The following is a 281,372-nucleotide window of genomic DNA, read 5'->3' on the forward strand; positions in this document are numbered from 1 at the left end:
ATGAGTAAGCTGAGGCTCTGGGAAACGACTTTCCTCAGCTAATAAACCCAGTGTATGGCAGGATGGTGATGTTCTGCCCCTCCTGCTGCAGCTCACCTCCCAGGTGTGTTCCCGCTCACGCTCTGCATTGCCTCTCTGTATGGTGACCTCGAGACTCTTAGACCCTGCATGCTGTAGAGATAGCCCGTGCACTCCTTGAAGTATGGTCACGTTTCATTTATGCACATCACCCTGTCCCCAGTGGCTCTTGGGCAGGAGGAAATCTTCATTCCATTTGAGGCCCAGGAACAGGGTTGTGTGAGGGCTGCTCCCCATAATGTCACAGTGGGGGCTGCCAAAATGTCTTCACATACAGGATGAGCCACAGGAGCAGCCAATGGAACCCTGGTACCCTGCCTCCTACAGTCCGTGGGGAGGGGGACACTTTCTTAAATCCAATTTGTCTGAGGATCTCAGCCATCAGGGAGGAAAAAGCCACCCAGTTCTCAGTCCTTCCCTTCTAGGAATCAGGAATGGTGGAGAGAACTGGACACTGGACTCAAAGATGGGGAATCTGGACTTTCAGGAATGAGAAAGGCTGCATGTGGTCAGATTCCAGTTCTGCCATTTCTTAAGTGTGTGATCGTGGACAACTCACTTGATTCCTCTGAGCCTCAGTTATATCATCTGAAAAATGGGTGTTTGTTAATTAAAAACATTTCTAATGAGGGAGCAAGTGATGCTGTAGGTATGAAGGATACAAAGAGGCAGATGAGGTCTTGGGGGCTGAAAATAACTCAAGGAGCCAATCACTAGTGAAGGCAGTAGAGGAGCTAATAAATGCACAAGAAAAATTTACCTAGTGTGAGTACTATAAAAAAAAAAAAAAGCAGCATAAGGTGATGACTAAGGGGGCTCTTTTGGATTGAGGTGGGTTAGGGACGATGTTTCTGAAGAAGTGACATTTGAATGAGATAAGAGTGACAAGAATGAGCCAGCTATGCCAAGACCTGAGGTTGGACAGCGAGGAAGCAGAAAGAGGGTTTCAGGTAGACAGGGCAGCCTGGGCACAGGCCCCAAAGGAGGAGCAAGTGTGATGTGCTCAGAGTGCTGTACAGTTGAAAGGCAGTCAGTGTGGCCGCAGAGAAGCAAGAGATGGGGCGAGTGGTGGAGGAGGTCAGAAAATGAGGCAGGGCTGATCCTGCTGGTCCCAAGGCATGGTAAGAAATATGCAAGTCATTGCAGTGTGGTAGAAAGCCATTGGAGGGTTTTAAGCAGAAGAGCAACATGACCTGATTTGTATTTGTAAAATATCTTTCAGGCTGCTAGTAGGGAAAATAACTGGGGCGGAGGGTAAGAGTGAAGCAGGGAGATCATCTGTGGCATTGCAGTAGTCCAGACAATTAATGACAGTGGCTTAGACTATAGTGGAGTGAAAGAGGTCGGATATGGGATGTATTCTGTGGGAAAAGCTGGCAGAACATGATGGGGGATTAGATGAGGGGATGTGGGAGAGAATTCAAGATGGTACCTGGCTTTAGGAATGACTCAATAGTCATCTGGTAACAACTGACCTAGATAACGGGTGAGTAGTATGTAGCAGAGTGCCAGAAACTTAGTAAAGGATCAGGACATTTTTATCACATTCATTATTCCTATAGGTGGCTTCTGCAACTGACATTCAGTTGGACTTTCAGTGATTGCCTGTCTGATCCTCAGTTTCCTCATGTATACAATATGGCAGGCCATATATTTATACATTCATTTGACAAACATGTATTAGACATTTATCATACACCAGGCTCTATGCTGAGTACCAGAGATACGGGGTAAAGAAGACCAAATAATATCGGCACTTATGGGAGAGTGGAGAAGACACTATTGAACAGGAAGTTACTAGTCCTAGAGAGGGTCAGGAAGGAGCTGCTGGGAGAAAGACCTTGTTCAAGTGTGTGTCCTTGGGGAGGCTTCCTGCATGGAATGACATTTAAGTGGGGTCACAGGACAAGTAGGGGTTGCAAGGTGAGGGATGAGGATGGGTAGGCTGGGGTGAACAGGGAGAGGGTATCAGACAGAGGTAGTAGCATGAGTTAACTGCTGGAGGCATAAAAGAACATGGCCTTTCCAATGCCAAAATGTCCAAGTATTGAACTGCCCAAACACCCTATCTTCTGCTTGAGATACCATGGAAAGAAAGGGTGCCAAGACTCATCAAATGCGGGCAAGTGCATTTTTCAAATTATCTGGATAAGCCACAGATTTGTTCAAATTTTTTCAAAGGTTAGCAAACCACATTAAATGTTTGTGATCTTTTGGAAGGATCTGGTCTCTAGTTGTGTGTTACTTAACTCCTTTGCTGAGATAATTTATCAGCTGTTCTTAAATAAGGATGTGCATCAGCATCTCTAGGGGAAATAGAGAAAGTGGCCTCACTCCCAAAATTCTGATTCACAGGTCTCTCTACAGCTATTCCTGACATGCAGTCAGGATTAGACACTGCTTAATGATGGGAATACGCTTCACTGATTCTGCAACATGTTCTGGGTTCTGTCCTTGAGTGCAGCTGGATCACTAAAAAGCTACCGGACTTGATTATACCAGCTTCCTAATGGACGAAAGTCTTGGAATTATGCACAGATGTGGGAAAAAAAGTCATCTTAAACATTTCTGCATTCCGTATAGAACTATTTTTGAAGCTATTACAATGTTCATTATGATCAGTTTGCTTTAGAATTTATTTAAATTAAAGAATTGGCATGCTTTCCTTTTACAGATGGTGAGCATTAAATAATCCAATGTAATTACCTTTTTGCCTTGGCTGCTAGGAAGCTCAGAGCCAAATCTGAATCCCACCTATAGTAACTATTTTCAACTGCACAGACAGCATATTGGCATACCACTTTTCTCATGGTTTAAATTTCAAATTTTTAGTTTAATACTATGCCAAGCATATATGAAGAACTCACTGTTTCTACATCTGAATGAAGGTTCTTCACCAGCACCAACCTGCACTGTTGCTGGAGTCCATGGAAGAATGACAAAGACTATAGACATCACTGCTATGTGAGTGGCAGACACTGTGAAACCAAACCACTGGGCACTTGGAAATAGAAGCATTTGTTGAAATCACATGCAATTACATCAAAGACAAAAGTATTCTTTCTCACAATTCCATCCAGAAAGAATACTGAGGGCCAGGCCTGGTGGTTCACGCCTGTAATCCCAGCACTTTGGGAGGCCAAAGTAGGTGGATCACTTGAGGTCAGGAGTTTGAGACCAGGCTGGCCAACATGGTGAAACCCCGTCTCTACTAAAAATACAAAAATTAGCTGGGCATGGTGGCACACATCTGTAAGCCCAGCTACTTGGGAGACTGGGGTAAGAGAATCGCTTGAGCCTGGGCGGTGGAGGTTGCAATGAGCAGAGATCGCACCTCTGCACTCCAGCCTGGGCGACAGAGCAAGACTCCATCTCAAAAAAAATAAATAAATGAAGAAGACTAGGTATTCCTGATGTGAGTCAGAGTTTGTCTTATGAATATTTCCTCAAAAAAACAGTAAGAAGCAGGTTACACTATGTGCCTATGTGCAGTCAATTTTCCTCTCCTTTGATTATCACAGCAACCCCCAGAAGCAGCCCTTTCACAGAGGGGAAGCTGAGGCTTAAAGGGTGTCAATGGATGATCCAGTGCTGCAGACCCAGAAGGTAGCAGACCCAGGATGTCTGTCTTTTGTGACAAGTCCCACCTTCCTTCTGGATGTATCTTTCTATCCCCTGTAAATGAGCCCGACTGCAGGTACTAGCCTTACAAATGTGATTTTCTCCGTCTACTTGGGTATTCCACCAGGTCCCCCACTGTTGGCACTCTGCTTCTTCTCAGCCAACCGGACTTTTGATGATGTGCTGTGCTTCCCCATCTCTGATAACCCAATTTAGGTCTCGTTATTCCAATTTTGACCTTTATCTCCAACATTACAGAGGAATCTCCGTATTCTTCTCCGTGCCTTTCTCTCTCCTATCTCCCCACCTTCCCGTCGCACCTCAACCCCATTCTAAGCTTCACATCTAATATCTGTAGAGGTGCTCACCCCCAGAAACTGTGGGATCCATCCTTAGTGGGGGAAGCTGCATGAGCTGCTTTGCTGCTACTCTTGGTTGGATCCTGGGATGATTGTTGGAAGCCCTAATTCACCGGGCCCTCAACTTCTAGAAGGAATTTTCTTTTTCTTTCCTATTATTATTATTTTGTAGTCTTTCATGTTCCACAATAATTTAAGGGGATTCAAATGTAGAAACATTTCCTACTGAAGCTAAAGCTGATATTTTGCCCCAGGACAAAATATTTTTGCATTGATCCAGGGGGAACTGAGACCCAGTGCGATGGGAAAGACTCAGGCCGAGAGGGCCCCTTCTGCCAGTATGCACCATCCCCTCTGTTCCAATTATGATGTCAGCAAATGTATCCATTTCTGAAATTACACCACTATTATGGGTTATTTATATAGGGTAGACTGAAGTGTCCATAATGCTTATCCATAAGGTGAGCACTTACTTATTTCTGACTGCTCTCTACTCCACCTGTTTCCTGGATTTTAGCCAATTTGCCACCCATTTTTAATAGATGGTCCTACTTCTGTGCTTTTAGACTATTATCCACTTTCTTGAGTGCCACTGGTCTCTATTAGTTTACTGAGTTTAGAAGTGTCACAGTCTCTATCTACCAGGTTACCAAGACAGGAGAGTCTGTTCTGTTTTACACACACACACACACACACACACACACACACACACACACACACAGTTCTCCCAAAGCTTTGTAGTCCCTGATTTGGATGGATCCATTTGGATGGATTTGGGTGGGTTCCCATGAGCTCTTATTGCCTAAATGCATAAAGAAGTTGAAATGTTTTCCTTGCTCTGGAAACATTGGTATCTGTTTAAGTAGTTTGTGGTTTCCTCGGTCTAGTCTACCAGAACTTCTTCCTTGCATGAAAAAAAACTGAAATGGAACTTGAATGATCCTCCTCCCACTATTTAAGTACTGCTTTCTGAACCTTTCAGCTATATAGCAATTGCCTCCAAAGAATTCCTGTTATTTTCCTCTATTTTTTTCCTTTGTATTTAGATTTACCTCTTTAGAGCCATGCTTCATCCATCTTCTGTGCTGAGTACCTTATGACTCTGTTCATTAGAGAGTCTTTTTCAGAACATACCTCATAGTCCCTCAGGATTCTCTTTAACCATCCTCTTCTTTGGAAGCCTAAGTGCAAAGGAAAGTCATTGCGAAGATACAGTGACAGGCACTTGGTGCATTCAAGTCGTTTCATCCCAGCAATTAACTGACCAAGCCAAAGCACTAGAAAGAGTCGACCACTTCTGCATGATGTAATCCAGTATATAAACAGAACCAAAGACGAAAACCACATGACTATCTCAACAGATGCAGAAAATGTCTTTGACAAAATTCAACAGCCCTTCAAGCTAAAAACTCTCAATAAATTCGGTATTGATGGAACGTATCTCAAAATAATAAGAACTATTTATGACAAACCCACAGCCAATATCATACTGAATGGGCAAAAACTGGAAGCATTCCCTTTGAAAACTGGCACAGGACAGGGATGCACTCTCTCACCACTCCTATTCAACAGAGTATTGGAAGTTCTGGCTAGGGCAATCAGGCAAGAGAAAGAAATCAAGGGTATTCAGTTAGGAAAAGAAGAAGTCAAATTGTCCCTGTTTGCAGATGACATGATTGTGTATTTAGAAAACCCCATCGTCTCAGCCCAAAATCTCCTTAAGCTGATAAGCAACTTCGCAAAGTCTCAGGATACAAAATCAATGTGCAAAAGTCACTAGCATTCTTGTACACCAGTAACAGACAAACAGAGAGCCGAATCATGAATGAACTCCCATTCACAATAGTTTCAAAGAGAATAAAATACCTAGGAATCCAACTTACAAGGGATGTAAAGGACCTCTTCAAGAACTACAAGCCACTGCTCAGTGAAATGAAAGAGGACACAAACAAATGGAAGAATATACCATGCTCATGGATAGGAAGAATCAATATTGTGAAAATGGCCATACTGCCCAAGGTAATTTATAGATTCAATGCCATCCCCATTAAGCTACCAATGACTTTCTTCACAGAATTGGAAAAAACTGCTTTAAAGTTCATATGGAACCAAAAAAGACCCCGCATTGCCAAGACAATCCTAAGCCAAAAGAACCAAGCTGGAGGCATCATGCTACCTGACTTCAAACTATACTACAAGGCTACAGTAACCAAAACAGCATGGTACTGGTACCAAAACAGAGATATAGACCAATGGAACAGAACAGAGTCCTCAGAAATAATACCACACATCTACAGCCATCTGATCTTTGACAAACCTGACAAAAACAAGAAATGGGGAAAGGATTCCCTATTTAATAAATGGTGCTGGGAAAATTGGCTAGCCATAAGTAGAAAGCTGAAACTGGATCCTTTCCTTATTCCTTATATGAAAATTAATTCCAGATGGATTAGAGACTTAAATGTTAGACCTAAAACCATAAAAACCCCAGAAGAAAACCTAGGTAATACCATTCAGGACATAGGCATGGGCAAGGACTTCATGTCTAAAACACCAAAAGCAATGGCAACAAAAGCCAAAATTGACAAATGGGATCTAATTAAACTAAAGAGTTTCTGCACAGCAAAAGAAACTACCATCAGAGTGAACAGGCAACCTACAGAATGGGAGAAAATTTTTGCAATCTACTCATCTGACAAAGGGCTAATATCCAGAACCTATAAAGAACTCAATCAAATTTACAAGAAAAAAACAAACAACCCCATCAAAAAGTGAGCAAAGGATATGAACAGACACTTCTCAAAAGAAGACATTCATACAGCCAACAGACACATTAAAAAATGCTCATCATCACTCACCATTAGAGAAATGTAAATCAAAACTACAATGAGATACCATCTCACACCAGTTAATGGCAGTCATTAAAAAATCAGGAAACAACAGGTGCTGGAGAGGATGTGGAGAAATAGGAACACTTTTACACTGTTGGTGGGGCCATAAACTAGTTCAACCATTGTGGAAGACAGTGTGGCAATTCCTCAAGGATCTAGAACTAGAAATACCATTCGACCCAGCCATCCCATTACTGGGGATATACCCAAAGGATTATAAGTCATGCTGCTATAAAGACACATGCATAAGTATGTTTATTGAGACACTATTCACGATAGCAAAGACTTGGAACCAACCCAAATGTCCATCAGTGACAGACTAGATTAAGAAAATGTGGCAAATACACACCATGAATACTATGCAGCCATAAAAAAGGATGAGTTCCTGTCCTTTGTAGGGACATGGATGCAGCTAGAAACCATCATTCTCAGCAAACTATCTCAAGAACAGAAAACCAAATACCGCATGTTCTCACTCATAGGTGGGAACTGAACAATGAGATCACTTGGACACAGGAAGGGGAACATCACACACCGGGTCCTATTGTAGGGAGGGGGTAGGGGGGAGGGATAGCATTAGGAGATATACCTAATGTAAACGATGAGTTAATGGGTGCAGCACACCAACATGGCACATGTATACATATGTAACAAACCTGCATGTTGTTCACATGTACCCTAGAACTTAAAGTATAATAATAATAATAAAAAAAACAAAACAAAACTTGGTCAATGGGTGGTCAAAGAACTGATTTCAGTCCTGACCCCTTCAGAGCCTTGGTTTCTTCAACTGTGAAATTATTGGGTTGAGTTGGAGGAATTCTTCAGCTTCATTTCTAAAATTAAACTTCTGATTTTGATAAAATTGGGGCCATCTGCAATTGCAAGAAATAATGCAGAAAGATTTCATGTACCTTTTATTTCATTTCCTCCAATGGTAACTTCTTGCAAAACTCTAGTACAATATCACAACCAGGATATTGACATTGACACATTTAAGATATGGAACATTTCCACCACCACAAAGACCCCTCATATTGCCCCTTTGTAGACACACACACCTTCCTGCCTTGTCCCTGCCTCTTAGCAACCACTATTCTCCATTAGCAATCTATTCTCCATTTCTATAATTTTGTCATTTCAAGAATGTTCATACAACATGTAACTTTTCAAGTTGACTTTTTTCACTCAGTATAATTCTCTGGATATTCATCCAGGTTGTAACATGTATCAATAGTTCATTCCTTTAATTTCTGAGTAGTTTTCCATGATATGAATATACCACAGATTATTTAACCATTTACCCATTGAAGGACAGAATAGTTATTTCTAGTTTGGGGTTATTATGAATATAAAGCTGCTATAAACATTCATGGACAGATGTTTGTGTCAACATAAGTCTTCATTTCTCTGGGAGAAATGTCAAGGAGTACAATTGCTGAGTCATACGGTAGTTACAGGTTTCATTTTTAAAGAAACTGCCAACGTTGTCCAGAGAGGCTGTGTCATTTTACATTTCCATCAGAAACATGTATTTTTCTACATCCTTGCTACCATTTGGTGTTGACACCATTTTTTATTTCAGCCATTCCGTTAGGTGTATAGTGATATCTCACTGTGGTTTTAATTTGTATTTCCCTAATGACTAAAGATGTTGAGCACTTTTTCATGTGCTTATTTTCCATCTGTCCGTCTTCTTCAGTGAAATGTCTTTTCATCTAGCTTGCCAATTTTTTAATTAAATTTTTTTCTTTACTGTCAAGTTTTGAATATTCTAGATACTAGTCCTTTGTCAGATTTCACGCAAATATTTTCTCCCACTTCGTAGCTTGTCTGTTCATCATCTTAGGATCTTTCATAGAACAGAAGTTTTTAATTTTAATAAAGCTCAACTTATCAATTTCATCTTTTATGGATTATGCATTTGGTGTCATATTTAAATACTTTTTGCCTAGTCTTAGGCCCTGAAGATTCTCCTGTTTTTCCAAAAGTTTTGTAGTTTTATGCTTTACGTTTAAATCTGTGATTCATTCTTAATTGTATAATGTATGAGACTCAAGATTTATATTTTTTTGTATGTCTTTGTGTCCAATTGCTCCAGCACCATTTATTGAAAAGGACCTTTCCTCCATAGGTAGGCACACATCATTTTATTGTGCTTTGCAGATACTGAGTTTTTTTTTTTTTTTTTTTAAACAAGCTGAAGGTTTCTGGCAACTCTACATTGAGCAAGTGTTGGTACCATTTTCCCAAACACATGTGCTCACTTAGTGTTTCTGTGTCACATTTTGGTAATTCTTGCAATATTGGAAAGTTTCTCATTATTATATGTGGCATAGTGATCTGTGATTAGTGATCTTTCAGGTTACAACTGTAATTGTTTTGGGGCACCATAAACCACACCCATGTAAGACATTAAACTTAGTCGATAAATGTTGTGTGTATTCTCACTGCTCCACTGACTGGTCATTTCCCCATCTCTCTCCCTCTCCTTAGGCATCCCTATTCCTTTAGCGATAACAATATTGAAATTAGGCCAAAATTCAGTAGCCCCACAATGGCCTGTAAGTGTTCAAGGCAAAAGAAGAGTTGCACATCTCTTACTTTAAATCAAAAGCTACAAATGATTAAGCTCAGTCAAGTTGTAAATTCAAAGGAAAAGCCCTTTAAGGAAATTGAAGGAAATTGAAGTGCACGTGTGTGCATATGAATGATTAAAAAAGGGAAACAGGTTGGGTGAGGTGGCTTACACCTGTAATCCCAGCACATTCTGGAATTGATTCTTCTTTGTGTATTTTACATCCTGCGACTTTAACTCATTTGTTAGTTCTAGAAAGATTTTGAGGGGATAGATTCCTTGGAACCTCCTACACAATCATGTCATCTGAAAATATAAATGGTTTTATTTTTTCCTTTCACTCTATGTAACTTCTATTTCCTTTTCTTGCCATATTGTACTGGTTAGAACTTCTAGCACTATGTTGAGTAAGAGTGGTGAGACTGAATATCCCTGGCTTGTTCCTGAGTTTTGGAATAAAATGTCAGTCTTTTGACATTAAACAATGTTAATTTTAAGTTTTTGTAGATACTTTTTCAATTCAAGAATGTTCCCCTTTATTGCTAGTTTGCTGAAAGTTTTTTTTTTTTTAATCACGAATAAGTGTGGAATTTTGCCAAATTCTTGAAATTCTTATCTGATTTGATTGATGTGATCATGGTTTTTTGTTTGTTTGTTGTTGTTGGTTTTTTTTTTTTTAGCCTGTTAATACAGTGGATTACATTGACTAGTTTTTGAGTATTGAGACAGCCTTACATTCTCTGGAATAATCTCACCTGCTCATAGTGTAATTATAAATGTATGCTATATACATACACACACACATACATACACACACACATATATATTTGCATCTATACATATTAGGGATATTAGCCCTTTTCTTGGTACTTATGTTTGTCTGATTTTGGTATTGGGGCAATACTAGTTTTGTAAAATGAATGCAGATGTATTCCCTTTTCTATACTCTAAAAGAGATTGCATAAAATTAGTGTTAATACTTCTTTAAACATTTGTTAGAATTCTCCAGTGAAACCACCTGGGCTTGGGGATTTCTTTTTTGGTAGTTTTTTGTTGTTTTTTATTTTGAGATGCAGTCTTATTCTGTTTCCAGGCTGGAGTGCAGTGCTATCTTGGCTCACTGCAACCTCTGACTCCCTGGTTCAAGTGATTCTCTGGCCTCAGCCTCCCGAGCAGCTGACATTACAGGCACACGCCACCACACCCAACTAAGTTTTGTATTTTACTAGAGATGGGGTTTCATCATATTGGTTAGAAGGGTCTCAGTCTCCCGACTTCGTGATCCACCCTCCTCGGCCTCCCAAAGTACTAGGATTACAGGCTTGAGCCACCATGCCCGGTCAATTTTCCTTAATTACAAGATTATCTAAATTATTCAAGATTATCTAAATTCAATGTTCCTTAATTATAAGACTATCTAAATTATTTCATATTAGGTGAGTTATGATAGTTTGTGTTTTTCACAAAAGTAGATCCATTTATTTAAGTTGTCAAATTTATGTGTCTGCAGCTATTTCTAACATTCTCGTTATTACTTTGATGCCTTCGGGCCTGTAATGACTTCTGATATTGGTAATTTTTGTCTTTTTGTTTTCCACTGTTGATCTTGTGAAAGGTTTATTTTATTGCTCTTTTCAAAGAACCAACTCTTTGTTTCATTAATTGTCTCTGTTGTTTTTCTGTTTTGAATCATATAATTTCTGTTTGGACTTTTAAAATTTCCTTCTTTCTGCTTGCTTTGAGTTTATTTTGCTCTTTTTTCCACCTTATGTTCTTGAGATGGGAGCTTTCACCACTGATTTGAGTCTTCCTCTTTGCAAATGGAAGCATCTTCAGTGATAAAAATTTCATTTTCAGCACTGCTTTAGATGTGTCCCACAGATTTTGATATGCTGCATTCTCATTTTCGTTCAGCAAAATGTATTTTTAAATTTCTCTTGAGACTTCTTACTGGTCCATTTCTCATTTAGAATTATATTGTTTAGTTCCAAGTATTAATATTTAAAGATCATCTTATTATCTTTCTGTTATTAATTTCTACTTTGGTTCCATTATGGTCAGAGAACACAATCTGATTTCAATAATCTTAAATCTGTTGAGGTTTATTTTATGGCCCAGGATGTGGTCTGTTTTAGTATATGTGCCGCAGGCACTTGAGAATAGTGTATGTTTTCTAGTTTGAAGGTGACAGGTTCTACAAATGTCAATTAGATACTGTTGGTTGATGATGTTACTGAATTTTTTGTTAGCCTTGCTGATTTTCTGTCTAGTTGTTCTAACAATTGTTAAGAGAAAGCTTTTGAAAGTTTCAACTATAATTGCCCATGTACTTCTCTTTTTGTTTCTATCAGTGTTTGCTTCACATATTTTGAAGCTATCTTTTTCTGGTGTATTTAGTAGTGCTATGTCTTCTTGGTGGATTGACATTTTTATCATAAGTAATGTCCCTGTCTCATAATTTTCTTTGTTCTGAAGTTCAATTTATATAATATAGCAACTCTTGTTTTCTTTTTATTGATGTTTGAATCCTTTTACCTTCAACTTGCCTACATTATACTAGGTAAGTTTTTATAGGCAGCATATAATCGGGTCTTGCTGTTCAACCAAGTTGGCCAATCTCTGTCCTTTAATAGGTATATTTAGTCCATTTACATTCAATGTGATTATTGATATGTTTGGGATATGTATGCCATTTTTGGGGTTTTTTTTTTTCTCTTTTGTTTCCTTTTTCTTGCCTTTCAGTGGTTTCTTGAACATTAAAAAAAATTACTTTATTTATAATGCCTTTTTGGCTGTTATTATTTTTGACATATAATTATACGTCTTTATGGGGTATGGTGCGATATTTTGATACTTGTGTGCAATGTGTAATGATCAAATCAGGGTCATTAGCATACCCATCACCTCAAACACTTATTATTTCTTTGTGTTGGAAACATTCAAAAGTCTGCTCTTTCTGTAATGTTTTTGAGTATACCTCTTTATATAGCATTTTTTGTGGTTATTTAGGTATTATATTGTATATATACAACTTATCACAATCCACTGATGGTATCATTTTACCAGTTCAAGTGAAGTGCCAGAAACCTTACCTCCTTTTATATCCCATTATGCTTCTCTGTTTACAATATAATTGCCTTAAATATTTCCTCTCCATATGTTTGGAACCGCATCAGACAGTGTTACAATTTGTGTTTCAGCTGTCAAACATAATTTAGAAAATTCAAGTGCAAAAGGAAAGTCTATTATATACACACATACTTTTGTACCATGTATTTTATTCCTTCCCTAAATTCAGAAATACTTTTATTTAAGTTTCCTTTCTGTTTGGAAAACTTTTGTTCATCATTCTTTGAGGGTAAGTCTGCAGATGACAAGCTCTTTCAGTTTTTCTTAATCAGAGAATATCCTACTTTTCCTCAATTTTTGAAAGATAATTTGCTGGATGTAGGATTCTGGGTTGACAAAATTCTATATTTATTTTGTAGCACTGGAAAACGTTGTGCCACTGTCTTCCGACCTACACGGTTTCTGATGAGAAATCCACTGTAATTTGAATTGTTTTCCCCTGTAAGCAAGGAATTTTACTGTGGCTGCTTTCAAGAATTTTTTCCTTGTCTCTAGTTTTCAGAGATTTGACTCTGTCTTAGTGTTGATTACTTTGGATTTATCCTGTCTGAGGCTTGCTCAACATTTTGAATCTGTAGATTTTATGTCTTTTGCCAAATTTGGGAAGTTTTCAATTATTTTTCAGCCTCACCCTCTTTCTCTTCTTTCATGACCCTGATGACACTAATGTTAAATATTTTCTTATAGTCCTACAAGTGCGTGAATTTTTTAAAAAATATTTTTTCTCTGTTGTCTCTGTAATTTCTGCTATCCAATCTTTCAACTCACTGATTTTTTTCCCTCTATATTTTCTTCATTCTGCTGTTAAGCATATTCATTTTTTTAACATTTCAGTTCTATTTTTAGTTCCAAAATTTTCATTTCGCTTTTTGTATCTTCTGTTTTTTTGCTGAGACTTTCCCATTTTTGATTTATTTGTCTAAAGTATGCTTTAAAACCTTTGACAGATAATTCTAATATCTCTATCATCTTAGTGATGAAATCCATGATTTTTTCATTTGTTTTGAAATTTTATTCTGTTCTTCCTGATTCTTGACATGTTGAGTAATTCTCTATTGAAATCTGGGCATTTCTGCTACTGTGTTATGAGACTATGGGTCTCATTTAAGCTGTCCATTTTAGCTGGCTTCCTCTGACACTACTTCAACAAAGGAAGGAGAAGCTGTGCTGTTTTGTTACTGGCTAGTAGGGGTAGAACTCTTGTTTCCCCACTAAATCTCTGTTAACACATGAGACGGGGGCTCATCATTACTGCTTGGGGATGGTGGGAGTTGTGGTTCTGTCTAGGCCTCTACTAATAACTCCCTGACTAAAAGGGGTAGGAATACCTCTTTCTCGTTTCACATGTGGACTCTCTGACACCACAGAGGTGGAAGGGTGGCCTTATTATTGCTGGGCAGAGGTGAAAGTCCTGACTCTCCACTAGGCTCCACTGATGCTCAGTAGGGAGGGAAGGGGACACCTCTTTACTAACAGGTGGGAGGTGGAAACACAGGCTCACCAGCCTGACATTATGAGGAAGGATATGAGCTCATTACCACCCAGTGAGGATGGACATCCCAGCTACCTTCTTGGCCTTCCCGGATACCAACCCAGCAGGAGAGGAGCTATGGTAGGGCATTTCACTACAGGCTGGAGAGAGTGGAAGTCTGTTTCACATTCTATGCCTTTGTGTGTGTGGTGGGGTGGGTGAGGCTAACTTTTATCTGTGTTGTTTGGCTACAATACAGTGGTTATTGTCTAAGTTTCTATTTTGCTAGGCTGCCCCTTTCTTGGTCCTTTAGCAGGATAGAACCGGATCCTGTTGTTTGTGCTTATTGACATTTCTGGGTCGTCAGCTTCTTCAGTTCCAAGTCTAGGATACATGAGGTGAAATGAAAACCCAGGGAACTCACCACATCCAGAAGTTCCTAGCTGGTCTGTCTTCTTACCTTTATCTTTCACAATATTCTTGTGTTTGTTTTATGTATAATGTTCAGGGATTTTAGTGGTAGTTAAGAGATAAAATAGGGAATGACCCGTCTATCCCACCTTTCTGGAAGCAGAAAGGAGAAGTCCCCACTTCAGCATTTTTGTTTTGTTTTGTTTTTTGAACAGTGGAAATATTTGATGGATATTCTACATCAAAGTCCAGGACATAAAAGATGGATGCAGAGATTTCCTTCCAGTGGAATCTAGAAAAATTAACCTGGAGTCCCATTTTCTTGTATACTTCTTAATTACTGTGACCCCTAAAAGGCTTTCAAAGCACTGCCAGCCTCCTCAATGCAGTTTGCATTAGGACCTCTCTAAACACCTTCAGTGTGACAGAGGCAGGCAGGAGAGAAAGGCATTGTTATTGTTGTGGATTCCTCTCTCTCTATTAGATCATAAGTTTCTTAAGGACCAGGGTTTAATTGTATCTGAATCCACAGTACTCAATCCTATACCCAACATGGAAGGAATCATTATGTGTGTTGAGTGGATATACAAACTTGAAGGTGCTCCCAGGCTCTAAGCGTTCCCATCTATGTCTAAAATAAATTTATGTATGTCATCTTTACAAATGTTAATAAAATCTGTATAGTTGACCATTCTGCTTAATGGACAAATGTTTGAACTATTTCATCCAAAAGGGTTTGGTTTCTAGTTCTGGGTCTACCTAGGAAGTCTTCGAACAATTCTACAGGGTTTGGGTTTGAGATAGATCCTTTCCAACATTTTATCTGTGGCCTGGATGAAGATATAGAAAGCAATCTTTCTCATCTGCAAGGTTCTCAAATCTAGAAGTAAGTTTTCAACTATATACTAAGTAGTCCTGGACAATTAGCCACCCCTGCTGGAGACTCTGAGAGGATCATGTGAAGTAGCCAATGGTTTTGAAGCTGTTCTTAGAGTTCTGCGGTGACAAACTTTTGCTTTCCAGAGTTCTGTCATCCCTCATAAAGCTGGTTCACCTCTTGTTTCACATATTTCTGGCAGAGATGGTCAGGAATGGATGGGAGTGGAAAACCTTGCAGCAGTTATTTGCTAGCCTTTAATAAGAACAGGAGCACAACCAGGGAAATGAAACAATGTGCCATTGCAAAGGATGCCAACCCCCTGAGGACAACTGTGGCTGACAGAGGTTTATCCTTATTTTGAGATTGATATTTTACTAAAATGGCATTAGCTCTGCCTCTCTGTCATCCTGGGAAGTGCCAACAAGGGCCCCGGTGTTGAAATGCAAACTGTGGAAGAGGCTTTAGTACAGGAATTGTTAATAAGGAAGTTGTTGATATTGCAGCTGTGTTCTTCTAGCAAATCTGTTTTCTTCTTGGTAACTGCTCTATGGATGGGATGGAGTCTGAACTCTGTAGCCTGGTGGGTAAGGCTCCTGATGATCTTGTTGCAGAACTGCCAATGGCTCATAATAGAAGATCCATAGCTTACACACAGGCTTTTTAGGTCACCTGATGCCCTAGGGTTCTAGTATCACAACATTTAGCAGAAAAAAAATTCACATCTCCAGAAAGGCCAGTGTAAGGAACGGAACTGAAGATAACTGAAGACCCATTCCTTAGTCTTTCAGCCAGCCAGTCAACTAGTAGTTTTTGATGTCTTCTTTGTTACTTTGACTCCTGGGGTTGCCAAGTATTGCAATTCACTTACACTTCATCTAGAAATATAAGCTCAGTAAAAAGATACATAGGACAAGACTTGAAACGCATGGAAAACTGAGAACTATCTCCACTGTGAAAACTATCTGAAAGTTCATGGAGAATCCAGCTTGCAAGAACCATCGCAACAATTCTCTACCTGGCTCAGGTGCTCTTAGGGTGACTATTTCTACCTATCAATTTTGTCACATACCCCCTCCAATCTGCTCTGCATGTCTCCTTCCACCATACTTATTTGTTCTATTAGGTTGGTGCAAAAGTAATTGCACCATTACTTTTAATGAGAAAAACTGCAATAAAGTTTGCACCAAACTAATATCATACCTTTTTAATTCACTTATAGCACTTAGTACTTATCTTCTTTGGAACTTGTGAACTGTGGTTACTGTTGCCAATTTGGTGAATCTGTCTGCATTTTATGGTTTGAATTTTTGAGACCCTGATCAGCTAATTTTGTCCCTATTTTGGCAGTACTTTTGACAACTAGGTTAACTCATAAGTTGTTAGCATGCAGTGGCTGCTCTTAGATCAGGTGTTAAGAAAGAGGGCACCACGCCATAATTCATGATTGCCTAAGGCTGAGCCATCAGCAGGGGCTCAGGAATGGGCAGGCACCAGTGGAGGGGCTCAAGGATGCGACCTTTACCATTAATTTACTTCTCTGGTTTTCTTGCACCATGATAAACTCTGATAATTAAGAGAGCTCTTGATGGTGGGAGACACAGAGTCTAGTGAATATGGGACACTAGATCAGGATTAAGGTAAGACATCGTCTGTGTGACTAATGGAAATCAGCTGTTTTTAAACAAAGTATAACATAAAAGGGCTTAGCAAAGAGTTGTTAAAGGTAATTAGAAGTAAGCTATTTATGAGTGGGCACAGTGGCTCTCACCTATAATCCTAGCACTTTGTGAGGATGAGGTAGGTGGGTCACCTGAGGTCAGGAGTTGGAGACCTGCCTGACCAACATGGTGAAACCCCATCTCTACTAAAGATACAAAAATTAGTCAGGCATGGTGGCACACACTTGTAATGCCAGCTACCCAGGAGGCTGAGGCAGGGAATCGCTTGAACCCAAGAGGTGGAGTCTGCAGTGAGCCGAGATCTTGCCACTGCACTCCAGCCTGGATGACAGAGCGAGAATCCATCTCAAAAAAAAAAAAAAAAAAAGGAGACAATTTGAAGGAATTGGGAGAAGTATGCATTCCAATGAAAGAGGATAGTGAAAATGCACTGCAGTGTAGTGTAGTATTAAGAACAACGACTTTAGAGTCACAGATTTAGGTTCTAGTTCTGGTGTATCTCAAGCTAACTGAATGACTTTAAACAAGTTATGTAGGTTTCTGGAGTTTGGTTTCTTCATCTGAAAGTGAATTAATAATATTTACCTTGGAGTTTTTATAAAGATTAAATGCAATAATGCATATAACATAGAGACTAGAACATAGATGTTCAATAAATATTAGTTGTTACGTTGGTACAAAAGTAATTGCAATTTTTGCCATTAAAAGTGGCAAAATTACTTTTTGCCCATGCAGTAATTACTTTTAATGGCAAAAATTGCTATTACTTTTGCACCAACCTAATAATTAACAACGATAAAGATGTGTTCATGGTGTCAAAAAGATTCTTGGTTTACAATGCCTGGGAAGTCAACGAAAGATCAGCCTTGTAGCTAGGAGAGGAGGTCAACCTGAGCTGGGGTACACTGCGGGGGCCTGTTTGGGTCCAGGGAGCTGGACGATTAGCCAAAGAAGTTTCAGAAACTTTAGGCTTTGAAGTCCGTTAGAATTTTTCCCCAGACATAGGACACTCCAGGTCACAGATGTGCACATCACCAGGAGTTCAATTAATGATTATTAAATCAGAAAGTCAAAGAGATCTGCAACTTTCATGAGAAAGGGGAGTGCTAGAGTGCTATGGTTCCTTGTTGGACCTTGGTTACTCCAGCTGTCAAATGAGGTGATTCCTTTGAGTTATGACATCTTAGGATTGTGTTATTAAGTATTTTAAAATTGACAATAAAATGGCCTGTATTTATTATGTACACCATGATGTTTTGGAATATGTATACACTGTGGAACCACTAAATCAAGTGAATTAACATGTACATTACCCTCACATGCTTATTTTTTTGTGGAACACTTAAAATACACTTTCTTAGCAATTTTCAAGTATACAATATTATTAACGATAGTCACCATGATATACAATAGATCTCTTGAACTTATTCCCGCGTATAACTGAAATTTTGTATCCTTCAGCCATGATCTCCCCACCCACCCTCGTACCCCCAGCCACTGGTAACCACCATTCTGCTCTCTACTTCTATGAAGTCATCTTTTTTAGAGTCACGTATGAGTGAGGTCACGTGATATTTGTCTTTCTGTGCCTGGCTTATTTCACTTACATGATGTCTTCCAGGTTCATCCATGTTGTCACAAATAACAAGATTTCCTGCTTTTTAAAGGTTGAATAGTATCCCGTTATGTATATATACCACGTTTTTCAGGAAAGACTCTTCTAGTAGATCAGAGTGGGTGAAGAGTAAAGAAAGGAGACAGCATCAGCACATGACACAGCTTTTTCCTTTCAAGTCTCTTATAGAAAAAGTTACTGAATTTGGAATTTCCTAAGATTACTGTTGATTTAATTTTGGAGAAGTCATTGCATTTATTTCTGGGGACCGTTCTGTATTTTGTTGTTGTTGTTGTTGTTCGTCATTTTTCCATAGACTCTAACCTTCCCTTTTTTTTTTTTTTTTTTTTGAAGCAGAGTCTCACTCTGTCACCCAGGCTGGAGTGCAGTGGTGCAATCTCAGCTCACTGCAATCTCCGCCTTCCAGGTTCAAGTGATTCTCCCACCTCAACCTCCCAAGTAGATGGGATTACAGGTGCCCACCACCACACCTAGCTCATTTTTGTAGTTTTAGTAGAGACAGTGGTTTCACCGCATTGGCCAGGCTGGTCCCAAACTCCTGACCTCAGGTGATCCATCCGCCATGGCCTCTCAAAATGCTGGAATTACAGGTGTGAGCCACTGTGCCTGGCCACATTTCCTTTCCTGTCAGAAGTAATTTATGTTTCAGTGAAAACCACAGAACAACGTCGCATTTCACAGACATTATCAGTAAATTCCAGAGCTAGCATGGGGACTGGCAGGGAGTAGGCACTAAAAAAATGTTGGTCATATGGATAAATAAATGAAGTGTCTTAGAAACAGTGCAATCTGCCTATTTTACAGATTGGGAAACTGCGGCCTGAAGAGGAAAAATGAGTTACACAAAGTCATCAGTGACAGGGCAGGTACACAAACCCAAGATTCTTCCAAGCTTAAACATTATTATAAAGCTCCAGGTTTGTAATGACTGGGTAGATGTAATTGTGAACAAAAGAGATTCAGTTTTAACTAGAAAATCATCTCTGGCAGGCATTGGCAAAATTTTTATATAAAAAAACCAGAGTAAATATTTCCGGCACTACAGGCCACACAGTATTTGTCACATCTACTCAGCTCTATTATTGGAGCACCAAAATAGCCATAGATAATATGTAAATGAACACAATTGTGTTCCAATAAAACTTTATTATTCATGGACACTAAAATCTGAATTTTATACAATTTATGTGTCATAAAATATTATTATTCTATTTTTCAACCATTTAAACATGTAGAAAAACATTCTTAGCTCTCAGGTTGCACAAAACCAGATAGTGGGCTGGATTTGGCCACACTTTGGTCTGTGACATTAAAAAAGAGAAAAAGTCTAACCATCAAAATTAGCTTTTTTTCCAAATTTTTGGCAGCTTCAGAAATTCCCTTAGCCTTTCTCTCACTTACACTACAATTGGGAAGAGTGTCATAAGCTTAGAAGAATGGAATTCCAAAACTTATTTTAATTGTAATCTGTTTCTGTCCACATTTTTTCAAAGACTGTCTTTTCAGGATCAGACTATTTCCTTTCAGAATAGTTTTGTGGGTTTGTTCAGTATTGAAAAAATTAAAATGATCTATAATGAGGGTTGGTTAAATATTTGTACACCCACATGGCATAATAAGCAGTCAAAACATTTATGAGATCTATTGATATGGAAAAATTGCTCATAATGAAGTGTGGAAAGGCAAGTTATTAAACATTATGTCTATCCGTCTCATTGAAGTAAATTTAGTGCTATGTAAATCCACAGGAAAGTTATAAGTAAATATAACATATTAAACAAAGCTAACATGTTTTATTTGTATATTTTTCTATTTTTGTTTTTCTATAATTCATAATGAATTGTGTAATAATTTTAAAATTACATGCAACAGAACCTTTAAAAGGACAAAAGACTTTCGATTCTTTTTTTGAAATTAGGAATTTATTATTCCGTTTTAAGAGTTTCCGTCTTTATATAATCTGAATATAAGTCCTTTATGAAATATGTGATTTGCAAATATTTTCTCCTAGTCTATGGATTTTCTTTACATTCTTTTAAGTATGTCTTCAATAAAGCAAGCTTTTAATAATAACGTCTCTAACTGGTGATCTTGAAGCAAACTGTACCAAAGACCAGATTCTACCCAAATAATGGCATTGACTTAGATCCTGCTCTACATATTTTTGCACACATCAATCCTGTTCAAAGGGCACAGATGCAGCCATACATGACCATTCCTCCACTTGTTTCCTTTTTTTTTTTTTTTAAGCTACAAGTCTTCCCATTTTACAGATATGTGCCTCTTGGATGAAGGAAGCACTGATAAATTTGTTAATAGAGAAATCAATTTCAGCATCCAAGAAAAGAACATTGTCAGTAGAGCAAACTTCCAGCCTTATTTGTGGGAATTTCTGTAACGTTTTATCTCATGTAAATCTAATCCAAATGTTAGATATAATTAATGACTCAAAAATATTTCAAAGACATTATCTCTTTTGCTTATGTATAAATTATTAAATTAGATGTGGAGGAAAGAAGGAAAGCAGAAGTAAATATTTGTGGACTGACTACTGAGTGCTGGGCATTGCACCTGTCTTTCTTCATTTACTTCTCATACAACTGTGTAAAGAAGTTAATAGTCCCTCTTTATAAGTGAGGGCTGCAAAGCTCAGAGAGGTGAAGTAATTTGGTCAATGTTACACAGCTAGTATAGAGAGGAGCAGTATTAAGAGTACAACTCCATCTAGCTTCAAAGTCCATGTGCCTTTCATTACGTCAAGGTTATTAATTCAGTTTTACCCATGTAAATGGGGCTCACTCATTTTGCTTTTAGGAAAAATTTAAGAAACAAAAATTTAGTCAACGGCCTTAAGTCTCAAAATGAAACAATACTGACTAAATATTTAATAAGCATATCTATTACACAAGTTTACATAAAATTAGAGCACACATCTCAGGAACTGTAATGAAGCAATCTGAAAACTGTTCTAGAATCCAAGATTTTTAGAGACATGCGAGAAAGAGACCTTGGTGATTCTGTAGTCCAACCAGCTCATTTTACAGATGAGAAGACTGAGGGTCTAAGAAAGGAAATGGTTTGTTGGAATTCCTAGCAATCAGTGAGACAGCTGAGGCTAGACTCAAGTCTTTCATCTCCTCTTTCCTTCTGCTTAGTCAGAGGGTTTTATGATTTTCTGTTCAGCAAATTAGACTCTGAAATGTTTGAGAGGTTTTGAGAGCTCAAACTGAGGAAGGAAACAAAGATGAGTAAGAAAAATGCCCTGCCCTCAAAGAGCCCACAGTTTATTGCAGGAACATCCCTGGGAAATGAATTCAGCATGTTTAGTGTTAGAATAGAAGGAGACATACGTTGATGGTGCAAACAGCTGCAGGAGGTAAATTGATTTTAATTTTTCCTCTCTCTCTGTGTGTGTGTGTGTCTTTTCCATAGGTGACCTCTTAAATTCTCAATTAAATTCTGTTTTGAATCACAAGAAAACATATTTTAAGGGTGTCCCTAAATTTTGCTTCTTGAGATATGAGTTGGATTCCTAACTGGTCCATTGCTTAGCCTCTCAAGAAGTAAAATTTAGAGATACCCTTAAAACCTGGTTTTTGTAATTCAAAGCAGAATTTAATTGAGAATTTAAGGGGTCACCTATGGAAAAGCCACACGTCTTGAGATATAAAAGTTGGATTTATAACCGGTCAGTTCCTTAGCCTTTTGTTCAGGTCCATGTGGCTTGAAGAAACAACTCTAGTTCAGAGGGAAAAAATGCTGACAGTTCACAGCAGAGCATTGCCCAAGCAAAATAAAAGTATTGAAAATCTTTTCGGGTAGCCAAACTCTTGGCAAACAAGGAGTTTGTCAACCTGCTTGGGTCCTTGCCAGAAGGCTTTGTTGCACAGCCACACAGCTCCTAATAAATCCTTTTGAGGCACAAACTTGTTGTATGCCTCTTGGTGCTTCTCTTTTGACAGCATCTGAAGATCTTTATGAAGAAAAATAGCCTTTAACCAAGGAACTGGCCTGTGCTTCAGACTTGTTGTGTAATCTTGATCCAGTTTTTTTCTCTCTAGACTTCAGGTTCTCTCTCTGTAAAAGGAAAATGTAGGACTATCTCCGGGGCAGCAAATGCATGCCATTTATACCAGTGGTGTGCTAGAATTTCCTTGTACCAGTTCATGAGAACTAATTGTTAAATTTTTAGAAATTTTGTAAGCCAGTTCACAACTTAGTGCTTGCTTGAAATCAGCCATGTGAGAATGTTTACACCACATAAATTGATAAATGCTACAAATCAGGATGTCACCTCCCCACTGCCATCAACCCTGAGAACTAGTTACTAGTACTAGTTAAAACATTTGCCAGTATACTACCATCCTTATCCCACATCTGTGCTGTTCTACACTCATGGCAGATAATGCTAATCAGTCACAGAATTCTCACCTACTCCAACCTGCATATGACTTAGCAATCTTCCCTCTCTCCCTTCCTCTCTCACCTCTATTCCCTCTCTCCCTTGCCCTCCCTTCCCCTACCCTCCCTTTCCTTTCCTTTCCTTCCTTTTCCCTCCCCTCCCTCCCCTCCTGCCTCCCTTCCCCTCCCCTCCCTCCCCTCCATTCCCCTCCCCTTCCCATCCCCTTACCCCTCCCCTTCCTTCTCCCTTTCCTTTCCCCTCCCCTTCTGTCTCCCCTTTCCCATCCCCTTCCCCTCCCCTCTCTTTCCTTCCCTGCCTTCCTTCCTTTCCCTTTTCATTCTTTCAAGCAAAATAATCTTTAAGTGCCTTCATGTACCAGGCTGTGGGGATGGAGTAATAAACAAAATCTGTAAGATTCTTCTCATAAAATTTATTTTTTAGTGGCAAGGAACAGATATTAAACCAGTAAAAATGAAAAGAAAACATAACTTCATACAGTACAAGTGCTGTAAAGGAAACAGACTCAGGTGATATGACAGTGCCTACAGAGATACAGTCTTCAGGGAAGACGTCCCTGAGGAAGTGGCTTTAAGCTGAGACCTGGATAAGAAAATAATTGCCTTGCACACCGAAGGAAAGGGCATTCATGGGAGAGGGAACAGCAAGTGCTAAGGCCCTGGAGTGAGAACAAACTTGTGTTGAAGAAAGCAAAAGTTGCATGCCTAGCATGCAGAGTAATAAGAGAGGTGAGAGAAGTAGGCAGGTTCAGATTTGTCGAGTCTTATAATACATAGTAATGAATGTGGAATTAATTGCAAAAGAAATAAGAAGTTGATGGGGCAGTGGGAAGGGTTCAGCTACTATTCAGCTACTATAAACTGATGAGATTTCTAAAAATTAATGGAGGTGAAATTCATATAACATAAAATTAACCATCTGAAAGTGAGCAATTCGGTGGCATTTAGTATACCCACAATGTTGTGCAGCCAGCACCTCTATCTAGTTCCAAAGTATTTTTATCATTCCAAAAGAAAACTCCAGAGCCATTAAACTCAACTGACAAGATTTGAAGTGCCAGATTGAGCTTTCATGGTAGTGGATCATCCCTCACTTTTGCTCTACTTCCTATGAACCTATGATTCCATGAGCCTTAAATTACATACAGCAGAGCTTTTTGGCATACTGAGGCTTCAGCTTTTCAGGTGGAGAGGAAAACGTCTCAGATTAAGCCTAATGTCTTAGAACCTGGCCTGATTACCAGTGGGGTTATCTCTTCTATAATGTAAAACATTGTGCTAAAATTTTAAGAACTGAATTCTTAGAGCAACCTTATTTACTTTCACAGTTGTTGCAGGTAGTACTTCTTGTAGTAGGTAATTCTAGTTACTAAAATACTCAACATGGTTTTTCATTACATAGTACCAGTTTACTCTATTTGTGAACCAAAATCTCAATGCCTTTGGCAAGGACTCTAGAGGTCTTCATTTTCCTCTTTGATCAACTTCTTTAGCTCAGTGGGGCCCATCCTGCCTCTCTGCACTAGCGTCTTCGCCATCTGAGATAGTGCTCATGTGCCTAGCACTGTACAGTAGACTGATAACATGGGTGTGATTCCTGGACTTGTCCTAAACCATCAGAAATGGCTCCTTCATGACCAGGTTTTATCACACAACATCAAGGTCACAGGAATTGAAGATTATGCTGTTAATATATATATTTTTTCCTTTGGAGTCTCATTCTGCTGCCCAGGCTGGAGTGCAGTGGTGCCATCATGTCTCACTGCAGCCTCAAACCCCTGGGCTCAAGTGATCGTCCCACCTCAGCCTCCTGAGTAGCTGGGACTACAGGTGTGAGCCACTGTACCCAGTCTTATGCCATCAATTTTTAATGTGTTCTTATATATCCTAAAATTTCAGACAGTCCAATTCCAAAGGCATTATGAATCTCACAGCTTTATTAATGTTGCTCCGTCTGCTATGCCTCACTCATGGAGAGAGGAAAACATGGGTGGATGTTAGTGCAATTCATCTCTCTCTCTCTCTCACACACACACACACACACAGAGGGAGGGAGGGGGAGGGAGGGAGAGAGAGAGGAGAGAGAGGGAGGGAGAGAGAGAGGGAGAAGATAGGCAGGGAGAGGGGGGAAGTGGGAAGAGAGAGAGAACGAACAAACATGAGATAAGAGGATTTGGAAGTGGGATATAGGTAATTTTTGGACATGTTTGAGAAATATACCAGTACAACATCTAAGTGAAAATGTGACAATTGTGTATGTGATTCTAAGGCTGAGGAATGAAGTCTGTGTTGGGAGTTAAAAACTTTAGTCGTCAGATTGTATATGGCAGTTGAAGCCATGGGATTCCATGAGATGGTCCAGGGAAACAATATAAAGTGACCATAAAAGAAGACCTAGGGCAGAATACAGTACCAACGTTTAAAAATAGACAGAGAAAGAGAAGATTCAGGATGTCTAAGAGCTTTCCAGAAAAGGACGTACTACAGTCTTCTGGGCAATATACTTTCACGAAGGGGCACAATTACTTCTCTGGGCCAGGAAAAGCTTCGAGGTGGTACAAAATACCACATGTGATACTCTTGAGGAACAATATTTACCAGATGTCCTCTGGTCACTTCTACTTGCCAACACAGAACGCTCCTGAACTTTAGACCTATATTTTCTAGTGTTTCCTCAATGCCTACCAGCATCTCATCCTTCTTCACAAAGTCAATCCCCATTGAAAAGTGTTTAGAAGGTGGAATATCAGGGATCAGAGATTAACAGCAGGAGTGAAGACAAGGAAGGTGTTGACCAATCGAAGGCTGTACCATCCTTTTAAAAAGAAGACATGTAAGGAGAGAAAAACTGTATGTTTTTAAAGATGTACTTTCAGAAATACTTCCTTTATTAAATTTCTACATCTACTGTAGACTTGAGCTCTTGAGAGCTAATGCTGTATTATTTATTTCTGTGTCCGAGTACTTAAGGCAGTGTCTGGCACAGATAAGAGCTATGAACAAATGTTTATATCATTGATTTGAATGCACTTTCAAATGGGGCCGGCAACACCTTCCTATGAGAATTTATCACAAACATTCCCTAGTCACTTTTGCTTAGGCAATAATTTCATCAGTTAAATGAGGGAATTGGGTCACATTCTGGGACAAGCAGCATAAAACTTTTCTCAATTGCACCAGACTAGCTTATTACACCTATCTACAATGGATACGTTATCACTAATACCATTGTTTTCACTGCTAACACACACACACTCACACACACACACACACACACACACACACACACATATATATATCTGGAGTGAGAGAGCGAGAGAGAGTTCCGTTATTATATATATACACACACACACAACCATTATATATATAAAACCATTACAGATACATATATATGTATGTATACACATTATTGTGTATTATGTATACACATACATTACATATGTATGGACATAATATATATACACACATTACAAACATATGTATATTACATAGGTACATGTGTAAGTATATTATGTATATACATAAATATATAGTTTTATATATGCATATGTAACAGTTATAAATATTATGACTATATATTATATACAATGAAATTAAAACATTGGTTTAGAGCAACTGAATCATTAATTATCCACGATAAATTCTATATTTAGAAGAACCATCAAGGGAGTAAAGAATGGGTGTTATTGTTTATGGGGACAGTTTCAGTTTTACTGAATGGTGGTGGTTGCACAACAATGTGGATGTACTTAATGTCATTGAACTGTACCTCTAAAAATGGTTAAAGTGGGGTATTTTATGTTATATAAATATTGGCACCTGTATTAGGAACCACTATTAAAAAATAATAATTAAGCCAGGTACACTCACCTGTAATCCCAGCACTTTGGAAGGCTGAGGAGGGCGGATCACCTGAGGTCAAGAGTTTGCGGCCAGCCTGCCCAACATGGTGTAACACCATCTCTACTAAAAATACAAAACTTAGCTGGGTGTCTTGGGGGGTGCCTGTAATCCCAGCTACTCAGGAAGCTGAGGCAGGAGAATCACTTGAACCCAGGAGGTGGAGGTTGCAGTGAGTTGAGATTGCACCATTGCACTCCAGCCTGGGCGACAGAGTGAGACTTCGTCTCAAAAAGTAATAATAATAATAATAATAATAATAATAATAATAAGAATAAGTAGTAGTAGTAGTAGTAGTAGTAGTAGTAGTAGTAGTAGTTACAGCTCAATTTGAAAAAAGGAACTGTAATTTTTTTTTTTTTTTTTTTTGAGACAGAGTCTTGCTCTGTCACCCAGGCTGGAGTGCAGTAGCGCAATCTTGCCTAAGTGCAACCTCCAGCTTCCAGATTCAAGTGATTCTCATGCCTCAGCCTCCCAAGTAGCTGGGATTACAGGTACGTCCACCACGCCCAGTTAATTTTTGTATTTTTAGTAGAGACAGGGTTTTACCATGTTGGCCAGGCTGGTCTCAAACTCTTGACCTCAAGTGATCTGCCTGCCTTTGCCTCCCAAAGTGGTGAGATTACAGGCATGGGTCATCACCCCTGGCCATTATCATTTCTTTTGTAAGAGTTTTGGGGTTACTGTTGTCTCTGAGTGGGAAAGTGGAGAGGAGGTGGAAGCTGGGGTACTCATCTGCAGTGCATGAAGGATGACGTTATGTGACTCTCTGTGAGTAAGCTGTACCGGGAGGTTTGTGAGTTGAATTGTGTGCTACCGCAAAAGATGTTTAAGTCCCAAACCCCAGTACCTGTGTATCTGACCTTTTTTGGAATAGGGTCTTTGCAGATGTAATCCAGTTAAGATGAGGTCATACTGGGTTAGGGTGTATCTTAATCCAACATGCCTGGTGTCCTTATGGAAGAGAAGGGACATGGGGAAAGGAGACACTCAGGGAGCTCACCATGTGAAGAGGGAGGATTGGAGTGAGGCACCTACAGCCAGGGAACACTGCGGGTTGCCCACAGTAACCAGAAGCAAGGAAGAGGCAAAGAAGGGCTCTGCTGCAGCCTTCAGAGAGGGGGCATGCCAGCACTCTGATTTCACTCTTCCGGCCTCCTGAAATGTGAGAGAATAAATTTCTGCTGTTTTAAGTCACTCCATTTGTCGTAATTTGTTACAGCAGCCTCAAGAAACTAATACAGGTGCCAAGGAGAAAGGGATCCCCACTAACCTTTTCTGGGTTGCAAATACATTTGATTGGCTAAGAGAGATTGGCTGATATCCATCATCTTTACAGAGCTTTCTGACTGTACACCAACCTCATTAAGGGGTATGTGTGTGTGTGTGCGTGTGTGTGTGTGTGTGTGTGTGTGTGTAGGAGGGAGTCCTGCCATTACAGGCAAGGACTCATAAAAGAATGACTGACAGTCTTTCTCTGATGGGTGACAGGAGGCAGAATTTAAAGGCTACCTATGTGTTAAGAAGGTATGACAACACCAATCAAATGTTTCCATTTCAAGGAGACATTACCAATATAGTTAGTTTAACCACTTCTCTAAAGGAAAGATGCAGTTTGGAGTATTGGAAAGAATGTGAGTTTTAGCATGAGATGAATGAGAATGAGTTACATGCTTTAGGAAGCTTATAGTCTTGAAAGGGTAATAAGATGCAAATAATTAAATCTATTAAAAGGAAGAACGATTCAACTTCATCTATGAGACACAAAATGCTCCAAGAGTACATATGATTCTAACTCTCCAGAAAAACGTCCAGAAAAGCAGGGCACCCCAGTGGACTTCTGGGAACATGGGGGCACAGAGGGCTGGCCATCTAGTTAGGAGGAAGAGAGTGAATAAAATGCAGAGAAGGGGGCAATCAAGGCCTAGGGAAGTTTAATGAGAGCCTTCATTCCATAATGGCAGGTGGCATCAAAGGCCAGGCTAAAAATTACAGGTTTGCTTTTCCAAATGCTGAGGAGACTCTGAAGGTTTCTGAGCAGGAGAGTAATGTGATCAGAGCTGGGCTTTGAGTAGAGTAGTATGGTGGCTGGGTTTAATATGCATTAGAGGCACAAAAATACAGAAGCAAGGAGAACAATTGGAAACTTATTGTTAAACTAGTTGTATTTTCTTGGGTGGCAACTAGCTTCTTGATTTTCTATTCTGTAGAGATTTAATTACAAATGAGGCTTGGAATCCATAAGGAAAGTTCACAGAACAAGAGAGTCTTCAACAACAAAGTTAGAACATAGGAGCAAGTCAGCGGTCTCCATCTCCCCTCTTTCTGTCACCCTAAATAATAATAAATATCAGGGAAGCAACTCAGTCATTTGTTTCTATCATTTCTTTACAGTTAACAGAATGTAAAAAGAACAACTTTTCCAAGCAATTTAGTTGTGAGCGCCTGATTTCTAGTTATAATACAGAATTACTGTAAGTGCCTGATTTCTAGTTCTAATACAGAATTACTGTAGGCTAATTGAGATTTACTAGTCACCTACAAAGTCCACTTTGAGAAACCTTAGCCATTATTTCCAAAAGAGTTAGAAATATTCTACCCGGTGACAGCAAACTTTTTATTTTGCACTATCTTTCCCCTCAAAAAAGTATATATGATCCATTTTCTATCAGACAAAATGAAAAAAATAGCTTTATCGATTCCTGTGGAAAAATGTGTATTTTAATAATTTGATACCTGTTATATTTTAGTTTAGAAAACCATGTAGAAAAATGCCAGTTAAAGAATTTGGCACTGCCTTTTAGTCACTAAAATGTTAATTTCTGGGAATATAGTAGAAATTGCAATAAAGCAACTTTCTAATTTCTAACTTCATGCTTAAATTATATCAAAGATAATATTTGCTGTCGTAAATTCACAAATTAGATTCTATGTGTAACTAGGTGGGCCAGTGCATTCTTCAGGCCAAGAGTTTGCTTATTGCTGATTCAGGCAAAGCTTTTTATTGCACACCTGGGAAAATGAATTCCAAAGATGTGAAGTGATTTGCTTGTGGTCACATGTCTAGTAAATTATTTAATTCTAACATAGGTCATTCATTTGGGAGCCTGTATATTTAGTGTCTTATTTTCTTACTATTTACACTCTCAAGTAGATCCTTCTCTTAGGTTACAGAGAAAGTAATCTGGGTCAATACTCTGTCATTCACTTCTAAAAGCAAAACACCATTTGCAACTTTTCAACTCAGTTTCAGAACTGTAGATTTTTGGAGTTGTTACCACTACTTGTATTGGTTCTGTGAGATGTAACCAGGACATCAGTTCTTTCCTGTTCTCTTCTCTGAACTATCCTATAGAATTAAATTGTGCAACAGCATTTGTGAACAATGTGGATTTCACTGGAGACTGTATAAGGAACTCAGAGAAGGTTTGCACCATCCATTGAACAGCATTCAGCTTGGAATCCCAAGTTCAGACATCTCTCTTTATCTCAGTCCTTTTTCTGTTGCCCAACCACAAGGGGTCCTTCTTTTCTATCCTTTGCACCAGTGGCAAGGTGACCATTTTCCTTTCCCACAGGTCAGCTCCACCCCAGTTGCTACCTCGAAAATACCCCCAGGGTCTCAGTGAAAGAAAAGTTTGGCCAGTTCATAGACCCACCACTGTAGCAAGCAAGGGGAGTCCCCTTCTGGACTTGATCATGACTTTTGAACTCTTGCTCTTATATACATAGCTTTCGCAGCATTTTCCCACAAATTGTAGAAATGTTCTACGGAGGAGAAATTCTATTTTCTACTCATTATTGGGGTGATATATGAGCAAAGCAGGTGATGTCCCTCAGATGTTGTAGATGAAAACTTAATGCTAATTTGCCCAAGGAGGGAGAAGAATCTTTAAAGTCACTGATTGAGATTTTGTGTACTCTTCTGTGCTCAAAGTTGGTTGTTTAATTAATACCATCTGGCTCATTCACCACTAGCTAACACAAGGAAATACTTAGAGGACTAGCTTTCTGATATTAAATATTACTTTTGAAACCCAAATAGTTCTTCTTATTAAGCTGAGATCAAAGTTGAATTTAATTAGCTTTAAGAATAGAACTGTAAATAGAAAAGGCATTCATCGACAAGATTATTATCCTTCCTTGCAGATCAGCTTACACATCATGTATCTCTTCATGATGAAAATTAATATGTTTTGGGAAAAGTATTAGCATAACACTATCAAAGGACTTTGCCTGATATAAATGTAATATACATATATATATATTTATATAAAAAGGCTTCTTTTATCACAGTAGCATCATATTTCTCCATGGCTTCAATAATTTTTTCTAAGATTTTCCTCACCATCAGGCATTCAGAAACATTTCCTGAAGGATCCTTTAGTAAATTAATACTGCTATATTAAGATTCTTAAATCCTTTAATAATTCTTTGGATAATTCCTAAATTACTCTAAGAACTGTATCCTTGGAAATAAATCCTAAGAACAAAACGAACATGGTTTTGTTGGAAGGACCAGCTAGAGAAAATAGGCATCTTAAAATGCAGTCGAAAAGTGGCAAAAGCTTTTAGACAACCATTAGCTATCCTCATGGAGGAATAGATTAAAATGTCTAAAAGAAATAGAAATGTTAAATGTTCTAATTTTGCATCGAGTGTGTAATTTCTTTTTTTTGTTTTGTTTCATATCCAACCAGTTGGAACCTACAAAATAATACAGCACAGATTTCTTTTTGTTGGTCCTATAATACTTCCCCTGGAACAATTATGCATGTGATTCGGGGACTGTCACAGCCAAACTGATGTCCTCCTTTGGGACCATGAGGAACAATTGCCCTTCCCCATGGGGTGGCTCTAAAAGCTGAGTCTAAAAGCCGAGCCCGTTTGATGAATGGCAGCAGCCCTCTGGACTGTGCCACTCTTTGTGGATGGGACAGAGAGACTACACAATTGGGCCAAAATACTTTCTCCCAAATGGTCAACTGCAAATTGTGTGTGACTGCAGCAGAGCTCTGTAATAACCAAGGCAGAGAAACCGTGACAATTTTTAAAAGTACTGAAAAACATGTTTGTTTGTTTTTCTAAATCCCTAAGGGTCTTTTTGTTTATTTTTTTACTTGTCCCAGTTTGTTTCCATCCTTTTCTAGGCCTTCATGTCATTAAATGAACAAGGCATGGACATTTTATTTGCAAACCAAGTAACACGTCATATATTTCTGTGTTCCAAACCCCACATAATGTAACTTCAAATCCACAATGTGTGAAAAATACGTATTAATTTAATTACTCTCTAAATATCTTTTTTAAAATCCTCTCTGAATGGCTCTCCCACCTCATAGTGTTGTAAAACTTCCAGAAATGCAATGATGAGTTCTAATAGACCCTGTTTTTGCCTCTGAATAGTGGAACTCTAGCATTTATCTCAGCTAATTTGCTAAAGCTGGGCACACATTAATAAAATAGATTATTTTAGGGGAGATGAAGGTGTCGAATTATTGCTTATGTCATTTCTTAAGAAGTTGTGCTTTTAATGCTTAAAAGAAGGCTAGCATTGTTAGAACCAAAAGTTGGTGATTGCCTCCCCCAAATAGTAATGAAATTACTTCTGTTGAATAAACTTTTAAAGTCATTTGAAAAGATGACAAGTTAAAAACAAAATTCTGGAAAACAAACCTATGGCGTGTGTCATATGGGGTCAAAATGTGGGCCTTGGAGGCAGGGATTGAAATCCCGGCTTGGCTAACACTGCGATTTTTGGAAAAAAATTTTGGCCTCTCTGAAACTCAACTTCTCATCCATAAAATGGGCCAGTAAAGTTTTCAGCTTATGTGGAAGGATTAAATTATAGAATGTGAAATATAGTCCTCAGAGAAGAATAAAGGTTAGCCTGGGGTTCAGGAACCAGCAGCCTGGGTTTGATTCCCCATTCAGCCACTTACTATGTGCATCAAGCCCCTTCACTTCTCTGTGCTTCATTTTTCTTATACGTAGAATGAAAACAGACCCAGCATGGCAGTTCACGCCTGTAATCCCAGCATTTTGGGAGGCCAAGGCAAGTGGATCACTTGAGGTCAGGCGTTCAAGATCAGCCTGGCCAATATGGTGAAACTCACCTCTACTATTAATAAATATACAAGGATGGGCATGGTGGCTCATGCCTGTAATCCCAGCACTTTGAGAGGCTGAGGCGGGTGGATCATGAGGTCAGGAGATCGAGACCATCCTGTCCAATATGATGAAACCCTGTCTCTACTAAAAATACAAAAAGTAGCTGGGTGTGGTGGTGTGTGCCTATAATCCTAGCTACTCGGGAGGCTAAGGCAGAGAGAATCGCTTTAACCAGGGAGGTAGGGGTTGCAGTGGGCTGAGATCACGCCACTGCACTCCAGCCTGGAGAAAGAGGGAGACTCCCTCTCAAAATAAAATAAAATAAAATAAAATAAAATAAAATAAATATACAAAAATTATCTGGGTATGGTGGCACTGGCCTGTAGTCCCAGCTACCTGGGAGGCTGAGGCAGGAGAATCACTTGAACCTGGGAAACGAAGGTTGCAGTAAGCTGAGATCACACCACTGCAATCCAGCCTGGGTGACAGAGTGAGATTGCATCTCAAAAAAAAAAAGAAAGAAAGAAACAAAACCATATGTACCTTGGCTGATTATTGGAAAGCTTAAATGATTTCATATATGCAAAGCACTTAAACAATGCCTGCCCCATAGTCAATATGCAATGAATGCTTGCCACTATTGTTGAACAGCATAACTCCCCCTGCTCTCAATCTACCTTCTCATGTTAATGGGGTGTCAGAGGCATGTCTCCTCTCTCCACCCCAAGCTCAAGGATACTTGAGTGAGCCTGACCAGGTCCAAAGTTCAGCTTCTTTCCCATACAGGGAGATAACGCAGTGTCCCTTTATGAGTTTATGAGTGTGTGGTGGTTTCGCTGGGAGGTGCCCACAGGCAATGGCTAGATTTGTCTTGCAAGGTCCAGAAATGCAGGTAGGGTGTTGATGGCATTCATTCCAGTGAAGAAAAAGTTGCAAAGCTAAGTGATGACCCCACTCACCAAATGGTCCCATCTGCCCTGGCCAGTCTGTGGGGCTGGGGTTAGTGCCTTAGTCTAGCAAGGGCTCCTGGTTATGATCCTCATTCACGTTACACCTGAGACACCTGAAGAAGACTCAGTGCTTCTGCAGAGCTTTGGATTACACAGTAGGCGCCAAAGAGCTGACCCCCAAGAAGTACTCGCCTAGTCATGCCAGGCAGAGCTGGACCCTTGCTTGTATACAAGGTGCAGGGAATGATCGGCCCCAGGGAAGTCATAGTGATCCATTGAAATAATTGATTGTCAGAGATCTGGTCATGAGAACTGCCTCAGGAAAATAGACCAACAAAGTTGAGTCAGCCCAGCAGAAGCCCAGACCTACTCTGCAAGAGGAACTTCGGACATTTGATACTTGCCTCAGTCAGGGAAACCAGAGCATCCAGACACAAGCTTTGCAAGTGGAGTTTTATTAGACTTGCACACTTCCATTAGACTGGGGCCTTCTCACAGTAAATTACTATTAAATTAAGTTTGGCCTAAAGCTGCATCCATACATATTTTAATATTGGCTTACAGGTTTCTTCATATATATTAAACTGTAACCTGACTTGCTGTGTACACAGAGTGTAACGTACTCTCATAACAAGTAGCTGAGTCTCAGCCAGTCACTGCAGCCGAGTATCAGTCCATTACAGGCAGCCAAATGTTTAAACAGTGTTCAGGTAAGGCAAATGCCAACCTGCACCCAACCCTGCTATTTCTGTACCTTGCTTCCGTGTTCTGTATGTCACTTTCCTTTTTTGGTCTGTAAATGTTAGCCAACCAAGTTGCATCCCTGGAGTTGCTCTGAACCTATTCTGGTCCTTAAGACTGCCCAATTGGTGAGTTGATCTTCATTCAATTAAACTGTTACATCTGATTATTCTAAAGTTTTTCTTTTAATACTATTCTCAGAATTTTCACATCATCTGGGTGAATTCTACATACTAAAAACACCCTCACTCCTATAATCTGGGTGACTTTGGATAGTGGAATAAGCCTGCTATAGCGGGTGAAGCAATTAGTCCCCACCTGTGTATTTCCTGGGTGTGGGCTCCTTGCTCCTCCAGGCAATGGATGTGTAAGCAGGTGGTTGTCCCGCTTTGAGCCGGCACACGCAGTGATGCTCTACACGTATACCCCAAGCTTGCAAATGATTGCTTAAGGCCAGCGGTTCTGATTTGTGACTTGGGTGCCTGGTCTGTCATATACACAAGCCTTTGGTAGTGAGATTTGTAGGGTCCCTTTCCTCTTCATTTTTGCCCTAATATAATTTAATCCCAGGCCCTCAAAGCTGACTTTTTGCATAAGATAAGGACTTAATGGAATCTTGTGAAGGCAGAACTCTAGATACCTGATCAAAGCCTTCCTTTACCAATTCAGCAAAGGTGAAAGGCAGTGGTGGTGGGGATGTTGGGGTTATTATTACCCCTGGAGCTTCCTCTTCCTCTTAAATAGTACCCCAATCTTAACTGGATAACCTCAAAATAGGTCACTAAGTAGTTTAGCAATCCAGAAATAATCCTTCACAAATATCCTATAATACCCCTACCTGCCCCAAAGCCATCCTATTCTGAGAAGCACCAAATGAACCCTGTCAGCCAAGGTCTTCTTTTTAAAGACGGACAGACAGATTCTTGCTACAGCAGAAAATAAATGTGTCATCTGCAGGCCATCAAAATAGCCAGGTATTTGGTGGGATAATTTGCTATATTCACAGTTTTTTTAAAAAATAAACATGAGGTCTGGACTATAAGATCCTTAGGGACCCAGCAACTTGTTGGGATATTTTATCTGAAATATTTGGCCATCAGAATATTGGAAAGGTCATTCTGGGACAACTGTAGGCACTTCTCATGACTTTCCTAAGATAATTTAAAAACTTTGAAAGCCTGCCAATCTCAAGTTATCTGACCCATTTGAACCATGTTTCTAAAGCTCAATCCTAAATAGAACTCATGAAACCAAAAGCTTTGTCCCTCCTTGGTGACATTATCCCTAGAGGATTATTGTAGAATGCTGAGGATGTCACTTTACCTGAATAAAGGGTTGTGGCATGGGAGAGGTGGTGCTGATCCATTGAAGACTCAGAATTTGAATGACTAATTTGGCCTTCTTCTAGCCTGGAGCTAACAGAGTAGATCTCACACCAGCACTACAGCATGAAGGTAGACACAGCATGATAATGGCAAAGTAGAATTACCACGACCTCAGCAAGTCAGTACAGTCAGAATCAAGGTTGTTTGCTTGAAGGGAAGTGTATAGAGGAGAGTTAATACTGGCAGTAAAGTGGGTGTGGCCTCCCTAGAGGCCAGTATTAAGCTGACATTCTTAAGGTGGTCTCACTGGCATCCAAAGGCAGATACTCATTTAACTCATGTACACGTTTGTAATATCCAGCAATTGTCATCATCTGATTTAGCTACTAAGGCCTCCCCTGGAAAGACTGCTGAGTCCCTTGCCTGTTTTATGCACAGACATTTCCATCTTATTTTGGGACAATCCCTGAAGAAGATGACGACATCTTGCTTTGATTTTTTGCAGGTGATTTCTTCGAACTTTACCCTGTCTTTGTTTTGATGTCTATAGAGAGTGCTGGAACACTGGCCTGGCCATGGTTACTTCCTTTTTCAGCCTGGCTTGGCTTGGCTCCTGGGTGATTTAAGACCTGTTTTGGAACTAAGTGTGGGAGTTGGAATGATGTGGAAGAGAAAGTCAGATAAATAACCATTGTGATGAGGAGACCCAGGCAGAAATGGGTCTGCAGAGGCACAGAGAATGTTCTTCATGGGCCCTGTTCCATTGGTTACAAATGGCCCTTTTATTTTCCTTGGAAGGGATAAGGAAAGTTGTCTCCTAGGAATGTTCTCACAAATCCAAGACCCCTTGCTCTTGCAGAAAGATATAAGAGCTTATGGTCCTGAGGGTTACCTCTTTCCAGGAATTCCTCACTTGGAAAAAGAGATGGTGTTAGAATTCACCTGAGATGCTCACATGTTGGGGTCAGAAGATGGTGACGGGATGGATGTAGTTTTATTTTTCTAGTTCAGATGAATAAAGACTTCCTTTGCTACTGCACTAACTGAACCTTTATAAAACACAAATCAGATCATGTTCCTTCCCTGCTTAAAGCTCTTTGATAGTTCACCATTGATTGCACAGTCAAGTCCTAGATTTTCTGCCTGCCATTTTAGCCCTCCATGATCAGCCACTGCTTATCTCCCTGGCCTTTCCCCTCAGTGTGGACCCTCTCTACTCATCCATTATGGCAAGGGGTTAGCATACTGCAACTCATAGCCAAATTTGACTCTCAAGGACTAAACTACAAGCTAAGAATGGTTTTTATATCTTTCAACAGCTACACATTAAATGATTATGCAAGGGGTCTACAAGGCAAAAGGGATTCAGTTAAGGGTTTTCCAGGCAGATAAACAGCATGTGAAGCCATACAAGTGTCAAGACATCATAACAAGAGAAAGTTGCTGTGGGGTCATAGAAGGATTTTTAACAGAAAATGGCAAAGTCATATATGCCCTGTATGGTAGGAACAGAAAGGAGAGGGCAGGGCAAAACTGGGGGCAGGGAGATCTGACAGGAGGTGATTGTATTTGTCCAGTTAAGCAGTCATGATATATAAACTAAGGTAAATGTGAGGGTGAGGGGAAGAGGATGAGCACTCAGATCTGAGAATGCTTAATGAATTAGCTGTTAAAGATGGGCTGTCATTGGGGAGTGGGGGAAAGCTTTGCTCTGGTTCCCTCTTATAGGTGACTGGTTCTAGTTACTGCGGGGATGATGGAGAGACACCTGAGCTAGAGAATGCCTTAGAAGTCAAGGTGCTAGCATGCAGGGAGGATGAGGCACTGTTCAATGTGAATGAATCATCATTCAAATGTGAATGAATACTTTCAGGCATCACCTCTTCTAGGAAGCCTTCAGGCTGAGTTAGGGTCCTCCTTTGTTGGAGCATTTGTTAGTCATTCAGAACCTTTACCAAGTAGCTCTTAACTGGTTTATACTTTTATTTTTTACCTCACTTAGATGGGATGAACTCATTGAAAGTTGATGTAGTGATTAATCTTTATTTTGTCGGGGCCTACAGTGTTCAGTTGCTCAGTAAATGATCATTGAGCTTCACTGAATAGAGGTGAGGCCTCTTGGGGAAAGTCCCCCTGGGTGATGCGGTGGGCAGAGCAACAGCTTTGTCCTCTAACAGACCTGTAGAATCTTTCCACTTTCTACCTTTGTGAGTGTTGACGAAAAGAGTAAAACTCTATAAAATATTTGAAGAGATTTATTCTGAGCCAAATGTGAGTGACCATGGCCTGTGACCCAGCCCTCAAGAGATCCTAAGAACATGGGCCCGGCCAGGCGCGGTGGCTCAAGCCTGTATTCCCAGCACTTTGGGAGGCCGAGACGGGCGGATCACGAGGTCAGGAGATCGAGACTATCCTGGTTAACATGGTGAAACCCCGTCTCTACTAAAAAAATACAAAAAACTAGCCGGGTGAGGTGGCGGGCGCCTGTAGTCCCAGCTACTCGGGAGGCTGAGGCAGGAGAATGGCGTGAACCTGGGAGGCGGAGCTTGCAATGAGCTGAGATTCGGCCACTGCACTCCAGCCCGGGTGACAGAGCGAGACTCCGTCTCAAAAAAAAAAAAAAAAAAAAAAAAAAAAAAAAAAAAAAAAAAAAAAAAGAACATGGGCCCAAGATGGTCAGGGTGCATTGGTTTTATACATTTTGGGGATACATGAGACTTTAGTCAAATACATTTAAGAAATACATTGGTTCAGTCCAGAAAGGTGGGACAACTCACAGTGGGGTGGAGGGGTGGTGGGGGAGGGCTTCCAGGTTAGGTTATGGGTAGATTCAAAGTGTTTCTAACTGGTAATTAGTTGAAAGAGTTATCAATAGAAAGGTCTGGGTTGAGATAAGATGTTGTGGAGACCAAAGTTGTATCAAACAGGTAAAGCCTCCAGGTAGCAGGCTTCAGAGAGAATACATTTTAAATGGTTCTTATCAGACTTAAGGTCAGTGTTGACGTTAATACCGGGGAGGCATAATGGGGTATGTCCTACCCCCACTTCCCTTCATGGTCTGAACCAGTCTTTCAGGTTAAATTTTAAAGTATCCTGGCCTAGGAGGAGTCCATTCAGATGGTTGGGGGGGGTCTTAGAATTTCACTTTTGGTTTACATGAGCTTTACCAGATCACTTCATTTTAATATAAATACTGGCATATCTCATTTTACTGTGCTTTCAGATTTGGAGTTTTTGACAAGTTGAAGGTTTGTGACAACCTTGGATTGAGCAAGTCTATTGGTGCCTTTTTTCCTACAGCATGTGTTCACTTAGTGTCTCTGTGTCACATTTTAGTAATTCCTGCAGTATTTCAAACTTTTACATTACTATTACATTATTATGCTATTATTTTAAACTATTACATTATTATTATTGTATCTGTTATGGTGATCTGTGACCAGTGACCCTTGATGTTAGTATTGTAATTGGTTTGAGGCACCATAAGTTCTGCCCATGTAAGAGGGCAAACTTATTTTTTTCATTATACGTTAAGTTCTAAGGCACATGTGCACAATGTGCAGGTTTGTTACATATGTATACATGTGCCATGTTGGTGTGCTGCACCCATTAACTCGTCATTTACATTAAGTATATCTCCTAATGCTATCCCTCCCCACTCCTCTCACCCAACAACAGGCCCCAGTGTGTGATGATCCCCTTCCTGTGTCCAAGTGTTCTCATTGTTCAGTTCCCACCTATGAGTGAGAACATGTGGTGTTTGGTTTTCTGTTCTTGTGATAGTTTGCTGAGAATGATGGTTTCCAACTTCATCCATGTCCCTACAAAGGACATGAACTCATCCTTTTTTATGGCTGCATAGTATTCCATGGTGTATACTTGCCACATTTTCTTAATCCAGTCTGTCATTGATGGACATTTGGGTTGGTTCCAAGTCTTTGCTGTTGTGAATAGTGCCACAATAAACATACGTGTGCATGTGTCTTTATAGCAGCATGATTTATAATCCTTTGGGTATATACCAAGTAATGGGATGGCTGGGTCAAATGGTATTTCTAGTTCCAGATCCTTGAGGAATCACTACACTGTCTTCCACAATGGTTGAACTAGTTTACAGTCCCACCAACAGTATAAAACTGTTCCTATTTCTCCACATCCCCTCCAGCACCTGTTGTTTCCTGTCGCCCACATTTTGATGGGGTTGTTTTTTTCTTGTAAATTTGCTTGAGTTCTTTGTAGGTTCTGGATATTAGCCCTTTGTCAGATGAGTAGATTGCAAAAATTTTCTCCCATTCTGTAGGTTGCCTGTTCACTCTGACGGTAGTTTCTTTTGCTGTGCAGAAGCTCTTTAGTTTAATTAGATCCCATTTGTCAATTTTGGTTTTTGTTGCCGTTGCTTTTGGTGTTTTAGACATGAAGTCCTTTCCCATGCCTATGTCCTGAATGATATTGCCTAGGTTTTCTTCTAGGGTTTTTATGGTTTTAGGTCTAACGTTTAAGTCTCTAATCCATCTTGAATTAATTTGTGTATAAGGTGTAAGGAAGGGATCCAGTTTCAGCTTTCTACTTACGGCTAGCCAGTTTTCCCAGCACCATTTATTAATTAGGAAGTCCTTTCCCCATTTCTTGTTTTTGTCAGGTTTGTCAAAGATCAGATGGTTGTAGATGTGTGGTATTATTACTGAGGCCTCTGTTCTGTTTCATTGGTCTATATCTCCTGTTTTGGTACCAGTACCATGCTGTTTTGGTTACTGTAGCCTTGTAGTATAGTTTGAAGTCAGGTAGCATGATGCCTCCAGCTTGGTTCTTTTGGCTTAGGACTGTCTTGGCAATCCGGGCTCCTTTTTGGTTCCATATGAACTTTAAAGTAGTTTTTTCCAATTCTGTGAAGAAAGTCATTGGTAGCTTAATGGGGATGGCATTGAATCTGTAAATTACCGTGGGCAGTATGGCCATTTTCATGATATTGATTCTTCCCATCCGTGAGCATGGAATGTTCTTCCATTTGTTTGTGTCCTTTGTTATTTCATTGAGCAGTGATTTGTAGTTCTCCTTGAAGAGGTCCTTCACAACCCTTGTAAGTTGGATTCCTAGGCATTTTTTTCTCGTTGAAGCAATTGTGAATGGGAGTTCACTCATGATTTGACTCTGTTTGTCTGTTATTGGTTTATAAGAATACTAGTGACTTTTGCACATTGATTTTGTATCCTGAGACTTTGCTGAAGTTGCTTATCAGCTTAAGGAGATTTTGGGCTGAGATGATGGGGTTTTCTAAATGTACAATCATGTCATCTGCAAACAGGGACAATTTTACTTCCGTAAGAGGGCAAACTTAACCAATAAATGTTGTGTGTGTCTGAGTGTTCCACCACTGGCTATTTTTCTACCTCTCTCTCTCCCCCATCATGCCTCCCTATTCCCCTAGACACAATAATATTGAAATTAGGCCAATTAATACTTCTACAGTGGCATCTAAGTGTTCAAGTGAAAGGAAAATTTGTACATCTTTCACTTTAAATCAACAGCTAGGAATCAATTATGCTTAGTGAGGAAGGCACATTGAAAGCCAAGATAGATTGCAAACTTGGCCTTTTATAACAAAAAGTTAGCCAAGTTGTGAATGCCATGAAAAGGTTATTGAAGGAATTAAAAGTGCTACACTAGTTACCACACAAATAAGAAAGCAAAACAGCCTTATTGCTGATACTGAGAAAGCTTTAATGGTCGGGATATAAAATCAAACCAGCTACAACATTCTCTTGAGCCAAAGCCTAATTCAGAGCAAGGGCCAAACTCTCTTCAGTTCTATGAAAGCTAAGAAAGGTGAGGAGCTGCAGAAGAAAAGTATGAAACTAGCAGAGTTTGACTCAAGAGGTTTAAGAAATGAAACTGTACTATCACAAGAAGAGAAAACCAAACACCGCATGTTCTCACTCATAGGTGGGAACTGAACAATGAGCTCACTTGGACTCGGGAAGGGGAACATCACACAATGGGGCCTATCATGGGGAGGGGGGAGGGGGGAGGGATTGCATTGGGGAGTTATACCTGATATAAATGATGAATTGATGGGTGCTGACGAGTTGATGGGTGCAGCACACCAACATGGCACATGTATACATATGTAACAAACCTGCACGTTATGCACATGTACCCTAGAACTTAAAGTATAATAAAAAAAATAAAAGAAAAAAAAAAAAAAGAAAGAAACTGTCTTTGTAACATAAAAGATGAAGCAGCAAGTGCTGATGCAGAAGCTGAAGCAAGTTACCCAGAAGATCCAGCTAAGACAAATTGATAAAGGTGGCTCCATTAAACAACACATTTTCAATGTAGACAAAACAGCCTTCTATTGGAAGAAGGTGCCATCTAGAACTTTCCATACCTAGAAAGAAGTCAATGCCTGACTTCAAAACTTCAAAGGACAGGCTTACTCTCTTGTTAGGGACTAATGCAACTGGGAACTTTAAGTCAAAGCCGATTTTCATTTCCCATCCTGAAAAGCCAAGGCCCTTAACAATTATGCTAAATCTACTCTGCTTGTGCTGTATAAATGGAATGGCAAAGCCTGGATGATAGCATTCTATTTATAGCATGGTTTATTGAATATTTGAAGCCCACTGTTAAGACCTACTGCTCAGAAAAAGATTCCTTTCAAAATATTACAGCTCAGTAAGAAGGCACCTGGTCAACCAAGAGCTCTGATAGAGATGTAGAGGAGATCAACATTTGTTTTCCTGACTGTTACCACAATATCCATTCTTTAGCCCATGGATCAAGGAGGAATTTTGATTTTTAAGTCTTATTGTTTAATAAATATATCATAATGTTATAGTGTCATAGATGGTGATTTCTCTGATGGAAAAGTTAATCCCAGTCTTCATGAATCACTTTGAGGGGTTCAAGATTTTACTGGAGGAAGTAACTGCAGATGTGGTGAAAATAGCAAGAGAACTACAGTTAGAAGTGCAGCCTGAAGATGTGATTGAATCTTATGATAAAATTTCATTATAAAACTTGAACAGATGAAGAGTTGCTTTTTATGGAGGTGTGAAGGAAACAGTTTCTTGAGATGGAATCTACTCCTGGTGAAGGTGCTATGAATATTATTAAAATGACAACAAAATATTTAGAATATTAAATAAACTTAGTTGATAAAACAGTGGCAGGGGTTGAGAGAATTGACTCCAATTTTGAAGGAAGGTGTCAAGTTCTACTGTGGGTAAAACTCTATCAAACAGCATTGCATGCTACAGGGAAATCTTTCCTGAAAGGAAGAGTCAATTGATGCAACAAACTTCATTGTTGTCTTATTTTAATAAATTGCCATAGTCACCCCAATTTCCATCAACCAGCACACTAATCAGTCAGCAACCATCCATACTGAGGCAAGATACTCCACCAGCAAAATGATTATGACTCCCTGAAGGCTCAGATGATAATATCGTTGGCATTTTTTAAAATAAAGTATTTTTTAAATTAAGGCATGTACTTTTTTAAGACATAATGCTATTGCACATTTAAGAGATAAACAGTATAGTATAAACAAAACTTTTATATGCATTGGGAAACTAAAAAAATTATATAATTCATTTTAATGTGATCATTGCTTTATTTCAATGATCTGGAATCAAACCCACAGTATCTCCCAGGTATAAAGAAAATATACTTTTCCTTCATATTTTTCAGGGCCACCATAAGAATGAAATGGAGGCAGCATACATTGGTAATGGAAAGAGCATTGGCGTTTGGAAGTCAAAAGACTTGGATTCCAATTGTGAGTCTGACACCATAAGTAACTTATTCCTGCTCTCATAGCCTCAGTTTCTCCGTTTGTAGCATGAGGGTATTGGATTAGATCACGTTCCCTTCCCATCTATAATACTATTAGGATTTATGAAACTAGATGACAGATGTAGAATTGTCATGCAAGTGTAAATCCAGAAGCAAATTGCGATGGTTTGAATGTATCCTCCTAAAAGCATGTGTTGGGAACTTAATCCCCAATGAAACAGTGTTGAAGGGTGGAGCTTAATGGGAGGTGTTTAGGTCATGAGGGCTCCACCCTCATGAATAGATTAATGTCAATTATTAAAGGACTTTATGCTGGGAGTTCAATCTCTGGCTTTCCTGCCCTCTCTTCCACCTTCCACCATGGATGCTGTTAATAAGAAGGCCTGCACCAGATGCTGGCACCTTGATCTTGGACTTCTCAGCTTTCAGCACTGTGAGAATTTCTTTTCTTTATAAATTACCCAATCTGTGGTATTGTTACAGCAACGCAAAAGAGACTGAGACGTAAGTGACAGAGAAGAGTCATATTTTAGAGTCCAAAAAAGGCTTCAGCTGTAAATTGTATACATATATAAAGAGTGGCCCCATGATGAGTGTGACGTACCACTCACATTCCCCCCTTCAGAGCTGAGGCATTCACGCCCCAGCTGCTGCCAGTGTTGCCTGCTGACTATCTACAGAAATCGTTAGCTGAAGGGAGCTGCCTTTCCCAAGGTAGCCCCTCCATGGAGGATGGCCTCTATTCAACCACTAGTCATGGTGGGGGATACAAAGTCCCAGCCCTCTCATCTCAGTTTTGGAGATCTCTGAGAGTCATTTCAGCCTCAGAGCTCTCCTGGGATCTGTTGGAACTGCATCTCATCTCAACTTCCCCCTCAACTCCACCCAATTCTGCTTTCTTCACTTCCTCACAGGTATTCCTTAAGGCATTCCCAAGAAAACATCTGCACACAAATTCAGGCATTTCCCCTTAGACTTGATCTCTGACTTCTCCCCTGGCTTCTGGACCTCTATGCATGGACTTGGCTCAGGCTCCCCATCAATAAGCCAAGGTGGAAGGCCAGCAAAACCTGGGCTCCTTTATGCTTCTTACTCAAGAGTTACAGAAATGCAAGTTGGGACCTTTTACTCTAGATTTTCTGTGTATCCCACTGTACTTCAAAATAGCAAAGAAGATTTCTTCTCCCAGGAAAACTATTCTAATGTCTAAAGTCAGAGAAAGCAGTAAGTCAGAAGGATTGGTCAGTAAAGCCCCCTCCAACTGGTGGTATGGCAAAAATAAAAACAAAACACACTAGGAAAATATACTTAAAGAAGCTTAACTCTATAAATCAACACCCGGAAGGTGGGGGCATAAGTTTTCTTTTTCATGGGGCTTGCACCAATTGTCTAAGCCTCACAATTTGGTCAAATTTCAGCCACAAGTTTTCTTCTGATATCATAAGTCTTGGAATGAAGAAGCTAGAACTTCATTCTGTTCCCCCAAGTTCAGTGTACTACAAAGGGGGAAAGAAATACATGTAAGGAAAAGGAAAAAAGATCAATGATTGGTTGTAATTCTTTGAATAGCTAGATAAATATTGACTAAGAGGGCCTATGAAAAAGAAACATTCAGATCTGCCTGGAAAAATTAGCTTCCCTTCCTCCCTCCCTCCCTCCCCTACTGCTCAGCATCTTCGCTGCAAGAATCTGGCTCCGTTATTTCTCTCAGTGGGAGCTGCCATTTTAATGCCTCAGCACAGCACTTTTTCAGCAGGAGATCCTGCCTCAGGTGGCAGATCAGGCCTGGGAGAATTGAGGTCTCATTTAAACTAAGTCAGAAATTTCCCAACTTGTTTTAAAGTGAAATAGATTTGTAAAAATAACAATAATAATTATTTGACAGTGCTGTTATAGCTCCCAGATCAAAATTTAATCTTTAAAGTGGAATACATTCTTTTTCTTTCCCAAGGAAACTAACTTTCCACTTCTCTGTCAGGCATCACCAACCTGAGTTGAAACATTCAGCAGCTCAGAGAAACTTCATGTGCTTGAGGAAGACAGCAGCAGAATAATTCGTTTCTTTGAGGTCTTTCTTAAATATTCATTATTGTTCACATATTAGCCTTTATATTTAGATTTCTAAAAGTTATTTGGTCTTCTTCATACTTTAAACCTCTTAAAAATGTGTATAAAACCCAAACTTCTTCATTTGGGGGAAATGGTTGGTATATTTCTATGTAATTTACATCATTTTTAAAAAAGTTGCCCTCATGAGTTTTATTTCATTTTTTAAATTAGGTTATAATTTACATACCCCAATTAAAATGCACTAGTCATAAATGGGGCTTGTTGTCTTCCTTAGTCCGAGGTCCATCTGGTCAGCTCTTCCCTCCCATTTTCTCAAAGTCCCACCCAGGTCAGCCCTGTCCCATTCCCAAGCCATTCTCCTCTTGGGATCTCCTCTGCATTGGGCCTCTATAAGATCCCTGTCTATCCTCAAAGGCCTCCTGGTATGCTCTCTGCACCGCTTCACCTGGACTGAGACCTGGTTGCATCTGAGCTCACTGTATCTTTTATGGCTGCAGTGGACTGAATGTTTGTGTCCCTCACATTTATAAGTTAAAACCCTAAATTCCAATGTAATAGTATTTGCAGGTGGGTCCTTTGGGAAGTGATTAGGTCTGAGGGTGGCGCTCTCATGAATAGGATTAGTGTCCTCTTAAGAAGAGCCCCGAGAGTTAGTTAACTCTCTTTCCTCCATGTGAGGATACAACAGGAAGCTGACAGTCTGCAACCCAGAAGAGGGCTCTCAGAAGGAACCTGACCATATTGGCACCCTGATGGTATAACTTCCCAGAATCCAGAACTGTGGAGAAGTCAATTTCTGTTGTTTATAAACCAGTTTATGGTGCTGTGTCCTAGCAGCTGGAGCCAACTAAGCCCTCTCAAGCAAACGCTACTCCTGCTCTCATACGTTCCACCTCAAGACCACACCATGGACTAGGAATCCTCCTACCTTTCTGCTCACCTGTCCAGAATACTGTATGACTCTTTCCTTATGCATCTCCTTTAAGGCAATCCCACTGCTCTTTTCCTAACTGCAGTGATATTATTTATCAACCTCTGTGCCACTTTCAGTCATGAAGGATTTTTGTACCCTATTCACAGACTTCTCCCCCTCCCACATGCCTGTCATCTTTCCTAAAGACTTAAAATCTGCAAAGATGAGGTTTCCAACCAACCCCTTTATATATTCCTAAGCTTGTCCCACTGTCTGGTTTTCTTGATGGCCACCTCTACCCAGAACTGTGAACATGTAGTATCTCCCTATTGCCCTGGGCCTCTGAGGCCCCAGCCCTCTGTCCAACTCACCAGCTCATGAGGCTCCTGCAAACAGCATTTCTCAAACTGGAGCAAATATCTAATCTTCCCCACCACGTCTTCAATGGCTTTCCATTGATTTGACTGGGATCTGAAAGTGCTGCCATACTCTTTTCAACACCCCAATCTTATACCCTTAAAGCCAAATTCTCATGTATTATTTTATAATTTGGACCTTGCAGATCCATATTATGGTAAGCTGGCTAGCTGTTAATCAAACCCATTCACTCCTGCTCTGATCATGCAGTAAGACTACATTTCCTGCTTTCCTGGCTGATAGGTGGGGTCATATAATGGTAATCTAGCTGATGGAATATGAGTGGTGGTGAGGTGGGTCCCTCTGAGGCCCGGCCCACTAATATCTCCCATAGCTAATCCTTCATGCTCTTCTCCTTTTGCAAACTGGATGCTAACACCAGGGTGACCTTGACAGCCACTGGATGCAGACGGAAAACTCTGTCACCTTGAATCTCTAAATGGAACATAAGCCTGTCTCTTCCCTGGCCCTGTGGACTGGCTCCCCTAGACTGAAGAAAAACATACACATTGACCACAAATAAAAAACAAGCTTTTAACGGAGTTAAGCCACTGAAATTTTAGAATTTTTTACAGCAGTTACTTTCACCTAACAAACACAATGTGAAGGAGAAGGAATTCTAAAATGGATCATATTCAAATAGAGTCATCAGGGACCAAGACCTGGGCCACAGTGAAGGCAGCAAGATTTGGGAGAGGCAACAAAGAGATCTGAAGTTCTCTCTTCTTTATGGATCTTTAAAAAAATGTTTCATTCTTTCCAGAATGGTCCATTCATGGAACTGGGGCTATACCTGTCTCTGTGTGTAATACCAGGTAGGAATGAGGGAATGATCCAGAGAAAAGGAGGGACTCAGCAGGGTGAGAGGAGCTAATAATGAGCTCCCCTCCCACAATCTAGCCATCCCCCATCCTAGGGGCAGACAAAGTGTTTATGTTCTTTTTGTGGTATGCACCCATGAGGGACCTGCGACATCAGTAAGCAGCTAGTCAGGAATTTGGAATCCTGGATCCTAGCTGTCTTTTCTTCGGTCATAACTGACCACTGGAATTAGAATGGGAAGTGGAACACGAGATAGGTAAGACAGAAAGGTTCAGGACCAAGGCTATTGAGCAAGGCTCTGGAGCCCCTTGCAGTCTGTTTAATGTGTGAGTGGCGTGTGGCCCAGGGTAGAAACTAGTGGGTGTTTCTCCAGTGAAGGATGCCACATAGGCCTGAGCATCTGGACCCAAGCCCCTAACTGGCAAACTGGCATGTCTCTGTGCTTGCTGTAATGGATTGTTCTAACCGTGATGCTGATGAGAGAAATTACTTAAAGACAAAGTCTTCCCCCTCCACCCGCCTCTGTTCTGTCTAGCATTCCTGCAGTCTGGCATCTTCACTTAGAAACATTATCTCCCTAGATCTTGCAGATTCCCTAAGTGGTAGCTGTAGCATATCGCCTTGGGGAGTTCCAAGCACCTTATGAATATTATCTCATTAAATCCCCCAGCCTTTTCCCCAGGAGTAAAGCCACACCCCTCCCCCACCCCAATTCACAATCCCTGCTTCATTCAAACCAGACTCTGAATAATAAATATTGTGATTTATTGCAAGTCACTTAGAAGGAACTGTAAATGGACCCTCAACTTCTCCATCCATCTGAAAGGCACCATCTTAATGTGTGTATACAAGAAATAATGGCTGTTCTGACACCCACTTACCTGGAACACCAATGATTTGTGGTTCTTGGGAAGAGATTGCCAGGTGCCCTTTACTCCCACTGGACAAAGAAATCCCAGAATCCTTATTCTTTCCCTGAATACTGGCATTTCATGCCTTCCGCTTCCCTCACTATCCCAGTAATGCAGCAGGCATCTGGAAGTATTTGCTGCTCTATAAACGTACCAATTTTCTTCAGGCTTTCAAAGCTTTGAATAAACTGTTTCCTCTGTCAGAATGCTCCTCTCCACCCTAGTCATCCTCTACTTCGTGATCTCCTGTTCATCCTTAAGAACCAGCTCAAATCTCGTATCTTTCGCCAAATCTTCTTTGACTTCTACAGGATGAGTTAGTTGATCTTTCCTCTAATCTTCCACAGCTTCAAATAGAAGAGCTACCACTTCTACCAGGCTCTAGTTACATGCTGTACATATATATTATCATTTAATTCACATGATACCCTCTGAAGTTGGTGATACAATTATAACTAATTTTACTGATAAGAAAAAAAGAGGCTTGAAGAGGTTAATAATTCCCAATGTTCCATTGATAATTAGGAGGTAAAGCCAAATTTCAAACTAAGGTCAAACAGCAAAGCCCAAATCTTTTTTTTCTTTTTCTTTTTTTTTTTTTTTTGAGACACAGTCTTGCTCTGTCACTCAAGTTAGAGTGCAGTGGTGTCATCTTGGCTCACTGCAAATTTCACCTCCCAGGTTCAAGCAATTCCCCTGCCTCAGCCTCCCGAGAAGCTGGGATTACAGGCATGAGCCACCACATTTGACTAATTTTTGTATTTTTTGTAGAGACAGAGTTTCACCATATTGGCCAGGCTGGTCTTGAACTCCTGACCTTAGGTGATCCACCCGCCTGGGTCTCCCAAAGTGCTGGGATTACAGGCGTGAGCCCCCACACCTGGCCAGCAAAGCCCATAATCTTTTACTTCATGAGCTGCCTCCACTTTGTTTTTTTTGTGTGTGTGTGGTTTTATTATTATAATTACTATAATAATAATAATTATTATTATTATTATCACTTGTTGGCCTATTAGGCTTGAGCTTCTTAAGGTAAGGGATTATGACCTTCATGCTCATATCTTTGTACCTAGCACAATGCTTAGTATAAAATAAGTGCTCAGTAAATGTTGGTGGAATGAATGAATTAAAGAAAGAATGAATATATAATTTTGTCGTTTCAGATAAATTTGTTGTATTTTTAAATCTGGGGGAACATGTTAGTTGCCAGATTTCCCTTCTGATGAAGTGTTGGGAAGAGGGGTCCCTATGGAGAGAAGAGGATTATTTCACCAATGAGGCAAATCCAGGAGTCATTAAAATTGGGCTATACACTTGAACTCATGGAAGATCTTGAAGAGCTCAGCCTCCACTAGGCTTCACCATAGAGTAACTGGAATGCAAACATAATCTCTGAACTCATCCATTCAACAAATATTAATAGAGTTCAATGTGACAAGCATTGGGCTGGGCTTTGGGGAAACAAGAGTCAGCACAAATAGTCATGGTCCTTGAAGTGGACTCCTGTTGTTTGCCTGTCCAGCATCTCTTCTGCTAACAGAACCACTCTTTTCTCTTGGGAAAATATTCTTCCTATTTTCAGACTGTGTGTTTTAGGTTGGGCTAATTTCCAGTTCTTGGCTTTGAGTCTGGGCACTTGGCCAGGCATGACCAGTCACTGTGTTGTGTCCTCTCTATCCACAGTGATTAGTTTAGGAATGGTCATGTGGCTCCAGTTGGGCAAATGATCATCAGCAATGAGTTTCTGACTGGAACTATAGTCATGCATCACTTCTCAATGGGACTCATTGAGAATACATTCTGAGAAATGTGTCCTTAGGCGATTTCATCATTGTGTGAACGTCAGAGTGTACTCACAAAAACCTAGATGGGAGAGCCTACTACACACCTAGGCTGTATAGGCCTATTTATCCTAGGCTACAAGCATGTATAGCCTGCCACTGTACAAAATACTGTAGGCAATTGTAACACAATGGTAAGTATTTGTGTATCTAAACATAGAAAAAGTACAGTAAATATATATAAAATCTTATGGGACCACCATCATATATGTGGTCCATTGTTGTTTGCAATGTTGTTATATAATGCATAACTGTATTAAAAAAGTGATGCTTTGTTTCTTCTGGTTAAATATAAACCTGAAACTACTGACAGAGAATAAAATCAATACAAAGGAAATCAGAACTGAGATTTTGAGGGAGCAAGAGTAGACTGATGGCATAATTTCAGGCTTTAGAAATGGCCACATCTAAAGCCAGCAGAAGCCCTGGATTTCCCACTTACATGAGCCAATACATTCCCTTTTCTTCTTAAGCCATTTTAAGATGGATTTCTTTCACTTACAATGAAATGAGACCTAAATAACAATAACATTGGCTCTTGGAAGTGAGGTTTTGTAAGTGACATCCTCAAATGTAGAATTGGCTGAGTCACAGTAGGTTGCAGAGCACCAAGAATTTCTCTGTTCTTGGGGTGGGAAGTGAGCTGGATTGAACTGTTTCATGTAATATCTTAAGGCTCAAACCATGTTCTAGAGATAGAAAATATAATTATATTGTAGAGAATTGTTATTTCTTATGGCCTTCAGTAATGCCCTATAAGGAAGAAGGAAGCTTAATGGGAAGAAGAGAGAACTTCTCTCAGAGAAGCCCTGTATCAGTCAGTAGTCCAGAATGGCTGAGAGGAGCACTGTGAGTTGGAAAAGCTAAATTCTCTATCCCAGGATAAATTTAACATAAATGAAGTGAAGGGAGGCTAAATACAAAGAGAAGAGACTGGAACTTGGAGGTAGCATGATATCCAACCCCTCCGAACATCATCTTTCTTCCATAGCATAAAAAGCCATTCTCTGGGATGCAATGAGAAGCAAAATGAATTTCAGTCTTGCCTGCCTGCCTTAGTGCATCATTAGCCCGGTGGATACAACAGGAAGGCCTGCTGCCAAGGAACAGAAACTTCCAGATGGTGGTTGAGATTCAAGGACCCATCTTTCTGACTTTGGATTTGACTGAATGCAAATCGATCAAGTGTTTATTAAGATTTAAGAAAGTTGTAATGCCTGAAAAACACAAAACCTGACAAATGATAATCTGCAACAAAGTGGTCAACAACTGGGGCAGTCCTAGGCTCATGAACTCACTAAGAGAAAGCAAGTAGCCACAGGAAGGGAAACCTCTTGTTGTCCCACTTAGTTATGGCCACAGGATCAATAAACAAGGGATTTCCTGCCAGAGCAGAATGAGGGGAAGCCAGACGGGTTGACCAAGGAATACCTTTCATCACAGGGCAGAGATGTCCTGGTTATTCCTACCCACCATGCACTTATCCCCATGGTAGATGCTATACAGTTGATGATTACAATATGTTTTTTCTCCTCTCTTTATCCAAGAGAGAGCTTTTAACGGTAGTTATCTTTTTCTTTCTCATTGTGTGTCATATATTTTGGGGAGGAGTGAGTGAATTTGTCATTTACCATGAGTTTCTAGACACATGAAACTTCACCCACACCAGAATAGAATTTTCATTGCAGAAATCCTCTCCTTGAAGAGAGATGCAGTCAACTAGTTAAGATTGTGTAGAAATTATAAGCACTGGTTCTAGAATCAGATTGCTTGTGTTGGTATCCCAAATCCACTACTTACTTGCATAACTTTGGGCAACTAATAACACTCCATTGTGCCTCTGTTTCTTCATATGCAAACCTGGGCTAAAACAGTAATATCTTTTTCTTTTTTTTTCCCCCAGAAACGGAGTCTTGCTCTGTCATCCAGGCTGGATTGCATGGTGCAATCTCGGCTCACTGCAAGCTCTGCCTCCCGGGTTCACGCCATTCTCCTACCTCAGCCTCCTGAGTAGCTGGGACTACAGGTGCCTGTCACCACACCTGGCTAATTTTTTGTATTTTTAGTAGAGATGGGGTTTCACCATCTTAGCCAGGATGTTCTCTATCTCCTGACCTCGTCATCTGCCCGCCTTGGCCTCCCAAAGTGCTGGAATTACAGGCATGAGCCACTGTACCTGGCCAATATATTTTTTTTTATAATTTTGTGAGGCTTAAATAAGTCAATACATGTAAAGCAATCGTAGTGACTGGCATAAATTAAGAGCTTAATAAATGTTAGTTATTTTATTATTTATATGGACTTCTCTTTAGAATATGTATGAGTATGTTTTCAGTTTTAGATGGAATATTTATACCACGTTAGGTGGGGGCATTTTGGAAATTGTATGTACATATGTTGAGCAATGGAGTTGACTGAATGTGTATTGTATTTTTCTTCTGGTAACAGAATACTTCTTTTCCTTAGAGAATCATTTTTGTGATACATGTGGGTTGGATAAGCCTTATTACCTTGGCTCCTCTAATATGGGGTTAATAGTACATACCACACAGAGTTGGTAGTATTAAATTTAACAATCTAAAGCATTAGAACAATGCTGAACACATAATAATGAGTCCAAAGTCTCAGGACTCTTCATTGATGCTGCTTCTACTATTGGACCCTGGAACTCAACAATGGCAAAAGAAATAAAAGATTCAGGGACCCCTCTCCCCAACACACCTGCTGCTTGACCCCTGATCTTTTACTTCCTGAAACGGGCTGTTCTGATAAATGTCTATTAATTTGGTGCAGGAAAGGGGTAAGGGGAGAGTTAAGTGGGTCACTTTGAGACTAATACAGTCTAATTACACACGTTCTGGTCTTACCATTGTGGCTAGAAGGCTCTCAATCTCCCCTCTGTGCACCTGCCCACAATGTCCTCCCCTCCTTTCCTTCCTCTACTCAGAGCTTAAATCACGTTTTATCCCCAAACCCAACTCATTTCTTCCCTCCTCTCCAGCCACCTGCACCTCACTTTGTCTTGGCCAATACAATATGTTTTGCTCTTTCAAGTCTCTAGAAGAAGACTCAGCAAACTATGATCCATGAGAAAAATCCTGTCTTTCCCACCTGTTTTTGTAAATAAAGTTTTGAAATGCCCATTCACTTTTGTATTGTTTGTGATTGCTTTCAGGTTATAATGCAGAGTTGAGTAATTGCCACAGAGACTCTGTGGCCAATAAAGCCGACGATATTTAGTATCTTACCCTTTACAGAAAAAATTTGCCAGCTCCTGCTCTAGAATGTAGACATTACTTAGGAGCTTGTTACAAGTGCAGAATCTCAGGCCAACCTCAGACCTACTGAATTAGGTTCAGTAGTTTAACCGATTCCAGGTGATTTTTATACACATTGAAATTTGGGAAGCTGCTTTGAAGCCTTTTGAGGGCAAGCAGGGAACCCTGACTCAAATTCACAGCACTTAGCCCACTTCAGGAGATGCCCTAGGGTCTCAGCTGGTTCAAGCTGATTGAAATGGATAAGTAGGAAAGTACTGGGCCTAGATAGTGGTTCTCAAAGTGTGGTCTTCAGATCCACCCATCATCCACATCACCTCGGAACTTGTTAGAAATGCAAATTCTAGGGCCCACTTCAGACCAACTGAATTAGAAACTCTGGGGGTGGAGCTCAGCCATGTGTGTTTAATGAGCCCTCCAGGTGATTCAATTGCAGGTTACATAGCCCTCCAGAGATTCTGATTAATTTGGTTTAGGGTAGGAACCTGTTATGGAGATATATTCTATATAATCTCCCAGGTAAATCTAATTTTTAGCCAGGATTAAGGACCTCAGGTTTAGATCCTGTCATCCAAAAAGGATTTATTGTGCACATACGATGTGCCTGGCACTGAGCTAGGTCCAGTGTGGACATATATCTGTATCTATATTAATATCTACCTCTATCTCTATATGAATAAAGAACGTCCCTGCTCCCAAAACAATCATCACCTAATAGAGGCATCATGTAAATCAAATTTCATTCAGGGTAATGTTTGCTATTGCAGAAGTAGCCTGGCACCCAAAGGAGGGGGGTAATAAACTCACTTAAAAGGTCACATAGGCCTCCAGAAGGAGGAAATATTTGAGCTGTCTTAAAGAATGAACAGGACTTCCCAGGGGAATTTCAGACAAAGGGAACAGCATGTGCAAAGGGCACAGAAAAGGAATGCATGAAATTGTACAATCGGAAAATTGCAAGAAGCTTGATGTGGCAGTGCCAAATCTGAAACTGGAAAGGTGGCGGAAGAAGTTCCCAACCTATGGGGAAAAGTCTAATGAGGTGGACCTAAATAGTCTTTAGTCCACTGAGCGTTTGTGCCAAGGTTGGTTAGAATCTATCTGCATCTCGCTGGAAACCATCATTCTCAGCAAACTGTCGCAAGAACAGAAAACCAAACACCACATCTTCTCACTCATAGGTCAGAATTGAACAATGAGATCACTTGGACATAGGAAGGGGAACATCGCACACCGGGGCCTGTTGTGGGGTGAGGGGAGCAGGGAGGGATAGCATTAGGAGATATACCTAATGTAAATGACGAGTTAATGGGTGCAGCACACCAACATGGCACATGTATACATATGTAACAAACCTGCACGTCATGCACATGTACCCTAGAACATAAAGTATAATAAAAAAATAAATAAAATAAAAAAAATAATCTAGCTGCATCTCAATGCCCAGTGGAGAGCGGCCACATGTGGAGAAAATCAGGTGCAAACAGAGTGCTCCAGAGGAAGAACCACTACCAGTGGCTGAAGTTCCCAGGCATGCTACTTAAGCATTCAGGTCTTTGTCTTTGAAGGGAAAGCAGATTTCAATGAGTGGGAACTGCAGCAACTCTACATCCAGGTATACACACCCACAGGCACAGCTGGGCCGAGAGGAGCTGGCCCGACTTTCCCTAGGAATAAACACCAGTTATCTGCCCCTACCCAAGCTAAGAGGCGCCCTCCTCTGCTTGTGGGTCCAACAGACAGATGAGGCTGGCAGGGCCGCCCTAGTCGTGCAGCCGGGGAGCGGACGTGGCAATACACAGCTGCTGACTTTCTCCCCCTTCACGTTAAGCTGGAACATTTTGCACTTTTCTTCTTCAACTCTTTCAAAGCAAGTCATTTTCCTCCTCTGGAAGGACGCCCATTGTTCCTTTGACATTAAAGATAGGTCTTCACTGTTTTCTCTTAAGGCAGCAATTGGTGAAGTTAAGATGTATTATGGGGACTTGTCAGAAGGATACAACATTATACAAAGGAATGATGTGAAACAAAAATTGCTCTCTTCAACCTTCCCAACCTCTCCTGCATACAGATTTCAAGCCATTTTTCTGTCCTTGTGTGTTCCCGGCGCAGCTGGGAATTGGGGGTAATTGAAGAGATGGAGTTTGTGGTTCTCTGCAGATGGCCCCTCTGGCTGCTGGGAAAGCAAGGTGGAACTGCGAATTATTCAGTGGACAGTGCAGGAGCAGGGAGAGGGAGGCGTCAGGGAGAATGATGGTTTCCAGCAAGATGCAGATAGAAGGGAGACTCAGGAGGAAAACCTCACACATGTTTTTCTTAGGAATTTCTTAGGAATGCTTACTTCAGGTTCTCAGGGTTGCGGGATGGCTGGTTAGTTTTAAAAAAGCTAAAGGTCTTCTCTTTCCCACAGTGAATTCGGAGTTGATTTCCCAGTGCCTTTTACTCAGGATGACATGGTTAAATATTACTACTGAAATGTGGTCCTATCTCAATTTTGAGCAGAGGGTCGAGCCAGAGTCACCATTTCCTCCTTTGTTCGTTAATTTGACGGGGCTCTGGTCCCCAGTCTATCACTTACTAAATGTGTCACCTTGGGTCAATTAACTAACATCCCCCACCTCAGTTTCCTCATCTATAAAATGGGAATGAGAATTAGAGTTTCCTTATAGGGTTGTTGTATGGGTTAAGTGATACAATGCCCATAATTAATATGGTGCCTGGCAGTCTAAGTCCTCAATAAATGTTTGGCACGTTATTATTTTCATCATTATTAGGCCACAGACATGTATTAAGTGCCACTTGTACTGACCTGTGTTCCGGACAGATAGAGAGGAACAAAATGGGAAGTCGCTGGTGTTCCACTGGGAGAGGCAGTGATGGTTCACGGTTGGTGGTAAACTCTGGGAAAGAGGGGTCACAGGTTGCTGTGGGCAGGCAAGGGAGGGGTACCTGCCCAAACCCAGTGGTCAGGGAGGGCTTCTGGAGGTGGTGGCTCCTGAGGGAGACTTGAAGGATGAATAGTGGAAAAGGAGATAGTGTTAAGCGCAGAAGTCAGCGAAGTCTCTTCCTGCCAGAGAGAACAGCATGTGCAAATATATCAAAAGACCCTGAAGCTTTCCCAGAACTGTGTGCAGGTCTAAGTGCCTGGAGCACAGATAGAACTGTTTGATGGGGAGTTGCAGGGGATGTGGCTGGAAAGGAAAGTCTGGCCCCCTCAGGAAGTGCTTTGGGCAGGAGATAAAAGACTGGGATTTTACCCCGAAGCAATAGGGAAATACTTTATGGTTTTCAGTAGGCTTGTGGCCTGGCTGCTGGGAGGAGAGTGCGTTGGGTGGGTAAGAACCTGGTCAGAAAGACACTAAAGGGATTCATCAGGGCCCTGAAGAGAAAGAACTGGGACAGAGGCCATGTAGATGGGGACCCGTGGGTGCTTCTTGGGAAGTTAAGAGCTAGAATATCTGGCATTCGGTAATAACTTGATGCAGGAGGGGTTGGGGAAACAACCCCCAACATAAACCACCAGGTCTCTGCCTTCAGTGACCTATGAGTGATCCTTCACAGAGATGAGACAGCAGTAGTGGCCAGAGAAGACTCTGTGATCCGTTACAGACATGCTGCATTTGAGGTGCTTTGTGAGATAGCCAGGTGGACACTATCAAAAGGCTTGGGGATCTCAGGGAGCTCTGGGTAGGTGATATGCATTATCCACATAGAGGGAGCAATTGAAGCCATGGGGTGGATAAGGTTACCCAGGGCAAGGAAAATGCCAAAAGAATGTGGCTGAATGCAAAGTCCTGGGGAGAGACAGAATGAGGCCAGAAGTCAGTTAGGAGACTTAATTAAAAGAAGAGGCTAGAGTGGTATGGGAGGAAAACCAGGAGAAAAGGGATGTTATGGAGAATCATGAATGAGGAGTGGTCACAGGCGTTGGTGGCCACTGAGAAGCCAATTGAGGTAAGCATCTGAAAGCGGCCCCTGAACTTACAGTGAAGGCAGGTTGTCAGTGATGGAGGCAAGGACAGAGCCAGTTGTGGTGATGCTGTAAGTTGAGGATGGAAGATGGAAACCAATGAGGCAGGGTTTGCCATTAGAAACCTTGGCAGTTAGGGAAGCTGCAATAGAACCTTGTGCTTTTCAAGCACTGCAAGTACCTGTGGTGTGTGTTATAAACACAGCCACATAGGCCCTTACAGATCTGCTGAAACAGTCTTCAGAGGTGGAATCTGAGAACCTACCCTTGGAAAAGGCTGCCTTGGTGATTCTCTGGTGATTCTGCAGCGAGAATTCCAAATGCCCGGGTTTGGGGCATGAACACTGGGGTTAGCATCAGAAACACTGGGTCTAAATCCAGCACCAGCCCATGTGAGTTGGAAACCACATAAGTGGGGCATGGATTTGACTACAGATCAATGGTAATTTGCTATCTACGTGAGTGGGCAAGTCATTAGCTTCTTCTATACCCAGCCTTCTCATCTACAAGACAGGGAGTGTTCTAACACTCTCCAGGTTATTGCAGGGGCTGGTGAGAAAATCCACAATTGAAAGCACTCATTATTGCTTTATTAATGTTGTTAGCTGCATGACCTTGGGCAAATCTTACAACCTTTCTGGAATCTCATTTCCTTTGTGTAATAGGGGCAGTTGTTTCTTACTTAGGTATTAGAAGACCAAGTCAATAGCGCATGGGGAAGTCCCTAACATATAGCAGGCACTCAGTGGATACTAACATTGTGCATTAGTTAGTGCAGGAGGTTACACTCAGAGATGGTCACTAGTTAGGCTATCTGCAGTGGCAGCTCAAGTCTGTCCTCTGCCTCCCTAGGTACTAGCAGGGTTTGTGACTGTGTAGGGTCCTGCAGGTGAGCTGCAGAAATCTGGGCTGCTGGTTCTGGTCATAGGCTTTGCAGAAGAAATGATCAGAGGCCAGGGCCAGCTGCCGGCTATTAGCCATCCCAGTCTGTGGTCCTAAAAATTTGCTGTTACCACTTCCAGACTACGGGGTAGCCTCTGGTTCCATGGGAGATGGGTGGCCCAAGAACAGGGTCCTCTACATACCCAAAGGCCTTAGGAAACAAGGCAGAGGCTGAGAATTGAGATGTTCACACCAGCAGGAAAGAACTAGCCAAATGTCCTGAATTTTCCTCATGGCTATGGCATAGCCAGGGACTCAGAGCTACTGTGCAATATGGAAAGATTTGCAGCTCACTCTTCTCAGGCCCAGTGGGAGAGAGGAAGTGGACAGAGGGAAGGATGGACAGTGCTGGTGCTGGGATGGGGTGGTGCTGAGGCCTGCTTCCTGCCTTCTAGGTGCTCTGGGGACACTGTTCTGCTGTTCCGTTTAGGGCTCCTGTTGGAAAGTTGGGCTCCTTTGGGATCTCAGTTACAGATGGCAATATGACAATGAGTGATATTCATTCAGCGCCTTACAACTTGCAAAGCACTTTCACCCAAGCTGGATCATTTTTTAACCACACAATACAGGAGGTCCAGCAGGAAATGACTGTCTCCCTTTTACAGATGAGGAAACAGTAGCTTTGAGAGATTTACTTAGGCCTCAGAATTGGTGTGTGCCAGGGCCTGGATTCAAATTCAAAATCATCTGGCTCCAAAGCTGGTGCTCTTTCTACCAGCCAGGAGTTGCTTTGAAAATGGTAGCCCTGGACTGAGAGACAGGAGAACTGGTTTCTTTTCAAGACTTGTCCCCAGCCTTGCTCTTCGGCCTGTGACAAGTCACTTAACTGCTCTTGGGCTTGAGTTAGCAATGCTAACAACCCAGATCTTGGAACAGAAAAATCAGAAAGATTCCTTCCAACTGGACCATCTCACTATATTAATGCTGGCAGTGCTTCTGGTCACCAGTTGTTCCAGAATCAACCTCTGAAGTGCTAACTTCTGAAGGGATGCTCTGGACTCCACCCAGCTCCCCAGGGAGATATCCCTTGCCAGAGAGCTCTTTATTCCTACCTGAAAGCCACAATGAAGTATCTGAGAAGAACAGAGCTTGATTTACAGAGGGGGAAATCCACAGACATCAAAAATCACCAGCACAGCGGCACCATCCTCCTTGCCAGTTCCTGGCATCTGTGCCCAGCTGCTCCCCCAAGCATGACGCCAACCCTGGCTCTCTCTGCCCCTCTAGGGCCCTTCTGTAGCATCTGTAGAAGGTTTTAGGCTGAATAGGTCTCCCTTACTTTTCTGCTTGGTTTGTGTCCCCAGGGTCTGTACAAAAGCAGCAGCTCAGCAGGACCTCAGCACCGCTTGTGAAACGAATCGGTAACAGAATTACCCATCACTCTGTGGCTTTATGTCCACTCAGGCTCTGCCGAGTGGCATCTTCACTTCCCAGAAGGACCTGCTGTTTTCCTCCTGAGCATCAGTTTTTCCTTGGGAGCCAAACTTTGGTTTCCGTAGTTCACAAACACAGAAAATGCAAAAGAAAATTTTAAAAATTAAGAAGCCCTTCTCTCCTAGAGCTCACCTTGTCAGGCTCTTCACTGGGTGGAAGGACGGAAGTTAAATTTCTTTGCGCTCGAGGAGAGCACGTCTGGGGCCTGGTAGTCTACCCAGTTCTGCCAAGCAGAAGGAAGGCTGGACTTCCCTGGGGTCCATACCTTGGCCTAAAGGCCACTTCCTTTATTTTGCTTTGGTTTCTTTGACCTTTAGGCTCAATACACAGATTAAGGAGAGGGGCCTAAGGAACAAATCCTCTCCAGTGCCACATGGATTATTCTGGAATTAGGCCGCTGCTGTCAATTTTATTTGGTGATCCCAGTTGGATCTCCAAATTATACCTGTAATTTGGTGCACTCTGTGTATTGCAGTCTGTCAGAGAAATCCTATAATTATTTTTTAAGTGACAAAGTTTTAAGGAACAGCTAAATAAATGTAGCTAAATTTAGTGCACTGTCTGTACAATGAAATGTGGCAGGAGGCAGAGATATGATCAGTGGCTGGTGGAAAGAGAATTTTGTTACTATCCAAAAGGTGGCAGCAAAAATTACCTCAATTAACTTAACAAGAAGCCAGTCCTACTCTGCCAGCCTGCCCGGGAACCCTGGCACGCACCTTTTGTCTTTCCTGCCAGGATTCCAGGCCTTCCTCACCAAGCCGTCCCCAGCTCCATCTGCTGCTCCCGTCTGAGGCTGATCCCCTTGCCCTAGTCATGTTCTGCCTCCTCCCTGAGATACTCCAGCCCAGCATTCCAGAAGGAGCAGGGTCAGGAGTTCACACCTCCAAGAAACCTCAGTGCAGATCAGCACCTAACAGGGAGACCAGAGAGACAAAGCAAGGGCCCGTTTCTGCCCTCTACATACTCCATAGAAAATGAGAGATTTTCTACAAACCCAAAAGCATAAGATCTTGGGAGGAAACATGATCCATACCTCATCAAGCTGTTCATTTAAGCTTTTCATTGTTTTTGTTTTTTGAGACTGAGTCTTGCTCTGTCACCCAGGCTGGCGTGCAGAGGCGCCATCTCGGCTCACTGCAAACTCCGCCTCCTGGGTTCAAGAGATTCTCCTACCTCAGCCTCCTGAGTAGCTGGGATTACCTGTGCCCGCCACCATGCCTGGCTAATTTTTGTATCTCTAGTAGAGGTGGGGTTTCACCATGTTGGCCAGGCTGGTCTGGAACTCCTGACCTCAAGTGATCTGCCCACTTCGTCCTCTCAAAATGCTAGGATTACTGGCATTGAGCCATCGTACCCAGCCTAAGCTTTTAATTTTGAGAATCTACTCTGTGCTGGATTTTTAAAATGACTTAGGTGAGTGAATGATTCCTTAAGATAATATTTATTTTGCTTTTACTATGCACTACATACACTTCTAGGTTCTGGGTTTACAGCACTGTACAAAAGGGAAGTGCTTGCCTGCAAGTAACTAACATTCTACTGGGGACACTAAACAAGATAAATGGAAAAACTACATGCTTGATTATAAAAGTACGTGCTTGAGAAGTACAAAGGAGAAAGATAAAACAGGATAAAGGGCATGAATTATAGAGGAGGCTGCTACAGTTTTAGATAGTGTGGCCAGGGCCAACCTCGCTGAGAAGGACAAGGACGTGAAGGTGGTAAGGAAGCAGCCCTATACTGTATAAAAAGACCCTGAAGAAGAAAATGTTAAGTGGGCTGTTGGAGAAACAGAATGAGTACTGCAGGCTCCTGCTTGAGAAGGTCAGGGGGAATTGGAGAAGAGAGATATGTTTAAAAACTAATTACTATTCTAAGTTCAATGTAGTTGTTTAGGCCAGGGATCAGCATGCTATGTGTTTTTGTACAGCCTGTGAGCTAAGATTGGTTTTTACATTTTTAAATGGTTGGGAAAAAAATCAAAAGAAGACTATTTTGTGACACATGAAAACTATATGAAATTCAAATTTCAGAGTCCATAAATAAAGTTTTATTGGAACAAGGCCATGCTCATTCATTTATATATTTTCTATGGCTGCTTTTGTGCTATAATGGCAGAGCTGAGTAGTTATGATAGAGAACATATGCCCTGCAAAGCCTAAAATATTTACTATTTGGCCCTTTGCAGAAAACATTCACCAACTCCTGCTCTAGGCAATACGAGAGAGTGGTTAGACTTTGGTTTTGGGGTCAGGAGCCCCTGATTCCAGGTTTGGATAGGGCCACCACTTGGTGGTTGTAAGACTTTGGGCAAATGGTCTATCTACTCTGTGACTTTTTCCTCGTTTCTGAGATGGGGACAAAAGTACTATATTATTAGTCCATTTAATGTTGGTATGAAGGAATACTCAAGGCTGGACCATTTATAAAGAGGTTTTTTGGCTCACGGCTCTGCAGGCCATTCAAGAAATATAGTGCCAGTATCTGCTTCTGGTGAGGGCCGCAGGAAGCTTTCAATCACAGCGGAAGGTGAAGGTGGGGGAGGGCCTGTCATGTGGCAAGAGAAGGAGCGAGAGAGAGGGGAGGATGTGCCAGCCTCTTTTTAACAACCAGATTTTGCATAAACTAATAGAGCAAGAACTCACTCATTATCATGTTACCACCAGGAGGGCACCAAGCCATTCATGAGTGATCTGCTCTGGTGACCCAAAGACCTCCCATTCAGTCCCACCTCCAACACCGAGGATCACATTTTAACCTGAGATTTGGAGGAACAAATATTCAAGCCATATCAATGACCTACCCTCTTAGGAGTGAGAATTGAATGAAATAAAAAAAAATGAAGCACATAGTAAGTGCTTGATATTTGTAGTTATTATAATGATTACACATAGTAAAGCAGGAAGTCAGGATAAAAAGATTTATGGAGAATGTATCCCCCTGAAAATTCATATATTGAAACCCTAACCCCTAATATGATGTTATTGCAGGTGAGGGCTTTGGAGATTAATCAGATTTAAATGAGGTCATGAGGGTAGAGTCCTCATAGATGAGCGCCCTTAAAAGAAGAGACCAGAGAGCTTTCTCTCTTTCCCACCACTATGTGAGGACACAGAGAGAAGGTAGCCACCTGCAACCCAGGAAGAGAGGCTTCACCAGAACCTGACCATGCTGGCACCCTGATCTTGGACTTCAGCCTCCAGAAGTCTGTTGTTTAAGCCACCCAGTCTATGGTGATTTTTAATGGCAGCCTGAACTGACTAATGCAAGGCAGGAGCAACTATCTTTACCTGGGGCAGTCAAAGAAGTGGCCACTGAAGATGAACAGAATTTACCCAGGTGGAGAAGGAAGGAAAAGGCAGAGGAACATATGTGCAAAAGCAATGGTGATACGAATGAGCGTATGAATGGGCCTGGGGTGTTTGGGGACTGGAGAGGACAGTTCTGGCCACTTGCAGCAGACAGCAGTAATGGAGGTGAGAGAAAAGGGTGGAATTTGGCAGAGCTAAGCCTGGAGAGGCACATTCGTGAAAGGCTTGCATCTCATACTCCAGGTAGGCTTATTTAAGGCCCATTTGATATTTGAAGTGCTCCATTCTCTGTCCCTGAAGACATTTTAGATCATCAGGAGAAATGTCAGCTAACAAGACGAACTCCTACTTGTTCTTTCATGGCTGTGGATGGTTCCTGAGCTCCTTTTCTGTGGCTAACAGCTGCTTATCATGGGGATATACTGTGGTGAACAAGAAAGACACAACCCTTGATGTCAGGGAAAAATAATGTTATGAGAAATAAGGATTATTTTTTTAAAAAGAAAAGGGATGGGCACAGTGGCTCATGCCTGTAATCCCAGCACTTTGAGAAGCCAGGGCAAGGGGATTGACTACCTGAGCCCAGCAGTTTGAGACCTGCCTGGGCAACGTAGTGAGATCCCTAACTACAAAAACTTTAAAAAATGAGCTGGGTGTGGTGGGATGCACCTGTGGCCCCAGCTATTCTGGAGGCTGAGGTGGAAGGATCACTTAAGCTTGGAGGTTGAGGCTGCAGTGAGCTGTGATTGTGACACTGCACATCAGCACAGAGAGAGGTCCTCTCTTAAGAAAAAAAGGAAAAAAGAAGGAACACAAGATGCTGAGGAAAAAAGTGTATTGCAGCATAAGGTTTTTAAAGGGTTTTAACTATGCAAGTGATGTTATCAGTTTGAGGTTTTTTTGTTGTTTTGAGAGATGGGGTCTTGCTACATTGCCCAGGCTGGTCTCGAACTCCTGGGCTCAAGTGATCCTTCTGCCTCAGTCTCCTGAGTAGCTGGGATTACAGATATGTACCACCATGCCTAGCACTGGCCATCTTTTTGAGCCTGGAGGGAGCGCAAATGAAAGAGGCTGTTGCTGTAGCCCACGGAATAAATAGTGGTAGCTTAAGCTAAGGAATTGACGGTGGGAATGAGGGAGTGGACCTGCAGAAAAAGGCGTGGAAGAAAGAATTCACAGGGCTTGCTGATTGGGTGTGGAGTGTGAGGGAGAACAGACAATGGGCAGAAATCTGCCCATGCAACTGCTGGATGGTGATGCCATTTGCTGAGATGGGGAATGAGAGAGATCACTGGTTTTAGGGGAGGGAGGCTGAAGTGGGGATCATGAGCTCAGGATTAGGGATGTTGAGTCGGAGATGCTTGTGGGATCATCCCTTGAAGTATTTTGCTATCTCATTCTGAAGATCAGGGAAGAGATCTTGGGCTGGAGCTAGAAATTGGAGAGCTGTTAATAAACGGATGGTAACTGATGCCCTGGAGTGGCTGAGTTCACTCAGATGCAGGTCCTGTGTGCCCACATGCTGCCCCCCAGCCATGGAATAAACCCTGCATAATAGTCTGCCTTTTGAAAACAGACAGATACACACACACACACACACACCACACACACAAATATTCAATCCCTGATGACACAGTGGCATGTATCTGGCCCTGATTGTGCAGACAGTTTTACAGGAAGTTGCCAACACAATGAACCATCTGAAGCTTCTAATGAAGCAATTATAGTATGTGGAAGGAACAATCAATCAACTGTAAACTCAGTGGTGAGAATATTACGGAGACAGAGGGTCGATGACAGGCTTGCTGTGGTTAAGTCATAGAGAGTAACTTGATCCCTTATTGGAGATGAAGTACACACGATATGGGAAATTCCCCACCCCTCCGCCAACAGGCACAAAGAAAATAATTCCTGTAACAAGACTGCTGCCCCTTGCACCAATCCGTGCTGCTCTCAAAAGTGTTGTCATGAAATCCTGAAAAAAAAAATCTATTGCCCACATTTTGGGATGTTATGCTTCATAAAGCCCTTTTTACCCCAGTGAGATCTCTCTATAGGTCGTACCAGTCAGTGCTCCATCCTTCTCATTTGATTCTTGAATCTCAAAGAGCTGTGCTAAGGGAGATGTCCCATCGAAGGCAATGATTATGGTATTCTTATTTCCACGGCTCTATAGTAGTCCTCTACATGTATGACTCCAGAGTGCATCTCCTTCCCCATGGCCTGCCGCCTTCCAATCTGTGTCTGAACACCTTGAGTGACCTTCCCTCTGTCCAGCCCATTCTCTTGACTGCTGGGCTATTAGAAGATTCGTACTGAAATCTCCACCCACTGCTCTGGGCTTACCTTCTAGAGATACTCACATAAAAGATTTAGGATGTTTGAAGACAGCAATCATACCCTTTCATTATTCTCCCCTGCAGTAAACACTTTCAGTTTCTTCAGCCCTGTCCCATGTGCTATGGGGAGGCAGTCGCTGCTGGCTGCCTTCCTAACAGCCATTCTGTCTTCCCACGCAGTTTCCTTGCCAGAAGCTCACCTCCTACTGTAGAAGCTGAAAGGGCCAGAAACTCACTCCTAAGAAGTGAATACTGAGAAGTTGATTTTGGAGCTAGGGAATGAGGACATTGGAGAGGCAGAGAGATGAATGTGGCATAAAAGAAGCATCTAAATCCTGATCCTGACCCCCATCAGCTGCGGGCAACTTGTTTAAACTCTCTGGGGCCTCAGTCTACTTGTCTCTAAAATGGGGATGACCGTACTCACTCACTGCAGGGTTGACATAACTGCATTAAGCATATTAAGCACCCAGTATAGTGCTGGACACGGGGGAATTACATAGTAGATGTATGCGGTTTTTTTTATAACCATTACTGAAGATGGGAACTGCAATTCTTCACGGACTTTTGTTTACTTTATGCAGTGTATGGCATGAGATTCACACATAGATTAGGCAAAGGGGTATTCATATCCTAATGTTTATTCAGGTATGTTTTCCCTCCCTGCAAAATATAACACTCAAGCAGTAATATTTGTGCATGTAGATTCATTATTCATTGACTCTTTGTCTTATTGGGTAAAGTGTTATCCCAACCAGAGGTGCCAATATTTGTCTCAGGAAAGGAATTCTCATATTTTAGGAAACAGATATATTGTTTAGCCTTCCTTTCAAGAAGCTTACAGTCACTGAAAGCGAAAGATATAGGTGTAAATTATAATTACCTACAGAATTCAGTACAGTAATAGGCTGTACAGAATTGCTGCCTAAAAATATACCATACAGCCTAGGTTTGTAGTAGGCTATATCATCTAGGTTTGTGTAAGTACACTCTGATGTTTGTATGATGACAAAAATCACCTGATGACACATCCATTGCTAAGTGATGCATGACTGTGTATACATACATTAATGTAAAAATACATATATATCTATATATGCTTATATACATTTATATATACACACTTACATTCCTGTGTTCTCCAAATAGCTCTGATTACTCTCCCTGCTGGGAACACAGAAGGACTTAATGTCTCCCAATCTCCTTATGATGGTGTGGGGTCTTATGACTAGTTCTGGTCAGTGAGTTGTAAGCAGAAGTGACATGTGACTTCTGACATGTGTCACTTCTGGATTAGAACATTTAATTGGCAGGACACACCCCTTCAATCTTTTTTACCTCTGCCATAGTGGCTAGCAACATTTAGATCTGTGGTTACTTGATCACCTTTGGTCCCAAGTAAGGGAATTTAGAACAGAGGTCTCGACTGCCCCTCAGTGTACTGATAGTGTGAACAAGGCAGAAATCTTTGTCACCAGTCACTGAGACTTGGAGATTGTGACAACATAGCATGGCCAGTCCCAAGACTGAGGGCCTCCAGCAGCCCAGTGTTCATAGGTGTAGTTCATGGCTTCAGCAGAGGAAGACACTCTCCCTTTTCAGCACCTTAATAGGCTGTCTCATGGAGAGACCCTCTTTGGCTCTCTTTTTTTTTTTTTGTCCTATCTTTGTATCCATCACCGAGGACAGGAAGATGTTGTAACAGAGTTGGCCTGGTCTGGACCATGTGGCTTTCATCTAGACAATGGAGAAACACTATGATAGGTGGTCCTCCTGGAAGCATTTCTCAAACAGAATGAGGGAGGCAGCACAGAAAATATGACAGGGACTGTGACCCATGGTCTTTTCTTTCCCTTTCTCTTTCTTAGCTTTGTTTCTTCCTTCCCTCTGTGGGTCTTACTTTCTCCCCTACCTCTTATCCATGACAGTACATTTTCAGCTTTCAGAAACAATATTATAGCTTCCTTGGGGCCCCCAGTACCCAACATAGGGACTCAGTAATTGTGAAGGGAATAAGCAAATGAAAGAGGCTGTGTAAGATAAGACAGAGCCAGAATGAAGAAGCACCTTTTATTTTTTCTGTGACTGGGAGATCAAACATCAAACAATGGACTATATTGACATAAAACCTTCCAGGATAGGCCAAAAATGTTTAATTCTCACTCTCTCTAGAATTCCCTTTAACAAATGCAACCAAACACCTGGGAACGAGAGACCTGCCACTGTATTATCCATTTGATTTCAAACTGGAAACCCTAGACAGATTCCCTCGCCTGCAATTAGCCAGGTGGAGCACAGACAAGTTAATATCAACAGCTCATCTTGATGCCTAGGCTGTCTCCAGAACCCAGGGAAAGGTGTTCTTCCCCTTAATCCTCTGTGGCAGGACAGATGGCACTTACAACCCAACCCAGCACTTGGGAAGTGTTTTTTATGCCACCAATTAAGATGCGTTTTCTCCACTGTGTCTATCACTTGCACCTGCAGGACAACCAGTAGCCTCACCATGAGCCTACTCCATCTGATCGCTCCCTTGTCCATTGGGGCGTGTTGCTACAGATCCAAAAAGTGTTGCCAAGGAAGAAAGTGAGAGTTGCATCTGTACTGGAAACTTTCTTGTATGCTCCTAGAGTGCTCAGCAAATTCTTTTATGTTTCCATCCAATTGACATGAACCTTCTATGTGCCAATTGATACTAAAGGGAAAGGAAAAGGTGAACAAGACTCTGCCCTTGAACTCAGTCTTGTAGAAGAGACAGATTATTATATAACTAAAATTCATTGTGAAAATGCTCTAAGTAGAGATAAAATTCAAGTACTGATGAGTCCAGAAAAGGGAAGGCTCACTAATTTGGGGGAAAGGCCCAAATCAAGCCTCAGTTATAGGGAGGCCATGTAAGTCTGTATTTGTATTAAAATAGTAACCCACGTTTTTACAGTGCAATATGGTTTTAAAATAAGCATATCCACATATTTATCTCATTATTTCCAACAACCTTTGTGTAGAAATTACTGTTCTCTATTTACAATTTAAGGAGTTAGGGCTCAGATAGGCTAAGATATTTGCTCAAAATTACAAACAAAAATAGAAAAACAGGACTCAAAACTAGGTTTTTTGATTTCGGATTTTATTTTGAACTTATTTTGAATTGATCAGGGTTCTCAGCTGCAAGTAAAAGTTAACCACAAAATTAAAACACACAAACTAAAAATCTCTCTGGCACTAAGCTTGGAGGTTCTGTAGCCAAGACCCAACCAGGATCGAGAACTGTCAACTGAGCTGGTGAAGTCACCAGTGTAACCTCCCCTGAGCATTAGATACCATAGCACGCATACCTGAAACCACCAAAATGCCTTGTGCCGCCTCTTGAACTTCTGCTTCAGGTGCTTCTAGAAACTCAGAAGAGTTGACCCACCCCTTGACAGGTAGATTCTCAGTAATCCCTGCTTCTTGGAATTGTAACTTCAGGTAGAATCTGGAGTTACTGCACTGAGGGGCAGAGTCTCCATCAGGTCCCCTAAATGCGGGGAAAATAAGTGCCTGGTATTTTCAGTTTCTTTTGTGGGCATTGGACTCAACTTCACACATTTGGTAATTCCCAGGCATGAGAAGGAGGCTGAGAAGGCAGGTGGTAACATTTTATATTCCCTTCAGCATTACCTCTCAGTAGTGCTTATTTCCCTGCTTAAAAATTATATTTACTTGGGAGGCCGAGGTGGGCGGATCACGAGGTCAGGAGATTGAGACCATCCTGGCTAACACGGTGAAACCCCGTCTCTACTAAAAAATACAAAAAACTAGCCGGGCGAGGTGGGGCGCCTGTAGCCCCAGCTACTCGGGAGGCTGAGGCAGGAGAATGGCGTACACCCTGGAGGCGGAGCTTGCAGTGAGCTGAGATCCGGCCGCTGCACTCTAGTCTGGGTGACAGAGTGAGACTCCGTTTCAAAAAAAAAAAAAAAAAAAAAATATATATATATATATATATATATATATATATATATATATACACACACACACACACACACACACACACATATACATACACACACACACACTCTATTTGGCTCTTTCTCACTCCCTAAAGTCCTTTTTAACCCAGCACGAACAAGGAAGACTGCTCCTAACCACCTCCTGCATTGTGCAGCATGACCACGCCTTCATCATCACAATCATGCCAGAAATAGTTCATTTCATTATCAGTCAAACCAATTCATTTAGGTGTGTGGTTACAGCCTCGTCCCTCAATGACTGACCAACCAAGCTTTAGAGTTTAATCATGAAAAGTCAGTGACTTTTACTACAGAGCACTGATTGGGAGAGAAGGAACAAGAGTCCCCACTCATCTGTGAAATGAAAAATGTCTTCCTCTGTTGATAGGGAATAGTGCTGGTGGCTCTGCTTTGAAAAGGGGTCACATGGGGAGTGACTCGCTGTCTCAGATCTGTAAGTCTCTTAGACCCTTAATTCCTTTTTTTTTTTCTTTAAACAGGGTGAAGTGAACTTAAATTTACAAACCAAACCAAACAACCCCATAAAAAAGTAGGCAAAAGACATGAACAGATACTTCTCAAAAGAAGGCACACACGTGGCCAACAAGCATATGAAAAAAAGCTCATCATCACAAATTATTAGAGAAATGCAAATCAAAACCACAATGAGATACCATCTTATACCAGTAAGAATGGCCATTTAAAAAGTTAAAAAATAATAGATGCTGGCTAGGTTGTGGAGAAAACAGAACACTTATACACTGTTGGTGGGAGTGTAAATTAGTTCAATCACTGTGGAAGACAATGTGGTGATTCCTCAAAGACTTAAAGATAGAAATACCATTCTACCCAGCAATCCCATTGCTGGGTATATACCCAAAGGAATATAATTCATCTATTATAAATAAAGACACATGCATGTATATGTTCATTGCAGCACTCTTCACAATAGCAAAGACCTGTGATTCTTCAAGTGTGGTCTCCTGGATGGCGGCGGCGGCAGCAGCAGCAACTAGGAACATTTCAGAAGTGAAAATTCTTGGGTCCCGTCCCGGACCTACTGAATCAAAAATTCTGGAGGTGGAACGCAACCACCTGTGTGCTAACAAAACCTTCCGTGTGATTCTGGGGCATGCTGAAGCCTGAGAATCACTACTTTAGACCAAGAAACTACTTCTGATGTGGCCACCAAGCTTAAGATCTTTCATGTACTCAAGTATCTTTCAGTTTCCCTTAGTGAATCTGATGGGAACTGAAGAAACTTTATTTAATGCAATAAATGTATCCCAGATCATCCTCTTAAGTAAGTCTAATCATAAAAAAGTCAGCCTCAAAGAAACCTACTACAGTGGGCACTCCAACAAAATAATGACTAACCCTTGCATTATTTCATATCCATTTTCTCATTCTGCCCACATTACAGCCCCAGAAGGTAAGTCATTTTTAAGATTAAGAAACAGACTAAGGAAGGTTAATTTCCTTGCCTAAGGTTACATAGGAGTGGTGGAGCTCATGGAGTCTATACTGTGTCGGGGCTATGGGCATGATGGGGGACCATGGCAGGGAGTTCTCTCACCACCCTTCTGTAATTATATCACAAACACCTCAACTAATCATCTCTTTCTGCTAAAGAAGTGTGTTTCTTTGACTTGGTGAAATTCTCAATAATTTTTCTTTCTTGAGGAGTCCCTCTTTGTAAGAGCAATTTTAATCAAATCTCCCATTAACTCTATGGCTTTGTAACAAAAATGATTCAACAGATGAGTGTGCAAACCAGGCAGTCCATCCTAGGAGAGAAAAGCAGAGGGTATGAAAGGGGGATCAAGTAGCCACCACACCGAACTTGTCAGGTTTAGACACAAATGGTCTCTTTGCGAGTTCTTGTGAAATGAGATATATATTTTTAAGATGCTCCTAAGCCCTCTCTTTACTTTTATTGCAATATTTCTAATCACATATAAACATTTGCCCCCATTAAATCCCATCTGTATTAGTCTGTTCTCATGTTGCTAATAAGGACATACCCGAGACTGGGTAATTTATGAAGGAAAGAGGTTTAATTGATTCACAGTTCAGCACAGCTAAGGAGGCCTCAGGAAACACAATCATGGCAGAAGGGGAAGCAAACACATCCTTCTTCACCTGGCATCAGCAAGGAGAACTGCAGAGCTAAAGCAGGGACAACCCCTTATAAAACCATCAGATCTCATGAGAACTCACTATCACAAGAACATCATGGAGGTCAAAGCCCAGTGATTCAATCACATCCCGCCGGGTCTTTCCTAAGACTCATGGGGATTGTGGGAACCACAATTCAAGATGAGATTTGGGTGGGGACATGGCCAATCATATCACCATCCAACTTTGATTCCTTCCTAACCTATCCTGAATTCCATGGACAGTTATTTCAACTATATTCAACTTTCTCAATTCCCCCTCGTCCTAGCAAACACACACTCCCCTCCTGCCCTGGATAAATTCACTGTTCTCTTTGCTCCAGTTCCTAAACTATCATCCACTCCCAAATTAAAGTGCACAATCGTGTTTTGGATCAGGTTTCCTTAAAATCTATACTTTCCTCGGCAAAGACTTCGTGACTAAAACACCAAATGCAATTGCAACAAAAGCCAAAATTGACAAATGGGATCCAACCAAACTAGAGTTCCTGCTCAGCAAAAGAAACTATCATCAGAGTGAACAGGCAACCTATAGAATGCAGAAAATTTTTGTAAGAAGTATTAAGGAATATTGACTCACGTGATCACGATGTGAAGTCCCACAATAGGCCGTCTGCAAGCTGAGGAGCAAGGAAGCCAGTCTGAGTCCCGTAACTTCAAAAGTGGAGAAGCCGATAGTGCAGCCTTCAGTCTGTGGCGAAGGCTCAAGAGCCCCTGGCATGCCACTGGTGTATATCCAGAAGTCCAAAAGCTAAAGAACTTGGAGTCCGATGTTTGACGGCAGTAAGCGTCTAGCACAGGAGAAAGATAAAGGCCGGAAGACTCAGCCAGTCTCTTTGCATAGCAAGAGTGACCTTACTCTCATTCCCAACAAGTTACTCATCTCCATCTGAGACCACCTGAGCCTGGACTTTATTGCCCATATCACTATCAGGATTTTGGTCAAAGCCGTTCAATGAGCCTCTAGGAAGTTCCAAATTTTCCCACATCTTCCTGTCTTCTGAGTCCTCCAAGTCTCTAGGAAGTTCCAAACTTCTCATTTTTGTCATCTTCTAAGTCCTCCAAACTGCTCTGACCTCTGCCTGTTACCCAGTTCCAAAGTCGCTTCCACATTTTCGGGTATCTTTACAGCAGTGCCCCACTACCTGGTACCAATTTACTATATTAGTCTCTTCTTATGCTGCTATGAGGACATACCCAAGACTGGGTAATTTATAAAAGAAAGAGGTTTAATGGGCTCACAGTTCAGCATGACTGGGGAGGCCTCAGGGAACTTACAATCATGGTGGAAGGGGAAGCAAACACATCCCCTTTCAAGCGGCAGCAGGAAGGAGCAGACTGAGTGCCTAGTGAAGTGGGAAGTTCCTTATAAAACCATCAGATCTCATGAGAACTGACTCACTATCACGAGAACAGGATAGGGGAAAACCTCCCCCGTGATTCAATTATCTCCACCTGGTTCCTCCCACAACATGTGGGGCTTATAGGAACTATAATTGAAAATGAGATTCAGGTGCGGACACAGCCAAACCATATCAGCAATTAAGAGGAATGCCTACAAATTCACACAGCAATGGAAATGAAATTCACAGACATATAAAGAAAAGAAGCCAGACACAAAAGAGCATACACTGTATAATTCCATTTATATGATGTTTAAGAATGGTCAAAACTAATCCATGGAAAATGTAACCCTGGCAGTGGTTGCTCTGGAGGTGGTAAGATTGATAGGAAAGGAACATAAGAGAACCTTCTGGGGTTACAAAAGTAGTTTATATTTTTATCAGGAATGTGGGTTACAAGGGTGTATGTATTTTGTCAAAGTTCATAGAACTGTAAGATATGCATAGTTTGCTGTATGTAAGTTATACCTCAATTTCGAAATTCCGAAAAGAAAAATTTATTGAAGTCTTTTACTAGCGCCTTCTCCCTCTTAAGTCAGAACTGCTTGGCAGAGCAGGAGGTGCGGGACTGGGGAAGGGTTAAAAGATTGTTGGGTGAGGCTGGAATTAGCACAGAGGAAGTAAGGTGAATTGAATGTTTAATAGCATTACACTAAGATGCCTGATGAATTTATCTCATAATGAGAGGGCCTGCCCTGAAGACTTGAAGTCTATAAGCTACAATCTCCTTTGGGTCATCTAAAGCTGGAAAAAAAAATCACAAAGTTCAGTGGTTTAAACAGAAAATATTATATTGTTGCTCACAGTTCTGTAAAATGAGCCTGGCTTAGCTGCGCAGTAATTTACTGGTCTTACTGAAGTTTACTGGCTGTTTTCAGTTAGCTGGTCAGTGGGGGCTGAATTCAGTCAGAATCCTGGGTTACCTGGGTCACCTGTCTTTCCATATAGTCTCAGGATCTCTTTCTCCACATGGATTTCTATAAGGTCTCTTCAGCAGAGCTACCCTGTTTCTAATATGGAGGCTCAGGATTCCTAACATCAGAAAAGTAGAAGCTGCTAGATCCTGAGGTTTATGCCTATGACTGGCACAGCATCACTTCCTCTGTAGTCTGTAGTTAAAGCATGTCACAGGACAAGTCCACATTCAAGAGAAGGGACTATACAGAGTGTGGTTCATTGAGGGCCATCACTGTAACAAAATCTTACCAATGTTTTGCATATATTGATTTATAACCATAGGAAAGCACTTTCCAATAGGACTGCCCACATCTGTTTCTGAAACTCTTGATGTTGCCTAGTATTTCTAACTCCATCTTCTGAATAATGTATCTGCTAAGATATAATAGGGCCCAGTGTTTTTTTGGGTACCACTCTCTTGCTCAGGTGACTTTGCATAAAGGAGAAAATTTACTTCCAAGTTCTTGACAGAACATCTTGGCAGAACATCTTTTAGCTTTCAGGTACTGACAATTATGATTTTAGGGAGCTTTTGCCCTTGCTCTGCCTTGTCTTTGCCTTCCATGTCTGGGTTTCAGAACCAGCACAGATTTGAGCTCTGGCTATTTTCAGTGGTGTTTACAAGGCTGCAGGTATTTGGCAAATAAGCTAGGATAAGATTTTGAGTTAACCTGAGAATTTTCCATGCTTCACATACACATACCTCCACATTTCTTATGTATCATGGGAACCTTCTACTTATTTCAAGTCAGCAACTAGGGCAATTGGAGCTCACTGCCTTGAAGAAGGGAGGCCACAGCCAAACAAAAGACAACAAAGGCATCAATTCTCAATCTTGAGTTTCAAAAGAGCCTTTTCAAAGCCCTGGCAAAGAAAATAGGTTGATAGAAAAAGTTGTTGAGTTTCAAAAGCTTGGCTTTTTTGTGCCAAAAGCCACATGCTATGAGAATTGGGGCTATTGAGTGATAACATATAAAACTAATGGTCTACTTCTGTAGAGTCTGTAAAACTTCCAAGGGCTAAACTGAGGGAGGGGGATCTGAGGGGGAGCAAGAAACTTGCAGAGAGTATTCATGAGAAGGGATCATGAACATGATTCAGCTTACCAGAAACAGAAGGGTGGGTTCTCTCAAGTAGACTCTGAGATGGGGTTTGGGGTGCAAAATACTGATTTGTAATTAATGATTAGGAAAAGAAAAAGAAGAAAGCAGAATTGGGTTGAGGGAAAAGTTGAGCTGCAAGGCAACCTTGACCAAGCCTTAAGCAGCAGGAACTCTGGAGCAAATAGTACTACCAAAGTGATTCTGTGTTGGGCAGAATGGCTGGACCTTTATACCCCCACCTTACTTAGTCACTGGGCACAAGCTGCTCTGGGAAGGGCATGACCTTGGGCAAGGTTCTTCATCTGCATCTGGGAGAAGCTGACAGCTGGAGACCATCTGCTGACTGTCCTCACTCCCTGCACCTGAGTAACAATATCTAGCATAAAGAGGGATCTGGGCAGTCGTTTATCTCTGTGTCTGCCACATTAATTACCTCCTCCCTGAGCTTAATCTCAGGCCAGGAGATAATGGAACACTTGAATAGGTTTGAAAAGCCTGAAGAAAGAACCTATGTAGAACTTCCCAAGTGTAGCCCAAAAGCAGTAGAGTGAACTGGAAGCAGAGAGGAAATGTGAATAAGACACACAGAGGCTCCAAAATAGCTCTTTCAGTCTTGTATGGTCCCTGACTGCCATGGGAGAGTGTGCAAAAGTTTCCGAAGTGCCTGTGACCCCAAGAGGGTCCGGCATTGATTAATAAAGGGTCAACCACGGACTGCTTGGACCAATTAACACCTGGAGTTGACGGTGGAGCCCAGGACATGTCAGCTTATTAAAATGAGATTAACCAAAGACCATATAGTACAAAGTTCTTGGTAGATTCCAAGCAATGACAGATGCCAGCCATAAACCAAGTCTCCCTCTCCTTTTTTCTGACAGAGGCTAGGATTCTATAAGACCCCTCTGAGCTCTGTGATTTCCATCAATTTGGATACATCTCAGGTCTTAAGCAGAAAAAAGGGGTAGGGAAAACCCAAATTGACTGAGTTTAAACTTGAAGTGACAGAGAAAATCCTAAGTGACTGAGTTCCTTAAATAGATTGAGTTTTCTGCCATTAGACAACATGGGGGCTTTCGGTAGCTACTAAGTTCAATTATAAGAAAAAGTATTTAAAAGTTATATTTTAATTCACATGCATCATGGATTGAAAATTCATGCTGCTATATAAATATGAAATGATCAAAGAAGTAATTATTGCATTAACCAGTAGAAGAGACAGAAATGTAAAACAACAGAAAGATTCAAGTTTACTCTTGGCCAAGTGCATGGCACAAGTGAGTATGGTATCTTAAAATCCAGACACTGCTGGTGCAGTTGATATTGGTAGATAATTTCTGTAAAGCAACTTGGAAATATATATATACACACATATATATAATATATAATCAAGAATATATAATCACACATATATGTAAGCACACATATGTAATCAAGAACCTTAAGGTATTTATTTTTGCAATTTTACTTTTAAGTAGGAGGCTGAAGAAAATAACCAGATAGCATTCTGAATGCCATACAAAGAATAGAGAAAGCAAGGAAATGGGTTAGGAGACTGATCTTACAAGATTCTGGGCAACAAACATTAGCATTTTGCACTTGGGTGATGGCAGTAGAGATGGAAGACATAGGAAACTGGATTCTTTTTTTGGAGGTAGAGGTAAGACTGATGGACTAAATGTGTGTGAGGGTTAAAGGTATGACTTTTAGATTTGGCTTAAGCAGTTGGGTGGATAGTGGTGGCGTTTACAAATATTGGGAAGATTGGAGGAGGAAACATTTTTGCAGAGAGAGGGTAGAAAGCAAGAGATTTATTATGGCCATATTGAGTTTTTGATGCTATTAAATATCTGTAAGGCTCTGTCTCTTTGACATCTAGTCTGGAGCTTGGTGGAGAGGACAGAACTGGAGATATTAATTTGACACTCACGCACATGAAGACAGCATTTAAAGCCATCAGACTGGATGAGATCATTTACTGAGTGAGTTACTGAATGTAGATATAAAAGGAATCAACTGGATGATAGGATCAAGTGTATGAGATTATTACAGATTTTTATTTGCTTCTTTATTGTTTTCTATATTTTCCAAGTTTTCACAATGAAAATACATTAGTTCTATAATCAGAAAACAAGTAAAATTATAATAGATCTGCTGCTGCCACTCAGAAACACATCTGTATAACTCCTCGCTCTTTTCTCACCAGAAAAAACATTTCGCTTAGTTAAGCCTTAAAAATCTAAATGTGCCGATTTAGTTGGGAATCTCTGAGACAATGTTTGCATGAAAATCAACATCTCACCTCTTCTGCAGTGCAAATGAGCCACTCATCCTCTCATACACTCCCCTAACCTGCATCTCGCTGCTGATTGAACCTGTGCCTAATTATGTGTTGCTGCTTGAGTTCTGAAGTACGTAATAGCAATGTTTATTTGCCAAGATTGACAGTGATGACTAAGTAATTTTCCTCTTCATGGTTTTTTCTGTTTTTAAGTGAAATAGAGGGTAGCTGTGTCTGTCATGCTACTACCCCAAGAGAGTTGGTGGGGCTGTCCCTGGCTAGTGTGAATCGAGGCAAAAACCCAGATATCTCTGGAGCAGTTTGTCAGAAGCCCTAGTGAGAGCGATTCTCCATAATTCATTTGGCATGACTTTCAGGCAATGGTAAAACAGCTTCTTGGCCTGAACATTTATTCATTCAACTGAAATTCACTATGTCCCTTCATTGTTCCTGGCCCTACATGCTGAACTGAGACACAAAGATAAATATGACCTTGTATATGTTCTCAAGGAATGCAAATTGTAGTGATTCAATTTGAATTCAGTTTATTAAGGGTAATGATGAGGGAAGTGTGGGATAACACAGGAGTGCATAACCAGAGAGAGGGGTATGGTTCAGGGTCAAGGCTACTTGGAAAGGATAAAATAGCTAACATCTATTGAACCGCCAGGCACAGTTCTTCATGCTTTACATGGATTAACCCATTCATTCCTTCCAACAACCTGTGAGGTAGGTACTCACAGAATAATAGGCTATGATTCTCATTGTATGGGAGAAAAACTTGAGCCACAAAGTGGTTAAATCTTAGAAGAGTATTTAAAGTCAAAGAGAAATTAGTTAGGCTGGGGGTGGAGGAAAGTGTTCCCAGAAATTGGAGCAGCATGTGGAAAGGTGTGAGAATGAAGTCATTGAGGGATTTCAGGTATTCATTAAACTGGCATTCATGTTGGGAAGAAGTTCAGGGGAGGGGGCCAGAGAAAAAAGATCAGAACCCGAACCCTTGATGGCATCACTGAGCTGGTGATCCTGCTGCATGGTGAATCTGAATTCTGATTTTCTGGGGGAGAGATGGAGCCGGAGGTATTGAGATGTTTTCAGAAAGGTAGTGACAGAGTCTGATGTGCCTTCTTTCAGGCTGCTTTATGTGGTCTGGTTGGACTGGAGGAAACCAGATAGGAAGTGGTTATAGTGGTCTTGATAAACAACAAAAAGTAACGTACAGCCACCTGGAGTGAGTGTGGACAGAGGCTGATGGATTCAAGGGGTCTCGTGCAGTAAACGATTGGACCTGGGGACCTATAGGAGGTGAGGGTCTAATGTGAGGAGTCAGAGCCAATGTCCAGGTTCCTCCTTGGGTAACTGGGTAAAGGGCGGTATTTCCTTGAGACCAGGAGACCCAGGGGAGGAGCAGGTCTTGTGTAGACAGATGGTCCGTGGGGTTTGTTCTTTGAGGTGCTTGAACTTGGGTCTCTGGGGAACAGGAGAAAACAATGCTCAAGCAAACTGTCAGAAATACATGAATGTATATAGATGGAAACCCAAATGCAGGAACAAACCAACCAACCAACCGACAAACACTTCTCAACCTGCCTCTTATCTGCAACCTGAAATTTCAGCATTTTCCTGAAAGCTAAAGAGGAGGAAGATCTTAAAGATGTTCTTACAAGCAAAGGGTGGTAAATAGAAATTAATTGGATTGCACTTGTTATTAGTGTTTCAATACGTGTTAAATGTCACTGACATTTTGCACCTTTTGAAAAACTCTATTTTAGGAAAAACGTGACACTTATATTCATGAGACCTTTCCTAGGTTTATTGTTGATGTTTCCTCCTCTTCCTCCCACCCTTTGTTCTCTGTAAGGTGTTAATTTCTCTAAACCCAAATTCTCCCGTCTGACAGTTCAGCAGCCCATTCTTTCTGGTAGGGAAGGCAGGTCTTTATTTATGAATGTCCTGTTTCGCAGATAAGGAAAAGGAGACTCACAGAGAGTAAGTGATTTTCTCATGGTCTCAATCCGAGTCAACAGTGGAGCCGGCGTTTCAGGACGGACCCTTCAGGTCCCAAAGGCCCATGTTGCCATCCACCTTCACCAGCTCCCTGAGAAGTAGGTTGGGTAGATATAGGACACAGGCTTGGAAGAGGGGCTGCACTCCCTTCATTGTTTCCAAGCAGAGTTTTCTGGTTCTTTAAAAATAATGAGCACTGAACAGTGTGGGTTGTAAGTAAGATAAGAGCAGCAGGTCTGCTGAGCTCCTTTTTAGAGTCAAGGAAATGGTCTGAAATGAAGCGATGCGGTGTTGCTTGCAAAAGTCTAGAAATGTTTTCACTTGGCTAGAGAAGTTTACCACTATCCTCTCTGAGCAAGAGGATGGTTGAGAGAGAAGCATCAGACTGGACATGGTTCTATTGTTTCTTAAGTGGAGGACATTTCAATGCCAGGAGAGGTGCCATGAGAGCTTCAGCCCCTCCCACTTTGTTGATGGACTTCCCCATTGGAGTAGTTTCTAGGAGCACCAAGACACACTTATTCATTCACCAAATAGTTATTTAGCACCTATGTAAAGTGTACTCCCAGTCGCTTAGCCTACCTCTGGCTCTACTTTCATCCTCTCTAACTAAACCTATATATATTTTTATATCTCATTCCTATTCTTGATAGAAATCATAATTTGCCTGAGACAATCAGATGATGGTGATTACCTGCCAAGGACTGTATTGGTGGGCCAACTTAAATTGACCCAATCAGATTACAAGGAAGTTTTTATAGACTACACTTGGGAAAGAGGTTTCCCTCTTTTCTCTTCTAGATGTGAATCATAAAGTATGTGGTGTTGAGGGTCATGCTGTGACCACAAAGGCAACCAGCTTTAGGGTGGAACTGAACTGATGATGGCCAGATAAAAAGATCAGAACCCGAACCCTTGATGAGATCATTGAGCTGCTGATCCTACTGCATGGTGTATCTGACTTCTGATTTTTTTGAAGTTACACATTTCCTCATTGTTTAAGCCAGTTTGAGTTTGAGTTGGGATCTGCTATTACTTGCAGCACAAAGCATTCTAACTAAATCAATGACTTCTTTGTTCCAGGCACAGTGCCCGGCCCTGGAAACGCTAGTCAATAAGACACAATCTTTGCTCATTGTGGAGTGAGAGAGGCATACAAGTGAGCAGAACACTTCAATTCTTACTTATCAGTTCAGTGCAATGATCTCAGTGAGCCCTGAAGGCTACGGGAGCACCTGGGAGGGAAGCCTCATTCAATCCTGGGGACAAGGGAACCCTTCCTAGTGGAGGTGGCATTTAAGTTGAGACCTGAAGGATGAGTGAAGATTCACTGAAGACAGAAGAGTCACTGACGAGATGTGCTTTAAGTCTGAGAGAGGCAGGATCAGATTTAAATTCAGAAGAATCCCTCTAGCAGGCCATGGAGTAGAGAGTATTTTACCCTCAACTGCTTATGCATATTGGCTCCCAGTGCTCCCTGAACACTTAGGGTCAGGCAGCTCAGTGTGTACTTCATCAGTAAATCTTGGGGAGAGGGAAGCCCCTTTTCTAACCCTCATATACATGTTATGAGGATTAAATAAAATAACACATGCAAAGAATTTAGCTCCATGCCTCTTTCATAGTCTGTGTGCAATTGATGGTAACCACCACCATCATCATCATTGTTGCGGTTTTTAATTCTTTAGTAATGTAGGATCTTTGTTTCCAAGAACTCTCAAAGTGTGATTTGGAGGTCAGGTAGGCTCTTCTAGCATCTTCACAAGGTTCATAAGCAAGAATCCTGCAGTGTTTACATTTAAACCAGGACAGTGACTATATTTCTAAATCTAATCATAATCAATAACCAATTTAGGATAATTAATAGAAACAAGACATCTCATGGCTACTTAGTCAAACATGACCATCTATCACTTGGGAGGCCTCTTCACAGACAGTGTCAGGTGTGGGGTGGTGGGATGCATGGTGACTGGCTGGAACTTTTTAAGTATGAGAAACCTCCACAGTGGCAGAAAAGTATTTGCAGAGCAATACTTCTGTTTCTAGAAGACTCAAACAGAGCTGCAGTACAGAAAAAAAAAAAAAAAAAAAAAAAAGACTAATAAGTGAGGGTGGCACTTGCTCAACCAACTATACAGAGTGAGATTATGAGGCCCCCTTGGGCCACACCTCCTTTCAAAGGTCAGCACTGAGCTTCTGCCTCACTTCTCCAATAGTCAGGCTGCAAATACTTACGGAGCAGCTCTGCAACAAGCCAGGTATGCTCATAGGTGTGGGAATACAACAGGAAGCCTGAGAGAGCCCCTGCCCTCAAGGAGAATGGATCTCACACTCTGCAGCCCTCCTCTGGCCCAGATACTGCTTTATCACATGGCATGTTCACAGTGGATACTTTTATTCCCCTTGCTATGGATTAAAAAAACTAAGGCATAAAAGAGGCTAAATAGCACCCCAGGTTTCGAAGCTCATAAGAGAACTCAAACCTGGCTCTATCTGACCCCAGAGCCCATACTGTAAGCTCTACCCATCTTCCATCATCATAGTTATGACGGAAGAAATCAAGCCATTTACATTTCTGCAAGGCCAGCAACAGAAAAATCAGTGGATGTAATAGAGATGTACTAAAATCAGTGGCCACATATCAAGTGTCTACCACACACCAAACACATCATAGTCTCTCTAATCTGTTTTTATTTTAAGCCACCTTAAGGAAGGAGATCTTATTGTCCTTTCTTTGCAGATGGGGAAACAAAGGTTCCAAGTCATTAAAGAATTAACCACAATAACAATGAGAATGATGATGATCAATTATACCAACTGAGCACAACCTATGGGAAAGGCCTTACTTATTGTATTTAATCCCTATAACATGTATGTGACTAGGTACTTTTATGTCTATAACTTTTATGTCAAAAATAGATGGAGAAACTGAAGTGTGGGAAGATTAAGTGCCCAAGGCCGCACTGTAAATGGAGCAGTCAAGATTTGAATACGGTAAGCTGGCTTCAGAGACTCCACTCTTAACCAGGCTGATGCCCCGTCAGGGACAGGACACAGAGGCAGGGCTTCCCTGCTTGACAGGCTACCAGAAGCCAGAGTCTTGGGGAGATGTAGATGGGCCCAGCCCTGCATCTGCAATCTTCCAAACAGCCCCCTGGAGGAGGTTCTTCTAGCTCTAGGGAAAGGGCAGAATTTCAATCTCATGTTTTCACACATCTTAAATGGATTTCAGAAGTACTGGGGCTGCCCTGGCTCCTCTCTTTAAACAATGTGGTTAAGCTGCTGTAGCATTGCTAGCGACTGCATTCCTCCTGCATTGTGATGTGGTTTTTGGAAGTCATGCATGCAGTTAGCTAAACCAAACTAAGCTGTTTCATTAATGGGAACAAACTCAAGAGAGAAATTGTGAGTAGAAAAAAGGCAAGTTTGCTATCCAACCCTAATTCAAAAAGCCAGATAATTAGGTAGGCGGGGAAAGGTAGTGTCCCCTCGGATTCCTAGAGTGACTCTCTCTCTCTCTTTTTTCTTTATTAGGTGGTGGTGGTGTGTGCATGCTTATCTGCATTTGTGTGTGTGTGGAGGGATGTCGTGAAAGAAGTTCCAGCAAAAGATCTATTACTCTGGACTCTCTGGGTAAGCTTTCTCTGTCATATGAAGAGCATAATACTGACTAATCGGGTTCAGCTCTGTTCAGCTTCCTTTTCCTTCCACCAGTTCTCTTCTACACAGCCCTCAGCAGCAGCTCCAACGCTTCACCTCTCTGCCTACTCATCCCTCTCCTCTGACTTCGGATCCCACCTCGGCATGAACCCCGTCACTCCCTGAACCTTTCACCTACATGGAGAGGAGAGCACATTCCCTTTGCTCTTTCTTCCCTCTTCATCTCTCAAGCCAATTGTTCTCCTGTGCCCTGTATCCACTAAGAGTTTGCTTGTCAGTTCCCCTACAACTGCCATGGCTCCTTCTTTCCAGTGTGATAAACGTGTCGAAGTCACATGTATTCTGAAAAACAGTCTTCCCTTAACCCTATCTCTCTCACGCTACCTTCCCACTCTTACTCACTTGCCTTCACCACTAAGCATCCTGACACAGTCTGCCCTGTTAGTCACAGCCAAGGGTCTCCACTCCCATCACAGCCAATTCCGGCTTTTCTCCCCTCCTCTAGCAGTGGTCACTGCTGCTGTCTATTATAATTTTCAGACCCAGGGTATCTCTTCATCCATTTCCTATCCACCTCTAGGCAAGGAAGGAGGAGGAGGGTCAAGGTGACCTCTGAAGGGGGAGTGTTGGTATTGAGTTCTCTGGCATTTTCTCAGAGAGAGCCTGGAGTTGCAGACAAAGACATTTTTCATCTACCAAGCTGCATATTTTTACTTAGATATTTTAAAAAGCAATATCGAGCTCTGAAAGAAAATGTAACATTGATGCCAAATCAGATGAGAACTAACACTTGGTATCAACAGGAATATATTTGAATTTAAAAAGGCTAGCTGCATCTGACAGCAATGTGTCTCAGCTACTTAGAGGCTGAGTGGGGTGGGGGTGGGGGAGAGAAGAACATTTCATCATCCATCCATCCATCCATCCATCCATCCATCCATCCATCCATCCATCCATTTCTTCTACAGACATTTATTGAGTCCTGATTCAAGGCCAGGTTCTGTGCATGGCACTAGGGAGGCAACAATGAATAAGACAAAGAGAAGGGTGTACAGCAGTGGTTAAGGGAATGCACACTGGCTGCTTGAAGTGCTCCACCCCTCCTGAGCTGTGAATCTTGGGCAATTATCTAGCCTTTCACTAAGTGTTCAGATTTATAAAATGGAGCTAATAATAGTAGTCACTTCATATGTTTTTTAGGAGGACTGTAGTGGGTTCCCCCCACCCCCAAAGATACGTGTACTTAGAATCAGTGACTTTGATCTTATTTGGAAAAAGAATCTTTGCAGATGTTATTAAGGATCTTGAGAGGAGATCATTCTGGATTAGGGTGTGTGCTAAGTCCAATAACAGGTATCCTTTTAGGGAAAGGGAAAAGACACAGAAGAGAAGGTGATGTGAGGGGAGATGGCAGAGACTGGAGTAACGCGTCTGTAAGCCAAGGAACACCAAGGCTTTCCCACAGCCTCCAGAAACTAGGAAAGAGGCACGAATCAGGTTCTCCCACAGAGCCTCCAGGAGGAACCAACCCTAATGACACCTTAATTTTCCACTTCTGGCTTCCAGAACTGTGAGAGGATACATTTCTGTTGTTTTAAACCACCAAGTTTGTAGTCATTTGTTACAACAGTCTTAGGAAAATCAATACAAGGATTAAATGAGATGATGTGTATAAACTATTTAGAACCACTCCTGGAACATAATGAGCCTTCCATAAATGTTTATTAAGATGGTGGATAGGTGATAGATAGGGTGATAGTCTATATCTTGTGACTCATAGGGAGGCAAGGAAGGCTTCACATCCGAAGTGACATTTAGGCTGAGTCTTCAATGGGAGGTAATTCCAGAAGAGAAAAAAAGTTTAGCACTCAAGATGCGTGCAGTGCGAGTTGTTTAGAAAGGAACTGACATTTTCAGGAAATGATAAGCATGATATTTCAAGGCACTTTATAATTCCTATGATAGAATGCTATTCCCTATCAACTCCCAGGTCCTGCCAGAGAAGCTTACTGGAAACATTTTATCAATACTTCCTTTCCTATTTCCTTTCTGTTCTCTACCTGAGGCTAATAGAGAAGCCAGTGAGATGGGAGAGGCTGATGTGATTCCTCATATTTCCCACCTACAATTTGGCCTTAAATAGCCCCCTCATAGCTCTGTGACACAATGTGACTGCTGGAGTCGAATTCTCCCTTCCAGAGGGCTTTAAGAAATCACCAGCTGAAGCTCAGTCGATATAGAACACAGAGGCTTCCATCTTACCATTGCTTTTGGAATTTTTTCACTCAGGAGGTTCAGTTAAATAATGCAATTGCAGTGAACTTATCTTGACTTCAGCTGGCTATCACTTTACAGCAGTAGAAACTGCTTCCAGTTATAAATAACAAAAAACCTAAGTAACAGTGGTTTAAACAAATGTCTTTCCCCCTCCCAATTCCATCTCAGAAGAAATTCAGGATGAGTCCAACTAGGCTTCTACAGCGTAAGCACAATGCATTTAGGAACCCAGCCTCCTTCAACTTTCTGGAGCACCAGTAGGTCATACTTTAGAAAGCATCACACTTTCACACTCCTGTGGTCTCATGGTTGTAACATGGCTGCTCCATGTTCCAGAAAGAATAAAAAGGAGGAGAGGAGGTAGAAGGGGATGTAGAAGGGGAGAAGAATGCAATGTGGAGAAAAAGGTGATAACTATAATTGGAAAACAAAAGTTTCCCAGAAAGTTTCAGCTTACATTTCATTGGCCAGAAATGTGACATATGGTGTTCCTAGCTGCAAGGGAAGCTGAGAAATATATTTTTTAAAACTGGGTACATTACCATTCCAATTAAAATTAGGCTTCAACTAAGTAAGAAAAATGGGAGTGATAGCTATTGGGCAGGCAATTAACCAACCACAATTGCCTTTGTTAGTTGAATATAGTCTTTGTTAAACTTAAATCTGATTGTGTCAATCCCTTGCTTAAAATTCTTTATTGAGTTCACAACTCTTACAGGCATCTCCACTTCTTTATGGAAACTCTTTGGCATGATATTGGACACCCTCATGAATTCTCTGATCAACCTTTCTAGCTTTGGCTTATCTTCCTCTCTTGGCATTCCTCTTCGGGTCATCCAATACCACCTGCCACTCCCAGAACACCAGGCTCAGCACTTTTCACCTCTATGATTGCATAAATGCCCCCTTTTCCACCTGGAATGTCCTCTCTCCATCACTTTTTCTTCCTGGCATACACTCCAGACTAGTCATTTAAGACTCTGTTCAATGGTCTAGCTTTTCCAGTGTTAACCACTCCCCATCCCTCAGGCAGCCAGTTCCTCCCTTCTCCTTGTTTCTGAATAACCTTATATTGTTTTGTGAATTGTCTCTGCAAGCCCCAAATGAAGTCAACATAAACAATTTATCATTGGTGCTTGCCATCAGTGTTGGCATCATAGTTTTCAGTGGGTCTTGGGCCATACAAAATTGACTAAGAATTCTTCTCCTTCTAATTAAGCACATTTTGTTGAGTCTTAACATCATTTTAGAGATAACTCAAATATGAAAATCCAGCCTCTCAATTGTGAATATCTGGGCTATGATAAAATATCTAGAAATTTTTATATTGCAATAAAAGCATGCAAAATGAATGGTTGAATATTGTTATCTTCATTTTACAAATAAGGAAACTAAGACAACGGGGTTTAAGTAGCTTGCCTGAAATCACACAATCAAGTGGGTCACCTGGGATTTGAATCCAGGTGGGCTGACTTTAGAACGTACATTCATGATCATGGTATCTCCCTCTCGTTTGTATATTCAAGGGCATGATTAAGTCATTACTTCCATTCATGGCTGGTGTTGGTACAAATTAATAATACCCTTTTGAATGCTAATTGTACCTTTGAGAATTTATTTTAATGAAATTATCCAAAAGTGTGGCTGGGGATGCCATGGGCAAGATGTTGTCTACATTATTATTTATAATATTGCAAAATCTAAAAATCTAAATGTTCAGTCACTCATGAGTTATATATTATAGTTATGTGTTTCCATTCAATGTTATGTAGTTCTGAACATTTTTAGTTGTGAAGACTCTATAGCAACATGGAAAATATACTATTAAGTGAAAAAAAGGACGTTTTAAAATTGATTAGAGCCATGTAAAAAGTGCTCAGGAATGAAACTAGTAGAAAACATTCCTGGATATGGATGTGGGAAGTAGGAAAGTGACTTTATTTTGATGTCTCCTCTAATATGGTCACATTAATAATTGTAAACATAAAGTTTTAAATTCTGAAGGTAAAGACTTCTCCAATCCTTAAAGCTCCACCTGTTTGCATGAGTGGAGTGTACACACAAGTGTACAAGTGAAAGGAGTGAGAGATACTTTTGTTTTGCTAAGCTTATTCCTCTGAGAGCTATGCCATAATGGTGGCAAATAGTGAATCAATAAGTATAGTTGTAAGGAAAGAACATACAGGAAGTTTTGTTAAACTTAGGACTAAAAGACTTGACGAATGTATGTGAGTAACAAATTTCTTTTATGCCTCCCTAAGTCAAGTATGTTCTTTTGGATGGACAGAAAAAAACACATTTACCATCAAGACCATGTTTCCCAAGGGTTGCCACGATCAATGCAGAGGTGCAGTCAAAGCCTCACACCAGGAAGCTAACGGGTCCAGCAAGCCCCAAACATCTCCAGTGGAAGTCACATCTCCAAATGTTGCATATCTATGCTCACTATTCATGAGCTGTCAGAAGACACATCTCACGTCTGTCCTGTTTCTTGATATAGCTAGCACCAAATATTTGCTCCGAAATCTTGGTTAAGTGCTTGGGCAATGCGGTGGGATCAGCATCCTGTACCTTCCAAGGAACAGAGTTTCTTTCTCTACCAGTTCCTGACTATGGTGGAGGCTGCTTGGTCACGTGCTCTTCCTAAGCACACTGGAAGCTCATACACTTCCCAGTCCCTTTGTGGACAGGTGGAACAATGTGACTAGATCCAGCCCATAAAAAGAGACTGAAAGTGATGTGTGCTACTTCCTGGATCAGGCATTTGAGTGGGTGAAACACTTCCAAGCTCTCAGCATTGACCTTGAGATTCACGTGTTGAGATGACAGCATCACCAGATAGAGCAATCCAAACCCCCCCGAGTCAACAGGTCTAGGACACCTCACAGACATTCACAGGGAATATGTGTAAGAATCAAATCTCTATGGTACTAAGCCAGAGATTTCAGGATTTGCCCCGTTGCAGCCCCTACCATGACTTATATAGCAATAAATTCCATTTATTTTACATAAACAAAGTGAGAATATGGATTAGACATGAACTCAGTAAAAGCATTGTTCATAAAATATTTCATGGAGACCATGTTTACTGCAGTGAAGTCCATTAAGTCACTTTCTCTCCTTTCTGAAAACATACAGGAGAAACTTCTCAACCTGCAGTCCTTAGAAAAGGTTGAGTATCTGTTGAGTATTTGAATATAAAACGTTACTCAGAACGCGATCTTATTGATAGGGATGGGGAGGAGGAAGGGTGAGAACCAAGTTTTTAGAATGAACACTGAACAAATGATCCAGGAGCCATACTTCTAACCCTGGTAGAGGCAGACAGTGTAACTCAGCTCTGAGTTAATAATTATGTTGTTGATTTCAATTTACTTTTCTTCTAGGCTTCAGGACTATTAATTTTTCCATTGATTTATAACAGGGTAGCTCAAAGAATAAGCTAATGGTGACAATTATGACTGCAGGATGTGCAGTAAGGTAGTTTGTGGCACAGGCTTTCATAAGCAAGTGGGGCAATACTGAAATGGATCCTGTGCAGTGGGTGTGACTTGCAGTTAGCTTAAAGTGACTATGCTTGTGGATTCAGGGTCCTCAGATGCTGTTTAATCACTGGCACTTCCTCCTTCTGAAGTTCACACATCACTTTGATTCACATTTTTGATGGAAAATATTCCTTCCCTAAAACTCCCTCAGTTAGTGATGAATACCTGATGCAGAAATACTAACATTTGAAAATCTCAGCTGAACCTCAACCTCACCTCAGCTTTACCTTGGCTTTCCATATCTGGGTAGATTTAATGACTTAAAATATCTCGTGTACAAGCATTGAAAGATAGTGCTGTAATATTTCTAGATTTCCTATCTGTAGTCATATCTGTAAATGATTTACAACAGATGCACATAGACACATGTGAAAAAAATTCTTTATTAATTTCTCACATTTCATTACAAAATGTATGTTGCAAACAACTTGAATAACCTACTTGTGGTTTCTTTTTTTTTTTTTGTTTTTGTTTTTAAACCCTTGGCTTCAAGGACTCAGGGTCTCCCTATCTTTTATGAAGTTTTGGGAAACACTGGTTACTAGAGTCAATAGGTTATCATTTTGCTATTTATTTTCTTCTCTCAAGCTCTGAAAAAAATGTCCTCTGTATAAATTAAACAACAACAAAAAATGTTGTAAATTCTATGTCATTACAGTCAACAGAATTATAATAATGCATCCAAAATGTGCGGCCACAAAATATCAGGTATATGTTTGAAAAAGAAAAAAAATGACATTCTAGCCTTGTTAAAAGGATAATGGTCCCATATTTTTATTAACAGGTTAGCAAAACAAAATCCAATGGATTACAATATTTACATGTTATTTGAAAAATAAAGTAGTGATAAAAGCATGTCACAATTATTTTCTTTTTTTTTTCCTTTTTCTTTCTTTTTTTGTTTGTTTTTTGGTAACCATTACAAACACCCAATCCAGGTATGGAACTGTTTAATACATTTGAAATGAGGCCAATTAAAAACAAATATAGACACAAAATGAATCTTTGTCTGGATAGTTCACACTTTCCCCATTTTCTGGTTTCCACATGATGGCCCCCATCCCTTAAAAAATTAAATTAAAACAAACATCCTACAAATAAAAATTCTTAACAGTAAGAAAATAAAAGAAGAACATGCTTTTCAAGTAAGCACTTATTCCACAAATGCAACATCTTTCCATGGATTTTATTTGAAGCTGTGTGGGACACTGTCATCTCAGCAATTCCCCTTCCCTTTCTTCCCTCCCACCCTCCCACAACCCTTCCAAGTAAAAAAAAAAACAAAACATGAAAACCAAAGGACTCACACATGCACACACACACTCATACACACACACACACGCACATCCAAGCACACGCACACACGGGCTTCTAAAACCTAGGCTTCAAGAAAAGTTCTTTTCTATTTTTTGGAATGAAACCCTTTGTTCACAATCAGAACATATTATAAATGTAAGCTTAGATTTCGTCTAAGCTGCTCCCTCCTGAAAAAGCTGATATGGGGGACAGAGCAGCTGGCAGCTAGATTTAAAAAAAAAAAAAAAAAAAGAAAGTAGTTCTCCAGGCTCCTTGTAGGATATATGTTATTTCTTGTCCACTCTCACCAAAGGGATGGGATTCTAGTACATCCCCTCGTCCCCTAAATAAATGAAAACCCCCTGCAAAACACAATGCCAGCAGAAACAAAACACAGATTTTAAAATCACACACAAAAGCCATCCAATCCTAACAGAAATTATTTGTGTGAGACGGATAATGCGTGAATTTGACAGGCAACAAAAGGGTGAGGAGGACCTCCTCGTCTGGCCCACAAGCTGCATAGCTGTGCCGAAAGTTTGGTTCTTTAGTTAAATTAAAAAAAAAAAAAAAAAAAAAAAGAAAGTTAACTTCTTTGTTATTTCCATGTTTAAAATAAAAACATTCCTATTCACAAAAAACTAGATCTCCCTTGCCCCGAAATTAAAACAACAATAACAACACACACACGAAAAACAATTCATATGAAAAACTGAATTGTGCTGTGTTTGTAACACTCAAATTGATAGAAAATAAACATGTGGCAAACAAAACTCCACAATCACCTTAAAATTAGCTCACATGAATCTACCAAATTCTAAATTATAGTTGAACACTAATAAACAGCTTACCTGGAATAAAGGATGACAATTCACAAACAGTTATCTAATAATTAAAGTCTGTTTCTTTTTTTTGTTTTGTTTTTTACTAAAATAATTAAAAAAATCACAGTATTTTAAGAAATAAAACCCACATGGGGATTTTAAGCACAATTTGTGTTCCTTTCTTTAAAACTCTTTTTTTTTCTCCATTCACCATCTTGCCCAGCAGTTCTCTCTACATTTAACCACAACGACGACAGGTAGTACTGACAAATGCAGAGAGTTCCCTTGGTTAAGATTGAGGTACTAGGAAACAGGTGACTGTTTTATGCAAAGCAGTTTTTTTTTTTTTTGTTTTCTGTTTTTTGTTTTTTTCCCAAAGCGGCTGCAGTTAGGTCTTGAAAAAGCTTAAGGTATTAAAACTAGAAAAACGCACCAAAAGTTGTGCGTCAAAAAGTTGCTCCCCAATGAGAAGTCTTCTACTGTCACGGAGCTTCTGTTTCCATATACTGTCCAAGACCACCACAGGGTGCACCGTACCCTTGGGAGGTGCTTCCATATTCCGCAACAAATGAAACTTCCATGATGAAGATCCGGAAGAAAAGATGTAGTGATGGAAAAGGAGCCACATATTCCAACCATTTAAATAACTTTAATTTACATACTCACTCACACAGGTACCAGTGCTTTGAAAATAGATTGTTCAGTCCTAAAAAGCAGCTTTGTTCTGTCTTCTCTTTTCTGTCCCTCCCTTCTCAGCCCAAGCCAGCCCTCCCACTTTTTCATCACTGTTCAAGTAAGGTTTGATTAAGGACTTCACCAAACGCTTATTCTTTTTTGGTCTCTGCATTCTCCAGGAGAGATTTGTCGGCAGTTACTACACAGATGGCTACTGTTTCATTCTTTAGGGAAAAGTCTATCCCAATGGCCTCGTCATCTTCCTTTTCCTCTATGGAGGGCATTTTAACACTGTTCTCCATGATCTCTTTTGGGTGGATTTCTTCTCTGTTCACCTGCTTGGTGTCATTCAATGCCCTGAAAAAACATTTATCGAAGAGACAGATGAGTATAGTATATATATTTTTCTTATTAAACAAATAAATAATAAAAACCCTCAAGTGTCTTTATTTTCCTGATCCTATAAAAGCCTTGGGGTTTCCTTTGAACAAATGCCATGGGTGTATGACAAAATGCCAAGTGATTCATCCCTGCTATGTTTTGCTTAAGTCATATATTTCTGTATCTTAAAGATTTAAACTGACAGAAGTATCCATTATTATACTATACATTGATTACACCATGTTTTGTTTCTAGATAAGCATAATCATTTTTATGTTACTTCCTCTACTGGATCATCAGTGGTAATAGCAGGAATTGTCTTACGCTCAAAGTCATCAGCTGAACCCAGAAGCTTGGAGATTTGGTTGTACTTATTAAGTCTAAAAGAGTAACTCAGGTACTAAAGATTTATTTGTCAGGTCCTGAAACAAATCATGAAAACAAACTAAAAGCAAAAACTTAAAAGATGGAACCCATGTCTTGGGAAGCGTGGTTATATTCTCTGAGGTCTAGACCCTTGAGGCTTCAGGGATCAAGCTTCAGGCTTCATATCACCACACAAGCCATGTTTCCTCCTGAAAAGACCACATCCTCGGTTCTCTCTGTGTCTGGTGGACTAATGGTGCCTTGTTGAGGGGCTGATTTTATGTTCAGGGATCTCGTAAGTATTTTACAAGTATGCTCTCACCTACCTGGGAGGCAGGCAGAAGCTGGCTCTGTCCCCAAGGCAGTACATGGGAATGTTCAGGGCCACTCAGGGAATGGTCAGTCACAGAGGCAGGAACAGAAGCCATATCTTTTGACCTCGATTCACGTTCTATTATAGAATGTCATGCTAATGAAAACTAAAGGGACATTGGCTGGAGAAAACACTATACTTCTGCACATGGGCTTGAGTGGGACTGGTCGTTCACAAAGATGATTTTTTTCCTTATTTGACTTGCGGCTGGGTGACCATTTTAAAAAACAACAGAAAAGGAGAAACTTGGTTCCTCACTATTGCCTCTCCTCCCATGGCCCAGAAATGTGACACAGAGGGGTGTACATACTGTCAGGGGAACCAAAACGAGAGCCCCTCCCTCCCTCCCTACCTCTTGCTTTGGACAAAGGCATCCTTGAGATGGCCCGACTTACATGCCGTGTCTCAGCACATGTCTTTCCCACTCAGAGCCCTGTGAAAACGCCCGTCCACAAAATTCACATGGAAAACGCTTCTCAGTGTTAATAGCAGCCCCGTGGTCAGAAAATCTCATTAGCTCTGCAAAGAGAAAGCAGAAGTGTTACCTGTGTGCTGTGGGAATCAGCAGAATAGGTAAGTCAGCATTCACTAGGATACCCTCTCTCCTACCTTCACTGATAAAGCCATGTGGTGAAAGCAATTTCCAGATTCCTTACTTTTTCTTAGGTTTCCCCCTTAGGACATTTCTTGAATAGCATTCAAGAACTGTTTCTGGTTCTTGGGCCCCAACACCTCATTTCTCCTCACCTCTCCAATGCTTCTATCACATAATCTGGGTCTTTCTTGACTGAAGAGCCCCTTGCCCATTCCAAAGGAATCTGAGCATTATTTTTTCCAATTTATTCTCTCCTTTGTGTGATGATTTATATCAGTGCCTCATAGGTTAGCATCTATTCATTTCCTTTTTGACACAGGTTTATCTTTGTTCACTGAAAAGAACATAGGCTACTGAAAGCCCTGGACCAGGTTATGTGTTGTGGACCTCAGGGTTTCTACTTGTTCCAAGTAAGGCTGAAGGCTCATGACTTGTGGTCATCCATCCATTATAATCAATACCTTACAGGGCGGTTATGTGCACTGAATGAGATCTGCAAGCGAAGACTCTACCATGAACATGAATCTGGATGAGTGGGAACCAGTATGTGAACACATGTGCCCAGCTATTGAGAGATCCTGGCTAGCTGCCCGGCACCTACCCCTCAATTGGTGGTATTCATGAATACGGGGATACGCAGACATTTCTGGATGGTCTGTTGTAAACATCAAATATTGACTTAGTTGTTTTGTTTCCTCCATGGTACTAGGCACATGGTAGAAGTCTGATAAATGTGGATTGGCTGTTTAACTGTTTTCAGGCCATGTCTTCTGGCAAACTCAAAGATAAGAGCTTACATGGCCATTGTGTTAGCCTGAGTTCCTAGCCCATATGTGTTTCATTATACCAGAGGGCCAAGTCTTCATGTAGGTAATAAACGGCAGGACCTTGCCAGCTCTGCAGCCGTGTTGCAAAGTGAGGGTATCGCATAGGGAAGTGTTGATCATCTTTACACTCTGATCACTCTGGTCCACACATACAAGACATTACAGGAAGATGCCTCCTGGTTGAAATGCCCCATCTAATCAGATTCTCAGGACGATGTTAACAGGATGGGGGGCTCTGTGATGCCTTAATCTTCAGCACAAACAGCTATGTGACTGGGGCCAGTTTTAACAAAAGATGAAACATTTTCTCACAAATTAAGAAGATCACCACACAAGCCATTAAAAATAATTGCACAGACTATCTTCCTTGATTCTTTTCATTGGAAATGAGACAGCACCATCTGCTCTGCGCATTAATTCCTTAGCAGGGATTATCTTGGGCAAGAAATCAACAGAATGCCTTCCTGACTCCTCCCCAACTGCATAATGAGAGGGGGGTGGGGAGGATTCTGCTGGGGTTAATTTTGATTTCTTCATGCCTGGATTCTTCTCTTTCAAATCATCCCTGAGCTTCCTAGGCAGGACCTGCAGCATGTCCATATTCAGTTCAGCGCTTGCGTTTAGAAAGGAGGTAGGGAGTGGGGTGGCTGCGACGCTGTGAATCCCCTAAACTGAGGGTGTCTGATAAAAGTCTAAATTGCCAATAAGAGGAATAATGTTCCTGGTACACTTGCTCCTTTACCCTTAATCTGTAAGCAGGAAACCAGTCATCTGTCCTTTCCAATGGCACATAGTAAGTTCCATCCTCAAAGGAGGAGGCCACTGGGCACTGGCCACTCTTCCAAGAGCTCTCCACCAGCCCGAGAGCTGCACGCAAGCCACCTCCTGCCCTCTGCTCCTAGAAGCTGGGACGTCTGGCAGAAACACCCGAGGCTATTGTGTGCATTTCTTCTTCTTGCCAAGAATATACCTAGATGGTGGAAAGTTGATTCTCGGTCTATTCAAAGGAGTTGGGACAAAGGAGGCTGCTCTTTCAAGGATCCGTGAGGGGGAAGGGAAGGTTTAGGCTTCTAATTCCCATTAACATGACTGGAAGTTACTCATGTAAATCCCCCACCCTCTGAGAGAAATACGTGCTTCTCCACCCTCAGGGCTTTTTTTTTTTTTTCCCCATGTAGTAAAGCTCATGAATGTGGATACTATACTTTTTCCAGTGAGAAGCGGAGACCCTGAAGTTCTTTCCAGCCAACCCACTCCAGTGTAATGCCACAGTGCCAAGGAGAAGGGGGCTGCCAAGTAGGGTAAAATGAGGAGGTCTGCCTCGTGTCCCACACACATCCCAACCACCATCTTCTAAATTCGAGTTTTCTTTCTTTCCTTTTCTTTTTGTATAAGGAGTCACAGGGGAGCAGAAGCCTAGAAGGTATTTTGCCTTTATAACGCTTATAACCTTTGAAATCACACATGCTCAGCTTTAGAGATTAAAAAGCCACAATAATATCCAATGAGAAATAATTTATTTTCAGAGGAGAAAAGGCAAGGCCATGGAGCATTATGAAGAAAAAGGAGTCTTTCTGTCAAAAGTATCCTCTCCCAGAAAACTCCGGTAGTAGTGCAGAGATGTTAAGAAATCATTGTGAAGAACATACTCATGAAATGGTTTGAAAAAGGAAAAAAAAAAAAAACAAAAAAAAAAAACTGTGCTTTTCCGATCACAACCATTTTCCTTGTAAGAAATGGATTAATACAGCCCCTACTGATAAAAGTAATAACTTTATGAGAACAATCAACCTATATGGTAAGGATGTTTTATTTGTCCATGTCTTTTTCAGGTTAACTGTAGGCACAGGGTTTTTGAAAGGGTAGTATATCTTGGCTGTCATTTCCTGCTGACTGTCTTGATCAGGGGTTCAAGAGCCAAACTGGAGCCCCCCTTTGCAAACCCATAGTCTTCAGCCCTGGCATCATGGTAGGAGGGTGAATGCAAGTCAGGAAAAGGAACAGGGAATACCTTGGAGGGAAGTAGCCCACCAATAGGCTTCCTTAATGTTTGCAGACAGAACAAGCAGAAAACACAAAGAAATTCTGCAAAACGGCTCCTTAGAGCAAGGTCCCAAAGGCCACTGAATCCACAGATTTCACGGCCAGGTCCCCTTCAATGAAGATTACACTACTCGAGGCATTGGGAAAGTGATGTGCAGGGTAAGAAGAGGGCTTGCCTTTGGAGCCAGAAGATGTAAATTTGAATTGAATTTCATCTCCAGGGTTTATGTTTTTTTGTTGTTGTTTGTTTTGTTTTTTACTTTGAACATGCTCTTAAATTTCCTGGGTCCTAATTTTCCCATTTGTGAAATCACAAAAATAACACCTATGTTGCAGGCTTATCATTTATTAGGTAACTGCTATATTCTAGGAACTGGGCGAAGGTCTTGTGTGTTATCTCATTTGATCTTTACAACAACCCATAGAACCACATCCTGGATAGCCAAAACAATCTTAAGCAAACAGAACAAAGTTGGAGGCACCACCTTACCTGACTTCAAAATTGACTACAAAACTATAGTAATCAAAACAGCATGGTACTGGCATAAAAACAGATACACAGACCAACAGAACAGAATAGAGAGCCCAGAAATAAATCCACACATTCATGGTCCATCAGTTTTCAACAAAGGTGCCAAGAACACATAATGGGGAAAGGGCAATCTCTTCAATAAATGGTATTGGAACAGGTGGATATCCACATGCAGAAGAATGAAATTAGACCCTTATCTCACACCAGATACAAAAATCACCTCCAAATGAATTAAAAACTTGAATATAAGACCTAAAACTATAAAACTACTAGACAAAAACAAAGGGGAAAAGCTCCATGACATTGGTCTGGGCAATGATTTTTTGGATATGACCTCAAAAGCATGGGCAACAAAAGCAAAAACAGATAAACAGAATTACATCAAACTAAACAGCTTCTGCACAGCCAAGGAAACAATAAACATAGTAATAGACAACCTATGGAATGAGTGATAATATATGCAAACCATACATCTGATAAGAGATTAGTACCCATGCTATATTAGAAAATCAAGCAACTCAACAGAAAATAACCTGATTAAAAAATGGCAAAGGATCTGAGTAGACATTTCTCAAAAGAAGACACAAATGGCCACCAGGCATATGAAAAAATGTTCAACATCACTAATCATCAGGGAAATGCAAATTAAACCACAATGAGCTATCACTTCACACCTGTTACAAGGCTATTATCAAAAAGAGTAAAGATAACGTGCTAGAGAGAAAAATGTGGAGATAAGGGAACTCCCGTGCACCTCAGCCTTGGTGGGACTGCAAATTAGTGCAGCCATTAGGGAAACAGCATGGAGGTTCCTCAACCAATTAAAAGTAGAACTACTACATTGATCTAGCAATCCCACTTCTAGGTATATCCAAAGGAAATGAAAGCAGGATATTGAAGACATATCTGCACTCTCACGTCCACTGCAGGGTTATTCATAATAACCAAGCTAAGTAATCAAGCTAGGCGTCCATCAAAAAATGAATGGATAAAGAAAATGTGGTAATACACACATGAAATACTATTCACCATTAAAAAATATGAAATCCTATCATCTGTGACAACAGAGATAAACTTGTAGAACATTACGTTAAGTGAAACGATCCAGGCACAGAGAGGCAGACACAAATACTGCATGATCTCACTCATATGGCGAATCTAGAAAAGTCAAACTCATATAAGCAGATAGTAGAATGGTGGTTACCAGGGGCTTGGGGATTTGGGAAGATGCTGTTCAAAGGATACAAAATTTCAGTCAGATAGAAGAATAAGCTCAAGAGATCTATTGTACAACACAGTGACTACAGTTAATAACAACATATTGTATACCTGACAATTGCTAAGAGAGTAGATTTTAAGTGTTCTCACCATAAAAATGACAAGCATGTGAGGTAATGCATACGTTAATTAGCTTGATATAATTTTCCACAATGTATATGTATTTTGAAACATGTTATACATCATAAATATATACAATTTTTATCAATTAAAAATAATTTCAAAATAAATTTAAAAAGTCCGAAATCTGAAGTTTTAAAGTTAAAAAAAAAATCTTTACAACAATCTTAGGAGGGAGGTGATACTATTCTCATTATTATGACTGTTATTATTTTACAGATGATGAATGTACAAGGAGATAAAATAATTTACCCGAAGCCATCTAGATAGTAAGTAGCAGAACTGGAAACCAAATTCAGCAGGCTAAATGCACAGTCCTCTCTAGTCATGAGATTAAAGAAAAATGTTATATAAAAACCACCAGCACTGAGGCTAGCACATAATGATGCTCAGTAATGGCAACTATTCTCATCTCTGGGTCGGTATCTGCAATGTTGATTTCTGATGTTTATGTTATCCACGTGCTTTTGATAAATCTGCAATAACTAAAGTAACATATCTCAACCTATATTCTTGTATGTATAGTCTGGGGTTTTCCACAACATTCTATGCTGAACAATATAGAAAACCAACTCTGAATCACATAAATGTATATCCACAACTAATATACTTTTGAAAACTTTTTCATTCTGAAATAATTATAGACTCACAGGAAGTTAGAAAAATAGTACCAAAGTCCCACAAAACCTTCCCCAGTGTATTCTGTAAATACATAGTTGAATGAAAGAGGTGGTCCTCTCTCTTTACAAAGCAAGTCAGAGCACAAAGGGGGTTAAGAAAAGGGTCATGCAGAGGGACATCAGGGGGTAGGGGCTCAAGTTCTTTGCACCCTCCCCTACAGTTCCAGCAGTGTGTGCCCCAGCAGCAGTAATTTTAAATAAGCATTCAACTGGAAGTTCATTCTCATTCCTCTAGAGCATTACAGTGTCATCCATCTTGCTGTCTGCTTGTCCTTATTCTGAAGATTCCCCAGATACCAGTTTTCCTTATTAAAAACAAATCACTGCCATCTATTTTTTCAACAAACATATATCTATAATTAGGGAGAAAATGTCTGTTTTCCTTGGCGTTTCTATAGCTAGTAATAGTTTACAAAGACACAGCTCTTGATGTGTTTCCTAAGTCAGTCTGTTCTGCTACTTAACTAAGAAGGATCATTCCTTCTGTTACTCCTACAACAATCTCCTGCCTCCCTTCTGTCTCACTACGGACATGACAGATGCCATCTGGGATTGGGAGGGCAGGATGAGACTAACCTCTGTCTTCAGTCTTGCTGTTCATTTCTTCTTCCTTGTCCTCATCATCGCTGCTGGAGCTCTCCATTTTCTCCTTCATCTGTTCCAGCTGATCCAAGTTAACCCGTCCAACCAGCTCAAAGTTTCGGCTTACCTGAAAAAGGCCCAAACAAATGATGGAATAATAAGCCGCAGACCAAATAGGGTTCTTCCTGATGGAGAGATCTTTCCGACATCATTTTACTGTGACTGTGGTTTCGCAACCAGGACCAAACAACTCCAGGGCCTAAGAGTTCTTTTACTTTGTTTTGACTCTTTTGGAGATGGAGCTGCCCTTTGCTCCCGCATGCCATCATTTTCACCGGAACTTTTGCACACTGGACCTTCATTACCAAACTTGTGAAGAAACATGAGCTGTAGTATGCAGGAGACCAAAAGTAAAATGAAGCCTAGAGTATAGAGTAAATATCCAAAACACACTTTTTATTTTAGTTGAATTCAAAGGTGTAACTCTCATAACAACCCAAGTTTCAAATACTTCTGCAGGTGAAGAAATTCTGCAAGCATGCTGACCACTAGCAATGAGACACAATACAAGCTTCTTTGCCATGATCCCATCAACCAGGGTGTTGCAGGGTGTCCCAGCCTAGGCCAGATGACAGCCATCTGATCCTGAACTCTAGTTTAAATGGAAGATAATTATTATTACTGTCAAGTGTTACTACTGTTTTTGAAGCTGACCACAGCCTGTGTATCAAGGCTGGGATTATCTGAGAAAAACCTAGATGACTAACCCCTAAAAGCCCTTTTAAAGTGTTAACTATGGCTGGTTTTTATTCATGTAAAATGTAGTCAGAATAATGTGGAAATCCAAGCTTTCTTCAAAATATCATTGGAGGGAAACAAAAATCTATACTAAGAAAAGTCTTTAATGATTTTCCATTTTGCGTTCTCAGATCAATGGCAGCACAAAATTTACCTTCATCATGAATTGATTTTCTGAACCTCTCCAGTTGCATGCATAGAATGATCAGGAATGACAAGCTGGTGCAGGGTTAAAGTCAAAAAACTGCCATGGGCTACGTGTCTATGTAAGGTGTTATGCTCCCCGTGTTGGAGGCATGGGGAGGGTACACACAAGATGAATGAGACCTGGTTCTGGCCTCCAGAGGCTCCCAGTTGAGTTGAAGAGGGAAGACAGACATCATTAACTAGATTCCAAGGCAGACTTCCCCAGCTGCCACAGTAGAGACAGAGTGTGATGAAGGCACAGGAGAGGAAAGAGATAATTTACAGGACAATTCCAAAATAGTCTCTGGGACAAAGACTTGCTGAATGCCACTGATTCCATGTGCTTGGCAGATGGGAACATCATCATTGACTGTGACAAATGTAAAGAGCCTCAGAGTACCAGGCCTTAAAGACACTGAGGCTGAATACTGTCCCAACAACATCCTGTGAGAGATAGGTAGCATTCAGAAGGAGGAGAACTCAGGGAAAAACCTCTTTTAAAACAGGAGAAACAATACACTGATCTATCTATAACAATGAAATCCATGAAATTAGTTAACTTTGAAAACAACTCAACATGGGGGTGCACAAGACGTAGACAACAATCCCAACGCTAAACAAGCAGGGAAGGCAACTTCTTGTTTTTCTCAATTAAACAAGCTGTAAAAATTAAGGGACTAAGGCAAGAGGAAGAGAAAGAGGTCAATTTCTAATTCTGATTTCTCTTTCTTCCCCTCTAAGTCCACAGTAACGGTTTCCAAAGGAGTTTTGTTTGTAGCACCTTACTAACTAGGGCTTTAACATTTTCACTGATTTCCTTTTATGACATAAAAGTAAAAAGGGATAGCACAAGAACATGTGCTTTGAATTCAGACAGACCTGAGTTCAAGTTTAGGATTTGCCATTAACCACTAGATTCTGGATAAATCACTCAGTATATGTCCTTGATATATTTATTTGTGAAAGGAGGTCAGCATAGTGCCTGAAACACAACAGTCCCCCAAAATGTAATTTCCTTTTCCTTTTCTGGGACTGTGAGCCTTTTCTAGTTTTGGCTCTTGGGAATGCTTACAACGAGCATTGTAAATGCATATTTACAAAGTTATGTTTAGCCACAAAGTCTACATTTTAGCCAAATAGCATTTACGATAAATATTTGAATAAAAAGTTTTCTGGCTTGCTAGTTTTTCAGGAAAAGTGGGCAAGGTTCCAATTTGCCTAATTTTTAAATACATTTGAAGAAAAGTATTTTTAAGTGACTAGTACATAAAAGGCAGCCCTTCCTGAGCCACTTTCTCCTGCACTTCTCACCATTAGTAATCAGGGAAACTATAAATATGTGTAAAGGACATAAGGGGTGGGCTGTCACCAGGAAACAAAAATAATGAAACCAAGGAGACCAAAGAAGAATCCTCAAACATCTGCTTTAATCCAGTTGTTTTGATTGATTGATTGATTCATTCATTCATTCATTCATTCATTGATCAAGGATTCCTGGAGGGCTGGCTTGCTGTGGGCCAGCCTCTGGGGTCCACACTGGAACCCCTGCTTCTTTTGGAGCTCTTGGTGACAGAAGGAGATCTGTCACCAAACCAAATGTTATTTTTTTCCCCCCTCATTCTGGGTTTTTTTGAAGACTGTATTTGTCCATTTTCCCAGCACTATCATCCCTTCACTGGAAAACTGTTAACGTTTTAAATTCTGCATGATTTTAAAATAGTACATGACATTTTCACAGTATGATGTTCATCCCAGGCTAACCCAGGATTTATTTGCTCCTGAAGATTTCTAAAATCTTTGCTAGGCAATTAAAAGATTTAAAAATGAGAACTAAAATTTTTGCTATGTAATTAGAATATTTTAAAATAAAAACTCTTTATTGTTTTGGGTTATGACGGTATTTGAAATCCCCAAGCCATCCATCTAAATATTAATCCTAACACAAAAGGAAGACTCTTTTCTGCATTCCTGAGCCCATTATCATTGTTTACCTGGATTAAAGCAAGCCCCTTCCCCTCCCGTGTTCGTCTCCCAGCACCTACTCTTGTCCCTTCTTGTACCTGATTCTTTAGTGTGATGAAAACAATTTTTAAAAAAATTTAAATCTTTTCATGTCAGTCTCTGCTTGCCCTGAGGATGAAATACAAATTTCTTACTGTCGTTTACATGGCGGGCTCTCATGTTATTCTGGCCCATCTTCTCCAGGCTCCCCCTTGCTCCCACCACCCTGAACTTACGAGGTCCTGGAATATGTCATGCCCTTGAGGAGTCTGTGCCTCCACCATCTCACCTGTCTGAAACTTGCTCATGCCTGCCGGCTTCATGTGTTGAGTCCTTAATCTCCTAGCCCCGCTTCTGTCACTTCTTCTGGAAGATCTTCCCTAAATTCCTCCTGTGTTCAATATCCTTGCTCCATGTGTTCACAGCACTCTGCACCCCCACTTCAAGAGCACACCCCATTCAGTAATGAATTGTTTATGGCCTGCCCCTCCCCAGTCCAAATACAAACTATGAGAACAGACTTGCTGTGAGTCTTACTTACAGCTGAACCCCCACTGGCCAGCACAGTGTCTAGATTAAGAGAGGGTGTTATTCTCGCCCTGGCTACTGGATATCTTAATTTTCATTTAAAATAGTTTCTTTTATATAAATATTCACAAAAAAATTTATGAAAATACAGAAAAACTCATTTAAAGTCCAACTCCCTATACCTAATAACTGTTAATGAATTACTGTATTTCTGTATTCCTGTTCTCTATCCGTAGCTTATTTACATTACTGTTATCATTTAAAACAAACAAGTGTATATCCAACTTTTTCATGCCTGGCACAGTGTACACATCATTCTCTGAATAAATATAATTTTTAATCACTACATAACATTTCATCAAGTGGATATATGACAGTTTACTTGACTATGCATTCCCGCATGAATTTACAGTGGATCATTTCTGGCTTTTCATTATTAAAAATGTTTGTTACAAAAAATAATAAACCTTATTGTATTTAAGCCTTTCTTTCATGCTTAGTTTTAATTTTATAGGCTAAATTTCCAGACGTGAAATTACAGGGTCAAAGTCAAAGGGTATAGACTTTATAAAAGTTCCCGTATATTTTGAAATGATTACACCACTTTCTGGGCCCGGAGACTGGTGTGTATTTGAATAACTCCTTGATGGTGCAGATGACATATTGAGAGAAACACACTTTTTCCCTCTAAAGATGAGAAGCAGTTTATTATCATTTCCCCAAAGGCCCACAGCAAAGGGAGAAAGAGCAAGCTTAACAGTTTGAGATTTAGAACCTGGCTCCTTGCAGGCTCCTTCTGCAGGTGAAAGAAGCCACAATCCACATGTTCTTGAAAGGTGGATTGTTCAGACACATAATAATTCAGACTAGAAACCTATATGCAGATCTTTGTTACTGTGAAAGCTATTTGTGAATGCCCACTCACTCAAGGTCCCCTGTGAAGGCCACTAACCCAGAGTTTGGTGAAGTCATCCATCTAATGAGAATGTGAGATGAGGGCTGGGTGCAGTGGCTCACACCTGTAATCCCAGCACTTTGGAAGGCTGAGGTGAGTGGATCACTTGAGGTCAGGAGTTTGCGACCAGCCTGGCCAACGTGGTGAAACCCCGTCTCTACTAAAAATATAAAAATTAGCCAGGCGTGGTGGCAGGTGCCTGTAATCCCAGCTACTTGGGAGGCTGAGGCAGGAGAATTGCTTGAACCTGGGAAGTGGAGGTTGCAGAGAGCGAAGATCATGCCACTGCGCTGCAGCCTGGGTGATAGAGGAAGACTCTGTCTCAAAAAAATAATGGTAATAAAATAAATAAATAAAAATAAAAGTGAGATGAGGTGTCAAATGTTTTATCCTTTAACACTGAAGTGAGGACACTGCAAAACCATTTCCACACTCAAACTTAAAGTTCAAGCTTTGTCTATTTGTTGGCTTTTAACTATTCGGCAAAATGGTTTAGATCTGGTCTTAACATGTATTTCCATACTTCTGGCATATTCTAAGGCGATAATAATTATATGTGACTTACAAATATTATCAAGTTGACTATGCATTTTCATATTGTACTAGGGTAGCAAACCCAGTCTGATTGAAGACTGATATAAATGTGCTTGCTAATGACAGAATGGAACTGGAACCCTCGTCTTCAGATTACATTGCAGGCATCAAATAGGAGAGACTGTGATTGAGAAAGTCCACTTAATGTTTCCAGAGTTTTTAACTCTAAGGCTGCCCCTCTTACTTAACATTTGTACCTTCAAACAGAGGCACCCAACCAGGATGCTCATATTACCTAACACTGCATGTTGATGTTAAAAAGAATGCACAGTGCTGCGAAGATTTTGAATGACTTATAACACAGGCTGGTACACTTTTTGTGTAAAGGGCCAGATAAGTAAATATTTTAGGCTTTCTGGACCCTATGGTCTTTGTTACAACTATTCAACTGCTGTTGTAGCTCAGAAGCAACCATAAACAGTAAGTCAATGGATGAGTATGGCTGTCTTCCAATAAAGCTTTATTTAGGGAAAGTGAAATCTGAATCTCCTATTTCACATTACAGTTTTTTTGACAATTTTTCAATCATTAAAACATGTCAAGACCATCCTTAGAGAGTGGACCATATGAAAAAGGAGGTGGTCCGGATTCGGTCCATGCACCATAGTTTCCCAACCCTTGACTTACCAAGTGGGCTACTCAACAGACAGGTCTTTGCCTGTCCTTAAAAATCAGAATGGGAATGAGGGAAAGAAAACAGTGGGAGAAAGATTCAGCAAAGTATTGTCTCTACGATTTCTTACAGCAAGACGGTCAAAAGTGCAAGTAAAACAATCTTGCATTCTCAGATAAGAATACCTCAATTAGAATTCTTGCAAAAGCTTCAAGGAAGGATATTCAAAGTTTGTCCATACTGTCCCAAATGGTAGAGTGTCTTTGTTTCCCATGGCTGAATAATATGCTATTGTGTATTTATGTACCACTTTTTAAAAAATGCATCCATCAATGGATAGTTAGGCTGATTCCATGTCTTGGCTATTCTATTGTGAATACTGTTGCAGGGAACAGGGGAGTGCAGTAGCTATTTGAGACACTGATTTTGTTTCCTTTAGTTAAATATCCAGAAGTGGGATTGCTGTATCATATGGTACTTCTATCTTTGATTTTTCTGAGGAGCTTTCATGCTGTTTTCTCTAATGGTTCTCCCAATTTACATCCCTATCAACAGTGCACAAGGGTTCCCCTTTTCTTCACATATATCAAACCATCACATTGTACACCTTACATATATACAACTTCATTTATCAATTATACCTCAATAAAGCTGGGGGCGGGGGGAGAAAGAAAAGATATTCAGCCAAACAAACCAGTCAGGCAGTATTAAAGTTCTATGGAACCTGAGCCATGAAACTGTATTTGTTGTGCACTATGCTCCCCTCCAATTTTAAAACCAACTCTTACCAAGCAAGTAACATGCTGAATTGTGCTTCTCTGTTTAAACCTGTCTCACCTAGTTGCTTATAAACTCTCCCAGGGTAGCAACCATTTGTTATTTAGCTTTATAGGCTCAGTGTAGAGTCATCCACTTGACACGCAATAAATGCTATCTGAATTTACAAGTAACATGAAAACCCATGAAAGATCATAAAGTATAAAGACTTCATAATATTGCCACAAGATCAACCTACAGAATGGGAAAAAATTTTTACAATCTACCCACCTGACGAAGGGCTAATATCCAGACTCTACAAAGAACTTAAACAAATTTACAAGAAAAAAATCAAACAACTCCACCAAAAAGTGGGCAAAGGATATGAACAGACACTTCTCAAAAGAAGACATTTATGCAGCCAACAGACACATGAAAAAATGCTCATCATCACTGGCCATCAGAGAAATGCAAATCAGAACCACAATGAGATACCATCTCACACCAGTTAAAATGGTGATCATTAAAAAGTCAGGAAACAACAGGTGCTGGAGAGGATGTGGAGAAACAGGAACACTTTTACACCGTTGGTGGGACTGTAAACTAGTTCAACCATTGTAGAAGACAGTGTGGTGATTCCTCAAGGATCTAGAACTAGAAATACCATTTGACCCAGCCATCCCATTACTGGGTATATACCCGAAGGATTATAAATCATACTGCTATAAAGACACATGCACACGTATGTTTATTGTGGCACTATTCACAGTAACAAAGACTTGGAACCAACCCAAATGTCCATCAATGATAGACTGGATTAAGAAAATGTGGCACATATATACCATGGAATACTATGCAGTCATAGAAAAGGATGAGTTCATGTCCTTGGTAGGGACATGGATGAAGCTGGAAACGATCATTCTGAGCAAACTACCGCAAGGACAGATCACCAAACACTGCATGTTCTCGCTCACAGGTGGGAATTGAACAATGAGAACATTTGGACACAGGATGGAGAACATCACACACCAGAGTCTGTCGTGGGGTGGGGGTAGGGGGAAGGGATAGCATTAGGAGATATACCTAATGTAAATGACGAGTTAATGGGTGCAGCACACCAACACGGCACATGCATACATATGTAACAAACCTGCATGTTGTGCACATGTACCTTAGAACTTAAAGTATAATAATAAAAAAAAATATTGCCATACGATTTGCATCCCATGAAATAAAGTTGCTTGTTAATGAGAAAATAAGAGTGGACACTTTCTAAATGATTTTGTTTCAATACTTACCAAATATCGATTATGTGCTAAAAATAACCCCATAGTTTTCACATGTATCACTTATCCCTTATGACCATTGTGTAGTAAATGTGTTGCCTTCTGTATTTGTAGGTGAAGAGCACAAAACAGGAAAGTGATAAAGCCAGGATTAGTTAGGACTGAGATCTCCGGATGACACAGCTCAAGCTTCTCCCATTATAATGCAAATCATCTGCAGAAATGCAAAATTACTCACAAAGTATGTCAAAACTACCATGGCTATACTGGCTGAACACAGGAAGGAGAAAGAAAAAGTATTAACAATAACGTGATATTGCGAAATGTGATGGGATAGAACAGTAGCATCCTTTCAGAATTTCTTTCAAAATAAAAGTCTACGAATATTAAAAACAAAGGATGACAGAGTACCCAGAAGGATATAGAGCACAGAAGTCAAGGAAGATATCTACTTTGTTTTGCAATCACTGTGTCACAATCAGAAAACATATTTCCATCATACCTAACTTAGCAAAAGCCCAGACAAAATCACTTATTTGGAGAAACTCAGCATGAATTCAGAAGTACTCAAGGAAGCTAGGTGAAAGACATCATTAAGAAAGGCTTAGCCGGGCGCGGTGGCTCAAGCCTGTAATCCCAGCACTTTGGGTGGCCGGGACGGGCGGATCACGAGGTCAGGAGATCGAGACCATCTTGGCTAACACGGTGAAACCCCGTCTCTACTAAAAAAATACAAAAAACTAGCTGGGCAAGGTGGCGGGCGCCTGTAGTCCCAGCTACTCGAGAGGCTGAGGCAGGAGAATGGCGTAAACCCGGGAGGTGGAGCTTGCAGTGACCTGAGATCTGGCCGCTGCACTCCAGCCTGGGCGACAGAGCAAGACTCCATCTCAAAAAAAAAAAAAAAAAAGAAAGGCTCAGAGCTTTGCGGCTGGCCAGTTGAGCAGTTGTCAATCTCCTGAACCCAAAATGCAGAGGGAAAAGATGCTACTGGATACTGCCACATTTTGCTTATTTGAACAGGATACTTAACATTTATTTAACAAACAACTCCTGAGGCTTTACTGTATGCTGGGCACTAGGTTAGATTTTGAAAGAAAGGTGAGATAAATAAATCTGCCTTAAGAAAGGAGAAGAAAAGTTCTATGATAGGGTTAGAAGCTGGGATGAAGACTTTTGACTGGGGAGTTTAGTGGATGGTTTCGAAGGTACAGGTAAAGAACATATTCAAATGCTTATTTGAGAAATACTGTTTAAGGTTTTGCCGGACACATCCCTCTGAAAAATGGTCACACCTCTTGCTCATCTAATTCTGGTTTCTCTGTCTTCTACAACACACGGAAGAGATAGAGCTACGGTTAACAAATAAAGAAGCAGAACTACATGAGGGAAAGCAGAAATGAAATGGCATAGTCTTCTAGAGAAGGCTTCAGCTTGCAGAAATCACTGTAGTTGATAAAGCTAAAGTTGCTAGCATTTAGTTCAGAAATAAAAAGCAATCAAAAAAAAAAAAAATGTGGCCAAAGGTGTGTTTTATAATTTGGGAAAAATTTGTCTTATGATTTATTTGGGAAGAATCTTTGGAGAAAGATTCTTCATTTATTTCTCGTTTCCTTTTCTGGAAACAAATGTCCTATGTGACTTTTTTTGGCCACTGTGGATTTCACTAGTCCAAAAAACTGAGCAATTTTATTAGAATAACTAAAATGTTGATGATTCCTTCTGAGCTTAATGTTTTGCTGTTTCCCTCAAACTGGCAAAAAGTAAGATATGAGTTTCTTTAGAGTTCAACTGCCTGAGGCTCCATTTATATAAAAAATTAAAAACATTTCAAAGTAAATTCAATTAGTGAATGTGTATTGCCTGAATAGACTATCCTTCTAAATTTAATATACTGAACATGACAATTTTATGAGCAGAACAAGTTAGAGATAATATATTTTATGTTCCTTAAACTAGCAAAGAGACTGCAGAATCATAAAGAACACTAACAAGGTATTGCATATAAACTTTCTTTTAAAAAAAAGTGTGTGTATTTTTTAAATGTGAGAAGTGCAAGGTTTGTTTTTCTTCATGACTTTAAGGTTCCTAAAGATGTTGTCTTAGGCTGGGCACAGTGGCTCACACCTGCAATTCCTGCACTTTGGGAGGTCAAGGTGGGAGGACTGCTTGAGCCTGGGAGTTTGAAGCTGCAGTGAGCTATGATTGCGCCATTGCACCTCAGCCTGGGCAACAGAGCAAGACCCTGACTCAAAAAAGACAAAACGTTGTCTTCATCTTTCAACAGTATTGCTAATAAAGGGCATTACTGATAAATAATTCACTATATGTGTTGGAGGGGAGAATGTTGGGGGACAGAGAATGCAGGGAGTGAAGAAAGGGAGAGGGAAGTAAAGGGGAGGGGGTGGAAGGAGAGACTACACTAGTCAACCTTCTAGAGGACCCACTGAGATTAAAAACAGACAGGGAGTCAAAGGATAAAAAAATAAAATTTCAAATAACCTGCACTGTTTACTTTAGATCCTAAGAGATTACAAGAGATGCCTTGCTCACTAGTAACAAAGATAAAGATCTAGGAGGAAAGATTGTGTTTATTACCTATAAAATGAGGGTTCTGATGTTTATCCCTTTTATACTCTGGCTTCTGAGGATAAACATGCAGCCTAAATCGAGTGCACTGGAGATTTTGTTTCTCAGAAGGAATGGTATATTTGACTTTAAGGACCTTTCTTGCTGGTACCAGGATTCTGTCCAGTCCGTGAATGATATAGTCTGACATCTTTATAGATGTTCCTGAGGTTTACAACCTTTGCAGGCAGAATTCAGAAGTCAAGTTTTGAATGTTCAGTTCTTTTTAATGAAATCCTTTAACTGAAAGTACATTCTACGTGTCTTATAGTTTGTTCTATAGATTCTCCCCACCACACAAATCGCCTAATGCTATTTGTAGAAGAATATAATGAGCAATGCACTGTTTTACTGGGAAAAAAAGTGAATCCCTGTTTGGAACCAATTGCGAAGTCTATTCCACATTAATCCGGATCCTGAGTATCTTGTTGATATAGCTGTTCTCAGGATGAACATCATAAAAAGACTATAGGAAATTAACATTTATTGGGGACCTACTGTGTGTTGGGTTATGGGAAACTTACATCTGTTTTAGGTATTGAGGTATAATTTACCTACCATAAAATTTATCTATTATAAGTAAACAATTCAATGATTTTTAGTAAATTTATATATTTGTGCAACCCTCACCACAATCCAGTTTAAGAACACCCTCATCACTCTGAGAAGCTCCTTCACATCCTTTGTAATCAATCCCTGCTCCCATTTTCCAGGCCTAAGTAACCTCTTAGCTGCTTCCTGTCTCTATCATGTTGCCTTTTCTAGAAATTTCATAAAAACAGAATTATAAAATACGTAGTCTTTTGTGTCTAGCTTCTATCCACGTAACATTTTTTGGATTCCTCAATGCTGTTAAATGTATCAGTAGCTCATTCTTTTTTATTGCTGAGTAGTACTCCATTGCATGGATACGCCATATTTTATTTATTTATCCATTGTATGTGAAGGTAGGATTGATAGGTCAGATGGCAAGTGTACATTTATAAACAAATGCCAAACTGCTCCAAAGTGGCTATGCTATTTTACATTCCAATCAGTAATGTATGAGACTCCAGTTTGTCCACATCCTCGCCAACACTTTGATACTATCAGCCTTCTTAATTTTCGCCATGCTAGCTAGTGGTTGGGGAGTAGAATCTTATTTTGTTTTAATTTATGTTTCCCAAGTGGTGAATCAAGTTGAACATCTTTTCATGTGCTTATTTGCCATTTGTATATCTATCTTCTTTGGTAAGGTGTCTGTTCAGATCTTGTGCTCATTTTTAACTGAGTTGCTTATCTTCTTATGGTTGAGTTGTAAGATTTCTTTAAATATTTTGGTTAGAGCCCTTCATTAGGTAATTACTTTGCAAATATTTGCTTCTAGTCTGTTGCTTGCCTTTTCATCTTCTTAATGGTGTCTTCTATTTTTTCTTTCAGTTGTCTGTAACTTTTGCATCATATATAAATTTTTTTCCCTAACCCAAGATGATATAATCTACTATTCTTCTGAAAGTTTTATAGTTTTAGTCACACATTTAAGCTTATGGTTCTGTAAAGGTCAAGGGACATAATTTGCATACATAAATCCAATTGTTTCAGCACCATTAAAAAATAAATAATCCTTTCCCTATTACACCTTAACACCTTTTATGAAAATCAACTGATCACATATATGAGGGTTTATTTCTTGACTTTTGCTTCTGCACTACTGATCTATGCATCTATCTTATGTCAATTTATAGTGAGTTTTGAAATCAAGATTAGCGAATTCTCTGATTTTATCGTTTCTCCACACTAGGCTATTCTAGGTCATTTGTATTTCCATATAAATTTTAGGGCCAGTTTGTCACTTTCACCCCCAAAATGTCTACTGGGATTTTGGTAGAGATTATGTTGAATCTGTGTGTCAGTATGAAAAGAATTACCAATATTGAGTCTCCTAATTAATAAACATGGAATATATTGCATTAATTTAGTTTTATAAATTCCTCTCAGCAACAGTATAGTTTTCAGTGTATAGTTCTCGTTAAATGTATTCTTAAGACTTTTGTTCTTTTTGATGTTAGTGTACATGAAATTGATCTTCTTAAAATTTCATTTTCAGGTTGTCCATTACTAGTATACAGAAACATAATTGATTTTTGTATATTGATTTTATATCCTGCAACCTTGCTAAGCTCATTCATGTTCTAGTAGCTTTTTTTTTCTTGTAGATTCTGCAGATTTTCTACCTATAAAAATCACATTGTCTATAAGTAAAAAGTTGTGTTTCTTCCTTTCCGATTCTCATGCCTTTAATTTCTTGTTTTAGCCTTATGGTCCTTGACCTTTATATTTGAATTGTCAGCATAATTCTGTTTAGTACATTGTACACTGACTCCCCATTCCTCTCTCATGAACCCTGAAATCAGGTGTTTGTATATCTTTCCCCCTAACAAATGACCATTTTTAGCCAGCATGTAATTCCACTGGCTGTCAGCCAAAAATTCAGTTTCAATAGCACTGCCATCTTTATATACAAAACAGTGCTTGGAGAATTATTTCAAAAATTCAAATTGCATTTTGTACTCATCATGTAGGGAAAAAAGATTAGAAAATGAGAAAAAAAAAGTATTGCTATCTCAGTAATGAGTCTAATAAACCTAACAATTGAGACAAACATAAGAATCATTAGGCATGCTGAAAGTCGCAATTCTTTAGCCTCAATTAGGTGCTCATTGGACTTAATAAGCTGGTCAACCACGAGGAAGAGAAAAAAATTAAAGAACATAATATGACATAGTGAAAATATTACATTAAAGACTGTGTCTATGAAATGAGACAGACAGCAACACAATAATAGTAGGGAACTTCAATACTCCACTGACAGCACTAGACAGGTCATCAAGACAGAAAGTCAACAAAAAAACAATGGATTTAAACTATACCTTGGAAAAAATGGACTTAACAGATATACACAGAACATTTCATCCAACAACCACAGAATACACTTCTATTCAACAGTGCAGGGAACTTTCTCCAAGGTAGACTATGACGGGCCATAGAACGAGCCTCAATAAATTAAGAAAATTGAAATTGTATCAAGCAGTCTCTCAGACCAGAGCGGAATAAAACCAGAAATCAACTCCAAAAAGGAACCTTCAAAACTATGCAAATACAGCCGGGCGCAGTGGCTCAAGCCTGTCATCCCAGCACTTTGGGAGGCCGAGATGGGCGGATCACGAGGTCAGGAGATCAAGACCATCCTGGCTAACACGGTGAAACCCCGTCTCTACTAAAAAATACAAAAAACTAGCCGGGCGAGGTGGCGGGCGCCTGTAGTCCCAGCTACTTGGGAGGCTGAGGCAGGAGAATGGCGTAAACCCGGGAGGCGGAGCTTGCCGTGAGCTGAGATCTGGCCACTGCACTCCAGCCTGGGCGACAGAGCGAGACTCCGTCTCAAAAAAAAAAAAAAAAAAAACTATGCAAATACATAGAAATTAAATAACCTGCTCCTGAATGAGCACTGGGTCAAAAATGAAATCAAAATGAAAATTAAAAAATTCTTCAAACTGAATGACAATAATGGTATAACCTATCAAAATCTCTAGGATACAGCACAGGCAGTGTTACCAAGAAAGTTCATAGCCCTGAACACCTACATCAAAAAGACTGAAAGAGCACAAACTGACATTCTAAGGTCACACCTCAGGAACTAAAGAAATAAGAACAAACCAAACCCAAACCCAGCAGAAGAAAGGAAATTACCAAGATCAGAGCAGAACTAAATGAAATTGAAACAACCAAAAAACAATACAAAAGACAAATGAAACGAAAGCTGATTCTTTGAAAAGATAAATAAAATTGACAGACCATTAGCAAGATTAATCAAGAAAAGAGAGAAAATCCAAATAACCTCATTAAGAAATGAAATGGCAGATATTACAACTGACACCACAGAAATATAAAAGATCACTCAAGGCTACTATGAACACCTTTACACACATAAACTAGAAAACTTAGCAGAGATGGATACATTCCTGGAAAAATACAACCCTCCTAGCCTAAATCAGTAAGAATTAGACACCCTGAACAGACCAATAACAAGTAGGGAGATTGAAATGGTAATTAAAGTGGGCAAAGGATATGAACAGACATTTCTCAAAAGAAGACATTCATACAGCCAACAGACACATGAAAAAATGCTCATCATCACTCGCCATCAGAGAAATGCAAATCAAAACCACAATGAGATACCATCTCACACCAGTTAGAATGGCAATCATTCAAAAGTCAGGAAACAACAAGTGCTGGAGAGGATGTGGAGAAATAGGAACACTTTTACACTGTTGGTGGGATTGTAAACTAGTTCAACCATTATGGAAAACAGTATGGCATGAACTAGATGTACCATATGACCCAGCCATCCCACTACTGGGTATACCCAAAGGATTATAAATCATGCTGCCATAAAGACACATGCACACGTATGTTTATTGCGGCACTATTCACAATAGCAAAGACTTGGAATCAACCCAAATGTCCATCTGTGACAGACTGGATTAAGAAAATGTGGTACATATACACCATGGAATATTATGCAGCCATAAAAAAGGATGAGTTTTAGTCCTTTGTAGGGACATGGATGCAGCTGGAAACCATCATTCTTAGCAAACTATCACAAGAACAGAAAACCAAACACTGCATGTTCTCACTCATAGGTGGGAACTTAACAATGACATCACTTGGACTCGGGAAGGGGAACATCACACATCGGGGCCTATCATGGGGAGGGGGGAGGGGGGAGGGATTGCATTGGGAGTTATACCTGATATAAATGACGAATTGATGGGTGCTGACGAGTTGATGGGTGCAGCACACCAACATGGCACAAGCATACATATGTAACAAACCTGCACGTTATGCACATGTACCCTAGAACTTAAAGTATAATTTAAAAAAAAAAAAAAGAAAAGAAAATTTAAAACAGCAGGAGTCAAAAAAAAAAAAAAAAAAGAAATGGTAATTAAAAAATTACCAACAAAAACAGTCCAGGACCAGATGGATTCACAGCAGAATTCTACCAGAATTGGTACTCAAAGAATTGGTACCATTCCTTTTGACACTATCCCACATGACAGAGAAAGAGGGAACCCTCCCTAATTCATTCTGGGAAGCCAGCATCACCTTAATACCATAATCTGCAAAAGGACATAACCAAAAAAGAAAACTACAGACTGATGCCCCTCATGAACACAGACACTAAAATCCTTAACAAAATACTAGCTAGCCAAATTCAATGACATATCATAAAGATAATCCACCATGATCAAGTGGGTTTCATACCAGGGATGCAGGGATGGTTTAACATACGTGAGTCAATAAATGTGATACACCACATAAATAGAATTAAAAACAAAAAATCACATGATCATCTCAATAGATGTAGAAAAAGCATTCGACAATATCCAGCATTGCTTTATGATTAAAACTCTCAGCAAAATCGGCATTCAAGGGACATACCTTAATGTAATAAAAGCCACCTATGACAAACCCACAGGCAACATAATACTGAATGGGGAAAAGTTGAAAGCTCTCCCTCTGAGAACTGTAACAAGACAAGGATGCCCACTCTCACCACTCCTCTTCAACATAGTACTGGAAATCCTTGCCAAAACAATCAGACAAGAGAAAGAAATAAAGGTCATCCAAAATTGGGAAAGAGGGAGTCAAACTGTCATTGTTTGCTGATGATATGATCATTTACTTCAAAAACCCTAAAGACTTCTCCAGAAATCTCCTAGAACTGATAAAGGAATTCAGCAAACTTTCCAGATACAAGATTAATGTACACAAATCAGTAGCTCTTCTATACATCAACAGTGAGCAGTGGAGAATCAAATCAAGAACTCAACCCCTTTTACAATAGCTGCAAATATACAGCTTAGGAATATACCTAACAAAGGAGGCAAAAGACTTCTACGAGGAAAACTACAAAACACTGCCGAAAGAAATCATGGACGACACAAATGGAAACACATCCCATGCTCATGGATAGGTAGAATCAACATTGTGAAAATGATCATACTGCCAAAAGCAATCTACAAACTCAATGCAATCTGCATCAAAATACCACCATTATTCTTCACAGAATTAGAAAAAACAATTCTAAAGTTCAAATGGAACCAAAAAAGAGCTCACATAGCCAAAGCAAGACTAAGCAAAAATAATAACTCTGGAGACATCACTGATATGGTTCAGCTCTGTGTCCCCACCAGAAAATCTCATCTTGAATTGTACTCCCATAATTCCCATGTGTTGTGGGAGGGGCCTGGTGGGAGATAATTGAATCATGGGGGCAGTTTTCCCCATACTGTTCTCATGGTAGTGAATAAGTCTCATGAGATCTAATGGTTTACCAGGGGTTTCCGCTTTTGTGTCTTCCTCCTCCTCTTTTTGCCTGCCGCCATCCATGTAAAATGGGACTTGCTCCTCCTTGCCTTCTGCCATGATTGTGAGGCTTCCCCAGCCACCTGGAACTATAAGTCCAATTAAACCTCTTTCTTTGTAAATTGTCCAGTCTCGGTACGTCTTTATCAGCAGTGTGAAAACAGACTCCTACAATCACACTATCTGATTTCAAACTGTACTATAAGGCCATAGTCACTAAAACAGCATAGTACTGGTATAAAAATAGGCACATATACCAATGGAACAGAACAGAGAACCCAGGACTGCACCCAAATACTTATAGCCAATTGATCTTCGGCAAAGCAAACAAAACATGAAGTGGGGCAAGGACACCCTTTTCAACAAATGGTGCCGGGATAACTGGCTAGCCACAGGTAGGAGACTGAAACTGGATCCTCATCTCTCACCTTATATAAAAATCAACTCAAGATGGATTAAGGGACTTAAATCTAACACCTGAAACTATAAACATTTAGAAGATAACCCTGGAAAAACCCTTCTAGACACTGGCTTAGGCAAGGACTTCATGACCAAGAACCCAAAAGCAAACGCAATAAATACAAAGATAAATAGTTGGGGCTTAATTAAAGATCTTTTGCATGGCAAAAAGAATAGTTAGCAGAGTAAACAGACAACCTACAGAATGGGAGAAAATCTTCACAATCTATACAACTGACAAAGGACTAATATCAGAATCTACAATGAAATAAAACAAATCAGTAAGAAAAAAACAAACAATCTCGTGAAAAAGTGGGCTAAGGAAATGAATAGACAGTTCTCAAAAGAAGAGATACAAATGGCCAACAGACATATGAAAATGCTCAACATCACTAATGATCAGGGAAATGCAAATCAAAACCACAATGCAATACCACCTTACTTCTGTAAAAATGGCCATAATAGAAAAATAAAATAAAATAAAATAAAAAAACAGTAGATATTGGCATGGATGCAATGAAGAGGGAACACTTCTACACTGCTGGTGGGGCATAAACTAGTACAGCCACTATGGAAAACAGTGTGGAGATTCCTTGAAGAACTAAAAGTAGAACTACCATTTGATCCAGCAATCCCACTACTGGGTATCTACCCAGGGGAGAAGTCATTATTCAAAAAAGATACTTGCACACGCATGTTTATAGCAGCACAACTCACAACTGCAAAATCATGGAACCAACCCAAATGCCCATCAGTCAACGAGTGGATAAAGAAAGTGTGATATCTATCTATCTATGTATCTATCTATGTATCTATTTATCTATCTAGTATCTATCTGTCTGATGGAATACTACTCAGCCATAAAAAGGATTGTATTAATGGCATGTGCAGTGACCTGGATCAAATTGTAGACTATTATTCTAAGTGAAGTAACTCAGGGATGGAAAACCAAACATTGTATGTTCTCACTGATATGTGGGAGCTAAACTATCAGGACAAAAATGCATAAGAATAATACAATGGACTTTGGGGACTTGGGAGGAAGGGTGGAAGGGGGGCAAGGGATAAAAGACTACAAATAGTGTGCAGTGTATACTGCTGGGGTGATGGGTGCACCAAAATCTCACCAATCACCACTAAAGAACATACTCATGTAACCAAATACTACTTGTATCCCAATACTCTATAGAAAAATAATTTTTTAAAAAAGACTGTGTCTAAGATGCAAAGTATAATTAGTGATTTTGTAAATATGTTTTAGGTCTTCAGGAACACAGCTGCCATTATGATAGGTACAACTATTACCATATTTGAACACAATTCATTTAACAAATATTCTAAGGAATGTATTGGGTCTCAAAGTGGGGGAAATACAGGACTTCATTTAATCTTACAAAACTTCTGAGAAAGGTGTAACAATTCCCATTTACAAACTGGAAAACAAACCCAGAAATTTAAGTAACTGGAAAACAAACCCAGAAAATTAAGCAAATGGTGGAGACAAGATTATAATCCAGATCTTTTTGGTTCAAAAGCTCTTAATTGGGCCGTATGTTCCTGAGCAACTCATTTCCATGATCCGTACCTCATGGCCTCAGCCTTGCGCCCACTGCTGAGGAACCCTCTGGTTCCAAGTCTGTTACGGTTTCTAACATTTTCTGGATTTCCCCCGTGATTTACAAGCTATTGTGCAACAACTAGAGAAGAATCTTCTTCCAGATTTGTTCTGTCTGAAAATATCAGCCTAGAGGCTTAAACACTGTAATAAAAAGGTCTGAGGTAGTTATGTAAATAAGATACATGTGAATAATTATAGAAAGCTTGGTTTGAAAAAGATGAGTAATTTACCCTTGAGTTTGGGGAAGAAATGCCCAGTAAGTTTGAATAAGAAAGGATATGAAAAATTTTAAGTGAGGTAATTCAGGCTTTTCCTCTTTGCTTCATTTTTTCGGGTAGACATATTGGAAAATAAATGCATTCCAAAGCAGATAAGTTACCATTAAACTGTTCCATTGTGGACAGGTGACAAAGCTCAGCCTTCTCTCTCAACACCCCACAGAACAATTCTAACCCGTGGGTGCAGATGATTCAGACTAAACTCTTTATAACGTGGGTTTGTAAGGCCACAAAAGAAGGGCTATATTTCCACTCATGAGGATACGTAGCAAGGAAAAAGCAAACAATATCAAAAGTGCTTCTCCCTGTGCCTTCAGTGAACACTCAATAGATGTTTTGGACTTGTTGGCTAATTAAAAAGCATTTTGATAGGCTCTTGTCATTAAACAAATACTAATTATAGCTCCTCCTGTACTCTGGGCAATACACACAAAACCAGAAATGATCATCTCAGTTCATGAGATGCCAGATGAGCCCTGTGCAGAGTGAGGAAGTTGTCCTGTGTGATTTCTACCCTCTGATCGGCAAACCTCTGGAAGAGAATTTTTTTTCACAAATCCTCTATTTTATGTCCTGTACTAATGTATTCATTCTCGAGTCTCCTTCCCCTCAAAACACACATTTTACAATCCTTATAAACGTTCAGACATACTGGGTAATGCCTTGACAAATCTTTGTAGTTAGCAAAATATTGGAAACCACCTACATGATTGAGAAACACAGAGGTAATTCTATCAGAATAGGGGTTGGCAACCGTGGGCCCACAGCCTGTTGCCTATTTTTGTAAATAAACTTTTACTGGAACACAGCCTTATTGGCTCATTTATGTATTGTCTATGGCTGCTTTCTTTCTTTCGTTTTTTTCAGATAGCGTCTCACTCTGTCGCCCACGCTCAAGTGCAGTGGCACTATTTCAGCTCACTGCAACCTCCACCTCCCAGGCTCAAGTGATGCTCCCTCCTCAGCCTCCCAAGTAGTTGGGACCACATGTGCACACCACCATAACTGGCTAACTTTTTGTATTTTTTGTAGAGATGAGGTTTTGCCATGTTGCCCAGGCTGGTCTTGAACTCCTGGACTCAAGTGATATGCCTGCATGGTTGCTTTCTTATTTAACACTAAGACTACATTTTAGGCCTGCAAAACCTAAAATATTTACTATCTGGTCCTTTATACAAACTGCCAAACCTTGTGATTTAAAATGTATTAACATTTCAAATAACATAGCAAAATACTTCTTTTAGAATAAGCTTTAAAAAATGCAAAGTATAACGTTTTATGTATAGTATAATCACAGTGACGTAAAACAAATGAAAGTTGGTCTAGAAAAGAGACCAGAAATGCTCAGCACTTAGACTGGTGTGGCAGAATGATGGGTGATTTCCCTCCCACCCAACCTGTGTTTCACAATTTTTAAAAATGACATTATGTTTCTAATAGAAGACACTAGACCTCACTTTGAAAGCTCTTTGAGTTCACATCTCCATCTGGTACACTGTGGGCGTGACTAAATGCAGTGGTGTATCCCTCTCAGCCCCTCCCCACAAGTGTGTTGAGGCAGGAGCAGGAAGTCCTGGTAAGTACCTTATGCTCATCCCGAAGGTGGCTGTCCAGTTCCTCCGTGTGCTTGGTCTCATAGTAGCAAAGCTGGCATTTGTAAGGTTTCAGTTCATTGTGCTTTTCTATATGTTGCTGGAGGCTCTCATCACTGGAGCAGGTGAAGGTACACTTATCACAGCGGAAAACTACTCCCTGCAAGTATTTGGACAGTTTGGACCGGCAAACTTCAATGGGGACAACGCGCTCTTCTGTGGAAACAAATTGAATGGAAAGATGGGAATTTTTACTGATGGCAAAGCAGATGTTCTTTCTTTGGAATGTAAGAAGAAACTCACCCAATCTCGCTGCTTCTCATGGATCTGGTTCCTTCAACTGACACACATGCACACTGCCCCTCCCCTAACCCCCAAACAACATATTCCTTGGGAATGAGAGGGTATTTTTAAGACCAAAAGCTTCTTTGTGTACTCAGTACCCAGAATGACCTACAAATGGAGGTGCGGCGGGCTAGCAGGTGCTTGCTAATTCCTGAATGGAGGTGATTAAGGCAAGCGGGAGGAATGGAAGCAGCTGCAATTTTTACCAACATTAATGATTACTGACAATAACCATGAGCATGCCTTCCTTCCTCAGCAAGTGTAACTGAGGCTGGACTTACCGATGTTTTTAAGGGGGAAAGAAACTGACATTCACCAGGCACCCATGTGCTGGTACCTTTCTATCTATCAGCAACTTTATGAGCCTGGAGTTACTCTCATTTTTACAAATAAGTACAAATGGGTAACAGAGTCTTTAAGTAACTCTCCAAAGGTCATAGACATTGCAGTTGGCAAAGCAGAGATGTGAAACCAGGTCTGCTTAACTGTAAATCTATTATTTCTCACTATTTCCAATTCCATTCTCATTTCCCCTTCTAAGGTATTCTCAAAGAGACTCTTCCCTCCTTTTGAATCACTAAGGTGATTTCTCATCTAATATCAAGTCTGAAAGCAAACCTGTACACTTTCATTCACTAAAACTCCAACTATGAAGAGCTCACAAATGAAATGACTGCAGGCAACAATCGGGGGAGGTGGGGTTGCGCAGGAGACATGGAGGATTTGTATCTTTTTAGACAGTCTGTAATCTGATTGTCAGAGGGAAAAAATAAAAGAGAGAGAGGATTTGGGTGCTTTTCCCGTTAACATACCAAATGCTGTAGGGCTGGAAATGCGTGTGCTTGTTTATTTTGCACTCTCTCACCCTTGTGTTTAACTGCTCAAATTAAATTTCACACCAGTCTGCCCAGAGTATCAGCGCACACGCCAGATATCCATAACTGGGATAAAATTAAAATCTGTGCTATTTATGCAAGAATCAAATATAGCGTGTGTTTTCATGCTGTGTCTGGATTTCAGAAGACTCAAAAAGTTTACAAATGGACGCACACAACATATACTTATATTATTTAGAAACAGCAATGTATTATTAAGTCAAGAAAGCATGATTTATTCCCAGAGTCACTGAACAGCAACATTTCCAAGGCATTGGTACGTTGTGCGCCGATGCGACTCACTCTTCAGAGTCCTCCCTTTGTTGCTGGCCAGTGTGCAGGCCCTAGGGAATTTTTTCCCCACCCAGTGTCATGCCTTAGTCTCAACCACAACACTCTGATTGTAGGGCAGTCACTGCCTTGCGAGTCCTTGAATGCAGCGATTAATCGGCCAGCGAAATGCTGGGCAGAGGAAGCGTGGAAGGTGGTATCTGCAACATACTCCCTGGAGCTCTAATGCATGTTATTTTCCCTATACAAAGAATCAGTTGCTTACTTAGAAATATAAATATTTTTAAACCCAAGTATAGCAGACAGCTAAGAAACACATGATTATAATGTAATCCACACATTTTTTTAGAATAGCAACTGTTTAAGTCCTCTAACCATTCAGTTGTATGGTTTGGTGTAAACGGAGAAAAAAAATGCTTTGGCATAAACTAGTAAATCTTAAGGAGCTCATGCTAGGATATTCTATTCCTGTAACCCAGGGTTTCTAAAAAGTAGCGTTATTGAAATTTTGGGACAGGATAATTCCTTGTTGTGGGGAGCCAGCCTGTGCATTGTAGGATGTTTAGCAATAACTGTGGCCTCTACCCACTAGGTGCCAAAAGCACCCCTTTCTCTCCAGCTGTGACAACCAAAAATGCTGCAGACTAACACACTCTGGGGAGGCAAAACTGACCTCAGTTGAGAATCACTGCTCTAAGCAAAGTGCCAGGCGTTACCAGCAACTACTCTGGGTAAGGCACTCATGGACAGAACCCATGGACAAGCTGGTGTCAACAGTAAGAGATGGGGCATGCAGGCTGAACTGGGGGAACTGTCCCCATGCTGGGGACATGCCTTTAGACATCAGGAGTTCATGGGAAGTGTTGACATGAGCTTTACTGGCATCTTCCTTGGGACTGCATCCCCTTTGCTCTCTCTACATTTTTGTTCCTGATATATATGTTATCATCTCTACTGCTTCTACTCTTCTTCTTTGGCTTTGCCCTGTCCTGCCTGCCTTGGTTCTGTTGACCTCTGCAGCGATGAAGAACAGCCGGGTATCATTTTTCATATAATGATGTCCTGCACGCCTCAAAGATAGTCATTCAGTGACTCTCCAGTCTTCACTTCTCCACAATTAATAATCAGTTCTTTCAAACTTTTTTTATGAGTCTCCTTTTCAATTCCTCTACCACTTAGGTTGGTTTTCTTTGCAGTTTCCAATTTCACTATGTGTGTCCAAGTGAATTTTACACAAAGTCATGAACAGTCAGAATAATACTCTGAAGTTCAAGTAATTATTCATGTGAACACCACTGCGGTCTATTCAGTGCTCACAATGGTTCAAGCACCATTAGGTGTTCTGCTCTTGACATAACTTTTTATTCGCATAACACCCTGCAAAGTCAGTTCTGTTTTCTTCAGTTTGTTGATGTGGAAACTGAGAAGTAATCAATTAAGCTACTTCCTCAAAGTTACACCTCTGGTTCAGCAGAAAATTGTGACCTAAGAACACAGGTCTTCTGATCCCTGCCAGGGCCCTCCTCCTGCACCCCCGATAAGAACTCTCCAGTCTGTATGTGTGTGCTTATAAGCTTTTCATTTACAATATTTAAAAAATGCAAAAGCTACAGATTTCTAAGGTAACCCTTTATGTCTGAATGTCTTTCAAGCACCTTCTACAGTTGAGGAAAGGGTCAAATCCCTGCTTAACTTAATCTGAAATCTAGAACTTCCCATTTCCAAACTAAGACATTGCCAGTCTACCAAATCTCTTAATTATGTGAGGTTTTTACTAAGATATTAATTTTAGAAAAAAGTTAGCTTTTTCCCCTTTCTAAAAACATGGTTAACATGACCAAGATAAAAATAAAAAAAGACTTTAAAAGGTGGGCAAACGACTGACAGTGTTTTCTGAATGAGGTCATTCATTCTTGAGGCAAATGAAGGACATAAAAGTTAAAAACTGGAACGGTTCCAGGTATAGACTGGGCTCTCCCTTGGTTACAGAAGCTCAGTGCTCAGGGTTTTTTCTATGGGGGCAGTGACAACTGTGGGTCTTTTTGACTTCACACCTCTCAAAATTACCTTGGGTGAAAACTCAAGGCCTGAATCACACTCATTGTGACTCAGCTTCTAGCACTGGCTGCAAAAATATTATGACTTCACCAGTTCGACTACAAGATGGATTGTGTCTCTCATCTCCTCCTACTCAAAAGATGCTTGGTGCTACAGCAGGACATAAAACCAAAGAGGCTGGGCCTGAGAGTAATGTCACATTGAAGCACATGTGTACTAAGGTGCAACAAGAGCTGAGAATAGCATGCTTTCAAGCCTCCATGGAGGTCAGTGGAAAATTCTGCACAGTTGCAATACAGAGGGTTCACTTCTGCTCAAATTGGCGAGAAACCACACCACTGCAGAGCCCAGATTCATCTAGTAAAAATCCTTCCTGAAAGGCACACCACAACATAGGTGGGTTTCCTTCCCAGAACCTGCCAAGTCTACATGAAGCAATGAGATTTGAAGTTCTTTACTCCACCAAAACTTTGCATGCAAATTGCACCAAAGCAAAGAAGTGACAAAGTCTGAGTATTAGAGAAAACTATGAAGAAAATGACATTATTTTTAAATTATCAATCATCCCAAAATGTAGCCATAAACAGATACACATAAACACAAGCAAAACAGTTCCTGGTAGCAAGTATGAGGTTTTGATGTTAGCCAGGCTGCCATCCTCAAGCTAGAAGGAACTGGAAATCGTACCTCCAATTCTATCAGGCAAAGGTATTTGGGGAAGTTGAAAGGAAACATGTAATTTCACTGGATAAAATTAAAGATTGGCAATCTCACTGTAAACTTTATTCTCAAGAAAAGTGACACTGATCAGATAAGTTAGGGGAGACTACTTCCGTTCCCAAGGCTCCCACTTGCAATGTTCAAATTCAGCATTTGTCTACATATTAGGAAACAGAAACTTTAAGTTAATATGCCAATTAAAGACCCATAGCAGTGATTTCATGGTTCCAAAATTACAATGTAAATATTTAGCAACACTGTGTTTCATGCCTAAAATCTGTGGCCAGTTTTTAAGGCTCACTATGGATGTACAAGATACATACATATGGGCAAAACTATGCATGAAACATTGTGCTTTCAATGGTGATCAACTCAGTAGGAATACCCTCATAAAACTATTTATTCACCTGTTTTTTTGTCTCTCTTCTCATTCCAGTTCAAATTCCTTCAGTGCAGAGACCTTGCCTGACTCTTCATGGCTGTATCCCTACAGCTTAAAACAATGCTAGAGCTGTCTCCTCCAGCTGCCCAAGATGCCAAGAGAAAAAAACGCCAAGGGGAAGAAGATGGCCTTGGCTCCTGCTGTCACGAAAAAGCAGGAGGCCAAGAGGGTGGTGAATCCCCTGTTTGAGAAAAGGCTTAAGAATGTTGGCATAAGACAGGACCCCCAGCCCCAAAGGGACCTTAGTCCCTTTGTCAAATGTTCCCATTACTTCTGGCTATAGTAGTAAAGGGCTACCCTAGAAGCAGCTCAAAATGACTCCCATAATTAACCAGTTCACCCATGACTTGGACCCCTAACAGCTCTCAACTGCTTAAGCTGGCTAGAGACAAAACAAGAGAAGAAGACTGTTGGCCTGGGTTGAGAAGAAAGCTGCCAGCAAAGGGAATGTCCCCACAAAGAGGCCACCTGTCCTTCCAGCAGGAGTTAATACTCTTACCAGCTCAGTAGAGAACAAGAAAGCTCAACCAATGGTGACTCCACATGATGTGGATCCCAGGGAGCTGGCTGTCTTCCTGCTTGCCCTGAGTCCTAAGAAGGGAGTCCCCTACTGTCTTGTCAAGGGGATGGACAAATTGGGGTGTCTAGTCCACAGGGAGATCTGCACTACTGTTGCCTTCACACATGTTAACTTGGAAGACAAAGGCGCTTTGGCTAAGCTGGTGGAAGCCATCAGGCTCAATTATAATGACAGATATGATGAGATCCCACATCACTGAGGAGGCAAGGTCCTTGGTCCAAAATCTGTGGCTTGCACTGCCAAGCTGTAAAAGGCAGACACTAAAAAACTTGCCACTAAACTGGGTTAAATGTATACTGTTCAGTTTTCTATACATAACAATAATTTAAAAATCTCCTTCAAAAAGCCAAAAACAAAATAATGCTGTCATATGGTGGGTGTTCAATAAATATCTGTTGCACGAATGAAAACCTACCAAAAGTCCTACCACTGACTTCATCCTTGAAACAGAAGTACAGGGCTTAATTTTTCCCTAGTTAAACTCATCAAATCATGGTCAATCTCACCAAATGTTGATCTGACCTAAGTTCGTATTTCCTGAATGAGATGGGTCTACTAATCCTTTGCTTCAACCTTTGCTAAATTAGTATTCAATAAGCGTTTCATCAGTAACCTGATCAGAATTTGTCCTGGCTTCCCATCTGTCTACTGACTGAAGTTCCAACTTCCATATTAGTATCCAAGCGCTTCGTACTTTAGCCAGAACATACTTCTCTGGTATGCTTCCTATTCTCTTCAGGACCCCGGAAATGTCTAATATCATTCTGCAAATATATCTTGCTTCCACTGATCTGAGTAGTTTATTAAATGGTCTCTTCCCTCGTGTAGTGGGTTGAAGAGTATCCCCCATAAACTTAAGTCTACCTGGAACCTCAAAATGAGACTTTATTGGTACACAGGTTCTTTGCAAATGCAATCAGTTAAGGCCACATTAGATTAGGGTGGGCCCTAAATCCAATGACTGGTGTTCTTATAAGAAGAAAAGAGGGCACAAAGAGATAGATACACATAGGGAAGAAGGCTCTATGAACATGGAAACAAAGATGGGAGTGATGTAGCTATAAGCCAGGTAGTGTCAAGGAACCCTGGGAGCCATCAGAAGCTAGGAAAAGGCAAAGCAGGATCCTTCTCTTGTGCCTTCAGAGGAAACATAGCTCTGCCAACACCTTGATTTCAGAATTCTAGCTTCCAGAACTGTGAGAGCATACATTTCTGTTGTTTTAATCCACACAGTTAGTGGTCACTTGTTACAATAGCCCTTTTAAACTAATATACCCTGCCTTAAGTCTTCTCTGCCTGTTGAAATGTTATCATAGATCAGTTTGAAAGCCAATCCTCTCTACTGCAAACAGAAATAAAACCTCCTAGGTGCCCATCACTCACTGTCTTGTGTATACTACGCATATGCTCATCTCTGTGGAGAGTGGGTACTGGATCTTATGTTCCCCATTTTGCCCAAAGAACCAAGCACGGTGTGTTATGTAACAAGCAAATAATGAATGCTTGTTGAACACATGAGTAAACATCATACTCTCTTTTGCTGTGGCCAACATAAATCCCTGATTAGTTCACATTCAGATTTCCCATGAGCGAAGGAGATTCTCTCCCTACTTAAATATATCAGTTTATACAGACAAAAAGCAATGGAAACTCTATTTTTGCCAGCAGTAGCTCTGTCTCTGGGCCATTTCAGAAGTTGGTTTTCTTGCTTTTCATCCCACATACTTTAATTAACTAAGACCTCAGAAAGATCTTGTACTGCGGACCCGAGAGACCAAGGATGTCATGGATAGAGCAGGAAGAGGAAAGTTGCAGAAGGAGCCACACCTTGTTACTTTGAGATCAGCCCCAATACAAAATTGCAAGGCAGACACCCAACCCTGTCTCTCGACTTGTTAAGGTCAGCTTCCTACTGAGCTGCCATTTTGAGTAGAGATGGACACCAAAGCCAGGCTGGGACACAGATGGTAGACACGGCTGTGTCCTGCCTGTGGATCCGTGAACTTCCCCTGTGACCGTCTGATAATTCTGTCCTTGAACCCAGCTGCCACAGCTACTAGAACACTCAACAGGGTGACACTACCTCTCTCAGGGTGAGAGAGTGATGCCTGGTGGGTAAAGGCAAGAGCTGTGGGTCAGACAAGCCTGAGTTTAAATCCCAGCTGGATTACTTATTAGAGATTTCATGTTTGTCAACTTGTTAGCCTTTCTGAATCTATTTATTTCCTCATCATGGGGGATAACAGTCATCCATCACATAGGGTTTTGTGAGAATTCTGTAAAATGACATACTGTAAAGCACTTAGTACAGTACCTGCTAGGCAAGCAACCGGCAACAGTAACCAGTGTTGTTATTACTGTTAATGTTGTTATTATTACTATTCATCCTCAAATGCTCATGTTCATTTCAGATGGATGTTTTCTGACCTTGATAAGGACTCTGAAAATGATCTTTACAAGTAAATAGAAGAGACCACAAATAACCAGTGACAGGTAATGTGATGAGACACGGGATCAAAGGACTGCGATTGACTGCTTACCAGTTGGATGACTGTGGGTGAGTGATTCCAGCTCTCACGGGCCCTGCAAAGCTTACTACTGTATTTATGGCGGGCACGATAAACACTACATTATACACTGTCCCCTTTAGGAAAACCTGCCAGACAAATTCCTGAAAATTTCCTGAGCAACATTTCAAAAAAGTCTAACAAGCACTTGAAATCTGGTTGCTTCTGTGGTTTTCTTTTCTCCCATGGTAGGCAAGGAATCTCAGGGCCAAATCTGCAGCCCACTGTGAACAAGTGCATGGCACCTCATGGTATCCACTGGGTATCCAAACTCTCAGCTAGCTTTTTCATACTTAGAGGTGAACTTTCCATTAGTTTCTTCTTATTTTGCATTTACCCCAATTTCCTCATTTGTTTTTAATCCTATAGTTCTGCAGACAAAGGTTCTTAAAACCTTTGTGAAATGAAGTAGATGGGAAAGAAGTACATTAAATTATAAAAGAAATAGTTTGTCTCAATCTCAAGTTTCACACGCGTACAAGGGGAATAGAGTAATCGTATCCTTCACAATGTTGCTGGAAGATGAAGTGAATGTGGGTGTAAGCGGCACTTTGTTGAGGGTAGAACATTATGGGAGTATTTGTGGTCGTAGTGTTTAATCTCTCTTTGCTTCCCCCTTTCTTGTGTTCTCAGCTCAGGGAGGGAAAGTCATTGAGCTCGTTAGGCATCAAAGCTGTGTTCCTGCCAGGCAGCAATATGGGAAAAGAAAGGAACCAACCACAGAAAGTGAAGATTCACCGTGTCTGTTTGCTCGGCAGTAGCCCTGCTGATGGCCCCTTACCAAGCTGTAATAGGGCACAGAGCCACCACAACACATGGGCTGGGGGACCGGAAGCCAGGTGACTGAGGCGGAACACCAGGCGGGACCACTCGGGCCAAGAATTCCTGCCTAAATGTTCCTATGCTGCTTCTCTCAGCTTGCAGGTGGACATTCTAGCCAGCAACGATCTCGTGTCTTGTTAGAGTGCAAGGGGGAGGAGGGAAATCTGTGTGTGTTAAATGTCCAGCCTTCCACTGAGTTTGCACAGACATAGGTGAGTATGTCACAAATGTACTGGCCAAAGGCAATGGCTCAGGGAAAATGTGAAGTGTGTTGCAAATGGTTCCCAATACCCAGCATTTCAGAGTGAGTGACATCTCAGCAAGACAACAGATGATACTCATTGCTTTTGAGGTCTATGTGACAAACATCGAAAGGCTTTCTAAGGTCAGAAGCAAAGGAATGAAGATAGGAGGGAAGAGGATGAAAAGAAGGGATGGAGAGAAAGAATGAAGTAGATGGAAAGATCAGTAGAAACACCAATCAAGACTGGCAATGAGCACCCCACTAATCTTTTTCTATCCACCTGTGGCTTGAATCTTTTCAGGACAAAACAGGTTCTACATAACACATTTTTCCTTCCAATGCAGAGGAAGCCTGTTGTTTAACAATGTTTTAATTGACCAAGGGTAAATGCAACTCTAAGAAAGACCGAAGTGGACTTAAAAGAAGTATCACTGTTTATCAGCAGGAACCAACATTTATGGAACAGTCATTATGCATCCATTATGAAAAACCACTGGACACTTTACCCATTATCTCATAGGTACAATCATCTCTTTTAATGGATGGAGAGGTTAAACACAGTAGGCTCTAAAACCAGAATTTAAATCCAAAGCCCATGGATTTTCTGATTATTATTAGAATATATAATAGAGATTATTATTAGAATGCATAATATACATTATCTTAAAGAGTTCTCTCTCCCTCCGATCATTTCAAGGGAAGTTCCACGTTCTGCTTTGGAAATCATTTTGGTCTTCTTGAAATAATCTCTCACAGTCACAGAGCTCTTCACATTTCACATTTGCTTTCACCCACCCATTTTGTTTCTTGTTCATTCCTTCTACGCAGTCTACGCAAGGCTGTGGGTGGCAGAATTTTCAGAATGTACAAATCCGCCATGCTGGGAAGCCCTACAGAAATGTTCACTGCAGAATCCATCACCTTTGCCTCCCTCCAGGTGGAGGAAATACACCCAGCAGGAAGGTGTTTTTACCCGTTGGCTGTCACTGTGGTTATCACTATGGTTTCTTGCCTGAAGATAAGGTGAGGAACCAGGCACGGGTGCTACTGCCACTCTGAGACAGCATCCCTAGAAGGCCATCTCTGCTGCCTGCCCACCCCCTGCATCCAAGAAAACCAAGTTAGAAAGGTTACCTCGGTGCAGCACGATGTGGTCAATCATGTTGCGCTTGTATTTGGTGTGATAGAGGCAGAGAGGACAGCGAAGATCTTTGGGGCCCTCCTCGGGAACCGCTGAGTGCCCAGCTTCCACATGCATAGTAAAAGCAGATCTAGGAGAGAGGTTGGGGAGAGAGGTGATGCGTGTAACCAGGGATCACCGCATTTTCACATTTCCTGCTGGCAAACCCGTTATATATGTCCAAATATGGCTCTCCTGCTTGCAGGGCTAAAAAAAAAAATCTGTTAATCATGTTTGTTGACCACCCAGAAACTTGGTCATTCAACTGATATCAATACTGTCAAATGGTGGTAACTTCTTTCCGGAAACTGTGCCCTGGGCTGGGTTCAGAGCCTAGTATGAAAAGAAACAAATTCCCCAAACACTTTATTCCTATTTTTTTTTTTTTTTTTTTTGAGACGGAGTCTCGCTCTGTCGCCCAGGCTGGAGTGCAGTGGCACAATCTCGGCTCACTATAAGCTCCGCCTCCCGGGTTCACACCGTTTTCCTGTCTCAGACTCCTGAGTAGCTGGGTCTACAGGCGCCCGCCACCATGCCTGGCTAATTTTTTTGTATTTTTAGTAGAGACGGGGTTTCACTGTGTTAGCCAGGATGGTCTCGATCTCCTGACCTCGTGATCCACCCGCCTTGGTCTCCCAAAGTGCTGGGATTACAGGCGTGAGCCACCGTGCCTGGCACACCGTATTCTTAAAAATTGTCTATTAAGAATATGAAAACAAAATCCCGAAAAGGAGCTATTTTTCATCATGCTCGGGAGGAGAGAGACTATTTTAAAGCTAGATTGACTTAGAAACTGCCTGTATAATTCTTCACAGGTAAGCGGGGGTGGAGGGCAAGTTGTCCAGGAAGTCAATCATCATGACTGACGATTAGGTAAACTAAGTGTTGTTGTACCAGCTTAAAGGTGGAATGGTACTGCTGCCTCTTCCTCCATCCTTTTCAAATCTTCAAAATTTGCAAAGCCTTAAATGTCTCATTAAAATCGATAAAGCCAAGACTTTAATGAGCAGGGACCCTTTCTTATGAACCCGAGTGCTGCTCTCTGGAGACAGTCTGACTGTCTGTTGGTCCTTGCCCTCTGGGGTCCTCTAGCCTTCTCTCAGTACCGAATCACACACGTATTTATCTGAAAAGTAACTAGAGCAAATTAACAGAGATAGAGTACATGTTCCACCAAATCCCAGCTACTACAATGCTGGTGGGAAAGAGACTTCTTCTTCCAATTCTTCTTTTTCTTTGGACGTGAAGCCTCATTTCCACAGCCTTTCTGTGTGAAGCATGTATTGAAGTAGTCTAAGGGTTAGATCCTGATTACAATAGGAACAGAAAAAAATAGCTTTATATCTATGATACCAAATGCTATATTATTATAATAGCTTTCTATCTATGATATTATGATACTTACTAGTGTTTGCTTTGTGCCAGGCACTATTCTAAGTACTTCAAGATACACTGGTTCATTTATTACTCACAGGAGCCCTATGATGTAGGTACTATTATTATCTTTATTTTATAGATAAGAAAATAGGGACAGAGAGAGTATCTTAGCGACTTTTCCAGAATTACCCAGGCAGTCAGGCTTCACACTCTACACCTGTAGCCACTAACCTAAACACTATCTCACAGGATGAGATCCAACTGCAGAAGTTTAGATTACATCATACGAAGCATTCCATTCTTTAACTGAGTCCATCAATTCTGTCATCCACAGAAGCAAGGGTGACTATGGATTCTCTTTTTCTAGACTGGAACAATCTCTCTAAGATTGCTCAAGCATAGTCTTGGAAGTGCCGGGGTATTGATTCTCTATGTGTCTTTCAATACTATGATCTTAAGAATTAAAGAATTTTCTACCAGGGGAGCAGGGAAGACACTACTGCCAGATGTTTTCTCTTGACTTTGATTTTATTTCCAAGAATATACTTTTTTTTCCCCCAAAGCTAAAAAAAGGAGAGGAGACAGTTCTCTGAAGGGAAACACCACTCAAAGCCTGGGAGGAAATCATTTGCTTCAATCTCACACTACTTGGAGCCCATTTGCTCCAATTTTAAAACTTATTTGTTCTGATGTAGCTCTTCATCCCTTTCCAAATCCCAAAGCAGTCTTCTGAAACTAGCCCCCTTCCATGAAGCCTGGACCCAACCCCTACATCATCACATGGGCAGGGCTTCCCATAAGCTCCAAGTAGGAAAGTATAAGGGAGGCCTGCAGTGAGGGGTGGAGCAGGGGCAGCCACCTTGTTCTCCACAGCTGTTCATTACATCACTTACTTAAAGCCTGTGTAAAAGGAGCAGTCTTTGCACTTGAAAAGCTTCTTCCCACCATGCTTGTCCCGGTAGTGGCGCCTGATGCTCTGGATGTAGCCGGAGGAGAATTCACAGAATTCGCAGTGAAGCACGGCTTCGGTTTTCTGCTCAGTGCCAGCAGCAGCCCCAGAAAGAGGCACAGGGCTAACACGGCTGTTGTTCCTTGCCAGGGCAGCTGATTGATAGTGGTTCAACTGCTGCTGAACATCTGGGGGTTCTGAATATGATGAATCTGTGAAGAGATGGGAAAGATGACACGGGGCACAGAGAACACAGTAGAGGTTCAACACTTCAAAACCCCTGACATCAGGTTTCTTTTTACCCTCCAGCTTCACTAAGGTATAACTGACAAACAGAAATTGTTTATACTTACGGTGTACAAGACGATGATTTGATATGTGTATCCATTGTGAAATGATGACCACATCAATTTAATGAGCGCATCCATCATCTCACAGTTACCATTTGTAAAGTGCAGGGACCTTTACAAATACACCCAAGACCTACTCCCCCAGCACATTTCAAATAAACCACACAGTATTATAAATTACAGTCACTATGCTGCACATTGGATCCCCAGAACTTACTAATTTTATAACTGAACATTTGCATCTTTTGACCAAAGTTAGTTTTGAGGGTTTTTTTTTTTTTAAGAGGGATGATTATGATGCCGTCTTTTATCTTCATTTACACTCTACAACACAGATTTGGGGAATGCATGTCGGGAGGAACTATCACCTCTTTAATCTGACTTTGAGGGCTCATGGCATTTAAAAATAAAATTTTGAGGTTAAAGGTTTCAAAGCATAGGAAGAAAGTAAACTGTTTTTTTTTTTAAAGGAAATAGCAGCATGGCAACAGGTTGCCACAGAATACCTGTCCCGGTAGGTGAGAAAAGAAACCCGCATAATGTACACAGGCATCTACACGAGAAAGGAAAGGACATGATGCAACATCTCCTCCTTTGCAGCCTAGATTTATTCAAATAAAAAAAAAATCAGTCTTTAACAGAAATGCTCAAGCACAAGGCACTCACACAAATATAAAAATGTTTTATGCCTTCACACTCAAGTGATTTAAATTTTAAAATATAAAAATCCAATAGCGTTCTCCTGGAATGGATGTTTAAAGCTTAGTCAGCATTAAGATGGAGATTTATTCATAAATCCCATTAAAATGAAATTCCAAACAAGTTTCCCTGAAAGGTATTTTAAAGTTCAGGATTCTGAGGAAAATGTCGGAAATGACAGGCACAAATCTGAACCCCGACAAGCTTCAATGGCATGTGGTGGAGAAATCTGATCTAGGAGGGAGGAGGGGAAATCTCAGCGTTTCTTCTTTGAATTAACAAAAAGAGAGAGAAAAAAGTAAAAATAAATAAATAAAGTGGTTGGGGGAGAGGAAAAGTAAAAGGTCTTGAACCTTTTCCCAACATGCTGCTTTCAATGTGGAGGTTAGAAATGCAAAAACATTGTCCCATATAACCTACAGCTGCCTATGAATGACACAAATGAAGTCCATGAATACCACACAGATGGATTTCAGTGTAACTTTCCTTGAAAAGAAAACAAAGGGCTCTTTTCTTAAGCCTTTCAAAAAGCAAGGGGGAAAGGGGATAGAAACTGTACAAGCCTCCTCCTGATTTGATGGACACTTAATTTTCCAAAGCATAATTCCCTAAGGCAGGACATGGAGGAATTCTCTAAAACCCATATTTGATGAAACCAGCACCATCCATCCCGTCAGCCTCTTGGAACAGGAAAACAAAAGCAGAGCAGCCTCCCTGATTGCCGGGCCACCGCCTGTCTGCAAAACACTCAAACATCTTCCCCTTCTTGTTCTCCTCCCCGCCTCCTCAATTCATATTCCTCAAGATTGAGAAAAACCCCTTTGGAAATTGTAAACAAACCTGCCACACACACAAAATAAAACAAAAGGAAACTTGAACAATCTCTCCAAGCCTCCATAGGTTCATTACCAGGTGTAAACGGAAGACAAAGGAAGAAAGGAATGACAACTGAATTCATTTTACCCAGTTCTTTTATCTCCTTTTTCTTTATTCCTCTACCCTAGCTGATGAACCCACTCTGGATCACAATAATGCAATTGTCAGCTTCTCGTTCTTTCTTTCAATAGTAGGTTTGTTTACCATTTCATGGATTGTTTGAGATGTTTTCTATTTAAGCCCACAAGTCTAGTTTCTGCTTGAAACACATGTACAATGAAGCACAAAACACACTCCACCTCTCTTGTTATCACAGGCTTGAGCTCTAAGTTGAGCACTGCCAGCCAGGATCCCTACATAGCTTCTGTCCTCTTGGTAATGTTGGTCCTAGTTTGCACTCTTAGCTCTAAAGAATAGAAATTCTTCTATAACCAACAAGGCCAAAGCCAGGTCCTGCTGGCCTGTGATCTGTCCACTATCCACAAATCCACCCAGAGACCAAAACAAATCTCCCAAGTGATGGTCTAGGTCTTAAAGGAGTCACAGTCCCCTCCATAACAAGGCGCATCCCTGGATCTCCCAGATTAGTATGGATGCTGGCAGTAGTCTCAGACACCAGGTACCTGACATCTTCAGTCCCTTTCTAGCAAAACTATAAAGAAATGAATGGCTCCTCGTCAGATGATAAGCCAGATGAATGCACTCCCAGACCTTCCATCCACCCCCAACTCAACACATGCACTGATGTGTCAGGCAGACCCCCTCCAAGGACCCCAGTCTCTTTTACTTCACACATTTTTATCTTGTCTCTAGGGCCTATTGCATATTATTTCATTCATCTCAAAAAACAAATTCTAAATGTTAACTCTGGTATTTAAATAGTATGGAAAACCTGAAGAAATAAAAATGCAAGAAGTCACGGGAAAAGCATTCCAAGAAACAGAGGCTCATCGCCCTTCTCAAATGGCAGTGCAAAAGGAACAGCTGATGTGTCCCTGTCATAAATTCCTTTTTTTTTTCCCCTTCTGGTTAAAATCAGATGGACAGGTTTATTGACAAAAATAAGAAAACCCCATCATTTATGTTACATTTGTAACAATGCCCAGGTTACAACTTTTTGTATTTTCTTAGGGCTTTACTTTCCTCTTTGCTGCCAACATTCTCAATTTCGCTCTCGCTCACGTGGAATTTGTGAATAATGTAGGATTTTAGCACTTTGGGCACTAAAGTGATAAAGACATGAGTATGTATCATTCCACCGATCCTTAAAAAGCCCACTTGCTAAGCTACATAAAATTCCTGTTTGTTCATGAAGCATGGCCTGAAGAGCAGGAAGGAGGTCGTTTTGTGCCCAGGTTAGAAAGGCAAACAGATTGTTAGCTGCGAAGGGCATGTCACATAAGTTAAAAATCATCATTAAGACTATTTTCTTTCATTTTGAGCTTAAGGAAAGAAAGGTTAAAAATATCCCTGTGTTGAGAGAGTCAGATTTCTGGTCATGGGGAAATACAGCAGCTGAATCACATGGATGTGAATTCAGTGGGAAGTTCTGCACCCAGCTGCGGCTCACACAAGTTACATCTTCATCACCTGTATGGCCAGTGATCCACAATGGAACCAACAGCAAAGACTTTAAAAGCAGGTCATGGCTTAGCATCACCATACATTCCCAACCAACCAACCAACCCTGACACATACAGTCTGAGAAAAGAGTTTTATTCTCTGACTTGTGACTTTAATTATATGCAAAGTTTCAGAAATGAAATTATAATGTATAATTGTAGTCATAAAATAAATTTAATTAAGTTATATGGAGTTCTCCAGTTCGTAAGCTATCATAAGAAATGAATTAAAATCAGGATCAAACCAGAATTTTAGCAATGATGGTCACAGTGCCTACAGGATTTAGAACTTATTCAGAAGCCAGCAATTAATTCTCACAACTATGGTGTGCGGTCTAATTGAGTTTACATCTCAATTTTATCAGTGAAGTAGCTGAAGCTGAGGATGACTGGTCACATAGATACAAAGAAACAGAGGGAGGATTTGAACAAAGACCTGTCTGATTATAAAGTCTGAGTCTTGTGTCTTAGGCATCTGTTCTCAATGGTGACCTCTAGGGTTCTGTGATACCAATCAGAGGAGCCAAAGAGAACATAAGCGTTCTCTCAGCAATAAACACATAGTAGAGAGGAAAGAGAGAAAGTGATAGAAAGGTTAAAATAGTTAAGAAAATAACATTAGAACAGATGCAAATGATAACAGAATAGATAGAAAATAACATTAAAATGAATAGGGAAGAAAACACTTAACATTTTGAAGCATTGTAAAAAAAAAATAAAGTAAGACTCAAGGAGAAGAGACAGAATATCCAAAATTTCAAAACGCTTATATAAACAAAATAAGGGACCATGCAGGAGACATTTCTAGAAGTAAGTTGTGAAGATAAGCCCTGCAAATACCCAGAACTGGAGACCTATCTGTCTAAATGTCATGCTTTAGTTAGATGCTTGATAAATTGTCCTCAAATAATAACACTCTAACATTCCTCAAGTGGGGTTTGCCTGGGAAAAGAAAGATACACAAATGCAAATGAGGGATGGGTGCTTTTTTGTGGCTCTTGAACAGCTTAGGATTTCAAGCCAGGTAAGGGCTGAATTCTAAATGGGACACCCTAACCCTCTCATTTTTCATGTTCCTGGAGAAATTGGAATTTTTTGTTGTTGTTGTTAATTCCAGCTCTCCAGAATAACAGTTTGAGTTGTTCTTATTTTTTTTTTCCTTTTTTTTCTCCAAAACTTAGTCAGCATAGAGACAAACAGAAGAAATTTGACTTTATAAAGGCAAACGACAAATAAATGGACTATAAGCCTGAGAGAATGAGACTTTCTTGAGTATTCACAGTTCTGATTCCACAACATTTAGTTAACACTGTCCTAGTGCCAGGTCATGTGCTGGCTCTGGGGATTCAAAGTCAAAGAAGACATGAGAGATGCCTTCTAGAAACTCATATTTATTAGGGGAGAGAGCTGAGCAGTTGATTTATGAAAATACAGGCCTCTCCGTGTCTAGCAAACTTACCCCACTGATTGAAGGAATAAAAGAGGCAAAGAGAACAAACGAACAGTAACAGGAGAGTTCAGCTATTGTAAGATTAAGGAAGACACAAGGAAGAATAAGAGTCGATTGGGCAGCAAATTGTAGGAGCCACAGAGGACAGCCCCCTTGCATACTCTAAGTGATACAAAGAGGAAGCCATACCGGAGGATCAATTCTCAATTTTCTGCAGCCCTGCATAGAGAATGTGAGTGAAGGTGAAAAGGAGCAGAAGTACCTTGGTGCCAGCAACTACATTGAATTATATTTGAGCTAGATTTTTGTGCAGACTTGGAAGACAGGCTTGTTGGTCACTGTGAATCAAGTGCCAAGAAAAAATAAAAGACAAGGAATTTTAGGCAAGCAAATTTTAGAGGTGGCCAAGGGGCAAGTGATTCAATTACACCCATTCATTCAGCAAATATTTACTGAGCATTTAAGTAAATAGGAGACCCTGTTCTGGGACAGTAAGACTTGAGCCCTGACCTCAAGCAACTCACTTTCCCATACAAAGATGTAAATAATTGATCATGATACAATGCTAACAAAATGTTTTAATATAGGTATTTATAAAGAGGCAGGAGAAGGAAGGAAAAAGCAGCACTTTGTGCCTCATAGAATGTGGGAGTGAGAGAGAGAGAGAGGGGATGTCAAGAGAACTATGAGTGTCCATTAATAAATATAACTAGTATTAATTAGTGTGCAAATTAATGAAATCAACACTAGACATGCAGTTACCTAAACGTTCAACTCACTACACCTCCACCTTAAGTCATACATTTTGGAGAAACTAAACAGAAATTCAACAACTACATTATCATCACAATGAAAAAAAAATGACCTAATTTCCCTAGGGTAAAGAAATGATGAGTCTGAACAGAAAAACATGTACATCAGAGGGTGGGGTAGGTTGTGTAAAGGACAATTTAAAATCGCCAAGTTCTAAAGTAGCATAGGAAGTTCAAAATAATACATGGATTGTAATTTTCTTTCGAAAAGCAGACTATTTAGCAACTAATGGTTGGTAGCATGGACCATTAGAAACAGAATATTATCTGTGGATAACTTAAGATACTGTAAAATGCCCAAAGTGAGGAGGTTGAGGGAGAACCCAAATAAGCTAGACATATAGACCATTATTTCTAGTCAAGAAAATTTGAGAAAGGCACACGAACAAAGGTAAGAGGGCAGCTAAAAAATGTACTTTATTTAACAGTCAGGAAACTTTTGGGATGGCATGCAACTTCTATTATACAACTGCTAATAAACTTAGGCAAAGGACAAAAATAGTTTCAGTATTTTAATGTATGCGACAGTGATCCAGGAATCTGTAGTGACCAGATACAGAATTCTGCAATGGGAAACCTACTGAGCTTTGTGATCATCTGAGTCTTCATCTAAAGCTGAAAAACTGTTCAAGCTTTGTGTCTGATGGACTCCTGAAACTCACCATGTTGAGAACCATCTTTCCCTAAACATCTCCTTCTGCGTTCTGAATGTTGGTAAATGGCCCATCATTGAGCTCACATTGTTTGAGCTCAAATTGTGAGATTCTTCCTTCAGGGTTTCAGATTTCTCCCTTTCCTGTGGCAGCACATTTAAACACGTATCATGCCTCAGAGACATGCCTCATGACCCACCTCCATTCATTTTCCTCCCCAGTCCTGCCTTCCCTACCCCTTGTTCATTCAGGTCCTCCTATCACATGTGGGCAACTCTTAAAACCTCCTACCTGGTCTTTCTTCTTCTAAGATCAATTCTAGTTCAGCCAGTATACATATCATTACTCATATATGATTATGATATGACTGTGCCCTATTGCTCAAGTGTAAAGCTATTCGGTCTGGTCTCAGCCCATGTCTCCAGCCTCACTTCCAGCTAACTTCCAATTCCTTGCACATGCCACGTATTGCATCCTTGGGGGATCCTTGATCAAGGCCACCAGTGCGCTTTCTCTGTCTTTTTTTTTTTTGAGACCTGTCGCCCGGGCTGGAGTGCAGTGGCCGGATCTCAGCTCACTGCAAGCTCCGCCTCCCGGGTTCCCGCCATTCTCCTGCCTCAGCCTCCGGAGTAGCTGGGACTACAGGCGCCCGCCACCTTGCCCGGCTAGCTTTTTGTATTTTTCAGTAGAGACGGGGTTTCACCGTGTTAGCCAGGTTGGTCTCAAACTCCTGACCTCGTGATCCGCCCATCTCGGCCTCCCAAAGTGCTGGGATTACAGGCTTGAGCCACAGCGCCTTTTTTTTGTCTGACAAATTCTTACCCATCCTTCAAAATTCAACTGAAATGTCACGCCCTCTGTGAAGATTTTTCCCAACAATCCAAACAGAACTCTTTGCTTTCCTCTATGCTTTGCCAACACATACACGTTGTGATTCTTGCCCTGATCTCATTATACCTCGTACTACATTTACAAGTCCTCCTTAAGCAAACTTGGCTAGATCAATGTCTGTGACCTTAAAACATTCTAACCAAAGAAGAACCATGGCAACAGTGGTGTCTAGGCTGATGTTGTGCACCATCCTCTAGCAGGTCCATCCATTTCTGCTTCTAGCATTGGACCTAATGCTAACAAGAATCATCAGTTTCATTTGCTCCTAAAACTTTTTTGTACCGGTTATATTTGCTACTGAGCTCATTCAATTTAATTAATATTCTATAAGATAAAATATAGGTATAAAAGTGTTATTTCTATGAAAGCTATGTTGAATGCTTTGAAAAGACTTGATAAAGTCAAGTTGCTAAAAAAAATTACTGTTAAGTTACATTTTGGCAAGACCAACTATAAAAGATTAAGATCATAAAAATCTTGAAGGACTCTGCTCTAAGACTGTTTTACAAATGTCTAAGTTCTCATTCCACTTCAAAGAAATGGAAACTGGAAGTAACACACAACACAGTGTAGGTGAGTGTGGTTTATGCAAGGGAGGAAACAGGGAACTTCAATCAAAGGAACCAGATTCAAATACATAGGCTTTACCCTGTATCACAATACTGGTGAATACATGTATTTACATTTTAAATGAAATTAAAATGCTTAAGGCATTTTGAAAAGGATTCCCTAGTTAGGATGGTGATTATCAAAAAAAAGAAAATAAGTGCTGGCAAGGCTGTGGAGAAACTGGAACCCTTGTGTGCTGTTGTCTGGAATGCAAAATCGTACAGTCTCACGGAAAATAGCATGGAATTTCCTCAAAAAAAATTAAAAACAGAACTATCATATGATCAAGCAATCCCACTACTGGGTATTTATCCAAAAGAATTGAAATTAGGATCTTGAAGAGATATGTACTCACTATAGTATTAGTTACAATAGCCAGGAGGTAGAAGTAACCTAAGCATTCATCAATATGTGAATGAGAGAAAATGTGGTGTATAACACACACACACACACACACACACACACACACACACGAATATTATTTAGCCTTACAAAAGAAGGAAATCTTGTTATATGCTATAAGGCAGTCACAGAAGGACAAATACTGCATGAGACAGCTATAGAGCAGTCAAACCCACACAGACAGTAGAATGGTGGTTGCCAGGGGCTGTGGGTAGAAGGAAGTGGAGAATTGTTGTTCTACGGATATAGAGTTTCAGTCATGTAAGATGAAAGAGTTCTAGAGATCTGCTGTATAACAATGTGTATACAGTTAACAATACTATCCTATATACTTAGAAATTTGTTAAGAGGATAAATTCCCATGTTATGTGTTTTTTACTGCAGTAAGTTTTTTAGGTGCCTTTAGACAAGATAATCTGTTAGGTTCTTTACAAACTTCATAAACTTTAATTATCACCATAAATACTTAATGACGGTACTTAAGAAAATATCCGTTAGATTGAATTTGTGGACAACCGTGCTATACAGGCACACAAAGCATTGTTCCTGTCAATCTGAAATGACAACCAAGCAGGTAATGTCAGCTCCATAGGAGCAAGGGTTCATGCTGTCTTTTTCACTGATGTATCCCAATTGCTTAGAAGTGCCTGGAAAGGTACTTAAAAAAATGTTTCCTGGATTGAATTTGTGGACAACTTTCTTAACTCCAGGTACACATATATTGTTTTAAGTTACTACAACAGTGTGTAACACAGAGCTATCAAGATGATTCACAGACTCAAGAGGTCTGCTCATTTAAAAAATTTTTCTTGGTTCTATCCGAATTCCTTTGTACCTTGATTTAATTCCTGTTCTCAAAATACCTGTTTCTTAAGTACTGTTAACAATCAGCAGAATTTGGCATCCAGAGAAACAACAAAAACCACAAATCACCATTGCCACTTTCCAAGTATTTCCTCTGAAGAGCCTCAAAAATGTTCTTTATCTATGGACTACTCCAAAAGAAAATTATATTCGAAACTAAGCTTTAGAACACAAACCATTTTCATTCCTTCTGGATAGTGTCTAAGGGGGAACATACATCTCTAAAGGCAGTCATATTATTTTATTTCCTTCTTTTGATTATGCCTTGAAAATCTCCAGGCCAAGGACTCTGGCACCTCCTTGTCTACTGTCATCGGTGGAGCTCTCTGGCCTGGACGCACAAGATTATGATACAATGGCCAGGGGGACAATGGATGCTGGATGACCATATATAGGAATTCTGGACTTCGTTGTCATGGAGACAAATGGAAAAACAAACGCCTAATCCTGAAAATAAGGTTGAGGCCAAACTTGAAGGAAACACACACTGAAAACTTCCTGTCATTCTGATGAGTAAAAAAAAAAAAACCTTGAAATATGATCAGGGAATAGATTGAGAAAACAAAACAAAACAAAATATTAGCCTGCAAAATGACACAAACATGGCAAAAAATGGGCAATCTTTCTTTTTTTGAGATCTGGTTTCCCATCATACTTAAATTCATTGAAAAGGTTTCTCAAAGGCCTTATTTTGTGTGAAGCTTCATGTTTTTTCTTTATATTTTTGAGGAATCCAGGCAAGTCTGACCTGAGGCCAAGGAGGATTCCTGGACTTTTCAATTCACTAGGTCTTATATTTGGGAACATACCCATTTGTCTTTCCACATTTTTTCTCAATGCCATCACCATTCATTCACCCAGTCAATGAAATCAGAATAAATCTTTGAGTCATTTCTCTCTTTCGTTCCACACATTCACTGAGTCAAAAGCTCTGTTGGTTCAGCCTCCTGAGAAACTCTATCTCTGTGATCCACTCACTAGCCCACTGCCATGGCTTTTATTCGGGCCCTCGTGGTTGCTGTGTGAACTTCTACTGCAAAATGTTCCTAACTGGCATTCTATTTTCCAGTTTCTTCTCCCTCTAAGATTCCTTTCTTTTCTGAAATGCAAATGTGATCATGATACCTTCTTACAGAAAAAAGTCCAAACTCTGAACCAAGGGGCTCACACTCTCCTTCATCTTTCCAGGCTGATCCTCACTCCCATGCCCACACTGTTCCCATGCTGTGCTTAATGCCAGTCACATACAAGGCTTCTAATATTCACTTTTTATGCCTTTTATCCCTGCATCATTGTACATTCTTGCAATATCCTTCTTATACTTTTCAGTCTGACAAACTCTTACTCATCTTTCAAAATTGAACTCAGTCCAAATCTGCCATCACCATGAAGATTTTCCTTGACCTTTCTAGATACATGTATTCAATTTTCCCCTTAGACTCCCCTACTACTACATATCATGCTGTATTAAGGTTAATTTATTTTACCCCCACCAGACTATGATCTCTTTGAAATTAGGCCATCCATCCATTTACCCGTTCATGTGTGCATCCATCCATCTATCTATAATTGATCTATAATTGTTTCAAGTCGGTGTACCCCAGAACTTAGTCCAGCGGCTGGTCTAAAGCAAGTGCTCAACAAACATGTTAAAAACATCCAAAAAAAAAAAAAAAGAGTACAGACTGAAAATACTGTTCTGCAAAAACCCAGATTTAAAAAGAAAATGGAATTGATCAAATGTTACTCTCTCTCTTTTGGATACTGAGGTTTAAGAGTCTTCCTACTGAAACACTGAACCACGCTTGCTGAAATAAGCCTGGGTCTTTTTTAATTACATGGACAATGGCTTCTGAACATTTAAGAACTTGAATGCAATGTAATTCAGAATCCACGGCTGTCTCAAGAAGCCAAAGGCATTAATTTCTAGTCTTGCCCCTAAATTAGCTATAAGCCAAAACTCAAAACAGATGCTATCAGCACATCTGGGAGCCACTTCAGATGATTCAGTATGCAGCTCTCTATCCGTCATTTTTTTCACCCATCAGTAGGCATTGATGTTTGTGAGATGCTCAGATGTAATGGGCACCATGTATTTAAATGCATCATGGCTTTTTGATAAATAATCAACACCTGAGACCATACAAATAGAGCCCTTTGCAATCTGTGAGAAGGTATTCATGGGTTACCTTCAGGTGTTTAGAACCACATTTTCACTGCATACACTGTTTTACCAATTTTCTTCCATCAGAAATGTACTCATCCCAGATATGCAGCATACAGACTATCCATTTTGCATAAGGACTTGTAGTGGCTCAGAAAAGCAGAGATGGGTTTATGTTGCCCAGGTAACCAGTGAAGAAACTGAAGCATAACCTGGGGGTCCTAAATGCCTAGTCCCAAAAATGTGTATTTGTTTTTTCTGCCACTGCAGCTATTCCTTCTTCATTAAATGGTATTTGTAATTCGAAGTGTGTGTTCTTAAAAACCCTCCTTGAAACAGGCAGGAAACTTGTAGGGAAACGAATGTGTGGTGAAGGATCCTTTTTCTAACGTTTTTTGGAGGCAACTCTGGGTGGCATCTGCCATTGTTAATTGAGAAGCTCTCACAATACCGAATGCATAATTCACCTGTGAGTCTTTTGAATTGTGTGATGAGGAAGTCAGGTTTCCTGCTGTTCGTTTAGATCATATAGATGTCTTTACCACACTGAAAAAATCCAACAAAAAGTGTTGAGCACAAAAGCTTCTTTATATAAATGACTTGGCCTCAACTGTAGAGAGCTTGTGAGCAACCTCAGATGGTATTTAGAGCTCACAGGCCGTGGGCAAGGCCACAGTGCTTCCTCCTCAAGACCTGACTGGAGGGAAGATGCCTACTGACTTCAAGGAGTTGGTCACAATTGATGGCTTGCTATGAACAGTGCTGTGAGAGCCCGGAGGGAACAACTGTGGAGATTTCTTAAAAGATTCGATAATCAAGAGGAAAGAACACATCTGGGTATAAGCATATATATATATTTAGATACACGTAGAGCTCTAAGTGATGCTATACGGAAATCAGGTGAGAAAGGCTATGGCTGATCAAGAACAAGAATGAGCAGCCACATTTCAAAGCACAGAGCTCTTCTAAAATTGTCCCCGAGCGGGAGTCTCTGAGCCAACAAACCCAGTGGGTTTCTTACCCTTTTTTTCTTTTATTTTCACCTATTTCCATGCAGTGTAAGAAAAACCTCGCTCTAGGTTAAGCTATATTTTTAATCACCGTTAAAGCAGTAGGTTGTTCCCTTAGGATAGCTCCTCCACCCACTCCAAACTCACCCACAGAAATGTTGCCCAGTGATGCTGGACTGAGGTGTAGGGTATTAAATTTCCAAGAAGCTGGAGAGATCAGATAGTGAGATCCAGGTTCACCTTTCACTGTCTTAGCCAGCTCTGTCTAGCATCTGTGTCAGGTGCTTTTTATAAAGTCTCTTGTTGCCTTTCACCATGACCTTATGAAATGAGAATTATTACTTCCCATTACATAGGTGGCAAAACCCAGGAACTGAAAACAGACAACTTTTCAGCTCTCTAGAGTGTGTTGAGGAGCCTCCTCCTAGGTCTGCAGCAACTTTTAACCCAACAGACCTCTGTGTTCTCATTTGTCAAGTGGAGAAGATAACATTGGCAACTTCATAGGATGCTCTGGAGATTATATAAGACCAGTGTGTGAAGTCCAGTGACTAGCACATAGCAAGTGCTTGCAAGGGCCTCAGTTCCACAGCAATGAAGTCTGCATCATATCAATTCTCCACCAAATAAGTGTTTATGGAGTATGTTCTATGGATGGAAGCATTTGGACTCCTTTACTGGACTGCAGAACCAAGTGGAACAGGGATCTCTGACACAGCTGTAAAATACATAGTATTCATCCCAGCTCTAGGCACATAGTAGCTGCTTGGAGGCTACTTTTTGACTGACCAGTTCTGGCAGAGCCAAATGCATTGCTACTTATGGCAGCAACTTGTCCGCTGATTTTGTAGGTGGAGATGGCTGAGTGGGGAGGGGATTGATCGTGGGGCTTGGATTCAGCTCAAAGGCAGGGCTCAACCTGAATAATACCACAGAGAGAATGATTCACTCCTATTTTGTTAGTTAACAATGCACACGGAATGGTCACAAATCAACTTGCTTCAAAAAGTCATCTCAGGGCAAATTCAATTCCCAAGCTGTATAGGCTTTCCTGGCAATGATTCTGGGGTCTATTTCCTTTTCAATATTCTTCAAGATTACCTGTAGCTTTGAGCAAGGTTCTTGGTATCCAATTGACAGGCTTGGCCTCCATCATTCCTGTCATCAATGATGCCCTCTCCAGCCACCTTACCTGACACACCAACTCCCATCCTTTCTACCCTTCACTTTGGTTTTCTTCTCTTGATAGTACTTCTTGCCACTTCATCTACAGTGGATATGTATTGGTTGACTGTCTGGTTCTCCCTGCTACCCACGAGGAATGTTATCATGAATTTCTCAGTGTGATGGATCTTTGGATTTTATTTCATGATTGATGAGGGTATCTCAGCTTCCTTGGGAACTTCTGGCTCAGCTAAGTATGGGTTACTCTTCAGGGGTGTTTGCCTACTACTCATTTTGAGAAATCTTAGACTCTATGCTGAGAGGTGCCTTCTTCCCACCATAGATCTACAAAATAATTTGAAGAGAAAATAAGTGGAGAAGGGCATTCCAGGAAGAAGGAATAGCAAGGGCTAAAGTGTGAGACAACAGGACCCTTTTAAAGGCAGGGTATTCAGTGCAGCTATAGCACAAGGGAAGAAGTGGTGAGGACTGATCCCAGTGAGAAATGTAGGGTCCAATGAACTGCTTTCCATGCTGAGCTCAGAATTTATTCTGAAGGCAATGTAGACAGCTACCGAAGGGTTTTAAGCAGCGAGCAGGTGAAATAGTGGCCTCCCAGTTTTACCTTTGTCTGTAAATTGTACCCAGAGTCCTGACCTCTCAGATGGGAAAGGCAGCTTGGTAGAAATGCATTCCCATTGTGAGAAAACCAACTGGCAGCACATTCCCTAGTGATGATGGAATATCATCAGCACCCCATGATTCCATACTTTGTTTTGTTAAGTAGAAAACACCATCTTTTCTTCTCAGGATTTTACTAGCAGGTTACAATTGTTCATCTGAACTGTTCATCTAACTGTTTCTACTGAACTCAATACACTCACATCTCAAATGGACTATGCCCCTACCTACGGAAAGGAAAGAAAGGAACTTAGTAGGCCACCTTCTCTGCTCCCTACCAATCCTTCATGTACAAATAATAACAATAAAGTAGAGCAGGTGACCAAGTGCTTTATCCATGTGCTGCAAACCACAATGTGTAATCATCAGCCACCCTTTGCTCTATTTCCCAAATACAAACTCTCAGCAACATCCAAAATATTTCTAGGTCTGCATTTTACTCTTAGTCTTAACACCCATGTGTCAACTCAGATGCTTAATACATATTTCCTAGATTCATTTAGACTTAAAGCAGTGATCAAAATATTATTTTGCAAAGTGATGTAATATTCTTCTGGATATCTTAGCTTTTTATAAGTGGTTTGATTACTCATGACATATATTACAGGTACCATACAGGCATACTTCATTTTATTAGGCTTTGCTTTATTGCACTACATAGATATTACATTTTTTCCAAGTTGAAGGTTTAACTCGAATAAGTCTATTGACACCATTTTTCCAGCAACAGGTACTCATTTCCTGTGTCCATGTCATGCAATATTCTGTAATATTTCAAATGTTATTATTATTATTATTATTTCTGTTACGGTGATGTGTGATCTTTGATGTTACTATTTTAGTTGTTTTGTGGTGTCATGAACTGTGCCTATGTAAGATGCAAACTTAATCAATAAATGTGTGTGTTCTCACTGTTCTACTGCCCAGCCACGTCCCCCATCTGTTTCCCTCTCCTTGGACCTCCCTATTCCCTGAGCCACAACAATATTGAAATTCGGCTAATGACTAACCCTAGTAGAATGGCCTCTAAGTGTTCAAGCGAAAGAAAAAGTCACACATCTCTCTCTTTAAATCAAAAGCTAGGAATGATTAAGCTTAGTGAGGAAGGCATGCTGAAAGCTGAGACAGGATGAAAACCAGGCCTCTTGTGCCAGACAGTCAGTCAAGTTGTGAATGCAAAGGAAAAGTTCTTGAGGAAAATTAAAAACGCTACTCCAGTGAACACATGAATGATAAGAAAGCAAAATATCCTTATTGCTGATTATGGAGAAAGTTGTAGTAGCCTGGATAGAAGATCGTATCAGCCACGACATTCCCTTAAGCCAAAGCCTAATCCAAAGCAAGGCTCTAATTCTCTTCAATTCTATGAAGGCTAAGAGAGGTGATGGAGCTGGAGAAGAAATGTCTGAAGCTAGCAGAGGTTGGTTTATAAGGTTTCAGAAAAGAAGCTGTCTTCAAAGCAGAAAAGTGCAAGGTGAAGCAGCAAGTGCAGACATAGAAGCAGAAGCTGCAGCAGATTATCCAGAAGATATAGCTAAGATAATGGTTGAAGCTGGCTCCACTAAACAACAGATTTTCAATGTAGGCACCACAGATTTTTATTGGAAGAAGATGCCATCCAGGACTTTCACAGCTAAGGGGAAGTTAATAACTGGCTTCAAAGCCCCAAAGGACAGGCTGACACTCTTGGTACAGACTAATGCAGCTGGTGACTTTATGTTGAAACCAGTGCTTTTCCCATTCAAAAAATCCTGGGGTCCTTAAAAATTATGCTAATTGTACTCTGTGCTCTATAAATGGAAAAACAAAGCCTGGATGATAGCACATCTGTTTACAGCATGGTTTACTAAATATTTGAAGCCCACTGTTGGGACTTACTACTCAGATAAAAAGGATTCCTTTCAAAATGTTACTACTCATTGGCAATGAACTTCATCACCCTAGAGCTCTGATGAAGCTATACAAGGTTAATGTTGTTTTCATGCCTGCTAACGCAACATCCACTCTGTAGCCCATCGATCAAGGAGTAATTTCCATTTCAAGTGTTATTATTTAAGAAGTACATGTCATAAGGATTCAGTTGCCATAGATAGTGATTCTTCTGATGAATTCTTCTGACTTAGGCAAAGTAAAATAAAACACTTTTGGAAAGGAATCACCATTCTAGATGACATTAAGAACATCTGTGATTCATGGGAGGATGTCAAAATATCAACATTACCAGGAGTGTTGAAGAAGTTCATTCCAACTCTCATGGATGACTTTGAGGGGTTTAAGACTGTAGTGAAGGAAGTAACTGCAGATGTGGTCCAAATACCAAGAGAACTAGAATTAGATGTAGAGCCTGGAGAGGAATTAGAAGTAGGGCCTGGAGAGGTGACTGATTCTCATGATAAAATCTCATGATAAAACTTGCAAAGATAAGGAGTTGCTTCTTATAGAGGAACAAAGAAAGTGGTTTCTTGAGGTGAAGTCTACTTTTGACGAAGATGCTATGAACACTGTCGAAATGACAAAAGATTTGGGATATTTGCAAATATCCCAAAGATAAGGAGTTGCTTCTTATAGAGGAACAAAGAAAGTGGTTTCTTGAGGTGAAGTCTACTTTTGACGAAGATGCTATGAACACTGTCGAAATGACAAAAGATTTGGGATATTTCATAAATTTAGTTGATAAAGTAGTGGCAGGGTTTGAGCATAATGACTCTAATTTTGAAGGAAATTCTACTGTGGGTAAAATGTTATCAAACAGCACTGCATGCTGCAGATAAATCGTTTGTGAAAGGAAGAGTCAATGAATGTGGCAAACTTCATTGTTGTTTTACTTTAAGAAATTGACACAGCGACTCCCAATCCTCAGCAACCACCACCCTGATCAGTCAGCAGCCACCATCATCTAATCAAAAATCCTTCATTAGCAGAGATTATGACTCACTGAAAGCTCAGATAATCATTAGCATTTTTTAGCAATAAAGCATTTTTAATTAAGGTATGTATATATTTTAGACATAATGCTATTGTATACTTAATAAACTACAGTATAGTATAAACATGACTTTTATGTGCACTAGGAAACCAAAAGATTTGTATGACTTGTATATTGCAATATTTGCTTTACTGAGGTGATCTGGAGCCAAACCTGCAATATCTCCAAGGTATTCCTTTATGTTAGGTATCTGATAGATACAAAGATAATCAGATCTCAGGTTGCTAGGGGAGATTGCAGCAACACACACTAAGATGAGTGAGTGCTCAAACAATCAAACAAATGCCCACGAGTCCATTATCTGTTGTTCGCAGCGTGGCCAGAAGACAGTGGGGCTTTGGAGTCAAAAAACCATTCAAATCTTGATTTACTACTTTACTACCATGACTATTTACAGGACACAACAAATTTTCATTTTACATTTACAGGACATCTACTCTAGGAAGGAAGCAGTCTTACATTCATTGTTTAGAATAAAAACATGACAAAAACCCTCCTCCTAAAGAGCTCCCTCCTGGTAATATTATGGAGTCAGCAGACTGAACTACATGTTCTCAAGAGAGGTAGGGCACAGCATTGAGGGATTTCAGAGGAAGAGTTGACTCACATCTCGGGAGATCACTGTTGCATCACAGAAATGAAGGAATTTGCACGTGGCTTTGAAAGACAAGTAGCGCCTGGGCATGTGGAGATGAAGGAAAGAGGACATAACATGAACAGAGGCAAAAGTGTGAGGAGAGAGATGCTAACTCCAATTAGGCTAGAATATCGGGAGAATGAAGCAGCTGATGGAAAGAGAACAGTCTGGGTATAAACATGGAGAATACTGACTGTTTTTTTTTTTTTTTTTCCCCTCTTTTAAACACGCTTATATGGTTTGGCTCTGTGTCCCCACCCAAATCTCATCTCTAATTGTAATCCCCACATGTCAAGGAAGGGACCTCATGGGAGGTGACTGGATCATGGGGGCAGCTTCCTCCATGCTATTCTTGTGACAGTGAGTTCTCACAAGATCTGATGGTTTAAAAGTATGGTACCTCTCCCACCCTCACTCTCTCTCTCCTGTCACCATGTAAGACGTGCCTTGCTCCCCCTTTGTCTTCCATCTTGATTGTAAGTTTCCTGAGGCCTCCCTAGCCATGCAGAACTGTGAGTCAATTAAACCTCTTTTCTTTATAAATTACGCAGTCTCAGGTAGTTCTTTACAGCAGTGTGAAAACAGACTAATACACAGGCCATGCAGAGCTGTTAAAGACTTCTGAATAGGAGGATGATATGAATTCTTAACCTTGCTTAGAATAGAATGAATGGAGGGCTTTGCAGGTGGGATAAACATGGTAATGGCTTAGGTAAGAGATGAGGATAGGAAGGAGGGAGATGGATGTGAGAAGAATTAAGGTGATATAAACATCGGGACTTAGCAAACAACAAATGACTGGCTGATGGAAAGTAGGTCCAACAAGACTTGTAGCAGAGGATACTAGCTAGGTCCCAAGAGCTCTGGCAAAAGGAGAAGTTTAGTGGGAAACTAATGAGTTCCATTTTAGAACATTTGAAACGAAAGTTGAATGAGACCCACAGGTGGAGAAGGTTAGGGAGCAGATAGAACAGAAGGTCTCAGACTTAACATGAGTGGTTAGCACTGGAAGTCCTGGTGGCATCAGAAGAGGGCAAGTAGACTTCCTATGTTTGTAAAGAGAGACAGAGTGCAGAGAAGAGAACTGAGGACCAGACCCAAGTACATGTAAAGGGAGTAGGAGAAAGGTAGTAAAAACAAGGTAAAGGGAAGGCATGATCAGAGAGGTTGCAGGAGAGCCTGAAACACATAGCAGGACCAAAACCAAGGGAAGAGAATTTCCCCAGGAGAAAGGTCAGCAGTTTTAAATGCCACAGACAGAAAAAGAAGGATGAAGAAAGAGCAGCGGCCATGACCTTGTTTGACTGAAATCACTGATGATCCTTGTGAAAGCCATTTCATTATAGTCATAGGGATCAAGGTCATGCTGCAAGGAATTCCAGAGAGAGGGAGGGGGAGCCAAGGAGGCAGCAGGTGTCAACAGCAAGAAGGAATGCCTCCTTCCCCGAGAAAATGCCACTGCAGTTAGTCAGTATTAGATCACTTCACAAAAGTGGTTTCAATAAAATGCTGAAGGCAGAACATTGAGTCTAGCAGTTTACAAAAAGCAAAGAGTGAGTGGTGAGAAAGTAGAAGTTGGGATTATTGGTTTTTTCCTTCCAAGAGATTTGGAAGATAAGATTGCAGAAGGTCACATCCAAGAATGGCTTTAATATTTCAAACACAGAGCACTTTCCTGGGGCTCATATGTATAACCTTTTTAAGATTTGCCAGGGGAAAAACAGTACATCTAAGAACTGAGGCTTAGGGAAGCAGTGACATGGTAAACAAAGTCTGGAGTCAGACTGATGTGCCCCCTAACCCCAACTCTGCTGGATTTAACTATGACCCGGGGCACACCACTTAACTTGCTTAAGCTGATTTTCCTCCTTCCTAAACAGCAAGGAGCTGGTCGTGGAAGTTCCTGTCTCATGGGATTGCTGTATGGCTTAAATAAAATGAAACAATGTTTATAAAGTACTCCGTCAGTAGACATGCAATAAGTGATAGTTATCATTAATTAAAAATGATCATCGATTAATGTCAGTAATAACCACAGTAATGATGTCGCACACTGGGACTCATCAATGCATTCCACTAGCCCATTAGAGTATCAAGTGCTAAGGAGTTTCTTGTGTGGGTGGTTTCAACTAAGTCCTGAAGTTCAGGTGAGTTTATATCATCAAGGCTCCAGATTAAGCACCACCTTCCAAACACTGAATTGTTTTAGGCTCCCAATAAAGCTCATGATGTAAGGAAACTTCATTCAGCTTGAGGCTAGATGTGAATTTTTTTCCTTTTTTACTTAAACCCATTCTATGGTTGATTAAAAATGATCATAAATTGACAACAAATTTGCTCCTACTGTAGTATTTTCATAATAGCTACTATTTCTACAGTAATTTAGAATATGAAAGTACTTCCATTGCATTATCTCATTTGATCCTTGAAATAACCCCATAAAGTAGGCATCATTATTTTGCATATTAGAAACTGCAAGGCTCAGAGAGGGTAAATGCTTTAACTAAGGACATGCATGTGTGATACGGAGCTAGACAGGACCTCTGCCTAAGGCTGCACATTTCATTAACGACAATGTGAATGATACTTCCTGGACTTGAGCCTGCAGCAGCTTTCAAGCCAAATCTCAAACTCAGGGTTCCAACATCTCCAGTGTGATCTGTACACCATTAAGTAAAGATGATCTATATGGAGAATTGGGTTCAAAAAAATCATTTGCCCCTAATTTTCACTAGCTCCAGTTAGGTGAAAATGATCCCTCCTGGTATTTGCTCAATCAAAATGAACCCAGCGATATACCGCAAGAGTCACACTTGATGCCAGTACAGCATCACAACTCCAAAATTCCACTGGAAAAAAAAAAAAAACAACAAAAACTGTTATGACTTGGGGAAGAGGTTCCATGGAACATTTGGATGCTTCCCCTGGGTGAGAGTGCCGGATTGGGGCCGAGGCAAGCAAGAAGGCCTGGGGTGGAACTTGGACAGGCTTACGGCGACGTCAAATGTTGCAGATTCATTGCTGTCAACAACCCTCCTTCCCCGTTGGATACAGGAAGCCCAGGGGCACAGTGAGAGCTGCTCCACCTGGGCTGGGGCTGTGAGGCTGGGCTGCTCTCAGTACTTTGTTAACAGTGGCTTTATATGGCCAGTCCCAGTAGAGTCACCTCTTTTCATTGGGATTATGATAATTAATATAAAAACAACCACCAATGTGTGCAGCATAGTATAGTTTTCAAAGCTTCTTTCTTACCCTTGTTTTCGCTTTATCTCAATTTAGAAAAAGATAATAAATGAATAAATAAATCTTAAACCTACACTTACACAGAATTACTTCTCTAACCTCAGGTTCTCTAACTCTTATTCTGCTCTTGGCAACACATAGTGGGTGATATCTATTTACTCAACATTCTCTCCCAGGCATGCCGTGATTTAGAAAATACCCCAAATAATTAGGAGAGAAAGAAGTATGGGGAAAAGTACTATATATCTTTTAGTTAAGTTATAGGGGTCGAGGCACATAATAATGAAGCTATTCAAAAAGTAACTAAAAAGCTTTCATTTTAAAACAGAAAAAGCAAATCTTTTGAATATTTTATTTAAACTTGAACTTAGATTTTTTTTTTTTTTTTTGAGATGGAGACGCACTTTGTCGCCCAGGCTGGAGTGCAGTGGCATGATCTCGGCTCACTGCAACCTCTGTCTCCTGGGTTCAGGCAATTCTCCCACGTCGGCCTCCCGAGTAGCTGGAATTACAGGCGCCTGCCACCACGTCTGGCTAATTTTTGTATTTTTAGTAGAGATGTGGTTTCACCATGTTGGCCAGGCTGGTCTTGAACTCCTGACTTCAGGCAATCCTCCTGCCTTGCCTTCCCAAAGTGCTGGGATTATAGGTGTGAGCCACCACGCCTGGCCTGAACTTAATTTTTTAAAGAGTTATTGTTTTCCAGACTTCTGTTATGGAGATAAAATAGCTAAGATGCAACAGGATACTGTAACCATATTAGCAAAAATCATCTTATTTTATTGTTCATATAACACCACACAGAATTTATAAATTTTAAAGTGCTAATAGGGAACTGCACTTACATTTCACTGTCTGCCTGTGGTTTAGTTATCATAATTATTATGTCTCTTTTAACAGACATATTGATGACATTATTCTTGCTTACATGCAAGGTAGATGTGAATTTCCTCATCTTTCCTTCTCTCTATTCCTAATTAAAAACTTACCCTGGGCAAAATTTTAAAATACTATAAAATCAGAGTAACAATAAAATCACAACTCACAAGTACAATAATTTGTGATTGCCACAGCTACTAACCATACAGCTGCTCAATCCCTTTAGTTTGGGATAAGTAAGATAGACTACAGCTATTTGCAACTTCTAGCACATTGGTTGTGGCTCTATTCCTGTCTCTTTCACTTAAGAAAATATCCTGAAATACTTAAGCATAAACTGACATTACATAGGGATAAGTCTGACTCAGCTCAAATTTATTTTGAAAAGTAAATTGGATTTATGATTAACAAAGATACCCTGGAAAACAGATTGGAAAAGATGGAGGTTAGAATCAGAAAGACTGGCTAACATCAGAGGAAGGGCAGGAGTGAAGGTTATTCAGGGTTGGAGTCTGGTAAGTTGGAAACCAGAGGACAAGGGGACGAGAGAAACCAGGATGCTGAAGAAAGCCCCTTTGAAATGGCTAACCCTCTGGTCAGGTCTAGGTTGGACGGGAAAGGAGACTACCTGCAGTGGTCAGAGTAAAGGCAGATCTGAGTTGCTGGAGACGGAGCTGTTATGGTGAATTTGGCCACAGGTGGGCAGCTGGAGGACAGTCAGGAAGGAGATAAATTTCCCTGGCTGAAGCGACTGAAGTGTCTGTTGAGTTATTACCATTGAGTGTAGTCTATTGTAATTCCAGAGCATGAAGGTTACATTTGGATTAGAAAGGAAGGCTGTGAGCCAGTCACTGAGTTCATAGAGGAAGACAAAAGAATATTCCAAAAGAGAGGAAGAAAATAAGCAGAAAGCAGGCATTTGAAAAAGGACCATTAAACAAAAGAAGTAGAAGTACTCTCAAGAGGTGGCAGAAAGTAAGGAAGGCACCCACTTGTCTCCCTGGCTGCTTGGAAAAAAGGAATTGGTTGCTTCATTTGCAGAAAGTCTAAAGGGCTATGGTGTTGCCATTGGGGTGGGAGGAAGGGAGAAGTTAGTTAACTCAAGGACGGGGGAATGATCAATGAAACGTGCAATCACGTGGGATGGCACATCTTGCTATACACACAGCCAGATTCCATTGGCTTTTTCCAGATTCCCAGGGTTGTTTGCACATAAATTGTTCTCTTGGCTTTCCTTGTGTGTGGTTGCTTTTGCTGTCCTCATTCAAAACAATTTAAGAAATATCTATTGAATGGCCTACCCAGTGCTGGGGCTCTAGAAATGAATAGGAAATGGTCCCTGACCTTGGAGAGCACATAGTTTAGCTGGAGAGACAGGTAAGGTAGCTAATAATTACAAGAATATTTGGCAAGTCCAGGAATGGAAATAAACGCAGGGGTCATCAGCTACCCAACTTACTTTGTATTTGTCCTTTCACAAAATCTTATTTCTAGCCCATTACTCTGAACGGTCTAGATAGTCTGTAATCTTGATTTTTGTCTTTTAAGGACCAATATTGTAAACGTATTAAGTCTCAAGTAAGTAGTGAGGAAAGAGACTCTACTTGAGTAATTTTTGAAGAGGTGAGTGAGTCATAAAATTAATGAATTTTTGATTGGCAAAGTCTCAAACGCCTTCTATAATTCTGAGAATCCCACCTTAAATATATGTATATATATAATTTATTATACATAAAAATACATTTGAAACCTTTAAGTACTCAATATTTACTATTTGAAAAGGAATTATTTTTGTTTTGAGATATGAACACTTATATTTCAAAACTATAGTAAGTCATGTGGATGGAACCCATCAAGTGAGAGAAAAACACATGAAAGAAAAATAGTTTGTGTAGTTCGGTTCCAGTTTTGTAAAAAAAAAAAAACAACCTAAACTACATGACAACCTATATTTGTATATTCATAGAACAAATATCTAGATGACTTCGACAATCTGTGAATAGAGATTATTCTGGGTAGGGAGAGGCTGGCATGATGGGTGACCCTTACATTTTGTTATGTATTGCCATAAAGCTGTTCTTTAGTCACGAGTTGGTATTACTTTTGTCATCAGAAGGTAAAAATTCTATGCAGCTATCTTAAAAGAGGATGAGTACTACCCATGCCTAATTTCATTGCACATTCCTTCTTGAAGACCTATTGATGCTAGCTGAATGCACCCATAGCTCAAATGTACCCTGGCACTTCTGGAGAGGAAGGAATCTTGCTGCCTGTCTTCCTCATTGAGTGTTTCTTAACAAATCCAAAGTCCTCTTCCCAGTGTTAAGTACTCCTGTTGTCTCGCTCTCCCTCTCCTTACCTCACCAATTGCCCTCCCACTAACCTCACCACACATCCTTTGTTCCAGCCACACTGGTTCTTTACAGTCCCAGGATCCTTTCTCCTGTATATCTGCTCATGCTGATACTCTTCCCTCCTTGCCTCCTTCCATCCACCTGCACACATCCACTCACCCTTCAAGGTCCAGCTTGAGTACTGCCTCTTCCATGAAGCCCTACATGACTCAATTCCTTCTCACATCCACAGCTACAGCCATTCAAATCCAGACACACAATTTCTCACTTTATTCTATTCTGGTCTTTTAACTTAAGACTATCTGTACATCTGTTAACTTAAGCTCCAAATATCAGTAAGTAATAAATACTTGTCTTTCATTTCCTTTAGAAGATTCCAGAGCCCAAAGACATATAAGCAGCCAAGGCTTCACCACTCTGGATCATTTCTTGGGTATGTGTTTTTGCTATTAGACTCCACTGAGGCACAAAGTTCAAGGGCACAGGCTTCGGAATCGGACAAACCTGTGAATGAAACAGCTCCACCACGTACACGCTTTGTGATGTCTGACTCACCATTTCACTCCTCGTGCCCTTCTCTTTCAAATGAGATTAATCATTTATACCTCCAATTCATTAGACATATTAAAGCAGATGACATATTTAAGACAATTGGTAGAATAAAAAAATTATTTTTCATCACTTGGGAATTGAACGAAGAGACATGCAGAACCCTTATGTAAACCAGAATGAATGACTTTCAAACTGGCCAAGGGGGAAAAAAATAACTAGCAGTGCTAAAAATGAACACATAGGTTAAGAGTTTAGAAGGTCCTGCATCTCTCAATGTGGCTAACATAGCAGCTCTGGTGGAGGACTCACAGTGCATCAAAATAAAATATGATGTAGGACAGTGACTTGTGTGAGTCATCTAAGAATGTTTTGTGTCCCCATGGAAGCTGAAGAACCTAGCCTTGGAATGACTTCTCCACAAGCAGTGTGCTAGGAAATGAAACCTTAGCTGGGCCCTACACTCTCGGCCAAATACTTCCTTTGGGTTGAACTTGATGACTCGGAAACTGTTTGCAAAGTGGAAGAGCCCCAGTGACAGGAACATATCATTTCCTGGGCCTAAACAGAAAGGGACTGAATCCAGCAGAGGGCAAGCAGATTCTCCCACCTGTATACTTTCCCCTCATGTCACTTTTGGCCATTTGTTATTTCACCATTTTTGTTTAATCACCACCACTGGGATTTTTCTGTTGGCTGTTGTTTACGGTTAATAAAACATGTTAACAAAAATATGTGTATCACTTGGACATGCTTTCCTGGGACATACAATCGAAATGTATGTAATTTACTTTTTTCAAAAAAAATCATTGTAGCTAAAAAGTTATTTCTGGCATCTTATTCTCACCTCCATACTAATTTACTTTTATTTTATTTTTATGTTTTTATAGAGGTGGGATCTTGCTATGTTGCCCAGGCTGGTCTTGAACTCCTGGCCTCAAGAGATCCTCTTGTCTCAGCCTCCCAAAGTGTTGGGATTACAGGCATGAGCCACAACAGCGTGGCTCTTCCCATTTTAAAAAAATTATTTGTTTACATACCCATCTTTCCAAGGACATTCCCTCGACTCTAGCAAGGCTATTGCAGGATTTCTACCTCTAAGTCATGGCTCACTCTTTTGACTTCTCCCAACTCAAATACCCTTCCTTCTGCCTGTGTAAAATCCTCTCAAACAGAACAGAAAGAGTGGAGAGACCTATGAGTCATAAGAAGTCTCAAGACAGTTTGAGGGATTTTTATCTCAAGTAAAATTGGGCTAAAATACTAGCTTCAACTCCAGGGACAGAAAATTTGAAGTGGGCAATGAGAAGACAAGGAAAGATTCTTTCTTTTAAAAAATAACTGAGATTAGTTGTTTTAGATGATTCAGCTAATGACTGACTATATTTTTCTGCTACAGAATAAAGTAGATTTCTTCCCTTCTAGATACTTTCCACAAATGAGGTCTGGAAGACTTGAGGTAATCTCCAAGCAGTTCACCCAGAGATGTGAAAGTCAGATGTGGAATTATGAAGCAAACTCCAGTGTTTCTGGGAACTAGTTCCGAATAACTTTAGTGGTATATGGTTATATTTCTGATGAACAGTGTTTTTGTTGGCATGGGAAGAGGGAGATGAGTTAGTTGACTAAGTTCCCAGGACATGGAAAGCCTACACTTGAAATGTTTTCATCTCTGGCACAAAGGATGATATTAGCCACAAAACTATGGCTAATTCAAAAAATCACAGAAATTCCAGGCAGGTTGGTGTCTTGGGAAGTGTCTATCACATGACCTTTGAGTTCAGAGTGGTGATAATTTTGGAGGGTTGCTCTTTGTCACTGAGGTAAAGTCTTAACAGTTTAATCCCTGTAGATTTCCGGGTAATAACAGAAGATTCGGGGTCTTCAATGCCACTTTGCTCCACTGAAATTGTAGACCTCTTAAGTCTTTACAGTAGAGATATAGAAATATAGTAAGTGTTAAAATGAACTTTAGGCCACATTTTGATGTAGAAATTCTGATATCAAAAAGGGAAGAAATGCTGATATCAAAAAAATTATCTGGTCAGATAATTTTGAGACCAGCAGAACCTATTAAAAATTATAGTCAAGCCATTAAAATTGTGTCTTACATTGCATGTGCTATAAACGATGTAAATTTTTGTATTTTACAATTAGTTATTCACTTGGGAGTCTCCATTTTATGACTGTCATTTTTAAAGAAACCACCTCATTTTTTCTTTCCATCTGATTGCAATTGGAACCTGTGTGGAAGGGCTGATGCCCTAGCAACTAACTGGATCCTCTTAAAGGTTGAATTTTATGTCTGACCTATTTAGAGATCTGAAAAGCTTCTCTTCAAAAATAAAGCATCCCAGATCTTAATTTTTAGTTGTCAAGCATTGCTGCAGCCAAGGTAAAATGAGTTGATAGTTTGGAGCTAGACTCAACATAATTCTTAGAGAAGATTTTCCTTTTAAGCTTAAATGTAATTCATACACTAATATTTTTAAAACTTTATCTAATACCTTACATTTCATATATGAATCTAATAATATATTTAGGTCAAGTTACATTTTTAAGTGACATCTAGGAGTATTCCACATGTTAAATATAAAGGCTCAGAATGACATTTATTAAAGACTGGATTAATCTCATGGGTATTGCTGTAATTATTCCCCCCAATCATCTCATCTATGACATAGGTTAGTGAAGTATCATTCATGGGCCTTCCCAAATTTGTTTTTGTACATACAGTTTTATTGGAGCATAGCCATGTTTTTTTTTTACATACTGTCTATGGTTATTTTCATGTTACAATGGCAGAGTTAAGTAGTTGTGACAGAGACTGCACGACCTACAGTGCTAAAAATATTTTCTGTCTGGCCCTTTTTATAGAAAAAAATTGCCAATAAGCTGGCACAGAAAGACAAATACTGCACATTCTTATGTCCTACGTAGAAGTTAGAAAAGTTGATCTCATAGAAGTAGCAAGTAGAATAGTGGTTACTAAAGACTGGGAAGGGCATTAGGGTGGTAAATAGATATAAAATTATAGCTGGATAGGAGAAACAAGATCTAGAATTTTACAGCATCTTAAGATAACTAGAATAAACAACAACTGATTGTATAGTTATTAACAGCTTAAAGAGCAGATTTTGAGTGTTTCCAACACAAAGAAATAATAAATGTTTGAGGTGATGGAAATGCTAATGGCCCTAATTTAATCGTTACACATCATATGCATGTATCAAATTATCACACTGTATGCCACAAATATGTGTAATTATTATGAGTCAATTTAAATGTTTTTTAAAGGAAAAAGTTTGCCAATCTCTAATGTTTAGAAAAACGGAGTCTCACCAAATGAGTCTCTTCTAACCAATATATTGTTTTAAAAGTCTGATGGGAAAAGTTTTCAGGTAGAATAGAAAGCTCTACTCATTGACAAGTTTTGTTGGTCAGTTTATCACTATATCGTCTTTGAATCTGAATTTAACTGCGGCCAAACACTGTATATTGACAGAGACACAGAGAACAAATTAGCCCACTCTAAGATCAATAATTGTGCGCACTTGCTCCAAGAAGCACCTCTGCTAACAGCTGACCATACTAGAAATGTTCATCTCTCCAGCTCCATCATACTTTCTATATCCTTCTGAGGGACAGAAAGGTTTATACCCTGTCTTAACCTTTAGCTTCTCACCTATACAGAAAGTCTCATCATGCAGGGAACAATGACAACATTTAAAATGCTCTTTGTCAAGGAAGATCTTTTTATCTCGGCAGAGTAATTGTGTCAGATAATTAATGTTAGAGCATTCCCTAAGGTTTCATCTTCAGATGTCTTTTGACCTGCCTCTTAAACGGAAGTGAAATAAACTCATCCTGTGTAATTTGGTTAGTGGAGTTAAAATGTATTTGAGGACCCAGTACAATTAACAGAACTGAAAACTGTGATGCCTCCAAGATATCATGGGTCCATGAAAAGAATAAGTATTTAGTAAGTACTTACCTAACTGTCCATATTGGAAAAATAGGGGACAGAAAAAATAGCATATCTGCAAGTACTAATAGAGCACCAGGAAGATGAGGGATACAAGAGTATAATAAGGGTACGTTTGGGACCAGTGAAAATCAATCCTTAAAGGAAGTGAAAGTCATGGACTAGTACAGAAAAGCAGACAGGAAAGAAATCCATCTAACCTCCCAGCAGAGCTTACTGAAAGTGAGTAGAAGTACAAAGGAAGACATCAAATGTTTAGGATAGTAAGTAGAGAGATGGCAGGAATGTCAGTATTTGCTAGTGAAGCACTGTGCAATGATGAAAGCATGACTAAATGGTGAACTTTGGATGCAATGCTGAAGACTTTCATATGAGAGGTAATAAGTACGTGTGGTTCCTCGATGAGAAATGTCTTGATAAAAATAGTGTTTGTCAAGTATTATTCTAGAGCTTAGAGGAGAAAAACCAATTGAGATTTATTAAAAAATCTGTACAAAAGGAAATTGCAAAGCTTCTTGCAACATTTTTCTATTAATTCTAATATCACAGACTTCTCTTTTGGGTGGACTATATCAAGTTCTATATTATAAATGGAGGGGTATCACAACCAAGTGTTCTTTGTGTTTTCTCTGGGTTGCTATCTAAGGCACCGGCAAAACAAACAAACAAATAAACAAACAATGTTACCATCATTCACCTTATTCACTTTGTACCTGGTCTGATTTTTGTTTTTGTCCTAAATGCATCATAGTAGCTATTTTCTAAAGCAGGCAATTCCATAGCATAACTGCATAAATAGAAGAAACAAAATAACTTATTAGTCCCCGGGAGAAACTAGAGGGAGGAAAAACATGGAATGTCATCACTGGCTTGACTTAACATATAGTTGAATTTTAAGTTACATATCCATTGGCCATCTCCTGTATAGCTTCTCAGACCTAAAACAAATCTCATAGCTAAACTACACTGTCCTAGTTTCTTGGTTATTTTACAGCTGTGCGTGTATGTGTATTTTTCTGTACTGAAAGCAGAGACTTGGAAACAGCCGGGTAAAAGCCACTCCTGTGTTGTACATGGCAGGAGAAGGAACACAGCAAACACAAACACAGCAGAGCATTTCCCTTTGTTGACAACCTTATTGTTTCCCCTTAATGCATTGTTTAGAATAGCAATTATGTGTCATTGCCCATTATCTTATAGACAAAACCAATACCATAGAGCCGTTGCTTTTCTTCCCAACAACTGATCATCATGAATATATAGAGGATTCATGTGCTGGTGAAACATGTCAAGACTGACAGCTCAGAGCCTAAGAGCACGGTTGAAGCACAGAAGAGGTGGGTGGCCAGGCAGCTGGAGTGAAATCTCCCCTCTACCTTCTCATTTTTGCTTTCTTCGCTTTTCTCCCTCCTCTGGGTTGGGAGGGAGAGCAGCTTAGAAAGAACATCCCTTTTCAGGCTGTTTCCCTCTGCCAGAGAAGACTGGCTCCCTCTCAAGACGGCAAGCATTTGACCACTGCAAATAGCAGCAACATGTCAACTTGTTTTATTCACATCTTTCACTAGGGAATCAGAAAGCCAAAGACACACTGGTGATTTCCCTGATTTTATGGATCTTGACTCCCCCCAGGCCTGCAACACATTTTTGGTTGGTGTGTTCACATTGTCCTGGCATCTGCAGTGTGGGAAACCTGAACTGAGAGCCAATAGCCCCACAGCTTCTCTCTATTAAAATGTGCAATTGGATTTCACATGTGTGTTTCAAACACCATTCAAGGCATAATTTACAGGCTACTATCTAGTCCCACAGCTGTTTTTCCATCCTGTAGACTTAGCTGTTTCTAGGAATCCACCATCCGGTTCCTTAGCAAAGTCTTCCTACTTTGGGCCTGCTTAGCCATTCTTGGCTATGCAAAACTGTACAAAATCTATAATAAGGATTCAAGAAAATACTTACTGAATGAACAACTATTAACTACTCTTTCCACAGAATTATTCATTCATGTGAATAGCCTTCTTTTTGTTTACCTCATCTAATCAGCTTTTATGTCATCAAATTAAACTAATCACTGCTGATCCATTGATATAGGTCATTTATATACATTAAAAACAGTACAGGCCCAATGACTTCTGTGTAGGTCTCACTAAATAGTTATCACACAGAGCTTCCAGTTACTATGTTCTTTCATAAGAAGAAAACTGAGAATCACTTTTATATATTGCCAATTATTTCCCTGTGCCTAAACAAAAACAGACTATCCATGTTATAGAGAGAGCTACTCAATATCACTTTGTTGTATTTCTGTGACAACCACCCCTCCCCACAGTCCATTCTCCAAGAATCTGAAATCACTCCCCAGACAGGTTAGGCCTGAGGCTTAGGGTTATGGTTAGTTCAAATGTAAGTGATAATAATATCATCTAAACAATTGATTCTAAGTTGTCAGAGGGCCAGAAAAATCCTATACTCATTTCTGATTCTTCCGTGCATAGCAAAGTCCTCGGGAGAGAGTACAGGCTCAAGAATTTAACTGAACTCAACTCTTCTTAGTCTATGCAGAGGATAATAATACACGCAGTGGGGTGGGTTTAAAGGATTCCTTTGACCTCTGACTGAGAACCACCTTTCAAGGAAGAAAGGCAAAGGAAAAAGAAGGAATGACATTGAGAAAAACATCCCAGCAAAAGCCTTTGCTAGCAATGGCACTGAGATGAATCTGTTCCATTCAAACGGCCCCACAAATGTAGCTTCCATGTCAGATGAAAACAATTACTTAAAAATCACATTAATAAAGATCTTACAATGTGGGTCAAGTTAGATTTTGCCCTTCTGGTTGCATTATACCAATCTTTCCTGGTGAATAGAATATTTCAGGTGAAAAGGGGACATTTTCTTTACCCTTCCACAGGTACTCTCACCCAGTCCTAGATGTGTGACTCTAAATTTTCCCAGAAGAAAAAAAAAAACACCACAGGCTTCCTTCCACATTTTAAACTACTACACAGTAGCTAAGGAGATTGTGTGGTCACGTCATTACAAGTCGTAGTCATCATAACAGGCCTTCTTTGTTAAACAGAAGTCCTTTAAGGCAGGGATACCAGTAAGGAGCTATAGTGTTGAACACTATAAATGATTTGCAAAGGAAAGACCACCAAGCTTCAAAAATTTTTTAAAAAGCAGCTTTTCATCTTAGGACTTACCATTTCATTTCCTCCTACAGGTGTCTGCTCACAGGCCTCATGAATAAAGATTACTCATTTACTCTTTTGATAATCTGAGAATTAGACCATGTTGACAAGTTGGGCTGTCAGATCGTCAGGTTATCTGAAGAGTCTCTTGGTTTAAACACATACGTTAAAAATCACCAAAATTCGTACTTGTTATAAATGGTCCCAAAGGCCAGAATTGCAACCAAAGGATTAAAAGTACAGAAATAAAACAGTCATTTATTAAATACCTACTGTGTGTCAGAGGCTGGATTAGGTATTTTACAGGTGTGTACCTTTTCTCATTAATCTCTGAAGATAATCGGTTGAGGTAGATACCACTATCCCCGATTTTACATATGGGAACAAGAAGCTAAGATTGCCCAGGGAAACGTGACCACTATTGAGAGAAGTGAGATTTCAAATCCAGGCTTTTGTTCGGCTTTCTTTCCAGTCCACTAAGCCCCTCCCAAGAATGTAACAGTAGACCTTGGCAGACAGTTGCTCCTTGACCTGGGAAGTACTCAAGCTGATGGTAGCTAACTGGCTCCCGCCGAAGGGACTCAAGAATTAGAAGGGGTTGGAAGAGAGCAGGTCTACCTCGAAGAATCTGCAGACTTCCTCTACTTCTTTTCCAAGTAGCTGATTCTGCAATCATTTGAGGTGAGATGAGAAATCAAAACAGGTCTGCTTCCTGGTCTTATAAAAACAATAAACTATCCCTTTGCTTACTATGCCACATCTGCAGGCCCCAAGGTCTGGACTCTCTTTCTCTACCCTACAGCTTTGGTCACACTGCTATCAAGGAGACCCTCTCCCTGGCTTCCTGTATTTCTTCTGAAACTCCAAAACTAAATAGTAACACACTCCTCCCAACTCATGCCTCCTTAGCATCCTTTAGCTGTAAGAAATCCCTATGTCACCCCTAAGGTATCACATGGCTCAATGAGACATACTTCCCCACTCATTTACCCTTTGCATTCCTACTCTGAATTTTGTGTCATTAATGTACATACCTGTCACCCCAAACACTTCACAGCGCATCTTTTTTAGAACAAGACAGGATATAAACAAAAGCAAACAAATTGGCCTGGTACTCCATTCACTTTCTTGCTTGAAATCACAGTGGAACGATTCAAAACTAATCCATCCCACTTGACTGTCTCTTGCTACCAGCAACACTCCCATGAGTGCTGACTTTCATTTTCATCGTGGCGTCACACAGACGCTCAACAAGTTCATTTCCCCTTCCCACTCCAACTTCTACACCATTTCAACCTTTTCACATTTCTTCCTTCACTTGAACCATCATGTTTTCACATAAGATTTTCCTCTAAAAAGAATGACTGGCAATGAATCCCAGCCCACCTCAACCCTGAGTGGTTAATTCTAGCTTGGAAGCCCATTTTTACCGTTGGAGTCTTCCACTTCTTCAGCTGGGGTAGCTTTCTGGGAGGAGTGGTGGGAGTGTGAGGAGAGGAGACTGACGATCCGTGGCCTGGGAAGGGTCAGGGCTTTTCCGTGGACCTTGAGAGAGTGTTCCTTCAGCTGGCTGATTGTCATGGTGGAGAATGAGCACCAAGAACACTTGTAGGCATGCTCACCTGGAAGAGGATGGTGACAAGAAATAGAACAGGAAAAAGAGGGGAGAAGGGTATAAGGCCGGGGTGGAAACAAGATAACTCAGTTAACTCATGCTAGAGAAGTGCTTCTCAAGCTTCATGTTCTATGAACGAACCTCACAGACCAACAACCTGCCACAACCACAGTGCTCCTTTGGAGTGGAAACTCTCCCATGAGCTCCAGAATCTAGTGAACTGGTCCTTTTTCATTCTGGGCTTTACTTACAGGAATGAAGCTATGAATTGATTCCCCAATAGGAAGTAAAGCCCAACTGCCTATGATACCTCCTTTAGAAAAATTTCCAATCCCTTCTCCCCCCTCTCTACACTAGAAATGACCATGTCAGGTTTCATTCAAGGTTGCCTTTTTGTCAGTCACAGAAAATAGTATGCTTAATTATTATTCCAATGATCTATTAGTGGCTTTTTAATCACAAAGTCATTCAGTGCAAGCTCTGCTGTGCTATATTCTATTCTGTACTTCCTTGCTAACTATACACGTTCTCATCCCACATATATACATTTTTGGACCAGTTCACAAACCTCAGCACGGAACTCCATTTCCCTATCTAGTCAATAGCACAGAAATGGGCAAAAATAAGTCATTTCTCTAAGGAAGGGAGCTGTATATGTAAACATGGGGGTTTAGGGGGTACAGTGTGTGTGTATGTGTGTGTGTGTTTATCTCCAATATTCTTCAATAAAGAGTGCCTCTCAGTAAAAATAAGCACTATTTTTTAAATTAATTTTATGCCACTGAAATAGAACACAGATCACCATGACCAAATTAAGTTAGAATGGGATTTACCTTTGCCATATGTTACCTTTTAAATTAATTACATTTTAAGAACTAAGAGTGTGAAGTGGGTATGCTTAAATTGTTGGATATATATACACTGGTAAGATCAATTCAGAAAGCCATTTCGCTTTTAAGAACAATAGACAAAGAAATGCTCATGTTTCCAACCCAGTAATTCCATTTCAAAGAGTAATAAGAAGATATCCTTTAATAAATATAAAGTTTTACTTAGAAATATGCATCATTTATGCTTGAAAAAAGTATGAAATAACCTAAATTTACAACCATAAGGAAACAAGTAAATCTTGGCATATCCTATTGATGATTTATTTTATTCAATTAAAATAAATTCTTGGAGTTTATAATAACATAAAAAATAAAAGTAAATACAAAGGCTAAATATATATATTCAATGCCATTAGAATTACAACTGTTAAAAATAAAATAGAGAAAATGACTGAAAGGAAATATATGAAATGTTAACAACAGTGGTGTTTAGATAACAAGATTATGAATGACTGTATTTCTTCTTTCATTTCCAAATTTTCTCTAATGAACATGTATTTTTAAAATGAATTTTTAAGGTGACATTTAAAAGTCAGAGAAGAAAGAAGAGAAAACAGAATCATAAAGTTTTGTGGACCAGTGAAAATGAACAGAGCTGTGGTCTAAGGATTAAAAGTAAGAAAAACAGGTATTGGAAGATCATTCTTTGCCCCTGCTCTTCCGAGATTATGACTTTCCTGCCACCATGAAAATTATTAAATGGGTTCACATGTGGAGTGAGTACAGCATCCAAGTTCTGTAATTAAGCCTTCCTCTCACCACTGATGACCCTCAGAGCTTGCATTTCCAAAAAAGTCTTGAAGAAATCCACAGAAAAACTTGAATTGCTCAACATCACGAAGCACAAAGAAGGACAGAAGTTCAAAAAAGTCAGAGGACCCAACCAGGAACACCAGTCAGTTGTATCTCTTTAGGAGTTAGATCACAATGCTGAGTATGATGTTTACTAATATACGTATATGACAATATGTAGAATACTACTGCCCTCTTTATTCTATTTTTTCATTTTTTTTTAAATGCAAGCTTGGTTGTGTGAACCTTACTGGTGGCTGTGAGTTGCACGACCTGAGAGAGAATTCAAATCCAGATATTTGGGTTAGCACACATAACCTTTTCTTCTTTAAAATCAAATAATCCATCTAGAACAGACAAGATGAGTCAAGAGTCTTTTAGAAAATGTACTGGCGTTTTCGAAGCCAAGCCCCACTCAGTCGCTCAAAGCAATGTCATGGAGGCCAAGGTTCCAAGGTATGTCAAGAACTGAATTACATTGCTCCCAATCTCTCTTACTGGATGCACTCTTCTTGCCAGCCAGTGAGCACAGGGAGCCAGTTTGCTGGGTCAGCTCCAAGAGCAGACACTTCAGCTTAATATGCTGGCATCAGTGTGCAGACTCTGATGCTCTCTTCAAGTCTTTCCCACAGGCCGAATCATCTCTTCCCAGCTCTCGCTGGTAAAAGTGCTTTTGACGAAGCTAAGGCCTATGGGCAAAACTCACCAGGATAGTGTCCCACCTGGATAATTTACAATATACACAAGTTAGAAAAGAGTGATTTGAACCCTGAAGCCATTCACTTCATGGACTTTAGTAGAAATTTCCCAGAGACAGAAAAATACAAAAAGATAGAGAAAAGCCCCTATAGCTAACTTCCCTGTCCCATTCCTGACTCCTAGTGGAGTTTGGGGCAGCTGGGAGCCCTGGGCAATTTTATTGCATTAAGTCAGTTCAACAAAATCTAACACTCAGAAGATAGTGAAGAGACATGGTCCTGTTTACACAGAGTATGAGGAGCTGGCAAAAGTGAAGGACTTAGGTTCTGAGCGGTTCTTACAACACTGTTCAGAGTGTGACCAAGGGTTATACAAGGCACAAGGGATGTGGCACAATGCCTCCCCTTTAGGACTATTGTAGGACTAAAGAAGATGATGCATATAACATGCCTAGTGCAGAGCCTGGTGGGTAAGGGATGTTCATGACACATCAGATGTCAACAACAGTGGTCTTCAGATAAGATTATAGATGACTGACTGTGTTTCTTCTTTCATTTCCAATTTTTTTCTAATGAATAATGAGATGGAACAACAATATGATAGAGACCAGTACATCTCCTGGACACTCACCACCCGAAGTCATTTTCTATCTTATGTACGGAAACGTATCTAAGGGTATCGCTTGAAAAATCTCACACACCTTGAGTTCCCTTTGCCCTTTCTAACTTCCTTAAGTTGTTAACTTTATTTCAGCTGGAAAGTCTTTTTAGTACATATAACGATCCTTGGCAATAGCATTAGAAAGTATAGGCAATTTAGAAATTTCTGTAAAAATCACCAACAGTCTAATTCTAACTTGCTGGTAGCACGAACAAACTAACTATAACATGGGTGACATAGGCTTTGTATTATTTTGGATTTAGGTGATTTTGTTTAACTTTTACTTTTTTCTTTATTTTTTCTTTACTAGGTGAAAATAAAACTGAAAATACATCCATCCCAAGAATAATATTCTCAAGTGTAAGGCAGGACAGTATTTCACTCAATAAAGACCATCAGGTTTCAAACTCAGAGAGTGCTAAAGAACTTGTGCATCATCAGTGCACAACTCACCAGCATGAGCTTTGAGTATATGTGTTTTCAGCCGGCTGTTATAGGAGGACTTGAAGGAGCAGAGTTTGCATCGGAATGGTTTATGGTGTCCGTGGTGCGTTTGCATATGGCGATCCAAACTTGATGTAGAAGGGAAACGAAAAGAAAAATGACAAAATTAAAAATTGCATAGAGGATTTGCTCATTGCCTTTTTTCCAGGAATCCTACTTCTAGGTCGTTCAAAGTCTTTTTGTTTACTTTTCAATAATGGCATTTATCAATTTAATTAATTAATTTTCAAGAGTTGTACCTACTCTAAGAGGACAGGAAGCTAAAGGAAGAGATCAAGAGATTTTTTTGGATTTAGAGATATGGCAGTGGTAACAGGTCATGGTAAGAATCTTTACTGTCCCTTCTTATAGCTCTGATAATTGGAAGACTGTATCTAAAAAGAGAAGGTACAATATCGGTGAATTCAAGCTTCCTGCCAAGCCAGTGAGAGTGCCTATCAATTAGCCCTCTAACTTATTCAAATAACAGAATGGAAATTAGAGAAATTTAGCATTTGAAAAGAGCTGACTTTCTTTTTGAATTCTAATTCTACTTTCATTGTGAACACTAGAGTGAGGAAGGGAGGTTTCGAAGTGGCTGACCTTCTTGCAATGGGCTGTCTTGTTTCCAGGGTCTATATTAATTTGGAGGTAAAGTGCATGCATGTTTAAAGGAGTCACGTGGTCAAAAGGCTGCACATCCTTTCTGATACACACAGCCATGTTTGCTGTAAGTCTTCCAGAAGCAACTTACAAGGGAGTTACTTAATTACAACGAACCCCTAGTACTTCATAATAATTATTAGCCTAAAAAAATAATAAATCTACCAAACAAGGTGTGGGAAGAAGTTCTAATTTGTATCAGTACTCCAGAGAACTAAATTCCATTCTAAATGCCTCATGTGGGAACGGTACTGCTACCATTTCAACATATAATGCTCTCCTGAGCTCCAAAGCAACATTTTCAATTGCCCCTGGACAGCTCCCTCTGGGTGTCCTTTAGTTATCTTTAACTCAACCTGTTCTAAACAAACCCATCAGAGAGTTGTCTACAAAACAAATTCTCTTCTTCATTTCCTTGTTTCTATAAATGGCACTAACCTTTCTCCCAGTTGAGTAAACTGAAAACCTAGGTGCCATCTGTATTTTACTTTGTCCCTCATCTCACGCATTAAGTCAGTTTTTCCAAGTCAGGCAAATCCATTCCTTCAATCATTCCCTAACTTCTTGAACTAGCTACTTAGCTACTATTATTGCTTCTTAATTCCTTGTCCCCAGCCCCCATGTTTTTTCTTTTTCTTTTTTTTTCATCTCAAGAGCACACACTATGGAGTCAGACTACCTGGGATAAAATCTCAGCCATTACTTACAGGTTGAGTGACCTTGGGCAAATTACTTAATTTTTCTAGGCTTTACTTTTCTTATTCATAAGATGATAATAATGGGGCCATACCTTAACGGAGTGTTTGAGAATGAAATTAAGTAATACTTAAAGGCACTTAGTACAGTGCCTGGTATACAGTGAGACGCAATAAATGTTACCAATTATAATTATTTTACTAATTTGACTCTTCCTTTTACCAGTAATTTAAATTATGAAATACTATTTCCTGGCATCTAAAACTCCAAATATGGTCTCCTTTAAAGTATTTAGACCTTATCTTTCACTATTCCTTTACATGTAACTTAAGGATTAGTCAAACTGAACCCCCAGCTAGGGCCCCAGTCAGCTTCATGGTCTCCTCCCGCAGCTTTTCCTCTACATCCTATGTCCTTTCCAAACTACTCAAGTCCTATATTTCTACTTTAAGACTTGACCCAAATGCTCCTTACTCCATAAAACCTTCCTGACTCTTCCAAAGTTGACATAACATTTCCCTTCTTTGACACATTATAGTATTTTACTGGTATTTTCAAAGACGTGCTTTATTTTACTGAGTCAGTGGGGTTTTTATTTTTTTTAATTTCATAAACCAACCCTTGACCCTAAATTCCCTTGGGCCACAGACCACGGCCTGTGTCTTTATATTTCTCCAAAGTACACTACCTAGGACAGGATATATTCATCTATTCACAATTATTTACTGAAGTTCCACTGCGTGTCAGACAAAGTGATAGATGCTGTTCAATAAATACTTCATGAATTGAAGAGAACCCTACAAGTTTTATGCCAATGTATGGATCTGATGACAAAGATTAGATATTAGGCTCCACATAATAATAAAGTGTTTACAACCCATCCTAACCTCTGTGAAACCACCACCTCCTTCTGCTGTTCAACAACCACTAACTGGTCCTTTATCTTTTGTAAGAAGCAAACAGTCCATCATTTATTTCATTAAAAAATTTGTTTTAAAAAGCATGTCAGTCTTAGTCACCTTTATCCAAGACTATCCAAATGCATTATTGAATATTTATCTCTCTTTTATATGGCTGAAAGAGAAAAGCAACAAAAAGTTGTTCTTAAAACCACCCCTCTTTCCATGGCCCCAAAAAGCCTTACACACTTGTTCCAAATTTACACTTTCAAAGCTGTGATGAGTAATGGGAAGCTCCCTCTCCTCAATCTCCCTGTATGTCAAGCAACTCTTTGGCATCCATGAACTTCTTTACCTTTCAAGGTCTTTTGAAAAATTGCAAGCAATGTTTCTTTGGTCACACGGGTTAACAGTCCTAATTTTACCTCTTTAGCAAATCAGTTTTCCAAATGGACTTTACTTCCTCAAATAATGACTAGATTTTGACTGAATGTTTGACAGATGAATCAGGAGACTCATCTACTCTCCACAGCTGCATTTTTCCTTTGGGTAAATCATAGCGATTCCTCCAATTCTCATTTTTAAAATGCCTGCATTTGCCAAATCGAATACCATCCGATCAATCTCCTGTTCTCAGCCCCATTTTACAGAAAAAGTGACTGAGGCTCCAGGTAACAGAGCAGGAGGTGTGAACCACGAGTGGGGCCTTCTTACTCATCCAAGCTTCTGCTTTAGCTTAGTGCCTTCCACTATGACATCTTCCCCCAGTAACCACTAGTGACCCCCCAATAGCACTTACTTGTGCCTGAAAGCAGAAACAAAGGAGCAATACTGGCAGCTGTACTTGTCCTCGCGGGTAAACATGGCCAGGGCCAGGTGGCTCCTCTCATGAGAACGCAGCCCCTGCATGGACATCAGGACTCTGTCACATTGACTGCAATGGTATCCCCCCGGCCGGGTTTCATCCTCCAACATTCCATCAAGCAAGCAGTGTTCACCATCCACCCGGCCCACCAGGGCGCCACTGGCGTCTTTGGCTGCTTCCAATCCATCCAGGAACAAGTGGGCAGGGTCATCCGCCTCCTGCTAAGAGAACCACACACACACACATGCCCCACCAACAAAATAAATATCCAACATCATTGCCCCCAGCTTTCTTTTTCTCCCTTCATTCTCCCAAACTCAATAGCACTTCTTGTCAGAGCTTCCTCCCCTGCCTCTCCAGCTACCTTTAGAGGGAGAGCAAGCCCAACTGCCATTCCTCATGCAGTGAAGTTTGATTTTAGAACAACATACCCGGACACAGGTTGCTACTGTTTGCGAAATGTGAACAAGGGCTTCTCCCGCTCTGAAGACACTTCACTCACTTCTTCCCCTTAAAAGAAAATTCCAACTGCAATCCCATCTAAGCTGACAGAAAGTTGGGCTAGGGTTGTGGCTCACAGAAAAGAGAGGAAGAAAGGAAGAGAACGAAAAGCAAAGTAGCATGGTCACTGAGGAGCGTTGGGCCATTATCTGGAAAGGAAGCAAAGCAAAAGATCCTGCTGCTGCCCCCTACCCTGTAGATGGTGACTTCACCCTATGACTGGAGACTGCTGCATAATCAACTCAAAAAATTAAGGAGCAGCCTAGTTTTAAGTCACCTGTTTTTCGAGATAGTTCCTGGGGTTACTGATTACACAGGAAAAGCCCTCTGTCTCTCTCACGTGATCCCAGGAAACGAGCCCGGGACACACCGCAGTGGTGTATGAAAGAAGCTGACTGCTGATATCCCTGGGTTGCCACTGTTCTGCCAAAAGACAGAAAGCTTCAGTCTTCAATGAAGAAAAGTAGAGACTTTATCTTCATGTTAAATTGGCAAAATAGGATGTAAGCTCAAGAAGGGCAGATGACAAAAATATATTTGCATGTACCCATAGAGAGAGGGCAGAACCCTGAAATGACTTCTGTTTTAATAAATAATAGGGCTGAGCAATATCCTGGAGATGGGGATGGTGGCTTGGTTACTGACCTGGTGGCTGCTATTAGGATTATGATGTTCAAAACAGGTGGCCTAATAAAAGTCAGAGGGAAAAGGGAAGACATTTGTCAGCATGATATGGGAGAGGGGATGGAGGAGACAAACCAAGGCTTTCAGGGTCAGTTGTTACTTGAATGCTTTTAGTTTTAATGTCTTTTGCAGTCCCCAGAGGATCCAGGATAAGAAGACAAAGAGATTCTCCTAGGCTTTCTGCATCCTCAGCCAGATGAGAACAGTAAGAAGAAAGAGGAGCAGAAGACGATGGGAACAGAACCCACTTGATTCCTCTCAAGAGCTCGGGCAACTTGGAAGAACGAAGAGCTAACGGCACTAAACGCAGAAGAGAAGGACGACCTGAAGCCTCCTAGACCGAGAATCCTGGACCTTCTGTTGCCACCAAACTATCCACGTGGAAGGAAACCAGATCGAAACTCGACCTTTCCCTGAACAGAAAGATGAGGAAGGTCCAACCTGCAAAGAAATCAAAACAAGCCAAACCAATCCAAGCATAATTCAGAAATGCCCACATTCTGAGATGCTCTTTCCTGAGCTGCTTTAGGCAATGGGGTTAGTAAGTAACTCGAATCGCTCACACACAAGAATGCTCATCCAGACCTTCCAGTTCTCACCTTCACGGCAGCTGACACAGCTGGGACACTGCCATACTGGACGTGCTTTCGGAGGTGATTGCAGATGGCTCGGAGCGTTGGGTGCACTTCCACACAGAATTTACATTTGTAGCCCACCACTTTCCTCTCCTTGATCTTTGGCACCTCTTCTAAGTGACCAAAAGGCTGGTAAAATACAGTGGTAGCCATCAGTACTCCGAGCCCTCCCTCAATTGTCGGAATTTATTCTTGCAGTTTATTAACATATTCTATTTTAAAGCCGATTATCAGGTTAAAAACCAAGGGAGATATAGGCGAGTATTTTTATATAACAAATTTGTCAGCATCATGGCACGCTGCCTACTACGCAAAGTTTTTGAAACCCAAATACGTTACGGCTTGTGAGTAGAGAAGATTTCTGTGCAGAAGCTCATTGTCACTGCCACTAAGTTATCTGGTTTTCAAACCAGTTTCAACTAGGCAGGTGAAACGTTGCATAGTTGCGCCATTAATGAACTTCTTGATAAAATAAAGTCTACTCCTGGAGACGTTAGGTTCGTGTAGCAAACACTGAAGACCAAGACATGGCTGAGAAGTGCTAATGGTACCAAGAGACAGCCCACACTGCCTTAGGAAAGAGCGAGCATTGTTGTAAAACTAGGCTTCAAATAAAGCTACTTGGCAGAAAAACATACATAGAAACCACCCCAAACCTCCCCTGGGGAGCCATGGGAGGAGTTAAAGGGAAGGAGGGAGGGGAACGGGACCAAGGAGAGGGATGAGCACAGAATGGGAGATAATCAAGCTCGAAATGTTTAATTGACTTATTGAGCTCTCTGGCAAGCTAAGTCACTAGGATGCCTGCAGCAGTTTGGCTGGCAACGAAGAAGTGCATGTGGGCACCAGTGATGAGAGGCCTCCTGGGGGAAGGGAAATCAAAACATATCCTTACCCTCTCTTGTTTGAAATCTGCAAAAGCACCATCTGCATATTTCTGCTTGCTCAAAAGCTGTTTCCTCCTCTCCTGACGTTTGGCACGCTTCTGGAATTCCTCATTGTGAATGTTCAAGTGTGAGGTCAGCTCGGCTGTGCTTTGCAGTTTGCTATCACAGTGCTTACACTGGTAGGTGGAGTTCTGTAAGCGGGGGCCGTTGCCCAGAATGATGAAGTCCCTCTTTAGGTCCCGACTATGGTGGTCAGTGTAATGCATGCACAGCAGCTCTGCAGTGCTAAAGGACAGCTTGAAGCATTTGATGCAGCGGAACGGGAGCCACTCGATTTCTTGAGCTTCACCCTCCACCTCGGCTTTCTCAAAGCTGCTTCTCTCCTCTTCTTCCATCAGCGTGGGCTTCTCATGCTCATCTGCATAGACGGCCGTGAAGTAGCCCCCCAACTTGCTGGCGTGCTGCTTCTTTGGGAACACCCCTGGGTGGCGTTTCATGTAATGCGACACAATGCCCTTCTTGCTGAACGACTGGAAAGAGCACAAGGAGCACTTTTTCTTCTCCACTGCCCGCCGGAGTTCCTCGCTCAGCTGAGGGGAGTCATCCTTGGGCGGGGATGGGATGATCACTTTGTTGGGCTTGTCGCTGATGGTCCTGGAGGCTGCCAGGCAGTGAGTGTAATACGCATCAATGTCGTGGCGCTTCTGGTAGTGGGCTGCCAGACCTTTGCGGATGGGGTTGGTGTAGGCACACAGGGCACACTTGAAGAGGTTGTTCTTGCCTTCCGGCTGGGCTCGGACATTATTGTGCTTGATGCGGTAGTGCCTGGCGATCCCCTTCCTCGTGGAGCAGAAGTACTTGCAGAGCTGGCACCGGAACACAGTGTGGGAGACCAGGTGGGAGGTAGAGAAGTGAGAAGTGGACACGGGCTCCTCTCCCACCTCCTCCTCAGTGATAGAGATTTGGGAGGGGCTCACTTCAGTGGTCATCTCAGGCTCAAGGGGGACTGGGAGCTTCGGGGGCGACTGGGAAAAGACATCAAATTCAGGCTGATTGTGATACTTCTCGTAGTGGATTTTCAGTTTCTCCAAAGTGCCGTGCGTGTACGGACACAGTTTGCACCGGTAGGCGCCATACCCTTGCTTGAAGATCCTGCTTGTCTCCTCCACGTCGTTCTGGGATATGTCAGCAGACTGCTCTACGTCGTGCACAAAGTCCTCAGCGGTCACCTTGATGGACGGATGTCGCTTCTGGTAGTGGGTCAGGACGCCATGGATGCGGGTGTTGATGTATGGGCAATGCCTGCATTTGTAGACGGCACCTGGGTTGATGTCAATGTCCTGGGCAAAGTCAGCAGCCTTCACTTTCATGCCAGGGTGCTTCTTCCCATAATGGGTGAGAAGACCGTGCAAGTTGTTATACTCAGATTGGCATACTGTGCACTGGTATGGGGTGGAGGATATGGCGGGGTTGGCTGAAGCTAGCTGCAGGCTTTTCTCAGGGGACAGTCTTGCATCCTCTGGACATTCAGCTTCCTGCTCCGGGAGAGGGGTGGGTATACTGTTTTCACAATTCACAGGGCCTGCCAACTCTTCGGATGAAAGAATGGGCTTCTCCACAGCATCTTTCTCCTTGATGATGTCCAGCAGCACTGACTCATCACCATTCATGGCCCAGGGGTGGAACGCTTGGTAGTGATTAGTGATGTCCCAGATGGAGACAGCTTCAAAAACACAGTCCCTGCATCTGTAGGTTTTGGCTTCGGTTGGCATTGTGAGAGAGGGAGGGGATGGGTCTGGCCCAGCCCACAGTTTAGTAGCCATGTAAGTGTAATCAACATAGTGTTCTGGATGTCTCCGTTGGTAATGCAGGAGCAAACCATTAGGCTCCGTATGGGAGTAAATGCACCACTCGCAGTGGTAGCCAGCTTCTATCAAGCCATCCAGAAATGCCCATCGCATGATGGACGTGACTGTGGCTTTTAGGGCAGGGTGGTCTTTCTTGATGTGCTTCCTCAGTGCATAGAAGTAGGGGGAGGTATATGAGCACTGCCTACATTTGAGTGCTCGGAGTTTCGTTTTGTCCCGCTCCAGGTTAGAGGCGGAGACAAGCACGCAGCTGGCAGGCTTCTTCTGATTTCGGTCGCAGAGGCTTCGAATGGTGGCTGTATGCTGCCGGATCACATCTGCGTTGGCCTTGAAGTCCCGGTGCTTCTTCTGATAATGAATGAGTACCCCTTTGACCGTCCGGTTCCCATAATCACAGTGCTGGCAAAAGAACATCTCATTCTCCACAGGAGGGCCATCTCTCTCAGAACTGCTTCGGTTCAGCTGTTGCATGGGGGCGGGTGGCCGGGGGGAGCCTTGGGGCCCTTCGACCCCTCTCATCATTGCAGCTGTGGGAGGAGCCTGTCTGATATATTTGGCAGTAACCTTTATTTCTGGGTGTCTTTTCTGGTAGTGGACAAGCACTCCCACAACTGACCGATTGCTGTAGGAACAGTGTTTGCAGTAGTAAAGCTCAGTACTGAGGTCTGGTGGCGGGGGTTGTGGGGGGGGTGGGGAACCCATGTTGGACATTTTGGGAGACATTGGAGCACCCACCTCAAATGATAATTGAGAAAGGGCAGAGCCCCTGTCCACAGACACCATTCGCATAGTTTTCTGGATCCTAAAGTAGGAAGCCTTTTCTTCGGGGTGTTTCTTCTGATAATGAACCAAGACAGAATGCATGTTGGGGCTTGCAAACGAACAAACATCACAATCATAAACAACAACAGTGTTGACCAAAGGGTCCTTCTGATTTTCACATTCAGGAGTAAAGGTCTTGGAAGGAGTGTTTTTGTTGAACGTAGCTGGCAAACCACCACCACGAGCCACAGGCGTGGAAGTCGCCATGTTCTTGGGAGCTGAATTCAGAATCTCCCTCAGGGTCTGGGATTCCGTATTCAGCCCTTCCTGCTGCTCCACGACATAGCTTGAAAATATCATCGCATTGTTGATCTTCACCGTGGGATGCATTCTTTGGTAATGTGGCATCAGGCTTCTAACATTCGGGCTCGTGTATGAACAAAACCGACACCGGTAGATCAGGTCCGAGTGATCGAAGTTGAGTACATTCATGGCTTCTGGGTGGTGTTCACCATAATGCTGCTGGAGATCTTCGAAGTTGGTGTAATCAATGTAGCATTCCAGGCACCTGTACACTGCACTGTGATCGTTGGGGTCCAAGATGTACCTAAAGCTGAATTTAATGTACGGGTGCATTCGTTGGTAGTGGGTGCTAACACTCCGGGCAGATTTGTTGTTAAAGTCACAGTGTTTACAATAGTAAAGCCTTCCAGAGTCACCAAAGTCTGTGTTTTCATTATTGTGCTCGGTCCCATAGATGGGAGTTTGGGTATTCAGCAGAGCAGTATTGGAAACTTGGTGATCTTTCAAGTTTGTTGAGGAGCCGTAATAATCCTCTTCATCTTCAGAAAGGGTGAGCTCAATCTCAGCCCCATTGGTGGCATTGTAATCATGGGTGATGTTTCTGAAGTTGGGCTCCTTCTGGGGCTCACTGGTATCTCTTGCCCATATCTGTTGGGCAGAAAAGGAAGTAGGAACCTCTATGATGGGTTCTGTCGGCTCTTCCTCCCTGTCCAACTCAACCTCTATCTCGACTTCGTTGTCTTCCTCTTCCTCTTCATCATCCTCAACATTGATCACTGCATCTTCCTGCTGTTTGGTTTGGTTAATTTTGCTCTGAAGGTTGCTTGCTATCTCATCAATCCTGGTTCTCTTCTTCACGGGTGACAAATCTAGAGGAAAGTCATTGGCGAGCTTCCTAGAGGCCTTAGCTACAAAATTGTTCTTGGAGGACAACCCAAGAATTGAGGTCTGACTTTTCTTCACAGTGTTGCTGGAAGAGGGGTGGCTGTCTGTCTCATTTTCCAATGGTAGGCTTGAGGGCTGCCCCTCGAATTTTGGCAAGTTGTCACAGAATGAATGTTTATGCTGCTGATGGACTCTTAGCCCTTTCAGAGTTGTGGTGGAGTAATTACACATGGTGCATTTGTATGGGTGCAGAGGTGCGGCTTGTGTGGGTGGCTGTGGCTGCTGCGTTGGTGGTGGCTGTGTTTGTGGCTGGGATGGCACCTGATGTGGTGGCTGCAGCTGTGGTGGCTGTGGCTGCTGCAGTGGCTGTGGTTGTGATGGTGGTGGTGGTGGTGGCGGTGGTGGTGGTTGCGGTGGCTGTTGCTGCTGCAAGGGATCCAACATGACTCCTGACTTTCTACCATTGATGCTTGAGCTCTCATAAGACACCACACCTTCATTCAGTGAGGATGAAATGCTTTCACTCTGGGAATTCACAGCATCCCAATCTGACGTTGTACCCGTGTGACACTGTTTGTGAGCCCCAAGTTTCAACGAGCTCTTGCAAGTAAACGGACATTCGTCACATTTGTAGACAGCTGTCTTTCCAGATAAGTGGATGTTTTCTATGTGACGAGAGATGCTACGTCGATGCATGGTGAGGAAAGGACAAAAGGGGCACTGGAACCTATTCATGAATCTTCTAAATGGAATCCCCTTGGTCTCCAATAATTTGTTGCCATCTGAGCCCATCAGCTGCTCTGCAGACAGGCCTGATGTCTGGTGATCCATAGCACTTAAACCATTCTCACTGTCTATTTCATTTAACTCTTCATCAGAACTAGAGTCATTTAGCATGCTATTAGTTTCCAGGTCAGCAGAAGAATTGGTCATGTCAGTCATTCCATAACGGGATCTCTCTGCCAAGTTAACTAGACCAGAATTGTGAGGTGACTTCGGCTTCATCTGAGGGTAAGACATGGGCGAAAACTTGGAAGCTGAAGAAGAATTGGGTCTCATGATGGAGTTGCCCATGGAGCCCCTGAAGTTGGAGACGGTAGTATTGGGTATCTCCCGGCTTGCAGCATTCATGGTCAGATAGGTGGAGTTGGAAGTGGGGCTGGGGGCACTCTTGTTCGGCACATCAGGTAGATTAGTTCCTTCTTGTTGCTGTCTGAGACTGGAAAGGATCTTGACCATACTGCGGTGTTTCTTCATCATGTGGTCACACCAGCGTTCTCGGCGGGGGGTCTGGTAGCTGCACCACTCACAACAAAAGTTGCCTCGAGATTTGGTCAAAGGCTTCACCATAGACTCTAAGATGCTGCGCTCCACAACCTCTGCTGGCAGTTCCTTGCAGGGGTCCTGCAGGGATATGGGCGGAACCACAGGGTCTGGCATTGGAGCAGGAGCAGGTGGGGGAGCAGTGGTCTCCTTCAAATTGTTTTTGTGATACATCTTCTGATGCTTAATTATTCTTGCCCTTCTTGGTGACTTGTATGTGCAAAACTGGCAAGAGAAGACCTTTCCAAATCCCTCGTGCATCATGATATTATAATTTAAGGATCCCGGGACAGGGGGTCCTGATGAACTCCCTTCAGCTTGAGCTCCATGGACCTTTCTAGTGTGTTCTATGAGGAGGTTTTTTGACCTGAAGTAGCGTACGCAGAACTTGCATTGAAAAAACTTGTTTGTTGGTTTGGGATTAGCGGCAATATGATGACCATAATATCCTGGACTGTGGCCATAGTAACCTCCGGTCCCCAATGCAGTTGCATTTTGACCTAAAGAAAAAGCATAAGGAAAGTGACAAAGCAAAAGACAATTAAGATATCTAATCATGCAAATCAGTATCATTCCAATTATTCTTCATTACTAAACATCACATGCAAAAGGCCTGAAGTCTCAAGATGAGGCCTTGAAGAGTATTGACAAAGCATCAATGAAGATACCCGTACTGCACCTTCTCATGGATAAAGATGCAGGGTACAGCTTTAGGTATTCTCCTCATCTCCATAAATGAGCCACACAGCTATAAAAATACAAGTTTCATAAATTGTACTACTTTTTCTAGAACTTTCCAAGCTACTACCTTGTTCTCCAAATTAAAAAAGTAGGATATATGAGGAAGCTTTTGAAAGGATAACAACCTAAGATACTCAAGAAGAGATACATAATGCCCAAACCACAAAAATGGCTAGCAAAGCACAAGAAATTCTGCAGAAGCCACATATATTAAGAACCATGGCTACAGGCTAAAAGGAAACAAGAGCAATTAAAATACATTGGCTGTGCCAAGTTTAGTATAGATTTACCTGATAAATCTTCTGCAATGGCAAATTCATCCTTTATAGAAGAAAACTCCACCTCTGTCTGATTACTGGCATTCATGGACCCGCATCGTGGCTCATTCACATTGTCCTCAGCAACATCAGTTGGCTGCAGAAATGCCGTGTGGACATCCTGAATGTGTGCCTTGAGATCTTCATAAGACGGGGCTCTGAAATCACAGCCATCACACTGAAGCACCTCCATGATCTGGGTCTACCCTCTCACATTAGGAACCTGTGGCAGAAGTCAGAACAAAACATCTTAAGGAATGCACTAATCGCATACCTCGAGCTGATGGGGCTATATATCCATTAATGGGAAAAAATTCCAGTATCAGTAGATTTCTTATTGGACTTTGCCAATTGGAACATTGGCTAAAGAGAGGCAATCAGACATAATGGAGATGATGTCCTTGACCTCATAATTTCAAAGAAGGAAAAACACCAGATAAACATTTTCTAGCATGATATGTCTTCCAATGCCATTTGTCAAGGAAACGTTTAGTACTTCAAAAGTTTCAGAAGTTTCTGAGCTTCTCCACTGAATCCAAATTTCTTGGTAACTTAATGTTGGCTTTGGTTCTGCCTTGGACTCATTTTCTTTTTAAATTGGAGCCACCTCAAAAGAAGAGGATGTCCACACAGAAGAAAGGGAAAATTTCAACCTTCATTGGCTGTTTATTTAGTTATTATTACCTTGGTGTCTTGTCACCAAATAGTGAAATAGTATTTAAATCTTTGGAGTGGAGGTAGAGCATTTTTACTGTAGCTTCCCTTATTTTAATAACTTTGCTGATATTGGGGTGCACCTCTATTTCCTCCCTTCTCCAAATAGTTTACTTGTGGGTTTTTTTTTTTTTTTCCATGAGCTAAATGACTATTTGCTCTTTTACTACCTACCAATTATAACCTAACAGCTTCTTCAATCTAATTAGGTCATAAAATATTTCTCATGAGGTTTTCAAACAACCAACTTTGGATGACAATCCAGTGTCTGTTTAAAGTTGCACCTTGGCACCTCGATTTGCATGAAGACAACAGAAACTTGCATTTTTGAAGAAGGGCTTCTAAGTCCTGACTTTATCTTTTTCCACTTCTTTCCTTTACAACCATGAAGTGCATACCTGGATGCAAAAAGCTGTGAACCTGCCATGGAATAAATCAAAACTTGCCCAGCTACCTTCATTCTGCTATTTACTGTGTGACTGAAATATACAGAAAGCTACACACTAACTCAATGGAGAGTCCCACCATCACGAAGTCAAAAATATATTACAAAGGTAAAGTCCTTCCTATCTTAATGTATATTCTAAGTTGAGATACCCTGTTATTGTCTTAATGAGTAAGTTGCTTCATTAAGATCATCACAAAGTCTACTGAGTCATTATAATCTAGAACCAGATGTCCAAGAACTAATGCTGTAGCCAATGTATTTTATGATGTAATACTCTATACTTTTACTGTAAAAGATAAATTATTTCTGCAGGAAAAAAAAGGTCCAGTAATAATATATTAATGTAGTGAAAGGAGCCATCACACAAGGATTTTCTATCAAAGAATGCTCCTCCTGATCGCATGCTAAAATAACTTCTGGCGAGTCCAGTTCTGGACAGACTGAGCTTGCAGAGTGAGCCACAGATATTTACCTCCTCTTCTTTCACCCAGCAATTTATCCTTTTTCAATAAACATTGAACTGTGCACCAGACTCTTTTCAGCTAAGTCTCAATATTCCAAATACACAAGCTTTTATGTCTAAGCAACAACCCAAATTGTGTGGAAGAGGTTGCTATCAGCTCTGGATCAAATTACAGCAGTCACTGAGGCCCCACCCCACTTCTCCTTTCGCACAGTCCATTAGACCTGAAAACAAATTTTTCCATGGTGCAGACAACTCCTGCATTTAGAACACTTCACAGAAAAAAGCAGATCATCCAGTGTGCACTCCCCATCCCCCAAGCTTAGTCCTTTCATCTCAGCCAAACAAGCCACAGCTCTGCTGAATGTGTTTATCACACTTTCAAGAGATATGAGCTCCTGCGTCACTGAAGCTCTAAGACTCACTAAGCTGCCCTAGTCCTCTGAGCTTTAGGGGCAGCCATTTTAGCTCAGAGCTTCTCCTCCGTGCACAACATGGCTTCTCCTGGATTCTGCTAGGCTAACAATCAGAAATGAATGCTAGAAGAGCAGGCTGGGCTCCTCCTATGCTCTTCTCTTCCCAACAAAGAATTAACTGTTTTCATTTCTCTTCGAAAAGCAGCACCTTTCTCCTCCTCAAATGTCATTCACCAAGATCTCCAAAGGTTCTTTTATTCCATGATTGATATGCTGGTTTGTTAGTCCCAGCAGAGCCCTGGTCAGAGGAGGATGACCCTGGGCCAGATCCTGTTCTACACCAGGATTTAGGGGTGCAGCAGGGGGACCTCCAGAATGCCTTGACTTCTTGGAAGTCGTCCTTCCACACACAGAAGACATACCATCCGACTCTGCTTGCCAGATTCCAAAGTCTAATGACCTTTGTTAATCACCAGCCAGTCTGTCTGCATCAGCAGACCCTGCCAACAGACACACCCTTCAACACAAAGGCTGTAGCTATTCCTTTTAAAGGAGGTTCTCTGAAAGCTCCATTGTGTAGCAGAGAGGAAAACAAAATCTTTTCCCTTCAAAACTTCAAGCCTTTAGAAATAATGCAACAAAAGGCTTTCTGCTGTGTGTCTTTTGGAAAGTTTAAGCCTGATTTGCACAACACCAACAAAAGTTACGGCTCTGCAGAAGGAAAGCAGGGCACCTTCGGCATTAAGTCATTCACCTAGAGATGAAATTCATCTCTCTATGTAGTTCTCTAATATCTTGGTGTCTTCTGAAGCTATTATCAAGGATGCTAACTCCACTGAACACAAACATAAACTAACAGTCTCCTTGTTCTGCTACAAAGGAGATTAAAGGGTTATGAGATCAGAAAAAGAGCCACTGATTTGGAAAAAGAAGAGATGATGAAAGTGATTTCCTAATTGGTTCTAGCTTTCATGTTGTTGCAGCCTCTGCCTCAAAAATAGCTCAGAGCCTTAGAAGAGGTTAATCTCCAGGCCACTGAGAGAACCAGCATCAGGTAGAGCTGAATGGCCTTCAATTTCATGTCTGCACCAAGTAATGAAAGGAGGATGTAGCCTACTTTGAAAGCCATCTTGCCTTTGTGTACACATTTCTCCTGAAGACGCTGACAGAAGAAGAAAACAGAAGTTGCTGGCATGGCCCAGTCAAAGAGATAGAAACTTGATATGTTTATGAGACGGTACATGGGCACATGTGCAAAAAGTGACAGCAAGTGGAGGAGAAGGGAGTAGGGAAGGACAGAGACAAAAACACAATGGACATGAGGATGACCCATTCATGTTTTTGCAGCAGATGGTAATCCTCTAAGAAACCACAACCGAGAAAAAAAAAAAAAAAAGGCAAGAAATAAGCTCTGCATATCTATTTCATCAATCCCGAAGAGCAGCAACCCTAAGAGGCTAACCTAGTCACTGATCTGCTATAAAATTATGATTTTAAGTTAAAAGCTTTGATCTCATATCTACTTACTTCATTTAATAATACTATGATGATGAAATTAGCAATATTTTTTCTCACCAAAATCAGCAAACTCAAAAGTAAAAGAGGAAGTTTCTCAACTAACTAAAAAGAGTCTATTTCAAAAGGTCTTGAGATGAATCTGCAAATCGAACAAGCACCCTGTCTCTACCCCAGATATATGTCCAGGTCCTTCAAGGTCAAATAGGCCTCAGATGCCTAGACTTTAAACACCACCCATCATGATCCCTGCAAGGTGAACACAGATTCATTCTATAGTAACTGGCACCTAATGTGACTGGTGCTCCTAACATGAAATCCCTAGACTATCCTAATTAGTCACTGCCTTTAGTACTACTTACTTGTTGCTGATTTGTTCAGTTTGTATTTACAGTTTGAGGATTTCAAAATGTGGGGTTTTGACGGGGAAACCCAAAATCCAATTGTTTATGTTCGACAAATTCTTGAAGATATAAAGAACCAGAGATGATGTCAAAGATTTGAAACATATATACAGAAATGAGGAAAAGCAAACTATGGACAAAGCCTGCTCATTTTCAATCTTAAGAACACCAATTTTAATTTATACCTCCTGCCCACCTACTTTCTGTGCTCAGAATTCCAGGGATCCATTATGCCTCAGTTTTCCTTCTTGTGAAGGAGGAAGGAGACAAACCACAGCTTCATCGTTCATCCTTCCAACTCACTGCTCGGACGTAACTGGAGCGGGCAGGTGTTGACATTGTGTAGCATTCTTCAGGCCCGCCACCATCACTTGGTCCAGGTCAGCTTGGCAAACACTGTTCTTTAGTTTGAGGGCCCAGGAGCATAAATGTGGTCCTCAAGTCAAAATCCCAGCTGTCTTCAGGAAGTGATCAAATTAAAAGGCATAGGCCTTGCCTGGATCTAACCTGTTCTCTGACTGAAGGACTGCAGCCCAGAAATAAAGCTGTGAAGCACCACAGCCATGTGATTCAGTAGCAACTAATTATAACCTTCAAAGCCTTTGAGAAATAGAACCAGAAACACCATAAGGTGCTTTTCCTCTGTCCACTCCAGAAACCTAGTTTCATTTATAAGACAGTAAACTTCCCAGTTCTCCTCAATCATAATTCTAATAAAAGGCTCTCATTAGCACCTGTTGTTTGAACTTTTCTTAGTTTTCTTTCTTATGAATGGAAAAACCAATTATCCAAGGACAGGTAATAGAATACATAAATTCTGGAATAGTTCAGCTAGAAAAACAGAAAAATCAAGAAACTAAAGATCATTCTAAAAAATATATTTGCAGATCAGAAACTGTTGATATGCTGAGGTCAAAGAGTTGTGACGTGTATTGGGAAGTTAATATTTTTAATTGCAAGCCCCAGGACCTTAAGATGAAATATTTCTTTTTTAAAAAAGGTACTAGTAAACTTGTAAATGTTGGGTTGCTATTCTTAGCAACAAGGGGAGTTCTATATCACTACTAATCATTTACACTTATTAAGGCTGAAGTGAAAGTTCTAATAATTTAATAATCATTTAAAGCATCTTTCCAAAGAGTAATGAACTGAAAAGTTGAGGTGAAATCTTTTTCAGGAACAGTAGTTATGGAATCAAAACTACAAATGCAAATACAGAATGTCCAAATATATATATATACACACACACATAATTATATATATATAATTAATTACATACATATATATGTAATTAATTTTCTTGATTTAATTTTAACTCATATATGGGCATATGCCCTTCAAATTTAACAAGAGTGGGGCAGAATCAGTTCTTTTCTGAATAAATACAAATGACATAGGTACTATCTCCATGTTATAGTGTAAAAAAATAAACCAGCAGGCCAGGCACAGTGGTTCACACCTGTAATCCCAGCACTCTGGGAGGCCAAGGCGGGCAGATCACGAGGTCAGGAGTTCAAGACCAGTCTTGCCAAGATGGTGAAACCCTGTCTCTTCTAAAAATAAAAAAAAATTAGCCGGGTGTGGTGGCGGGCGTCTGTAATCCCAGCTACTTGGGAGGCTGAGGCAGAGAACTGCTTGAACCCAGGAGATGAAGGTTGCAGTGAGCCAAGATCGTGCCACTGCACTCCAGCCTGGGTGGCACAGTGAGACTCCGTCTCAAAAAAATAAAATAAAATAAATAATAAACCAGCAAAATAAACCAACAAGCAACTTCCAACAACAAGCTACCTCCAACAATCCCATAGCATTTGGTACTATTATAGATTCTGGCTCACCATGTGGTCTTCAAATGTCCTATCAAATGTTTATACTGTTTGCTACATGATCTAAGCAGTTCTGTGTACTCTTGGCAATTCACCACACTAATGAAAGGTTTAACATATCAAGGAGGATAAATAATTAAGGAATTCAGAAGGGAGACACAGCTGTTCTTCAAAACCAAATTTTCAGAAGAGAAAGGATTAATTTGCAATCACATATGTAACCTCCAATATGAGACTGAATTTAAATAGTAGCAGGGAAATACCATGAGACCAAGTCCTGCCAATGCATGTGGCCTCTGTTGTATACAGTTGGCCTGGTCCATCTGTGGGACCTTGTACATAAGCACAAAGTCTGAAACAGGCAATTTGCAGATTAATAACCCAGTCACCTACTGGCCAAGGATGCTAGCCTTCAGGTTACTTTTTATTTTAGGTTCGCTCTCCTGCACAAAGTGTTTAAGTACTACAGAGTATGCTAGAGTACTATTTCTTAATAGATACCTTTGGGATCATCATTAAAATGAAATGAGCATCTAGGGATGTAATCCAAGTGGCTAAAAATGTTGGATATGTAAATAAGAAGTGATTCTGACCGAGTGACTTGTTATGAAAGCAGGTAGTGAGTGTCTCATACAGAAAGAGATACTACATACCTTCTGGAGAATTCATGCATTCCTTTGTAATGATATAAGGCTAATTGAGGCCAACAGGCCAATAGGCAGTCTGCCAGCTCTCCTGTCCGTAGAAAAGGAAGCGTGTGATTTGAATAAGGAGATAAAAGGAGAGAAGGGACAAGAAAAGAAAGGGAGGAAGCAGGCTGATATCTCAGTAGCTTTAGACTTCATTGTCTGTAAAGGGGAACTTGCAGTTCACTGGATAATTCTAATTCTGAGAAGCGTCTTGACAATTTTCTTGAGATGTGGTTTAGAAACAAAACAAAACAAAATGAAGATGCCTCCCCCTCACTGAAATTCTCAAAATGCAACCATGATAAATGAGATTCCAGCTCATCATGTCCTTTCAAATGATGGGAACCCATTCTTGGTGTCCTAAGAATGAGTAAGTGAGAAATAATAAGTATTGAGGAATTCTCTGAAATGTCATGGGTTCACCAGGAAGTTCCTTGGAAACTGCAGCTGTTCTTGCCCTTGTACTTAGAACAAGAGATAACTGATTTCTTCCCTCCAGAGCTAAACCTCGCCCAAACAGCAGAGACAGAAAATCACGGTGTTGCTTTATCGACTCTTCAGAATGCTAGCTGGGTTTCTACCAACACTTTTCACACAAGAACTCTCATTATAAAAATTGTAAAATTAAAGGGAAGTTGCAGATATGCTGCTGGGTCTTCATTACAGAACTGATTAAGACGCAGAGTAAGCAGAAGCTGCAGTAAAAGTCATCTTCCACATCATGAAAGACCAAGATGTGAATTGAGAACTTTCCCTGGGGGCTGGTCAGCCTGACTGACCTTGGGTCTTGCGTGTGTCTTCATGGCCCCAAGAGTTCCTGGCTCACAAGATTCAGTTAAACATACCAAGTCTCAATTCTGCAGATTCAGTGAATGAATCCAGAAACCATTTTTAACAACTTACCTTGTTTTCTATTACTATGCAAAGAAAAAAAATGATATATGGCCATTGACTTGTGGAGGGTGTGAGGAAGTTTTGCTGAAATAACTTCTTTTATCTGGGGAAAATCTCAATCTAATCTCCCCGAGACTTGCTCACTTTTGTGTGCTCATGATTTGCTCAAAAAATTCAAACAATTCACTCCTTTAGATGAGAATGATTCTGAGCCTGTCTCCATCAGTGGCAGCCTCTGATGTAATAACCCTTCCAGTCTATTTTCTTATAGCAGACAAAACTGATTACCTAAGCCTGGCACTTGAATCTGTCTGTCTGTGTGTCTTTCTCCAAACCATGGTTTCTAATATAGCTACCCTGTGAGGATAAAGTCCTAAACTGCCTACTTTCTGAAAAGGCAAACAGTGCCTGAGCCTATGTAGACCATATATGCTTTCAAGTCCTCCTACTCAAGGGGACTGTGATTTTTTTTTTCCTCCTCTTGACTTCTACCTGTAGCAGAAGCCAATAAAAGGCTGTCCTTCTCCATTAACAAACTAACCAACTGGCTCATTCAGATCCATTAGTTTTCCTACCCTTGCTTCAACAAATTAATGCAACCTTATAGCAGGAAAAAAACATCGTATGTGTTTCCATATGGGAGTGGAATATACCCGCAAATTAGAAATTTTCTAAAAATGAAAGCTAAGAAATTTCTTTTCTCTTGCAATCCCCCATATACTTTTAGTAAGTAAGTTTATTCCTAAAAATTCCTACATCCCAAGAACCGAGTGGAAAGCTTAGACATTTGTCCACCAACACAACAGTAGACTTTATTATCAGGGGAAAACACTACAGTGCTCAGTTAAGGAGCCAAGCCTCACATTCCATAAATCCTTAATGATAAATCCCACTTTTGCCCAAAAAAGTAAGGTTTTTCAGCATATCCACTGTTGAGCTATTTAAAAAACAAAAGACAAACAAACAAAAAAAGGCATACAGAAATGCCTATCTAGTCAATTAAGGAATTTGTTCTCAGGTCACTAAAACCAAAAAGTGACAGTAGGTATGATGTCTCTCTGCCTGCCATCTTCACCTTGAGAACAAGTCTTTTGAGGCCCTTACTTTGATCATTTTGCTAAATGAAGAGATTAGATCATGATGTTCAACCTTTTTGTGCAAAGGACCTGTTTTACAAGATTTTCCTCTCATATTTTGTAAGATTTTTTTTCCTGATTAAATTCCCTTACATTTTATTATTCAGAGACATATAAATGCCAACCTTCATGTGACTGCCTTCTTATAAATTAAATCCAGGGGCTTTCCTTGACAACTCTATTTAAAGTTAGCCACCACTCCCAACCCCTACAAAATCTATAAAATTGAAATCCCTACTCACAACACCAACCCACACACACAGTTTCTCTCTACTGCAATACACTACTTTATTTCCTTCACTATTGGCATGACGCTTGTTTGTCTGTGGTCTTTTCTTCCCACCAGAACACAAGTACCCTAAGAAGGAGTCTAGATCTGTCTGGCTTACATTGGGATCTTCAGCCCCAGGAACACTCAGTGTACTCAACAGGTACTCAGAAATATGTGTTGAATGAAGGAAGGAACAAACAAATGAACTAGAGCTTCTGAGTGATAGGATTCCAACCAATCAAAAAAGATTGATCATGAGTGTTAGATTACTAACCCTGTGTTGTCATAATGCAGTAGTTCCAACCAGGGGTAATTTTATTCCCCACTCGCCCCAACTTGGGGCCGCTTGGCAGTATCTGCAGGCAGTTTTAGTTATCGTACCCAGCATCTGTGGGTAAAGGCTGGGGATGCTGCTAAGCATTCTACAATGCACAGGACAGCCCCCACAACAAATAATTATCTGGCCTCAAATGTCAATAGTGCTGAGACTGAAAACTAAATGATCTCCAGGTATTTTCATTCTCTGCATATAACCCACCTGTCTTTAGAGGCCCTTCATGGGGTCTTCAATGGGGAGTCTCTGGATCCTTAGAGGGTCAACAAGTTCTCTCCCAAGTCCAAGATTTTATAATTCTATGATTTTAAATGATCTTAGCAGCCCTCATACTATATGATATCATGAGTTTTCAGTTTTATTTTTCTAATTTGGGTATCTTACCAAAAATCTTTTCAGAAAAAAAAAAAAAATCCAAGGTGAATGTATGTGATTGGTCTTTCCTACTGATACAGCCCTTGCACCCAACTAGGGCAATTGATAATCCTGTGGGTTTGTAAGGGGCAAATGTCATTAAAAATGATCAAGTCAGCTGGGCACAGTGGCCTTTGCCTGTAATCCTAGCACTTTGGAAGGCTGAGGCAGGCAGATCACTCGAGGTAGGGAGTTTGAGACCAACCTAGCCAACATGGTGAAACCACTTCTCTACTAAAAACACACACAAAATAATTAGCTGGGCTTGATGGCAGGCGCCTGTAATCCCAGCTACTCGGGAGGCTGAGGCAGGAAAATTGCTTGAGCCTGGGAGACAGAGGTTGCAGTGAGACAAGATCATGCCACTGCACTCCAGTCTAGGTCACAGAGCGAGATTCTGTCTCAAAAAACAAAACAAACAAACAAAAATGTTAAGTTCTTAGCATGTGGCCTCTGACTAAAATTTCTGTGAAAAACAATGCATATGTTCTCCTCTCCAATGTGTAAAATCATCTTCTTTCAAAGTGACAGGGCCCCAGGCTACTATAAGTCACTCTTCAGAGGATAAGTAATGTGTTTTTTTTTTTTTTTATTCTTATATCCCCAGGGCCTGGCATAGGTCTGGCTTTGATGAGATTTATGCTATGAGTACTAACTGTATGCATGCCTGCTTTCCAGGAGAAAATTAACCAGTGGTACCAAATCGAACTAAATGTTCAAGAACCTAAGGAATTCCAGAGAGCATTCATGAACAGCAAAACAAAACAAAACCTAATGCTTATGAAGCTAATGAAGCTACATCGCAGTGGTTAGCCGACTACTGGGAAACTAGCAATTCTAAGTCTCCACTAGCAATTCTAAGTCTCCACTTATCCATGAGTTTTAAATAAATGACCATCCTCCTTTTCCTCATCATCCATGGAGAAGCTGCCTCTGGCTGCATTGTTCTACCTATGTGTTTATAACACTGCTAAGCTACCCTGAACTGATGTGACACCTGGAGTCATCACCTGACTACACTTGAGACCATTTGGTTGCCTTCCCTCCACAAAGCCTTTTTTATTCTTGTTTGCAAAGAATCCTGGAAAGCCTGAGGAATAATTCTGTCCTATAGCTCAAAACTGTATAAACATTTTCAGTGGAGGGAGTATAACAAAATTAGGTAGAAACAGAATTTTTTCTTCTTAGCCTCCCTGAAAGATACTGAAACAATATTATTTGTGCCTTCCTTAAGTCAAAGAGAAGACTCTACTCTAAAAGTTAACCATCAATAGGTTCATCGTGTCCAGTGGAGAGGAGATCTTAAAGACCAGATTTCAGAATAAACACAAGTATCTCCTCTACCCTGAATTCACACCCAGGAGAGTAACTGAAAAGGTACAAAATCCATTTTTTGCAGTTTGACTATTCAGAGAACTTCTTAGGCATGCAAGCAGTGTGTTTATACTTTGGAAACACATTTGGAAGACTGAAAGTTGCTGACAAAGGTATACACAGAAGAACAAGAGCTATAACACTGAATTATCTTTAGAATCCAACCTCATGGAGTCAGAACAAGGTTATGTAGTAGCTTTATGCCTGCCAAATATACCCCACGAGAAACATTGTCTTGTTTCTTATGGAAAATGTGCACTGCCAACAAAGTCACTGAAGAGGCTAGCTGAACGAGCCTTAGGAGGATCTGGACATAGCAGGGTCGGTTCATGTAAAATGGAAAGGAGAAGAGTAGTCAGCCTTACAAATGTCTGTCAAAAAAAGCCAGCCTCTTTGGTGGCACACCTAGGGAGTGTCTCAGACTAATGATACCAGAATATTGTTGATACTGGATTTCGCTTCAAATTATATACTGCATTCTGAAACCAACTGCAACTTGGAATATTTTTCTCTCTTTACTAATATATTAATTTATCTTTATCCTTTATTTCTTTATTCATCTAACTTTATTCCTAGAGGGTATCTATATCCATTTGTTGGATATTTAAAAAATCTAAATGTATCAGAAAGTCTAGGAATCATCTTTAACTTTTAAAATATCTCCCCTAAGGGTCTCTTAGAAGAGTCTGTTACCATTCTGAAGAGAATAGCTTAGAAATCAGGAAGATGTTGAGATCTCTATGTTTGTTCACGGTTTTCCTCTATGTAGAACACCTTTACCTGCTTTTGAAAGGTCTAAGTAATCCCCACCCTTTAAGACAGTGGTTCTCAAAGTCTAATCCCTGGACCAGCAGCACCAGCATCACCAAAGAACTTGTTAGAAATGCAAATTATTGAGTTCCACCCAAGACCTGAATCAGAAACTCTGGTGTTGAGGTCCAGTAATCTTTTTTACATATTCTCAGGGTGAATCTGAGGTCCAAGCAAGTTTTAAGACCAAGCTCAAGTTTTCCTTCCTGTATGAAACAGTCCCTGAGACCACCAGCTAGAACAGTGAGCATTCCCTGCTCCACTGCATTGGAGCCCTACTTTAAAATGCTGCTAACTGGCTGAATGCAATAATAACCATGCAGTCCTTGAAGAGCACAGGAGACAACTACTGCTTGCAAATATTTAACTTCTTGTTTGGGAATTAATGAGAAAATACTAAGTTGCAGACCCAGCATCAGAAACTAACACGAGTACACTCATAAAAGACAATTACTTGTCTTGAAAGAATGAAGACTGTGGCTACTGCAGGTGCTGACACTGATACCCATCTCCCTTAAAAGCTTCAGAAAGGTTCATGACATGGTGTCCTTGGTATTTCTAAATCAGGACATGGATCCACAAAGGAAAGAATCAGGGTATTTTACCTGGAAAATACTAAGAGTTTGGGTAAATCCTCAGGATCCTAGACTCTTCCATGACAGGAAGTTTTCATGATAAATAAAATCTTATTAGAAAATACCTCCAAGCTTAGAGTGGTCATTTGATTGTTGCCCTAAAGCTATACTGCAGGGCTAACCTCTCAGTTAAGAACCAACATCTGAAGACACCGATGTGTCTGGAAATTCCTCAAAAGAAGGATATATGCTTTAGGCTAACCAAAGAAATTTCCAGAAAAAAAGGATGGCTAATTGTCTCACACTGCTAACAAAGGCTTGGCTAGGGAAAATAAAAGACAAAACATACAGTTTGGCCACACCCAACCAATAAACTTACATGACCCTTGAATCAAAAGCAAGACTTAAAACTTAGAATCATGAAGTTCAGAGAGAAAAATTCAACGGTGTCCGTCCCAGGAACCTAGCCAGAACCCTTCTAAACTGCTGAAGGACTACCGAAGCAAGTCAAGCCATCAAGACACCAACTCAGGTTCTAAAAGCAGAATTAAGCAGGGCTTGAGGAGGGGATTTAAAGAGATGTTTCTCTCGTGTTTTGAGGGCCAAGAAAAAGTTCTGCTAGTTATGCCCCGAAGATAAATGAGTTATTAAAAAAAAAAAAAAAAAAACTAAGACAAGGGGTGGAGGATGACAGAAAAATATGGCATGGAAAACACCCATGGAAAACATCTATTTTGAAGGAACAGGACACAGAAGAAAATTATATACAACAATTAACAGAGATTCTATGAAAGAAGAGATCAAAGACAAGATGACAAGACATCAGCACAAGATGAAAGAGAGGCTGGCAGTTGAAGAAAGAAAATGATGACAAAAATAATATCATTGCAGAAGTAATAAATATATTAAAGTTATAAGAGGTAAAATCCACAAATCAAAAACAAAGTTGATGATGTGGAAAACAGTCTTCAAAAAACTGCACAAAATGCAGAGGAAAAAGACAAGTAGATGAAAGCAAGTGGAGATGATGACAGATAAGAAGATTTGAAAACAGATCGAACATACAGATAAAAGGTTTTGTAGAAGTAGACAGCAAAACAAAACAAAACTAAATATGCTTCAATCTGTGGTAGAAAATACTTAGTTGAAATAAAAGAGTATCTGATATTCCAAGAAAAAGTAAGACTGAATTAGTAAAATTGAAGCATCTTGGTGAGGTTACAGAATTTCAAGGCTAAACACTGAATCCTATATATATATCAAGACCTTTAACAATTACTCAATTATAACAGAAAAAGTCAGGTGTCCACTGACTTTTTCACGGTAACATTTGATGACAGAAAAAAAGTGAAGCTATGTCTGCAGAGGCTCAAGAAAGAGAGAACAATACCCAAGTAATCAATTCCCAATTAAGTTCACAACCAGTTTTTTTAATATATAAAAATAATAAAAAATGATTTTCTAATCAGCATAGTCAGAGAATGCAGCACATAAGTAACTTTTCTTCAAAATACAACCAACAGAAGGTTCAAAATCAAGATCTCAAGAACAGGAAATTTAGAGGTAAGCAGAGGCTATGAGCACTGAATCCACTCACATTTAAAACTACAATTGAATAACTGATAATACTTACAAAATAAAATTATAATTCCTTAAATGTAGTAGTTATAATAACAATAAATCATCCCATAATAACTATAAAAGTATGTACAATTGGAAAAAAAAAAACTTAACCATAATAAAATACACAGAAGGAAGTGCAAAAACTTTAGAGGATAAATATAAACGGGCAGAGGTGGCTCACGCCTGTAATTCCAGCACTTTGGGAGGCAGAGGCAAGTGGATCATTTGAGGTCAGGAGTTCAAGACCAGTCTGGCCAACATGGTGAAACCTGTCTCTACTAAAAATACAAAAATTAGCCGGGTGGTAGGGGCACGTGCCTGTAATCCCAGCTGCTTGGGAGTCTGAGACAGGAGAATTGCTTGAGCCTGGGAGGCAGAGGTTGCAGTGAGCCGACATCATGTCACTGCACTCTTGTCTGGGTGACAGAGTGAGACCCTGTCTCAAAAAAATATATAAAAATAAATAAAAATAAATATGTATATATGGGCAAATATTCTCAACTTTCATAGCAGGAAAAAAATAAATACACATACTGTTTCATTTGTGAAGTTAACAAATTTCGAAATAAAGGTGTTAGAACATTAATTTAGTAATAAAAATAAAAACAGACTATATAGCTTTGAATTACTAGAGGAAAGAACTCAAAAGAAAATGCAGATTATATAATAAAATGACGAGGACAAAGGAAATTGCACAGAAATATAAAAGAGAATGCATAAAATTAATTAGAATTAGGTATATGCGATATACCAATAAATGTGAACTGGATAATTCTTCCTCTGGAAAACATCCCCAGAGTAAATTAAAAAACAATCTCTAACTGGATTTTGTCTATAAGAGACACATACATAGTAAAATGATACAAAAAGTTTGAAAATCTAGTATCATTAAACATATACCAAGCAAAAGAAAGAAGAAATCATGATTACTATTATTATTGGTTAAATTTAAGATACAAAAGCTTTTAACATGATAAAGATGAATACTTAATAATGTAAAAGTACAATCCACAATGAAGATTTATTATGAATATTTATGTTCTCTAGCAGCACCAAATAGATAAAGAAATAAAGATGGCAACAGATACAAGAAATAGGCACAAGCACTTAAGAGATTAACTGGAGAAAGACCACCAAGGATATAATTCACACAATTCGTAAAATTGAGTTAAGAGGTACATTTCATATTCTATATCTTGAAATAGAAAACATATTTTCATTTCAAGTATCTGTGAGACATCTACAAAAGTTTTCAAGTGCCCATGGAGGTTTATAGAAGTATTTAATGCTAGAATTAAGAGATAATAAATTACAAATTTAAAAAACAGTACATAATTTCTACTTACAGTGAAATAAAGGTATGTTAAAAAAAAAAAGAAGAAGAAAAAAGAGAAGAAAAATCCCAAACATTTGGGAAAATTTTTTAACATTCTCCTAAGCAATTTCTGGGGTAACCAGAAATAAAAACTCACCAGTAGAATATGACTTTTAAAATGCTACGTATTTAAATGTGGAATCTGGTAAAAGCAATACTTAGAGGAAACATCACAGCTTTATGAACATTATAAATCAAGAAATAACAATACTAAATGAATCAAGCATCTAACTCAAGTCCAGGGGGAAATGGAAAGACAGAAGAAGAAAAGTGGAAGAAAAGATTTGATTACAATAAAAATAAACTCAGGAATCAATATATTAAATAATAAGGTAATTTACTCAGTAAATTTATTTTTTTAAAATATGCTATATAAAATTAAATTAAAACAATTAGCTAGCCTAATTAACAACAAAAAGGGAGGAGGGCAAAACATAAATATAGAAAATAAGTATAAGTAGAAGACAATATCCAAAAATGTAAAGGAAAATGTATTATAATTTTAAAATTACCATGTAAAACTCATGGCAATATGTGTAAAACTAATGTAATGTGTCTAGAAACACACATATTACCAAAGTTAATCCAAGAGGAAACAATATCAATGAAAGACTAGCAAACAGTCAAATAGTCAACCTAATCGCCAAAGCATCTTAAGTGACATTAAGGAATCAGTAAATCAGATGCTTTTTAAACTGGTCTAAAGTATAAAGCACAAGATTGTTACCAATCTATTTCCAAAGCCAGTGTGACATAGATTACCGAGCTTAGTCCACAATAAATACTAATAAAAAGCAGAGCAATGTCATTTAGAAATATTGAGGCAGAAATTTAAAATAAAATCCAGAAGCTCATTAAAGAAATATCCCTCCAAGATCAAGTGGGGTTGACTGAGAAAAGTCAGTTTCAATACAAGAAAATCTATCAACACTCCACTATATTAAAAGGTCAAAAAAGAAAATAATAATTTTATCAGTATCAAAGAGGCTGAATAGCACTTAAAGCAATTCGAGATAAACTCAGTGTTGTACTTAATGATGAAACATTAGAAAAATTATAAGTCAAAAACCAGACAAGGATTATCACTGGTACTTAGCATTGTTGTGGAAATGCTAGCCAATGCATTTGTACAAGAAAACAAAGAGAAACAATTACTATAAAAGAGGACATAAAGTTTTCAAAATTTACAAATAAGGTAAATTATCTAGGTGTGGGCCCAAGTGAATAACACTTTCATTTTTTACTTAATGATGTGAAAAATTTTCAACAAATTTCAACACTTCGAACAGTTTAAAATCATCATCAAATGTAAAACAACTGGGGTGACTGGTAAAGTACTAGTTATCAATAAACTCAACTTTCTTACTACAGATTACTAAGAATGTTAACTCTTCTGCTGACAATGACTTTTTTTTCCCACCCTGTCTGGGATTCTTGAATGACTACTTCTAAGTCAGTAACCTCAGACAATCCATATTCAGTGATTTTAGAAACTCCAGCCTTAAGGTTATAAAGATAATTTTTTATTAATTGTATCTGTATATCATCAATTCTCAATCAACACGTTGCTCTACCCATACATTTAAAGGAAAAGCAGGGATTTCTGGTATCATGGCAGAAGGGAGGCAGGACTAGATTGCAGCTCCAGGCAGAGCAGCATGCGGAGGCTTGCATTGTGAATTTTAGCTCCAGGTCGACTGCAAGAACAAACCAGCAATCCCAAGAGGACCCAGAGGCCCTCTGAAAAAAGCAAACTGCTCCTGCAGGACCCGGGAGACACCGCAAATACTGTGAGTGCCCCAACTGCAGAAATGGGAAAGGAGGCCCTCCTCTCCCAAACACACACCCCTGCTGGAGAAGCTGAAGGTCTGCTTGCCAGAGAAGTTTCTGACTTTACCTGGAGCTGAGTCAAGTTAGAGAGCCAAGCAAAATACAGCAGTAGAGGAAGCAGCAGAAAGGCCCTGGGATCTCACTGGTTCCCCAAGCAGCCCATTCCTGCCTGGCATCACAGGGATCCGTTGGGACGGTGGCCAGAGGAGAAGGGGGTAAAACTCCACAGGGAGCACGAACTCTCTAGCTGAACTCTGTAACAATTTGAACGGGGTGAGAAGCCTCCTGACCAGAACTCGGAGGAGGGCACAAATCTGACATGCAGACTACACAGGTGTGGAAGAACTAAAACCCTTTTTTCTCGCAGCTGGGAGGTGCATGGCTTCAGAGAAATTTTCAAGCCCATCTCGCCCTCCACGTGGAAACAGACTTGGGGCTATTGCGGGGGTCACAGTGGGAGTCATACCGGTCCTTCATGACTGCTGGCTTTCCCCCACTTCCCTGAAAACCTGCATGACTCAGCAGACGCAGCCATAATCTTCCTAGGTACACAACTCCAGTGACCTGGGAATCTCACCGTCATCCCCCACAGCAGCCACAGCAAGACCTGCCCAAGGAGAGTCTAAGCTCAGACACACCTCACCCCACCCCACCTGATGGTCCTTCCCTACCCACCCTGGTAGTGGAAGACAAAGGGCATATAATATTGGGAATTCTAGGGCCCCGCCCACCGCTGGTCCCTCTCCACACTACTACAGCTGATAGTTTTTAGAAAGTGCCACCTCCTGGCAAGAGGCCAACCAGCACAAAAACAGACCATTAAATCACCAAGGTAAGGACCTTCAGAGAGTCCACTGCACCCTCTGCCACCTCCATCTGAACAGGCGTTGGTATCCATGGCTGAGAGACCCCTTAGACAATTCACATCACAGGACTCTGTGCAGAAACCCCCAACCAGCCTGGTGCTGGGTAGACTTGCTGGGTAGCTAGACCCAGAAGAGAGACGACAATCACTGCAGTTCGGCTCGTAGGAAGCAACATCCATAGGAAAAGGGGGAGAATACTACACACCAAGGGAACACCCCGTGGGACAAAAGAATCTGAACAACAGTCTTCAGCCATAGACCTTCCCTCTGACAGAGCCTATCCAAATGAGAAGGAACCAGAAAACTAACCTTGGTAATATGACAAAACAAGGCTCTTCAACCCCCCTGCAAAAAAAAAAAAAAATTACACTAGTTCACCAGCAATGGATCCAAACCAAGAAGAAATCCCTGATTTATCTGAAAAAGAATTCAGGAGGTTAGTTATTAAGCTAATCAGGGCTAGACCAGAGAAAGGTGAAGCCCAATGCAAGGAAATCCAAAAAATGATACAAGAAGAGAAGGGAGAAATACTCGTGTAAATAGATAGCTTAAAGAATAAAACAATCAAAAATTCAGAAAACTTTGGACACAATTTTAGAAAAGCATAATGCTCTGGAAAGTCTCAGCATTAGAATTGAACAAGTAGAAGAAAGAAATTCAAGCTTGAAGATAAGGTCTTCAAATTAACCCAATCCAACAAAGACAAAGAAAAAAGAATACGAAAATATGAACAAAACATCCAAGAAGTCTGGGATTATATTAAACGACCAAATCTAAGAATAATCAGTGTACCTGAGGAAGAAGAGAATTCTAAAAGCCTGGGAAACATATTTGGGGGAATAATTGAGGAAAACTTCCCCAGCCTTGCGAGAGATCTAGACAGCCAAATACAGGAAGCACAAAGAACACCTGGGAAATTCATTGCAAAAAGATCTTCACCTAGGCACACTGTCATCAAGTTATCCAAAGTTAAGACAAAGGAAAGAATCTTAAGAGCTGTGAGATAGAAGCACCAGGTGACCTATAAAGGAAAACCTATCAGACTAACAGCAGATTTCTCAGCAGAAACCCTACGAGCTAGAAGGGATTGGAGACCTATCTTCAGTCTCCTCAAACAAAACAATTACCAACAAAGAATTTTGTATCCCCCAAAACTAAGCATAATATATGAAGGAAAGATATACTTGTTTTCAGACAAACAAATGCTGAGAGAATTCGCCATTACCAAACCACCACTACAAGAACTGCTAAAAGGAGCTCTAAATCTTAAAACAAACCCTGGAAACACATCAAAACAGAATCTCTTTAAAATATAAATCACACAGGACCTATAAAACAAAAATACAAGTTAAAAAGCAAAAACAAAAAACCAAAGTACACAGGCAACAAAGAGCATGATGAAAGCAACGGCACCTCACATTTCAATACTAACATTGAATGTAAATGGCCTAAATGCTCCACTTAAAAGATACAGAACCAGAAGCACAGAATATATAAGAAGTCACCAACCAACTATCTGCTGCCTTCAGGAGACTCACCTAACACATAAGGACTCACATAAACTTAAAGGGGTGGGAAAAGGCATTTCATGCAAATGGACACCAAAAGTGAGCAGGGGTAGCTATTCTTATATTAGATAAAACAAACTTTAAAGCAACAGTGGTTAAAGGAGACAAAGAGGAACAGTATACAATGGTAAAAGGCCTTGTCTAACAGGAAAATATCACAATTGTAAACATATATGCATCTAACACTGGAGCTCCCAAATTTATAAAATAATTACTCATAGACCTAAGAAATGAGATAGCAGCACAATAATAGTGGGGGCTTCAATATTACACTGACAGCCCTAGACAGGTCATCAAGACAGAAAGTCAACAAAGAAACAATGGATTTAAACTATACCTTGGAACAAATGGACTTAACAGATACATACAGAACATTTCATCCAACAACTGCAGAATACACACTCCATTCAACAGCACATGGAATGTTCTCTAAGATAGACCATATGATAGGCCACAAAACGAGCCTCAATAAATTTAAGAAAACTAAAATTATTTCAAGCACTCTCTCAGACTACAGTGGAATAAAACTGGAAAGCAACTTCAAAAGGAACCTTCAAAGTCATGAAAATACATGGAAATTAAATAATCTGGTCCTGAATGAGCACTGGGTCAAAGATGAAATCAAGATGGAAATCTAAAAATTCTTCAAACTTAATGACAATAATGACACAACCTATCAAAACCTTTGGGATACAGCAAAGGTGGTGCTAAGAGGAAAATTCATAGCCCTAACTGCCTACACATCTACATCAAAAAGTCTGAAAGAGCAGAAAAAGACAATCTAAGGTCACACCTCAGGGAAACAGATAAACAAGAATAAACCAAACCCAAACCCGGCAGAAGAGAGGAAATAACCAAGATCAGAGCAGAACTAAATGAAATTGAAACAAACAAACAAACAAAAATACAAAAGATAAATGAAACGAAAGCTGGTTATTTGAAAAGATAAATAAAATTGATAGACCATTAGCAAAATTAACCAAGAAATGAAGAGAGAAAATCCAAATAACCTCTCTAAGAAACAAAACAGGTGATATGACAACTGGCACCACAGAAATACAAAAGATCATTCAAGGCTACTACGAACACCTTTATGCACATAAACTAGAAAACCTAGGAGAGACGGATAAATTCCTGGAAAAATACAACTCTCCTACCTTAAATCAGGAAGAATTAGGTATCCTGAACAGACCAATAACAAGCAGTGAGACTTAAATGGTAACTAAAAAATTACCAACAAAAAAAGTCCAGGACCAGATGGATTCATAGCAGAATTCTATGAGACATTCAAAAAAGAATTTGTACCAGTCCTTTTGACACTATTCCACAAGATAGAGAAAGAGGAAACCCTCCCTAATTCATTCTATGAAGCCAGCAGCACTCTAATACCAAAACCAGGAAAGGACATAACCACAGAAGAAAACTACAGACCAATATCCTTGATGAATATAGATGCTAAAATCCTTTACAAAATACTAGCTAACCAAATTCAACAGCATATCAAAAAGATAATCTACCATGATCAAGTGGGTTTCATACCAGGGATGGAGGGATGGTTTGAACTATGTGAGTCAATAAATGTGATACACCACATAAACAGAATTAAAAATAAAAATCACATGATCATCTCAACAGATGCAGAAAAAGCATTCGACAAAATCCAGCATCCCTTTATGATTAAAACGCTCAGCAAAATCGGCAGAGACATACCTTAATGTAATAAAAGCCATCTATGACAAACCCATAGCCAGCATAATACTGAATGGGGAAAGTTGAAAGCTCTCCCTCTGAGAACTGGAACAAGACAAGGATGCCCACTCTCACCACTCCTCTTCAACACAGCACTGAAAGTTCTAGCCAGAGCAATCAGACGAGAAAGAAATAAGGGGCATCCAAATTGGTAAAGAGGAAGCCAAACTGTCACTTTTTGTTTGCTGACCTTGAAAACCCTAAGAACTCCTCCAGAAATCTCCTAGAATTGATAAAAGAATTCAGCAAAGTTTCCAGATACAAGTTAATGTACACAAATCAGCTCTTCTGTACACCAACAGTGGCCAATAAGAGAATCAAATCAAGAACTCAACCCCTTTTACAATAGTTGAAAAAAATAAAATAAAGTACTTAGGAATATACCTAACCAAGGAGGTGTAGAGGTGAAACACCCCTACAGGGAAAACTACAAAACACTGCTGAAAGAAATTACAGATGACACAAACAAAAGGAAATACATCCCACGCTCATGGATGGGTAGAATCAATATCATGAAAATGACCATACTGTCAAAAGCAACGTACAAAGTCAGTGCAATCTCCATCAGAATACCACCATCATTCTTCACAGAATTAGAAAAAACAATTCTAAAATTCATATGGAACCAAAAAAGAGCCCACATAGCCAAAGGAAGACTAAGCAAAAAGAACAAATCTAGAGGCATCACAATACCTGATTTCAAACTACACTGTAAGGGCCTAGTCACCAAAACAGGATAGTACTGGCATAAAAATAGGCACGTATATCAATGGAAGACAATAGAGAACCCAGAAATAATCCCAAATACTTACAGCTAACTGATCTTCAACAAAGCAAACAAAAACATAAAATGGGGAAAGAACATCCTTTTCAACAAATGGTGCTGGGATAATTGGCTAGCCATATGTGGGAGAATGAAACTGGATCCTCATCTCTTACCTTATACAAAAAGCAACTCAAGATGGATTAAGGACTTAAATCTAAGACCTGAAACTATAAAAATTTTAGAAGATAACATTGGAAAAACCCTTCTAGACATTGGCTTACACAAGGATTTCATGACCAAGAAGTCAAAAGGAAGTGCAATAAAAACGAAGATAAATTGCTGGGACTTAATTAAACTAAAGAGCTTTTGCACAGCAAAAGAACAGTCAGCAGAGTAAACAGATGTGGGAGAAAATCATCCACAATCTATACATCTGGCAAAAGACTAATATCCAGAATCTACAACGAATTCAAACAAATCAGTAAGAAAACAATCCCATCAAAAAGTAGGCTAAGGACATGAATAGCCAATTCTCAAAACAAGATATACAAATGGCCAACAAACACGAAAAAATGTTCAACATCACTAGTGATCAGGGAAATACAAATTAAAACCACAACGTGATATCATCTTACTCCTGCAATATGGCCATAATCAAAAAATCAAAAACCAGTAGATGCTGGCGTGGATGCAGTGAACAGAGAACACTTCTGCACTGCTGGTGGGAACTAAACTAGTACAACCACTGTGGAAAACAGTGTGGAGATCCTTAAAGAACTAAAAGTAGAATTACCATTTGATCCAGCAATCCCACTACTGGGGATCTACCCAGAGGAAATGAAGTCATTATTTGAAAAAGATACTTGCACACACATGTTTATAGCAGCACAATTCACAATTGCAAAATCGTGGAACCAACCCAAATGCCCATCAATCAATGAGTGGATAAAAAAGCTGTGATATATATAAATATATATATGATGGAATACTATGCAGCCATAAAAAGGAATGAATTAACAGCATTTGCAGTGACCTGGATGAGACTGGAGACTATTATTCTAAGTGATGTAACTCAGGAATGGAAAAACCAAATATCGTATGTTCTCACTGATATTTGGGAGCTAAGCTATTAAGACGCAAAGGTATAAGAACAATACAATGGACTTCGAGGACTTGGGGGGAAGAGTGGGAGTGGGGCAAGAGATAAAAGACTACAAATATGGTACAGTGTATATGTGGGTGATGGGTGCACCAAAATGTCACACGTCACCACTAAAGAACTTACTCATGTAACCAAATACCACCTGTACTCCAATAACCTATGGAAAAGTAAAACAATTAAATAAAAGTAAAATTAAAAAAAAAAGAGAAAAGTCACACTATCTCTTCCTAAAGGAATTTAAGCAGGTGGAAGGAAAGCTGAGAATGAGCTCTTGTTATGCAACCCATCCCTTTGTCTTCCCCACATAACCATCTGAAAAAAATGTCAACTCTGGAACAATCTTAAATGGAAAAATCTTAAATCTCCCAAATTCTTTTTGCATATCCTCAGATTGGTGTCCCTGCAAATTCATGATCTCAACTCCACCCAGTAATCTGATGTTCACATAGTTAAGTCTGTCTCCCATTGCTCACTGTGTCTGAGAAAAGGAAGAGGATTCCATTTTCTCTCAGGGTTTCCCTTCCTCATCTGCACAGACACCTATCTTTTCTCCCTTATCCTCGTGCCACAATGGAAGTGGTGCTCCCGTGTCGCATCATCTAAGGCTGATTCCTTAACTTGAGTTCTTGAGTCAGTCCTCACCTGCCTCATCTGGGAGATGATCTGATAGTTATCCTTTTTGCATTTTCAGTTTATCTTTGACTACTAGCTAAGTCGTCCCCACCGTAAACTCTCAGCCATCTAGGGAGAAAACACACATGCACACATGCACACATACCAACACTCACTCATTCTCTCTCTCACTCTCTCTCCATGTCCCTCTGGCCTATCTTCTTCTCTAGGGAAATTACAGATAGAGTCAAAGAGGCCTGAGGTTGAATCCCAACTCTATGATTTATGAGCTATATGAATCCTTGACAAACTATTTAAATTCTCCAAACCTCTATTTCCTCATCCATACTGAGTAATCCATATATCACAAGGTGGTGTAGAATAATCTGGATAAGGAACATAAAGCATCTGGCATAGTTTCTGGCACATACAAAAACTTAATTACAATGCCATTGTTATCATTAATTCCTCCTTTTCACAAACTGCTTTTGTGTTCCTTACTTCTCCTTCAGTCTTCTATATCTGGCTTTTGTAACTCTCATTCTGCCAAACCAAATTCATCATGGTTAGCAACAACCTTCTTAGGACCAATAATAGGATACTTTTACTTCCAAACCTTACAAAACCATTGTTTCTGTGCCATTTCCCACCATGGGCAACTTTTGCTCCAAATAACTCCCTTTCCTGGACACCCGTGACTCTCTCCACCCTAACCCCCTCCCCCAGTACCACCAATGTGTATTCATCCCTCAATCTCAACTTACAGGAGGGTTTCTGAAACTCCGGGTGCTATTCACATTTGAAGCCTGATAATTATTGTGAGAGGCTGTCCTGGGCATTGTAGGATATTTAGCAGCATCCCCGACATCCCCACTAGATGCTGGTAGCATCTTCCCTAATCCCCAGTAGTGACAACCAACAGTGCTTCAACTGTCTCTCTGGAAACACTGCCAAATGACCCCCCTCCACCTCCAGAAGGGTTAGTGCAAAATCACACCCAATTGAGTACCACTTTCTCTAGAAGGCCTTTCCTGACAACCCAAGGCTGTGCTGGACCCTTCTTAGGTACCCTTGAATCTCCCAAACATTTTCACACAGCACCATCCACTTAGTTGCCTCTTTCCCCACAGTGTATTGTGAGTTTCTTGAAAGCAGGGACTGTGTTCTGTTCTGTTCAAACCCATCTCCAGGCAGAGTCCAGAACCCATACATTGTTCTTCCTCTATTTGGAGTTCTTCCTCCAAATTTATTATAAGACTTAGTTTAATAACAAATTTTCAAGGGAGGACTCCATGCACACTAAATATAAACTGATGATAACATGCATCCCTTTTGAGAAATGTATAAATGTGGGGAAAAGTGCATCTTAGCACTGACGAAATAAGGAATTACACATTTGCTAATGCTCAGGAACTGCAAGGCTGTATGTGTTTGTCGGGGGAGGGAGAGGGCTGGTGGAGAAGCTTGAGGATCAGAATTAGAGCACAGCTTTAGCCTCAGTCCCATATGGCCATGAGCTAGGGACTGACTGGCTTGTGGCTGGAGGCGAATCCATGGATCAGCAGGGCCCTGCTGCTGGCCTCTTTCCCTCTCTATTCTCCTTCCCTAATCTCAATGCCATCTTTGTCTTAAGACTGTCTAGCAGATCTGGCATTTTTGAACTTAAGGATACTTCTACCTTTGTCTTCCTTCTCTCATATTCTTGTGCATATTACTGTGCTCCTTATTCTGTTCCTGCCTCTGGCAATGAATTTCAGACAAAGAGGAGTGTCCTTACAAAACATAATTTTTACTCATAAAACATTAGTACATTCCAGAAGACTGGTGTATTTAGGGGATGAGAAGCATCACGACTGAAGAGAACTGGTCTCCAAACAGTTTATTTCCATGGAATTACTAAAAAAAGTAAGTCTTCAAAGATCGACATATTAAAGTAGAATGAGGTCACTGATGGCAAAAGTTCAACAGTGTAGGCAAAGTTCTCTTGTCACCAAAGCTAAGAACCCCAGGCATCTAGTTCTTTTTCCTGCATACCAAAACCTGTACTTCTTAGGGAATTCTTAGGGGAAGTGTTCTTTCATGTTTATAGTTAAGTGAAAAAATAAGTTGCAAAACAGAGCACATAATCTGTTTCTACTCAAATACTGATAATAATATGATGCAAATACGTAAATATAGAAAAATGACCAGAAGCCATATACCTTAAACTTTTACCGGTGAAGTTTTCTCTGAAGGGGAGGGTGAAAAGAAGTTTTACCCTTTCTGAATTCCAACTTCTATAGTGTTTGTGTGATTTTTATTAGTATGTGGGCTTTACAAGTTGGAATTTTTGTTTGTTTGTTTAAATGTTTTCAGAGAAATCAGAAAACAAACTAAATAGTCTCTCTCAAAAAATCCCCAGGCTCATGAATGGTTGGCCAACAAGTCAGCCCACATTTTAGGGAATGTGTGGTTGTGTGATCACTCTGGTGTTTAAATACTTAATATGAATCCACAAAATAATGTTGGCACGTGAAGAAAAGAGGCACAGCCAAGACTGACCACAGAACATTAACTGCCTATTAGCAAGTGGACCAAATGTCAATGCTTTGCGAGCTGTCTTCATAAACTTCAGACAGGAGCAGGTGTATCCCATACAAGAGACAGCAAGGCTTAGCAGAAACACATATTTGAACAAAATATTTCATCAATCAGTTGATCTCATTGATCTAATGTTCAATTTTGTTCTAGGAGGCCCTAAGGAGGACAGGTTCTGTCCTCAGGGGATTATATACTTTACTTTCTACCCCCCAAACACAAATAAACATCTTAAATGTCACTCCAGGAAATATTAGAAGCAATATAATCCATTACCTTCTGGAGCTATATGGGATACTAGCCATGACCACCTCATCCCACAACTGAGATCAGGTGGGAAACCTGAGATGCCATGAGGTCGAGTCTGGCTTAGAAGTGTCTTGTCATTGCCAAGGTCCACTCCACCTCACATCTAGACTGGTGAAGAGGGAATCATTGATCTGGAGCTCTCTGTCCTCATTTATAAAAAAATCATTTTCCATTGAGCCAAAAACAAATATTTATTGACCAGCTGCCACATGCCAGCACCATCCACTAACTAAACATTTGAGTGCCTACTACGTAGCTAGTATGGTTCTAGACATGGGAGAAAAACAAAAACAATGAGGGAGACAGAAGGCTGGTATAAGGCATGTTCCTTCTCATGGAAGTTAAAAATACAGTTGGGGTAAGACTAACATAAAAAAAAATCAGAGAATGAAGAATTCCAAACACTCTATAATAAGGCATAGATTGTTATAGTACAGTTTCCAAGTACAGAGATGGAGAGGGCAGTTATGATTAGACCCTTGGGAAAGAAAAGGACATGATTTAAGGCTAGAAAGGGTGGGTTAGATAATGACAGTTCTTGTTTTTTTTGCATTGCATTTCTTTTCATAAGTAAATAACACCGGGATGTAGAGGGGAGGTGAACATCATAACCAGACTGAATGGTTTGTCTACGAAGAACTCAATCCATGAATATATATAAGAAAGAGGTACCCAATACATATTCCCAACCCCAAAAAGATGGTATTACAGGAGTTCCAAGTTTTTGTTTCCATGAATGTTCTTGAAAGCTAGCAATCAGCACAGGTCACTAGAACTAGCATAGATTTTAGCAAAGAAAGACAACAGGACCTCTAACTTCCTGACCTGTATAATGGGACTAAAATATATCCATTTCATAGGGATTAAAAAACATAAGATCTATCCAGTTTCAAATGTCAGAGCCTTCCCTCCCTCCCTTCATTCGGACAGAAACAGGTTTCTCTTATCATCCTTGATCAGGGCAATGTGATATAATGAAAGCTGTGTCCTATTCAAGATTATTTTGGCAGCATTAGGAGGGACTCCTAGAGGTGAAGAGGATTGTGGGAAACAGGCTGCTAAGCAGCTGCTAAGATGGCCCAGGGACGAGATAAAGGAAGCCTGGGCCAGACGATGCACTGGGGATGAAGAGGAGGGGTCAAGCCTACATGATATTTAGAAGGGAGCGCGGACAGAAGCTAATGCTTGGTGCACTCTGTCTAATAACCAGGTCACCACTTTCTGACCCATCCAGAGCAACTAATGAGATGTGGTCTAAGCTCAATTTTTTCTAACATATGTCAAGAACAATCTGCTCTTTGGTAATAAATGAAAAATGATACTTCCAACCGAATTTTAAAAGAACAGTGCCAATGAAGGTATGGAATATTATCCAAGAAGCAACAGACCTTAGGTAGGAAATAGTTTAAACAAAGGGTACTCAGAGACAGTGCATCAACCTATGATAATGGTATTCCCATAAATTTCCTATTTAACTAGAGAGCAAGGAAATTACCTAGACCAGCAGTGTCAGATTAAAAAATCATGCCTGCCATGTATGTGATTTTAAATTTTCTAGCAGCTAGAAACAAGTGTAATTAACTTCAATAACATAGTCTATGTAGCCCAATATGTCCAAAAATATTATCTCAATAATATTTTTATATTTATCAGTATAAAACATAATATTTATCAATATAAAACTTACTGAGATATTTCATCCTTTTTTTTTAATAAGCTTCAACATTCAGTGTATTTTAGGCTTATACAGTAGCATATCCATTTGGACCAGGCACTGTTTCAAAGGCTGTTTCACTGTTTCTAGTGCTCAACAGCCACCTGTGGCTCAGGGCTACCATACTGGACAGCACAGACCTAGAAAACCTTGAAGGATTCCTTTGAACAAAGTACTCATTTAAGAGTTTTCATTGGCACTCACCTTGAGGTAGTTACCTAATGCAGCTGAACACCTGGAGTTGGAGATTTAAAATGCTAATCTAATCACATCTGTTGCCATGCTTACAGCCCTGTAATACCTTTACATTTTCCTTCAGATAAACACCAAAGAGTTAGGGATCCCTCCCACTTAAAAAAGGAAAGACTGTTTTATTTTTTAATGGATGACTGAACTAATATCTTTATATCTTCTCTCTGTAATAGAGATACAAAGTTCTTTCTTAAAGCAGCATGTCTCTACTACCTACACTGTCAAACTGATCATTTACAGAATGCACCAACCCGAGAGCTGAGCCAGCTGAAAAAAACCTTCAGCCAACAGGGGCTGTTTTGAACCTCGGCCTAGCAGCACCCAGTATGGCAGTGAGGAGCATGGGTTTGCAGCCCACCTACCGGTTTAAATCCACTTTTTATCAATTAACAATGATCAGATCTTGGCAAGTTGTATAACCTCTCTCAGCTTCCATTTCCTCACTGTAAAAAGTAGTAAAGATGGTACTATTTCATAGGATTATAACAAGGATTAAATGAGGAAGTACTAAAAATCAGTTTGCACATAGTCTGTTGCCAATAATTCCTAGCCATATATTTTCAGAGACTTCTCTAGTCCTCCAGAAATGTCAGGATCACATTTCTCAATAATCTCAAAGAGGTTTGTAGGCAGCACTTCACAACGGATAGAGAACAACTGACCTGCGTTCACATCCCAGTTTTGATACCTACCATCTAGTACAAGTATGCAAGTTACTTAATCTGTCTAAAGCCTCTGTTTTCTCCTATGCTAAATAGAAATAACAATAAAATTACATCCACTGCACAAAAATGTAGTGAGGATTAAATGAGAACAGAAATAGCAGGGATTCCGACTCTTAGAAAATATAGTTCCTGCCATCTCCTGAGTACTATTAGCATTACCCCTTTCCCTCTCCATCAGAGCCTGGTGCTTTCAACATATTAGTCTGGGGATGAGTTGGGCGACACCTCTTCGTCTGCACTCTTCGAGTGCAGTTAAGGAAATGAAAACAATTATGATAGTACTGTTTACCATTTCCATGGGCATTTGTTATATTACCAAATATTTACCATGTCCTTTTATCATTACTAAAATCCATCCTACAAAAGCCATAAAAAGCCATCTCAGCAACTGACTCCAAGGACTACCCTATGAAAAGGATGGTGATTTCCTTCCATGATGATACATTCTCACAAGGTTAGAGGATGTCCCCTGAATATCCCCAACTTCCTTTAAAAGACTACAAAGCATTTGTCATTTGTGGGTGAGTCATCCATGTTGTACTGGAAAGGGCTGGTCAGAAGACAAGGCTTGGGTCTCTCTCCTGGCAATCAACCAGCTATGATTTTGGGGAAGTCGCTTGACCTCTGAGGGTCTCAAGGAGAGCACATCTGCTTCATGGCATTGTGTTGTGAAGAACACATTTATATGTATACTGAAAGCCTTGGTCTGATTTCTAAAGAGCTTTGCAAATCAATGTAAGGCAGGGATTTTTCTAAAGCTGACTTCCACACTTTTATGTTCTGGTAGCATATTTCAGGAATTTGCTCTGATACAGAAGGGGGCTCTTGTTTTACGTCACCTGTGTCATCTCCCCCTAGTTCCAAAGTCAGTAACTGGAGATCCAGACCTCTGACTTTGAGAGCAGGAATGGGATGAGGCAAAGGCGAGAAGCCTGGGGCCAGGGTGACTCACAGCTGTGGAATCCATTAACGGTGAAAGGCTCTTTGCATTCCTCCTCCATGTCAAGTCTCTGGGTTAGCAAGGTACAGATGACAGATGGAGGAAACAGGCCTATTTCTTTGCAGACCAAATATTATTCATCTATGCATAACATGCGTGTGTGTGTGTGTGCGTGTGTGTGTGTGTGTGTGTGAGAGAGAGAGAGAGAGAGAGTATACGCCTCCAAATAAATATGAAGGCAAAGATCTAAGCAAATTATTCTTCTGCTAAACTATATAAAACCAGAAACTGACTTGATGCAGTTGTCTTCTTTTCCACTGCCCTGGAGTTTGGCAAATTGAACCCCACAAATCCTTAGATATGGTAAAAATTTTCAATAAAAAATTTAAATCAGAAGAACTCTTAGATGAGCCATTGAAATTCTCCAACATTGTGAGACTCTGAGATTGTGGTGTTACTGACTGGGGAATAGGGATGTGCAGGTTGTGTGACAAGTGTGATGATGTCCAAAAATGTTTTTAATGGTAAAAACCTAAAGCAAATAAAGCCTGCATGATATGCTTATGTATATAGCTACCTAATCTTCTGAGTTGCACGTTTGTTAAACGGATGCCAGGATTATTTCAGAACAAAAGGAAAGGACCTCAAAAGGAACATTCCAAATACCCTGTGCTCGGATTTTCTCACAGCTGTAGTTATTAAAACTCTATTAAACCAGCTGCTAATAATTTTCAAATGGTCCATTAGTTCTACCAATGACCTTGGGCCACCACCAATTTCAGACCTTGTCTTCATGTCTTAATCAACACGTGCCTCAAATGGAATCCCCTGCTCTTTCAATAGAGAAATACATTTAAAAGAAAGATTGTTGATTGCATAGGTTCTTTGTCATTAGGGAATTTGTATAATATGGAATTTAACCTAAGAACCCCAAATCCTCCTGAAAGGAAAATGGTTCCTCTGAGATTTCTCTCTCTAAAGCAAGGTGAAAGCTAAACTTTATTATTATTATTATTTTCCTTGTTTAACAGAATAGAATGCATGGATGGGTCTCTCAGGACTCTTTGGAAAAAACTCTCTTGAATATGCTTGATCAACAATGGGAACCTATCCAGAGAGGGAAAAAAAAGCCAGGAAAACATACTCTAAGCTACTTCAGATAAATATCAAGAAACGTCACCTTTTCTATAATCAAGGGTCTGGAGAGGGGAAGAACTTGCAAAAGTGATTTCATGTTCAGATGTGATTTATTAATGGGACTAATGATCATTCAAAGAGAAATCAACACTATGAAAACAAGAACGCCAAGACTAAAAGGAATGTCCTTTTCTTAGGCTTGGAACCAAAAATGTTTTTCTCTCTCGTGACCATCTTAACTTCAAAAGCAGAAGCAAGGAATGTCAATCTGTATGGAGCTCCTCTGGCCGCTTACTATGTTTCCATTCTTTCCACAGAGAAGGGGAGAGGCAGCCTATTGTGTGTCTCCGCCAGCAAGATGAGAAAAAAAATCACTTGTTTTTAAACTTTCAGAGGACACAGATAACTCGGGGAAAACAAAGAAAACACGGAGATGAATAAAAATTATTTTGGAATATTAGATTTTAAAAATCAAGAAAGTCTAAGAATTCAAGACATGTTCAGAACTCCTAATGGCAAAAAGCATGAGCTTCAAGGTTTGTGTACCAGGGAAATGCATTTTTCTTTTTTGCCTCTTGTTGTTATTTATTCAATACTTTTGTTCCAGGAAGAACTCTTCTTCATTACTGTGAACATACCAAACAATCTCCCATTTCCTAGAAATCAATCATCTCCTTTTTTCAACTGGTGTATTTTCTGTTCCACCTCTGACTTTTTTACTAAATTAGCTAAAAATCTCCTTGATTTCCTGTACTAGCCATATGATTTGTCCAAAAAAGAAAAAGACTATCTTATTCTTTACTCAACCAGAAGGGTACAAAGAAAACCATCAGATTTTAAGGATGCCATTTAGTCTTCAAGAATAAAAGTGAGAAAGTTGCTTGGGTCATCTCTTTGTTCACTATTGCTGGCAAGATTCCAGGCAAGAGTATGTGGTAATCTCATGATAATTGAACAACATAGTCTATTATGCACTCCCTATGATCCAATATTGTTTCATGTCACAGCATGATGCAAGTGACATGAGCCTTAGTGCAGAGGACAAAGGCTGGGAATGACCTCCAGAATTCCATATCAAAGCATATGCCCTCTGACCCTAGACACATTTGGCTAACCTGAGACATTTACCCATATTATGAAGGTAAACCTAAGTGCATCATCATTGTGAGTGGGGACAAGTTTCAAATGTTCCTCGCTACAAATGGAGTTGAGCCTAACTACATCATACAAGTATAAAACCATGTCTGTGGACATAGAGAAAGAACTGCAGGTGTGTGGATATGATATTTGATTAAGTGGTTTCAAGTGCTAGATTTTTATATGCCCAAAAAGGACTCCTGAAGGAAATGAAGGAATTCTCCCGACAATGTTTAAGTAACTCCAAACCAAGAGACTAGAAGATCACTTCCTGGAAGGGGTACTGCATACGTTGTTGGGTTGATGACTGAAATTCTTGAGGTGCATATACACAAATGATTGTGGAACAAAGGCTGACAACAGAAATTACATAGCTCAGTCAAGCCCATGAAATTGTTATAGTTTTTATTGCCAAAAGAGCTAAATGCCACCACTAGATTTTACAAACTTTTAGGCAGAATATATACAATGATGTATGCCTGGTCTAAGAATCCTGTGGGTATGTTAACTGGATGGCAGCTGGAAAGTAAGGTGGAGTCAAGCTCCATACTAGAGCATAAAACACTCAAAGAAATGGTCACACCTATTAGTTGGCCTGGATATGCGTAAGTATCAATGCCACTGTAGCTTCTTAAGGCAGTTACCCTGCACTCTGATCACCTAAGTAAGCCAACATGTCTGAAAGAATGGATAACAAGAAAGATATCCAAATAGCTTTATTTGGGGGAGTTGATCATCAGCAAATAAAGACAGCACATAAGCCAAATAAAATGCATTAAAACGCACCACTTCTAGCAGTGGTGGTAATGTGTTAGACCTGCTGATAACTGGAGATGTAAATACTAGATTATGAGCCTCTAAAAGGCAGGGTCTAGGTCTTTCATTTCGGTAGAGCCAACATTTAGCACAAAGCCTGGGAAGCAGTCAAATGCTCAGTAAGTATTTAAATGAATGAACAAATGAATGAAAAAGTGTAAAAAACAAGTAAGCCCAGGGTACAGCATTCAGTAACAGGGAAAGAGGCAGTCTCTTTTCAACTAACCAAGGAAAGTGTGAGCGGGGAAGGCCGTGTAAACACCAATGGCAGCCACAAATCAAAGAGCAGAGCAGGGGGAGTCACAGTCTGACAAAGAGAGTTCTCCAGCCCTGTTCCCTTTTAACCAGACTCCCCCGTACCTATACCACATCCCATCACTGGCATTACTTTCAAATCCACAAGACAGCAGCAGCGACAGTAACACCCTGAGCTCGTTAACGATCACAACCCTCTGAGCTACCCCAGCACAGCGAAGCAGAGACAGGAAAGTTTTACAAGATAAATGGAGAGGCAGCATTTCTGAGGCCTCCCTTTTAAAAGGGGTAGGGAGGAAGGGTGTGTACGTAGGGAGTGGACGTACTTACTGACTTCCACCTAGGTGCCCCATTAGGCCAATATTTTGCAAAACCAGGTGTGTGCAATTTGCTTATTAAAGTTCTCACCCTGGGGCAACTGACAAGACTCATCAGTCCTGGGAGATGTGTGCTATGACCCCAAGGCAAGTTAAAGCATATCCGGAATATTTTAAGCTAGAAAGAGAATCTTTCTGTTAAAGTGAAAGGGGATCATGCTGCTGAAACAACTAAGAGGAAAAGGAATTAAAAGTAGTTTGTTCCCAGTTTTGTGTAGAAATTATACCATTATCTTCCAAAAACAAAGGCTCAAGGTTAGATTGAGGTTCCAGAAAGAACATGGGAAAGGTTTTTAATCGATGATTCTGTAAGTGGTGGCACTTCAGAAGGAAATATTCCAGCAGAGGGTAAAAGCTGCAAGTTGGCCTACCTTGCCTACTTCCTAAGAGGTCCAAGAGTCAACACTTTTGAACACCAGGATCTTAGAAATCCAGGTTAACGCTCTCTCATTATTAGCTAATAGAATGGGAAGAGTGACAGATGTGGAGTAGCCAATGGTAACAGACCACAGTGGCATTTCATATAAGGAGCTATCTGATGCTGAAGACGCCAAAAAAGAGCCCCAATTAAGTTTTCCAAACTGGTCAAGATGGGGAAATGGGTGCAACTGAATGGGAAATGGCAGTAGCTTTTCCTATGCTGTTATCAATAGCATTCATCTCAAATTAGATGTTAGCAGACTGCTCTACCAGTGAAACACAGCTTCCTCCCTGCCAAAAGCTAACCCTATTCAGGGCAAAGTATTGTCAATTTGTACATAAAAAGACAACCATGACAGAACTCTGGTGGTAGATCTAAATCCACAGTTACAGAACAGCTATCATGTACCTAGCACTGGGCTAGACAACCACGAATTCATGGCATGCTTTAGACTGCCAGGCACATTTATCTCCCACATTCATCTTCACAACAGTTTGTCTTTGGAAGTAGATAGGGTTCCAAAATTACACTTGAGAGGGTCGTGTTACGAGAAAATTTATTATCACTCTTTCCTTCTAAATGTACTACATAAACTATTTAACGATAACCCAAAAAGTCCTTCTTAATCACAGTTTCATCATTCTATTTGAAATCTACAGATTCTAATATGTTGCAAGGCAATCATGACCCCTGTGAATTCAATGATAAACAGTTCATTTGTCTCATTAAAATAAGAGAGAAAGGAAAGAAAAAAAAATACATCTATATATGTAATGTGGGTTTAGCTTTCAAGATCCAGAGGGTGTTTGCACTGCTAAACAACTTCGTTACCTTGAGCAAGTCCCTTAAATGTTCTTGGATTCAACTTCTCTGGCTATAAGATAACATTAAATAAATAACTTCAAAGGTTCCTTCTAGTTTTATTGCAACAAGTAAGAAACCTGTCAGCAAGTATCTTGGAATACTGATAGGGAACCAAGGTTCCAGTTGGGCTCTGCATTATGACCTTTGTGAAACTTTTTTTTTACTTCCATTTATGGAGGGAGAGGATTTAGTAGATGCCCTAGGAGGATGTAGGCAAGGAAAAGCCAGCTGTGGATAACATGTAAGAACAACATGTAAGAAGATGGTGGTGAAAGAGATGAATGACTCCCCAGTCTTATCAGGGTTAGACAATACCAACAATGCAGAAAGACAGCTCTTCATGATAGGTTATAAAACTCATGGGGAAAACCTTATCATTCGGTCAAACTGCTACTCAACAACTTAGTTACCCTGGATAAATCACCTGGACAAGCTTTTCTGAATGAGATTCTCTGCCCTTGACTAAATATTCTCTTCTTTGTTTGAAAACATTTAGAAATAGGATGTCTTCATGAACACCAAGGGAGAAAGTGTTTTGGTAAAGAGTAAGCCTGTAATTTTAAGTCACATAATTGTAAGGGACAGCAAGTATAGGGAAGTGCCACCGCCTGTCATTTACCCTCTCCCGCCTATTGCAGACTTCTCTGCTTGATCTCCACACTCTTTTCCAACAAGCCTAGACAAGGCACAGAATCCTCAAAGTGGAGCTCCAGGCATTCTCCACCAATCAATCAAAATTGGCACGAGAAATAGAAGCTATCTGCCAACACTGTTGTAGTGGAATAAGCATGGATCACCAGGGCAGAAAACGGAGATTCCATTTCAGGCTTCCTTAACTAACTTCCTACATTGTGGACTTTGGACAAATCATTTCAGCCTTTCCAGAGCTGTAAAATGAAGGGGTTAAGTGGGATGATTTCCTAGGTCCATATAACCTGTGACTTCACATAGACTACGGATGACAGGAACTCCTTCCTTTTCAGACCCTCTCTTCGTTCTGTTTTTTTTTGTAGCTGACATTGTTGTGTATTTGAGGATGAAGATTTCGAATGTGCTCACAGTCTATGTCTGGATCCTCTGGGTGGCATCCTGGCATTTTATTTTTAAAACCAGGATCTAGTATCATTGCCAACATGCAGTGGCTTGAATCCTGAGAGTTGGATACCCTTGAGTCATTATCAACTTTTGAAATAGGCAGCACATTCACACAGCTAACAGAAAGACACTTCAAACTTTAAAATAATTTTGGATCTACATAAACATACCTGAGTCATGAAAAGACAGAGAAAGCTTAAAGAGTGGTCCAGTGAGGTAACAATCCCAGCCACCTTCTTAACCACTCCACCCCTACTTTTCTTTTTTACTAAGTCAGTAGTGCTCAATGAGTCATTATGTGGCTACCTCCTATCAGGCTAAGGCCAACAAACCCACTGCTTGGGTATGAGTTACCTCTTGATTATTTTTTAATAAAATACAAACTGTTCTAGTTTGTTATTTTATTTAAAATAGGCATCACACATTTTTTTTAAGGCTACCTTGAGCATACGTTACCTTTTCCTGGGGAAAACAAAAGGTCCCGTCTAGCTAGATGAGGAAACATCCAAAGAGCAAATAATTATGAGAACATGACTCTCTCTGGCATCCTCCCCTTCTCTCCAAGTGGTTTTTATGAGGACAGGGAATAGGGATAGAGGAACTGGAAACTCTTAAGAATCAGGTGGGCTCCAAAATATCAAGCAGTCCTCAATATCAGTCCCATGTGCAAGATAGCCACTTCAAGTTGTCCTTGTTCTAAAGTCTTAATGGTAGCATGAGCTCTGCACCATACGCCTAAAGGGTGACCTAATGCTGAGTTCTGCTGGGGCAGCTGGAACTGGACAGGATTGTTTGCCACGGTGATCTGAGTCACTTCTCAGCAACATCTCAGGGTTAACAAGATCACATGTTCAGCTGCTACTTAAAGCCTTGGAGGCACTTCAACCTCTTAACTTGGGTAAGCATTAGGAACCTAGTAGGTAGTGTCCAACTCCTCAAAATAACTTTAAAGAGACTATACTCCCTTTCTTGAAGCTTCTAAGCATGGCAAGGACACAACCAAGAACCACAGGTTCTTGGGCCATGACTGCTGCTTTGTGTTACTAAAAAATTACTGCCAACCAGACAAATTTTCTCAAATTATTTTCTTTTTCTACTCAATTGTTTCTTCTCTTCTACTTCTAAACCAACATTCTTTTCATTCCCATGAGCTCTTAAAGTTAGAAGGAAAGTGAAGAAAGATTAAATTATCTTAACAACATTTATTCTACAGGCACTTCCTTTAATGTGTACAGAGAGTTTAACGGTAGTAGTGATAGTTGTTTAGGGGTAGACAACATGTAAAGAAAATAAATAAATTCCTTGCATTTTCCTGGGAAGCTGAAGTGTCTGACCTGCCAAATTTTGCAACAGGGCCATTTTCCTTTTTATTGATATTAAAGCAGAACTCACTCTAGAAAGGTTATGTTGACCACATACATTGCTTTGAAGCAGAATCTTCACCTCTCCACGTTACTTCTTATCTTTTGAAGAAACAGCTACTGAGCTGGTTCAGTCATTCACTAATAAGCATTGACGATCAACTACACATCAGGCATACTTAGACCCTAGACCGTGTTGATCCTCTAGCCAAGGTTACTCTAATTTACAACTAGGTCAGTTAGCAGTGGCCCAATATCAGAGGCAACAGCTTCAAACCAGGCCAGGCAGAAAGCCATATGGAACAAGTCCTTGGTCAACAAGATTGCATCCCTTATTGTTAATAGAAAAAACAAACAAACAAAAATCAAAAATTTACTTGGTGAATTCATAGCAATTTCTCTGTATATAGAAATCAACAATGTGTTTCCTTTGTTTCTGCCAAATTAATTAATATGAAAAAACTGCATCCAATGTAACTGATGAATGACAGATACTCTGTTTATACTGCCTCCATGGTAGGAGGAAGGGGACAGGGCAGAGGTAGATGGTGGTGATGGCAGACCACAGTATGTAACCTGTCACTGAGATGACATTTCCCAAACCTAAATCACTCAGTATCCAGTAACCACAGCAGTGAGTAAATCACTCAGTATACAGTACCCGTAAGGTGCTCCGAAGGTAGTAAATTCCTAGAGAAGAAAAGACGAAAGCCTATTCCAAAGCTCAAATTATTAGCAGCCACAAATATCAAGTTCTGACAGCAACTCTTTTCCTTTTCCTGCTTCCTGCATGTCAGCCCTTCAAGCACAGTGGTTGCTTCTTCCTCCCTTCCTTAATGATACTGCATTCCCAAGACCAGTGGCTCCTAAACCTGGCTTCTAAGAATAAACATTCTAGGCTCCTACCCTAGACCTAATGAATTCCTCTCCTGTGGTAGAACCTGAAAGTCTATTTTTAATAAATCCCTTTTTGTTTCTAAGTTCTCAGAATAATTCTGAAGATCAGCCTGGTTTAGGAATCACTGCCGCATACCACAATTTTATAGTGATTTTTTAAAAAACTTTTAAAAGGGAGCTGTCCACCCTTCCCCCACCATATATACACACTTGTGGTTGCTTAAACATTTTTTTATGAGCAATGAAGACAGCATAACAGCTTCCTCTATTGCCACCCAAATATCCAGCAATTAGCAGACTAGACCTACAGATTCTTCACATTCTGAAGCTGTTAAAACAAACACTTGTATGCCTGGTGTAGAGTTTGCTCACCAGCCCCCATGATTTGTGTAGGCTCCCCTGTCCATCTAAATGAATAAGCCAGGGCTGCTGGTTCCAGGTAAAAGGATAAATAAGTCAAAGGAGCCTCAATCTTAGCTCTGAACTCCATCCCAACTTCAGAGGAAAAGATTTACTAATCCCCTGTTTACAATATAAAAATAACAACACAAAAACAAAATCACCTGCCATTAGCCAACTCTAATCTAATCTTTCCTTGCAGTAATAATTTCACTTAGGGTACTTCAACACTAAACTTGGCCTAGCATGCACTGAAAAATGAACTAATGACGGAGGCCTTATGTATAAAGTATTCTGGGGAAAATGCAACTCCTTAGAATGAACTGGGGTAAAATGTGAGGATTAAAATCAGAATTAGCAAACAGGATCATGAAGAGAAAAGTCTTTTCATTTTCCATCCACATACTATTCTGCCTTCACTGGGCCAGCATTAATATGGTCTCTGCTCCAGAAAGGCTTTGACTTTCCTGCCATTATCCTAGTCTTGCTTTAACACATACTTTATATTAGAATGCGTTCCAGGAAGCATATGGCATTAGAACTAGGTCAACCATTAACCAAATAACAGGAAACTGCTCTGCAGCGCACACCCTTCAAAAGCTTGCTTAATGAGCTGGCTCTTCAGAATATGTCCTTCAGTGAGGTTGGGACTAACAGGATCCATGGGTTTCTTTAATGCTGCAAGGTCACCTAATACCTAGAAGGCTTCTGCACATAGTAAACTTACAATGATCTAAATCATTCCATTGAAATGTTCATTAACTAAAGTCAAAGGTGAAGAAGGATGTTTTCTGAATCTGCTTGACCATCTTCAAAGAACATGACTATCATCCTGGTTCCGTTGCTTCATTCTTCCAATTTTGTTCAATTGATAGGAAACACTATATACTCATCTTTTTTTCCATGACATTTTTCTCTATATTCCTTGAGGCTTCCATACCACCAATTTACCCTACAAAATACATGCCACCATCCATTTAGACTTAATAGGTCAAAGAAAGTCCTGGAAAAAGACCTATCTTCCTCTTTCATATAAAACTGCAAATGAGTTTCCTGCAGAACCAATGGCCTTGAATCACTGAATATTCTTGAGTTTGAATTTTTCTTCTCCAATGTTTCACACTCAATTCTATGAAATTTAACTCTACAATGCACTGAAGAATCATTCAGGATCATACTAGTAAAATGTCATCCTCACATTAGTATCTTTCAAAAGCTACCAACAAACAAATTCTCCTTGGCTGCTTTAACCTAGACTGTTAGACCTTTTTTTTTTTTTTTTTTTTTTCATGTTTAACAATCTTTAATTCAAATGTAAAAGTTCAATACAAGCCATTTATTGGGCTTGAGATTTGTTGGTCTTTTAAAAACAAGAAATGGGGAAATGCAACAAAATGATCTTTCCACTTTTCAAAAGCTTTCAAGTAAAGGACAGATCACAGGGCCATAAAAGATCCATTTAATCAAACCCACTGTCACCCCCTACCAATTGTCCCACACTCATTCCACAATCTTAATACATATTCCTGAATGAAGATTTACAGTTCAGCTTTGCTTACATAACCATTTAAAAAATACTCAGCACTAGCGTGCTTCCTATATGCCAAACAAATCATGTAACTACTTCAATATGCATTTCTTCTTTTTAAAACAAAGGGGGCAGTTATTTGTAGAAAGCAATACTTAGCCTCCAGATACATTTCCCAAAAATGGTATATGCCATTCAAAGGCCTAGACACTCTCATGCTTTCAATGTGGAATACCTAACCTAACGTGCATAGAAGCATGAATGGCAAAGTTGAAGATCAATATTGTAACTATTTTTCTATTTATTTGAAGCACAGTTAAAAAAAAAATTGGTACACTTTGGAAATTCAGTGGCACAAGGTACACTGCCATAACTTGAGGGACATTATACAGTAAAAAAGAAAAAAAAAGGAAATAAAAAGGAAAAAAAAAATTCTCTTGTTCCAAACACTGCATTACATCTTTTTACCTGCCCAAACAGACCATTTACAAATATTAGGTCAATAAATGGCTAGACTGTTAAGACATTCTTACTTCAAAATTTATATAATATGGGTTGTAGAGGCGGGTAGTTTCCTTTGATTGAGAACTTACATTAACTTTCATTTTTTAATTGAATGCTATAGGTCTAAGTGATGTTTCAGGCAGCAATGACTGCTCAGAAGCAACTAAGAGACTATTTTGTTTCAGATATGTAGGCATTTTTAAGGAACTGATATTTAGGAGCAATATGACAGTTTTTAAAATGCTAGGTTTGATTTATAGACTCCATACATTTTGATTGTGTACATCTGTTTTAGGCACTGCTCAAGGCACTAGTGAACGAGGGAGACTGTGCCTGCCTTTCTGTAGCTTCTAGTCTAGTCCTGCTCAGGAACTCATTATGAAACAAATCAGTGGTTGGCCTTCAAAGTTGATCAGCTAAATTTTAACTGAATAAGATCTTTTTCCTGAAACCAGTCAATAAGGCTTCCTGCGTACCAACACAGAGTTGCACACTGGACTAGAGGTGGCAGAAAAAAGGCTTGTAACACATTAAAACTGTTAAGACATTTGGATTCTAGATAATCAAATAGCTTACATCTGTGCCATTCTTGGAAAATTTCAGGTTTACTATAGAGGAGTTAGTCATGTAGCAACAGTCAAAACAAAAAACCAGAACCTCATCTAAGGAATTTAATATATAATCTATTACAGAATGTTCAAGATAGCACAAACAGAGGGTAAGGTGCTTGTCTTCCCTTTTACCAGATTTTGGAGTCATGTTTCAGAGGGGAGCACACTGGCTTTGAAAAGTCACCATATAATAAAAAATACTGCTCAGCCTCTTTAGCCAAGAAGGTATATGTTTACCAATCTCACCAGTACAAGCTTCAAGGAGCGCTCAATTGGGACTTCATGTAAAACTCAGGTATATTCTGACTTCTAATCAGATAGTCACTGTTTAACAGTGCTCTACCTATAATAAGTGTTTAATAAAAACTCAAAGATGGGAAGAAAGAAAATCAGGATTTTTTTTATGTGTCCACTATATGTCAAGCTCTGCACCAGAGATTTATTTTCCTGATTTCCTTTATTCCTCATAAGAACTTTACAAAGTGGATTTTTTTTCCAGATAGGGAAATTGGGGATCAAAGATTAAATCATTCCCTCAAGGTCACCCAGTTACTCACTGGCTCTGAGGTCTATGATCTTTCCACTATACACCATGGCCCTCACCACCAAGGTCCTCACAGGCCTACCAATACTGACAGAAAAGGGTCCCCCTTCAATGTGTCCTCTGCGCTAGAATCAAGTGCTCCTCCCTCATATGAGTGCACGCTGCTGCTCTCAACATAATCTCCAGGTCTAGTGTTTGAAAAGATGGTCTCGAGTTTCTCAGAGGGCCCAAACACTGATGATGGAACAGGGTCAAGCCAGTTCCTAAGATATGAAGCAAGATGAACTCAGCAGGTCCTCCTGCCAACTGTCCTCGTCCTTACTCATCTGGCGAAGCATGCCAAGGCCTGCCTGGAATGACGCAGGAAAGGGTCACCATGGGTGATCCTATACCCCTCCAAATTGTTACAAAATAAAACCTCAGTGCTGAGACAGGCTGGCTCCTTGAAAACCTGCCAATACTGTTTTGTAGGAATCAGAATTCTTAAAGAAACTATTCGTATCTATCAACCTCGGAGTTAAACCCAGGAGGTACAGAGTAACGTACAGGTCTAAAGGTGAAAGGTCTAAGAATCTGTGCACCCAATCCATCTTGGGAGTCCAGGTCCCCACACTGCCTACTAGACATTCCTTTTTAATTCACAAAGGAACCAAAATGTTTTACTTTTCCCTTAGACTGAAGTTCTGACTACAAACACATTTAAATAGAGAAATAGAGATGAGTATCAGTTATAAAAGGCCCAACTTAAACCATTAATAAAATTATATCCCAACAACCACTCTTTCTATTCTAGCAGCTCCACAAAACTGACACCAGAAAGGCAGGATCACTGAAATTTAGAGCTACTTAACATAAACAAACACAAAGTCCACACTTGGGTTAGGAGATGTGGCTAATTTTAGATGAGTGTTTTACACGGGATGAAATGGAGCCTTGGACTTCTCACTGGTTTAATGCAGCCCTCGTACCTACATTTAGCCAACACCACCTCAAAGTTTTCTAAGCTATGGAAAGAAAACAAGTGGTGAGGTAGCTGAAAGAAGGAATTCATTTCTGCACTGTGAAGTTCTCACAGGCAAACCGTCCAGTCTGTCCCAGCTCCTGGACTGCACAGACTCAGACAGCATCATGAGCTGACGCCGAGAAGATTTCAGCATTTAGGAATATCTGAAGAGTCAGGCTTTGCAGTGCTTCCACTGATCAGCATCTGAGGCAAATATTCATTCAAGAGAGGCTGTGAAAATCCTCCTGAGCGGGTGGCAGAAATTGAGAGGGCTCTTGGTGATTACGAGAAACTCTGTGTCCCATTCCTAGGAAAGCTCTGGAATACTCCATGCCTTGAATGCATATAGAACACAGTCTCGGATATTGGAAACAAGTTAAATATCATGTTAAACTGCTACAAGGATCCACGATTCCAAGAGTCAGTGAGTTGCGCTCTCTCCCCTTAACACAGCTGTGAAGTCCACTGAATGTCCAGCCAAGTGTACTTGTGAATTTCTTCCCCTCTCATGCCAGTGAGAGGACCTGGTTTCAGCCTAGTGGTGTGATGTACTTGCTCATCAGCTTTCAGGTTTAACAAGGGAAAACAATCTACCCCTCAAATTGTAGAAGCTTTCTTTCCAGGGGAACTAGACAATCCTGATGGCTCTCTCCAGTTACATAGCAATTATGTAATTGCTAAGCTTCTGCAGAATCACTGGAACCATTCTGCAGCCTTCTACCGACTACAGCTGCAGCACAATGTTCCGAGATGATTGCAGGCTTTGAATGGATGGCCGGTCTCAAATCTGAACACAAAGGGACATACAATGGGATTCCATCTCAAGCACAAAGATGCTCCTGCCTAATGAAGCCCTTTCTCCTCCTCCCAGTCTGGGCAGTAAACTCTTTCCTTTGCCCGCCCTACATGTGTGTGGAATGTGGTTTACTCTGTTTATGCTGACAGGTTCCAAAAGAGGCAGAAAAATCAGCTGAAGTTTTGCCATGGACCATGCACAAGGTAATCATTTAACACATAATGTGAAAGCTCCAGAAGAGGACAAGAGACAGGGTTGGGGGGGTGGGTGGAAAGCATCTCTCTAGGCTTCCTGCACTGGCATGAAATGACTGCTTCCCTTCCTTCTGCCAGCTCCAATCCTTCATGTTGACATTACACATCCTGTACTGTAGATCCACCCCCATGCTGCTGCTTGCCCAGCTGAATTATCTCCTGCGTCACAGCGGTGGTAACAGAACTGCTGGCTCGGCAGACCTGAAAGCACCATTTCAATGCTTAATGCATTCAGCAACTGGACACATTACCAGTGTGTCAGGGCTGGTTTGTGGCCCTCTCAGCAGCCATGCAATACTTGACCTAACCTTCTGCTAACCAGATGGTCTGTTTGCCTCTTGGGACCAAACCATTAAACTTTACTTTATTAAATTCTATCCAAATGTGGGGACAGTTTACAGCAGCGTGTCTGGTTCATCTCCAACAGGGTTGCTAAGATGAAAATGACCTAAAAATAACTGGAAACTCTACTTCACACCAACAGAGAACAAGATATTTTGGAGTAAATATTTAAATGATCTGCCAGATTACGAACCACAGCAGCACTGACTATATGGTTAGCAGATTATATTGTAAATATATACACACAAAGATGTAGAAATGAATGCATCTAAACAGGAATCCACTACCCACAGCCTAAACCACTCTTCACCATCCCCTGGCTCCAGGCTATTTGAATGTGGCTGAGGACACCTATCTCCATCATAATCACTCAATTACCAAAACAAAGAGCCTAACACAACTGTGATCGAGAGATCTCATATCCCCTGGGTTTGACCACCTAGGCATGCTGCAGTTATGCTTAGTACTCAAAAGGAGGAGCTCAGTAAGTGTTCAATGAATGAATAGAGATATGGGCACATGTTCCTTAAATAAACAGCTTCTATAAAACACATGAAGATGAAGACACTAAATTCTTTCCAACTCTATCATCATCCCACAACTGCTAACTAAGTATGTAAAACCAGGCATTGGATGAATGGCAAGAGCATGCCATCTGTACCAGAGTCATTGGGTGGCCCCTAATTGATCATTGCAAATGAACTGTAGAGTTGGTCATTTACTGGGCCCCTGGCAGGGTGCTGAACACTTTACATATATTATGCCTCTCAGGCTTCACCAGAGAGAGAATTCCACTTTAAAGATAAGAAACTGGAGCAGAGGAGCGATTAGGAGCTTGACCCAGGTTCACAAAGCTAGGAGGTGGCAGGCAGGGGTGTGAATTCAGGTCATACCCCAAAATCAATCACTTTCCCACTACTCTGTAGTCACAAATAAACCAGGATCCTTCAACATGTCAAGACTGAGCACATATGACAGTGGCATTCCCAAATAAAATATCTCTCTTAAAAAAGTAACCAACTGGACAAGCTTCCCACTCCCAGTCTTTAAGGGGTCCTAGGGAGTCCAGGATTCAATTCTCACTCTTTCATACCGTATTTCTTGCTGTATTGAGGGCATTCTGTACTAATAACCACTGCCACAGCCACAGCTACATCTCTACTCCTTTAGTTTTGAGTTCTACCCTTTGAAGACCAAAAATCTCTCATTTAGGAGAATCCTAGAGATTTGAACACCAGGAAATAAACACAAGGTTTTTCTTTGCTCCTCAAATAGCTCTGGACACAAAGTTAATGTGGCAACTCTAAAGTTTATTTATAATTAAAAAATAATAACATTCTGGCTGGGCACAGTGGCTCACACCTGTAATCCCAATACTTTGGGAGGCCGAGGTGGGCAGATCACTTGAGGCCAGGAGTTTAAGACCAGCCTGGCCAACATGCTGAAACCCCATCTCTACTAAATATACAAAAAAGTAGCCAGGCATGGTGGTGCATGCCGGTAGTCCCAGCTACTCGGTTCAAGTGAAGAATCACTTGAACCCAGGAGGCAGGGCTTGCAGTGCGCTGAGATCATGCCACTGCACTCCAGGCTGGGCAACAGAGCAAGATCTTGTCTCAAAAATAATAATAATAATGATAACAACAACAACATTCCAAGGACACCTTTATTTCTCTGGAAATTTCCCAAAAGTAAAATAAATAAATAAATAAATCATGAGTACTTTGCTTGTACAGGTAGAAAATCACTAGATGGTTTTACCAAAGAACCACTTACATGTTCTTCATCTTTCCCACTAACATTCACACCACCACCACCACACCACTGCCACACCACCACCACACCACCACCACCATACCACCACCACCAATAAAGCTACCAATGAATGTCCTTTTGGCCAGACCCAATAAAGTAAGTCTGGTTAGGCCCTACCAACGCCATTCCACATTTTCCACATTTTAAAATATCACCTACTCTTAAAACACTCTAAAATTAGTCTCCTTTCCCATAAGGTCTGAAAGCATCTGATATTATAGTACATTAGTGAAACCAAGTAGATGTGGACTATTAAAATAAACATTTGCACAGAGAAAACCAAAGCATTTCTAAGCCAGGCTACAGGGCAGTCCTCAAACTGGCTAAGAGATACCTATGTGAGTAGAGCAACAGTGAGGCAGACAACATTTATATAAACAGCACAGCCAATATTTTCTCTGCAATAAGGACAATTTTCTTAGACATATCATTTTTGCCAGAATGATACCAAACAATAGGAACAGTAATAACATCTTTCTTTGAAAAGCTTGAAAAACTTCATGTTTATTAAAAATTGTTCCCCTACAACACTCCAGGGAATAGCTCTGCAAGGTCAGGTTGAAGGCGTTGTTACCATATAAATGTACTTTTTCCAAGAGGAAATGGCATCATTCTCGGGTAGTTTACAAGCTCCTACTGAATGCACTCACAGCAGTAAGGAGTGCTGCTTCATCCACAGACCATCAGTTCAAGATGTAGTAAAGTCTACCTGGTAATGGACAACTGCAGCAAAGACTACTCATCAGGAAAGGGAGACACAGCACAAAATTAAACAAGCAGGATTCCAAAAACTGAGTTTAAGACCAAGAACAAAATACCTAATACACTGACCATAGATAAATGGAGCAAAGCCCTGGAGAAGATCTCTGCCTCAGTTTCTCTATCAGTGAGGAAGGAAGAAACTATCACTTTCAGTGGCCATTATGAACCAGGACTCTTAGACACATATTATTTTTTAATCCTTATGTTAGTTCTACAGATTCAAATTATAATAATTCTTATTTTACTAGGAAATCATGGGGACAGAGAGGTTAAATGACTTACTCAAGGTCCCACAGCTAGTAACGGACAGAGACAAATTTCAGCCTCAGCTTGTGTGGCCCCAAAGAGTATACTCCACCCACTACACATCACTTTCTTAACAGAGACCCCTGCACAGAGAATTGCATTTTCTCCCCAGAAATTCTAAGAGATGACTATTTGTACTCTTGATGCTTTAGAGAAAAATAAGTGCCTAGAGAGTATCTATCTCTATGTATAGAGATACATGTGTGTACATATACATACATACATGTATATACACATAAAGCAATTTACACAGTAGCTGAGTTCCTAGTTGTTCTTTAGACAGATGTATTGCACTGAAGTTCAGCCATGGTATGCAAGTTTTAAGTGCATTATTTTCCCATATAACTGCATGTCACAAAGGGAAGGCTGCCAAATGACAGTCTGGCCTAGTGATTCATGGTGTCACGCTGACATACCCACACTGTATACTGTATCACTTCTGATACAGGTTGTTGTTTGTATTTCCTGGAAATCATTGACTTCATTTGGGAGATAAACAGTAAACAATGTCCCTAGTAATGACATGTTCCTTTTTATACCGGAACACACTGGCAGCAAATTTCATAATTTGGAGGAAAGGAAGGGGTGATATAAAGTTAAAAGTTCTCGATTTACAGTTCCCTCAAATCTTAGTGATCATGTTGCTAAGGCATTATCTTAAACACAGATGACTCTCTTTTTCATTTTAAGATTATGCCTTATAAAGTAAAAGATCTATTCAAATGAATCATATTCAATCGACTTAACAGGTTTCATGTGCTGAGGAAAATAACAATCCAGCCAATTTGGGATTTTTATGCTTCAAGATTCCTATTTGCTGATTTATGAAAGCTCTGCAGTTATACTTGACCCCTAAAAACTTAGGAATTTCTTTTTCTGTAGACACCAACACAAGCTATACAATATGTGCATGGTCACAGACAAAATAATATTGCCATGACCTTTCTACTAAGATGGGGTAGAGATCATGGAAAGGGGGCAAGAGGGGAAGAAAGAACAGGCAGAAGCACATTGGAAACATCAGATATTCACCGTTGAGGAGCTGCTTCAAATAAGATTCCTAACACTTACCTATGCTGAGGTCAATTTTGATAATTGTAGTTGACGTCTAGAAATGGGGTTATGAATATAATTATCATGAAGCAGCAATTGGGCAATCACAACCTAATTAAGCCCACTGACTAGATTATCTTGTTTTCCCCTAATAATCACCTAACATTTAACACTTGCTAATTTCAGACCTATGGGTGATGTTCATTCATTATTAACAAGCTACAGCCACTGGTCAGAAAAAGAATGGGTGAGGTATTCTGAAACACTGAGTCAACCATGGGGCAGGGATGAATTTCAGGAACAGCTGACATCTGTTCTTCAACACCACTTCAGTTCTCAGGCCCGCAAAATTGCTAATTGGAGGCAAAGCCACTGGAGAAGATAGAATGAATGACAAAAACTTCCACACAAGTGGAAGGATACAATTCCATCTCCTTAAATCCGTTCTATTTTATGTGAACTATACAATGTACTTTTTAAATTATCATAGAATCTGTCTTTGAAAATGTGGTTTTCTTTTCAAGAGAATGAATGATTCCTTTGCCAGGCCTACACACATGAACTTTCTACATTTACCTCCTTAGAACATATCCCAAGCTTCCTCTCCTATGGAGCCCCTCACATTGAACGTGTTCGCAAATTCCCAATTCTCACTGTATCCACAAAGATATGTTGACCCAGTTCACCTTGTTTCCTGCAAAGCAGTTCCTGAGGGTAGTCTGGGTAGGTTTCCTCAAAGAATTAAAAGGAAAACTGAAGAAGCCCATTGAGAAACTGGTCTTTGAGACAGGTTGCTCTCTGAGGGATTATCCTAGAATGCTAAGCGCTACTGCCTAGGGTCACAGTTTATGCTGTCCAGGGCTGAATGGAGTTCCTATTCCTCAAATTAGAAATTCCACCCTGAGAACAACACGCTTCAGTTCTATTTTACTCTAACTATACAGTTCCATTGTTCACTTTATATGTTTTTTCTGAGCTTTTTTTTTTCTATTTTAGTCCTTTATCTAAGAAAATAACGGTTTTTATAAATTGGGTAGATAATGATATGGATGAGAAGTAAAAATGGATGACTTTGTGGCCTTCTCTAGTACACTTTATAAACAGGACATGTGTTTATCCTTCTGCAAAGGTTTTGATTATGGGTCTGTCTGGGGACCAGAGATCAACCGAATAGATCCACAGCAAAGTTAAGATTTTATAAAACCACCACTAGTTTCTTCAGGGCTGAAGAGTCTACTTAGCAACTAATGTCCAACCACCGTTTGCAGAAAAGCTACGCTCCTGGATACCGTAGGGATATCTGGATCTGCTCTATCTCCCTTAGCACAGTGTGTCACTCTATTAGGGACATTTGTGCTCATCCATAAACGTCCTTACTACGTTGTAATGTTTCAGAGAGAGGCAAATAAAACCAAAGCACTCATCACATCTCCATGATCTAAACAGAGCACATGGTGATCACAGAAAGGGGTGGGGGGTACTAGTACCCACACTTTTAAGAGAATCTGCACCATGCCCCAAAATGACCATTGAAGAGTAGAACTAATTTTCAAACATCTGTATAGCTGTTGAGAACACTTCTCAGGCTGATAGTAACCAGAGCCAACACAGGGCACTGAGTTTTCAAAAGTTGCCCTATGAAGAAAAAAAGGACAACACCTTTTCTGAAAAAAAAAAAAAAAAAAAGTCATACAGCACATCAACAAGTAGGTGGCTGATGTTTTTCTGAGTCTGATATAATTTTAAAATGTTTATTCCCTAAAGTGTCCCCTACATGGTCTCTTGCTTTTTTGCCCTATCATCTCCTCTATAATTCAGAAAAGGGCGCTCTTCAGTTAAACACACTTCCTCAAGCTATTACAATAAGTCATATATCTCATATCAACCAATATATTATAATTAATTTTCCATTATTCTCAGATTTCCTTCCAGAACTCCAAGGATATACTCCTGACATAAGCAACTGGAAGAGATAAACCATCAAGAACATAAGCTATTAGCAGATGAAGTAATAACCAAGGCTGGGTCCCACCAGTTGAGAGCCAGGCCTGTGGAGGCAGTCCCCCATTCATGTGAATCCTGGCTCCCCTACTTTGCGGCCTCATGACTTTGGCTAAATTACTTTACCTCCCTAAACCTCAGTTTCCTGTACCCTATGAACAGTCCCTGGTTCATATTAAATGTTAGAAAAAAATAAAAACCATTGTCCAGTATTAACTGTGAGTCAGTCCAGGAGGGAAGACAACATTTTTAAAGGTCCTATGTGGTATTCCCACCACTCTGTAGAGTTGGCAGATTTTTTTGATGAAGCAATCATATTTATTTTCTATTGTTCTTACCCAATATTAGAACAGACAATATTCAATTGACAGCACAAAGGGGAGAAGTTCTTGCAGCTGAACTCTGATATTCAAATTAAAATGGTCTCTTCTGAGGACGGCACGGTGGCTCACACCTGTAACCTAGCACTTTGGAAGGCTGAAGCAGGTAAGGATTGCCTGAGCTTAGGAGTTCAAGACTAGCCTGGGCAACACGATGAAACCCCATCTCTACTAAAATACAAAAAATTAGCTGCGCATGGTGGCTTGTGCCTGTAGTCCCAGCTACTTGGGAGGCTGAGTCAGGAGAATTGCTTGAACCTGGGCGGTGGCAGTTGCAGTAAGTTGAGATCGTGCCACTACACTCCAGTGACAGTGCAAGACTGGGTGACAGAGCAAGACTGTCTCCAAAAAAAAAAAGAAAAAGAAAATGGTCTCTTCTACAAAGAATCCCTTCCCACTTATTGTTATTAAATACTAATTAGTCTTCAAAGAAGACTAAGATAGAAAACACTGAAGAGAAAAGATTCTGGGTGATAAGTACTTGTAGCTGGAATCTATCTTTGGTCATCTTCAGCTATAACCCAGCATTCAAATTGTACCCCAAACGAAGGACCCCTCCAACAGGCCCATGGCAATCTGGGTTGAATGGTGCTCAACTGCTGACTAATTAGTCATAACACAGAGGGATGATGTAATCAGGGATTAGAATGGCTAAACATTCTGGACCACAGTGGCCTTATTTTGGATTTTAAAATGCTGGGACCGGATGGACAGACCAGCCTGTGACGCTTGGCTCAAGCCAATGGCTGAATCCCAAACTGACGCCAAGTAGTAGTCCATTCCTTTCCCCTCTGAAAAGGCATGTCTTTGTTCTTCATTTTTTCTAACACCCACGGCGTAGGTAGAGAAGCTCTATGGATCACTTTAGAGAGGACTATCACATTTTCTACCCATTAATAATGCAGCTATTTTCTGCTGTGCTCTATTCTCTACTTCGTTCATTTTCCAGGAAAATCTCCACCTAGGCCTACTTAACCAGTTCCCTTGAGTTTCCATCTGTCCTTTATCAGAAAGGCTGTAATTGTAACCCCAAAGTCACATAAATTGTCCTCCAAACCCAATTCTATTTTTTACAATAGGAACTGGCCAAAGAATGTGGATCTGAGCACTGGTCTTCATATTTCACACGTGTTAGGTACCAAATTACGAGGTCTTTTTCTACTTGCTATATTGCTTTCTTAAAAGCAATGCCTTACTTCTTCCCGTAGGCTCTTCCCAGTGGACAGACTTCTTCAATTTGGCTAGTCCATTATTTTCCTGTTTCTCTTCTTTTTTTCCTTCTCCCATCCAACCAGTCACTCCTTCCCAGCAAATTTCCACCATATAATTACAGCAATGCTTTAGCCTACTTTCCTGTTAGCTTTAACAACCTTGTCTATTTTCTACTTGTGCTGATGCTACTGTTTGCTTTTCTGACGGGCTAATCCATGTATCCTTTCAAGGCCTAACTTCCCTACCATGATAGCAGCTGGAGCTCTAATTCACAGGTGCCTTCCAAAGCTTTTCATTAGCAATAGAAATGAGATGGTTTAGAAACTCATTTCTTAATCTGCAGGTGAGTATTGGAACCTTTGTGCAGCAAACATCTTTCAAGTATCCCACATTGTGCCACTGCACAATTATTTTTGGAGTAATAAGGACAATGTTAAAGCACATTTGCAGTGTTAACGGGGAGAATTTTCCCTTAGAGGACATGGCTCCCATCCCCTAGTCTCTGGCATTTCCCAGTTCAAAAGAGAGGCACTCAGCTGGCATGAGCAAAACCAAAGAATAATGGCATTACCTTCTTAAATCAGAACAGGAAAAAGAAGAATTCCAAAATCTGGAGGCCTTAGCGTGTGTTCTGGTTCAACTGCCCAGACGAGAACTTAAGAGAGTAAGTTTGGCCTTCCCCAGCTGGGCTCTGTGGCGGCTAAGCCTCTCCACAAATCCTGGGCTTAATTACTTCTGACATAGTTGTCTCACCTGGGCCTACAGCTCCTTTTGTGCTCCAACCAAGCTGAATCCAAAGGTAATACTTCGCTTCCTCATCTTGGGCAAATGTTTAATTTCCTACTAAGTGATCCTAAAAACATTTTAATCAGGATCTATTGGTTCCTAGTAGAATTTTCTCCATCTTTCCTGGTGTGGTCTTTGTTAAAATTTGTCTATGTGAAGGTCTAGCAAATAACTTCCTGAATTATACAGTTCTCATCTTCAAGTATTTATTTTTTGAACAAATAAGTACCTATCAAACTTCCTTTCACCCTAAAGAACAGGGTCTACTCTTTGAATAAGGTTGGGGGTAAGATGTGGACAGGCACAGCACAAGTATTTTATTAATATCCAGAAGCAACATGCAGTAAACTGAACAAGCAAACACATGAAAGCAAGGAAATCAATACCAAAATACCCATGACCTGGCACACAAAAAAAACCTTCTCTCCAAGAATAACTCAAGAAAAAATGTCTCCAGCTAGGAATTAGGCAAGAATGCTTTGAAGACACCAAGTAATCTGCTCACCAGAAGTAAAAGGCAATGCATTTGTAGGTGACAATACTAGCACCTCCTCACACCACACCACTCTATCCTTCTAAGCCACGAAAATAATTAACTTTGTGTTGGAATCATACACACATCCAAAGACTTTAAAAACCCTATATGTGCTTCAGCTGATGAAGATAGGAGGACTTAGAAAAACGATAAATTTTATGATAGCATTTCCAAGCACAAAATGTACATCCAAATTCCTTCCAATGGATTTCCCTTTTATCAGTGTGTGCAGTTCTCCAAATACAAAGTTCAAGGGGGAAAAAAATCCAAAAGAGCTTCCTAGCATAATGCAAATACAATCTAAATTCATAAAAACCCATTTTCCCACATTTGGGAACTTCTCCTGGGTCTTATAAATCCAAGAGACAGTTCAACTTACAATTATCTTCTCTCCAATGCCCCCACAACCCAAACTTTTTTCTTCTTCCTTTAGTACTGGCATGCAAACCATGCTGTTTTAACTTCTTTCCTGTTCTCCCAGTTCTTCTGGAACATTTTATTTTCGACAGTCAACTCATTTGGAGGAGTGCCACACTGAGGTTCAACTGTTTACAGCGTTAACTGTGTTTCTGCCAGAAGTCCACATCCAGCACTACCTTCTCCAGACTGCCTCCTGAATTAAAAATTGATGCATTCGTTTGGAAGGAGCTTAGGAAATGTGGAAACTTCCAAACATCACTCTTCTTCTCTACAAAATCACTTTTGCTCATCCAAGAAGACAGAAGTGGAAAACCATTGCACCTTTCCTTTCAGGACTGTCCCGTTGCCCATGGTTAAATGTTGTTTGTGTTGTTAAAAGTCACTTTAAGGATGATTTCATGAATAGTGGGAAAATGGGAAAAGGTTAGCCATTGGTCTGCAAGAGAGTTGGGCTCCAAGAAGATACATGGAGGGCACATTTTGAATGAGTAAGAATATTGGAAAACCACCAGTAAGTGTTTCAGACTGGATTTCACCCTCTCAGCCATTCATCAGTATTACAAAATGGCATCTCTGAAAGGAGCCAATTTAAATCTGCACCACGTTGCAAAATAGATCCTCAGAGTCCAATTGTGGGCACTATTGTAAGTTGCAATAGACTCACACAAACTTCCAAAGAAGGGCATTTGAAAAGGGCTCCCAAGCCCTTGGATGATGGAATGAGAGAAGAGAGCAGCAAAAATGAAAAGAAAAGTACAGCTGCAAACTCAGGAGCGAACACTTTACTGAATGTCACATGAACAAAATTGGTCTCTGGATCTATGAATGAAACCACGCTCAACCCTGGGCTCCCCAGCATGTTAAATCCAACTAAGAAAAGTTCATACTCCTGCCCACTAGTGTATGAGCACAGAGTTTCTCAGAAAGCCGTGGGCCCTGGAGAAGAGAGCCGCTATTTCACAACCCTCAAGAATCAAATGCAATGGGGTAGTGGAAAGGGCACTAGGCTGGAGTCGGCCGACCTGAGTTCTAGGCCTGGCTTGGTTACAACTGAACTTTCTGACCTTGTGCAAGTCACTTCATGTCTTTGTGCCAGTTTCCTCTTCAGTATAATGCAAGTGGAGGGAGGAGACTTAAACTAAATGATCTAGGGCCTAAAACAACTAGCTTCCAAATTGGAAGTTCTGCCTGGTGAATATTAAATACCCAATAGTCCTTACTTATAGTGTACATATTTGTCACTTTTAAAATAATTTTATGTTAATTTCTACGTGAGAAATAATATTTTTGCTCCTCATCCCGAAACTTCAGTTTTCACTCCCTACTCCCTAGAGTTGTTCCACATAACAGTAAGTGCCTCTTTTCCTTTCTTTCTTATTTTTTTAAGCAACCTTCCCCAAACTAAGACTTGTGCTATTAAAAGAGCTTAGAACTTCCCATTTCCTTGCTAGGGCTAAAATTAAACTGTCCATTCCTTAGGGCCCAACATAACATCTGCCAGATGTCTTGGCATATCACACAAGGACAGGAATTTTCTTCTAGCATTATCTACTCTCCTCTCTGTTTTCTCATAATCAATTAATAGGTCACCAATACCCAGCTAATGTCTCTCTCAAAGCCATCATACTCCATAAGCATGTGAAACTCACAAGATACTTGCTTTTACATACACTCACATACACTGACTTTTTTTTTTTTTTCAGTTCACTGGATTTTAGCTTTGAGTCATGGAAATATTCTCCCTTCACTTCTGTTGAATATACCAACCCCCCCAGTCATACATTCATATCAGATCCCAGATCCTTAGTAGTAAGAGTCCATTATGTATCTCCTAATTGTGACTGCAGCATTATGAAACAGCATCTCTGTTCTCCAATTATCAGTTCAGAATAGCTGATACAGTTTTGTCAATTTCATGATGTAGTGAAGTGTAAGTCTGAAAAAGGCACATACCATAAAGAAGATAAGTAAGGTTACCTTAACCAAGAAATCGCAACATCAAGGAATAATTTAAGACAGAGTAGACCCTATTAAACTCCATCACACAGAAAAAAGGACTCTTTCCCATTGCAACTTTACCATTCCTTTCTTTCAGGAAAACCGACCACAAGTACTCTAAAGTCCATTAGTAGAGTTGGATTTTTTTTCTTCTGCTGTCTTCCGGAAGACTCATTAGGAAGAGTAGATAAGTTTTTTTTTTTTTTTTCTCTAAAAGTTGTCTCCAACTCCAAAGAGTAAGGGGGAAAAACAATTCCTCGGGGAATGTGGTCAATGAATTAGACTGACATAAATCCAATATGAGAAATATTATGGAATGTGAGAGTACAACAAGAATTTTTCTTATGGCAGTGTGCATTATAGCTCGCAAATATTTCTCCATGATTTCTCCTTGTGATATATTAGAGCCATGGCAAAAATTTGCATAATAAGCCACATGAACTTGTTTCATAAACAAAAATGATCTTTGAGCTTTGACATTAAATGAAAATGTCTGATTTAATACTTTTTATTTCTCTCATAATGGTTTATTCAAAATACTTGTCTTAATTCAAATGGTTATGTCTAGAAAAACTCAAAAAACTATGTCCTTAAATATTATGGTGTTTGCCATGTTGGTGAAGGGCATCAGAGATGGATGTGTCTTAGATAACCAGTTAGAACGCACTCCCAAATTCCAAGATGCCTCTTAAATACCTATTTTTCCCTTCCAGAAAAGTTCAACTCTAAGACCCCAAAACATTTGCTTGCAAAATAAAAAATGTGGAGAGTCAAACAGCTGGACTGACAACCAGTCAGATTTTTCCCCCCTGCTGAAATAAGCAAATGAACCAATTGTCCTGCTATCAATAACAATAAAAAAAGGTATCATGAAAGTTTGTTTCAAGATCAATATATAATGTACTTACGTTTACAGAAACATACATGGTTAATTAGATGTAAAATTATCTGGTAATTACTTTTCCAAATAACTCTTTATCCACTGCATCTGAACTTCCCAGTTTGGACACCCAGTTTGGTGCATCCATTTATGCATTAGCAAATTTAAATATCATATTGGTGAAATTTCACTTAAGAGCAAAAGTAATGGGATCAAAAGATTACATTCAAAAATGAATAATAAAAGTTATGATTCCAAGTAGGATATTTTTAAAGTGCCCTTGGAGGGGCCTAGGTTTTTCAAAAAGGAGCAGAGATCTAACAGAAGTATTTTTAAATGAGCATACACATCAACTGAAACCATACATTTTTGTCTGCACAAACATGGTTTTACTTCATTGACCATGGACAATTATCAGCTAAAGAACCATGTATTTCCCCTCTCCTTTCACACCCCTCAGAAGAACAATAACCCTCAATTAATGACACAACAGTTTGGTTTGAAAAATGTGATGTTGTCATATACAGCACTGTGCATTTACTGAGTGACAGTGCTACCAGCTACTCAACAGAATATAATTACATCTGGAATCTAAAACCACTTCAATATGCACAAAAATACTGTAGACATAAGGAACTTTACACACAAAAATCTGACACATAATGAGAAAGCAAAGCAAGAAAAATGCTGTTATAAGTTGCTCACCAATGTGTTCCTTATTTCTGTTGAAGCTGGTACCTTTCTATATTTCTTCTTAGTTGAAAGCAAGGTCCAATTAGCCTCCTTAGAGTATATTAATTGGTTCTGAATCTCCTCCAAGTTTTCATTCCACCGTGGAGCCCTCCTCACCTATCTTCAACAGTTCATCTAAAATTCTTCCAACATCTTCCCTCATCCTCAAGATGGCTACCTCACCTAATGGAAAAGCAACATCTTCATGGTTGGCTTTTATAAATTCCTGAAGCATTTCGGGATTTAGTTCTTCGTTTGGGTCAATTATGTACATTCTCTAGAACTAATATGTGAAGAGCTCCCATCACTGCGTGGACAAGGGTAGGACTGGGTCCTTTTTTCAGATTATCCTCACAAAATGTCTTCCTACGTGTTTAATAAATTCCTCCCAATTAAAAAGGTGAAGATACCTGGACATAAGGTTTTCTCAACTGACATTGTGTTTTTCAAATTTGTTTCCATAGTGACATTGTTAAGAAGACATACTGGTATTTCTGAAGACTTAGAGTACTTCAGAACACAGAACAAAATAGCCGAAGGAAAGGGAAAGGGGGAAACAAAGAAACTAAAAGAAGGCCTAACATACAAATGGAACGACCTGAAGAGAAATGGAGAACCTGGAGAAACTGGTGTTAGTCAGTCTTAGAGTTCCTCTGAGATCTTGCAGGATTATTCTTATTATTTTTAATATTTGCAGAAATCAACCCAAATCAGACAATAAAGTCTTGCAATGCATCAAAACATGATGATAACCAAGCCCTAGAACTCAAAAAAATCTCAGCTTAGGGCCATCACCATCTTCACAAGGAGGAAATCACACTTCCTGGTGACTTTCAGGAGACCTGGAGCAGTTTAAAGTTGTGTGAAGACCTCAGTGGAAATGTTTTAAGGTTTTTGCCTTGCCTTTCCTGAAGGAGGTCAAAACCCTTCAGGTCCACTCAAAAGGAGAAAAAAAATTCCAAAAGTTTACTTTAAAATGGAAACAAACGCCTCAACAACTTGTGAAAGCACTCCTTTGGTGGAGAAAAATCTGAGGAACCCTTAAAAGCCCTCATTTCCTTGCATAATGAATAGATAGTGAGGAACCACCACAAGGTTTCCCTCTGGAAAGAGAGAAGGAGTAGGCAAGCAAGCCTCCTCCTCCTCCAGCCATCACCAACAGAGCTTCAAAATGGAGACATCCATAATTTTATAAACACTTCTCATCTCAGCTTTGTCTCCTGGAAACCCGCTCTCCTCCATTTTCTGGTGGAGTTACAACATGACACGGCTTACCTGACTCAGTTCCCAGCTCTTAACCAAACTAGTCACTTCCTCCAAAAACCTGCAAGCAACCTCCAGAAACAAAACCAAAGCAAACCAAACAGCCAACACAGACACTCAGACACAGCCCCCGGGAGCCCTGGGAGAAAGCCCCAACTGGTTGGTCTTTCCCCATCCCAGACGCGTGCTTAAAAATGAAACTTTTTTTTTTTTCTTGGTTGGGGAGGAATATAAAAGGAACTCCAGGCAGCCTCCCTCCCTCCCTCTCTGTAGGTTAGAAGCTACAATGAAAAGAAAATGAGGGTTCCTTCAGGAATGGTGAACAGCCTGGAGAATGAACGTGAGAAGGAGCTTTGTGTTTTGGAGTCTGGACTGGAACCAAAGCAGACAGCTTGCAAATGGAGGACAGGGAGATAAAGAAAGGGAAAGAGGGGCTGCTCCAATGGGGGGCGGTTGCGGCTTCCCCTCGTGCCTGGAAGGAGGGCAGACCCCTGGGAACTGCACCAGGAGTGAGACGCCCCCCCCAGGCCCCTGCCTTCCTTTCTCCCTTCCTCAGGAGAGCCAAGCGTGTGTAATGGCTTCTCCTCTCCAGAAACCGTTGTCCTCCTCCACCAGACGCTTCTGAACCTCCAGCCTGGAGACAGCTCCTCAGCCGCTCCTGAACCTGCGCCCCCCACCCGGCCGGTGCCCCCCGCTCCTCGCCTCTCTGTTCACCAGCAGCACCGGCACCAGCAGCTGCAGCAGCCACCCCCCGACACATCCCGACCCCGCATCCCAACTTCGGGGAGAGAGAGAGAGAGCGCGAGAGAGAGAGAGAGCAAGAGAGAGCCAAATACCTGAGGAAGGGGGGGGGGTGCCAATCCGCACGGCTTTGCCATCGGGCGGGGGACAGGCAGACAGAGCGGGGAAAGGAAGGAGAGGGACAGAGAAAGAAAGAGGTCAACCCGCTCAGGTCGGGGCCGCTCGCTCGGAGCTCTCCCTCCTCTGACCCTCGCTTGCTCCCTCTGGCTCTCGGCTCAGGTCTCCGGCCTCCCGCCCTCCGCCCCCCTCTCTGTCCCTACTCTTGTCCTCACACTCGGAGCATCCGTCCTAAGCCTCCAGCTCTCTTCTCACTCATCTTTCATTTTCTCTTCTCTTCATAGAACTACACGAAATTAATTAAGCCACCGCGCTCACTCCCCCCAGCAGAAGGAGCAGCCAGCAGGAAAAGCACAGCCACCTCTACTGCCACCACTACCACCTTCTCCTCCTCTTCCTCCTCCTCTTCCTCCCTCGCTTCTCCTCCTCCTCTTCCTCCTCCCCCTCCTGCTCTCCCTCCTCCCCCTCCTCCTCTTCTCTCTCGCTTCTTCTCCTCTTCCAACAGCCAGTCCATGCAGGCTACTTCCTCTCCTCCCCGCTCCTCCAACCCTCCTTGGCCGAATGAATGAGCGCGTTTGTGCCTCCACCACCCCGCGCTCTCTTCCCCGGAGCACTCGGACCACCCCGAGGTGGTTGTTAATTGCAGTAACTTACAGAAGAAGCGTCCCGGCGCCGGGAGGTGCTTCGGGTTCTCCAGCCCCACCGCCTCCTTATCCTCTTTCTCTTTCTCCTCTTCCTGCTCGGGTTATTGTTGTGGAAGTTGTTTGGGAGTCTCATGTGCTTCTGCCGGGTCTCAGCAATGGAGGATCGCCATCTTCCCTGCCTTCCTCGGCTCCTCAGACTCGCTGCAGCTGCAGATGACCTGAGATATCCGTCTCTCTCCCTCTCCCTCTCTCTCCCTCCCTCCCTCTCCCTCTCACTCTCTCTCCCCTCTCTCCTTCTCTCTCCTCTCCTCCCTCTCCCTCGCGCGCTCTCTCTCTCCCTCCCTCTGTGTCTCTCTCTGAATAATGAGCAACCAGGGGGAGAGAGAAAGCAAGACAGAAAGAGAGAAGGAAGACAATCTTCTCCTGCCACACAAAACGCCGGAGCACCAGGGGGTGCGCGAAGCCTTTCTAATAACAACAACAACGTGCAGGAGAGAGGAAGAAAAAAAGAAAGAAAGAAAGAAAGAAATGAGGAAAAAGGCTAGGGGAAAAAAGAGGAAGAATTATCCAAGAGCTCGAGAAGAGCAGAAGGAGAAGCTGGAGGAGATGCTGAGGCTGCTGCTGCTGTCCCCCATCCCCCCTGCTGAACCCCAGAAGGAGGCAAGGTGGTTGCAAAGTTAAGGCTGGGACATTGTCTTTGTCACTCAGAGCCAGGCCAGTGAGATGCAAGAGGAGGAGGTGGCGGCGGCAGAGGAGGAGGAGGTGGTGGTGGAGGAGGGGGAGGAAGAGGAGGAGAAGGAGGCAAAGGAGAAGGAGAAGGGGAAGAGGGAGATGAGATGAATAAAGACCTGCGGAGAAGGCGGTGCGAGGAGCGCGGCCGCCGGGCCGAGGCGTGCGCGCTCGCGTCCCGGTGGCGACCGGCCGCCCTGGCCCGCAGAGGAAGCCCCCGGTGAGGACCCTGCCCGGCAGCTCATAGCGCTCCCACCGTCAGCTCTGCCCGAGGCGCCGAGCCCGGGCCCCAGAGGGTCCCTTACTTGCATCCATCTAGAGGCCAACCTTTGCAAAGAACATACATGGGGAACTGGAGGTTGCAAGTCTAAACCCAGATCAACCACGTGGGGCTTTTTAATCCCTTTCCAGCTTGCGGTGTGAGTATTTCCAGTGAAAAGCTCAAATTGTCCATTACTGGCACGTATTTTGAAGTCTTCTCTCCTGAAATAAAGGCTCATTGTGCGTTTTATTTCTTTTCTGATATGGAAGGTGGGGGGTGGAGGAGGAAAAGAGCCCATCATTCCTAGCTTCGGAACCACCACTTTCTTTTCCTAACTTGTGAAATGTTTTGACTGCGCACCAGAAGAAAAAAAGAAAGCCTGCTTAAATAACTTTACACCCTCCAGCCCCGCGTTGTTTGCACTTTCTGGCTGATCATCTAAAGGCTCGGAAAGTAACAATCAGCGCTCCTAATGATAAGGTGTCATGGTGTTGAAGACACGCGAGCCAAGATGAAGCTTTCACACCTTGAATTTTTATTTAGTGTAATTTCCTCCGTATCATTCTGAACTATTTCTTTTGCAAAGGAGTGGATCCCCCTCCACCACCAGGTCGAAAGTGTCCTAAGGCTTTAATTGGACTGGGAGCGGTGGGGGGTGGGGGTGGGGGTTCTACAGTATCAAAAAAAAAAAAATCAATGCAGCAAGTCAGGAGCAATTGAAGTTCAAGGGCATGGGCTGATGGTACCATTTCTACTTCTCGGATCTTGGAGTTGGACATCAACAGCCTCAGGAGAGAGAAACGCGCAGCGCGCGGGGCAGAGACCTTAATTAAAGTTTCTTTTGTCCGCGTCTGAATTGGGGGATGTTGCTGGATTCCTTTGCATTGAGGAGCGCGCATCCGGTGAAGGCGCGGTGTTAAGGATCCTGGGCAAGACTGTCCTCTTTAAATACTCGCCCTTTCTCCTCCTTCCCCCCAAGCAACAGTCCGAGAAGATATATACCTATAAATCCATACAATAAAGGAGGAGGAGACGCGCGCGGAGTTGGTTCCCATCCGATAGCGGGGCTTCATAAACAGATCTAAATCCTCATTTTCCAGGATTTTCCCGACCCTATATTCCTGAGCAGAATCTCTCACCCCGAGGCATGATTTCACCCACTTCCAGTCAACACTTCCTGCCCTTTTCTCCTCCCACTCACATTGAAAAGCTCGGGATCCCTAAAAGGGTGTTGATGGCGGGGGTGATAAATAAATAAATAAATGACACTCTACGCGTGCGGTGGAGAAGAAAGGAGGGGGAGGGAGAGGAAAGGCGAGGAGAGGGAAGAGAAGTAAAGAGAGGAGAACAAGGCGCAGAAAGGACAGAGGCGAAAGGGGAACGGGAGTCACCGAGAAGAGAAAGAAGAAAGGAGAGGAGGAGGACGCTGAGGCTGTTCCGGACTGAAATGATCCCGGCTTTGTGCGGCTTTCGGAGGACTCCCCCTTCCGAGTGCCCGGAGGGACCTAGGGAAGTCCTCCTGCCCCGAGCTCCTCCCCACCGAGACCCGGGGGGTGTCTGAGCACTGGCCGCCGCCACCCCATAAATTCCTCGTGGCAACCGGAGGAAGCGCGCCAGGTCTCCGCCGTCCCTCCACTGTCCCGGCTGATAATTTACCTCTTTGTCTTTAATAAAAAGCTGACTTTTTCTGTCAAGCTCTGCACCGGGAAAATAACAATCGTATTTCAGGTTGAAAGCTCCTATTACTGCTGGGTTTTGGAGGCTGCGATAAAATCTTCATCGACGTGAAGGTACCTTCTGGGTTGGCTTGGGTCGTAAGTCCTAAGATGGGGGCCGTCCTTCCCTGGGGGCAGGGACGTAGGGAACCAGGCGGGTGGGGAGGGAGGAAGGAGCGACGAGGTCAGAGGAAACCTTGGGTTTCCAAGGCTCCTGGGGCACCAAAGGGCTTCCCGCAGTCGGGGAATTGAGCCCTGGGGAGGAGCCTTTTGCGAGAACGTGAGCGCGCCCTAACACGCCTCAGACCTCGTAAACCCACTTGGCAAAGACCGGGGAAGCGGCTGGCGCACCGACTGCGGTGAACTCAAGAAATTAACCTGTGCTGCAATTAAACGGGCTGCCGCCCTTTCACACTCACCTCGAGCGACCGAGATAGAGAGAGCTCCCGAACCGGCCGCGGGGGGACCTGGCTCCACCCTCCCGTCCCAGGAGAAGAGGACAAAAAGGGGAGATGGACTTGGAGGTGGCCCCGCCCTTCACAACGCTCCAATCCTTGGAAACCAAACCTCCTCTCCAAGCCTCCACGTCTAGAAGGGACAAAGACAGCGAGGAGATCCAGAGACCGACGGGGGAGATGGTGGCTTTCAGGCTTCTGGTGTGGGTGCATGGGGGAAAGGTACAATGGTTAAGTTTCCATCCCAAATACGGCACCACACAATGGTCTTTAGAAGACACACTCGATCTTTGGTTTAGAAGCAAATTGACTTACTGAAGCTGTGAAGCGAACTATCGCAAAACTCTCTTGCTTTTTGAATGTGGGGGCGATACGAATTCAATTAATGATGCCATACACATCGTCTTTTCGACTTTTTAGAAGTCACAAACGCTTTAACTCCCCAATGAAAATAATTGAAAGAGGTTAAACATAAAGGGAATGGGCTTTTCTTTTTTCTTGTTTTTATTTGGGGCAATTTTTCAAATGATTAAAAAAAAAACTGTATAAAAGCTGGGTCAGTCAAGGAAAGCGCTGTGGCCGAAGGTTTTCGTGAAAACCTTAGTAAACTTGGCATTTAAGTAAATGTAATTATGCTTTGCCATTAGCAGACCATTAAGATAAACAGGAGAAAGTTCACACCTCCTGCTATTTCGTTCCCTAAGAACATTCACAAAGATAATACCAGGCTAGTTGGTAGGTTATCTTCTCCATTAGGAGGATTAATGTTTAAATTTGTTAATTAAAATACAAAAAACTTGGTTTCCTACACAGCCAACAATGTGAGGGAAGTCTCATGGGGACATCCTGACTCCTTGAAATTTACCTTTTGTTACTTTATCCTGTGGCATTATCCCCTGGAGTCATATGGGGTTTCAAGACTATTAATGTTGCAGGGAATGTGAATATGTTAGAAGTCTGGACTTTCTTCTCCCTTATCATGGGTGACTGGCGTACACACTCCTCATAAAGAGAAATTATGACTCATCAAAAGAGTGACTTTATGAGCATTAATAGAATAATAAATCTTGCACTTTTAGTTCAAGAAACAGTGAAGTTTTATAATCAAAATGACCAATGCAAATATGATCCATTCACTTGCCCAACTCTCAACAGGATACGGATAGTCTATAAATCATTTTAGTTTTTAAAACCTTAAAAAAGGAAGGCACCCAAATCTCTCAAAGGAAAGTGTTTATGGGGGGAAAGGGACTTCTAGCAAACCTGCAGGAGGAGATCATGGAAAAACGAACAGTCGGTCCAGAAGCTGAATTAGATAGAATTTCCACCAAAGCAAGAATGGATAGATGTTCTAATGTCGTTGTTTCAATATTTATGTTCTATCATTTAAAAAGAGAAAAGTCTTCCTGCTTTCTGAAAGCTATAAAAAAAAAAATCCAGTTGATAGCCCCATTTTCTAAATTCCAGCTGGAAAACTGTTCGAGTTGATGATTTTAGCAAAAGGAAGAGTAGGTGAATACAATGTGGTTTTTTAACCACATTTTACACATCTTTTAACTTGGTGGTATTTCCCTATGTAAAACTTCCTTTCTATGCAATGCAATGTAATCTTTTTACTAATTGAGTCTGTGATTTTTTAATGAGTTATCTATTTTGAGATCTTTACTCTTGTTGGAAATTACTCAGTCTTCAAAAAAATTTTTCTCAAAACTTCAGACCGGATAATTGTGGACGCTCCAAATATCAAAAAAGTGAAGTCACTAACACACCTTTCTAATCTCTTCCAGAAAAATCAATATATTGTCATAAACCCATATTTAAACATATAAAACTAGGTAACCTGTGTCCATGCCTAGGGAAAAGTGACTAACAGAAGACAAAGGGGGATGATTCATGATTCTGAGCAGCTCTCAAAGGAAGAGACATTGCAATAACTTATATTAAACTTACTCCATGTGAATCTTTGTATATATGCCTTTGGATATCAAAGATATTTCGATAGTGATATTCTAAAATTCAAAAGAAAGTCTTTCTTCTATAGGTAGTAGTTAAATTTACAGTTCTATCAAACTAGTTATTGTAATACGTAATGTGTAATTTCATTCGATCATTGAGTGTTTAGCATCTGTATTATGCCATTCTCAGAACTGAGTACTAGGGATACAAAGATGAATAACTGAAATGAGTCAAATTTTTGATGCATGATCTACTTCATGAACCACTAGCTTCAATATCACATTACTTGGATATAAAACTTAAAATTTCTTACTCAAAAGCAATACCAGGATTTGGCCTATGATGAAACTATAATTAATTTGAATATTTCTGTTCTCACAATGAAGTTATTAAGGAGTAATATTTTGTCAAAATTTTTGGAGTTCATTGTAAAGCCAATGTGTTGGCTTAACTTACAATTTAACTTGAAATTCTTACTCAAAGAGATGTTTTATTTTATTTTATTTGATGGAGTCTCACTCTGTTGCCCAAGCTGGAGTGCACTGGTGCTATCTCGGCTCAATGTAACCTCCACCTCCCAGGTTAAAGGATTCTTCTGCCTCAGCCTCCCAAGTAGCTGGGACTACAGGCATGCACCACCACACCCAGCTAGTTTTTGTATTTTTAGTAAAGAGGAGGTTTCACTATGTTGGCCAAGATAGTCCCAAACTCCCAACCTCAAGTGATCTGTCCACGTCAGCCTCCCAAAGTGCTAGGATTACAGGTGTGAGCCACCCGGCCTAGTCAACTTCTTTAAAAGGCAAAATAACAACCTTAGATCAACTAGGGTTAGATTAACCAAATTCTGAAGACAAGACTCAAGTGAAAGATTGCTCATTTGTTGAAGCATTGCTTCCAGCAGAAAGACTAGCATTTCTAGGTTCTTACTATTTGTTCTCTATTGAAGCTTAGAGAAAGGAAGTGACTTATTCAGGAACACACAGCTGGTAAGGAGCAATCAGCCCTAGAATCAACACTTCAATGGTAGTTTCTCCAAAGTTATCGTTCTCATATCACATTCAAGATTTCTTCTTATTCTTTTCCTTTTTTGCGGGGGGGGGAGGGGATATATTTTCATGTAACTTGGTCCTGTTATTTAATTAATATACATTTTTAAATGTCAACTTAAAAATGTTTTTAACTTCATCATAAGCAATAATATTCACAAATCACAGGTCTGATGGGCCATTTATACATTTTCAATGCATATCAAAATACATATACTATTATCAAAATTGAAGGAAAGATTTTTGCATTAAAAAATGTCTGATAGTATACTTGCTAAATGGTATGCTAATGGTAAGGAGTGAGAGAGATGGGGAGGAAAGTGTTGTTACAATTTGTGTGTGTGTGTGTGTGTGTGTGTGTGTATACAAACATGAATCACTTTCGTAATTTAAAACATTTTTAAGAAAAAAATTATGTGGCATAGTAGTGGCTAGCATGTCTCCAAATTAAGTCATCTCTTTGTATATTCTTACTAGGAAGTAAAAATTGGCACAAATCTTTTTTAGAGCAATTTAACAATATACATTTAAAGTCTTAAAATGTTCACACTTTTGTGCCCTTAATTTCTATGCTTAGAATCTACCCTAAACAGAAATGAAAAAAATATATATATATATAAAAGAAATGCTAAAATTATCAAATATAAGTGATTAAGATAAGAGGAATAGTTACGTAGATAATAATCTATTCCCATTATGACATATTAAGTAGCTTTATTGTTTGAGAATTTGTGCTTAAATAGAAAAATGGTCCAATATTAGGTAAAAGACCTGGATACAAAATTATGATCATGAATTACTTTTTTTCAAATTGTATACCCCAAAAATCACCTTGAATGGAAATATACAGCATGTCAACAGTAAATTGACTTCTCATTATAAAAAATTTAGAAAATTTAGAACATATAGATAAGCTATATAAGTTATATAGTTATATAATGATGCAATATATATATATATAAGCTATGGAGTCAGCTGTTTTGTTTGGACTGAATTATCAATTATCTTTTTAAGTATTTAAAAACTTTTTTTTTTTTTTTTTTTTTTTTGAGACAGAGTCTCACTCTGTCGCCTGGGCTGGAGTACAGTGGCCGGATCTCAGCTCACTGCAAGCTTCCGCCTCCCGGGTTCACGCCATTCTCCTGCCTCAGCCTCCCGAGTAGCTGGGACTACAGGCGCCCGCCACCTCGCCCAGCTAGTTTTCTGTATTTTTTTAGTAGAGACGGGGTTTCACCATGTTAGCCAGGATGGTCTCGATCTCCCGACCTTGTGATCCGCCCGTCTCGGCCTCCCAAAGTGCTGGGATTACAGGCTTGAGCCACCGCGCCCGGCCAGAACCTACTTTTTATATGTCTGGTAATTGTAAATGTGTCTCAAGGAACAGATTAATACTGCTAATGAAATAGTGGTAATCTTTTCACAGATATTTTTCCCTTCACAGATAATATAGGAAGAAAGTTTGAGTGGGCATTTTAAATATATTTTATATAGAAAAGAAAATTTAGGACCAAAGAGATTGAATGATTTAACCTAGGGTCATCCAACGCTGATGGTATGAAGACTAAAATCCAAGTCTCCTAATTCCTACTGTTACATTTTGAAATCTGTCATGCCACTACAGTTCAAAAATATTACCAAATATTAGCAAAAGAAAATTACTAATGGCCAATATGAAAAAAGTTCAACATAGCATTTATATTGTATTAATTATCGTAAGTAATCTAGATTTAAAGTATATCAGAAAAGGTATATAGATTATATGCAAATATTATGCCATATTGTATAAGAGACTTGATCCATGGGGGTCCTGGAACTGATACCCTTTGGATACCAAAGGATGACTATATACTGAATGTTTGTGAGTGTGTGTGTATTTCCCAGTTGTTAAGAGCGTATATAATTCCCAGTTGTTGAGAATATGAAAAAATAGACCCTATAATTCTCTATTACTGAGAATGGAACTATGAAAAGTTTTATTCTTTCCGGATATATTAAAAGTCTTTTATCCAGGAATTTAACTTTTGGAAATTGATTTAAAGCAATATTCATGACTGTCATCAAAATTTTATGTATAAGGAGATTCACTGTAGCATCAATACCTAACAGCAAGTGATCAAAGAAATTATATTCCTTTATGTGGTAGAAAGTTGTATAGCTATCAAATTCTGTAGGAAATGTCAAATGACACTGAAATATTTACATGATTTTTTGATAACCAAAAAAACAGATTCAAAACAATGTACATAGTAGTATCCCATATTTGTGTGTGTGTGTGTGTGTGTGTGTGTGTGTGTGTGTAGCTAGGCATTGAAAAATAATCAGACAAGTATAATCAAAATGTTAATAGTAGTTTTTTCCAGGTAACGTCATTTTTTTCTAGCAATGTAATTATGTATACATTATATATATTTTTTTCACTCTGGCTTTTCAGAATTTTAAGCTTTTCTACAATGAATATATCTCTTTTGCAATTAGGAAAAGTGTAGAGCTTGCAAATAAATTTTGCCGGCCCAAAATTTCTTCCATATCATAAGACTGGCCAAATCAAATGTTTTTCTAATGTATAATATTAATTCTGAGGTTTTTAAAATCATTATTTAAACACACACATACACCCCTTGAAATTCTTGGTGACATATCCATTTGATTTCCCAAACAGCCTTGACTCAGGGTTCAGGGCATCCAGTATGCAGTATGCTAGCACAAAGTTGACTTTGCATCTGCAAACTACCAGCCCGTGACCCCACCCTTGTAGATTTCATGTTGTTTGCCCTTTCACCATAACATGAAATCTACACATACTCTCTTGTCCACTAGGGTGTGGTTTGATTTCTCAGCACATTACTAATAACAGTGTTTCACAAAAGTTACTCATTGGTTATGTTTTTTAAAGTATCTAGAAGGCAGAACAGGTTTATTTTTAGTATCTTTCTGATGTTTATTCTGAAAATTTGCTCATTCCAAACAACAGGTTTTATGTGAACATTTATTGACTTAATGTTTAGAACAAAGATGAAACCAAATCTAGCACTGAACACCTCCTCACTGCTTTCCACCTCCTGCTTTTGCTAGTGATGACCTTGGACAAGTGTCTTAATGACTCCATGCATCAGTTTCCACATCTGTAAAAGAGGAATAAATTAAATACTGATAGGATGCTATGAAGATTGAATAACATGTATATAAAGTATATGGGAGTCTGTATCTGTAAGCTGATAGGCTCTAAATCCTTCAACCTTTACTGTGAGGCAGCATAGATGAAGTAAGAGCTCTAATTTTGGAATCAAGAGATGTGTCTAGTCTAGAAAATCAAAACCATAATATGTGCCCATGATTTTAGAAAAACAAGCCATTACTATTTAAATAAATAAAGCAACAACAATAATTTAAAAATTTAAAACCCTAAACATAATGAATGGTATCTAAATTCTGCTATTGCTGTTGATTTGTTGCTTATTAATTCATTTTGTCTTTTGCAAGAACTAATCAACCAGTTACGTGAGAGTAGAGCAAACGCTATTATTTTTAAGTGTAAGAGAAAAACCTAAAATCAAGGAAGCTTTGTTTGCTGATATCTCAAATACAAGAAACAGTTCAGTATGCTTAGAAAAATCAATATTTTGTAGGAATTGTTATAATAAATATAAATATAATAAACTACAGCAAATAGGAAACATTTTATTTCACTTCATTTTTTTCTATTAATTGCACAGACCACCACTGTTCCTTGGTCTAGCTTCTAGTCAGCAGCATTCTGCTGGAGCACAATTGGAAAACCACTGATCTATTCCAGATGAGAAAATCGTCTCAAGGAAAAGTGATTTGCCCAGGGTTACATACCAAGTTATTGAAGAAACTAAGATCCAGACTTACTCAATCCCTCTTCATGGCTATTTCCATTACATCCAATTTGCCTATCCTAGCAAAAGAGATTTCCTTGAGCTGGTATTGAACCAAAAGTTCAAAAGTTCAGTTATCTTCTTTCCTTCCTTTCTCACTCTTTTTTTTTTTTTTTTTTTTTTTTTTTTTTTTGAGGCGGAGTCTTGGTCTGTCGCCCGGACTGGAGTGCAGTGGCTGGATCTCAGCTCACTGCAAGCTCCGCCTCCCGGGTTTACGCCATTCTCCTGCCTCAGCCTCCGGAGTAGCTGAGACTACAGGCGCCCGCCACCTCGCCCAGCTAGTTTTTGTATTTTTAGTAGAGACGGGGTTTCACCGTGTTAGCCAGGATGGTCTCGATCTCCTGACCTCGTGATCCGCCCGTCTCGGCCTCCCAAAGTGCTGGGATTACAGGCTTGAGCCACCGTGCCCGGCCTCTCACTCCTTCTTTAACTTTCTCCCTCTGTCCCTCTCTGGCTTTTTCCTCCCTCCATTCTTAACTTCCTTCCTAAGGTTTCTCAAAAATGAAAACCTGTACTTTATGTGACAAATGATAATTAACTGCTTAGTCAATCAATAAACAATTTTTATGTTTTCTCTAAATTATTTTGATGACTTTCAGTTCATTTGATTTTCTTTTCTAATTTCAGAAGATTAGTGGAATAGCTAATTGTGTTCTCTATATATCAATATCTTCTGTTCTTTGGGAGTATTTGGAGTTATCCTTTACCTTTTTTTTCATTTTTCATTCTAAAATAATTTTTATAGGCTTAGGATCAGGAAATAAAAAAGACAAAAGAAGCATATGATTTTTCACCTGGAAAAATATAATTGTTTTATTTCACATATAAATATAAATGGAAAATATAGCACTATTCTGCATTATCAGGGATCATATTAAATAAAAAGTGTTTCTTCTGGTTCTTTTGCATTTACTTTCTAACATAGAACACTCACAAAGGAATTATTTCTATTATTCAAAAAGAAGGACAGTCAATGTTTTCATTTGCCGTATGATGAAACACAGAATTTGAAAGTAGTTGGGACTTTCTAAATGTTATAGACAAGAGATTATAGGATCATGTGGTAATCAAATTAACTTTGTGCATACTAGAATTGAGTGGTGAAGCAACTGACATGGAGAAAGAACAGCAATAGTGATCTTTATTACAGTTTCCCTTGACTATAGCCTGTAGCTAGCATCTGTCCCATTCACTTAGGAGATGGCAAAATGCAAGACAGCCCCAGCTAACTGTCACCTGAACAACTCAGGAATATAACCCCTCATCAGGCAGAGGGATGTAGTGTTTGTAAGAGATGGTGCACAGATTGTGTTTGGAGGCTGGGGAAAGCCCTCACGTACTACATCAGTAACAGGAATCTCAAACATCTGTAAATGATCCTCACAAAGCATTTCCACATACATTTCAAAAACTATTCTCACAACAACTTGCGACATGAAGATTATTTCCTCTGTTTTGTATTTGGAGAAACCAAGGCTCAAAATGGTTCACTGACTTTCCCAAGATCATTCAACTAGCATTGGGATTTGAACTCAGAACTTCTGATTCCAGGTAGCACCCACCACCTTTCCTCATTGTTAAGTATTAAACTCCTGATATAGCATGGTAACATGTCTTTTGCAATTATGCATGTATATACATATATGTATATATACATTTTTTTAAATTATGTATGTAAGATATATTATATAAAATTTAGCAAACACAGAAAAGTCTGAAAGAAAGAAAAATATTTAGCCCTCAAACACAGAGGGAACTGTTACTCTTTCCTCTGTACTTCTCCCTTGTGATTTGACAGCTTATGTCCTTTGCTTGTTATTATTATTATTATTTTTTTGAAACAGAATTTCACTCTTGTCGCCCACGCTGAAGTGCAGTGGCGCAATCTTGGCTCACTGCATCCTCCGCCTCCCAGGTTCAAGCGATTCTCCTGGTTCAGATTCCTAAGTAGCTGGGGTTACAGGCGCCCACTACCAGGCCAGACTTTTTTTGTATTTTTAGTAGAGACAGGGTTTCACCACATTGGCCAGGCTGGTCTTGAACTCCTGACTTCAGGTGATCCTCCCTCCTTGGCCTCCCAAAGTGCTGGGATTACAGGCATGAGCCACCACGTCCGGCCCCCTTTGCTTTTTTTTTATTGGTATGATGTGTGAGTGTCACACTGACTCATGATGTTAATTTGTAGATTAAGAATTTTAGCCCCTTATGTAATAAAATATTTTTCTTAGTTTTAAATTTTGCTTTTAACTTAATAATGTTTTTTGATATATGGAAGTTAATTTTTGATATATGGAAGTTAAAGTTAAATTTAAGTTTACCAATCATTTTCCTTACGCTTTCTACCATGAGTATAATATTAGGAAAGCCTTCAGAAACCCCAGTAAAAACAGCTATTCATTAACTTGATTTTTAATCAGTTTCAGGAATTTTATCTTCATATTTAACTTTACAATCTGTGTAGAATTTATTTCAATATATGATACGAGGTAGAGATCAAACATAGTTGCTTTCCAAATTATTAACTAATTGTCACAGCATCATTTAAAAAAACCTTTTACACACTTAATTGAAATGTTATTTTATTACATACTAAAATTTGATATATCATAAGATATGTTTCTAGACTATCCATTTGTTTCCATTTATGTTTGTCCACATTAGCAAGTGTGTGGCAGTTTTATTTTTATTTACTTTAAACTGAAAAAGATCACAATATTAAATATTGCTTAGATTTTATTAAATATTTGAGCAAAACTTCTATGTATGTGCATATTTTTGTATGTATATATATATAAAAATTAACTTCTCAGTCTGAATTCTGTCAGCATGTACACAAGTTTAGCTCATGACCCAAAACAGTGGTGTTTACAAAATTGCAGATACATTAGTGGGTTACAAATCCATTTAAAGCTTTACGTGAGCTTTTTTCTTAATATACAGTTGGCCCTTAAACTCAGGGGTGGCCGGGCGCGGTGGCTCAAGCCTGTAATCCCAGCACTTTGGGAGGCCGAGACGGGTGGATCACGAGGTCAGGAGATCGAGACCATCCTGGCTAACAGGGTGAAACCCCGTCTCTACTAAAAATACAAAAACTAGCCGGGCGAGGTGGCGGGCACCTGTAGTCCCAGCTACTCGGGAGGCTGAGGCAGGAGAATGGCGTAAACCCGGGAGGCGGAGCTTGCAGTGAGCTGAGATCCGGCCACTGCACTCCAGTCCGGGCGACAGAGCGAGACTCCGCCTCAAAAAAAAAAAAAAAAGAAAAAAAAAAAAAAGAAAAACTCAGGGGTTAGGAGCACCAAAACCCCACAACCCTGTCTCCTGCACAGTCAAAAATTGGTAGATAACTTTTGACTCCCTGGAAGCTTAAGTACTAATAGCCTACTGTTGACTGGAAACCTTACCGATAACAAACAGTTAACACATATTTTGTATGTTATATGTATAATATACTGTATTCTTACAATAAAGTAAGCTAGAGAAAATAAAATATTATTAAGAAAAAACCATAAGGAAGAGAGACTGTATTTACGATTTATTAAGTGGAAGTGAATCTTCGTAAAGCTGTTCATCCTCGTGTCTTTACATTCAGTAGGCTAAGGAGGAGGGGGAAGAGAAGTTGGTTTTGCTATCTCAGAGGTGGCATACGTGGACCAAAAGCTGTGTGTGAGTGGACCTGTGCAAACTCATGTTGTTCAAGAGTGAACTGCACTTAGATTCAGGATTCTGAGTTTAATATCTTATACTACTGATCACTGTTAGATATTGGTTCAGCTCACTGAGAAAGCAGTGGCTTTAAAACTCATGAAAGAAAAGAGGAACAAGAAAATTCAAGTAGTAAAAGAAAAGAAAAAAATAAACAAGATTATATAATAGAAAACATGACACAATGTCAGAAATAAGAATAAGATGTCAGAAATATAACTATTTGGTTAATATGTTTATGTCCATTTTCAGAATAAATGTTATTAGATAACTTCTTATTTTCTTATGGAGATACAGAAGCTCATACTGTTATACCCAATAGATAACCACAAACTTTAATCAAGTTTATTAAATGGGTTGTTTAATTCTATATATATTTTTCTTTTTTTTGTCTGGGAGTCACAGAATCTGTCAGTTTCTGAAGGAGATATGTGAAATAAGATAGTCTGAGAAATGGAAAATGCAAACAGCTCTTTAAATACATCATAAATAAAACTAAATGATAAAAAATGTTTGAAATAAAATAGACTAACCAGAAATCAGGTAAATATTATACAAAAGAAAGCAGAAAATACAGTAATATCAGGCAAAATAAAATCCAAGGTAAAAAACACAAATGAAAAGGAAGTAAGTAAGTTTTAATTATTTATTTAATTTATTCCTCCTATCACAGAGGAATAATTATATAGCTTCTTAATATGTGAAGTGTAATGTGTTATATATAGAAGGAAAAACTGACAAAAACTACAGTGATCATTGTAGATTTTTAATATGCCTCACCAAAAAATGACAAATTAAATGATCCTCAAATACAAAGTTATAGAGGAGTTGAATGATACATTCATTAAACTTGATTAAATGGAGGTATGTTTAGAACTGTGTGTCTGATATTCTTTTCTGGTACGCTTGGAACATTTTTTTAAATGGCCAGTTATTTAGTCACACATCAAAAGCTCTCCAAGTTCAATAAACATCCAAAATAGATCACAAACATAATGCAATAAAACTATAAACTTAAAGGACACAAAACACAAAATACTAAAAAACTTTTAAAAACCTCTCACAATAACCCTTAATTGGAAAGAATGCCAAGCCAAAATTGCAGCCTTTTTAAGTAAAAACAACAGTGAGAATACTACTACATATCAAAACCTATGTGATGTGACCCAGTTGTAGTCACGTAAAAATTAATATCCTTAACTTTATTATTTAGAAAATAGAAAATGTCGAAAATATACAACCACTTTCAAATAAAGGAGCTAAAATTACACACAAATTTTAAGTAGAAAGTATTGAGTTTTAGAAACAAAATTCTATGAAAATGAACAAGTAAACTTTATCAATTAAACTATCAACTGAAAATCAGGTAAGTCTGATGCTGAAAGAAGAAAACACAAATATATAACATTAAACTAAGAATACAGACATAACTACACAGAGGAGATTAAAAAGTTATGAGACTATTGTATCAATGAATTTAGAAATATTCGATAAAAAGAATAATTTTTTAAAAGTCCACCTAATGATGAAAATTGTCTTAAGAGGAAGAAGAAAAAAAAAATCAGTTTTTATAGAATAAAAGAAAACATCCCCTAACCTTCACACCAGAAATGCTAGGTAGATTCCAGTACACCTTACAGAAACAAATAATACACATTCAAATACACAGAAACAAATAATACATATATAATACATATTCCTGTGTATATGTATATATATTAAACCTCTTACAATAACCCTTAGGTAAAAAGAATACCAAGCCAAAATTACAGCCTTTTAAAGTAAAAACAACAGTGAGAATACTACATATCAAAACCTATGTGATGTCACCCAGTTGTAGTCATGTACAAATTGATATCTTTAAATTTATATATATACACACTCAGATATTATATATATGTATATATATTCACTCTTTTTATTATAAAAGTAATGAATGCTTATTGGAAAATCTAAGAGTACATAAAGCCTAGACATTAAAGTAAAAGTCCTATACTGTTTAAAGGTTTTGTGCTCATTCTTTGTGTCTAGTATTATTCTGTCATCTCACCATCCAACAAAGCAAATCAAAGGCATAAACAACTTTATAGCAATATTACTTGTAAATATGCACTTGAAACTCCTATATAAAATATTTTATATAAAAATCTAATGTTGTATGAAAGAAATGATTCTTCATGAATATATAAGGTTACCAAAGAAAAGTAAGAATGCTCAAAACCAGAAAATCTATTGATGTTCCTCATTATATTAATTTAACGCAGTAGACTCACCATGTGATCATCTTGATAGATGCCAAATAAGTAGTTGATATAATATTTATTTCTGACTTAAGAAAAAACAGCATAAAGCAAAAGTAAATTTTTAGTAATCTAGGACTAGAAGAACGCTTCTTTTATTATCAGAGTATCAACCAGAAATTTATAGGGAGAAACTTACTACTGAAATACTACAGGCATTCCTATTTAGGTCAGGAATTAAAAAGGGGAATACCTGCTATTTACTGGTAGAATTCAACACTTCACTGAGGTCCCAGCCTTTTAGGTAATGCAAGAAATAGTAAGAAGTATCAGAAAGATCAAAGCCAAAATTCATTATTTGCAAATGCAAAATCGAAACTCTGAAACAATTCTCTAAAAAATTAGAGTTTGGTAAGGAAGCTGAATACAAGGAATATACATAAAAATCAACAATTTTTCCCTATGTTAGTAATATCTAAATAGGTTTGGATGCATTTAGCTGTAGTTAGAAAAACTGAATTAAGTGAAGTTTAAACCTTGTTTCCTTAAAAGGAAATCTGGAGAAAGGCAGTTTGTCTACATGTTCAGTGGCTCTGTAGTATCTTCAAAGACTTCAGCAGTTTCCATATTTCTATCCCATCGTTGCAACTCCTTGCCTTTTTGTCTTCATATTTGTAGCCTCATGGCTACATTATGGCTATTCCAAACAGATATAATGTCTGCTCATCAGCACTGAAAGTAGGAAGAAAGAATGGGGATAGGAGCAAAGGGGTTTCCTTGCACCAAGCAGGAAAATTTATCAGAATTTCCCTTATTACACATTTTGTAAAGGTAGGTGGCAAGTGTAGTAGGAAAAGTGAATACAAAGGAAATTATGCAATCATTTGGATTGCTATATGACTGGCTTACACCAATCATGATTCATCCTCTGGGAATGGGCACATTGCTACTTCCAAACAAAATCAGAATTCTGTTAGAAAGAGAAGTGGTCAGAGGGCTTCTTGGTAGATGACTCTCAGTATATGCCACTATACGAATTATGGCGCAGGTATGAGATATATACCAAAAAATCAACAGAGAGATAAAATCCCATTTACTCAACTGACAGTTTTTCAAAACCCATAAAATATCTAGAATAAACAATAAAGTATGCAAGACCTGTATAATTATATTTCTAAAATTTACCAAAAGACAATAAACCATGAAAAATGGAGAGACACATCATGTTCCCAGATGAAAAGCCTCAATATGGTAAAGTGTTGATTCCCCATATAATTATCTACAAATCCATAGCAGTCCTAATCAAAATGACATTTTTTATTACCTTAATAATTGATCCCAAAATTTATCTGTAGAAGGAAATGAACATTTAGAAAAATAAAACTACTGTGTAGACTAACTCCCCATCAGATGTTATAAAGATATAGTGATCAAAACAATGTGGTATTGGCACGAGAACAGAATATAATAGCAGAACAGAGAATGGGGCACAATACAGAGTACAAAGTCCAAACGCAGACTATGTACATAAAAGGATTAGTGTGCAGTCTACAAAATAAATTCTATAGGTGAAGAAAGTTAGACAAATGACTGACCTGAAGAAAATGTTTACATTGTGTATAAGAAAGGATAAATGTTATTTGCAAAGAGTTCCAATAATTTGTTTAGAAAAATTAAATCTACATTTTAAAAAACAGGCATAGGGCATCATCAAGCGTTGATAGAAGACATACCAAATGAGCAAAACACATATTAAAGAAGGCACTATTGGCCAGGCGTGGTTGCTCATACCTGTAATGCCAGCACTTTGGGAGGCCAAGGTGGGCAGATCCCTTGAGCTCAAGATTTAAGCCCAGCCTAGGCAACAGGCTAGTGAAATCCCATCTCTACTAAAAACACAAAAATTTGCCAGGTGTAGTGGCACGCACCTGTGGTCCCAGCTACTCTGGAAGCTGAGGTGTGGGAGGATAACCTGAGTCCAGAAGGTCAAAGCTGCAGTGAGCTGTGATCACACCACTGTACTCCAGCCTAGGCAACAGAGTGACACCCTGTCTCAAAAAAAAAAAAAAAAAAAGACACTGTATCTTTACGTACTACATCTTTCTATCATTATTATTGTATTTATATTTTGTTATGTTTATATATGTTATATAAGTGTGTAAATGCATAGAACAGTATTTAACAGGAAGTTTTTGCAGATCATTTTTTATAGGTTGGAGGATGGAAGGCAGTTGAAAGGGGTGAAGAAACATTAACTATAAAAGGAAGTTTTAATATTTTGGTCTATAGATTTCTAACTGCTCAAAATTTTCAAAATTAGCATATATCATGTTGCTTTTACAATTAAAAATACTTGTAAAGGAATCGTTTAGCATTTGGATTAGTCAGACTAAGGTTCAAATCCTATATATAACCACCCAATGGCAGTGTGACTTGAGTATTTTTAAGTTCTCAGACACTATATTTTTTGGTCAACAAACTAAGCCAAACATTACTTACTTCATCGATGTGTTAACAGACCCAACGGAATTATTATTATTATTATTATTACTATTATTATTATTTTGAGACAGAGTCTTGCTCTGTCGCCTAGGCTGGAGTGCAGCGGCGCCACATCGGCTCACTGCAAGCTCTGCCTTCCCAGTTCTCGCCATTCTCCTGCCTCAGCCTCCCGAGTAGCTGGGTCTACGGGCGCCCGCCACCATGCCCGGCTAATTTTTTGTATTTTTAGTACAAAATACTAGATGGTGCTTCACCATATTAGCCAGGATGGTCTCGATCTCCTGACGTCGTGATTTGCCCGCCTCGGCCTTCCAAAGTGCTAGGATTACTGGCATGAGCCACCGCGCCTGGCACCGAATCGAATTATTATGAAAAACACCTGGCACGCAGTAGGTGCTAAAAAAAAGTTGGTTTCTTAAATAGCGATTTAGAGACAAATAAATTATAATCTTTATCATTTGCTTTTTTTATTTGGGCTTAAAGGAAGCATGGTTTGATTAAGCAGATTTGATCAAGCATTTGTACTTGAAATTTTCATTGAAAGATGGCAGACGTGATCTATGTTTTCAGATGAATTAAATATTTAGTTATTTGGTCATTCATTCATTTATACAGTGGATACAGTATTATTTACTATATGTCAATCAGTGTGCTAAATACTTGGGGGTGTGAAGTTAAACAAGAGATAGTCTTTTTTTTTCTGAAGGAGCTTGATAATTGCTTTAACTTTCTGCTTTTAACTTAGTGAGATAAATGCAATTCTAGAAAAATTCATAAAATGCTAAAGATATATAAAAGAACAATGTTGAGAAAACACAGAATTAGAGAATCTTTGAATTGAGTGGGACCAAGTGATCATTTTTTCAACTTCCCGTCCCATGCAAAAATCCATTCTATAACATTCTTAGAAGACTGTCAAATACATTCTGCTAGAAAAATTATTACGATTTATTGAATATTTACTGTTGTTCCAGGCACTGTACTAACTCCTCATAGAAATTATTTCCATTCTGTCTGTGGCTACACTACCCTGAACATACTCAATCTTGTCTGATCTTGAAAGCTAAGCAGGGTCAGGTCTGATTAGTACTTGGATGAGAAAATCTCAGTTCAAACATCACAAGAAATCTGAAAGCAAGCTACCATTATACACAATTTACAGACAGAAAGTAATATCCAGAAAGGTTAAGTAACTTGTCTGAATTCCTACAGCTAATTAACAGGGCTAAAATTTGAATCTAGGTCAGCCTCATCTCAGAACTCAAGTTCTTAATCTGAACTAATACACTAGTGTCTGCACAGCTGGAACACTTCCAATGGTAAGAAATTCAATATATCAAAAGATAGCTGTTTTGCTTCTTACAAAGTTCTTCCCTATAGAGTGCTTGAATCTGTCTTGTAACATCAGTTTCACACCCCAACAAGCATCAAATGACACCTCTGTTTAATTGCATCTACTAAGAGTATAAAGATGCCTAAGACATGGTTTCTACCCTCAAACAGTTTATAATCCTGATTTTTCTCTTTGGAGGAGCATGGAACACCTGCCCCTTCTACAGGACAGCCCTCCAAAGATTTACAAACAGCCTACCCCCACCCTCCTCTAAATAGAAAACACTTTACCTCCAACTGAATTTCTGATATTGTTGTGCATCAAATAGCCTCAGTTCCTTCAATTGTTGCTAAATTTCCAGAGGTTTTGCCACCTCAGTTTTCTTTCTGCAGATGTGTACTTGATACTGTCCTTAAAAGACAGGGTTTTGAAACAAAACAATACAATGTCATGGTAGTACAGAGGAACTTTAGCAGACTTTCATTTGAATATTGACTTCAATTAATATTTTCAGTGATAGTTCTAGCTTTTTCTAACAGTGTTATTTATTTCCTTATATTAAATGAACTTAACATGATTCTACCACTCTGTCGACCCCAACCTCTGTGTTTTTGTTTTGTTTTGTTTTGGTTTTGGTTTTGTTTTTTTACAAATACTGGTCTATCCAGATCTTGGTTTTTCTCCTTCACTTTGAACTTATAAAATCAATTTTTTTTTCCCCTAGGCTTAGCTCAGCTGAAGAGTGAAATCAAATGTTAAATTCTTAAATCAAGACTTTATTACTATCCTTGTTAAATACAATCTTTTAAAAAATGTTTGGTCTATCATTTCAGACTGCCAAACATTTTTAGTCTTGATATTGTTCTCCATTTTATTATATATCTCCCAGTTGTATGAAATCCTCAATCCTCAGAACCCAGTGTTTTGTGATCTCTTTGAAGGATCAAGCCAAAGGAGGGAGTTTTGAATTGTGTTACTAAAGACCTCTTTCCAAGGTGGAATAGGTTCATTATTCAATCCTTTTTTGTTATCATTGTTCAGTTAGGGACGAATTCACCTAGCTAAGTTAGCATCTGATCTACTCTAAGAAACAAAAACTTGCTCTTGTAATTAGAATACATTTTTTTTCCCTGTATTTGTCAATTTGGCCTGGTTTATTCTTAATGAACCCATATAGATCCAACAACCACTGCATTTTTTTCCCCTAAATGCTCATAAATTATTTATTTCATTTATCTACCTACCATCTTTCTTTTTATTTCTTTTTTGGTTCTACAAAGGATTCAATTCAAATTATACAAATAAATTTAATACAAAATAGAAACAATAGTTAAAAATTCTGAGCAAAGGGAAAAATGAGTAGAAAAATAACAGCAGCAGATGTAATATGGGCACACAGAAGTGTGTGGCACAGAGTCCTACAGCTGCCTTCAGAGTCAGCCAAAACAGGTAGGACATGTTACTAGTGACATGGCATGGTGTGCAGAAAATAAAAGCAAAACGAACTTTTGTTTGTTTTTTTTTTTTTTTAAACAAGAAGCAGAGCTTTTTCCTGAAGCAGATAAGTAAGAGAGCCATTATTTCTGTGGATTCATCCTGTGAATCCACAGGTCCTCAAAAGACTGATTGGGATAACACCAAATTCTGATTGAGAATAGCTCTAGAAGAGTCAAAGCAATGAGTCTACGTGGGTGTGTTTATGACCTGACCTTATCCAGGATGACCCAGAGGATCTAGAGGAAAGAATATACTGCCATGTGTCAGGCAATCCTCTATTAATGCTGTTTTTTTAAAAAATTAATTTGGAATAGCTAGATCTCCAGTGAGAACATAAAGTTCAGACAAGCTGTGTTGCCAATTAAAGGCATATCTGTGTGGGTAAGTTCCCTGGAGAAAGTTATGAAACTTTACTAAGACAAATATCTGTCATCTATTTAATAAATACCCATTGCTTATCAGGCAGAGAAATACAATTTCTTGAGACAATGGCAGTAGTTCATGGCATGAACTTATAAATAATTTCCTTTTAATGAGATATTCATATAGACATATCCACTATTAAAACACATTAAAAATTAATATTTATTTTAGCCAGATGAAATCCTTCTTGGTACTAGGTGGATCTAAATAATACATTTTAAAAATAAAAACAAGGAAATAATACCACTTATAATATTTATATTTCAATAATTTTCTTTCTGTTTTCTCTACACAGCAGAAACTAGAAGATTTTCCAGAAACTTCTAGATATAAAAAAAGAAAACAGAATGTTCTATCTTCTAATATTTGTCATATTTTATTATTCTTAGGACATGACAAATACTTTTTAAAAGCTCTCACACGTATATATTTTCCTCAATCTAGGATGTGCTCAAAAGAATGCTACCTGATCATTTGGCCAAGTATCTTAATTCATAGTCTAAAAATAAAGTCCTGACAGTCTGCTCTCAGGTGGTGGTGAAGAAATTCTGCCACAATCAGATTTGCATTGTTCTCAACAGCAGATGCTCATACCAATTCAGTCCACCTCTAGATTCATCTGCAGCTGTAATGAGCATGCTTCTCAGTTTCTCTGCCTGGGAACTTTTACTACCACCACAGGACATGCACAGGGCAATGTGGAAATGCTAAATATTTAAAGCCCCCAGGTAGGCAACTCACAACCAATGAGTCTATGAACAACTTCTCCTGACAATGCTGAAGCATATTCTATATGTTTCCTCAGAGGATTCCCATTAAGCTGAGGTAGTGGCATGCTCATTAATACATCTTTGGCCTCTGTCAAAGCCTTTTTTCTGGGTTTGTCTTTGGAAAAACACAAGCCAAGACATTCTGCTTCACCATTTCTGTTGACATTTCAGTGAACTTCATTATGAATAAGCAGCTCCCAAGAAGTCCTGTCTATAGCTCAGGCAAGGATGGTGTTATGGAAAAAGTATGGAAATGAGAGGAAAAAAATCTAATCTATGACCTCTGGTCAAATCTACTCAGACTCGATCTTTGTCTCACTCAACTGTTTTCTCCGTGAACATGCTCTTCATTTGGCCTCCAAGACTGAGCTCTTGGTTCTCCTCCAATCTCACAAGCCATACACTCTCAGTGTCCTTTGCTGGAACCTCCTCATTTTCCTACCTCTATTTGTAGGAGAAATCTAAGCTCAGTCCCCAGACTCCTTCCTTTGGTTGCCTAAACTCTCTTCCTATGTGATTTCACCCAGTTATGTATTTTAAGTACCATAAAGATAAAGTGACCCCAAAATTTACACCTCCAGCCTGAATGTCTCTCTTAAATTCCAGAACCCTTATGCCTAAGTGCTATGCAACATATCTGCTTGAATGTCTAATAGGCATCAACTGAACATATCCAGAATGGAATCCTTGATTTTCACTTCCCCAGTCTTCTGTAATAGCAAATGGCAGTTCTATTTTTTTTTAAAAACCTCAGAGCCACATCTCATATATGCCCAACATAGATACACCTACTATATACCCACAAACATTGTTTTAAAAATTAAAAATCCTCAGAGTCATTAATTTCTTACTGTATTATGCTCAATATTCAATTAATAATCAAATCATATCCCTTTACTTCAAAATACATTCTCAGTCTAGCTACTCTTTACTTCCTCTGTTACTGATCTGAGCCAAGACACCCTCATGTCTTGACTGGTGATTTAAGTAACCTTCTGATTGACCTCTCTGCTTTTACCCTTGACTACTTAAATTTCATTCTGAGTGGCCTTTTTAAGACATTAAGTCAGAACAAGTAACTGATATGGTACGGCATCATAACTTGTACAGTATAACATCCAGTATATATTGGATTATCTTGGACTATAGGACCTGATATGACCTTGTCTTCACTACTCTTTGGACTGTTGCTCCTGCTATTCCCCTTCTTGCTCAGACTGCTTCAGCCTTACTGGTCTCTTTTTTTTTTACTTCATTGTTTGCACCTACTGTTCCCTTCTTTGGCATTCTCTGCAATCATCTATCTTCAGGGATATTCTCTCTCCAACCAGGTCTCTACTCAAATGTCAACTTATTGAGATGCTTTCTCTCACTACTCTATCACATTCACCTCACACGTCAATACACACACACCTAAGTGCACACATACGCACACTGTACATCTTTGTTAGCATTATCAAGCATCTTACAGATTTCTTTATTTGGATATTGCCTTTCTCCCTCAATGAGAATATGGGTTCTTTTAGATCAGAGACTCTGATTTATTTCCTGTTGTATGCCCAACACCCACCAAAGTTTCTGGTTCAAATCAGAAACCCAACACATATATTGTGAATGATATAATAAACCAGCCACAGATCAGGAGATGTTAACCTGCAAGATCTTTAATCTCTCTTTCATTCGAGTACAACATGATCTTAGTTGACTTTGAAAGCATAAAAGATTTGTTCAATGAGACAAAAGACTTGTTTTTCACTATTTTTGTTCATCTTCTACGGTTTCCTGTCAACTCACATTTCAATACACAATGGGGAATGTCTATTAGAAGGCTTAGTTAAATTGATTTTATAAGGTTATATACATATCTAAAAGCACTTTTAAGCCAATATCATTCTTGTGGGTTTTCTTTCCCTAACTTGGTTACATTTTCTATGAACATTCTAGTTTTCTGTGAGTACATTGTTTTTCTAGTAGAATTTGGATTTAGGAGCAGAAAAAAATCAGAATTCTTCTTCTGTTCATGAATAGCCCCTTCTTCCTAAATATTTCCATCTGGCCATTTGCTACTTTTAGAAAACCAAGAGAAATAGAGGAAGGAGCAATAATACCAATTTTGCATCTATCCAATTAGCCCAAGACACAGAGTCTCATCCTTTCATCTTCTCTACCCAAACCCATATGTGCTCATTGCCTTATATGTTCTCCACCTATCTTGATTAATGTGTCATTTTTAATCTGATAAATTATTTTGGAAATTATAAAATAAAGTTTATAAACACATAGTTCTTCTTTTTGATACTTGATTGAAATCTGCTGGGATTAAGACCAGATTCTAGCCTTTCACAAATCTCTTTTCAGTATCAAGTACAGTTGGTACATGACTGTTTCACTTTATTCATTAGTATGTTCCTTTTCCTCAGCATGGTTTTGATCTAGTCCTTTCTTTTGTAAATCCTATTTTCCCTTTTTTGGTAGTTCAGAAATGCTTTGTAATTATTTGCCAAACAGAATTGAGATCTTACTGATCCTTTCCCTCATCATTCTGTCACATCCACCTCACGCACAAACACACACACACCTGAGTGCACAAATACACACACTGTTTATATTTGTTAGCACCATCAGATATATTACGTGTTTCTTTACATCCCACTATTTCTAAATATCCCCATTAGTTGCACATGTAACATGCCGAAAGGAACAAAAATTAAATACATGTTAAAAATGAGAAACTCTGAATAATAAGAATGCATTTGTTGGCTATCCTGTGAAAATAATGATTGCTTCCATTTGTTGAGGACCTCAATGTGTTGCCATTACTGGTGTAATTTTGGTGCAAATAGCCACCTGTGGAGACTTCTTAGAAAGTTTCAATGATCTTTGTGTGTGGATTATCAACAGGATGGAAACAGAAAGGGTAAGTGGAGGAAAGGAAAATAACAGTGACAAAAAGAAAGATTAGATTTATTCATTGATGTGTAAAGACTTATTAAGTACTTGTTTTGTGCCAGGCAATGTCCTAGACAATGGGAATACAATGGTAATCAAATTCAGACAATATCACAGAACTCTGGAGGTCAGAGTCTAATAAGGGACAATGGAAAGAGGCTGGGGTTAGAGAAATGATTCCCTATGAAAATTGTTAAATTGCAGCCGCAATACATGTGAAGGATGGTAGGGCCACTACAGTGGTTCAGACTATGCCTCACCTAAAACACCAGACCAACGAGTAAATGATGCCTGAACACCAGTCAGAGCTCTCCCTGCTGAGTTTCTTGCAAGAAGCATTAGAAGGGACACCTTTTTGAAATTTCCACAAAGGTGGGTTAGCAGGGACCTTGAAGGAAATGTTCATGGGAGCTTGTAATAGAGAGATCAAGGAAGGTTTCTTTGAGAAAAAAACAACCAAGGACAAGATATCTGAAAAAAGTTTTAAAAAAATTAACTGGGGGATGAAGGCAGTAGTGGTTGGGGAGGGCAGGGAGAAGGAACTCAAGGAATGGTTTGTGCAAAGAATTTGTGCAAGGTGTCCTGGACAAGCTGAAGAAAGGATGCTGGACTGGAGTGAGAGATGGAGAACGAGAAAGCCAGGAGATATTTATGGGTCAACCATGTAAACTGGAGCATGCAGGCTATATTAAGGATTGAGCTTTCATGTGGGATAAATGGCTAGTGTTGTATTGTGGAGGGCCAAGGGCAATACAGATGAGTTAGGAGGCTACTGCAGTGATGAGCAAGAAATGGTGACAGCATAGTCTACGGCCATGGCAATATCTGTACAAACGTTTAATAAAAATACATTAAAAGAGTGACAAACATACTTAGTGGAAGCATTGTGGAAGGAAAAACTGTAGTGTGAAGAGTAGAATTCAGAACCTTTAGGACCCAAGGCATGATTTTCTGCCTTAGTAAACAGAGCAACACAATTACAACTTGCTTTGTTCTTGATAATGAAGGTTCTCAGTCAAGATGAGTTATATTGATATTTTATGAGAAGAACCTGGGGTGATTAATTGACTCTACGCTAGTCTTAGCTGTGCCCTGAATTAGTTCCTTAAAATTGTTGACATCAGACTTATTTCTTATCCTTTATTTGCATAAACTGAACTGCTGTATGAACTACTCAATGCAACATAGCTACTATAATGGAAAACTAATGATCTAATTACTTTAGCAATCTAATGTTGTTGAATAGTTGGCTGTTGCCAAACTCTAGTTACTTTCTTGTGATAAATTCTGGAGTGATAATTTCTGGGTTAAAGGACATACATACATGTTTCTAAGGCTTTTGACAGACATTACCAACTTCTCCAGAAAGTTTTGATATTTTGCTCTCTCACTAACAGTGTAAGAATGTTTGTTTCTCCATACTTGCACCAACATTGGATGTTTTTATTAAGAAATTAAACTTTGCCAATTTTTTTTTTTTTTTTTTTTGAGACAGAGTCTCGCTCTGTCGCCCAGGCTGGAGTGCAGTGGCCAGATCTCAGCTCACTGCAAGCTCCACCTCCTGGGTTTACAAGCCATCCTCCTGCCTCAGCCTCCGGAGTAGCTGGGACTACAGGCGCCCGTCACCTCACCTGGCTAGTTTTTTTGTATTTTTTAGTAGAGACGGGGTTTCACCGTGTTAGCCAGGATGGTCTCGATCTCCTGACCTCGTGATCCTCCTGTCTCGGCCTCCCAAAGTGCTGGGATTACAGGCTTGAGCCACCGCGCCCGGCCAGCTTTGCCAATCTTGCGGATAAAACAGAACCTTATTATTTTTCTTTTTCTTTTACAATATCTATATTTTTTCAAAACTAAATACATGTTAAAAATGAAGAAACTGAATAATAAGAATGTATTTGTTGGATATCCTGCGAGAATAATGATTGTTTCCATTTTTCTGGAACGGAAAAATTTAGACATGTGTATTTGTTTCATCTAAAACAGAAGAATTTGGACGTATAGTTTTTCACCAAAATTTCTATTGAGGTTCATATTTTTTACTTACTGATTTTCAAGGATTGAATATTCAATTATAGAAGAATCATAGGGAAACATAGTAAACTTCCTCTAACCTTTTAAACAGGATTTAAAACATTCTGCTATTTCAGCATGTTTTATTGTTTTGCTCACTTTTAAATTAAGGTAGATTTTTTTTTCTTTGTTCTAAAAATTCAGAAAATGATTACCAAAGAAAATTAAAATCAGGTTGAATTTTTGCAACTTTAAGCATGAGTAAAACTCTCAGACTTTGGTTATTCATTCATTCTCTGATCTATTATGCTTACATATTTGAGGGTGTATATTTTAGAATATGAATTGTATAGGAAATTTATAATTAAACCTGTAATAATGAACTAGAAGTTAGTGGTGTGCTGGTAAATGTTTAACAACTGGTTCTCGTTGTAGAATTTACTGCTTTCTGTGTTATAAAGACTCCCATCCTGGCTAATTTCAAGCTACCAATGTGAAGTTGCATAGTGAACTCTTGAAAACTGGTACTGAAGCAATACAGGATTCTAAAATGTCATCTGAGTCATCAGACAGGTTAAATTCTGTAGCACAGAGTTTTGTTGTTAAATGTATTTCAAATTTTTAAAATATTAAATATATGGAGAATATTTGATTAATCTGAAAATCCCGTTCACTGAATTAGCCAAATAAAAACTTTTTGGTGTAATTTTTTTTTTTATTATGACTTTTATTTTAGGTTCAGGGGTATATATGCAGGTTTGTTATTTGGGTAAACTGTGTGTCACGGGGGTTTGGTGTACGGATTGTTTTATTACCCAGGTAATAAGCGTAGTACTCAATAAGTATTTTTTCTTACTTCTCTCTCCTCCCACCATCCACCCTCAAGTAGGCCCCAGTGCCTGTTGCTTCCTTCTTTGTGTCTATATGTTCTCATTGTTTAGCTACCACTTATAAGTGAGAATGTGTGGTACTTGGTTTTCTGTTCATATGTTAGTTTGCTTAGGATAATGTCCTCTAGCTCCATCTATGTTGCTGCAAATGACGTGATCTCATTCTCTTTTATGGCTACATCGTATTCCATGGTATATGTGTACTGCATTTTAAAAAAATCGAATCTACCATTGATGGACATTTAGGTTGATTTAGTGTCTTTGCTATTATGAATACAGCTGCAATGAACATATATGTGCATGTGTCTTTATGGTAGAGCGATTTATATTTTTTTGGGTATATACCCAAAAATGGGATTGCTGGGTGGAATGGTAATTCTGTTTCAAGTTCTTTGAGGAAGTGAACACTGCTTTCCACAATGGCTAAGCTAACTTATAGTCCCACAGGCAGTGTATAAATGCTACCTTTTCTCCACAGTCTCTCTAGGATCTGTTACTTTTTGAAGTTTTATTTTATTTTGTTTTGTTTTTTGAAATGGAGTCTCATTCTGTTGCCCAGGCTGGAGTGCAGTGGCAGGATCTTGGCTCACTGCAACTTCCACCACCCAGGTTCAAGCAATCCTCTGGCTTCAGCTTCCCAAGTAGCTGGGACTACAGATGCCTACCACTACACCCTGCTTATTTTTGTATTTTTAGTAGAGATGGGGGTTTCACCATGTTGGCCAGGCTGGTCTCAAACTCCTGACCTCAGGTGATCTGCCCCTCCTTGGCCTCCCAAAGTGCTAGGATTAAAGCTGTGAGCCAGCATGCGCCTTGACTTTTTAATAATAGCCAATCTGACTGGTGTGAGATACTATCTCAATGTGGTTTTGACTTGCATTTCTCTAATGATTAGTGATATTGAACATTTTTTCATATGCTTGTTGGCTGCATATGTGTCTTTTGAAAAGTGCCTGTTGAGGCCGGGCACGGTGGCTCACATCTGTAATCCTAGCACTTTGGGAGGCTGAGGCAAGTGGATCACCTGAGGTCAGGAGTTCAAGACCAGCCTGGCCAACATGGTGAAACCCCATCTGAAAGAAACAAAGAAAGAGAGGAAGAAAGAGAAAAGAAAGAAAGGAAGGAGGGACGGAGGGAAGGAAGGAAGGAAGGAAAGAAGGAAGGAAGGAAAGAAGAAAGGAAGGAAGGAAGGAAGGAAGGAAAGAAGGGTAAGGAAGGGAGGGAAAAGTGCCTGTTTATGTCCTTTGTCCACTTTGTAACGGGGCTGTTTGGTTTTGCTTGTAAATTTGTCTAAGTTCCTTATAGATTCTGGATATTAGATCTTTGTTGAATGCATAGTTTGCAAATATTTTCTCCCATTCTGTCGATTGTCTGTTTACTCTGTTGATAGTTTCTTTTGCTGTGCAGAAGCTCTTTAGTTTAATTAAGTCTTGTTTGTCAATTTCTATTTTGGAGTTGCTTTTGGTGACTTTGTCATAAAATCTTTGCCAGGTCCTATGTCCAAAATGATATTTCCTAGGTCACCTTCCAGGGTTTTTATAGCTTTAGATTTTACACTCAAGTCTTTAATCTATCTTGAGTTGATTTTGGTATATGGCATAAGGAAGGGGTTCAGTTTCAATCTTCTGCATATGGCTAGCCGATTATTCCAGCACCATTTATTGATCAGGGAGTCCTTTCTTCATTGATTATTTTTGTCAGCTTTGTCAAAGATCAGATGGCTGTAGGTGTGCAGGATTATTTTTGGGCTCTCTATTCTGTTTCATTGGTCTATGTGCCTGTTTTTTGTACCAATACCATACTGTTTTGGTTACTGTAGCCTTATAATATAGTTTGAAGTTGGGTAATGTGATGCCTCCAGTTTTGTTCTTTTTGCTTAGGATTGCCTTAGATATTTAAGCTCTTTTTTGGTTCCTTATGAATTTTAGAACAGTTTTTTTCTAATTCTGTTAAGAATGTCATTGTTAGTTTGATAAGAATAGCATTAAATCTGTAAATTGCTTTGGGCAGTATGGGTATCTTAACAATATTGATTATTCAGAGGTAACCAAAGTCAGAGCTGAACTGAAAGAAGCTGAGACACACACACACCAAAAAAACCATACAAAAGATCAATGAGTCCAGGAATTTTTTTTAAAAAAGTAATATATAGATATACCACTAGGTAGACTAATAAAGAAAAAAAGAGAGAAGATCCAAATAAACACAATTAGAAATGACAAAGGGGACATTACCACTGACCCCACAGAAATACAAAACACCTCAAAGACTACTATGAATACAAACTAGAAAATCTAGAAGAAATGAATAAATATTTAGACACATATGACTTCCCAAGACTGAACCAAGAAGAAAATGAATTCTTGAACAGACCAATAACAAGCTCTGAAATTGAATTGATCAGTAACAAAAAGCCTACCAATAAAAAAAAGAAAAGCCTGGAACCAGACAGATTCACAGCTGAATTCTACCAAAGTATAAAGAAGATCTAATATCATTTCTACTCAAATTATTCCACTAAATTGAGGAGGGACTCCTCCCTAACTCATTATCTGAGGCCAGCATCATTCTGATACCAAAACCTGGTAGAGACACAACAAAAAAAGAAAACTTCAGGCCAATATCCTTGATAAACACTGATGCAAAAATCCTCACCAAAATACTAGCAAACCAAATCCAGCAGCACATCAAAAAGCGAATCCACTATCATCAAGTAGGCTTTATCCCTGTGATGTGAGGTTGGTTCAACATACAGAAATCAATAAATATGATTCATCACACAAACAAAACTAAAAACAAAAACCACATGATTATCTCAATATATGCAGAAAAGGCTTTTATTAAAAATTCAACACTCCTTAATGTTAAAAGCCCTCAACAAACTAGGCATTGAAGGAACATACTTCAAAATAATTAAAAAAACTATCTGTGACAAACCCACAGCCAATATTATACCGAATGGGTAAAAGCTGGAAGCATTCCCCTTGGAAACCAAAGCAAGACAAGTATGCCCTCTATCACCATTCCTATTCCATGTAGTGCTGGAAGTCCTGGCCAGAGCAACCAGGCAAGAGGGGGAAAAAAAGGCATCCAAATAAGAAGAAAGAAAGTCAAAGTATCCCTGTTTGCAGATGACATGTTTCTATATATAGAAAACCCCATAGTCTCTGCTCCAAAGCTCCTTGATCTGATAAACAACTTCAGCAAAGTTGTACAAAAATCCGTAGCATTCCTATACACCAACGACATCCAAGTTGAGATCCAAATGCGGAATGCAATACCATTCACAATGGCCACCAAAAGAATAAAATACCTAGGAATACAGGTAACCAGGGAGGTAAAAGATCTCCACAATGAGAATTACAAAACACTGCTCAAGTAAATTAGAAATGACACAAATAAAAGCCAAATAAAATGTACTTGTAATTTTTCCACTTAAACCAACACATCATGGGAAATTCTAGGAGTCTTTAGGTAGGAAATAATGCAAAATTTTAATTCGAAATTATTTTCTAACATACCAAATAAGTCCCATGGGGATGTTGGTGGAGGGAGGGTAATTATAAAAATTTGGGTTAATTCATCTAGAAATGAAGAGGTTAAGGACGGCCTTAATACTGATATTCAAATGCCTGAGTGGTGATGGTTAACCCAAACCAAACCACCACCAACACACACACACACACATGCACGCACACACGCTTTTCTTTATTTCCCTAGAGTTAATAACAAAACAAAATAAACACACATTAAAAGAGGAGGGATTTATCATAAATTGAATAAAGACCCGCCTGGTTGCAAAGATGATAAAGAATGAGTTAGTTTTGTAGTCTTCCTTTGTTGTGATATATCTTTTGAAATAATAGAATGCTGTCTGTCTGGGATCATTTTGGTGTGCTTTGTAATATATCTGATGAATTCCATACATTGGATATACTAGCCTTGTTTTTCAGTACAGAGGAGGAGAATGTATAAAACACAAACAACTTAAAATATCTAGCAACGTGGAGCTCTTGAAATCCACGCGTTTGTAATGACACTGAGCATATGAATATTGCCCTTGTAGCGGGGAGAACTGAGTGATTCAGGGAGGAAAACCTCAAGTTGGGGGTAGAGTGACTGGAAAATGCATTCGGTTGCTTTAAAAGATCATCTTAATTCTGGCTCAAGATTCACATTTCCCACTTGTGTCTTGTCTTCAAAAATAAAAAAAGAGGAAACCACCAATGAGAACACGTGGCATTATAAATCATTCTGACTATTGTTAGAAAAATGAGTAAGGGTTCTAAACAGTTTCAAAGGGCCCTGACCAGCTCTTTTCACTCACCTTGAGAAGAACCATAAAAGTGAGAAAACAAAAGGAATTTTTTTTTTCTTTTTGGACACCAGTCATCAGCAATGTTCTCTTCGGGCTGCTGGCATCTGGGCCCAGTTGCTGGGTTACAGGCAAATATAATCAAAACAAACACTAAAAGGTACTCTTTTGGCTCTTAACATGTTGGAAAGGTCTTCTGCCTTCCATCCTCTGTGCTAGCCAATTCTCAACGCAGAAGTGTCTTTCCCACTTGTCCTTCCCTTTTCTTCTTGCAGGACAACTTCTGATTATAAACTTGTTGTGGAGTAGAAGCAGCCCTTAATGAGGCCATTAGACCTTTAGACCTTTTCTCCAACTTCCTGCTGAACGGCACCAGGAATTTAACCTGTTTCCAGTCACTCTCTCCTAGTAGAATTTACCACCCTACCCCCTCCTCTGAGAATTGGTGAGTGTGACTCTTCTACAGTAGCATTAACCCTTTGCTCCCCACTTTTTCTAGTTACCAAGGACAGATTGCCAAGGAAACAAATGGTATTTTCCATTCAGGACGGTGGTGCCAGATTCAGTGATGGGCTTCCTGCTTCTCAGCACTTGTGATGTGTTATACTATATTTGAACTTGGACAGGAAAGCTCCAGGCATGCAGGCATGTTTAGAAGTTTGGCAAATAACATCTATGGCAAAAGTCAACCCATTAGCCACTTTGTCTAGAGTATTTTATTAAGGTCCACGCACTTTAATAGAGTCAGGGCATTTCAGCATGCTCTGCAGAAGTTAAAGGCACCAGGATGATTTGTCCTGGAGAAGAGAAGAGTGAAAAGAAGCTATTATAAATCCTCCAGGATTGAAAAAAGTTTATTTATTTATTAATAAAAAGTTTATTTATTTATTCAGAGGGTAGTAACCAATTGTACTCCAACCCTGCTAAAGCTAGAACATGATGAAATACACTCGAAACATTCTACATACATTTAAGGAAGAAATTCCCAACAGTGCAAAAGGTTAAGTATCTTGATGAGTTCCCTAGAAAGATGGTCACATATCCTTTCTGAAAACCTAGACTGAAAAGGCTTGCCTCTTATCTGCCTGAAATGGTTTGGTTGTTTGTGTGTGATTGTATGTATGCGTTTTTCTGAAGACAAGAGCTGGACTGACTTCTAATATGGGAAAACTCTAACCATGACTGATCTTTTAAAAGCAAATAGTCACTATATTTCTGGAAAGGTCAGAGGTAAGTGTTTTTATCCTGGTGTTTCGCAAAATCTGAACAAAAGAAGACAAGATACCTTTTCCAGGGTCACCTGAAATATGAATGTTAGAACCAAACGTAAATTTTTAAAGTATATATTGTGTTTAAAAGTTTGGAATCTCCAGAATGAATTTTACCCTAGTGAACTAAATAAAATTACTGTATTTTTCCAAGGCTGGCTTATGGTGGTTTTGTGTGTGTGTGTGTGTGTGTGTGTTTCCTTTATTCTCTTTCATCATCACAGCTACTATTCCTTGAACTTCTGCTGTGTCAGGGATTGGACTCAGAGTCTTATATGCATTTTTATCTCTTAATCCTTACACCTATTATATGAGGTAGGTATTGTTATTTTTATTTAACAGGTGATGAAACTGAGCTCAGATAAATTCTGCTGTTATTTGCCCAGTTGTAGTTATCAAACTAGTAGGTAGTGGAACCAGAATGAAAATCCTGGTGTCTCTAAATCCAAAGTTCTCCTTCCACTGCAGTAGTCTGCAAGGGAGAATCTGACTTAATTGTATTACATCACAAGGATTAAACTCTTGTTAATACAAAAAAAAATTTTATGCATACTAGCCTTTCTGAATTGCTAAAACATATATGATTTATGTTCATTAACACCCTTAAAATTGTTGAAAACCCTTTTCTGCCTAAAAAAAAATAAAACAATCTTCAAAGCAGAAAACATTTTAATCCCTTACTATCCTCTTTCTGCAATGATTTTCCTGAGTGATTATAAAGCCATAAGATTGAATTTATTTGAGCTATATTTCATAATATAACTAGCATCAAATTATGGAAACCTTCTCTAATGGCCTAGATCTTATATTCAACAGTTTAAAACTATTTTACAATCTGAGTAAGGCATGCCTTTTACTTCTGGCTGCTGGAATATTCTAAATTCCTTTTAGAGTGACTCTTCTACTTGGACCTCCTCAGCCAGAGATTTCCTCTCTCTTCTCATGATCAGATCAAATTTACAGGCTCACTACTTAATAAGAGAGGCTGCTGTCTAGAACAGGCACTAGCAAAATGTATCAGACTCAAGTGTAATTTTGCTTTTTATTTTTTCCCTACTCGCCAGACTACCAGGGACCTAATGTGATTTTGAACAAGACTCTTGGTCTCAATCCATCACTAGAGCTTGGTCTACTACTCAGGGGTAGAGCTGGGAAGAGAAAAGGAAGACTTGGGTTTTTCCCAGAGTAGCACTGTCACGTTAGGTGTCATGAAATCATTTTTGTGGGCTGTGACCAGCATTTAAGACAAAAACAAAAAGTAATGTTATAGAGCAGAAAGAAACAGGAAACAACAGAATAGAATGTATTAGAGTAGATGTCATAAGTTAAGGGTATAGCCTTTTCATGAAGCCTTTATTTTAGTCACATGTGAGGGTAATTTTGTATGGGTTTTTGGGTGTATGTGAGTGTATTGGGTCACAATGTGAAACGTATTCATTACTCTGGGTCAAGGTCTAAACAGTTTGGATATTGTTAGTTTAGAATATATAAACAACATTCTTTCTGCTTCTAGTTTTCCCCCTTTGATCCATCCTCCATACCTCAAATGGTCACTTGGATAGTGTTTCTATAAACCAATGGGATTGGGCCATGTGCAGTGGTTCACGCTTGTAATCTCAGCAGTTCGGGAGGTCAAGGCAGTGGTGTTGCTTGAAGGCAGGATGTTGAGACCATCCTGGGCAACATAGCAAGACCCCCCCATCATCTCTACAAATAATTTAAAAATTAGCTGGGCATGGTGGTGCATGCCTGTATTCCCAACTACTTGGGAGGCAGAGGTGGGAGGATTGATTGCTTGAGCCCAGGAGTTCAAGACTGCAGTGAGCTGTGGCTGCATCACTGTACTCCAGCCTGAGTGACAAAATGAGACCCTGTCTCTAAAACAAAGCAAAACAAAACAAAGCAAACCAATAATCACCCTGTGTGAGGAGCTCCACTACTCATAGGACCAATTCATGAGCATGACATTCAATATCTTCAATAATCTGATTCCAACCACTTTTCCAGTTTCCTTTACCCTGCATCCTTCTTACTCATCTACTCTATCTTTTCTGAAAGTGCCTTTCAAATTTGTCTTTTTGTCTGTACTCATATTGTTCTTTGGGCTAAAATGACAGTTTCCCTTCTTAACTTGTCTAAATCCAACTCATTAAAAATGACATTAAAATTTAAAATAACATTACTTAACATTAAAATAACATTATTTCTCTGACTATAAATTTTGGATATTACAGAGATTACTAAATATAAAATAAAATCACATAATCCCACAATCCAGAAATAGTGTGGTATCTTTAGATGTATTTTCTGATCTTTGCTTCAAAGTACATATACATACTATGCATATATACATGCATATATATATATATTTATTTATTTAGAACCCTTCTTTTTTGTTGAGTATATTATGAAAATTTTACAATGTCATTAAATATTCTTCTAAAATATATATAATGGATGTATTATATTAATATATTTTATCTTTATAAGTAATGACTTGATCTATGTCTTTATTATTTCCTCTGATTTTTCTTTCCCTTAGAATAAATTATTAGATTTGAATTTACTGAGTAAAGTTATATTAACATTTTTAAGGGCCTTGATATGTATATTATGTGATCTCTCGTAAGAACTATAAAAAAAAAACCCGTGTTTGCCAATGTTATAGAAAAAAAAAGTTCACATTACTTTAATTTGCATTTTCTGAGTATTAGCAAGGTTAATCTTTCTTTTTAATGTTTATTGGTTATTTATATTGCATTTTGAGGAAATTGCTTTTTCATGGCTTTTGTCTTTTTTTTTTTTTTTTTTAACTAGAGAGGATTTTTTCCCATTTTTTTTTTCTTTTTTTTTTCTCCTCATTATAAATCCTGTTAATTCCTCAAAGCTCAATTAAAAACATATGTTTCATGGAATTTTCTTCTAGTGTTTTAGTTTGAATCTTTGTTTTTTCATAACACATTATTTGTACCTCTATTTAGAGATCAATTTAGTCTGCCATATTGATTGCTATCTTCCCCATTTAGTTACAAGATATTTGAGGATAGAAAACTTTTTCTATTTGCTTTTGTATATCTCTCCAGTAAAAGCCACAAATCAAGTATTCAGTACATTTTTCCCGTATGCTTTTAGAATAATCTGTCTGAGGCTGCAGTCACGTATATTTTGGAAGATTTACTGAGCACCGAATGCATTCTTCTTGGGGTGCCGGGGAGGAGAGAAGGATGCCCTTTCTGAAATCTACTTGGTTATGTTTCCTACCTCCATTTAAAGTAATTTCTCCAGCATTAGAGGCTTTGTACTCTGGGTGATGTGAAGTTTTTTTTAATTCCTCTTTCTCTCAACACCATGGTGTTCTGTTCTGCCTTTATACATTTATAAGACATGTAAGATCATTTAAATGATTTTTGCAATTGGTCAATGGTTAGAATCATAAAATGCAATTGCTGCATAAAACCTTGGAGATCATCCCATGCATAAAACCTTGGAGATCATCCCATTCCAAACCTTAGATCCTCTACGAGTTTCTACTTCCAAGACTTCCTTCACTTGAGCTGGCATTGGCTTCTCTCAAAGTCTAAGACTCAGGCGAAGCATCGGGAGGCAATTCTCCTTTTCCACTCTTTTTTTTTTAAAAAAAAATATTATTATTTGTGTGTGTGTATATCTTTAATAAAATTATTTTTATTATACTTTAAGTTCTAGGGTACATGTGCACAACGTGCAGGTTTGTTACATAGGTATACATGTGCCATGGTGGTTTGCTGTACCCATTAACTCGTCATTTACATTAGGTATTTCTCCTAGGGCTATCCCTTCCCCTGCCCCATCCCAGGACAGGCCCCAGTGTGTGATGTTCCCCGCCCTGTGTCCAAGTGTTCTCATTGTTCAATTCCCACCTATGAGTGAGAACATGCAGTGTTTGGTTTTCTGTCCTTGTGATAGTTTGCTGAGAATGATGGCTTCCAGCTGCATCCTTGTCCCTGCAAAAGACATGAACTCATCCGTTTTATGGCTGCATAGTATTCCATGGTGTATATGTACCACATTTTCTTAATACAGTCTATCATTGATGAACATTTGGGTTGGTTCCAAGTCTTTACTATTGTGAATAGTGTCGCAATAAACATACATGTGCATGTGTCTTTATAGTAGCATGATTTAGGCCGGGCGCTGTGGCTCAGGCCTGTAATCCCAGCACTTGGGGAGGCTGAGATGGGCGGATCACGAGGTCAGGAGATCGAGACCATCCTGGCTAACACCGTGAAACCCCGTCTCTACTAAAAATACAAAAAAAACTAGCCGGGCAAGGTGGCGGCGCCTGTAGTCCCAGCTACTCCGGAGGCTGAGGCAGGAGAATGGCGTAAACCCGGGAGGCGGAGCTTGCAGTGAGCTGAGATCCGGCCACTGCACTCCAGCCTGGGCGACAGAGTGAGACTCTGTCTCAAAAATAAATAAATAAATAAATAAATAAATAAATAAATAAATAAATAAATAAA

General features: G+C 40.0%; 2 protein-coding genes across 3 annotated transcripts; one reads left to right on the forward strand and one right to left on the reverse strand.

The window, feature by feature from the left end:
* Positions 1-92,076: 92,076 nt before the first annotated feature.
* ZNF462 (zinc finger protein 462) lies at positions 92,077-243,181 on the reverse strand. Of its 2 annotated transcripts, none has more exons than XM_023202278.2 (13): positions 242,923-243,181; positions 182,552-182,801; positions 176,388-182,020; positions 175,457-175,621; positions 173,607-173,710; positions 170,520-170,638; positions 166,841-167,032; positions 133,287-133,554; positions 130,971-131,107; positions 120,885-121,108; positions 100,187-100,319; positions 93,931-94,054; positions 92,077-92,772 (listed from the first exon to the last, which is right to left on the reverse strand). In XM_023202278.2, exons 2-13 carry the CDS (start codon positions 182,769-182,771, stop codon positions 92,565-92,567), a joined length of 7,527 nt encoding a protein of 2,508 aa, XP_023058046.1. In that variant the 5' UTR covers positions 182,772-182,801; positions 242,923-243,181; the 3' UTR covers positions 92,077-92,564. The 2 variants fall into 2 exon arrangements, with proteins under 2 accessions (XP_023058046.1, XP_023058051.1); XM_023202283.2 differs by having other exon boundaries at positions 92,373-92,772; positions 178,983-182,020; positions 242,923-243,112.
* Positions 243,182-245,729: 2,548 nt separating this feature from the next.
* On the forward strand, positions 245,730-246,308 carry LOC111535367. The gene is given in 4 exon segments (XM_023201700.1): positions 245,730-245,774; positions 245,776-246,141; positions 246,143-246,247; positions 246,249-246,308. Coding segments are annotated over 4 exon segments (576 nt in total).
* Positions 246,309-281,372: the final 35,064 nt, after the last annotated feature.

Source organism: Piliocolobus tephrosceles, chromosome 14 (genome assembly GCF_002776525.5).
Source record: "Piliocolobus tephrosceles isolate RC106 chromosome 14, ASM277652v3, whole genome shotgun sequence".
NCBI classification, from domain to species: Eukaryota; Metazoa; Chordata; class Mammalia; order Primates; family Cercopithecidae; genus Piliocolobus; species Piliocolobus tephrosceles.

Excerpts from the sequence above, each read along its gene's own strand:
- ZNF462 (XM_023202278.2), bottom strand. The coding sequence starts at position 182,771 with ATGGAGGTGCTTCAGTGTGATGGCTGTGATTTCAGAGCCCCGTCTTAT. Across the intron at positions 167,033-170,519 it reads TATACTCAAAGCTCATGCTG|GTGAGCATGCCTACAAGTGT; the intron begins GTGAGTTGTGCA and ends ATCCTCTTCCAG. Across the intron at positions 100,320-120,884 it reads ACCTTCGGGATGAGCATAAG|GTAAGCCGAAACTTTGAGCT; the intron begins GTACTTACCAGG and ends GGCCTTTTTCAG.